At 31.7% G+C, this 288,358-nt stretch overlaps 1 protein-coding gene across 1 annotated transcript; it reads right to left on the bottom strand.

Annotated features, from left to right (window-relative positions):
- Positions 1-182,232: 182,232 nt before the first annotated feature.
- On the bottom strand, positions 182,233-182,814 carry LOC145259627 (uncharacterized). The gene has a single exon (XM_080117283.1). It carries the CDS (start codon positions 182,812-182,814, stop codon positions 182,233-182,235), a length of 582 nt encoding a protein of 193 aa, XP_079973409.1.
- Between the last annotated feature and the right edge of the window lie 105,544 nt (positions 182,815-288,358).

Genomic DNA, 288,358 nt, shown 5'->3' with positions numbered 1-288,358 from the left:
GAAATCTGAAGACATCTGGAAACAAGGAAGAAAAAAGTGAATGAGGAATAAAAAATGAATAAAAGACACAGTTATAAAATGAATACAAAAGTAAAAAAATAAAACTAGAAAAGAAAAAAGAAAAAGAAGAAACTTAAAAAAATGTAAAAAAATAAAATAATGTAATATTACTCGATTATATGTCGTATGATCATTTTGATTCTGAACATGTATCGGTGGATTCATCTTCTCATTTTTTGTTCCTTTTTGATCGTCCAAGTGGGTAATACGCTGCCATGTCCAGCCTGAAAGTAGGAGCGAACCTCCCACCTCACCCTTAGCTTTTTTTGTGAAAGAAAATAAGGCAAGAGCTTTAGGTCTATGTGCACAGGAAATTCTTTTTTCTCTTCTCTGTTTGTCGTAACAATTGTCCGTGCTCTCAGAGTAAAAGAAACAAAACAAAAATCTAGTCGATATCTGAATTCTAACCATCTCACCAGACTGTTGGACTTCTTTTCTGCTGTCAATTCTCAAAAAACAAAAACAGCAACCATAATGCATCTTTTGCGATGCTGTCAACTCATATTGATCTTATGGTCATTGGTGGACACTCTTCTCTTACTTAGTTCTAATCTTTATTTTTATTATTTTTCATGTTTACTACAATTTTTATTTATAACCCCAAAATGGCGGCCAACAAAATTAGTGTGTTTTTGCCAATTTTATGAACACATCCAAGGCTGGGTACTCAGCTAGCAAATAGATCAATGATAATCTAAATTATGCTTATAGATAAACGCTGTTAATTCACTGCCAGGCAGATTTGACGTCATTTCATTAGGATAAAATAAATCGTTCATTCTGATTGGTTCTAAAATAATTAGGGAATTTCAAATTAAACACAATAGAACAATAAAGAAAGATACTTTATTTTAACACTAGACTACCCTTCACTCTTTGGATCAGTATATATTATAACTAGCTATGGAATAGTTAGTCTACAGAATTAATATATAAACGCGCAGAAATTGAATGTACGCATGCGAAAACAAGCATGGCGACGAGTGAAAACAATACGAAATACATTTGCCCTTAGATTAAATGAAAAATCCTTAATATAAGAAGGGTATAATCTGTTGAAAAAATTGAAAAGAAGACGAAAAGAAAAAATACAAGAAAGGAGTGTGCATTGTACAGGTCCATCCTAGTTTTGTGTGCGTGTGTGTGTGTGTGTGTGTGTGTGTGTGTGTGTGTGTGTGTGTGTTAACAGCCTTAAAAATATCGGAAATAAAATTCAATTAATGAATATTTAAATGTGAGACCTTTTCAAAGCAAATCTTTAAAAAGCCCCCTACACACACGTTTTGAAGTGTTTCTACGTATTTTAAAAATGTTTGGAGCTTATGGTCCAACCCCACATCGTTCCTTCTGGTTGCCCCCCCTCCCCGCCACCAAACTTGAAAAAATGCTAACAATTATATGCCACGTTTACCATTACATGGCCAAGAAGTGGGTATTCATTTTACGTTAAATTTATATAAAAAGTGATCCCCAAATCTAAAATGTTTATTTTTTATTATTTTTTTGCAAATTCCTTTATACGTATTATATTTAAAGGCCGTTGAGATGTATTAGTCAAACAAAAGTAGATTTTGATTTCTTTTTAGGAGTTAAACTATGCTGGGTTAAGTTGCAAGGAAGACAGAAGAAAATTTTATGACGCTAAAAACGAACATGGTCATTTAGCACTGTTTCAACGACTGGGCATATATATATATATATATATATATATATATATATATATATATATATATATATATATATATATATATATATATATATACGAGTAACTTTAATGTCTTTAAACTATCAATTACAGAATATATTAAAAAAAAACCTTAAATAGTTTTAAATCGTAAATACACTTACTTTGTTTTTGTTTGAAAATGATTCCAACTTGTAATGCAAAATAAAACAAAATAATCTTAAATAATTTGGGACGCTAAAAGCGTACATGGTTTTTATAATCTTTGGTTTTATATCGATTTGTTTAGAAATCTTAAAAAAGTATAATACGGAACTGTAACGAAAAATAAAATACGGAAAAGAACGATTTGTAAAATTATGATGCAAAAAAATAAAAGGCAGTTACAGTTTTGTTTTTATTTATTTATGTCCGCGCATCGAAAACTGGAACCATATTTATTTACACTTGCGCATCATAAACCAAAAGCAAATGTACAGTTTCAACGCCCAAGCAAGACGATTTGAGTTTTATAATAAAATAGATGTATTGTCAGTTCATCGAGTAAATAAAACACGTTTTATTTGATGTAATTTTTTCTATTTAATTAAATAGCAAATAAAATTTTCAGTAAGTGGAGTAAATAAAATATTGCAATCCCATTAGTTTGTCTCTGAAGACGAAATTAGCATATTCATTGATTAAAATTGATTGCAAATGAAGAAAGAAATTAAGATGAATAAACACATACATGATTGTATTATTTAGATTATTCAAACTATTGTTTTTATCTTGATTGATTTTTTTAAAAATATTACGACGGATTATACGTGCAAATTTCTTGAGTCAAATTTAGGTTGAAGTATTTATATGAGATTTGGAACTACACTGCATGTTCACAAATAAAATACTTTTATCCAATGTAATATTATCTATGTTAGATAAAGTAATGAATACACTATTGTAATCTCATTAGTCAGCCATTTAAGATGAAATGATATAATGTACTTTTTCAGCTTAGTTGTTATATTCACACTGTTTCGGCCGATGTAACTTTCGACATTCTTCAGATGCCTTTTTTCAACTTGGAAGTAATGTCAAACGCAGGAACCTGTGTAGAATTTTGAACTAAACTATTTATTTAATTCATCAAGGGTAAACTGTTCTTATTCCATCAACCAAAAATGTTTCTCGAGTTCAAAAAGATGCATCTAAAAAAGGCGGAGGTTACTTCACGACCTTCTCTGGTAGGTTGTTCCACAGAGGAGAAACACATACAAAGAATAATTTGTTTTTCTATCGAATTTAAGGTGACGATGGTACACCTTTGGTGAGTAGCTGCTGGAACTACGACTTGGCACATGGGTGAAACACTCTTCGAAAAGTTGATTTGCATTCTCATTGATAATTTTGTATGCCAGAATCAAATATTGCTGCTCAAGTGAGAATGGATTTAGTTTTTATTCTGTCTGTCCCCTCACTCTTCTTAAAAGTTGTCAATATATATATATATATACTTTGAGATTTGTTGCAAAATCATAATATCTTAATATAAACGTGAAATCTCGAAGTATTGCTTTCCACAGACGTTAATCATGACAAAATCATAATGTAAACAGCTATACAAAATATGAACTGGTTGCATATCGGACAACATAGGAGTGATAAACATGAGATATATTAATTTCTAAAAAAAAAAAAGACATATAAATTTGTCATCAGTCTCTCAAAACAACCATCTGTATTCAGAAGTCATAAATTAGTTTGAAACATTTATTTGTGGAGTATATTACGAAAGTATTTAAATCGTGTATGTTTTTACTTATATTTATAAATGTCTTTTATTATACAACATGTGAAAGCACGTATGATACTCTGCCCTCATCAGTCACTAACCAGGATGATAACGCAGTTTCGGCAGCTCAAGGCGGTGCTGCCACTCCTGGAGCTACCAAGCATATTTCGCCATCGGGTAGACTATTAGAAACAAAAATAAAAGCAAATATGTATTGAAAAAGAAAAATTTTGACATCAGTTCTTGCTGAAGACTTTTTGCTCTTGATCAAACCCAGCTTGATGCATCTTGAACAGCTTTCGTAAGAGGATTCGAGGCAACTTTACAATTGCAGCCCATGATTCCTATTTTAAAAAGAAACAAAATGACTGCATGTTCTAGAAATCCATGACAAACAACCTCAATAAGAATCACATGGCATATCCAACTCTTTTCCACACAATCAGTAAGCAGTGTCTCGTATTAGTTTTTCTTCGTTTCTTGTGTCTCCTTCCGGTTTTTCTTCCAGGAGACGATCAATTCTATGGGGAGGACACTATTCTTTGAATTGAACCATGTTACAATATGTAGAAAATGTGTAAGGAAAGTCCTTTAAAATTACTGCGCCCTCTGTAGATGTATAATGCTGCAGCAACGTAAAGCAATTCAATAACCAGTAAACACCGGTTCTGTGCGGAATCCAACTAGCAAGGTACCTAGACGGACGTGAACGGTTACTCAGAACGGACCCAACAATTGGTTACTCAGAACGGTCCCAACGACGGTAAGATATGCTCACACCCACACGGCACGAGAAGCAACAGCACATGATTCCTGACCAAGTCAATCATCGCCCTACCAACGTCTTTCAATCACCCGCTTTTATGGCCGTTGCAGGCCGGCTAAATTTGCATATTGCGAGAATTCATGTGACTTTGCGAGATATCATCCTTTACAAAAGACGGCGGCCGCCATCTTGATCTTTCTTTCTCTATTTTCGGTCGGCGACGCCGAGCCGGCCCCAATGTAAGTCTTTCCTTTTCGTCCGTCTCTCTTACGCACCCACACAACACACAAACACGTGGGCGCTTGTCTCCTGGATGCACATTACACAATATCTGGCCGCTTTATATGATGTGAACTGAACATTCTAGAGATATCCACAAGAATGTTCCAATAATTACTCCTATTCCGCGGCTTCACATTAGAAGTTTTTTCTTCCTCGCTGCATTTACCTTCTTTATAAAATTGAATTATGGGTTCCTTCACTGTAACTTCAAAATCTTTCTGAGCTTTTCTATGTTTTTTTTTATGTTGTTTCTGCTATTGATGGTGTTTTTGTTTGTGCCAGCCTGCCCAGTCTGTTTCGTTTTACTTTAATTATTTCAATTCCTCAAGGCAGCTTTTGTTTCACCTTTTCTTTCTTTGAGATTAATAGATCTCCAGTTTCTTTATTTCTGCACTGCAACATAGCACGTTGGAATGGATCTGTATCAATGTGCATGTCATGTGTAGTAGGGAAATCAGGAGCAATCAAGTCAAGATTTTGGCAAGCTTCTCTGCTTAGGAATAATTTATCTGACGATGGGGTGATATACGTCATTTGTCTCATTTCAACCAGTTGTCCATATAGATTTCTGCTAGAGAGGCGCAGTAAAATGGCTCCTAATATTTTGAAGCTGCTGTTAGTAGAAAGTAGTTGGAAAGACTGTCATATACATGATGATCGAGTCGTATACTTGTCTGTTGCTCTTTATGCCACTGTTGGGGTACTGTGGGTTTGACTTTTAGATCAGCCATCATTGACATTACATATAGAGTTAAAAACTTTTGTGGAATTTTCGGGCTGTGTTGGTCGAGTAAATTTATTGCAGCACGTTTTCAAAGTGGTTGTCTCAATGACAGTGTTCACGCTTGTGTCCAAAGGCTATGCATTGAGTTCTGTGAATACGTACGGTGCTTTTTGTGCCATGGCCGCGTTTACTGCCGTAGGAACATCGTCCTTTTTTGTCGTCATCGAGTTGGTGCTTAGTTCTCTGGTATGACGTACAGCTTCCACTAAATAGGTGTTTAACAATTTTGAGGCAGATCGCTTACCAGCCTCTTTAGTCTCAATAAATTGAAACACCTCTTCTAATGGTTTGGTTTGTATTTCCCAGGAGGTCTAGTTTAATATCAGTATCCGTAATCCTTTGGCTCAGCAAGTCGTGTATTATGGCGTATGTGTAGTTCACGTTGTAGTTATGGCTGGGGCATGTGATCATGAACTTACATAGATTTGCTTGTTCTTGAGGGCGAGCACCAAAGTGACTTACCGATTCATCACATTATTGCTGCATGCTGTGCAGTGTAACCCATGCAACCATTGCGTTTTCCTCTCGGACGGCTAACTTCCAGATGGCACACATGATCTTATCCATAGGTTTGTCTGAGTTCCCTACCTGATGTGCAATAAGATCCCTATGTACTGGCTTTTTTTTTACACACTTATCACTTATCAAGGCCCGGAAGCCACTCAGGTATAAGGGTTATTGCAAGTACATTACGTTAGTGTGGAGATTTGATGAAGTGTTTACTTAAGGGGGCGGTTCATTAGGAATTTGTTAACATTGGACTTGAACACATCCAAGTTGTAGTCAGGTGGGAAGCAGGCAGACGGAACAGAGTTCCACAGGCGTGCAGTTCTAAGAAAGAAGCGTTGTTCATGGAATCCACGTTTTGATTTAGGCACAGATAAAGAGTGGGGGAAATTTTTCACAGTGGATTCGGCTAGACGGGTGTTTTTCGTGAAAGATTGGCGAGGGGGGACTAGAGATTGGAGTTCAGACGAGCACCTGCCATGGAAATAACGATAAAACAAGGATAGGCTCGCAGCGTCTCTTCTGTAGGAGAGAGGTTGCAGGGTAGAGAAAAGGGCATCCCCCACTAAGCCACGAAGTCTATTTTGTACTCTGTCAAGGCAGGATAGGCTGTTTTTTTGCAGCTCCTGCCCAGATATGGCAACAGTATTCCATCCTTGGACGTACTTGGCTTTTATATAGATAGAGGACTGCATCAGTAGTGAGATATCTTCTGGAGTGGTAGAAGGATCCCACCATCTTTCCAGCGACATTGACTTGATGTACGTGTTCCATTTCAGATCAGGAGTAAAGGTCAAACCCAGAAGCTTGTCACAGCATTTCAATAGTTGGATCACACCTTCACGTCCGGGTATCTTTGTGGCAGCCACATAATCGACCCAGCATGATTGAAAGTAGGTCCAGTTTGCCGTTTAACCTTCTCAAATGTAGCCGCATGAGTGGAGGCACAAACAGTATGTATGGTTCCCTGGGTTGTCAGGAGGGCTGGAACAATAGCTGTGTCAAGGTCTGTTGTTAAGTAGTTACATACAAGGAAGGGGCACTGTACAGCAGGCATGGTAACTTAATTGGAATTCAGTTGTCTTGTACATAGATAAAAGTGTACTCTATTTGTCTAGCAGTTCTTTATTGTCCACTGACAATGAACAAGTCCTGAAAGAAGTAAAGACAAAACAGTTAGAATTACACAATAATAATCCTCTAATCTTCAATTGCATGGCAAACAGTCAATGATATTACAGGAAGAAAAGGAGTCACTAAGGCCAAGATCAAAGCAAACAGCCAAGATGAACATTTTAAGAAATGGAAGTGTCATTTTCCAAATCTATTCGGCAATGAGCCAATGGTATAGGATTCCCTCATCCAAATTGATCACTAACACGAGTCAGCAATAAAAACCAGGCCATTCATTGAAAATGAATTGGAAATAGTTTTAAGGAAACTAAAAAACAAGAAAGCACTCGACAAAATTCCACCTGAAGTATGGAAAACCGGCAAGTTTAATAACCTCCTGCTATATTATTGTAACGAAGTGTACAATGGCCGTACAATTAAGTCATGGATTGAAAGTAGCATACTGCTCTTCCCAAAAGAAAGGAGATCTCAGATAAATACTTATGAAGGCATTAGACAGAACACCACTCAAGCAAGCAGATAAGTACGAATATCACGGCAATAACATCGACATCTACCAAAAAAAAAAAATGTTCAGTCAGAATAAACAAGGCTTAGGTGCACTTAATCGGTTAAAGGTTATATGGAAATCCGACCGCTCTAAATAGATCAAGAATAGCTTTTTGATAGCCATAATGGAAACGGGAAACGGTGCTGCTTTATGGTTCACCAGCATTGACTCTCGGTAATATTCTTAAAAGTAAGTTAGATGAAACACTAGAATGCTCTGGACAGTGTTAAACTTAAACTGGAAAGCACACCAAGCCATTAGCCGTCTGTATGGTCGGTTGCCCAGGATCTCTTCAGTAATAAGAGAAAGAACAACACGACATGACGGATATTGCTACAAAATAAAAGATGAGGTCGTCACTGATGTGGTACTACGGGACCCAAAACATGAAACCGCTATATGACTAATATATATATATATATATATATATATATATATATATATATATATATATATATATATATATATATATTATACTAGCATGGGTTCTCAGCGTTGCCCGGGTGTTTGGAGGTGTGTGTTGAGCAAAAAAAAAGTGGTAGTAGGAAGGCAGGCTCGAACCCAGTATAGGAGGAAAAGAACGGGGGAAAACGTGACGTCTTTGCTGTTACGACCACCGCCAAAGTGACTTATGTTTAAATTAAGGCTAAACAATCGAAAAGAGGGGATGACTTTCGAAAATATGAGCGAAAGAAGCGACCCCCTGTAGAAAAATGCCCTGTGTAGGATGAAGAAATTAATGTTTTTAGTTTTTGGTATTTTTCGTCTGAAGGGTCGAGCTTCAAAATGATACTGATCTTGTGAAAATCCGTCGCCTCTATCGAAAGTTTTAGGTAGACATGCAAACATACATACATAGATTTATATATTTGTAGCTCAAATTTTCGAGCCAAACCGATTAAAAAGCTTGCCCTATCTCTGAATACGCTTTATGTAAAATTTTAAATGTTTAGACCAGAAATTGTCTGAGTAATTTGGTAGAGACCACATAGGTCAATTTTTTTTAACTTTAACCACTATTATGACCCCTTAACATTTATTGTTTTGGGCTCAAATCAAGTTCTTAAGTTAGATCCATATCCAAGGAACCTATATCTAAAATTTCAAGTCTTTAGACTCAAAATTGGCGGAGGAGTTTTGTAGAGTTCTCAAAGGTCAAATCGTTGAACTTTAACTCCTTTAAAGCAAAATTTCTGGCCGAAAACCGATTCCCCAATCTCAGTACCCTGTATATCAAATTTCGAGTTTGTAGACGGAAAATTGACAGAGTTATTGTGTAGGGAAATGTACATAGACAGACACACAGACACTTTCACGCTTATAGATATATAGATGGATTAGATTATATGTATATATATATATATATATATATATATATATATATATATATATATATATATATAATTTACTTTTCTTATTTGCATTGAAGTGAAAAAGTCCGGGGAATGTCGTTCAATCGATGTAGAAAGAAATGATGAAAATTTCGGTTTCTAATACTATCTTTATGTATTTTTAAATTATGAATTATGCATTTTAAAAAGATTTCAAACGTTTGACATCGATACGAACATCAGTTTCTAAATCTGCTGTTAATTGGGCTCTTACACCAACCGTTTAAATGCGATGACAGACAACGATGCCTTGTAGTAAAAGATAAACGATTAGATTGGTTGTTTTTGTTTTACGGCATATCAACCCTTTTCAGGTTATTTAATGCCGAATCCAGTGATTTTGAAGAAAACGTTTTTAATAGAATATATTTTTTTTTTCCAAGTCAGTTTCTATTTAACCCATAGTTGGGACCCTAACAGGTACTACCACTCCTGGTCAGAGTGAACCTGGGAGCAATGGCAATTTAGGGGTGGCTCCACATTCCTCAAAACCCGCAAGCTAGGGCTTCACCATCGGATATAGTTTAAGGTTATATCAAGCACCTAAACTATTAGAACAAAACTGGAAAGAAGCTCTGCTCTGCACATACGAGGGGCGTGCAATAAGTAATGCCCCTGATACACTTCCTGTTGTCTGATTTAGCTGAAATTTTGCATGTGCAATGATTTATATCTCTACGGGTTATGTGGCAAATTACAGCTCTGAAGTAATTGTGATTTCTGTTTTACAGGTGTTTGAACTGAGTCAGGTGTGAAATAGAGCCTGTTGAATGTCGAGCAGTGATCCGGTTTTTGTATTTGAAAGAGCGCACACCATAGGAGACTTTTGATGAAATGAAAGAAACTTATGGAGATAATGCCCCATCATATGACCTTGTAAAACGCTGGCATCGTGAATTCAAACATGATCGGAAGTCTGTGGAAACAGCTCCCAGACCTGGTTGCCCCTCTTCTGCCAGTGATGTGGCATCTGTCCGTCAAGTTGAGGCTGCCATTTTGGAAGATCGGCGCATTACTATTCGCCAAATAGCCCAAGATGTCAAGATTAGTACAGGGTCTGAGGAAACTATCATTCATGATCATTTGCATATGCATAAGGTGTCTGCCAGATGAATTCCCAGGTGGCTCACACCATTCCAGAAGCGATAACGAAGAAGAGATTATATCGTATAAAATGTTAAAATCCTATTCAAGATGAGAACAGTAGTCCAAATAATTAAAATAATACAAAACCGGGTACATCTGCTAGTTAATATATATATTTACGATTTATTTTCCCTTTTAGTGCGACAAACCGTAGACATTAAAACATTATTCAAAGAATTGTGAGACTCTCTTTCCGGTAATTTTATTGACACAACAGATTGAGATGTGACTTCATTTTTTACCTTGTCAATGTTTCACGGATTGCGATTGAGGGAAGCGCAGAGGCGCAATACTACTTTTTATGAACGAAGGGAAAAATAATAATAAATAAAAAATCTTGAAAGACTATTGCCCAAAATACTTTCCGTGTTGTCTGGGTCGTTGTCTCTTCCTTACCCTCCCCAACTGCTAACACAACCTACTCCCTGAGGACATTTTGGACATTAGACCAACACGGACAATAGAGGCAAAAATGCATTTTCCACCCCCACTCTAACGTGCTCAACCAATACAACGGACGTGTCTGAGCATTTATACAGTCAACTATAATTTGTGCCAACAACCTTTCTCTACTGTACAGTGTGTTTGTACTTGACATCGTTCTTGTTCCCCTTTCGATTTAATGAATTGTCATTCAACATCGTTCATTACCAATGATGGTATGAACAGTTGCGAGAAGAAAAAGAGGACGGGAAGGATATCCTGTGGAATTAAGCTTTAAAAGAATTATGCTGACCCAACATTGGTCAGTAGAAAATGATGAGATTGAGTAAAATTGAGCTGCAGGCAGTCAGGAATTGTGTTATCGTTATACTATGCTTTCTCGCTGCACATTCGTGTATAGTTTTTGTTTTTGATAACGACGCTGCAGGTTCGAAACAATTCTTTTGTAAATATGATTAATTTGAAGTTCTATCGCTTAGAATAGAATTATATTAAACGATGCAGAATAACCCAAAGAAAATACAAAATTCTGTAGTATCCAAAATCAATCTGCCTATGTATGTATGTATGTATGTATGTATGTATGTATGCATCTATCTATCTATCTATCTATCTATCTATCTGCCATACATCGCTCTCTCATTTTCTCCCTCGTCGTGTATAAATCTCTATCTCTTTCTCTATATATACTATTAACAACAATAACATAATAATAACATCACAAAAAATAAATAAATAAATAATAACTGACATGGGAAATATTTAAAAATATTGCAATTTTCGAATTGTTCAACCGACAGTTCGGGTCAGATCAGCATACTGATGATTGTCGGTGAACATAAAAATAATTATTAAACGTCGTTCAAATTTATCACTTTAAAAGAATAGTTCCAAATCAATTCACGTTACTCGCTCTCTCTATCCCTCTGTTTTTCCCTCACCCCCCACTCTTTCTCTCCCTCCCCTCCCCATAAAAATAGAACAAATATCACAGTTAAAGCGCTTCAGAAGATTTTTTTGCAACATAACCAGCAATTGAATATGTCACTTCTTTGCTGTCAGATGATAAACAGCTCATTTATTTATGATTCGCGTTTGGACAAAATATTAAGCAGATTTTCATTCCTTGGCAATGGATTTAAGTTTTTCTCCCAAATATTAATATTTTCTTTTAAAAGGAGCCTACGGATTAAAATCTTTTCAATGCTATAAATCTTACGAAGGCTCACCAAAAATCTCCCGCCACTCATTTGACGATACTGTGAAAATCCATTTTTAAGGGGATCACTTTGAAATCTACGAGTGAGAATATATACATACACATCATATTCAGCAGTTCTTTCATAAACATTACTTGTGCTCCTTAAGTTGTGAAAAATTCTTTGCTAGTCTGTGCAGTAAGGCAAAAGTCAGAATTTTTTGACCATGACTCAATCCAGTTAGAAAGTTTTTGGTAAAAGTTGATTTACCATCATTTATAGTAACAGCATTATTAAAAAAATTAGGGGTAAATCTTTGATTAGAATTGGCTATTGTCCACTAGCACCATATCAATTTCAGAAAATTTGCAATGTCAGTCCGCTCTGGAAAGTAACTTTTACAGACAGCAATTGTTGTCTCGTGGAAGACAGCAATAGCTAAATTGACATTTTGCTTATTGTCATTGGCATGTTATGCCTTGAAATTGGTTTTGGTGCTTGTCGTAATGTAGCATTATAATTCAATAACTTCAGTGTTATTTCCTCGGCCCGTCACACCAATAATTTCCTGGGTAAGGTTTACACTGTTATCCAAACTTCCAACTTCCAAACTTCTGTATACGTAACGCACCTTCTCTCAACTCCAAACGAACTTCTGCTAATTCAACTTATTTTTTGAAATCCAACTTCAAAATGAACGTCCCTCTAAAAAATCAACCCTCTTTTATCTCCAACTAGGAGCATCTCATTTGCATATCTGGTGGTCACATTGCAGGCATATAAAGAGATAAGGCAGCCATTTTTGTTTCTTTCTTCTTCATTCATTTCATTCCACGACCGACCCGTTGAATTATGTACACATGCTAGTTAAGTAAGTCGCACGTTTCCCTAAAAGCATCTAAAAACCTGTCCTTTTCATATACTTTATGTATATCAAACCAAGCTAAAATGCCTGACTGGGAACATAGATGAAGGTCTGAAATAATTGAAATAAAAAGGAAGAAACACAAACTTGCTTTTGTTTAGAAAACTAGTTCGAATATTCCTCAGTAAATGAACAGTGTCAAAGAAGAACATTTTTGAGGGAGAATTTGGAAAAGTAATAAAATGTATTTTATCTCTTTCAAATTTGCTTAATAAAATTTTATAAGTACATTTGCAGAATGGTTCTGTAACTACAGCTCTTATATTAAATTAAAAGGCAAAATAGCTTAGTATTCATTAACTCTGAATGAATTGTTTGTATTGAGTTTAGGGACCAATTCAACTTATTTATTTTTCCGTTCCAAATAAATTTTTCCTCAAAATGTTTTACACACAAGACTGAACATTTGTTGCAATCCAAACAGTACGATTTACGAATTTGGTCCATTTCTCAAGCAGATCGGGTTTGCTATGTGGGAAATGAAAAGCTTTTTATGGTTTTATATCCAGTTTTGCAGTCAAATTCGACACATTTCTTCACCCTTTTTTAAATAAAATATAACAAAACTTAAACAATATTATCAAAATGATTATTTTTTTACAATGTTTATAACGGGTACAAAAGTAATAGATTCAACAAGTAGCGATAGTAAACGAATATATCTAAACTGTAGTCGATCAACAGGCAAAAATTACTGCTCACACAAATTCTCCCAACTGATTTTGCCGCTTCTCAAACGTCAAATGATTTCTCGATCCTCTCCCACCAACAAGTGACCTGTTTTTATAAGGCACGCGCACGTGATCTCACGAGACTTTGTCCATTACAAAACGTCACGGCGACCATGATGGAGTCTTTCTTTCTTTCTCGACTCGCGCGACTCACAGACGGACACGAGGACGTTTGTACGGTAAGCCATTTTTCCTACATAAACAAAGATCGCTTAAGGCTTTGAAAATCCAAGGGTGGCTACTCAATTTTTATTCGTTTTGCAAATTAACATGAATAAAAGGGCTGAAAAACATTTTATATTGATAAAAATTCGTATTTTTATAATAAAATAATGTAAAAATATTTAAATAGAAGTTTATTACTCATTATTTCAAGAGTTAATATAAATGACTTTTGAGTTATTTCCCTTGCAAATTTTCAATGTTTTATGCGGCCCCAGCTTGCTGTAATAGAAACAATGGCATCTAAGAAAAGTGGCCTCTCATTTAATATATACGGCCGTACATATTAGTCGGTCATGATAGAACATATCAAGAACATACTGACCACATGTACGACCAAATTATTCCTGATCATTGTACGACTGACTGCTCCTGTTGTCTGACATATAGAACCAACGTTTAAAGTTGCTTGAATCAGCATCAGCGGAATCGGACATTTAGGCTTGCCGGGTTTTGATCGTACATATAGGGGTTTACTAAAATTGTACGACTAATTATGTATAATTATTGAAGCAACTTTTACACGAACTTGCTATTGGATTTTTCAGCGCAAAATTGTGTTCGTTACAACTCTACTTTCAACCGAGTCGTTGTTTGTTTCGTTCACCACACTCTTTTCTTCTACCTCTTCTTTTACACACGTCCGTTCACTTTAGTGACTAAAAATCGTCTGTCCTCCTGCTTTCCTTTCCTCGTTATTTATGGAATCAGGGTACGAGATTCTTCGAGATTCCACGGGACTTTTTTCCACATAAACGCATGCGGGCGCCATCTTGATTCTCAATTTGTGCTTTGCATGCACAAACGTGCAGCCGCTTTAACGGTAAGCCACTTCTTTCTCCACACTCCCCCCTGATCTCATGATGATAGAGACGGCAGGGGGGTGGCGATCACCGCCGTCGGGTGCTTCTGCAAAGGGAGACAGTGCTGCTCTCGTCTTCGCGTGCGCTCTCATCCACCGCCTGATGGTCGGGGAAGGCTTCATCTCCATGGAGGCTACTAATATCAGAGTCACTGCTTGATAGGGATGGTGCAAACCAAAGCGATGGCCCACTCGTCTCAGAGTCAGAGTCACTCTCATCGTCCACTGGAGGTGGCACATGTGTCGCCGGCCGTAGGTCCCTAATGTGACGGGGTATGCTATCAACCTGGACACACTGCTGACTCACCACATCAGTCACTGTGCCCCGTTTATACTTGTCAGTACATCGGTTTCCTGGCGGCTTCACCCAGACAGCATCCCCTTTGGCATATCGATTCCGTTCTATCTCAGTGGCCACAGTTGTATCGGGGTGGATTCCTTTTTCTCGGACACGGTACTGATAGATTGCGTTTGCAGGCGCCGTTCCTGGAGAGACGCCATCCTTTGGCATGAGATTATACCAGTACACAGCTTCTGCGATGGTGCACTGCTTCCTGGCTGCAATTGTTTTGATGCTGCAATGGCTTCTCTCAGCTATACCATTGCCAGAAGGCACATAAGCGCATCTAAGCTGCAGCCGCACACCCCATTCTTGTAAGAACTGCCTCATCTGATGGCTGCAAAAGGCTGGGTCGTTGTCCGTCAGCACTTCATCGGGCGCACCTCTTTCACAGAACATGGATGACAGTTGGCGAATAATGTTGCAAGAGTCCTGGCGCCCGAGGAGTCTCCAGACTGCGAAACGTGTAGGCCCACAATCGATGAGGGTAAGGAAGTGGTTGCCACCGTAGTGTGTGATGTCCATGCCCACTCTCTGCCACTTACCACTCACTCCTAACTCCCCTTTCTTCCATCGTGCTGGAGCTGGGTCGATGGATTGGCAGGCCTCGCAACTTTCCACCACTCTTCGGATATCTTTTTTTTCTACTCCTGGATCAATCATCTTGACAAAGTACAGTGTCGGCTTGATGCCAGGATGTCCACACTGTTGATGAATGTCCATGATGCGCGCTGCATCCACATTACACACAACTGCTGCACATGTGTTTTGCAGATTATCAGAATCTCTCCGAGCACCAGCCAGAAGCCATCATTGAAGGACTCTTGTCAGAGCATCTGCTCTGTTGAGCGCAGACCTGATCAACGCTACATCCACAGTCAGGTCGTACTCTGTGATGGTGTCGACCAAGGTGGCAAGCCGTCTTCGAATTAACATCTCACTCGATGCTCGTGTCGTCAGCCGTGCTCTTCCACTTAATGCATCGGTTATCCACCAATGAATGCATGCCGAGTCAGTCATGATATGTAGAACCTTGGCTTGCCATTGAAGCGCCAAGGTAACGCCCTTCAATGTGGCATCAAGTTCGGCCAGGTTTATGTTCCTCGAATCATTCTCTGGCCGAAGCCAACAGGCATCTTCAATAATGGAATCATTAACTGCCAGGGCAACTCCAAGGGCCAGTGAACTAGCATCCACCCAGACCGTGAACTCATTCCCGCTGACGCAACACTTTCCCTGAACGGGATCATCACTGGTCACCTCTGTCAGCATGCTCCTTAGGGTGACATCGTGTACTGCATCATCCCATCCCGACGACACGGCTGTTGCACGTTTTTTATGGCCGCCACGGCCACCTTGAGCCAACCGCACACAGGGAAATGGCCTACCATCTTTCCACAAAGCGAAAACACTGTTCGTCGAGTGATGTTTGATGGGACCTTGAGGACGCGACTTCCTCTTTTCCAGCAAAGTCCCTCCTTGCTATTGCGCACGTGCAGGCCGAGAACTTTTGCTCCATCGCACAGACGCTCTGGTTCCTTATATGTCAGTCCAAAGCTCTCAAAGTGCATTCTAACTGATTGCGCTGACATGAGGCTCTCATTGACGAATATATCATCGATATATGAGGATGTTGCCTGTTGCACTGCCTTATCTTTCTGCCGGATAGCATGCATGATTGCTGTCATAATGCCTGGTGCCACATTTATACTGAACCCTAGCCTGGTTAGACAATATCGGGTTCCTCCAATTTCCACAGTCTGAAATGGCCACAATTTCTTCTTAATGCATATTTGCAGATAGGCCCTGCGTAGGTCCAAAGTTGCCACGTTCGATCCCTAATGTCGCCACTCCCTTAATTTGAGTGCACACACATCAGCCCTTGCTGTATATGGGTCGACATGCTCATTGAGCTCATGGTAGTCTAGGACAGGGCGGACCTTTTGTTTGGTCTCTTGTACGACAGCCATCAAGGGAATCAGCCCTTGCGGGGTGCCAAGCTCATCCTCTGGGTATGGAAGAAGCCAGCCATTGTCGATCCACGTTTGCAGTTCTTCTTCATACTGTTTCCTTAGCCACATGGGTGGGGGATATTCCGATAACCGGTTCCGCAAGGATATTGGTGGCTGATCGTTTGACCACTTCCAAGACGCCATCCATGCATTGGTGTTTCTATCATATTCTGCATGAAAGTCAGGCTCGTCGAAAGTTATGGCAGCACAAACATCGGAGAACTGTACCTTGCCGGTTCTGTCCACAGTAATTCCACCCAGTTGTGTAATCAAGTCCATACCCAGGAGTAGGTTGTACCCGAGAAGCTCTCCCTCCACAACCAGGGCTCGCACGGCTACTGCAGGCCCGTCGTTGATGCTAGCGCGGATAATGCTCACCCCACAAGAGGCTAGTGAACCTCCACCTACAGTTAGTACCGGAATTCTCTCTGCTTTCCAAGTGGCACAGCATATCTTGCTTACGAGAGTCTGGGTGCACCCAGTGTCCACAAGCGCAAAGTGCTGGCTTCCATTAATGTGTATGCTTACAGTGGGTAGCGCCCTGCTCAATGACGATCTGGGGAGAAGACTGGCACTGTAGCTTCTTCCCCTTGCCAGTTTCCCGGCCAGGTGCGGGCCAGGTGTCCGTGTTTTTTGCACTTGTAGCACTGCGGCCCGTCAAGTTTCCGAGTTGATTGACGTGACGAAAGACAATCACGGGCCAAATGGTCGGGTCCTCCACACTTATAGCAGGTTGTAGCTGCGCCCAGGTCCTGCAATCCAACCTGTGATGGTTGTACAGCTGCCGCTTGGTCTATAGTGTTAGGGCTTTTCTTTAGTATTGCTCGTGCCCGCGCCAATACTTCTGATATGTCCATCTCATCCACTTGGGATGAGGCACGGAGCACTTCTTCCACACTCTTAGGTAATCCTGCAACAAAGGCGCACACCAAGCCTTTGTCTGACATCCCTCCAAAAAGGACCGATAGCTTTTTTAGCTCAGCCAGATACACATCCACCGTTTCCCCGGGATGTAATTTTCGGGCCATGAATTCCTTCCATGCAGTAACTGAATCTAACGCAAATGCTGTAAAAAGGGCGCGCTTGATGCAGGAAAAATCTGTTTTCTTCTCATCAGCCAACTGCTGGTATACTGCATATGCTCCCCCAGTGAGGCGCATTGGGACCACGCATTCCATACGCTTCACCCCACTGAGCTGACATATTAATTCTGCTTTTTCCACCCATTCCTGCACTGAGTGATCAGTGCTACTGCCATCAAACAGGGGAATTAGCTTGGGGTCAAATCCTGACGTCATGCCGAAATAGCTTGTGTTCGTTACAACTCTACTTTCAACCGAGTCGTTGTTTGTTTCGTTCACCACACTCTTTTCTTCTACCTCTTCTTTTACACACGTCCGTTCGCTTTAGTGACTAAAAATCGTCTGTCCTCCCGCTTTCCTTTCCTCGTTATTTATGGAATCAGGGTACGAGATTCTCCGAGATTCCCCGAGATTCCACAAGACTTTTTTCCACATAAACGCATGCAGGCGCCATCTTGATTCTCAATTTGTGCTTTGCATGCACAAACGCGCAGCCGCTTTAATGGTAAGCCACTTCTTTCTCCACAATCATAAAATCTGTTTTAGTATTGTTGTATTATGTTGTAATATTAAAATAAACAATAAAATTAATTTATTCACGAATTTCAATCGAGATGCTTTTTTTGGCAAATATATTTTTAGATTCATAGAATTTTCACAATTTTTTTTCCAATTCTGTGTGCTACTTTTAATCCATTTTTTTTCGTTAAAAATCTTTGTAAAAAAATAAACAACTTTATTTTAAATTAGTCGTGCCTTGGTTTTACAAAATTATGCACAACATGATTGTCTAATTAAATCCTTAAAACTTGAGACAATTATTTGCCCACTGCATTAGAAAATCGTCTCAGTCGTTAAGGGTTTAATTAGTCAAAGCAACTTCGATGCGGGTGATTTACTCAATTTGTTAGCGCCAAAAATGTCTTGTATGAACATTAAAAAACGAATTTACTCAAGTTTCAGTCGAGGTTATTTTTTGGCAAATATTTTTTTTGTTTCATACCTTAAAATATTTGCAAAAAAATAAACTATTCAAAAAAAAAAATTCACTTTGAAGTTAGAAAGAAAACAAAATAGAAATACAACTCTTAGGCAAAGTACTGGGGCTGCTGTATTGCCATTTGGTGAATGGAATCTGGACCATGCAGTAGCTTCTGGTGGGGCCTCTCGATGCCATACTAGTGGGTAATTGTTACGGCTTTACCTTATCATGTGGTACAAAAAAAAAAAAATTCTTCGTTTCTTTTTCTCTCTTAGTTTCCCCTCTCTGTCCTGCTCTAAGTAAATCTGTCGACCTAGTCCACAAATTCCAAAATTTCATCATGACAAGTTTCAAGAAAAAATACACGATTAAACCCGGTTCTCCAACTTCCAACGTAGACCCCTACTACCATGTCTCCTTCTCCAACATCAGGGGTCTACGTTCTAACCTTCCAGAGGTTGAAACCCAATTACAGGAGACTAAACCAGACCTTTTATTTTTAAGTGAAACTGGCATTGGACAGGCTATTTCCCTAGATGAGTTTGCAATTACAGGATACTCTAACTTAACTTCTAAATCTGACCCCCAAGATCGCCATGGGCATGGAATATGTGCCTATATTAAAGATAGCTTTCCATGTGGGAGGGACATCTCCAGGGAAGATCCTAACTTACCCTATATGTGCTTCCGGGTTGCTTTAGCTCACACTACTGCATTTATATTTACTCTCTATCGCCCCCACAACAGCGGAGTTACTATCTTTCAAAGCATATCTGAGAAAATTGACCAAGTCCTTTCTACTTATCCTTCAGCTAACATTCACGTATGTGGAGACTTCAATGTTCACAACGTCGAATGGTTGACCCACTCAAACAAGACCGATGATGAGGGGAGGTTCTGTCATGATTTCTCCATTGCCTATGACCTCACGCAGATTGTTCAGGAACCTACCCGTGTGCCCGATAATGACGGCCAGTATGCGAGCCTACTAGACCTTTTTCTCACAACTTGCCCTGAACTATGTTCAGTTTCTGTTCTGTCGCCTCTTGGATCTTCCGACCACTCTGTTGTATCAATTAAGATAAAAATGAAATGTAATAAGTCCCCAGACGTACAGTATATCGATACACTAAGGCTGACTGGGATAGCTTCCGTACATTTATATCTGATCTACCTCTGCATTCCATGTTTAAAAAGGATGTGTCCTCTATAGTATTAGACCTAACTGAATGGTTAATTGTAGGTATTGACCATTTCATACCCTCTAAAAAGTTTCAGCAAAAACCTAACAGCCAGCCATGGTTCTCTCCAGAATGTGCTGCTGCCATTGCGCACAGAAATCACTTTTTCCACTGCTTCAAACGTAATAGATGTATGGAAACTAAAGCCGTTTTCAGGACTGCCAGCAACCATTGTATGAAAGTAATAAGGAACGCAAGAGAGTTGTATGCTCAATCTGTTAAGTCCAAAGTAGCTGAGCAGCGGCTTGGTTCCCACCAGTTTTGGCAAATAGCAAACAGAATCCTGAACAGAAGCGTGTGCTCCATCCCAACTATCATCAATGGACCTGAGGTAATCTTGTCAGCATCAGACAAAGCCAAACTCTTTGTCAAGAACTTTGCAGCTAATTCTACCCTTTGCGACCAAGACCACCAACCCCCAATATTTCCTCCTGTATCAGAAAACACGCTATGTGATATACGTATATCTGTACGTGATGTTGCCAAGCTAATCAAAAACCTTGATTCCAGTAAATCAACTGGCCCTGATGGTATTCCAATTATAGTACTCAAAAAACTTCAACCTGAACTAGCGCCCATACTTACAAAAGTGTTTAAACGTTGTCTTAAGGAGAATAGTTTCCCATCACCCTGGAAAATCTCATCAGTATGCCCTGTATTTAAGAATTCAGGTGATCGCTCATCCCCCTCTCAGTACAGGCCAATAAGTCTCCTGTGCGTCATGAGTAAGTTGCTAGAATCTGTGTTAAATACAGAAGTAATCAAACATCTCAACAAAAATAACCTTCTTAGTGACACTCAATATGGTTTCCGTTCTGCTAGATCTACAGCAGATGTCCTTACAGTTATATCGCATAGGATTAGCAAATCTCTCGACGGTGGCAATCTTTCTAGGGCAATTGCTCTTGACATATCTAAAGCCTTTGATAGGGTATGGCATAAAGGTTTACTTCATAAGATCGCTAGCTATGGTATAGCTGGAAAAGTCTTCTCAATTATTAAATCATTTCTTTCTGATAGGTTCATAAGAGTAGTAGTTGAGGGGCAAAAATCAGAAGCTCACAGTATTAATGCCGGTGTCCCTCAGGGATCCATCCTGGGCCCAACTCTTTTCCTGATCTACATTAATGATCTTCCAAATCATATCCTTACATCATTTGTAGACATTTATGCTGACGACACTACCATTTATGGTACCACATCTAAGACAGTAAACGAGCAAGTACTCTTCAATTCTCTCTCCTCTGATCTTGAGCATGTAGTACAATGGGGAAAGGAGTGGCTGGTTACTTTTAATGCATCTAAAACCAAGCTTCTCTCTTTACATCATCAACATTTTAATCCACATTTGTCATCAATTGAAATGAATGGCTCTCGTCTTCAGGAGGCCTCAAGTTTTGACAAGCTTCTGGGCTTGACCATTACTCCTGATCTTAAATGGAACACGTATATCAAATCTGTTGCCAAGGCCGCTGGAAAAATGGTGGGATCTTTCTATCGATCCAGTAGATATCTCATTGCTGATGCTATTCTCTATCTATATAAGAGCCAGGTACGTCCAAGGATGGAATACTGTTGCCACATCTGGGCAGGAGCTGCTAGAAAGGACTCATCCTGCCTTGATAGAGTTCAAAATAGACTTCGTAGCCTCGTAGGAGATGTCCTTTTCTCCTCCTTACAACCTCTATCTCACAGAAGAGATGTTGCGAGTTTGTCTCTGATGTATCGTTATTTTCATGGAAAGTGTTCAACTGAGCTTCAATCTATGGTCCCCCCTCGCCAAACTTTCACAAGAAACACTCGTCTAGCTGTAAACACTATCAATAATTTCCCCCACTCTTTATCTGTGCCTAAACCTAAACATAGATTCCATGAACAAAGCTTCTTTCTTAGAACTGCACGCCTGTGGAATTGTCTTCCGTTTTCCTGCTTTCCGACTGACTACAATATGGTTGTGTTCAAGTCTAAGGTAAATAGGTTCTTGATGAGCCGTTCCATATAAGTTATTAAATTTACCAAATTTTCATTACTAATGATTACTATATTGACCAACTTCTACTGTACACTCTTTAACCCTTATCCTTGAGTGGCCTCTGGGCCTTGATAATGTGGTGATGCCTTTGTAAAAAAAAAAAAAAAAAAAAAAAAAGGTTGGTGCAAAAATAACAACTTCCAGTAAAAAAAACATTTTTTTGCACCAACCTAATATTTATGTGTTGCGAGATATTTCAAATTTTGTTATAAATTTTGTAAGTCCTCGGATTAGTTTGAGGACTTTACCTAGGGACAGTGATAATTTGGTACGCATGGTGAAGGTGAAGAAAGGGAATGGAACTATAGACATGCACTCCATTAAACATCTCTTTCCTCTAGAATTCTCTCAACAGCCAGAAGAACCCGACCCAACAGACATGGAACCATCAAGCTCTCAAGATGTGAGCCTAGACCCACAAGGGAGAGAGAGCACGATAATTTGTATCTGTCCAGCCTGCAACAGATCAGAAGATACTAGACCAATGATAGCATGTGATACATGCGATGATTGGTTTCATTTCGACTGTGTGCGCCGAATTAGAAGCACCACCAGAAGATGAACAGTGGTGCTGTAATAACTGCAATCCTGGAGATATAAGAAGGAGCAGACCCAGCCTATCAAGGGTCTAAACTGACTGTTTTATTCCCCTTAATCAGGAATCATTTTTTTTTGTTGTTGTGGGGAATGTGTGTAAGAATTGAAATTGATTTGACTTACCGGGGGTGGGTCGGAGGGAAGAAAAGACACTGAACTGCTGTTTTGCCATTACGGAGAAACTGGGTGTCTATTTCCCACTAAGTTAAATAGACATTCTAATCTCGTTGGAAATCACGTTGGAATTCTCGCCACTGAGAGTTAGTATGTATAAAAGGAGTTGTCTCACTACGGGTTAGTGATTAGTTAAGAAGCTAGTTACCTTTGTGCATAAGCCGAGTCTTTATCGTCACGTTGGTTTGTTATTTTTTCCTGCGATTGTTTCACATATTGTTATTATTATTGTTATTGCCGGGTTAAATTTGTTTTATTTGTTAAAGTTGTTATTGTAACGTGCATCCAGGAGATAAGCGCCCGCGTGTTTGCGTGTTGTGTGGGTACGTGGGAGAGACGGATGAGGGGAAAAAGACTTACCTCGAGACCAGCTCAGCATTACCGACCAAAAATAGAAAAGAAAGACCAAGATGGTGGCCGCCGTCTTTTGTAAAGTATGATGTCTCGCAAAGTCACACGAATTCTCGGAATATGCAAATTTAGCCGGCCTAGAACGACGATAAAAGCGGGTGAGGGGAAAGACGTCGGGGAGTGACGATTGAGTTGGCTGGGGAATCGTGTGGCTGTTGCTTCTTGTGTCGTGTGAGGATATTTTACCGTTGTTGGAATCCGTGCAGAACCGGTGTAAAAAGATTATTGAATTGCTGCAACATTTATAACATCTTTTCCTGAACTTACCGTGTTAAAGAGAGAGTCGGGCGCCATCTTGAATTTTTCCTTACACATTTCTGTTACAAGCTATTTCGGCAGTTGTTAGATGAGTGGGGCGTCCGACTACGGTTGCGATGTGCGCATGTGCCGTCAGGAAATGGCATTGCTGAAAGAAGTCATCGCAGCATCAAGAGAATTGCTGCCAGGAAGCGATGTACTATTGCGGAAGCCACATATTGGTACAACATTACGCCAAAGGATGGGACGTCCCCTTCAACCGCACCTGCAGATGCTATTTACGCGTACCGAGTCGGAGTGAAGGGAATGAACACTACGCAGCCAACCGACAAGGGAACATATAACAGATATGTAGTGGGAGATCCAGTGTGGGTGCGGCCCCCAGGAAATCGGTGCACCGACAAGTTTAAGCGAGGACAAATATCTGGAGTGATTAGCCAGCAGTCTGTTTTGGTCGATGGAACCCCACGACATGTGCGAGATCTTCGCCCAGCTACCGAGGTGCGTCACACAACTACAGAAGAAAGCAGTGAAGCGTCTAGCGATGAGCTGCTGATGCACGGATTCAGTGAGCCCCCTCCAGAGACTGATAGCGATACTTCATCTGATGAGGCTGAACCAAATCCAGAGCCCGAATCTGAAACAGTGAATGTACCTCTTCGCAGAAGCACACGCACTAAAAGGCCACCCCCCCAGTGCTCTCTATGTGATCATCAGATCAGGGGGGAGTGTAACGTGCATCCAGGAGATAAGCGCCCGCGTGTTTGCGTGTTGTGTGGGTACGTGGGAGAGACGGATGAGGGGAAAAAGACTTACCTCGAGACCAGCTCAGCGTTACCGACCAAAAATAGAAAAGAAAGACCAAGATGGCGGCCGCCGTCTTTTGTAAAGTATGATGTCTCGCAAAGTCACATGAATTCTCGGAATATGCAAATTTAGCCGACCTAGAACGACGATAAAAGCGGGGGAGGGGAAAGACGTCGGGGAGTGACGATTGAGTTGGCTGGGGAATCGTGTGGCTGTTGCTTCTTGTGCCGTGTGAGGATATTTTACCGTTGTTGGAATCCGTGCAGAACCGGTGTAAAAAGATTATTGAATTGCTGCAACATTTATAACATCTTTTCCTGAACTTACCGTGTTAAAGAGAGAGTCGGGCGCCATCTTGAATTTTTCCTTACACATTTCTGTTACAGTTATTGCTGTTATCTTCCTGCTGTTATTTTTGAACGGGACTTTTACCCTATTTTTTTATTTATTTTTTTTCCCTCTCTAACCCGTCGGCCATGGCGTCCGCCAGCAATGTGCCGTCGGAAGAGGACAAAAGTGGCGAACAAAAGAATGGGTTGGCGAAACCACCCAAAGTTAAAATTGACGTTAACAACTTTTTAATGGAAGCAAGGAAATGTCTGCAATATGTTACAGACACAGGAGTTACTTTGGAAGCACCACGGCTACAGGAATTTGCCAAGAAAACGATTTCACTTTTTGTGGTTGATCGCAAGACCAAAAAATTGATCAGGTCAACTAAGGAAACGGTAACCAAATTACTGGCAATGGCAGGAATGCGTGCGGATCATGTAACGAAATGCAGAGGCTACAATACCTGGACCGCCCTGTTTAAAACAGAGGAAGAATGCGTCGCACTAACCAAAAAGGAAATCATCACACAAGACTACATATTAAGAATGGAGTACCTAGGACGGAGGAGAACGACTGTTTCCATTTTCGAAGTTCCAGGGGCGGTCCCAGGTGAATATCTAGCTGCCTACCTCCTGAAATTCGGTGATATCACTGGTATAGAGGTGGACCAGTACAACGGAGTCTGGTCCTTCGATATCCTATTAAACAAAGAAGCTTTCCTCGAAATACCCTACTTCCTGGAAGCGGGAGCTGAAAAACTCCCCATTGTGGTCACAGGGAGGAGGCCGACCTGCTGGATTTGTAGTGAAGTAGGTCACTTAACTTACACCTGTCCGAAAAAGATAAAAACCAATGTGACAAACACAACAAATCCTAAAGAGGTGGTTGTTGGGCACCTCGAACCTGAGGCTAGAACGCCAAATACAAGCAAAACAATTGAAGTGATTAAAGAAATCACAACAGAAGAATTTGAGGAAAAATTCAACTCCGAGATGGAATCGCCCAAAAAGAGAGAATGGACACTGGTACCGTTTACTAAATCGCCTCGTAAAACGTACGCGGATAAACTGACCAGTAAAGACCCGGGGGGCAACAAGTTTAAGGCCCTGCTAAAAATAAAGGACTCGCTTGATGAAAAGCGCAAGCAAAGCGAGAAGAAAAAAGAAAAAGAAAAAGAAAAAATATTAGATTTCCCCGAATCTCTCTTCCCCGAAAAGCCTGCCCCTCCTCCAAAAGAGAAAAGATCACCCCGTAAAGCGCCACCCCTCTCTCCCGCAAACGTACCAAAAAGAGACCCAAAGTTGACAACCCTTGGCTCCCCATCCAAAAAGACCCCTAAACCGTCCCCTAAACCATCTCCATTCTGCTCCCCAAACAATAAACCCAAAAACTCCCCCCCCCCCGCTTCCCCTATGAAAATTGACATGCCCCCTCCTCCATCACCTCGCCCTTCTACTTCTGAAAAGAAAAGACAAAGAAGTCCCTCCCTGGAAAAAGACCAAAAAAAGAAGAGACCCCCTTTTTTTCAGGGCAAAGACGTGTGTAAGATCACGGCTAATATAGAGGCCATATCAAAAAATCACGGTAGAAAAGACTACCGAAACCTCTACGCGGTGAAGCAGATAAACAAACTGGACATTACAAACCCAGAAAATTTTCCCAATGCCAAAAGGCTTTTAACTGTGGTTAGAAGTCGTGAAGAGGCCAAAGGAGTTTGGACTGTGCTAGAGGAAGCAAACTCTGCTTTTAATATCATTCCTCCAGCAGCCTTTTTTAGCGACTCCGACATACTTAAAATGGAGAAACTATGTGTTGGACGGGTCTCCATAAAAATCCACCCTTCACTTTATAGTTAACATTTCCTCTAGACATCGGTGGTTTGTCCCCTGATGGGGCCATCACTAATGAGATGACCTCTGGATCATTGGGGACAGCTGTCGGTGTCTTGGCACCATCCATGTTTGTTAAGGATACCCAACCCTAGATAGATCACAATGGCTTTAAGGTTAGCTACTTTGAATGTCCGAGGGTTGAGGGACGCCTCTCGTAAACTTTGAGTTGCACGCGACCTTCAACGCCTCGGGGTGGATATATTATGTGTGTACAGGAAACTCACTTCATTCCCAGTGATTATCAGGGTGTGCTGCTTAGGGACTTTCAGCTCTATTCAGCACATTTTGATTCCCACTCGAGGGGTGTTTCCTGGCTAGTTAGATGCGCTCTTGATGCTTCGTGTGACCCAGTCTATGCTGATCCAGAGGGAAGAGTGCACGGGCTGGATGTTACCGTAAAGGATGTGGCATTTCGATTTATTGGAGTTTATGCTCCCAATAGCCATAGCGAGAGGGTTTCCTTTTTCCGGGGGATCGAGCCCTTCATGAATTCGTCTCAGCGGATAGTTTTAGCGGGAGACTGGAACGCGGTCCTGGATCCCAATTTAGATCACAGGGGTAATACTTCAAGGGCTACTAACCAGAACCGGGATGCTAAGGCGTTTCGAGACTTTATTGACAAGTTTGATCTTGTCGATAAATTTCGAAACGAAAAGCCCGGGGATGTAGTTTGGACTTGGACAGCTAGACGCGGCTCCGATCCGGTGCAACTTTCGAGTTACATCGATCAGTTCTTAGTTAGGAGAGTCGACTTAGGGCTTTTAGACTGTCCAAGTTTTCATAACATAGTTTATTCGGACCATAGGTTAGTCCGGGTTCGGGTAAACTTAGATAGCGTTAAACCTAGGATGGCTAGTTACTGGAAGTTCAACACGTCGCTGTTTGACGTGAAGGGCTTCCGGGAACAGCTTTTACTAACAATACAGAGGGAATTGACGGGAGCCATTATCGGGAATAAGTGGTGGGGAAAACTTAAACAAGTAATTAGGTCCTTCGCTGTTGATTTTAGTCATCGACTCAATCTTAGTTCTAGAGCAGCGAAAGCGGCACTAGATGATAGATTAAAAAGGGCGGTGGAGGAGGGGGATAGTGATAGTTATACTTTAATTAAGGCTGAACTGGACTCCCTGGATAACAGGAAGGACCAGGGTCTAGTAGTTAGGGCTAGGTTAAAAAGAGTGCCGAACGAGGCAACAAACATGGCTGCGTCAATGCGTGCAGAGGAGTGTCGACATGCGACTGATCGACACATCGCCAGTGTCACATTGCCGGACGGACGAACCGTAACATCAAATGATGGAATCCTGGAGGGTTTTCGAGCTCATTTGCAGGAGCTTTTTACCATGGAGTCTGGTCTGGAGATTGAACAGTTTGACACGTATTTAGCTGACTTTTCTCGCCTTGAAGCGACCGAAGCAGCTACGTGTGAAGGTAGCATAAAAGAGAAAGAAGTCCTTGAGGCTCTGAAACAAGTCGGGCTAGACAGGATCCCTGGGATTGATGGTCTGCCTTACGCCCATTTTTATTCCTTTGCTGGCCACACTCTTCAACTCCTGGTTTAGGAACGGGTCTATACCTCAGTACTTTACCAGGAGGATCATTAAATTGCTTCGCAAAGATAAAAATGGAGGGGATGGGATTAGCAATTTCTGGCCCTTAACGATGTTAAACACAGAGTTAAAGATTTTGGCCAAGATCTTAGCAAATCGTCTGCAGGTTGTTTTACATCGTCTCATAAGTCCCGAACAGACGTGTTCTGTTAAGGGCCGGACGATTCAAGATAATTTGCACGCGATACGCTTGATCATAGAGAAAGTCGACACAGAAGCCGCGCTAATCAATTTAGATGAGTCCAAAGCATTCGATAGGGTGGACCATCGTTACCTAGGGGCTGTTCTTTGCTCGGCTGGGTTTGGACCCCAGTTTCGCTCATGGATTCGCCTCTTGTATGCTAACCCCGGTGCTATGGTGGAGGTGAATGGGGTGAGATCGAAGCCCTTCAGGTTAACAAGATCTATCCGTCAAGGTTGTCCGTTATCACCCATGCTGTATGTCATCGCGCTTGAGCCCTTTTTGCGCAAGCTTAGAGTGAATCCGGTCCTTCGCGGGATTACTTTGCCAGGTGGTTCTACCCCAGTAAAGTATACCGCCTATGCCGACGACGTGACTGTGCTTGTAACGAGCAATGCCGAGATTAGAGTCGTCGACATGGAAACAAGATGGTATGCACAGGTAACAGGGGCCATAATCAACCACGTTAAGTCTATTGGCTTACGTGTTGGTGCCTGGAGGGGAACGCCCCTTCAGGGGCCCTTTGGCTGGACTGATGGGCCCTGCAAGCTACTCGGCGTCTGATTTGGCCCCAACCTCCAGCTGGAGAAAATTGGTCGGAAGTGTTGAAAGTGGTCAAGACCACAGCTCATTTGTGGTCTTTGAGAAATCTAACTTTAAAGGGTCGGGCGGAGGTATGCAATACTCATATCTACCCCCTGATCCTATACCGTCTATCAGTGCTTCCACTCCCGGAGTCCTCACTACTTGAACTAGTGCGTGCTCTTTTCGCGTTCTTATGGCGCGGAAAGCAAGCCATGGTTGCTCGGGAGATCTGTTGCCTGCATCCGTCTGAAGGCGGTCTGGGTATGCCTAATATCAAAATAAGTAGACACACTCTAAGGCTGATATACCTGGACTGAATGTGTACACCTGACTTAGGGAACGGTGTCTTCTGGATGGAAGACACTAAGAAAGCCTTTCCGGCTTTGGAGAGTGTGCATTCGGCTGAGGGGGAGGCACGCAGGAGGCCCCGAAACGAATGCCATTTCTATTACGAGTGTCGACAGGCGTTGAGGTTCCTTCAACGGGTGAATGAAAGCCTCTCTGACACCCGGCTGTTGTCTCGCAAAGCGCTATATAGGGTTTTAGTGAGGGGATCTGTCCGAGACAAAAAGATTGAGGAGTTCGGTTTCACGAATGAGGAGCGTCGCTCGATATGGCCTTGGGCGCCCGGGATGAGCTGTTTCAATAACTACGAGGCATCGCTCACCTGGCTGGTAATCCGAGGTGCCCTCTGGGTTCACAAAAAACTTTTCATAGCGGGTTTTACAATGACACCTAGTTGCGTCCGATGCGGAGATTGGGAGGAAGACCTAAGCCATGCTTTCTTCCGCTGCGCTATCGTTCGACCATTATGTGAGTTAGTTGAGAGCTTCACGGTTCGCATACTAAACGGGCGTTTTTTTGTACTGAATGCGGTTTCCCCGTGCTGCAATTGGGCGCCGAGTATGAAGAAAGAGGAACGTTATGTTTTTCTGTGTTTGCTAGCTGTTATGAGAGGCGTGATTTGGTCGACACGACAGAAGGAGGTTTACGGAGATGAGACCTTCACTGCTCCCCAGCTTGTTCTCATGTTCAAGCATCGGTTGAAAATGCGAATTAAGCTGGAGAAGGTGAAACTCACTCCTGTGAATTTCAACGAAAGGTGGGTGAAAGCTTCGCGACTGTGTAGAGTGACTGGAGCTGGCCTTGAATTCGTTTCTGATTTGATTTAGGTCAAAAAGGATTTTGGGTGTCCTGAACTAACAAGACATCAGTATCGGACCGATTAGTTCAGTATGGGTTAGTTAGGCTTTATTGTTTGATTTTTTTTAGCTTAGCTAGAGTATGTATGTGTTCATCGTCCCAGTCCCTCTTTTAGTTTGCCCTTGTCCTCCCCCCCTTTCCCCCCCACACCTTAGGTTCGATAACCCCCATTCCCGACCCCAATTAGGTGACGGATGGACTGCTTTGTCAGTGATGCAGGTCGTTTTGTGGTGTTTATTCAATAAAGTCAGTTTTCGTGTGGACCTGCGTCTTTTCGACTGACAAAGCTTTCTATCTGCCACAATTAGTAGTGGGGGGCTCTTTTACTAACTACTATTTTTTCATTGTAAATATTTCATTCTTTTTTGTATATAAAATTTTAAGCCCCCCCCCCCCACACACACATCATGTATATATCATTTTTCGGGTTATAATTAGGATTCCCATAGAGTGATTCTGGTATTCTGGTGAAAGAGTCTAGTTAAGTTAACTTTATGTTTGATAGGTCCACATTAACCCCCCCCCCCTATTTTTGGCCTTGTGCCACATTTTGTGTATATATATTTATGCAAATAAATATTAAGAAGCTAGTTACCTATCTTGCTAGTCGGTTGGCGTCTCTTAGACTGATTACCGCGTTACTGTTATTCGGCAAACGTTACCAGTTAATTGTTACCTTTACAAGGAAAGAAAAGACTGCTTGTAAGCAACGTCACCATTTCGTTGCAAGCCCTTACTTCCTTTTCTTACCCTCCCCTTCTTGTTGGTGAAATAATCCTGACAATTTTCGTTTCAAAGTTTTAGAATATAGTTTGTGTTTCAAAAAACAAAACTTAAAATAAAAAGTCGGTACTAGTGCAGAGAGTGATCCGGACGTAAATAATAACGTTATTATTTAAAAAGCCATTGTTAACATGGGGAGAGGAGGGTGTTTTGTACCTATTCTATACTTCAACCTTACAATTGAATAAAAAAACATATCATAAAACTTTAATTAAACTTGGAAATACGATTTAAAAATAGCGCGGATCACTCTCTGCACTAGCTCCAAAAAGTCACTTAGGTTTATTTAAGATTTATTTTGAACCTTTCTACTCCAATTAAAAAAAAAAAAAAAAAAAAAAAAAAAACTAGCAGTAGTCGATAGTATAAATTCAAAAACTGTTTGAGAAAACTTTGAAAAATAATTTCCTTGGCTTTTTTTTTTTGTCAATGTGCACTGCTTGTCCAGCCTACAAAGGGTGCTTATTTCTTTCGTAGCATGGGGAAGTTAGGGGTGTTAATTCCGAAAGCCGTTCTTATCATTGGGGGTGGTAATTCAAAGGCATTTTCTTATTTTCAACCTTCCCACAACTTTGGGAATAAACACCCTTTGCAGGTTGGACAAGCAGAGCAGCGCACATTGACCTTTTTTTTTTTTTTTGAGAAATGAATCAGTCGCGTTATTATAAAAGGGAATTTTACGCAATATTATTTAAAGAAAGAAAAAAGAAAAGAAAAACTAAAAATATTTAAAAAAAGAAGTTATTTCCTTGTCTCCACACGAGAGCAGTTAAACACTGATGTTTTAAATGTAGAAAAAACTAGTTCCTCCAAAAGAGGCACACGGGATTGGAAACATTGCTTCAGGGATTTACCTTGCTTTTTAAAAAGATTTTCTAGTGTTACATTGCTATTGAAATAAAAATTCAAATAAAAAAAAAGGTCATTTGTAAAATTTAATTTGAAAATAAATTATCGGCCGAAAGTTGTGACTGACTAAATTCGTTTTGTTTTGTTTGTCTTGTTTATTTCTTTATTTATTGTGACTAAAATGTTATTGCTTATTTTAATAGCATTTTTTTGCGCTGACAGACTCATTAGATCGCTCGTGTAAGAGGGAATATTTAATAAAAATCGGGAGTTTTCTTTAATAAATATCTTTTTAGGTATGGACATAAAAAGCAGGACTGCGACTGCGGAGTCGGATGGTGAAAATCCACCTCCGACTCCTTGAATTCATAGAATGCCGACTTCGCCTCCGACTCCCGACTCCTTGACCTCGATGCGGAAATCTATTCTTCCTTCAGATCCATATACTAGCCTCCCACACCTATTCAGCATTTTATAATTACTTTTCATGTATATCATTTTTTATGTTATGTTTTTTTATGTTTGTCTGATGAATATACTCACATATACACTCTACCAGCTCTATTTATTTTATTTATTTAACGTTAACTCCTAACACGGCATATCACCACTTGGACGAAAAAGACTACTTTTTGAGACTATGTCTTGGAAAGATTAGCAATATGCAGGTTATGTTACATTTAAACTTCTGCATATCAGTACGACCAGGAAAACAGGTAGCAGGAAGGAAATTCCAAAGTTTTGCTGTTCAAGGGGAGAGACTATTAGAATAGAAAGCTTTTTGGCATCTAGGGACCTCAACAGTGAAGGAGTGAGATCTTATTGTTTGTCGGGATATGTATGGGGTACAAGTGCAACGAGTTCATCAGAACACATTCCATTAAAACATTCACAGAGATGCAACATTGTGACGATGGGACAAGAGCTGGAGCTTAGTTGTTAAAGTGGGACAGATTAGATTGACAACTTTTTTTTGGAACCTATCCAAGATGGAGAGGCTAGTGGTAGATGCACCAGCCCAGATGTGGCAACAATACTCCATGCATGAGCGAAACGTGGCCTTGTAGAGGTACGAGATACTCTCAGGTGTGAGTAGTCTTGTAGCTCGATAGAGGGAACCCACCATCTTTGCAGCAGTCTTTGCAATGTCCTCTATGTATTTGTTCCAGTTCATATTGGCCACAAAGTAAAATATGGCAAAGTAGTCTCAAAAAAGGTGTTTGAAGGTAGAATTCTCAGGTAGAGTGTTATTTTTCATTGATATAGGCGGTTCGAGAGGCGTCTTGTAATTGTTAAAGGAGAGCAGCTTAGTTTTACTAGCATTAAATGTTGCCATCCATTTGCGTCCCTATTCAACTATGGTTTGGACGTCATTTTCTAATGATTCTGCCATTATCTTAGATTTATGTACATCTGTTTTTCCCTAAGGCATGTTATAGAGCATTGTATCATCAGCAAATATACCCATCTCGAACACAATATTATCAGAGAGGTCGTTTTTAAATATCAGGGATAAAAATGGTCCAAGTATCGACCCCTGAGACACTCCTACATTAATGTTATGCTGATTAGATGTACACCCATCAATGACAACCTGTTTGCTTATATTGTCTAAGATGGATCTGATTATATTTAGTATATGTCCAGTTATGACGTACGATTTAATTTTCATTAGCAGCCCTTTGTGCCAGTCTTTGTCAAAAGCCTTGGAAGTATCAAGGGCTTGAGCTGTGGCTCCACCCCCTTTATCCAGTTTATGATAAATGCATTCATAGATGACTGTTAAAATATATGCAATAGAACGACATTGCCCGAATCCATACTGTTTGTCACAGAGACGATTTGTTTTTGTGAGGTGGTGAACTAGTGCTTGATTATTAAGGTCTCAAAGACTTTAGTGAAGAGGAGGAAGAGATTAATGGGGCAATAATTGAGAATGTCTGTTATTTCATCAGCATTCCTGTATATTGTACCACAGAGGCCATCTTCCAGTATTAGGGAAGCAAGATTCAGCAAGGCATTTATTGTAGAGCTTGGAAAGTATGGGGGCTAGCTCAGTTAAACATTTCTTAATTAGTATAGCAGAGATGAGATCAGGCCCACACGCCTTTGAGATGTCTAAGTTTTTATGATATTGCGGACATGAGAAGGGGTGATTTTTTACATCATCTTATGTAGCTTCGGATGTGTTCTCTAATGGTTTCCCAGTAAACCCTGCTGTAGTACCTTGTGGTTTTGAGCAATGATTCCTCATCTTGAGGTTGGAATGTAAATGTGATGTCAACTGATACCACTAGATGGTCTGCATTTTCAAGTGGTCAGTGACATTAGTCACACAATCCTCAGGTACTGTGGTGAGGAATAGGTCTAGAAATGAAGCCTGCTGAGGTTCACGATCTAGTAGGCTAGTTGGAAACATTACTGTCTGTGTGAGGGAATGGGCTATAGAGAAGCTATAAGTAGAGCGTCCAGTCCAATTTTTATGGTGGACATAAAAATCACCAAACACATGTATTTGGGCGTTACTATCCAAGGAGAGTGCTGCATCTATACTATCAGAGACATGATCGATTAGAGTACAATCCTGACTTGAGGAAAAACAGCAGAGAAAATATAAGAAACTAACGCAGTGATGAAATGTTAGTCGAAAGAACATAAACGCCTGGTCATCCGATTCAAGATTTTTCTTTCTAGTTAAAGGGAGGGTGCTACGAATATAGACTCTAAGCACATGCATACATCTATCATACGGCAAAGAGGGAGGTATGCTTTCATGTTAAAGTAGTTGCAGGGGATTGAAGAGTGTAAGTTTGTTTCACTTAATGCTAAGATATCCGGGGAGTTTACTAAAAGGTAAGACTCTACATCTATATTACCTCTAAGCCCACGGATATTTGTGAAAGGTGGAGGTGAATTGGTTTTGTTTTGGGTGTTTGTCTTGTTTTATTGTGATATTTGTTTGGGTTGTCATTTAATTATGTTTTTGTTTAATGTTAGGTTAGGGGAAGAATGATGAGCAAAGTGGGCCTGTTTTGATGCCAATATAGCTGAGTCCAGTCTAGAATGTGTTGTCTCATGAAAGGCAACCAGATATAGCAGCAGGGTCCATTTCCATGCGTGACATGGCACTACAACTATCCTGGTGTTATACATCTGATGATAGAGCAGCCAGTCTAAGCGTTATGAAAGAGTTAAGGTTCCTGTACTGTCAGTCGGAAACAACAGCAACACAAACTGTCAATCAGTTACTCTCAACCTCTCAGACAAGACCGGACCAAACAAATCAGTGAGATATCTACCAGATCGATAAAAAGATCCCACCATTTTTCCAGCGGCCTTGACAACAGATTTGATGTAGGTGTTCCATTTAAGATCAGGAGTAATGGTCAAGCCCAGAAGCTTGTCAAAACTTGAGGCCTTCTGAAGACGAGAGCCATTCATTTCAATTGATGCCAGATGTAGATCAGAATGTTGATGATGTAAAGAGAGAAGCTTGGTTTTAGATGTATTAAAGTAACCAGGCACTCCTTTCCTCATTGTAATACGTGCCCAAGATAAGAAGAGAGAGAATCGGAGAGAACTTGGTCGTTTGCTGTCTTAGATGTGCTACCATAAATGGTAGTGTCGTCAGCATAAATGTCTACAAATGATCTAAGGATGTGATTTGGAAGATCATTAATGTAGATCAGGAAAAGAGTTGGCCCAGGATGAACCCCTGAGGGACACCAGCATTAAAACTGTGAGCTTCTGATTTTTGCCCCTCAACTACTAATCTTATGAACCTATCAGAAAGAAATGATTTAATAATTGAGAAGACTTTTCCATCTATACCATAGCTAGAGATCTTGTGAAGTAAACCTTTATGTCATACCCTATCAAAGGCTTTACATATGTCAAGAGCAATTGCCCTAGAAAGGTTGCCTCCATTGAGAGATTTGCTAATCCTATGAGATATAACTGTAAGCACATCTGCTGTAGATCTAGCAGAACGGAAACCATATTGAGTGTCACTAAGAAGGTTATTTTTGTTGAGATGGTTGATTACTTCTATATTTAACACAGATTCCAGCAACTTACTCATGACGCATAGGAGACTTATTGGCCTGTACTGAGAGGGGGATGAGCGATCACCTGAATTCTTAAATACAGGGCATACTGATGAGATTTTCCAGGGTGATGGGAAACTATTCTCCTTAAGACAACGTTTAAACACTTTTGTAAATATGGGCGCTAGTTCAGGTTGAATTTTTTTGAGTACTATAGTTGGAATACCGTCAGGGCCAGTTGCTTTACTGGAATCAAGGTTTTTGATTAGCTTGGCAACATCACGTACAGATATACGTATATCACATAGCGTGTTTTCTGATACAGGCGGAAATATTGGGGGTTGGCGGCCTTGGTTGCAAAGGGTAGAATTAGCTGCAAAGTTCTTGGCAAAGAGTTCGGCTTTGTCTGATGCTGACGAGATTACCTCAGGTCCATTGATGATAGTTGGGATAGAGCACACGTTTCTGTTCAGGATTCTGTTTGTTATTTGCCAAAACTGGTGGGAATCAAGTCGCTGCTCAGCTACTTTGGACTTAATGGATTGAGCATACAACTGTCTAGGCAGATTAAGGGATGGTTAAAATTTTAAATAGATTTAAAGCTTTTTTTTTAATGCAGATCCATCTTACAAAATTTCATTATCAGATATTATTGTACAACATGGGGAGTAGACTCGACAGTTAAAATCAATTCAGATAAGAATAGGAGTTTGGAAATGTGGTTAGAAATACAATCTAAATACATTTAAAAACACAAACAAACAAAGCTTATAGAAAAAGTTAAAATAACAATGGGATAAAAATAACTTACAATTAAATTTTATTATGCTTTCAGTTTAAAAGGGACTACAATATTTGGGGATAGGAAAACCTCTTTAGGTCATGGCATTTCGAAGCCAAACACTTCTCTTCATAAGAGGAGAGTAAAGACATATATTATAGAGAGAAGACATTTTTTAAAAAGATAATATTGCCTTTATGGAAAGAGGATCAAAAGAAAAACATGAAGCTGTACTGAGACTAAAGCCGATTCTAGGACTGCCAGCAATCACTGTAAAAGAGTGTAAAAGAGTAATAAAGAATGTGAGAGACTTATATGCTCAGTCCGTTAAGTCCAAAGTAGCTAAGCAGCGGCTTGATTCCCACCAGTTTTGGCAAATAGCAAACAGGATCCTGAACAGAATCATGTGCTCTATCCCAACCATCATCAATGGACCTGAGGTAATCTCGTCAGCATCAGACAAAGCCAAACTCTTTGCCAAGAACTTTGCAACAAATAACACCCTATGCGACTAAGGCCGTCAACCCCTCGTATTTCCTCTTTTATTAGAAAACACAGTATGTGACATACAAATATCTGTGAGTGATATTGCCAAGCTAATCAAAAACCTTGATTTCAGTAAAGCAACTGACCCTGATGGCATTTCAATTATAGTGCTGAAAAAGTTTCAACCAGAACTTGTTCGCATACTTACAAAGCATTTTAAGCATTGTCTTAAGGAGAATTGCTTCCCAACACCCTGAAAAACCTCACTAGTATGCCCTGTATTTAAGAATTCAGGTGATAGGTCATCTTCCTCTCAGTACAGACCAATAAATCTCCTGTGCATCATGAGTAAGCTGCTGGAATCCATGTTAAATGGAGAAGTAGTTAACCATCTCAACAAAAATAACCTTCTTAGTGACACGCAATAGAGTTTCCATTCTGCTAGATCTACAGCAGATGTGGTAATGGTTATATCTCATAGGATTAGTGAATCTCTCAATGGAGGCTTTCTTTCTAGGGCAATTGCTCTTGACATATAAAAGACCTTTGACAGGATATGGCATAAAAGTCTACTTCACAAGATCTCCAGCTACAGTATAGCTGGACATGTTTTCTCAATTATTAGACGATTTCTCTCTGATAGGTTCATAGAGTAGTGGTTGATGGTCAGAAATCAGAAGCTCACAGTATTAATGCCGGAGTCCCTCAGGGGTCCATCTTGAGCCCAACTCTCTTACTGATCTACATCAATGATTTTCCAAATTACATCCTAAGATCATTGGAAGACATTTATACTGATGACATTACCATGTATGTCAACACATCAAAAGCCGTAAAAGTTCTCTCTGATTCTCTCTCCTCTGATCTGGAGCATGTGGTGCAATGGGGAAAGAAGTGGCTGGTTAATTTTAATACATCTAAAATCAAGCTTCTATCTTTATCTCATCAACGCTCTGATCTCTTATCTGGTATCAATTGAAATGAATGGCTCTCGTCTTGGGGAGGTTCCATGTTTTGACAAACTTCTGGGCTGGAAAAATGGTGGGATCCTTCTAGCACTCCAGTAGATATCTCACTGCTGATGCAATTCTCTACCTAAGTAAGAGTCAAGTTACTCCACAGATGGAGTACTGTTGCCACATCTGGGTAAGAGCTGCTGGAAAACTCTTATCATGCTTTGACAAAGTTCAAAATAGACTTTGTAACCTGGTGGGGGTGCCCTTTTCTCTTTCCTGCAACCTCTTTCCCACAGAAGAGGCGTTACAAGCCTGTCTTTACTCTATAACTATTTTTATGGCAGGTGCCTGTCTGAGCTCCAATCTATGCCCCCCCCCTCGCCAGATTTTCATGAAAAACACTCATCTAGCTGAAACCACTATCAATAATTTCCCCCACTCTTTTTCTGTGCCTAATCCTAAATGTAGATTCCATGAGCAAAGCTTCTTTCTTAGACCTGCACGCCTGTGGAACTCTCTTCCATTTGTCTGCTTTTCGACTGATTACAATTTTATCATATTCAAGTCCAACTTAAACAAATTCTTCATGAGCCATCTCCTTAAGTAATCTAATTCACCGAATTTCCACTACTAACGATTACTAGGATATTGTACCAATGACTTCTGTACACTCATTAACCATTATCCTCGAGTGACCTATGGACTTGGATACGTGATGACTCCTATGTAAAAAAAAGGAAAAAGCTATAAAGGGCTATGGTGCCATGGGTTGCTTCTTATTGATTTATGCACGTTATTTTTTTGAGTAGGAGAGATAAGATTGTAATTCCGGATTGGGCCCGAACTAATCCAATTGCCAAATTCCATTTGATTCAGTAACTTGGTAAGTTTCAGATTACAATTCGATTGTTATCCAATGTAATCCACAGTGATCCACTCAAAGACAGAACTTTCATTCATCATGTATAACGTCACAACCAAAACGAAAACAACTGTCCAGACAGGATTTGCAGTGATCTGACAGACCGAAATATCTTGATGAAGTGGAAGCATTACAGCACAGTACAAAAACTGCTAAATTGCACAAACAACTGCTTATGAAGCAATTAAGTTATTGCTTATTCACCAAACCTGTTTTCCTGCTCTTATTTACTTATACTGCTTTCCTCTTTTTGGAAATCATAATTTCTCATTCTATGACTAAGTGCAATATTTAAATATAAGGTCTATACTGGCCACATGTATATTGTTACTGGTATGTTACTAAAATAACTGGCACAAATGTCATTTCTAAATGTCTGCTTTAAAGGCATAATGCTTTGCCTCCAAGACGCCTTCCTATTTGTTTTGCATGATAAACATTAAAAATCTTTATACTCTTAAATCCTCCCCAAATCCCTGTATATCTATATTGTATATTAATGCTGTATTCTTGTAAGTTATATCATCTCTCCTGTTTCAACTGGACAAAAATCCAATTGCTCTTCTCCCCAAGCGGATATAAAATCAAATACATTGGGAGGAGGGTTTAGCTTCCGGTCCTAAACTTTAGTACGCTGACATTTTAAAAATCGATAAATACTAAACATCTATAGATTTATATTGCTAACGGATGTATTAGCTTAACCTATATTTAAACTCTATAGAATATCTATAAAATAGATAACTAATAGCCACAGTTTGTACCCAGATTATAAGTGATCTATATTAACTCGCAACTATATCTTTCTTTCATTCATTAGATGGGATAAAGTACTGGTGATTATCTTTACATGAAAACTAACATGTAAAGCACATTTTGAACCATACTCTAACTCTTACACTATAATTTTCCAATTAGTCACTAATCCATAAACCATATTTGGTCTTTTCTAGTAGATATTCACCTTTAATCTATACCCCACACTCATACATACCTCCTTTAAAATCGTAACCAATCTTAATCCTATTTTGAGGAGTGTAACTTCAAAGCAGATACTAATTCTTTGATACTAACTCTATCAATCGTAACTATCCATGCGGGAGCATAAAAATACCTGGCTTTGAAACCACGTGCAAGAAAAATCCTCTCAGTGCTGATGGACCAGTAGATCTGGTTAGGTCATCCATTTAGGATATGGAAAACTCTGATTTGTAAAAGTGTTTCACTGATCGCATACGTCTTGGCAAGAAACATGGGAGGGAGGCCTCCTCATTCCTGGACGACAACCTCCCTAGAACTGGTGACTTGATCAAATCACCGGTTTGCAAGCTTAAACTGCTTAAGGAGTAGTTAAGATCTGCCTATCTATACTCCATACTCCTTCTTTGCATATTAGCCAGGAGCAGAGGTGCGCCCACAAGAACTCATTAGAGACAACAAGTGCTTAGCCTTGTTTCCTGACTAGGGCAATAAACGTCGTCCCCCACATTTGCTTTATTCCCTTCCCCTATACCTAAGCATCTTGGAGGTCCTTATTTACTATATATGCTAACATGATTGGACTGGGCCACTCCTGTTGGACAGGTTTGAGGGTACCAGTTTGACAGTTGCTGGTTGCTGTTTCCAACTGACAGTACAGGCGCCCTAACTCTTTGATAGCGCTTAGAGCGGCTGTTCTATCATCAGTTGTGTAATATTGGGATAATTGTATTGCCATGTCGCGCATGGAAAGGCACCCTACATTCATCTCTGGTGGACATTCCTGTGGATGAGGATCCGGCTGATGGTTACTCATCTTGCATGATGGTGGCTATGCACATCCGTTTTGCCTAGCACCTCAATCTAGATCTGAAACTACAAAATAGAAGGAAATGACAGCTTAATCCAAAAAATGTTCAAACCAGACACACATTCACGCCTTCTCCCTTGAGGCTTACATTTACACATATCCGAGGACTTAGAACTATCTTAGAGGATGTAGAATAATTTCTCCTAGCAAACTCCCCAGATATCTTAGCACTAAGTGAAACTAACTTGCACTCCTCCATCCCCTCTAACATCTTTAACATGTCTGGTAATCTTCCACTTTATCCTAAGGACTTTAACAGGAACGGACTTGGAGTCTTTGTAACACCCTCCCCATGTCTTGGGAATCTAAAGTAGAATCAGGTGACCAGGGCTTCATGTGCTTTAAACTAAATTTACAACATAGCGTTAGCTACCTGTATTTTCTTTATTGCTCTCCATCAACCGGGACTGAACTATCATCAATCATGTCTCCGACAGCATAGATGTAGCCCTCTCCCTTGACACTAGCACCCAAATATGACACAGACAGTAACATTCCCGACCCGTCTCCCAGATCACCAAGAACAGCAAGCCTCATTTGTGGATCTATTTCTGACAAGTGATCCTGAGGATTGTGTAACAAATGCTGATTGCCCACTTAGGAATGCTGATGATGCTGTGATAATGATAGAGTCACTCTAAACTCTCGACCCCAAGTTGAAGAGCCATTGCTCAAAACGACAACATACATAAGGCTGACTGGGATGCAATTAGAGATCGCATCAGAGACGCTCCATAGGGAAATATTTTTTCTCTTCCTGCAAAACATTGCACAAATGAGATTACTGAATGTTTCAAAGCAGCAATTGAAGCACAGAAATTAGGAACTCATGATTTCTGGAAAATCAACAATAGTGTAGTAAATAATGGGCAATCAATAATTCCCCCACTATCCAACAATCATGAGGTTGTTTGCACAGCAACTGGGAAAGCTAACGTGTTTGCCCGTTATTTTCTCTCAAACTCTGCCTTGGACCCAGCAAACCATTCCCTCCCTGATTTTTCTCTGTCGACAGAAACTACACTAGATGATCTGAAAATCACCCCTTCTCAAGTACATGATATCATAAAAAAACTGTACTATAATCAATCATGTCTCTTACAGCATAGATGTAGCACTCTCCCTTGACACTAGCGCCCAAGTACATGTATTTAGTGACTAACGGCCAGCACAGAAATTTGCTTGGCTTTTCTAACTACACAAACACAGCTAGTAGCATCATCCATAACTTTGCTATATCCCATTCCTTGATACAGACAGTAACATTCCTGACCTGTCTCGCAGGTCGTCAGGACCAGCAAACTTCACTTCTGGATCTATTTCTGATGAGGTCCTGAGGATTGTGTAACAAATGCTGATTGCCCACTTAGGAATGCTGATCATGCTGTGATAATGATAGAATCACTCTAAACTCTCGACCCCAAGTTGAAGAGCCATTGCTCAAAACAACAACATACTAACATAAGGCTGACTGGGATGCCATTAGAGATCACATCAGAGTCGTCGCATGGGAAAATATCTTTTCTCTTCCTGCAGAATAGTGCACAAATAAGACTACTGAATGGTTCAAAGCGGCAATTGAAGCACATGTTCCTACACGGAAGTTCTATAGCAAACCCCACTCTCCCCAATGGTTTACTTCTACTTGCGCAGTTGCCATTGCTCAGAGGCAACATGCATACTGTAGATTTATCCAGCATAAGTCCTGTACAAACAGACAAAGTATATAAGAAGCTAGAAATAATTGTAAGAAAAAAAGTAGCAGCAGCTAAGTGTAAATATACTGAAACCACCAGGAAATGCATTGAAGCACAGAAATTAGGAACTCATGATTTCTGGAAAATCTACAATAGTATACTAAATAATGGGCAATCAATAATTCCCCCACTATCCAACAATCATAATGTTGTTTGCACAGCACCTGGGAAAGCTAACGTGTTTGCCCGTTATTTTCTCTCAAACTCTACTTTGGACCCAGCAAACCATTTCCTTCCTGATTTTCCTCTGTGGATATAAACTACACTAGATGATCTGAAAATCACCCTTCATGTTCAAGTACATGATATCATAAAAACTAGACACCTCAAAAGCATGTGGACCTGATCTCATCCCGGCTGTACTATTAAAAATATGTTCTGCTGAGGTTGCTCCAGTTCTCTCTAATCTCTTTAACAAATGTCTTAACGAATCTTGCTTTCCTGGCAGCTGGAATAGAGCTTCTGTGATATCAGTTTACAAAATCTCTGGCGAATGAACTGACCCATTAAATTATTGCCCAATCAACCTCCTCCTGCTTTTCGCCAAAATATTTGAGCAGGCACATGGGGAAAACTAATGAGCACATATCTAAGGCAATGGCGGAAACCCTAGAGAAAGATCTTCAGTCTGTAGTGGAATGAGGTCAGAAATGGATGGTAACGTTCAAAGCTGCCAAGACACAGCTCGTTTCCTTTAATAATTACATGAAACCTTACCAACTACCAATCGCTATGGCTAAAGATACTTTACCTGAAACTCCTCGGTTTAATGTTCACAGGGAGCATGGGTTAAACTAAATACATTGAGATCATTGCCAAGGCTGCTGCAAAGAAGGTAGGCTCTCTTTACCGTGCTAGAAAGTTACTTTCGTCTGAAACTATCCTGTACCTCTATAAAGCCACCATTCGCCCATGTATCGAGTACTGCTGTCACATTTGGGCTGATGCATCTGCTACTAGTCTCTCGCTCTTAGACAGTGTTCAAAAGAGAGTCGCCAACCTGATAGGTCCTGATCTGTTATCTAAGCTTCAGCCACTGTCCCATCGACGAAATGTTGCATCCCTCTGCTTTTTTACAAGTATTTTAATGGTAAATGCTCTGATGCACTACAAGCTCTTGTACCCCCTCGATGAAAATACCCCCAACAAACCCGACAAGCAGTGAAGTGCCACCCCTACACAGTAGAGATCCCCAGATATAAGAAAGCCTTTTACTCTAATAGCTTCTTACCCAGAACTGCTAGACTTTGGAATTCTCTTCCGGGTTCCTGCTTCCCCAATTGTACTGACATGTAGAAGTTCAAGTGTAATGTATACAGACATCTTACCGCTAAACTCACTACATAGTAGCCCTGAAACTAAGGTTCCTGATATCATTAAAGTGGCAATGTGCCTTGTTTTGGTTAGAAAATGTAATTAAAAAAAATGGTAAAACCAAACAGGAAAACCATGTAAAAAAATAAATTTATTGGACTTAAAGAGTCGAAGGCGGATAAAAAATTCCGACTCCAACTCCGACTACTCTTAGAAATCTGACTCCAACTCTGACTCCAACTCCGCAACCCTGTTAAAAAAATATTTGCCAAAAATCTCTGGAAACTACTGAGTAAATTCGTTTTATTGTTTTACGATATTTTAGGCTGACGGACCCAATCGATTGCCTGCGTCGAAGTTGCTTTACTCAGCAGAGTGGCAATTTATATTAAATATTAATTCAATTGATTTTGTCGTCTGACACCCTAGATTGGTAGAATCTATGCTTACTTATTCTCCTACTTCACTCCATGGTCTAAGTGTTTTTCACCCATAAATGCAGGAGTAGACATCTTCCCACCGGAGTAAAACACGCTTGGAGCCGTTGGTGGTTTTGTTGTAAGAATAGTAATTAGAGGGCATACAATAGTTTATTTATTTAGACAACCCAAGAACACAACGCATGAATTATATGAGAGGAGCAGCACAAGTGATTAATAAAAGATGCGGGCTAAACACATCCCATTCATTTAGATCAAAAACATAATTTATATACTTAATTGTTAAACAAGTCATTGTAGCACGTTCTGGACCCATCTGATTAAATTAATTATTAAATCATAGTCGCCTTCGAGTAATCAATGAACCGAAAACACAAACGGCCTGAATTACCTCCCTTTAATCATTATAAGAAACAAAATCAACCCAGTTTCAAACAGAATTAACTAGCAGTACTTAACAACTTAACTAGATTATCTCCCTTCAAATCATCCCAAGCAACGACACAAAAACATTTTTCAAGTAGAACAACTATGAATTTTCAGACAGTAAATAGATAAGAACACTTCACCCGAAATGTCCTACAAGGTTTATATATATTTAATACACCCATTTTACTTTATTCTCATATTCAATCAAATTCTAAACCTGAAATGGTCTTTCATCCATGTACCAATAAAACAATAATCTATAAACATTACTTGCCACTAATACGAAACTAAAACTAACCGTAACATCTTTACAAGGTTGTTACGAACATAATATAAATATAGATACAAAATCAAAAAAAATTCTTTTTACAAAAAATCAATCATCGGGAAATAAAGGAATTTAGGAACCCAACAAATGGGATATATTTTTAAAAAAAATTTCTTTTTTAAATGGCTTAGGGCTCCCCGTAGAAACTTCACATAACTCTGTTCTTAAATAAGGATACGAAAATTAGGCGATACATTAATATTTAAATGGGCTTTTCCATAACCACAACCAAGGTAAATGTTTCTCGCATGTTTTTCCCGTTAGGGATCCCCCTCCCCCCCTCTTTTTTCTTTCTATTCAAAAAATGCTACATTGCCTAAAGTGTGTTTATTCATAAAGTCTGAAGAAATGCTGGTTTTTGAAAATTTTCAAACGATATAATGCTTGAAATTGTTGAACTGGACATTGAAACAATTGTAAGATAAAATGAAATACACTTTTCGTTGCCATCAACACCTTGTCTTGAAGTCTTGATTTTGCACACACACAGTATATATATATATATATATATATATATATATATATATATATATATATATATATATATATATAGTTGTAGTATTTTATTACAACTTTTTTCTCAAATAGAACGTATTGCATTGCAATTAAGACTAAGTAATAAATCTAAGTAAATGATAATATTTCTATCATTTCAGAACAGGTGACGCATATACCGTATATATACTGATTCTCAGATTTTTCATGCTAAACTCAATATGAATCATTTACATATGTACTTTTTTTTCAAAAACGTGTCTTTTAAATTAATATATGTTAAATAGGGTGAACCGGGGTAATTCTACTCACGGGGGAATTCCACCACCTTTACATATAATAGGAAATAACTGCTGTCAGGAGTGCTGTTTCATCGCTAACTTGAGTTGCCCATTTAATAGAGTTGCTTCCCTTGAATAGCATTTCCTTTTCAGAAGGCATGTTGGTGGGAAATTTGACTGCTTCAAGCCTGAAAACATCATCCTACTCCATCCATCAAGTAAGTACACCTTTCGCACTTTTTATGATGAGATCATAGAGTCAAGATGTGGCTTTCTTAATCTGACACAGTTTATACTAATTTGTTACCCTTTTTCTTCACTTTGACACTCAATCTTTCTATTTCAGTCCTAGTATAGTCAACAGGTGGGTTTTATCATACTCTTGAAATATAAAGAGAAACCTCCCTGCCGGTGAGCATTCCGGGGGTGGGGTGGAATTTCCCAACAGTCATTCTGAGGAGTCCTGAAGGATTATGCTAGCAAAAACAGTTGCCAGGATATATGGGGAGAGTCTGACATCTGCTGAATTTATTCAGAGGATGGCACAAGAGGAGAACGAAAGGCAGCCTAAAAGAGCAAAACTCGGGCCAGAGGGAGGGAAAGGGAAGAGAGGAAAGGGGAAAAGAAAGGGAAAAGGAAAGGGGAAGAAATGAAGAGTGGAAATATCTGCTGATGACGAGTTCGAGCTAGAGTTCAATTGTGACACTGAAAGTGATGAAGATTGGCAGCCAAAACGGTCAGCCTGAGTTGGCAACAACGATGAAGATGACTCTTCCTCAGCAAGAAAGCAGAAAGTAAAGAGAAAGGGAAAGAAAGAACATGCTACCATCTCTGATGACGATTTTAAAATCGGCGACAGTGATGAGGGCTGGTCAAACCAGTCACCCCATGGTGATGATGACGACAATGATGAACAAACTCTGTCAACCTGGTCAAGAAACCTCTTTGAAAACTTTTCAGTCAAACAATAGACTAGGCTCCCTTGTGTGGGTGTAGAGCTTTGTTAATGTTAGGTGAAAAGACACTGTAGATCAGTTATATTGTTACTTACACTTTTGATGCTCAAAGGAGGCAAAGGGAATGAAAGGAAGATGGGGGGTGTATTGGCCCCTTTTTTCGTCAATATTGAAATTGATTTAAAACATGTTTTTTTCACTGACCCTGTTACAAAAGTTCAAATTTTTTTTACATATTAAACTGTTTTGACCTATATAGGTGTGTGTCAGGTTTTCTCTTAGTAAAAACTATTATTTTGTCTTTGGCAGTCATTTTTGTAAAGTTGGGGGTGGAATTACTCAGGTTCACCCTACATTTATACTTGATATTAACATTTATAATTGTATATAGGAAATAATTTCATTCATAGTATTTTACTTTAATTATTAATACAATCAAGTAAAGGATTGTTATTAAAAAGCGATATAAAAATTTAGCATTAAATCTAAAAGGGAAATAACTGCATGAAACTTATGGCGTCAAGTAGGGCTGATGTTGTGGAGGACAGATTCTACACTTTTATTGTTTACTAAAGTTATAATATTTACTAAAATTGTTTAGTAAAGGCATTTATTTAAAGTTATATTATTTAAACTTTACTCTTTTAAATACACACACACATATACACACACACACACATATACACACACACACACATGTACACACACACATGTACACACACACACACATATACACACAACAGTTATACAAAGAGTGTAAATCAGTCAAAGGATCCATTGCTACTTAAATCAGATTTAAAAGTAAAAATAAACAACTTTTTGTTTTATTTTTTATTCTTCTGTTGATGACAGTAGCAATGTTTTTGTTTGTGAATTACTGCCTGCACAACCATCATCTGACGAATTGATTTAACTATGATGGGGTAGAGCGATTGATATAATCATGACGGAGTGAAGTTTCTATCTCGTATCCTACAGATTTCGATATGGCCGATAGGGGAACGGCCTTTAGATATGGAGATCACCTGCAAATAATAAGTAGCCTCACACCAACTGGCAGTCTACTCAGAGAGTGCATATACTCTATCAGATAAAATATCTCCATAAAATGCATGCAGATACGCTATGTAATGTTTAGACTTTAATCTGCCAAACAAAACTGACTGATTCACTTGGTCAAATGCAGACTGTTGACTATGATTGGTGATGCATTTAGTGTTAATCACGAAAATGTGTTGGGAAAGGAAGGGCGTCTTCCATAAGTTTTACTTCGAATAAAACTGCATGGATATTTCTATGCATACAGCTTACCAGTTATTTGGACAGGGGTTCACTATTGTAAATGATATTCATAAACGTGCACATTAATGGATAAAGAACTGATATAAAAGATTAACTAAAAACTTAGACATTGGAGTCAGTAAAAATTGAGAGTTATACTGTGTGACAATCCTAAGGGCTTCCATTGTACTATAACAGAACTAGACAAGACTGAGTTGGTGGATAAACATTGTGATTTAATTACCTGGCCAATGTAGCACTGAATGGGGAATACTTCCATCCACACATATACCCTGATACTTTTAGTTGCCAGAAACAGCTGTTCGTTTTTTGGCGCAAAAAGTACATGCTCAATAGATAGCCACGTCTTTCTGCAATGGTTGCAATAGTCGTCATTGCTGTAGTGTTTTAACAACAGAAACCGTTGTTCACTCTTTTTTATCTAGTTGTAGTAATAGCAGCTGTCTCTCTTCCCTGGTAGTTGTAATAATGGATAACAGTTAAAACAGATGTAAACAATATTCTTGTTCAATCCTGGCATCATGTTCTGCGATGTTTTACTCTTTTACAACACTTTCAAGTTAAGTATTCTCAATGCCCGATATGTGTATTCTTTTTATTAAAAAAAAAATAAAAATAAATTTCCTTCAGATAGTTTGGTATTATTATGGCCAGAAAAAAAATCTTCGGTTGGCCATAAGGAGTTTATGAATTCTAGTTTAACACGCTTCACCAGTCAATAACATACTAATATGAATAAGACATTTCGCGCGCACCGGATATCTTATCGAGAAATTGTAACCAAGTTTGTTTTTATAGCAGGCGTAATCCTGAGTTTTGCACATAAAAGCATCCATGTCATCTGTGTAAGTAGTTAGAAACTTCATTTTTTTTTTGGGGGGGGGAGGTATTTTATGATCTCTCGCTCTCTTTCTCTCTCTCTCTCTCTCTCTCTCTCTCTCTATCTATCTATCTATCTATCTATATCTACATCGATCTATATCTCTCTAGCTCTCGTTTTTTATTTTTTCTTCCTTTGTCTCCCCCACCGTTCTCTCAGTCTCAATTAAAAAAAAAATTTTAAACAAATAAAAAGACAAAATGAAACACGGGCAAAAAAATTCCCAACATTTTCGTGTTTCATTTTTTGGTGCTAATTACATTATCAATTTCTCATATAAGACAAAAAAAAAAAGCATGCGCACCCCTCCCTTTGCCTAAGTTCTCCTCCAAATGCCGATTGACTTTCTCCTGATCTGTGACCCAGCTGTATGTAAATAATCGCTTATCTATTTTCTTCACCTTAAGTAACCAGTTTTCATGAAACAGTAAAAAAATAAGACAACAACTATTAGAGATCCATTTTACACACACCGTCTAAATATTTTTGGGGCTGAATTTTTATATTCTAATTCATTGAGAACACATTTCGGAATTTTCGTGATGCTGAATTATTATTTGGATTATTCATCATGGATATTAGTTTCTCAATGTTTTTTGGCCGATGTAACCTCCAATATTCTTAAGGTCCATATTCAGGAAGTTTTATGTCGAAATGTGTATGAAATTATAAACGGAATTCATTATTTAATCCACCGTGAAAATGTGCTTCTGTTCCCTCAATCATGTCTTAAATACTTTTTAATTAAGCATTTCATTCATTCACAGCTTCTTCTCTCATCTTGTACTGTGTTTTAGTATTTGCCTGCATAGTTGATGGCTTTTTATAAGATGATCCTGATGGTCTCGTGGGTTAAATTGTTTACTGTCTCATGTGCTGCACATTATTTGTTGGTCATATGACCTTTGTATTATGTATGAAAGAGTTCATTAACAATTTGTGATTTAGGTTATTAAAATTAAAATATTTAATATTCTACTTTTTTCAAGATTAGAAATGCTTGGGCGAAGAATTTATCTCTGGACACGTGTGGTGTTGCTAAAATTCACCAAATATTATGTCGGCAATAACACAAATATCGAAAATAAAACAATGCAATTAAAGGTTGATTTATGAATATTTTGTCTATAAAAATAATATACACGGAAAGAAATGTATACATAAATGCATGGTTCCCACACGAAATGCACAAGTTATGCACATGAAGGTAAATAATATGCGTTAAGCAGTAAGCAAAACTTACATTCTCTTTTATTGTCTTTCCCACTAGCGCCCAAGGTGTGTCATATATGTGGGGGGGGGAGCAGCAACTAAAACAAAATCTCATCTTAATTCTGGACCAACCGTGACACGAGATATTATGAAAAAAATCTTGCATTCACAAAATTTCTGGATTTAAGTTAAAGGTGTATAAATCTGGCTTGGTGTGTAAGTTCTTCAAAAGTTCAATATAAATGCTCGTTCCGGATCAACTTATCTATCGCTTGTTTAGGATTTCTAGAAAAAAGTTAATTTTATCAAGAAGAATTATTGATGCCATATTTGATCCTGAAATATTGATTTTAAAAGACACAAAAGGATAAAAAAAATTATTGAAAACACAGTAGTGTTCAAATTTAAAATGTCTAAGTATTTCGGTGGGTAATTCTTAGAAGCGGATTTTAAAAAATGTAACCATTAGATTCAGTTTAGCGTCTTACATGCTGCCATGTGTTGGACAGCTTTTGAAAACTAGCTTCTAAACTAACCTATATCTGTACAGGTGTTAATTTATCCTTCTTTCTCTCAAATCAATCCTTATCAGTTCCTCCCATGTTTTCATTGACCTCCCCCTCTCTAATGAATCTGCTACCTCAACTGTTTTACATTTACATGATCACTATATAAAGTCATCAACTATGCAGGCAAAAATGACTAAATTTACAAAGTCTCCTGTTCTACACAATGTTCCTATACTTTCCAGAATTTCCAAATATTTTTATAAGACTTTTTCAACAGTGGATGTCTGCTTGTTATAATCGTTGGTTCATTTCATACCGAAATCCTAATGTTCTTGTATGTGATTGATTTGTAGATGAATTTGACGAAATTTTGTTATGTGGTGTACGTGGCCTTACTAACTGGTCATTTCAATCTTGATTGTGTTTTTTTTTGTGGGGGATTAGTCCAACAAAATTCTCCTTATTAAATTAAATGTATGGGTTTTAAAGCGTTCATGTTATTTCTTAAAAAAAAAACAAGATGTAAGAGTTGCTTATATATAGTTAACAATGTTTTCTCAAACAAATTTTATAACTGAAGATTATTCCTTCGAAAAAAATATAACGCAATAATTATTTTCAAATATATTCAAATATTTAAGGTATTCTGGAGTGTAAAAGCAATAGAAACCAAATGAAAGATATAACTAAAACAGTAATAATTATTTAAAAAACTGAGAGAAATTCAGGATGTTTTTTTTTTCGATAATAAAATCAAAGGAAATGATATAAAAGCTCTACTACTCAATAATAATTTATGAAAAAAAAGTTTATTACCTTGATACGTAAAAGTAATGAGCAATATTTTATTACATGAAAGCAGTATTCGTTTGCGAGTAAAAGCAAGAGTAAAACGTAATCATTATTTTCAAATGAATTCAATTTGCGATTATCATTGTTTTGTTTTACAGCACATTAACATTGTTTGCGTTAATGTGAAATGCAGTAATTTCAAGACAAGTTATGCTTCATGTTCTTTATATCTTCAAATATTTATTCATGGAGTTTAGTTTAGCTGTTTCTCTTTTACGTCATATCAATCCATTTAGGGTTATTTAACGTTGAATCCAGTCATTTTGAACGGTTCTATCCGTCAAGTTCTTCATATTTCAAATATTTATTTATTATGTTTGGTTTGATTGTTTTGTAGAGAAAATTGTTTTTCTTTTGACTTAGCAGAACATGATTGAGTTTTATAAAAAGGTAAACAATAACATCAATGTTTGGTGCATTTTAGTTCAGGAGGCCGGTATCTTCAGACAGTTTGATCTGGTAACACCATGGCTTATTCTGAAGTATAAAAGCAGCAAATATATGATTGCAGGAATAACTTTAAAAAATAATAATTAAAAGAATTGAGAAAAAGTCAGATTATTCTTTCGGACGTAAAAAAATGGTAATAAGAGTAAAACAATATTAGTCAATTAGTGATGAGATGCAAAAAAAAAATCTTAAATTATTACTCTGAAGTGAAGAATCTGAACATGACAAAATGCTAGTCAAAAATTAATTATTCCAGACTCTATTAAAACGAACCAAAACAAAATCGAAAGAAAATGATGGAATTGTTTTTCACAATAGTTCAAGAGCAAGAGTAACAAAGGACATTAATGTCCGATTAGCTGCTTATTTTGAGAACGGTAGAATGAAATCCTCTTTGACATATCGTAGAGACATCTCTGCGGGAAAATAAACTTATCTCCATTTTATTCTCCTTATCTTGATTGTTTGTGTTCGAAAGTTCTGACGAGGCTTCAAATAAGATGGGAGTTGTACACCTGAGAAAAGGAAACAGTTAAGATGCATTGCTTATGTCAACAAGATTCAGAGTGAATCAGAGGAAAAGACAACCAAAGAGGAATGGAAAAATGGAAAGGAGAGCATGATGTAATAGCGATGAGAAAGAGACAGAGAGAATAAAAGAGAGAAAAAGAAAGTTATTTCAAGAGAGTGGCAGATGATTAGCTAATATTCACGATAAAGTAAGTTTGGTAAAGATGAGATTAGTAAAAGCAAAGGTAATTATGCGATAGGACAACGATCATAAAGCGACATAGCTCGAGGACCAGAGTGAGAGACAGTGAAAAGACAAAGAGACAATGAAAAACAGAGAGATAGAGAGAGAGAGAGAGAGAGAGAGAGAGAGAGAGAGAGAGAGAGAGAGAGAGATGGGGGGAAACAGAGGGATAGAGATTTTCTTAAAGGAGAAGTGAGAAAAAGTCAGAGCGACTGATTGAGCTTCCAAGAGATAAGAAGAGAAAGAAAAAAGAGAAAGGGAGAGAGAAAGGAAGACATAAACAAGAAGGCAGGACAGAGGCAAACATACAAACAAACAGGCGGACAAGGAAAGATAACTTAAATGAGAAACAATATTTCAAAATATTCCTAATAAAACAGGAACACCATGACGTAAATACTGGAAATCTAAGCCCAACACATTATACGAGCAAAAGTTATAGTATAATAATATGCTTTTGCTCGTTTTGACAAAACTTTAACTGTGCATCGAACAGATATTATGATACTTAGTTTGCTGCATCTTATCATTAAAAACATCTATACAAAATTTCAGCTAGTCCTCCCAGTAGTTTCCGAGAAAAAGTGGAATATAATATAGATTAAAAGTAAAACGTGTTTGTCTTTTACAAATGTCAAGCGCAGACCTCACAATATTATCAATATGAGTGAATTAAAAGAAAATATATTTCCGTTTTATACATGTTTAGTGCAAATAGTATTGTTTATGTGAATAGATTAAAATAAAGAGTTTTTATGAATGTAAAGAATCAACACAAACCTCACAATATTATTGATGTAAATAAATTAAAAATAAAACATTTCATTTTTGTAAATATTACGCGTGAACGCACACCTTACAATATCATTGATATCTATAAATTAAAAGTAAATTATTTACTAAAATAAAACTATACCTTGACGCATATATATATATATATATATATATATATATATATATATATATATATATATATATATATATATATATATACAGATGGAAAACGGGGTGAGGAAAAGGAAAAAAATGGGGGAAGTTACATGTAACAAATGTACAATTAAGTAAAATAAATAAGTCGATTAAAAACAAGATCGTTAAAATACACCCGAAGCGCTTTTCGTTCAGACTAACTTTTCAAGGGTATAAGTCTGAAAATTATTATTATTATTTTTTTTTTTTAGAATATTTGGTAGTGGAATGGAGTAAGAGCGGAGAGCAGGTAAAAAAAAAACTGTGACTACCCAAATAATTCTAATTGAAGCCGCACAAAGTAGAGGGGGCTGGAAATGATGGCAAGTGCTTCGAGGATAGACAGGTGGAACTTTGTATGTCCTCGGTACAAAACAGAAAAACACTCCGGAGAGAATGCAAGACCGCACTCCTTTTTATCGACCAAGTGTTGGCCGATGGACGATTCTATCAATTGAGACTTTCTGGTGGTAGGTTGATGGTCTCGGATGAAGCGGGGAACATGTTGGGCGATTCTGACCTGAAGACGCTGAGTCGTCTTGCCTATATAGACGGCACCACACCGACATTGAAATTTATAAATGATATTGCTTGTTTGAGAGATAGGCAAGACATCCTTACGAAATGAGGGAAAGGCGGATTTTGTGGAAAAAGCAATACGGAGGGATAGAGCACCAACATTAGAGGACAACAAAGAGGAAATCTTATCACCAATAAGTTGGCCTTCAGATCCAACCCAGGGTAACTTAAGGTATATCGGGAGTCTAGATGGACCATATTTTGGTAGTTCAGAAAAGGATTGAATTTTCTTATTAATAACTAAGTTAACCAATGGAGGTTGATATCCATTCATAATAAACATCCTTTTAATGTTCTCAATTTCCAAATCAATAAAAGGTGAGGAACAAGTAACAAGTGCCCGATGGGTAAGATTTCTAATAAGATTAAGTTTCCTGGTTGTGGGTGCAAAGGAATCCCAACTGAGATAAAGACCAGTGAAAGTGGGTTTTCTATAAATAGATGTCATAAAAGAAAAGCCCACGTTTAGAAACTAACACATCAAGGAAAGGAAGGGAGTTTTATATATATATATATATATATATATATATATATATATATATATATATATATATATATATATATCTGTATATATATACATATATCTGTATATATACATATATATCTGTATATATATATCTGTATATGTATATATATATATATATATATATATATATATATATATATATGTATATGTGTATATCTATATATATAAAAATGTAAAGTTGGTTCGCTCTAAACGAATAAAACCATTTTTCTACGTTACCAATTTATTTGAAATTTTCAGACAACCCATCTTTAGAGTCGAGGTATGTTTTTATGTTATTAAAATAAATTTACCTCGCGATTTATTAAAATATTAAAAAATTTAATAAAATAAATATATTTTTTTAACCGTGACTGCGAATCTGTTCTGTTGATAAAACTGAACTTCCGGTTCGATTCATTTCACAGCCACGAATTGACGAAAGATTTCATTTTCTGTTAACTCGATAAGTAAAAAAAAATTTAAAAAAACATAATTCATTTGTTTATATTCCAAATTTACACATTTTTTCTTTATTATATAAGGCCAAAAAAAAAAGTTTGTCGCTTGCTTTTTGAGTTTTTTTTTGTTGCACCGCCAAAAATGGCCGAAAAATCAAGTTGTTGTTTTTAAAAACGAAATTACATTTATTAAAATCCATTATTTCTGAGTAACTTTTTTTTCCCAGAAACCCTTACTTTTATCATATAGAAAACAGAATAATGTAAAACTCTTTCTACTATTTTTAATTAAATTTTAAATGGTGTTCATTCCGAAAGCCGTTTTAACATAAGGAAGTTAGGGTGTTTATAATATGCTGGGGCGAGTCGTAAAATTAACGAAGTTGCTATCTATTATTTATTGCAAAAATTGCTTGAAATTTATTTATTTGACAAAAAAAAAATACATTTTGGCACTCCTTCGGCGTTGAGTTCCATGGCGACCAGCAGAAAAAAATAATAGTCACTCCCTTAGTCCCCCACCTCACACTGCACGTAACATATTTTATTTACTGACGTTGCCGTAACTAAACGATTATTTGTCACATTTACAAACATTTATTTATTTATTTATTTTGAAAAAAGTTTTACTTTTTATGAATATTAAAAGAAAAATGGGTACTCATGCAGAGAGTGATCCATGCTAAAATAATAACGTTATTATTTAAAAAGCCATTCTTAACATGGGGAGGGGAGGGTGTTTTGTACCTATTCTGTACTTTAACCTTGCAATTGAATAAAAAAAAACACGATTTAAAAAATAGCGCGGATCACTCTCTGCATTAGCACCGAAAAATGTTACTAAGCATTTATTAATAATTTCTCACTTTTACAAACATTTGATTTTAAATTTCTTTTTAAATGACGACTTTTATCGACTTTTATTTTAATATCCCCCCCAAATGGTGTTTATTCCGAAATCCGTTGTTAACATGGAGAGGTTGAGGGTGTTTATTCTGAAAGCCGCTCTTAACATTTGTGGAGGTGGACCTAATGTAAAAATAAATAAATAAATAAATAAAAAAAACTAAATTATTTACTGATAACTTCTCACTTTTACAAATATTTTTTAATTTACATGCGCGGATGAACAAATTGTTGAATAGTGCGAAAACAAAACCTTTTTGCAATAAACTTCGTGATAATGTTTTGGGTAAATATTTACATTTAGGTCCACCTCCACAAATTTCTTTTTTAAATGACGACTTTTACTGATAAATAAATTTACTTCTCCGCAACTTTTATTGATAAATAAATCTACTTCTCTGCCACGGGCACTGAACCCCTCCTTTTTTTTAATAGCATTTTCGGGTGGGTATGCTGACAACAAATATCACTTAAATTTTTCAAATAGCCCCCCCCTCCAAAAGTGGTGTTTAATCCGGAAGCAGTTCTTAAGATGAGGAGGTTGGGGGGGGGTGATTCCAAGGTGGACCTAATCTAAAAAAAAGAACAAGTTTTTTATGCGCACATAAGCAACTATGTTTTTATTAACTTTTTTAAAAACTTTTTTACTTAAAAATTAGTAAATTTCAATGAATAGAATAATAAATCATTTATCATTAATATGTGGTTTTGGTTTTGTGTTGAATGAAACTTTTTTTTTTCATTACAACAATAATGAACCAATTTAAATCTTCCGGCATGTGTTTAAGGGTTACGAAATTATCAATAAATCGTTTAGTTACTAAGCCAACGTCAGTAAATAAAAAAAATGTTAGGTGAGCATGCATTAGCCTTGACTAGGGAGGGGGGGCTAAGGGAGCGACCATTAAATAATTATGCTGGTCGCCATGGAACTCAACGCCCAAGGAGTACCTAAAGTGGCATTTATGCACTTATGTTATCGTGCTATTTTTTAAAATAGTATTTTCATGTTCAATTCAAATTTGACAATATGTTTTTCTTTTATTAATTTGTTAAGTGAAAGTACAGAATACCCGGTCGGTTTCTAATGTGAGGAAAATCTAGCCCCCCCCCCAATAAAAAAGGGGTAATCTGGATAATAACAAAACATTAAAATTGCCTCAGTCTCGAAAGATTTCTTCTCTACTGAACGAAAAAAAACGGTGAAGTGTAGTTCACCTTCTGTTTCTCTCCCCCTCTCTCTTCCTCTCTTAATATCTCTCTCTATCCATCTCTCCCTTTCCCTTTCTCAATCTATCTTTCTCTATATATCACCCTCTCCATCTCTCTTTGAGCCCCTTTCTCTCTCTAACTCCCTCTATCTCTCTCCTTTCCTCTGTCTCATCCCTCTCTGTTTCTAACTCTCCCCCTCTCTCTGTTTATCTATCAATCCCTTTATCTCTCTATCTCCTTCTCTTTCTCTATTTTCCTCTCACTTTCTCTTTTCTATCTATATATCTTCCTCTCTATCTGTCCATCTCTAATCCCTCATCCTATTTTAGTCTCCTAAATTAATTACAGTGAATAAGGCATTGTCAAAACATGGATAAATCCTATTTTAGTCACCTAATTTACTGACTGTGAGAATAGAAGTTATTTGGAAATTACTGCTACCTTGAACAGCACCAGAAGTAACTGGTAAAACCTTTCTAATTAAATTGATTTTGGCAGCCATTTGGTAACAAAATGACATAGCCTTACCCTTGCTGCATGAGGAATACCTGCGACTTTGCTGCCAAGTAGAAGAATTATTTATTCTACTTTAAAACATTCAATTTTTCAAAAATCTCATGTTCGACATTTCCAAAACATCCAATATGGGGAAAAATATTGCAAAAATGCAAACTTATTGTTTAGGATGAATGCACAATGGTACGCAAAAAATCACTTGAGGCTCTTGGTCGATCCTTGCAAGATTTGTGTGGCAATGTCAGACGATTTGGGAATGCAGTAATATTGCTTGCAGGAGATTTCAGACAAATGTTACCTGTTATTCTTCAATCAACAGCAGCAGATGAAATTAATGCTTGCCTCAAATACTCTACTTTTTTGTTCCATGTGAAGACATTAAACTTAACTCAAAATATGCATATCCAGTTGCAGACTGTTCGATCCGCACAAAAACTTTTGCATTACTTGTGGGAAATTGGGTACGAAAAAGTGCCAGCTGATCAGAGTTAAGGGCAAAATTCTTTGACTTTTAACTTCTGTAATTTCTGTAATTTTATTTCATCAAAAGAATAGTTAGTTTAAAAGGTTTTTGCAGATATTCAAATTATAAGAATTCCATTTGACTGAGTGAATGAGCTATTCTTGCAGGTCAATACAAAGATTCCCATGAACTTAACGCTATTATTCAATGTAAAATTCCAAGTGAGGTAGTCAAATACAAATCCATCGACACTGTTGTGAAAGCAGATAAAGTGGTTAATTATCCAACAGTTATATTTGCCAGGGATGCCACCACATGTATTGCAACTGAAATTTGGTGTACTAATTATCATGTTGTGAAATATAGACCAATCCAAGCTTTGCAATGGCACATAGCTTGCAATAAAAAAAATTAACAAACAATATCATAGAAACAACAATCTTAACAGGACCTTTCACAGATGAATATATCTTCATTCCATGCATTCCTATGATTCCACCGGATACATCATTACACTTAAAGAAATTGAACTTTCCAATTTTATTGTCATTTGCAATAACCATGAACAAAGCACAGGGAACAATCTTTACAATTGTAGGCCTTACAGTTACACACTGACTGAGAAAATGGAACAACAAAAACTGTGTACCAATGCAAAATGGAAAATTAAACCTATAAGAAACATGCTTTTTCTAATTTTGGAACTTTTTCCATTGCGCCAATTTGAGCCACAGCAACGCGTGGCAGGGTACAGCTAGTATATATATATATCTGTATATGTTTATATATATATATATATATATATATATATATATATATCTGTATATTTATATATATCTGTATATATACATATATATATACAGATATATATATATACAGATATATATATACAGATATATATATATACATATATACAGATATATATATACATATATATGCATATATATACATGTATATATACAGATATATATATATATCTATATATACAGATATATATATACAGATATATATATACAGATATATATATATATACAGATATATATATATATACAGACAGATATATATATATATACAGATATATATATATACATATATATACAGATATATATACATATATATATATATGCATATATATACATATATATATACAGATATATATACGGATATATATATATACATATATATATACAGATATATATATATATGCTTATATATACAGATATATATATACATATATATATATACAGAAATATATATACATATATATATACAGATATATATACATATATATACATATATATACATATATACATATATATATACAGATATATACAGATATATATATACAGATATATACATATATATCTATATAGATATATATACAGATATATACAGAGATATATATATACAGATATATATATATACAGATATATATACAGATATATATATATATATACAGATATATATATCTATACAGATATACATATATGTAAATACATATATATATACAGATATATATATATATATATATATATATATATATATATATATATATATATATATAAACACATATATCAGGTTGGTAAGAAAGTTCTTTCGGTTTTTCAATTTTTAATTCAGATATCTCGGTTCAAGCAAAAATTTATTGATCGAAATAAGCACAATCAGAATTAGAGCACCATTGCTAACGCAAAACAAGATTATTTATGCTAGTAACGTAGAATCTGGTGTTCTGATGGCGATGAAGTCGCTGAAGGTGTTTTTGATATCGCTTAGTTGTTTTTTATAATTTTTTACGCAACAAATTGTCGAGATGCTTGAAAAATGGCAGTCGGTAGGTGAGTGGTCTGGAAAGTGCCGGATGAGTTAGAGTTTCCTAGCCCAATTCGTTCAACTCTTGCATGGTCCGTTTCGCAACACGCAGATGTGAATTAGAGTTTTTCTGTTGACTACTGCTGGATGTTGTTGTCGGAGTTTATAATGCATTTCATCCATTTGTTGACAGCATTCGCGCCCTAATCGTTTCGCCCGCATTAAAACCGACTTTCCTCATCGTACTTCACAACCCGACGTTTGAGAAACGAATTATTTTTGTTGCGTAAAAGAAGGAAAGATTACACTTCATAACGGCGTTTATTTAGGTTGTCGGGAGGTATCCATTTATCAAATTATTTGTCTTTTCAATCCCTGTCGATTGGTTGAAAATCGTCGTATACTTTACGTCTAATTCAGAAACAAGTTCCTGAACAATTGTGCGTTGATGGACTTCGACTAAAGCCTTTAATTGATCGTTGTCAACATCTACGTCCATCATCTTCAAGACTCTCCTCTCTTCTTCTTAAACCGCCTTTGTGATGTGCGTCTAGTAGGGGTTCGTGGACAAAACTACGTTCCTATCGTGAGCTGTGTCAGCAGCTTTTCGGCCTAGCTTGAATTGAAATAAGAAAATTGTGCGAATTTGCTTTTTTCCATCTTCTATTCAACGTTCTGAAAAGAAGACATAATTGCTTTAAAACGAATGTAATTAAAACGATTAGATAGAGCGAAATACACTCCTTAAAATGATATATAAAGTAAAAGTATTATAACGAAAACTTATTTGAAAATACATCATTTGATATCAAAATTAAAAATCTCCCAAGAAACTTTATATATATATATATATATATATATATATATATATATATATATATATATATATATATATATATATATATATATTGCGTATATCGGGTAAAAACTGCATCCTTTGGATTTCATTAATGTATATATATATATATATATATATATATATATATATATATATATATATATATATATATATATACATTAATGAAATCCAAAGGATGCAGTTTTTACCCGATATACGCAATGGTAAACTATAATCTAATATAAATAATAGTAGTTATATATCGATAATTTAATACTAACCGAATAAAAAAACTCAATACGCATTAAAGAGTAGAGCTTATTATAAGAGAAAGAAAATTAAAACTGTAAGTTGAACTTTACAATCAAAATTTATAGTTTGACTTAATACTCTGAAAAACAATTTACAAAGTCCTTATTCCACCGAGTTTCAAAGAATGCTATTCTTTTTATCAGAGGACATGAAGAAATCAGCAAATTATATTTGTAGCAATGCTAGAATTTGTTAGTTATGGCATTAAATGAAACCGCAATTTATTATAGTTATAAATTGCCAAGAAAAGAAGTGAGAAAATGTTGGATATGTAAAAAAATATAAAAATAAGCCGCGCATAATATTTCAGCTTGCATAAAAATTCTCTCAAGTTCATCCGGAATGCGAAATGCAAAACGTATTTAGAAGTTTAACAAGAATCGGAATCGGTAATTGTATCGAAATCTACAATTCAGAATAGAATTGGTAATTGTATAAGAAGCAAGAAAAATTCATCCTATAACTAATATATATATATATATATATATATATATATATATATATATATATATATATATATATATATATATATATATAAATATATATATATATATATATATATATAAATGTTTAGAGGTACAGAATTTATATATAGTTTTGAAAATAATAAGCGGAAGTTTCTCGAGAGCTCTTTCGGCTATCATCTCGCCACGAGAAAATCGATAGCGAACAAAATAATATTGTGTCGAAAAATAAAGAGTTCTAATGGGGAACTTATTAAATGTGCCAAAAGTACGGGGACACTAAATAAATTTATTAACGTTTAAAAACGATTAAAATATTGGCACAACGAGGGAGAAAAAAAAAAGCGGGAGAAAAGATTCAAAGTCCCCCAAAGAGAAACAATGCGTTGGGTGTTTCTTTTTGCCGGCACAAAGAAGGTTGACGCACCGCAATAGAGACAGACTCCAAAATCTTTAAATGGTTTTTGGAGTCCGCTCTATGTAGCACCTCGAACCAATCTATTTTATATCTATCGGCACAGCACGGGTTTCAACCAAATGCTGGCCAATAGCAGAGTCCAAAAGTTCCCCATTAGAACTCTTTATTTTTCGACACAATACTATTTTGTACGCTATCGATTTTCTCCTGACGAGATGATAGCCGAAAGAGCTCTCGAGAAACTTCCGCTTATTATTTTCAAAACTATATATATATATATATATATATATATATATATATATATATATATATATATATATATATATATATAGCCTTGACTGTCGTACAGACGGTCGGGTTTCAATCCTGGATAAAGGTACTTGCCTGTCTAGCCACACTGATGAGCTGTGAAACAGTGAAACAGTACTGTGTATGCATGACTACAATGCTCCTCATCTTGAGTTGAGTATATTGAGAAGTGATACACGAATTACCATTAGCGTATAAAGCGATGCTCTTTGTGTAAACAAATCGAGCTTAAGTAGTTCGTACGATGTTTTCACATCGTACGAACTCATGACTCACACAGCAGTCATCGATAGCGTAGTGGTTAGGAGGCTTGACTTTCGTATATATATATATATATATATATATATATATATATATATATATATATATATATATATACTAAAAGAGAGACCTGGCGTTTCTCGGCATTGAATGAGGATCTAAGAATGTTCCACACTTCCAATTGTCATCAAAATCGATTGTCTGCTCTAATGAGGAACCCCCGCGGTGCACCAGAGGAAGCTCACATACCTCCTTGCAGTGACTTAGTCCACAATACATTGTAGTCCACATGCTGTTGATTTTATGAAATTATTTTTTTAAAGAATGAATCGAATTAAAATTTAAAATGCAAAAATACAATTATTTAATTGTGCTCGAAAAAGAAACATTAATTTTGAAGCTATTACTTTAACCTTTCAGATATATATATATATATATAATTTTTCTTTAACATTATCATTTTTTTCTACACACTTTCTTAATACTTTATAACTCAATAATCCTTTATTTTAATTCTTTATTTCTTCTTTGCATGGCCGGTTTTTTATCTGCAATTTCGGTCTTAGTCTTTAAATATTCCTATCTATCAATTATATCAATCTACTTACACATTCATATCCTGTATGTATATTTACTTATATTTTACTATATGCATTTACTTACATGCTTACTTGCTTTATCCGAAATTTGCAGATACCAGCCATCCTCTCCCCATTAAAAACTTTTTTTAATTTTTATATTTTATATTTATTTTTACTTATTTTTACTTTTAAAATTTATTTATTTATTTATTTTTCTTTCTTTCTTTATTTATTACTTTATTTATTTTTTCCATTTAGTGTCTTTTAATTACTCTTGCTGACATTTTCTTAAGTAATAACCTGTACATTTCAGTTGACCTGCTTTTTTGCCCTATATTATTCGCGCCTTTTAAAGTTATCCTGTCTGGGTCATTTTGACATTTGCTTTTCTAATTTATATTTAATTCTATCACGATTTAATCTTTTTTCTCTCTCTTCTTCTTTACTGATTTTTTTAATTACACTTTGTTCTCGGCAGCCGTGTTAAAAGCATATCTAATTTTTCTATTATTATTATTGGACTTTTTCTCCCTTTTCCTTGTACATATTTGTGAATTATTCCACGGATTTCGGCCTTTTGGATTATTTTGGACCATCTTCCAATTACGCTATTTCCTTGGATTTTACTTATGTGAATGGGAAATTAAATTAACTTTCTTGGACTTACATTTTTAGATTTTACCGTCATTGGATACCTTACCTTTCACCTGACTATCCATTCACGTGAAATCACCTTTTTCTTCACCATATTCCCTCTGCTTCACTTTTTGTTATCAAGTAACATCTTTGACTTACTTGTAGTTTCATCAAATACTTTTGTTTGCAAAATCTGATCCCGTATTTTTTCGAAACACCGCGGATTAAGGACTATCCACTTATTAAGTGTTTCCTTTTCAGATTAAATGTTTTTAACTCTTTTTCAAAGTGCTTTAACATGTTTTATTAACTATTTGCTCTTATATATATATATGTTTATATATGCGTTTGCGTATGTATATCTATGTGTATATGTAGGTATATATGCATGTGTGTATATATTTTTTATTTATTTTTTGTATATATATGTTTATGTTTGTTTGTATGTATATACGTATATATATGTTTGTGTATATGTATATATGCATATATATATGTATGCGTACAAATGCATATATATGCATGTGCATTTAGTTAAATGTATGTGTATGTATGTATATGTGCATATATGTGTACGTATATGTATGTGTATGTATGTATATGTGCATATATGTGTACGTATATGTATGTGTATATGTATGTATTTGTATATGTGTGTATGTATATGTATGTATATCTATGTAAGGGTATTATGTATTGTGTATGTACATATGTGTGTATGTTTATAGATATGTGTGTATGCATGTGTATATATGTATGTATGTGTGTATGTATATATACGTATAAATGCCAATGACCGTCTTCAATGTCATGTTTGCTTGAGCGTGTGAATTCGCTGGAGTAAAAGGTCATCTTCGGTCTCATGGACTTTCAGTGACTGAGGGAGTGGCACTCGTCTGACAAGACGTTGCAATCATCATGTATGTTGTATGTATATATATATATGTATGTATATATATATATATATATATATATATATATATTTGTCTATATTTGTCCACCAATATAGAAGAATATATGCAATTATATACCTGTTTGCATGCATATGATCTGGAAAACCTATCTCTATAACGAGGCATATGGACCTATAAAATATATTTATACTCTAGTATTAAGGGAAAACAACTTTAATGAAAGAATTACGATCATCGAAATTAAGTTTATATATAGATATGAAAACCTTTGCCGCTATAATTATTTAAAAAACCCTGGAAAATATAACTTCCAGTAAATCACCTTTATTTAAATCATATAAATAGCATTGTATATCTATTCACTGGCTGTAAATTTAACCATATCGACATATATTTTATACATAAACAAACAAACAAATAAATAAATAAATAATTGAAAATGAGACGCAAATGAACGGAAGTGAGGAATAGAATAAATAAATAAATAAATAGAATTTAACAATAAAATAGACGTATATGTCGCCACCAAAAAAGAAAAAAAACATCCATAAAAAGAAAAAAGATAGGGAATTTAATAGAGATGAGGATATAATATAATACTACTTCAGATCGAAGCGAAAACTTAGGCCAATAAACAACCACCAAGTAAAAATAATACCAATATCCCCTCGCTGCTATAGCTTGTCTGCATGAGACTGTACTTCCCACCTCTTCTCTTATTCCCCTACTCTCTTCCTTCATCACACCTCCCTCCAAAATCCATACTGCTCACATTCATAAAGTATACACTGCACTTTCTTCCAAACCGTAAACCACACCCGAATATCTTATAAAAAACGGATGTAATTCCGACTCTCTTTTCAATATCGCTCTTGTTTTTTGGTCTAATGAAGTATTCTCCTTAAATTGGGATTCCTCTGAAACATGCATGCACATATATGATTCATAATGCTTGTACAATAAACAGACTATATATATATATATATATATATATATATATATATATATATATATATATATATATTAGAGGGAATTAGACCTTAAGTCTAAAGAGCAGAGATTATTTTAAGGCATTAGAATATATATTAATATTTTAAAAAGAAAACAGTGCCCATTGTACTGTAGATATATAATAAGCTCAATAGGTATAAATATCCAAGAGCTATTTTAGTATTGAGTAAACCGATTCATAATTGTGAATTAAAAATCAGTTTCGAAAGGAAAAAAAATAACTCGGTTGTACAATCATTTCGGAAACGATCTTCATTTTATTTAAATCGACAAAAAGTATTGACAATAATTTGACAAAAGTTTTGACCTTTAAAACATACTCTCCTCATCAGCAAAAATAGGGAGGAGTTTATGATATCAAAATAAAACTAGCATTTTAGTAAGGCAGATATTTTTGGAAATATTTAAAAAGAAAATAAACGAAAACTAAGTGATTAATTTTATGTTGATAAATAAAATAAAATAGAAAATTAGGAATAAAGTTAAAAGAAAAAATTAGTTTCATATAAAAAAAGGTATATATATTTACATATATTTATATAAAAATAATAATACAGTCATATCTTGCCACGATGTGCAGACCGTTTCAATCATATTTGATTTTATCAAGCAAGAAAAATTAGAATATAAGAATTAAAAAGGTTGCAGACCTTTTCAAATTTTGAGGAGATAAAATATGCCATGACTGGCATGAAGCAAAGCTTAAGTTCTTATAATTTTCTGTCTTTGATTGAGCACTATCAAGGACTCTTGTTGAAATTCAATTATTCTTAATTTTTTAATATATATATATATATATATATATATATATATATATATATATATAGATAGATAGATAGATAGATAGATAGAAGTGTGTGTGCGTTTATGCATCTGTATAAAATAAAGTGTGTTAACATATTTGTTTGTAAAGGACTCACTAATAAACTAATTAAACAGTCATGTATTTTTAAACACACCCACGGGTCATTTGTAGTTTATATTTAGTTAAATTTAGTTTCATTTAAAAAGGATAAAAAGGGGGTGAAATACTTTGGTACATTTGTAAACTTTTAACAATATGTAATGGGCGTATTCTCCAAATATCAGTTTCTTTGGGATATGTCAAGGATTTTTGAGTGGACATAATATGGACATAATATGGACATAATATGGACATAATATGGACAAAACCTCACATTTGAAAAATAAAATATATCAGATTTATATTTCATCCATAGCAACAATTTTTGAATTTTTTTTAAAACACTTTAAATTTCAGACATTTTCTAGAATCAAAATTATGTAATGGATTTTTTTACTATAATCTTCATCACATGACATAAACCTGGTGCAAAATATTATTTTCACACACACACACACACACACACGCACGCACACACGCATACACACACACACTAGCTGTACCTGACTACGTGTTGAATCATGGAAGACTTAAATAATTGTGACATGATAATTAAGTAGATAACATTGCTTATTGTTGAAATTGAAAAAAAAAATGTAAGTAGTTATTATGCTTTTTTTTTTAAATTAAATATCAACTTTTCGGTTGGTAGATTTTCTTATCGACCGACAATGAACACCCCGTATATTATCTTTGCAGAATTTGACCAAGATCCTCGGAATTTTTCGTCAATTATGTTACGAGCTCGACCAGCAGTCAATGGATTAAGCTGAGCAAAGTAACAGACGCAGACGAATATCGAAAGATGAATTTTTACCCTTAATTTTTAGGTGAAAGTTTTTTCAAGAAAAAAAAAAAAGAAAATTGGCAGTAAACATTTTGTTTTCGTAAACAGAATTTTTTATAAAAAAAAGATAAATGCTTTTTATGAAAATCGTAAGTTGAAAGTACAGAAAAGATTTTTTCAAGAGAAGTTTTTTTCAAGAGAATTTACAAATTATTTTTGTTAACAGATGTTATAAATTAAATCGAAAAAATAACCCCCATCATACAAGAAAATAATTTAAAAATTACACTTTTGTATACAAAAACCAAAAATAAAAATGCCGATTTAGTGTTTCAACATTTGAACAACGATCGGCTTCATTGCCGGTAGAGCCCTAACCATAATTGACGGAGAATCTTGCAAAATTATCATTCTTTTTTGTTTCGCTTTTTTTTTAAAAATTTTTGAGCGGATTATAAACGATTGCAAACAAACAAATACAAACGCAAAAATATCCATAATGAAAGGTTTTTGAGAGGTGCCCAGCTTCTAATACACAATTCTAGTTAATCGATCCCCCTTATTGGAAAAGGAAACACGAAACCAAATTATTTTCCGTATGGGAGATGTTCTTTTCGTTTGTTTTTTGTTCAATATTTTCAGCAGATTATTATGGATTCCAGATTTTTCAATTTTTTTTTTCTAATACTAAAAATTTAATATTTAAAAATTTTTAGGCATCGCTCAGTTTCTAATATAACGTAAGTAGATATACTAGTTTGTAGTGTATTATAAATTCCTCAACTCATTTCACTCTAAATAATTTACGTGACTGAAATAGGAATCTCATTAGTCACTGAACAAATGTACGTCAAATTCCACTTAAAATCTTTAATTTCCTGAGTAGTAAAGACGATCCAGAATGGTCGCTTTGCTGCTAATATCCATTTTAGATGAAAATTGACAGGAAAACGACCACACGTGATTGATTTAAATAAAATGTTAATCACATGATTACATTTTTAATAATCACGTGATTAAATGTTACCCATTTAAAATTCGGGAAATTTTCTAATATACCCATACTGTAAACAAATTCTGGTTACATTACGCGAGATACTGATGTTCCTATTTACAATGTCTCCCCACGGGACAGAGTTAGACACCAGGGTCGTTTGTTAACCGAAAATTCCTTTTAGTGATGTCACGTGACCAACGAATCGCCGTCGAGCGGTGATATTTCCCTAAATGAAAATATGGCAACATGGTTACAAATAAAACGACGTAATTTATTGAATAAAAATTAAGTATAATGTTATAATTAAAAAGAGATATAAAAAACACGTATGGTTACGATGAAAATACTATACCAAAATGTCGACGCAATCAGTTCAGTGGTTATTTAGATTATCGATTACGGACAAACATACATTTCACATTTACATATATATACACACACACACACACACATATATATATATATATATATATATATATATATATATATATATATGTATGTGTGTGTGTGTGTGTGTGTGTGAGAGAGAGAGAGAGAGAGAGAGAGAGAGAGAGAGAGAGAGAGAGAGAGAGAGAGAGTATTGACCAGAAAAGCAGTTTCAGTTGGCACAAGATGAGAATAATGAATGTTAAAATATGTTCTTTATTTTCTTTGTTTTCTGTTAAAAATCTTTTCGGTCATTTCTTGAAAAATCTGTTATTTATTTAAATGATCATCACTATCTTCCTCTCCATCACCTACACCTCATTCGAAACATCATCATCCTCGTTTCTTAATCCCCAACTAAATCGAAAAAAAAACTATCGTTATTAAGGTCTCTTATTATTTATTCTTACTATTTTTCTTGATTTTATTCATCCTTTCCATTTTTTAATGTATTTAAACTATTCTTCTTTTTTAATTTTTTAATGGTAATCAAATTTCAAGCAATCACAATTCTTCATTTGGGAAATGGCTGTGTTGTTCATTATATTTTTGCCCATTTTTTTTTAAATTTTCATTTCGTTCCGTTCTGATTTCCATTTTTTAAATTGTTTTTATGACTACAATTATTTCTTTTCGGGTTTGTTCATTTCGCCCAGATTTTTTAATGTTTCGTTTCGTCCGCAATGTCTTTGTAACTTCCCTTCATAATTCTTATCCATTTTTATCAGGTATTTTTGTAAAAAGCAAATTAATGAGAAAATAACAAAACTTTTAAAAACTGAATTTACAAAACATAGAAAAGATAAAAGACTTTATAGGATCGTGTGTTTAAGCAGTTTGGTTACATTTGAAATGTGTGCATAAAGAATGGCAAACAATAAGAATGACAGAATAAAAAGAATTAAGAATGATAGAATTAATAAAGGAGAGCGAGGACAAGATTTATTTTGAAGATCAGAAAGGAGGAGGAAAGGAGAGAGAGAGGGGGGGACAGAGAGAGGTTGAGAGAAAGATCGGAATGGAGAGAGGGGAGTGGGAGAGATAGAAAAAGATTAGAATAATATTCAGATGCCAGTAATAAAAGAGATATAGTTGTCCTTAAGATAAGAGGTGAGTGGAATAGAGAAGTGAGAATTGTGGCAAGAGAGACAACTAATATTTGTTAGTAATGAGACATAGAAGACCAATGAAAACCTTTTACTTGCAATTATAGTGTGTGTGTGTGTGTGTGTGTGTGTGTGTGTGTGTGTGTGTGTGTGTGTGTGTGTGTGTGTGTGATAGAGAGAGAGAGGGGGATAGAACAGAGAGAGAGAGAAAGAGGAGGAGGAGGAGGAAATGGAAACAGAGAAAAAGTGACATAGATAGAAAGGCAGAGAGAATGATAGAATAATAGAATAATACTAAAAGAATAAGAGAATCAAAGGAATTAAGGAATACCAGCAAAACTCTAAGCCATTCTTTGAATAAACGTTTTTGAAAATGGATGGGTGTTTTCGTCTCACAATTTAAACCAACTCCCTGTTATCTGGTTGATTATCAGATGAACCATTTATAAAGCGACCTGGCATTGATTTTATGTAAATTGAATGACCAGAAATGGCAGCCTATGATTAAGGATGGAAAGGGAGAAGCTGGGAGAGAGAGGAGAAAGTCGGAATAGAAGAAGAAGAAGAAGAAGAAGAAGAAGAAGAAGAGAAAGAAGAGGACGAGAACGAGGAGAAGAAGGAGAAGAATGAAGATAAAGCGGAATGCACTTTTACTTTCGTCACACTCCCTTCAGATAAAGTATATACAAGAAGAAGAAGAAGAAGAAGAAGAAGAAGAAGAAGAAGAAGAAGAAAGATAAGGAGATAGAGAGTGTGAAGAAAGAGAAATGACCATGAGAAGAAAACAAAAGAAGAAGAGAAAAACGGTAGGGGGGAATAACAAGAACAACGAGTAGTAAGTGGAATGGAGGAGAAGGAGGAGGAGGAGGAGGAGGAGGAGGATCCAGTTTTTCTTTTTACTAAAAGAATGTGCATTAACAATAACAGACGTTTGACGGAGACAAAAAGAGGTGTATGCTATGAAAAAATAAAGACTAAGCTTAAAGAAAGAAGGAACGATACAAACTGAGTCTTTTTAACATATAACATTATCAGATTTTCAAAGTCAGACCCAAAGAACAAGTTTTGAATATCCAATTTTCATTTGTTATTGTTTTACTATGTTACTGACAATATAATAATGCACTCTGGCGTGGAAAACACTTGAATGCCTATTAGACATTATTATCTGTGAGTGTCTAAGCTCTCTCTGTATGGAATTTGTCAGGGCAACCTACAAGTAAACCCCAAACAAATATTAAAAATCACATAGTATTCCCAGCTCAAATAATGGCTAATCCACACTGGCTTTTCCGAGGAATGATGCACCCTCTCCACGTGATGTTACATATAGTAACAGTTCGAAGCTGGATACTCCAACAAACAAGATAATTTCTTATCCTAGAATCCATTAAGAGCAAGAGACCAAAAAGGAAAATGTATTATACTATATTAAAGTAATCAATTTAGGAAAGAAAAAAAATTATGTTCTTATCTCGTATATAAACTAAGTGTTTGAGAGATAAAGAACTTAAATGGAATATTCGAATATCTATGTATCTCATATAGAGTTCAATTGTTAGCCCCATTTGATTTCCGAGAAGTTTGACTGAAGGAAATTAAAACTATAATTTATTTTAAACTTACTTAGTTTAGTCTAGATGACTGATAATATGATAACATTGTTACATAATAACCTAAAAATATTAGCAGTAACTCATGGATTTTTATTGAATCTAATACGAGTTGTCTACCTTCCATTTAAATGTTTATTTCTTTTGAATAAACATAAACAGCTAAAATGATTTCACTGCAATGCCGGGTGGTACTTGATAATTAGAATGAAATAAACATTACTTTATGAATGCTTTTTTTCTGCCTTGACAAATACAAAATCAGTTTTGATATTTTTTTAATGCACATATTTTTAAGGAAACCCTTCAGACAAGTCGTGAATTAATATAATGTTATGGTTCAGAATTAGCAACAATAAAAAACAGAACAACGGTGTAAGTCAAGACGTGTATTAATAAAGGACAAACAAAGGGTTACAGAATGGAAAGAATGTTTTGTGTCCCACCGAGCAAACGAGGTTGACTCCAGAATTAGAGCCCTCGCTGGGATCGTTAAGATTTCCAATATATATGGACGGTGGTTGAGTCCATTCAGAGGGTGGTTCCCCCTAAACATATATAAAGTTTTAAAAAATCAAAGCTCAATGAATATCTTTTGCGATTCCAGAGCATATATAGTGTAATATATTACAGTTTTTTTCTTTCCCAAGCAATAACCAACATGCCTGAAGATAGTCAAAGGCTAAACCGATGAAAACGTTGCACAAATAACACTCAAGATGAGAACAATAGTCCGTTCAACACAAGTAATATAAACAATCAGCCCTCATTTATATTATTATTCATCAGACTACTGTCCTCATCTTGGGTGTGATTTTCACAACATTTCCGTCTATATAACCTCCGACCTTCTTCAGGTGTATCTTGTCGAACTCAGGAAAGTTTCTGTCGAACTCGGGAATTTGGGCGGAATGTCGAGTGGAACTCTTTATTTACTTCACGTGGGTAGCGTGCTCTTATTCCGTCAGCCATGACTGGATAGAGGTCCTAAGTAATTCGCAAATGTATATTTCGGTCGCCTACACTGAGGATTGAACCTTCGCCTTCAGGAGAATATCACTTTTACAATTGATTTTTCCAAGTACTCTAATCACTGTGAAAGTTAAGCCCCCTACAGAAAAAGTTATGACTAAAAACTGGGTATATGAAATCCCATGTAAATGTGGAAAACTATAGAGAGGTGAAACGTGTCGTCCATTGAAAGTACGGTTAGAAGAACATCGAAAAGCCGTAGTACATGGAGAGACTGAAAAGTCAGGTATAGCTGACTATATCTGGAAAGAAAATGGAAACTATCTACCACTATGGGATGAAGTAAAAATTATAGACAGAGAGGAACGGTGGAGAGTAAGATGACTGAAAGAAGCAGCACAAATGCTGGGGAATAACCAACTACTAAGTAGACCTAGTATAGAATTCAATACGATATGGGAACCAGTAATTATAAACAATAGATGAAAAAAAAATTAGTAAAACAAAAACAAAAAAAAAACATTAATATATACAAGTAAAAAGTATAGAGATAGATATGCATAAATATATAGTAATAATTAGTAATAAATGGTGATATTCATAACTAGAAAAAGTAGGTTTAAGGCTCCTAAAATTCATACGAGAACCCGTGGCACAGTGATTAGAGTACTGAGAAAAATCAGTTGTAAAAGTGATATTCTCCTGAAGGTTGAAGGTTCAATCCTCAGTGTGAGCGACCGAAATATACATTTACGAATTGCTTAGGACTTCTATCCAGTCATGGCTTATGGAACAAGAGCACACTACCCCCGTGAAGTAAATAAAGGGTTCCACTCGACATTCCGTCCAAATTCCTGAGTTCGACAGAAACATTCCCGAGTTCGACAAGATACATCTGAAGAAGGTCGGAGGTTATATCGACCGAAATGTTGGTAAAATCATACCCATGATGAGAACAGTAGTCCGATCAATAATAATATAAATAACCAATCCTCATCTTAAAAATTCAGAAACGTCAAATCAGCCCGCATCTATAAAATTTAGAATTTGTTTTTTAATTCATTACAATGGGTATATACAAACTGATTAATGTTTCAAGTAAATGATCAACATGCTTCAAAGTAAAAAATAGCCAAAATAAGTGTTTAATAGTAATAATAATAAAAAAATAGCAAATGCAGACTCTGTAGACAAAGAGACGAGATGATAAACCATATAATAAGTGAATGCAGCAAACCGGCCCAAAAGGAATACAAGAACAGACACGACCAAGTGGGAAGGGTAGTACACTAGGAATTATGCAAACAACTGCATCTCGAATGCACAGACAAGTGATACAAGCATAAGCTGGAAACAGTACTTGAGAATCATAAAGTCCTATGGGACACGGATATACAAACTGATAAACCCATCCAAGCAAGAAGACCGGATGTCATAATAATAAAGAAGAAAGAAAAATCCTGTCAAATCATAGACGTTGCTGTTCCAGCTGACCACAGGGTGAATATCATAGAAAAGGAGAAACGGAGCAAATGCACAGAGCTAGCCGGAGAGTTGAAATGGATATGGAAGATGAAGAAAATCAAAATAATACCTATAATAGTAGGAGCACTAGGAACAATCCCAAAAAAAAACTTTGAAAAAAGAATGAGAGAAATTGGAATCAAAGGAATCACTGGAAAAATACAATGAACAACAATCATGAAAACAGCTGAAATATTAAGAAAAACCCTTGAATGTGGAAACTAACACACAGGAGCAATAAGCGCAGACCAGACAAACTGCTGCAAAGGCAAAACATGAAACACACTACATGGAACCAAGAACACTGAAGCCGCATATCTATAAGTTCTTTAATCCAACCTCACCAATATCCTCCCATTGCCACATCACTGCACCCGTCCCCAAAAAGAGTGAGACCAAATAACCAAGTAGAGTCAAGGAGGAAGGAAAGACCGAGGAACTAACCAGGCCTCTGCTGAATAAGTGTGAAGAGAACTGGGACCTTGGGGAGGCTTATTGCCACTCAAATTCCAGTGAAGACCAATAGTGCTGTCAACAAGAAATCAATGGCAAGCAGCTGTTGCGATAATGCAATTTATTTGCGAATGTTATCGAAAGAGGTGGAGAATATTGGAAATCTAGGGAGATATGTAGTTACTCAGCTTTCAGGGAACACCACAAGCTGATTTCAAGGAGTGATCTTTGATGACCTGCGTGAAAGATCCTTGTGGGCCAATAATAATAATAATAATAATTATGATAGATAGTTAGATTCTCACTCAGAAAATAGCAATTCGTCCCCCTTGGTAAAAAAGTCATTCATAAAATGTGATGATTACAAGAGATAATAAGAAAAGCGAGATTTACAAAATATTTTACTCTCCTTCATTTCCTTTCATTTCTTGGTATGCATTCTAATCTAATGGAAGCATTTTGCTGTTAGACGAAATTGAATGTTTCATACATTGTTTATGAACTTTGTGAATATGGACTGACTTTGAACATTTTTTTCTTTTGTAAATGCAATTTCTATTTTAATGGTTTTAAATCTACTAAATTATGACAAAAAGAGCAGAAATATAATCCTAAACATCTTAATGAGCACAACTGTAAAATTGCAAATATGCATTCAATTAAAGAGACGTAATCTATGTAAACGCTACATCATAATAGTAGTATTAATACAACTTTTATATCATACGCAAATAAATCAGACGATAACTGATTTTTTCTAATTAATTTAGTTACGAACCTTTACATAAATTTAGTAACCAAAGTTTCCAGAAGAAAAATGTGTAAAAATTATACATTACTTTTTAATATAAAGTTAGGTATATGCAAACATGTAGAGGATTCACTCCTAAACTAATTAATCGATCATTGTGGATTTTGAAATACAGCTGTAAAGCATAGGATATATTTAAGTTAATTTAGTTCGATGCAAAGAGAGTAAAAACAGATGGAAGACCAGTGTGAAAAATCAGATGTCACAATTTTTTGTGTGAAATTTTACAAAAGGTATTAGACATCAATTAATAAATATTTCCAAGATTTCAGTTTCTTTGTGATATTTCAAAGATTTTCAGAAGGCATTATATGCGAATAGTCTCTAATTTGAGAGTTTAAATATTTCAGATTTGTATAAAATTTGATCTATATTAAGCACGATTCCCAATATTTTAGTTCATTTTTAAAACCTCTTAAGCTGAAGAAACATTTTTGGGAATCAAAGTCATGTAATGGATTTTATAAAAATTCGACTAAGGAATCTAGACATAAGGTTTATGATGATTGTATCTTTATTTTAATCTTCGTAAATGGACACAGAGTGGTGCAAAACTGTGATGACAATAGATTTTACTCGTCCGTGGATGAGTATTCTTCTAATTTAATTGTAAAATCACACTGAAAGGAAAATAAAAACGAATTTATTTGGGTGCTGGGAGGGGGTTACAATTATCTTTTCACAGTTCACATAAGTGATAAAGTTGGAAAAATGGTCGGATCTTTCTATCTCTTCAAAACGCAGTCTTCTATCTGTTTGAGCCAGATCTGTCCAATGGAACTGCTGTCATATCTGGAGAGGTTTAACACTCTTTCTTGCCTTAACACAGACTTTGTCATCGTGTGAGGGTTAATCTCTTCTTTTACGGACTCTCTTTACACAGAAAAGATGTTGCTAACCTCTTTCTACTGTATCGTTATGTACGTTGATGCTCGACTCACCTCTAATCTTTAATCTTCCTTCCTGTAAAACATTTACAGCAAGAACCTGTGTGACTATCTCTGTATCAAAAACCAAGTGAAACTTCCATAAATAAAATTTCTTTCCTAGTACATCACATTTATGAAACTTAATATCATGAAACTGCTCCCTAGCTGGTTACAACACTGTCATCTTTACGTCTAATGTGAACAAATATTTGTCCTTTTAAGTAATCTGCTGATTTCACACATTCTTTTTTTTTCTCATGTTCATCGTCCAACTGATAATCTCTTTTACCCTTATCCTCGAGAGGACCCCATGCCTTAATAAGCAGTGACCAATATGAAAAATCTAACACTCTATTAATCCCACTAACTCTTATCGAGTTACTTTTAGCTTTAATAAGTAGTAACTCATTGCTATAAGAAGGAAGGCTATGAGAGAAAAAAGCAGTAAAATAATTATAAGAAACGAAGAAAAAGAAGTTAAAGAATAAGTATGAGAAGCAGGAGGAGATAAAGAAGAGGATAAATCAGACGAACAAGAAGAAGAAAAAGAAGTGAAGTATATGGAAGAAGAACGATATGAATATTTAATGAAAATGAAGATGGAAATCAAACATAGTTAAAGGAAGTAAAATGGAATGAGAGAAAGACAAAAACAGTAAAATGAAGAAGGAGAATAATAAAGGGGAAAACAATGAAAAAAAACAAGGAATGGCATGAGAATGGAATAGAACGAAGAAGAGAAAGGAGACATGAAAAGAGAAAAAAGAAAAAGAATACCTAGAAAAAATTATCAAGAAATATAGAGACGTGAAAAAAGAAGAAAAAAATAGGAAAAAGGAGAAAAACGAGCAGAAATTTAGGGATAGAAAATGAAGATTAAATTATTCCTTCCTTTTCCATAAAATGAATCTGTTCACTAAACTTGAAAAAGATATATTCATCATTTAACCCCCACCCCTTGTGAAAACTAAATAAATCTAAAGAGAAAGACCTGACAAAAATGGCAAAGATATCATGATCCAAAAATATAAAAATGTGAACGTCAGTTAGCCATTTCTGCCAACATACAGTTGGCATCGTCTCATATCTAATGTGTTTTTATGGCGCTATTAAAGTTAAAAAGTAGGGATCAGCTTTCTTCATCTGGAAAGCTATGACTTCTCTGACTGCATAAATTGAAAAAGCAAAGAGTACACTATCGTCAAAATTAGGAAATATTCTCTCTCCCACAAAGGTGTGCTTTACAAGCATAATGGATGCAAATGCGAATTACAGAATCAATTAAGTTTAGATAAAACTTCATAAGATTAATAGTGTTCCTTTATGTACCGATAATAATATTAGAAAATATATGAACCCTCAATATCTTTCTAGACATGGGTAAAAGTGCAGCTTTTGTTTAATGAATAATTTCAATTAATTATTTAATATAGATGCCATGTTTTGGTATTACATGATCAACAAAGGATTGATATGCCATAAAATAGGAAAATAAAACCAAGTAACAAACGCATTACAATAGGTAATTTGTCATCATCATCATCATCATCATCATCATCATCATCAGCAGCAGCAGCAGCAGCAGCAGCATCAACAACGTCCGTTCTACACGTTGTCATGTGTTGAATGTCTTTTACTAATTGATTTCCAAACTAACCTATCTTTGACCTGGATTTTATTTATCCTATTTTCTCTTGAAGCCACCTTTCTCACTCCCTTCTTTGGTTTTCCCCTGCCAACTGACCATGCTCACTCAACTGTTCTACCGCTATTGATCCAATAACGCATTAGTTCATGTAATGTGACTAAACCAACCAAACGTCCTGTTCTGCACACATTTGATTATACTGTTCAGATTTAATTTTCTTTTGAGGTCACCAGATTTAAACTTGTCTTTAAAATCAGATTACACATGCATCATATGATTATGTTATTTCTCCCCATGCAATAAATAACTTTAACCTTCACAAGCTAGATTTTACTTTTAGACATCATCACATTTCGTATGCATGACTGATAGATTTCAACGACAAGGTAATGCTTTGCTGATTAGTCATGTCCGAGTTTCCTTGAATTTACTCCATCCTCTCTAAATCTTGAGATCACACGTAGCTCCGACCCATTCTCCAATCATCACGGTAACAAAACTTCTGAACTCAAATATAGTTTCTTTTTATTTGCATTCTCATCCATTGTTTTACACTTCTTGCATACAAACTGATAATCACCTATCAACCTACCTGTAATACCATTGCCTTTCTTGTGCTTCCAAGTACAACAAAATTTGTGTTGCACACAATTTTCTTTTCTAATCAAGAGGACATTTCTTTTTCTGCATAGTTTCTAATACTATAACCATTCATCATCACTTTGGTGTAGGTAATGTTGAATATTGGCATCTCGGAAAATGCTGGATAAACTAATTAAAGCGAAAGTAGGCGATTGTCAGTGTGATGAAATAGGAAATATTCAATAGATAATGTTTCATTAGAAAAAAAAATGTTATAAAATAAAATATTTAGATCAGTAAAATAAAAAGATTAGACGTTGGCTACATAAACAAAACAAACAAAATACATAAACAAAAAATATATAAATACACTTAGATTTTACCAAAATAAAGGTTGACGTTGTTGGTGACGCCAGAAAAAAACAAAGAAAGAACTTGATATACACGTAGTCGATTAGCGAGTCAGTCGGCTAGCAGATGAGAGACTGAGAAGAGCTATTATGTTGTGGGCTCAGAAGAGATTTTGGTTTCTGACTTTTTGGACCAACTAGTGACGATGTAAATAAGAGAGGAAAAGTCACAAATGAGAAATAAATGTTATATATAAAATATAACTTAGTCGTAATGAATTTCCACAAAGGAAAAGTGTCTTCAATTTCAAAACAGAACATTAAGGAACTATTAAAGATAATATGTTTTTGTCTGATGTTCAGTTGTAAAGACTGTATATTTTGTTGAACTTATCTAGCTGTGTATAATTGTACATGTGTAAACATCCAACTGTCGCCGGATCCTCAATGACATTATGCATGCATCATAATAATAAAAACTGACATTTATATGCTAGCATACCACTATAACACAAGACGGTCACAGATACACTTATATATATATATATATATATATATATATATATATATATATATGCATATACATATATATGCATATATATACACATATATATGCATATATATACACATATACATGCATATATACACATATGCATATATATATGCATATATATACACATATATATGCATATATATACACATATATATGTATATATACACATATATATGCATATATATACACATATATATGCATATATATACACATATATATGCATATATATACATATATATGCATATATATGCATATATGCATATATATACGCATATATATGCATATATATACACATCTATATACATATATATATGCATACATATATACATATATATGTATATATATGCATATATATACACATATACATGTATATATACATATATATGTGCATATATATACACATATATATACATACACACACACACACATACACACACATATATATATATATATATATATAAGTATGACTACTTCATTTATTCACATAAATTTAATATACGAAAGTATAGATTTATGCGTAAACTTTAAGTATTTACTTCAAAAGTGCTCAATACGTAGGTAGAGCTAGTTAGTAATTTATAAAATATATATGGCGATTAAGCTACACTGAATATTCTGCGTTTCATCCAACTATAGGATTCGTCAGGCTTATGCACGAATTCTGTCGTTGCTTCTTGTTTTTATATTGGATATCGGGGATAAAGGTTAATGAAAATGATTAATAGAATGAAAACGTTTGATTACTTATGGTAAATTTTTAAAACACGGAATTTTGAATGGAACTCTTTATTCAATCCACAGTGGTAGTATGCTCTCGTTCCATCAGCCCTTACCGAGTAGAAATCTTAAATGATGCGCAATTGTATTCTGAATATTGCTTGCACTGAAAATTGAACCTTCAATAATAAATTACTTGGTAAAATCCAGTAACGAAAAACAAAAAATCGAATTTTAATACAATTGGATTTTGACAATTCAAATCTTGCTCATGATACCATGCTGACAATTCGTGTGAAATCGGGAGATTATGAGTTGCTCTGTTAATACGTTATGATTTTCAGCTCCTCAAAATGTGCCAATTGTTCGAACGTTGGATGAGTGGGTAAACGTCTTTTGGTAATACTCCTGTGTTTCTGTCAGAGAAATATTGTTATGTTCCAGAGACAAACAGATGAGTTTTGTAACTAGAAACAATTAAAACAAATTTGCACCTAAAGTTTTCTTTGACTATTGCAGTCCAAACCACTTACGAATATCACGTAGTCGCACTTGTCTGATTAAATGAAATGTTCAGAATAAATTTTCTTTTAAGACAAAAAACTTTGTCATGTTCAACTCATAAAACTCATCTTTTGGTCCTTAGAACAACACATTCTCTGACCGAAAAAAAAGTTAATGTAAAAAACGCTTAAAACCTCACCCATAAAAATCATGTTCTAAGATAACAATGTCAATTTTATAGTTTTACAGATCTAAAACTCACATCATGGGCGTAGAGTTATTGATGAATTCACTGGTTGGAATTTTTGTGACACTTGTGGGTCCATACCCACCGTGACATAATGTTTCAAGATCTGTTGTGTCCACTAATACTGTAGGTGAGGGTATGAACCTATAATTTACACTTCTCTTTAAACTATGATTAAAATAGGAACATGTATACAAAAAAAATACAGAAATGTTTTTTCCTTTATGCGCCTAGAGTCTATCAGAATTTATATGAACAGAGCTTCTTTGCAAGTGCTTTCCGTCTGGGGAACATATTACCACGAAACTGCTTCCCTGCAGATTACAACATAATCATCTTCAAATCCAATGTCAACAAAGTGTTTTAAAAATTTACCATAAGTAATCAAACGTTTTCATTCTATTAATCATTTTCATTAACCTTTATCCCCGAGTGGGTTGTGACCTGATTAACTGATGAATTATTAGTAAAAACAAATTCGGTAATTATCATCCCTCAGGTTAATTTGTTTCAGAGTTATTTTATCCAACTTATGAAATTTTATTTGTTCAACTGTTTCTCCATTTCATAACGTTTCTATTCCATGATTTTGTTTCGATAAGCTTTCTTTGTTTTTCTTAAATATTCTATTTTATACCAGTTGATAAATTGAATAATCTTTGTACAATTCCCACGTGTTTCTATTATTGACCCCCCCCCAAATTGCTCTCATTACATCCGAGTTATTTTTTATGTTTTCTTTACTATATCTCGAGAAGTAAACATTTTCCATTCAGTATTCCATTCTTATTAAAGATTTCACTTGTAGTTATTAATGTTTATAGCTCTTTTATTGTCAGCAGTTTAAACTCATTTATGTAGATGAAATGATTTATTCTTTAAACTGATATAAATATGTATCTTTCATTTCTATTTGTTAATTTTTGAGTGGTATCGTAGCTAAAACAAATAGTAATGGAGAAAGAATGCCCCCCGCCGCCAAGACTCTGTCTCTCTCTATTCGTATCTCTGCCAGATTCTGTTTTGTTGTTACTACCACATTTTATCTATCCGTTGCTTACTCCATAAAGTTGACAATTTTTTTCCTACCTTTTTAGACATTTTTAAACATTCGAGTATCTATGCTTCATGGATTGTGTCGTTATTTGTATTCAGTATTAACGTTATTTAGAGTATTCTGATCAATGTTTAGCAGGTCATTTATATTTATAGTAACTTTCTGGTATCTTTACTCTACCACAACGAGTAGCGCATGATTATTAAGCAAGTAGCAGATATGCTTGCTTAGTTGTGCTGTTAAAATTTTCTATACATTTAGTTTCTTGAAATTGTTTCCTTTTCTTTTTGGATTAATGTAGATCTTCATTTAATCCTTCGCTAAGAATTGTCCGTTTTATGTATAAATCTTCCGTGCTTATTAAGATAGAGTCGGCAGATCGATTTTTAAATAGGCTGTTTTAAATAAAACAATATTACGGACTAAATTTTCATATAAAAAATGTAGCAATATATTAGTAGAAAGTTATTTATAGTTCAAAGTAATTTTTGTGGAAAATTGGGTAAAATTGCATTTTTCTCAGATGTTATGAAGTAGTGAGTGAGGAGTTCACACACAGGGGACATAATCCGAGATACAAAATTTAGATTAAGCTGAAATGGCTTCTGACATTTGTAACATAAAGCGATATTGTTTTTTGTTTTAGTAAAAACAAAATATTGCTTGTTCTACTCGATGAATTTTGTTTAAAATGACATATTTATAAAATCCGTCTGTTGACTATCTTAAAAAACACTAAATCTTCTTAGTTTTTTTTAGTCTTTCATATTTCAATGATTACTTGGAATTATAATGCATGTACTTCATCGTTGCCATATGCTTTTCCGTTTGTTATTTCTTAAGGTCATCTTGAATGTTTATTAATTACGCTTTTTGTTCCTGGTTCAAATTTTCTGAAGTTCTTATTTTATGTTTTGCAGCTATTCAACATTGTTTTCGTGGTCTTGTCGTTTTTCCAATATATTACTCCTAGATTGCTTTATTTGCGTCGAATATGGTTATTTTGTTTTTGTTCTTCCTTTATTTGGGTTTTGGTAAAAGTTTTAATTGTTTCCTAAAAATCCAATTTTAAGTATACTGTTCATATTTGTATCTGTATATTTCAGTCCCTCTTTGATAGTATGTTTCTGTTTATGCATTCTTCTTTATCAGCCATATTTTCCTCTTCATGACGACTCCAAGGAGACTGAAACTGCCCGTATAGATATATAAGCAAAATACTATAATCTGACCCGAAATATACTTAAAAATTGCTTAAGTAATTATAGCCTACAGCCATCTTTCTGCCTTTCTAGTAGACTACAGCAGTACAAAGGCATCAATATTGATAATGTTTGCTTCATAAACCTAATTCTTAATGCTTACGTATGTACCAATATACATGTAGATAAGTAGTGTCAACTGTATTACTATAGACAGTTTTGAATAATGTTTATCCTATTAAGTTGGCAGTAAATGTTTTTGAAAAGTAAGAGGAGAAGGTTGGTAATTATGATTGATAGGGTTGAACCAATATACTCGTGCGGTTATTACAGGTAACTAGATAGACATAGATAATCTCTAATCAGTTACGGCTTCAAAATTAGAGACATTTGATATCTCTTTCTACATAAATGCCAACGTGTGTGTGCATGTGTATGTGTGTGGTATCTATATAAGAAAGTGTTTGTAAGTCTACTTAAAAACTAAAAGTCTATTCATATGTAAAAATTGTGGGGTGACAATGAAAATGATTCAAATCTCTATGTAGAAACTTAAGGGCCGGAAACTCTTAAAACGTCAAATATATCCTATTTTGAAGACATTTAAATTATATGTTTAACATTTTCTGGCGAACATAACATCAAGGAGCGATGGAGGGGGAAAATCTCCCTTGAAACTTTCAATGCATATATCAGATTTTAATGAAATTTAAACTATACATATAAAACATTAATTAGAAGCTCTTCCGAAATTCCAATTTATTCTGAAAATATTAAGTGAAGGGTAGTAAAAAAAAAACGAAAATAATATGCTGTCTGGTGTGGACTCAGAATTGGGATCGCGAAAGAACAACTCGGAACACGGTACAGGTTTTAAATATATATTGACAACGAACAAAATTACAGAGAAACGTACTGGCATAAATGAGGCTTACTTGCCATTCGGATTTCGATGGAGAATCCCATTTTCACGAGAGTACTTGGCTCTCGATTAATATAATATTTGGAAGAGTACATTAATGGGTAGGTAACCGTCCCATAATACTCCCCTTCCAAGAGGTGTCTTTCCTTAAGAAAGAAAAAAAGCTGTTTAATATTTTTCACCTTTTAGGATCGACGCTCAGGAAACCTGTAAACTTTCTTTTTCTGTTTCCAGGAGAAGCCTGGGGTACACCCAAGTCAAAATTTTGAATATTATATCAGTTGACTCTTGGCAATTTTGTGGAGGTCAAATGTCCGAGTTACTTTCGAAAACGTTATATTATCATTGTAACTTTTGAATAACACTTTTTCGCTAAAGCCGTAACGTTTTTAGGAAGACTCTTTTTAAATCTGTCTTTTCTCTGAATGAGTTTATTGAACACCGATCTTATTTTCCTTGCGAGTTTCTGCAGGTGAACGTGGCATAGGTGTATTTGGGTTAGGCGTTATTCTGTACACCTGCAGAAACTCTTATAGTACTCTGTCTGTTGGTGTGCTGTGCCTTTCTCAGAGCCCTCTTTAAAGTGTCCACGAACCTCTTGGCCTGATCATTTGACCTTCGATAGTACTGTGGAGTCGTGACGTGATTCACCTGATTCGTATCATAGACTTGCTTGCATTCTACTAGACATGAACTATTCCATTATTTGTAACTACACAATCAACCACGTTGAAGCCTGCAAATAGTCTGTGTAGGAACCCTATCGGGCAGCTTGTGGGAAAGCTTCTACATTTCAGAACTTTCGGTCATTTAGTGTGACTGTCGAAGACAGTGAGATAGTACCGACCATTTAAAGAACTTATGAACTCGACGTCGATCCTTTGCCACGGTTGGTCCGTGTTTGGCCATGGTTTGCACGTAGTTATTGGCGCTTTTTCTGCGAGTGTGCATCCTTTACATGCATCAATCCTGTCTGCTGTGTTTTTATCCTTGTTTGGCCAATAATATCGCATAAGTGAGGTTTTTCCCCGGGTGTTCCACATGAAAATCCCACAAGATTTTTTTGCAAACTGGTCGGTATCGTCACTCTGTCGTTATATCATCATATATTATCATATATTTGTCGGACATTGTCGCAAAATCTCCAGCACATAAAAGTCTTTATTATAGACTAACAGTACCTGTTAACTGGCGTTGCCCGGTGGAAGCCCCTTCTCCACTCGCAAAAAGTAAACTACGGTTGTTGATAACCTGCAGGTACTGAACTTAAAAAAAGCAAATAATGAGTGCGTAAATCCGTATGCAATAATAAAATTAGGAAAAATTGTCCATTAGAATAAGAATAAAAAGGATAAACAGATTTTTTTAGAATTTAGAAATTTTCACTGTATATGAACTGCTTAGATTCATAAAAACTCCTTATGTTAAGAAAAGCTTTCGGAATAGACACCACCAACCTCCCCTTTAAATAGACACTCCCAACATCCCCATGTAAAGAACGTATATCGGAGCAGAGCACCCCTTTTTAGCTGGGGGTGGTAAATAAATAAATCACCCAAATTTAACCGTGAAAATCGTAGGCAGCATACCCACTCGCAATTGATATGGTTGGTGACAGTATCGATAGGAGAGAAGTGAATTTTTGGGAGTACAAATCTGGCAGGCACTGAATCACAGTGCAGAATACATGTGTTTATATCTCTAGAAGCCCTTGTCTGCGCAAAATTTGCATGAGATTTTCGTATTCAGAAAGATGAAAACGTAGAAACGTATCATTGTAACAAAAAATGTGGAGGTGGATATAGTGTTTTAATTACCACCCCCACACCAAAAATATTGTAAACGCGTGCGCGTGTAAAGTAACGCACCCGTCAACCCTACTAGCAAATGACAAAAGCAAAAAACAAAAAATAAGCAAAGGTAAACATATTTTGGTTATTTGTGCACTTTTGCCACTTCGCTATTTTTTAAATATCAAGTTAAATTCAATCCTCAAGATCTAGGTGTGTCAGAAACTTCGTGAAAAATATTGAATAATTCGACCCCCTGTCTTTCCAATCTTATAACTACTCGAAAAATGTAATTCAAACCCTATTTTTTTTTCAATTAAAGGACCAAGGTTTCATTTAAAAAAAGCAAAACAAACAAAAAATACAAACAACGTGGTTAAAAAAAAAGGTTTTAAACTTCGGAGTTTACAGATAAATTTTCAAAAAACTGTTCTTTTTTTGTTTTAAATTAGAATATATTATTCATTGTCTTTTATCTTCAATTTGTTATATATAAAACTTTGACACATAAATTAATTATTTACTTTTTAATAAACATTTCAAAATGGGGGGAGAGCGTGAATTAATTCGACGCCTGTCTTTCCAAGCTTATAATTACTCGAAAAATGTAATTCAAAGCCTAATTTTTTTTCCAATAAAAGGGGCAAGGATGAAGGTTTCATTTAAATAAAATAAAACAATACAAACAACGTGTTTTTTTTTAAGTTTTAAACTTCGGACTTTGTACGTAAATTAAAAAAATATTGCTCTTTTTTTGTTTTAAATTTGAATACATTATTTATTGATCTTTTATCTTCAATTTATGATATATAAAGTTTTGGCATATAAATTAATTATTTACTTTTTAATAGACATTTTAAAATAGGGTGGGGGGCGTGAATTAAAAAAAAACGTTTGTCTAAAATATTATATTCGGTTTCTTGGAAAGAGCATAAAATTTCACATTGACCCTGAGAATATCGTAAAACTAGAATCAATAGAAAAATTTTGATAGATTTTTAAAGTTTAAAAATTGGAAAACACTGAACTCGTAAAATTCAATTAATTTCATTACTGTTTTTTTTTTAATAAAAAATAATATTATATAACTTTTTATACAACTTTAATAGTTTATTTTGGAAGTATAATCAATAAAGAAAATAAACAACCCATTTTTAAAAGAGAAATTACGAGTTTTTTATATTTTATTCGCCGTTATGTGTTAGGGGTGTCAAAAATTCCTACAAAAATTCTGATACACCTACAGGATCTCTTGTTTTATTTAATTGTTTGATGGGAATACAGAAAAGTTACCAAACATCCTCCCCTTCCCATGTTAAGAATGGCTTTCAAAATAATAAAGTTGTTATTTCAGCACGGGGGCAGAAGAGCGCAAGTATTTGTTTCATGGCAAGTTTTTATTTGAGGGGATGGGGGGGCAATACTGCCTTGTCGATAGTCCGAACATGGTCACATTTCTAAACTATTGTGTTTGTGCATTTTTGCCACCTCTCTATTTTTAAATATTAAACTTAAATTAAATATTTTATTCAAGTTAAATTAAATATTTTATTCAAGTTAAATTAAATATTTTATTCCGGTTAAATAAAATATTTTATTCAAGTTAAATTAAATATTTTATTCAAGTTAAATTAAATATTTTATTCAAGTTAAATTAAATATTTTATTCCGGTTAAATTTAATATTTTATTCAAGTTAAATTAAATATTTTATTCAAGTTAAATTAAATATTTTATTCAAGTTAAATTAAATATTTTATTCAAGTTAAATTAAATATTTTATTCAAGTTAGATTAAATATTTTATTCCGGTTAAATTAAATATTTTATTCAAGTTAAATTAAATATTTTATTCAAGTTAAATTAAATATGTTATTCAAGTTAAATTAAATATTTTATTCCGGGTAAATTAAATATTTTATTCAAGTTAAATTAAATATTTTATTCAAGTTAAATTAAATATTTTACTCCGGTTAAATTAAATATTTTATTCAAGTTAGATTAAATATTTTATTCAAGTTAAATTAAATACTTTATTCAAGTTAAATTAAATATTTTATTCAAGTTACATTACATATTTTATTCAAGTTTAATTAAATATTTTATTCAAGTTAAATTAAATATTTTATTCCGGTAAAATTAAATATTTTATTCAAGTTAAATTAAATATTTTATTCAGGTTAAATTAAATATTTTATTCAAGTTAAATCATATATTTTATTCCTGTTAAATTAAATATTTTATTCAGGTTAAATTAAATATTTTATTCAAGTTTAATTAAATATTTTATTCAAGTTAAATTAAATATTTTATTCACGTTAAATTAAATATTTTATTCAAGTTAAATTAAATATTTTATTGAAGTTAGATAAAATATTTTATTCAAGTTAAATTAAATATTTTATTCCGGTTAAATTAAATATTTTATAGTAGTTAAATAAAATATTTTATTCAAGTTAGATTAAATATTTTATTCAAGTTAAATTAAATATTTTATTCAGGTTAAATTAAATATTTTATTCAAGTTAAATTAAATATTTTATTCAAGTTAAATTAAATATTTTATTCAAGTTTAATTAAATATTTTATTCCGGTTAAATTAAATATTTTATTCAAGTTAAATTAAATATTTTATTCCGGTTAAATTAAATATTTTATTCAAGTTAAATTACATATTTTATTCAAGTTAAATTAAATATTTTGTTAAAGTAAGATTAAATATTTTATTCAGGTTAAATCAAATATTTTATTCAAGTTAAATTAAATATTTTATTCAAGTTAAATTAAATATTTTATTCAGGTTAAATTAAATATTTTATTCAAGTTAAATTAAATATTTTATTCCGGTTAAATTAAATATTTTATTCAAGTTTAATTAAATATTTTATTCAAGTTAAATTAAATATTTTATTCAAGTTAGATTAAATATTTTATTCAGGTTAAATTAAATATTTTATTCAAGTTAAATTAAATATTTTATTCAAGTTAAATTAAATATTTTATTCCGGTTAAATTAAATATTTTATTCAAGTTAAATTAAATATTTTATTCAAGTTAAATTAAATATTTTATTCAAGTTAAATTAAATATTTTATTCAAGTTAAATTAAATATTTTATTCAAGTTAAATTAAATATTTTATTCAAGTTAAATTAAATATTTTATTCAAGTTAAATTAAATATTTTATTCAAGTTAAATTAAATATTTTATTCAAGTTAAATTAAATATTTTATTCAAGTTAAATTAAATATTTTATTCAAGTTAAATTAAATATTTTATTCAAGTTAAATTAAATATTTTATTCAAGTTAAATTAAATATTTTATTCAAGTTAAATTAAATAATTATTCAAGTTAAATTAAATATTTTATTCAAGTTAGATTAAATATTTTATTCAAGTTAAATTAAATATTTTATTCCGGTTAAATTAAATATTTTATTCAAGTTAGATTAAATATTTTATTCAGGTAAAATAAAATGTTTTATTCAAGTTAAATGTAATATTTTATTCAAGTTAAATTAAATATTTTATTCAGGTTAAATTAAATATTTTATTCAAGTTAAATTAAATATTTTATTCCGGTTAAATTAAATATTTTATTCAAGTTAAATTAAATATTTTATTCAAGTTAAATTAAATATTTTATTCAAGTTAAATTAAATATTTTATTCAAGTTAAATTAAATATATTATTCAGATTAAATTAAATATTTTATTCAAGTTTAATTAAATATTTTATTAAAGTAAGATTAAATATTTTATTCAGGTTAAATCAAATATTTTATTCAAGTTAAATTAAATATTTTATTCAAGTTAAATTAAATATTTTAATCAGGTTTAATTAAATATTTTATTCAAGTTAAATTAAATATTTTATTCCGGTTAAATTAAATATTTTATTCAAGTTTAATTAAATATTTTATTCAAGTTAAATTAAATATTTTATTCAAGTTAGATTAAATATTTTATTCAGGTTAAATTAAATATTTTATTCAAGTTAAATTAAATATTTTATTCAAGTTAAATTAAATATTTTATTCCGGTTAAATTAAATATTTTATTCAAGTTAAATGAAATATTTTATTCAAGTTAAATTAAATATTTTATTCAAGTTAAATTAAATATTTTATTCAAGTTAAATTAAATATTTTATTCAAGTTTAATTAACTATTTTATTCAAGTTAAATTAAATATTTTATTCAAGTTAAATTAAATATTTTATTCAAGTTAAATTAAATATTTTATTCAAGTTAAATTAAATATTTTATTCAAGTTAAATTAAATATTTTATTCCGGTTAAATTAAATATTTTATTCAAGTTTAATTAAATATTTTATTCAAGTTAAATTAAATATTTTATTCAAGTTAGATTAAATATTTTATTCAGGTTAAATTAAATATTTTATTCAAGTTAAATTAAATATTTTATTCAAGTTAAATTAAATATTTTATTCCGGTTAAATTAAATATTTTATTCAAGTTAAATTAAATATTTTATTCAAGTTAAATTAAATATTTTATTCAAGTTAAATTAAATATTTTATTCAAGTTAAATTAAATATTTTATTCAAGTTTAATTAACTATTTTATTCAAGTTAAATTAAATATTTTATTCAAGTTAAATTAAATATTTTATTCAAGTTAAATTAAATATTTTATTCAAGTTAAATTAAATATTTTATTCAAGTTAAATCAAATATTTTATTCAAGTTAAATTAAATATTTTATTCAAGTTAAATTAAATATGTTATTCAAGTTAAATTAAATATTTTATTCCGGGTAAATTAAATATTTTATTCAAGTTAAATTAAATATTTTATTCAAGTTAAATTAAATATTTTACTCCGGTTAAATTAAATATTTTATTCAAGTTAGATTAAATATTTTATTCAAGTTAAATTAAATACTTTATTCAAGTTAAATTAAATATTTTATTCAAGTTACATTACATATTTTATTCAAGTTTAATTAAATATTTTATTCAAGTTAAATTAAATATTTTATTCCGGTAAAATTAAATATTTTATTCAAGTTAAATTAAATATTTTATTCAGGTTAAATTAAATATTTTATTCAAGTTAAATCATATATTTTATTCCTGTTAAATTAAATATTTTATTCAGGTTAAATTAAATATTTTATTCAAGTTTAATTAAATATTTTATTCAAGTTAAATTAAATATTTTATTCACGTTAAATTAAATATTTTATTCAAGTTAAATTAAATATTTTATTCAAGTTAGATAAAATATTTTATTCAAGTTAAATTAAATATTTTATTCCGGTTAAATTAAATATTTTATAGTAGTTAAATAAAATATTTTATTCAAGTTAGATTAAATATTTTATTCAAGTTAAATTAAATATTTTATTCAGGTTAAATTAAATATTTTATTCAAGTTAAATTAAATATTTTATTCAAGTTAAATTAAATATTTTATTCAAGTTTAATTAAATATTTTATTCCGGTTAAATTAAATATTTTATTCAAGTTAAATTAAATATTTTATTCCGGTTAAATTAAATATTTTATTCAAGTTAAATTACATATTTTATTCAAGTTAAATTAAATATTTTGTTAAAGTAAGATTAAATATTTTATTCAGGTTAAATCAAATATTTTATTCAAGTTAAATTAAATATTTTATTCAAGTTAAATTAAATATTTTATTCAGGTTAAATTAAATATTTTATTCAAGTTAAATTAAATATTTTATTCCGGTTAAATTAAATATTTTATTCAAGTTTAATTAAATATTTTATTCAAGTTAAATTAAATATTTTATTCAAGTTAGATTAAATATTTTATTCAGGTTAAATTAAATATTTTATTCAAGTTAAATTAAATATTTTATTCAAGTTAAATTAAATATTTTATTCCGGTTAAATTAAATATTTTATTCAAGTTAAATTAAATATTTTATTCAAGTTAAATTAAATATTTTATTCAAGTTAAATTAAATATTTTATTCAAGTTAAATTAAATATTTTATTCAAGTTAAATTAAATATTTTATTCAAGTTAAATTAAATATTTTATTCAAGTTAAATTAAATATTTTATTCAAGTTAAATTAAATATTTTATTCAAGTTAAATTAAATATTTTATTCAAGTTAAATTAAATATTTTATTCAAGTTAAATTAAATATTTTATTCAAGTTAAATTAAATATTTTATTCAAGTTAAATTAAATATTTTATTCAAGTTAAATTAAATAATTATTCAAGTTAAATTAAATATTTTATTCAAGTTAGATTAAATATTTTATTCAAGTTAAATTAAATATTTTATTCCGGTTAAATTAAATATTTTATTCAAGTTAGATTAAATATTTTATTCAGGTAAAATAAAATGTTTTATTCAAGTTAAATGTAATATTTTATTCAAGTTAAATTAAATATTTTATTCAGGTTAAATTAAATATTTTATTCAAGTTAAATTAAATATTTTATTCCGGTTAAATTAAATATTTTATTCAAGTTAAATTAAATATTTTATTCAAGTTAAATTAAATATTTTATTCAAGTTAAATTAAATATTTTATTCAAGTTAAATTAAATATATTATTCAGATTAAATTAAATATTTTATTCAAGTTTAATTAAATATTTTATTAAAGTAAGATTAAATATTTTATTCAGGTTAAATCAAATATTTTATTCAAGTTAAATTAAATATTTTATTCAAGTTAAATTAAATATTTTAATCAGGTTTAATTAAATATTTTATTCAAGTTAAATTAAATATTTTATTCCGGTTAAATTAAATATTTTATTCAAGTTTAATTAAATATTTTATTCAAGTTAAATTAAATATTTTATTCAAGTTAGATTAAATATTTTATTCAGGTTAAATTAAATATTTTATTCAAGTTAAATTAAATATTTTATTCAAGTTAAATTAAATATTTTATTCCGGTTAAATTAAATATTTTATTCAAGTTAAATGAAATATTTTATTCAAGTTAAATTAAATATTTTATTCAAGTTAAATTAAATATTTTATTCAAGTTAAATTAAATATTTTATTCAAGTTTAATTAACTATTTTATTCAAGTTAAATTAAATATTTTATTCAAGTTAAATTAAATATTTTATTCAAGTTAAATTAAATATTTTATTCAAGTTAAATTAAATATTTTATTCAAGTTAAATTAAATATTTTATTCCGGTTAAATTAAATATTTTATTCAAGTTTAATTAAATATTTTATTCAAGTTAAATTAAATATTTTATTCAAGTTAGATTAAATATTTTATTCAGGTTAAATTAAATATTTTATTCAAGTTAAATTAAATATTTTATTCAAGTTAAATTAAATATTTTATTCCGGTTAAATTAAATATTTTATTCAAGTTAAATTAAATATTTTATTCAAGTTAAATTAAATATTTTATTCAAGTTAAATTAAATATTTTATTCAAGTTAAATTAAATATTTTATTCAAGTTTAATTAACTATTTTATTCAAGTTAAATTAAATATTTTATTCAAGTTAAATTAAATATTTTATTCAAGTTAAATTAAATATTTTATTCAAGTTAAATTAAATATTTTATTCAAGTTAAATCAAATATTTTATTCAAGTTAAATTAAATATTTTATTCAAGTTAAATTAAATATTTTATTCAAGTTAAATTAAATATTTTATTCAAGTTAAATTAAATATTTTATTCAAGTTAAATTAAATAATTATTCAATTTAAATTAAATATTTTATTCAAGTTTAATTAAATATTTTATTCAAGTTAAATTAAATATTTTATTCAGGTTAAATTAAATATTTTATTCAAGTTAAATTAAATATTTTATTCAAGTTAGATTAAATATTTTATTCAAGTTAAATTAAATATTTTATTCCGGTTAAATTAAATATTTTATTCAAGTTAGATTAAATATTTTATTCAGGTAAAATAAAATGTTTTATTCAAGTTAAATGTAATATTTTATTCAAGTTAAATTAAATATTTTATTCAGGTTAAATTAAATATTTTATTCAAGTTAAATTAAATATTTTATTCCGGTTAAATTAAATATTTTATTCAAGTTAAATTAAATATTTTATTCAAGTTAAATTAAATATTTTATTCAAGTTAAATTAAATATTTTATTCAAGTTAAATTAAATATATTATTCAGATTAAATTAAATATTTTATTCAAGTTTAATTAAATATTTTATTAAAGTAAGATTAAATATTTTATTCAGGTTAAATCAAATATTTTATTCAAGTTAAATTAAATATTTTATTCAAGTTAAATTAAATATTTTATTCAGGTAAAATTAAATATTTTATTCAAGTTAAATTAAATATTTTATTCCGGTTAAATTAAATATTTTATTCAAGTTTAATTAAATATTTTATTCAAGTTAAATTAAATATTTTATTCAAGTTAGATTAAATATTTTATTCAGGTTAAATTAAATATTTTATTCAAGTTAAATTACATATTTTATTAAAGTTAAATTAAATATTTTATTCCGGTTAAATTAAATATTTTATTCAAGTTAAATTAAATATTTTATTCAAGTTAAATTAAATATTTTATTCAAGTTAAATTACATATTTTATTCAAGTTAAATTAAATATTTTATTCAAGTTTAATTAACTATTTTATTAAAGTTAAATTAAATATTTTATTCAAGTTAAATTAAATATTTTATTCAAGTTAAATTAAATATTTTATTCAAGTTAAATTAAATATTTTATTCAAGTTAAATTAAATATTTTATTCAAGTTAAATTACATATTTTATTCAAGTTAAATTAAATATTTTATTCAAGTTAAATTAAATAATTATTCAAGTTAAATTAAATATTTTATTCAAGTTTAATTAAATATTTTATTCAAGTTAAATTAAATATTTTATTCACGTTAAATTAAATATTTTATTCAAGTTAAATTAAATATTTTATTCAAGTTAGATTAAATATTTTATTCAAGTTAAATTAAATATTTTATTCCGGTTAAATTAAATATTTTATAGTAGGTAAATAAAATATTTTATTCAAGTTAGATTAAATATTTTATTCAAGTTAGATTAAATATTTTATTCAGGTTAAATAAAATATTTTATTCAAGTTAAATTAAATATTTTATTCAAGTTAAATTAAATATTTTATTCCGGTTAAATTAAATATTTTATTCCGGTTAAATTAAATATTTTATTCAAGTTAAATTAAATATTTTATTCCGGTTAAATTAAATATTTTATTCAAGTTAAATTAAATATTTTATTCAAGTTTAATTAACTATTTTATTCAAGTTAAATTAAATATTTTATTCAAGTTAAATTAAATATTTTATTCAAGTTAAATTAAATATTTTATTCAAGTTAAATTAAATATTTTATTCAAGTTAAATCAAATATTTTATTCAAGTTAAATTAAATATTTTATTAAAGTTAAATTAAATATTTTATTCAAGTTAAATTAAATATTTTATTCAAGTTAAATTAAATATTTTATTCAAGTTAAATTAAATAATTATTCAATTTAAATTAAATATTTTATTCAAGTTTAATTAAATATTTTATTCAAGTTAAATTAAATATTTTATTCCGGTTAAATTAAATATTTTATTCAAGTTAGATTAAATATTTCATTCAGGTAAAATAAAATGTTTTATTCAAGTTAAATGTAATATTTTATTCAAGTTAAATTAAATATTTTATTCAGGTTAAATTAAATATTTTATTCAAGTTAAATTAAATATTTTATTCCGGTTAAATTAAATATTTTATTCAAGTTAAATTAAATATTTTATTCAAGTTAAATTAAATATTTTATTCAAGTTAAATTAAATATTTTATTCAAGTTAAATTAAATATATTATTCAGATTAAATTAAATATTTTATTCAAGTTTAATTAAATATTTTATTAAAGTAAGATTAAATATTTTATTCAGGTTAAATCAAATATTTTATTCAAGTTAAATTAAATATTTTATTCAAGTTAAATTAAATATTTTATTCAGGTAAAATTAAATATTTTATTCAAGTTAAATTAAATATTTTATTCCGGTTAAATTAAATATTTTATTCAAGTTTAATTAAATATTTTATTCAAGTTAAATTAAATATTTTATTCAAGTTAGATTAAATATTTTATTCAGGTTAAATTAAATATTTTATTCAAGTTAAATTACATATTTTATTCAAGTTAAATTAAATATTTTATTCCGGTTAAATTAAATATTTTATTCAAGTTAAATTAAATATTTTATTCAAGTTAAATTAAATATTTTTTTCAAAGTTAAATTAAATATTTTATTCAAGTTAAATTAAATATTTTATTCAAGTTTAATTAACTATTTTATTCAAGTTAAATTAAATATTTTATTCAAGTTAAATTAAATATTTTATTCAAGTTAAATTAAATATTTTATTCAAGTTAAATTAAATATTTTATTCAAGTTAAATTAAATATTTTATTCAAGTTAAATTACATATTTTATTCAAGTTAAATTAAATATTTTATTCAAGTTAAATTAAATAATTATTCAAGTTAAATTAAATATTTTATTCAAGTTTAATTAAATATTTTATTCAAGTTAAATGAAATATTTTATTCACGTTAAATTAAATATTTTATTCAAGTTAAATTAAATATTTTATTCAAGTTAGATTAAATATTTTATTCAAGTTAAATTAAATATTTTATTCCGGTTAAATTAAATATTTTATAGTAGTTAAATAAAATATTTTATTCAAGTTAGATTAAATATTTTATTCAAGTTAGATTAAATATTTTATTCAGGTTAAATAAAATATTTTATTCAAGTTAAATTAAATATTTTATTCAAGTTAAATTAAATATTTTATTCCGGTTAAATTAAATATTTTATTCCGGTTAAATTAAATATTTTATTCAAGTTAAATTAAATATTTTATTCCGGTTAAATTAAATATTTTATTCAAGTTAAATTAAATATTTTATTCAAGTTAAATTAAATATTTTATTAAAGTAAGATTAAATATTTTATTCAGGTTAAATCAAATATTTTATTCAAGTTAAATTAAATATTTTATTCTAGTTAGATTAAATATTTTATTCAGGTTAAATTAAATATTTTATTCAAGTTAAATTAAATATTTTATTCCGGTTAAATTAAATATTTTATTCAAGTTTAATTAAATATTTTATTCAAGTTAAATTAAATATTTTATTCAAGTTAGATTAAATATTTTATTCAGGTTAAATTAAATATTTTATTCTAGTTAAATTAAATATTTTATTCAAGTTAAATTAAATATTTTATTCCGGTTAAATTAAATATTTTATTCAAGTTAAATTAAATATTTTATTCAAGTTAAATTAAATATTTTATTCAAGTTAAATTAAATATTTTATTCAAGTTAAATTAAATATTTTATTCAAGTTTAATTAACTATTTTATTCAAGTTAAATTAAATATTTTATTCCGGTTAAATTAAATATTTTATTCAAGTTAAATTACATATTTTATTCAAGTTAAATTAAATATTTTATTCAAGTTAAATTAAATATCTTATTCAAGTTAAATTAAATATTTTATTCAAGTTAAATTAAATATTTTATTCAAGTTAAATTAAATAATTATTCAAGTTAAATTAAATATTTTATTCAAGTTTAATTAAATATTTTATTCAAGTTAAATTAAATATTTTATTCAGGTTAAATTAAATATTTTATTCAAGTTAAATTAAATATTGTATTCAAGTTAGATCAAATATTTTATTCAAGTTAAATTAAATATTTTATTCCGGTTAAATTAAATATTTTATTCAAGTTAGATTAAATATTTTATCCAGGTAAAATAAAATGTTTTATTCAAGTTAAATGTAATATTTTATTCAAGTTAAATTAAATATTTTATTCAGGTTAAATTAAATATTTTATTCAAGTTAAATTAAATATTTTATTCCGGTTAAATTAAATATTTTATTCAAGTTAAATTAAATATTTTATTCAAGTTAAATTAAATATTTTATTCAAGTTAAATTAAATATTTTATTCAAGTTAAATTAAATATATTATTCAGATTAAATTAAATATTTTATTCAAGTTTAATTAAATATTTTATTAAAGTAAGATTAAATATTTTATTCAGGTTAAATCAAATATTTTATTCAAGTTAAATTAAATATTTTATTCAAGTTAAATTAAATATTTTATTCAGGTAAAATTAAATATTTTATTCAAGTTAAATTAAATATTTTATTCCGGTTAAATTAAATATTTTATTCAAGTTTAATTAAATATTTTATTCAAGTTAAATTAAATATTTTATTCAAGTTAAATTAAATATTTTATTCAGGTTAAATTAAATATTTTATTCAAGTTAAATTACATATTTTATTCAAGTTAAATTAAATATTTTATTCCGGTTAAATTAAATATTTTATTCAAGTTAAATTAAATATTTTATTCAAGTTAAATTAAATATTTTATTCAAGTTAAATTAAATATTTTATTCAAGTTAAATTAAATATTTTATTCAAGTTTTATTAACTATTTTATTCAAGTTAAATTAAATATTTTATTCAAGTTAAATTAAATATTTTATTCAAGTTAAATTAAATATTTTATTCAAGTAAAATTAAATATTTTATTCAAGTTAAATTAAATATTTTATTCAAGTTAAATTACATATTTTATTCAAGTTAAATTAAATATTTTATTCAAGTTAAATTAAATAATTATTCAAGTTAAATTAAATATTTTATTCAAGTTTAATTAAATATTTTATTCAAGTTAAATTAAATATTTTATTCACGTTAAATTAAATATTTTAATCAAGTTAAATTAAATATTTTATTCAAGTTAGATTAAATATTTTATTCAAGTTAAATTAAATATTTTATTCCGGTTAAATTAAATATTTTATAGTAGTTAAATAAAATATTTTATTCAAGTTAGATTAAATATTTTATTCAAGTTAGATTAAATATTTTATTCAGGTTAAATAAAATATTTTATTCAAGTTAAATTAAATATTTTATTCAAGTTAAAATAAATATTTTATTCCGGTTAAATTAAATATTTTATTCCGGTTAAATTAAATATTTTATTCAAGTTAAATTAAATATTTTATTCCGGTTAAATTAAATATTTTATTCAAGTTAAATTAAATATTTTATTCAAGTTAAATTAAATATTTTATTAAAGTAAGATTAAATATTTTATTCAGGTTAAATCAAATATTTTATTCAAGTTAAATTAAATATTTTATTCTAGTTAGATTAAATATTTTATTCAGGTTAAATTAAATATTTTATTCAAGTTAAATTAAATATTTTATTCAAGTTAGATTAAATATTTTATTCAGGTTAAATTAAATATTTTATTCTAGTTAAATTAAATATTTTATTCAAGTTAAATTAAATATTTTATTCCGGTTAAATTAAATATTTTATTCAAGTTAAATTAAATATTTTATTCAAGTTAAATTAAATATTTTATTCAAGTTAAATTAAATATTTTATTCAAGTTAAATTAAATATTTTATTCAAGTTTAATTAACTATTTTATTCAAGTTAAATTAAATATTTTATTCAAGTTAAATTAAATATTTTATTCAAGTTAAATTACATATTTTATTCAAGTTAAATTAAATATTTTATTCAAGTTAAATTAAATATCTTATTCAAGTTAAATTAAATATTTTATTCAAGTTAAATTAAATATTTTATTCAAGTTAAATTAAATAATTATTCAAGTTAAATTAAATATTTTATTCAAGTTTAATTAAATATTTTATTCAAGTTAAATTAAATATTTTATTCAGGTTAAATTAAATATTTTATTCAAGTTAAATTAAATATTGTATTCAAGTTAGATTAAATATTTTATTCAAGTTAAATTAAATATTTTATTCCGGTTAAATTAAATATTTTATTCAAGTTAGATTAAATATTTTATCCAGGTAAAATAAAATGTTTTATTCAAGTTAAATGTAATATTTTATTCAAGTTAAATTAAATATTTTATTCAGGTTAAATTAAATATTTTATTCAAGTTAAATTAAATATTTTATTCCGGTTAAATTAAATATTTTATTCAAGTTAAATTAAATATTTTATTCAAGTTAAATTAAATATTTTATTCAAGTTAAATTAAATATTTTATTCAAGTTAAATTAAATATATTATTCAGATTAAATTAAATATTTTATTCAAGTTTAATTAAATATTTTATTAAAGTAAGATTAAATATTTTATTCAGGTTAAATCAAATATTTTATTCAAGTTAAATTAAATATTTTATTCCGGTTAAATTAAATATTTTATTCAAGTTAAATTAAATATTTTATTCTAATTAAATTAAATATTTTATTCAAGTTAGATTAAATATTTTATTCAGGTTAAATTAAATATTTTATTCAAGTTAAATTAAATATTTTATTCAAGTTAAATTAAATATTTTATTCCGGTTAAATTAAATATTTTATTCAAGTTAAATTAAATATTTTATTCAAGTTAAATTAAATATTTTATTCAAGTTAAATTAAATATTTTATTCAAGTTAAATTAAATATTTTATTCAAGTTTAATTAACTATTTTATTCAAGTTAAATTAAATATTTTATTCAAGTTAAATTAAATATTTTATTCAAGTTAAATTTAATATTTTATTCAAGTTAAATTAAATATTTTATTCAAGTTAGATTAAATATTTTATTCAAGTTAAATTAAATATTTTATTCAAGTTAAATTAAATATTTTATTCAAGTTAAATTAAATAATTATTCAAGTTAAATTAAATATTTTATTCAAGTTAGATTAAATATTTTATTCAAGTTTAATTAAATATTTTATTCCGGTTAAATTAAATATTTTATTCAAGTTAGATTAAATATTTAATTCAGGTAAAATAAAATGTTTTATTCAAGTTAAATGTAATATTTTATTCAAGTTAAATTAAATATTTTATTCAGGTTTAATTAAATATTTTATTCAAGTTAAATTTAATATTTTATTCCGGTTAAATTAAATATTTTATTCAAGTTAAATTAAATATTTTATTCAAGTTAAATTAAATATTGTATTCAAGTTAAATTAAATATTTTATTCAAGTTAAATTAAATATTGTATTCAAGTTAAATTAAATATTTTATTCAAGTTAAATTAAATATTTTATTCAAGTTAAATTAAATATTTTATTCAAGTTAAATTAAATATTTTATTCAAGTTAAATTAAATATTTTATTCAAGTTAAATTAAATATTTTATTAAGGTTAAATTAAATATTTTATTCAAGTTAAATTAAATATTTTATTCCGGTTAAATTAAATATTTTATTCAAGTTTAATTAAATATTTTATTCAAGTTAAATTAAATATTTTATTCAAGTTAGATTAAATATTTTATTCAGGTTAAATTAAATATTTTATTCAAGTTAAATTAAATATTTTATTCAAGTTAAATTAAATATTTTATTCCGGTTAAATTAAATATTTTATTCAAGTTAAATTAAATATTTTATTCAAGTTAAATTAAATATTTTATTAAAGTTAAATTAAATATTTTATTCAAGTTAAATTAAATATTTTATTCAAGTTTAATTAACTATTTTATTCAAGTTAAATTAAATATTTTATTCAAGTTAAATTAAATATTTTATTCAAGTTGAATTAAATATTTTATTCAAGTTAAATTAAATATTTTATTCAAGTAAAATTAAATATTTTATTCAAGTTAAATTAAATATTTTATTCAAGTTAAATTAAATATTTTATTCAAGTTAAATTAAATATTTTATTCAAGTTAAATTAAATAATTATTCAATTTAAATTAAATATTTTATTCAAGTTTAATTAAATATTTTATTCAAGTTAAATTAAATATTTTATTAAGGTTAAATTAAATATTTTATTCAAGTTAAATTAAATATTTTATTCAAGTTAGATTAAATATTTTATTCAAGTTAAATTAAATATTTTATTCCGGTTAAATTAAATATTTTATTCAAGTTAGATTAAATATTTTATTCAGGTAAAATAAAATGTTTTATTCAAGTTAAATGTAATATTTTATTCAAGTTAAATTAAATATTTTATTCAGGTTAAATTAAATATTTTATTCAAGTTAAATTAAATATTTTATTCCGGTTAAATTAAATATTTTATTCAAGTTAAATTAAATATTTTATTCAAGTTAAATTAAATATTTTATTCAAGTTAAATTAAATATTTTATTCAAGTTAAATTAAATATATTATTCAGATTAAATTAAATATTTTATTCAAGTTTTATTAAATATTTTATTAAAGTAAGATTAAATATTTTATTCAGGTTAAATCAAATATTTTATTCAAGTTAAATGAAATATTTTATTCAAGTTAAATTAAATATTTTATTCAGGTAAAATTAAATATTTTATTCAAGTTAAATTAAATATTTTATTCCGGTTAAATTAAATATTTTTTTCAAGTTTAATTAAATATTTTATTCAAGTTAAATTAAATATTTTATTCAAGTTAGATTAAATATGTTATTCAGGTTAAATTAAATATTTTATTCAAGTTAAATTAAATATTTTATTCAAGTTAAATTAAATATTTTATTCCGGTTAAATTAAATATTTTATTCAAGTTAAATTAAATATTTTATTCAAGTTAAATTAAATATTTTATTCAAGTTAAATTAAATATTTTATTCAAGTTAAATTAAATATTTTATTCAAGTTTAATTAACTATTTTATTCAAGTTAAATTAAATATTTTATTCAAGTTAAATTAAATATTTTATTCAAGTTAAATTAAATATTTTATTCAAGTTAAATTAAATATTTTATTCAAGTTAAATTAAATATTTTATTCCGGTTAAATTAACTATTTTATTCAAGTTAAATTAAATATTTTATTCAAGTTAAATTAAATATTTTATTCAAGTAAAATTAAATATTTTATTCAAGTTAAATTAAATATTTTATTCAAGTTTAATTAACTATTTTATTCAAGTTAAATTAAATATTTTATTCCGGTTAAATTAAATATTTTATTCAAGTTAAATTAAATATTTTATTCAAGTTAAATTAAATATTTTATTCAAGTAAAATTAAATATTTTATTCAAGTTAAATTAAATATTTTATTCAAGTTAAATTAAATATTTTATTCAAGTTAAATTAAATATTTTATTCAAGTTAAATTAAATAATTATTCAATTTAAATTAAATATTTTATTCAAGTTTAATTAAATATTTTATTCAAGTTAAATTAAATATTTTATTCAGGTTAATATAAATATTTTATTCAAGTTAAATTAAATATTTTATTCAAGTTAGATTAAATATTTTATTCAAGTTAAATTAAATATTTTATTCCGGTTAAATTAAATATTTTATTCAAGTTAGATTAAATATTTTATTCAGGTAAAATAAAATGTTTTATTCAAGTTAAATGTAATATTTTATTCAAGTTAAATTAAATATTTTATTCAGGTTAAATTAAATATTTTATTCAAGTTAAATTAAATATTTTATTCCGGTTAAATTAAATATTTTATTCAAGTTAAATTAAATATTTTATTCAAGTTAAATTAAATATTTTATTCAAGTTAAATTAAATATTTTATTCAAGTTAAATTAAATATATTATTCAGATTAAATTAAATATTTTATTCAAGTTTAATTAAATATTTTATTAAAGTAAGATTAAATATTTTATTCAGGTTAAATCAAATATTTTATTCAAGTTAAATGAAATATTTTATTCAAGTTAAATTAAATATTTTATTCAGGTAAAATTAAATATTTTATTCAAGTTAAATTAAATATTTTATTCCGGTTAAATTAAATATTTTATTCAAGTTTAATTAAATATTTTATTCAAGTTAAATTAAATATTTTATTCAAGTTAGATTAAATATTTTATTCAGGTTAAATTAAATATTTTATTCAAGTTAAATTAAATATTTTATTCAAGTTAAATTAAATATTTTATTCCGGTTAAATTAAATATTTTATTCAAGTTAAATTAAATATTTTATTCAAGTTAAATTAAATATTTTATTCAAGTTAAATTAAATATTTTATTCAAGTTAAATTAAACATTTTATTCAAGTTTAATTAACTATTTTATTCAAGTTAAATTAAATATTTTATTCAAGTTAAATTAAATATTTTATTCAAGTTAAATTAAATATTTTATTCAAGTTAAATTAAATATTTTATTCAAGTTAAATTAAATATTTTATTCAAGTTAAATTAAATATTTTACTCAAGTTAAATTAAATATTTTATTCAAGTTAAATTAACTAATTATTCAAGTTAAATTAAATATTTTATTCAAGTTTAATTAAATATTTTATTCAAGTTAAATTAAATATTTTATTCACGTTAAATTAAATATTTTATTCAAGTTAAATTAAATATTTTATTCAAGTTAGATTAAATATTTTATTCAAGTTAAATTAAATATTTTATTCAGGTTAAATTAAATATTTTATTCAAGTTAAATTAAATATTTTATTCAAGTTAAATTAAATATTATATTCCGGTTAAATTAAATATTTTATTCCGGTTAAATTAAATATTTTATTCAAGTTAAATTAAATATTTTATTCCGGTTAAATTAAATATTTTATTCAAGTTAAATTAAATATTTTATTCAAGTTAAATTAAATATTTTATTAAAGTAAGATTAAATATTTTATTCAGGTTAAATCAAATATTTTATTCAAGTTAAATTAAATATTTTATTCAAATTAAATTAAATATTTTATTCAGGTTAAATTAAATATTTTATTCAAGTTAAATTAAATATTTTATTCCGGTTAAATTAAATATTTTATTCAAGTTTAATTAAATATTTTATTCAAGTTAAATTAAATATTTTATTCAAGTTAGATTAAATATTTTATTCAGGTTAAATTAAATATTTTATTCTAGTTAAATTAAATATTTTATTCAAGTTAAATTAAATATTTTATTCCGGTTAAATTAAATATTTTATTCAAGTTAAATTAAATATTTTATTCAAGTTAAATTAAATATTTTATTCAAGTTAAATTAAATATTTTATTCAAGTTAAATTAAATATTTTATTCAAGTTAAATTAACTATTTTATTCAAGTTAAATTAAATATTTTATTCAAGTTAAATTAAATATTTTATTCAAGTTAAATTAAATATTTTATTCAAGTTAAATTAAATATTTTATTCAAGTTAAATTAAATATTTTATTCAAGTTAAATTAAATATTTTATTCAAGTTAAATTAAATATTTTATTCAAGTTAAATTAAATAATTATTCAAGTTAAATTAAATATTTTATTCAAGTTTAATTAAATATTTTATTCAAGTTAAATTAAATATTTTATTCAGGTTAAATTAAATATTTTATTCAAGTTAAATTAAATATTTTAATCAAGTGTGATTAAATATTTTATTCAAGTTAAATTAAATATTTTATTCCGGTTAAATTAAATATTTTATTCAAGTTAGATTAAATATTTTATCCAGGTAAAATAAAATGTTTTATTCAAGATAAATGTAATATTTTATTCAAGTTAAATTAAATATTTTATTCAGGTTAAATTAAATATTTTATTCAAGTTAAATTAAATATTTTATTCCGGTTAAATTAAATATTTTATTCAAGTTAAATTAAATATTTTATTCAAGTTAAATTAAATATTTTATTCAAGTTAAATTAAATATTTTATTCAAGTTAAATTAAATATATTATTCAGATTTAATTAAATATTTTATTCAAGTTTAATTAAATATTTTATTAAAGTAAGATTAAATATTTTATTCAGGTTAAATCAAATATTTTATTCAAGTTAAATTAAATATTTTATTCAAGTTACATTAAATATTTTATTCAAGTTAAATTAAATATTTTATTCAAGTTAAATTAAATATTTTATTCCGGTTAAATTAAATATTTTATTCAAGTTTAATTAAATATTTTATTCAAGTTAAATTAAATATTTTATTCAAGTTAGATTAAATATTTTATTCAGGTTAAATTAAATATTTTATTCAAGTTTAATTAAATATTTTATTCAAGTTAAATTAAATATTTTATTCAAGTTTAATTAAATATTTTATTCAAGTTAAATTAAATATTTTATTCAAGTTAAATTAAATATTTTATTCAAGTTTAATTAACAATTTTATTCAAGTTAAATTAAATATTTTATTCAAGTTAAATTAAATATTTTATTCAAGTTTAATTAAATATTTTATTCAAGTTAAATTAAATATTTTATTCAAGTTAAATTAAATATTTTATTCAAGTTAAATTAAATATTTTATTCAAGTTAAATTAAATATTTTATTCAAGTTAAATTAAATATTTTATTCAAGTTAAATTAAATAATTATTCAAGTTAAATTAAATATTTTATTCAAGTTTAATTAAATATTTTATTCGAGTTAAATTAAATATTTTATTCAAGTTAAATTAAATATTTTATTCAGGTTAAATTAAATATTTTATTCAAGTTAAATTAAATATTTCATTCAATTTAAATTAAATATTTTATTCAAGTTAAATTAAATATTTTATTCCGGTTAAATTAAATATTTTATTCAAGTTAAATTAAATATTTTATTCAAGTTAAATTAAATATTTTATTCAAGTTAAACTAAATATTTTATTCAAGTTAAATTCAATATTTTATTCAGGTTAAATTAAATATTTTATTCAAGTTAAATTAAATATTTTATTCAGGTTAAATTAAATATTTTATCCAAGTTAAATAAATACTTTATTCAAGTTAAATTAAATATTTTATTCAGGTTAAATTTAATATTTTATTCAAGTTAAATTAAATATTTTATTTAGGTTAAATTAAATATTTTATTCAAGTTAAATTAAATATTTTATTCAAGTTAAATTAAATATTTTATTCAAGTTAAATTAAATATTTTATTCAAATTAAATTAAATCCTTTATTCAGGTTAAATTAAATATTTTATTCAAGTAAAATTAAATACTTTATTCAGGTTAAATTAAATATTTTATTCAAGTTAAATTAAATATTTTATTCAAGTTAAATTAAATATTTTATTCCGGTTAAATTTTATATTTTATTCAAGTTAAATTAAATATTTGATTCCGGTTAAATTAAATATTTTATTCCGGTTAAATTAAATATTTTATTCAGGTTAAATTAAATATGTTATTCAGGTTAAATTAAATATGTTTCCGGTTAAATTAAATATTTTATTCAAGTTAAATTAAATATTTTATTCAAGTTAGATTAAATATTTTATTCCGGTTAAATTAAATATTTTATTCAAGTTAAATTAAATATTTTATTCAAGTTAAATTTAATATTTTATTCAAGTTAAATTAAATATTTTATTCCGGTTAAATTAAATATTTTATCTCGGTTAAATTAAATATTTTATTCAAGTTAAATTAAATATTTTATTCAAGTTTAATTAAATATTTTATTCAAGTTAAATTAAATATTTTATTGCGGTTAAATTAAATATTTTATTCAAGTTAAATTAAATATTTTATTCAAGTTAAATTAAATATTTTATTCAAGTTTAATTAACATATTTTATTCCGGTTAAATTAAATATTTTATTCAAGTTAAATTAAATATTGTATTCCGGTTAAATTAAATATTTTATTCCGGTTAAATTAAATAGTTTATTCAGGTAAAATTAAATATTTTATTCAAGTTAAATTAAATATTTTATTCCGGTTAAATTAAATATTTTATTCAAGTTAGATTAAATATTTTATTCGAGTTAAATTAAATATTTTATTCAAGTTAAATTAAATATTTTATTCAAGTTAAATTAAATATTTTATTCAGGTTAAATTATATATTTTATTCAAGTTAAATTTAATATTTTTTATTCAAGTTAAATTAAATATTTTATTCCGGTAAAATTAAATATTTTATTCAGGTTACATTAACTATTTTATTCCGGTTAAATTAAATATTTTATTCAGGTTAAATTAAATATTTTATTCAAGTTGAATTAAATATTTTATTCAGGTTAAATTAAATATTTTATTCAGGTAAAATTAAATATTTTATTCAAGTTAAATTAAGTATTTTATGCAAGTTAAATTAAATATGTTTTTCAAGTTAAATTAAATATTTTATTCAAGTTAAATTAAATATTTTATTCAAGTTAAATTAAATATTTTTTATTCAAGTTAAATTAAATATTTTATTCCGGTAAAATTAAATATTTTATTCAAGTTAAATTAAATATTTTATTCAAGTTAAATTAAATATTTTATTCAGGTTGAATTAAATATTTTATTCAGGTTAAATTAAATATTTTATTCAGGTTAAATTAAATATTTTATTCAAGTTGAATTAAATATTTTATTCAGGTTAAATTAAATATTTTATTCAGGTTAAATTAAATATTTTATTCAAGTTAAATTAAGTATTTTATTCAAGTTAAATTAAATAGGTTTTTCAAGTTAAATTAAATATGTTATTCAAGTTAAATTAAATATTTTATTCAAGTTAAATTAAATATGTTATTCAGGTTAAATTAAATATGTTTCCGGTTAAATTAAATATTTTATTCAAGTTAAATTAAATATTTTATTCAAGTTAAATTAAATATTTTATTCAAGTTAAATTAAATATTTTATTCAAGTTTAATTAAATATTTTATTCAAGTTAAATTAAATATTTTATTCAAGTTAAATTAAATATTTTATTCCGGTTAAATTAAATATTTTATTCAAGTTAAATTAAATATTTTATTCAAGTAAAATTAAATATTTTATTCAAGTTAAATTAAATATTTTATTCAAGTTAAATTAAATATGTTATTCAATTTAAATTAAATATTTTATTCAAGTTAAATTAAATATTTTATTCAGGTTAAATTAAAGATTTTATTCAAGTTAAATAAAATATTTCATTCAAGTTAAATTCAATATTTTATTCAGGTTTAATTAAATATTTTATTCAAGTTTAATTAAATATTTTATTCAAGTTAAATTAAATATTTTATTCAAGTTTAATTAAATATTTTATTCAAGTTAAATTAAATATTTTTTTCCGGTTAAATTAAATATTTTATTCAAGTTACATTAAATATTTTATTCCGGTTAAATTAAATATTTTATTCAGGTTAAATTAAATATGTTATTCAGGTTAAATTAAATATGTTTCCGGTTAAATTAAATATTTTATTCAAGTTAAATTAAATATTTTATTCAAGTTAAATTAAATATGTTATTCAGGTTAAATTAAATATGTTTCCGGTTAAATTAAATATTTTATTCAAGTTAAATTAAATATTTTATTCAAGTTAAATTAAATATTTTATTCAAGTTAAATTAAATATTTTATTCAAGTTAAATTAAATATTTTATTCAGGTTAAATTAAATATTTTATTCAAGTTGAATTAAATATTTTATTCAAGTTAAATTAAATATGTTATTCAGGTTAAATTAAATATGTTTACGTTTAAATTAACTATTTTATTCAAGTTAAATTAAATATTTTATTCAAGTTAAATTAAATATTTTATTCAAGTTTAATTAAATATTTTATTCAGGTTAAATTAAATATTTTATTCAAGTTAAATTAAATATTTTATTCAAGTTAAATTAAATATTTTATTCAAGTTAAATTAAATATTTTATTCAAGTTAAATTAAATATTTTATTCAGGTTAAATTAAATATTTTATTCCGGTTAAATTAAATATTTTATTCAGGTTAAATTAAATATTTTATTCAAGTTAAATTAAATATTTTATTCAGGTTAAATTCAAGCTTCACGATTTTTTGTTATGAAATTGTTAGGCAAAAGCACAGAATAGTTACCAAACATTCCCCCCTCTTTGAGGTTGTGGGAGTGTTGTTACCCTCTCGGTATCTCGAACATGTTTACATTTCTAAGTCATGGTACTTGTGCACTTTCACCACCTCGCTGTTTTTCAATATTTCATTCAGGTTAAATGGAGTTGGCAGGGTATTCCGTTCTCAAGATTCACACGAATATCTTTACATTTGTAAACCATGTATATGCTAACATTTTTTTTTTTAGATTTCCGGACGTGCAAGCAGAGAAACTGTGTGTGTGTATATAAATTATTTTACTTGCGCACGTTAGTTCCATGAAATAAGGCTATCAGTAGTCAACTGTGTGTTTATGAGCGTTTAATAGTTGTAATTTTCTTTTTAGCGCTCGCTAGTGTGTCCTGTGGATAGCGATAGAAGCGTAGGTAATCGATGTAGTAAAATCCGATCGTAATTATGAAAAGTTAACTTGTGAATGTCTGTGGAGGGGGAAACCATGTTTATCAACTTTTAGAAGTGTTCGTTTATGTAGGAAGTCGTTTCATTCCGGAATATGAGAATGTCTGGTTTCAGCCAATCATAAACGCTGGAATATTGTCGGGGAGAAGTAATTAATTTTGATTCGGAAATCGGAAGGAATATGCTATGTCTATGTATGCAATCATCCAGTTACGGAGGGTGTAATCTCACTGTAGTAGAAAAATGCAGATTGTACCCGGTGACAACTGGTAGCAGTGGTAGGACTAAATGAATTGAGTGAAAAGTAGGGGCTCCTTCCTCTTATAATGTTGCGATTCTGATAGTGGTTCTCCAAGGATATAATGTAACACTTTAATATCACGACTGAATGTGTTTGTAACGCCGTTCAAAAATTAATAAGATGGTGCGCAATAGTTCACACATAATAAATTTGTATGTGGCATTTGTTATTGCAAACTTCCGGTAATTTAGTCCAGAGGGGAATTTCTGCAAGCAAGATATTATATACAGGATTTTATTCTTTGTGATCTGAATAAAATCATCCTTCAGAGTCTCTCCTTTTATGTCTGCAAGTGTGACTCGTTCATTTTTTATATTCGCGGTCATATTCTTTATTTTGCAGTATGTTCTTATTGTTGCAATGCTTGGATCTTCGAATACTTTCATGTTCTTTGTAACAAGCCGGGATAACCCGTCGGTATGACATGTTTTTAGAAAATAAGTACTCAATTTTGAAAATGCAGTTTAATAGAATCGAACCCAACGTAAAAGTCGATCGGTGGTATATACAGGTAGATCTTTTTTGACCTGAATATCGAAAACAAGGGTGTGTGGTCCGTAAATCACGTAAACCATCTGCCGTGGAGGTATCTGTAGAACTTGGTCACAGCAAGAATTATTTCCAATACCTCCTACCCGATCTGCAAGTATTACTTTTCCGCCGGTAGTAATGTTGGAGATGTATGAGTTATGACTTTCTTTGTTCTGTCTGGTAGTTCGTGTAAAATGAAGGCTCTGGTGCCATAAGAGCTGGCATCGCTTGTTACTATCTCAAGCCAGGGATCATAATGAATGAGAGAGAGAGATCAGACTAAGTGTCTTTTATTTCCTCGAATACAACCTGGCATTCTGGCGTCCAAATCCAAGTTTTATTTTTCTTTAAAAATTCATTGAAGGGGAATCTTAAATGATGCATATTTTAAATAAATATTTGGTAGAAATTTGTCAAACTAAGGAAGTTTTGTAGGGCTTGGGCGTTGTCTGAGGTCAGCATGTCTTTGATCGCGGTAACTCTGTCAGGATCCGTCGACCGTCTTTATTAATTATATGCCTCAAATATTTTATTTCTAATAGAAAAATCACAGTTTGCTTCTTTCACTTTAAAACCGTATTCTTGGACTTATTCGAATACACATATAATATGCTTCCTATTCTCTGTCACAGATTTGCTGATAGTTGGTATATCGTAAAGATAAGTCGTTACTAAGTCAAGGTCGCTCAACATAGCGTCCATGACCTGCTAAAAATGTCAGGTTAAATCTTGACCATCAAAAGTCATTCTATTAAACTCATAAAAGCTTCTGTGCACGTTTATGCAGACATCTTTGAACCATTTTCTTCCACCTCAATTTGAAGATATGCATCCGATAAATCTATTTTTGAAAAATTTTGATGGCTTGTTTATGCCACACCATGCACGCAAGTTTAACCCGAGTCAAGCTGGAATTTTACTGTCTTGTTAAACTTTTGACCGTTACATGTTTGAGTAAATTCATTATCGCCGGTTTTATTTCCGGGTTTCGTCGATGTTTTGGTAACGTGTTACTTCGTGGGCATCTTTACCACAATTTTTTACAGGTTTTCTTTTTCGATTGGAAAAACCTCATCCGACGTAGTTCATCGTTGATATAACATGGTCATGGTCATGTAACATTATCGTCTGTTCGTGCTTTGTTGATCATAAATATTTCGTCGCGTAATTATACTTTTCTCTATTGTGCGTCGGTTAGCTCTTGATTTTTTTTTAATATGAGCAACTACAAATTTCTCAGTAGTTTTAGAATCACTTTTAACGGATATTACCCTCTGTCAATCATTAACCAATATTTTAAGGGTCAACCCTTATTCGTTCTCTAGTTTCGCCTACGGTCGGTTTTCTGCGAAAAGACATTTAAAGTCATCAGCGGTTAAATCTGCTAAATTGAAATCGTTAGAGCGTTTATTAACTGTCGCCACAAACGTTAAATATTCTTGCTAGTCCCCCTTAACTATATTAAGGCATTCTCATTTCTTATATAAAAGAGACGTAATTGGCCCAAATTGGCCATATACTGACTTATCTGTCTCCAAAAACTCCAAATCCATTGTTTTCTTGAGGGGATAAAATCAACGAATCTACTGTGTTCCGTTGTACTCAATTTGCTGAGTAATAAGCGTATCTTTTTTCGTTTGACCATTCTTTGCAGTCCACGTTAATACGTCTTCATATCGTCTGTAAAATGCATGAGATATTTTATCATTTTCTTGAACTTACTCAAAAATTTCCATAGTATTGTAAACACTGAGAAAAGGTAGGGTCATTCTCAGCAGTTTTGCACCGTTTAACGATTTTAATAGTAACTTTTCTATTTTGTTCTCTCGTTCTTTGCTTTTTATTAATACGTGTAGAATTTTTTTCCCGTTATATTCTTGTTGTTGTTATTCCATCTGTTGTTGTTGAGCTTTTAACATTTGTACGATTATTCTTTGTTGGTTACAGAATTTTTATTTTATATAAAATTCAAACAACGACAAAAAATGAAAACGGATTTTACATGCAAGAGAAAAAACAAGACAAAAAAGTTAATTACATTTTCTTTTTCAAACATGTAACCAAAAATATCTAGTGAAGATTTTTTTTATAATGGAGGCTCTAGAGAGATTCGAACTCTCGACCTACAGTTTACCAGCAAAAAATCTACTTATATTTTTTCTTTTTCTCTTTAAAATATCTTTACAACAATTTGAGATTTTCTACATTTGGTTTTGCGGTCGTCTAAGAAATAATTTAACATGGATAAAAATAATTTCAAATTATGGCGTCCAAATTCATTTTAAGTTAATATTTCAACTAAAGTAGATTTTTATTTATTTAATTGGGGTACTCTGAATTTTTTCCGCAAATTTTGATGTGTGGGAATTATCACTTAGTCCATACGAGTCAACTTGTTTTAATGTTGAAATAAATCAATAAGCCGGAAAAGACTTACTGTTATATAGGGTTTCATTAAGAGAGTTTTAAGAGTGAGTCTTAGAGGAGAGAGTTTCTTAGAGAGTCTTATTAAGAGGGATGTTGTGAGAGAGAAATTGTTCGTTCCGTGTTCGTGTTATGAAGATTCATATTTATATTAAATATATTTAAAATGTTCTTTACTTAGATGTGTTGATGGAAGAAGGTTCAGACAGTCTTAGTGTTGATATGAGATGTATAGTTCATATTGTCGATATGAGGTGTCGAGACGTGTATGTAATGACATTTTATAACACAGACATATAGACATATAATAACAATTCAATTTACCATTTTGTAGAATCACAACACAAGACGACGTTTTACAAAAACACATGCCGGTTTTATTTCTTCACGACCGGCCGTGGTTTTCTCATCAAGAATTCAAAGCTTTACATATTAAGTTTAAAAGTGATCGTCTCGCTTCTAGGCGTTCGAATTTCAAAGTCCAGGCTCTCCTGAGTTGCTCCGCTACTGTCTCCCCAACTCTAAAGATATATAGGTTAAAATTCCTTTTTTTACAAAAGGAATTTTAACCTATATATCTAATTTATTTAACCCATATTTTATTATCCACATTCTTTCTAACAATTGAATAGTTTATTTATTATTTATTTCATCAGAATTGACAATTTACTGGACATTCCATTTAAACCTATTGTTCTTTAAAACTTATATCCAAGGTTCGAGTTCTGCTTTCTCTCATTTTATTTTCATTTTAAGTAATCTCTCTATTTTTATACTTACATGAAAAGGGGACAGCCCTTATCATGTAACATTACTTTTCTGTATAGCAGAAAATGTAGAAATCAACCAACCAGTCGGAAGGTTTTTCTTTTTCTGTTTAGCAGAGCTGCTTATTATTTCCGCGGGGAGCTAGTTGCGTTCTCAGGACGCAACAACAGTTTCAAGAAACGTCAACACAACAAACCAAGCAACTCTCCCCGGCAAACAATTGTGTCACAAAAGGACAACTCGGGACGCGGTATAAGTTGATAAGATATATTGAAAAGTGGTGACGTATGTGAGACTTACTTGTCAGTCGGATCTTTTGGGAACTCATTACGTTTTTTTTTGTACAAACAAGTTGATTTTTTTTATTTAATTTAATATCTTAGGACTTTACTTTACTAATTATCTTGGAAATAAACCCAGAAATCTTTATCTTTCAAAGGATTTTTACAATGAATTTATTTAACTTTAAAATTTAGCTGAATAAGTTAGCTCGCCGTTAAAACATTTTTCATAACTTTTTTTTCAAGTGTACAAATATTTTTTCCTTTTGGAAATTAACTTTTATCTTTAATCTTTCTTATACAATCAAAAGTAGTCGGAAACCTGCAAGAAATTATGATAAATCGGCTTTCAAATCTATCTTTGTTTCGCCATTTTTGCCCGTATCTATTATGCATATACAGAATTCGATTTTTAAAGCAAATATATTAATTATAAAATATTTACGGTGAAACTTTCTATAACTGACGGCGTTGATATGTTTTATTTTGTTAAGTTATTTAATAGCTGAACCCAATTTGCTCTAATAAAATTGCAGGACTGAAATAGTATTTAATCGATTAAATACGAATTGTAAATTATATTTGCTTTAGTCAAAATCCAGTTTAACAATATTAAGCAATTTACTTTGGTATGTTCACCAGCAGAGTTTCGGAATAAAGGCCGCATTGTTGTTTTCTCGATTATATTATAACATACATACAAACATACATATTTATCTATATTATTCTCTCTATATATGTGTATGCATATATACATCTTACTCTTTCTCAATATATATTTCTCTGATAAACACTATCGTGCTAGCAGGGATAAAATGTTTTCCAAAAGGAAATTCTACAAACTTTTAACTAAAAATACCTTTATATAAAAATATCCGAAGAGAGCTGAACAAGGCTTGAAATGTGTTATAAAAATATTTTTTAAAAATGACAAAAGTCTGAAAACGCATAATTGTTGATGGATACACTCTTTTAAATATATATATATATATATATATATATATATATATGTGTGTGTGTGTGTGTGTGTGTGTGTGTGTGTGTGTGTGTGTGTGTGTGTTTGTGTATTTAGATTGATATATATATATATATATATATATATATATATATATATATATATAGAGAGAGAGAGAGAGAGAGAGAGAGAGACAGAGAGACAGAGAGACAGAGAGAAATAGAGAGAGAAAACGAAAGGGAGAGAGGGAAATAACGAGATTTCTACATTCCTCTTTAAATGTGAACGGTTGTGAACCGTGTTCTGTCGGAAAAAGTTAAAAATGCGTTCAAAAAATTTTTGTTTATCCTTTAAATAAATAAAGCTTACTTCCATTTTTAAACGGAGATAAACTTTATTTATGTCCACGATATCAAATAATTAAAAAATAAATTGAATTAAAATTAAATTAAATAAATCAACTTTAAATTATATTTCTAAACACAACCTTTATTCAATTCTATTACTAAAAACGATAATTAACATCGAGCTAATTAGTTAAATACATTTTCATTCATGTAATATGTAAATTAGGAAATTGCCTGAGTGTAGATGTACTCTAAATAAATATTATATATAGAAATTCTGGAGAAATAAAAATGAATAACATCTGTATCAGTATAGAAATGAATTTCTGAAACAGTCTACCTATCAATCAAATTGTAAACAAACAAACAGATAAACAGACAGGAATGCTTTATTATAAGAGATATTCAATACAAAAGAATAATCAATATAGAATTGGCTCTTTGATAATAAATATAAAAACTGTGTGAATGTATGTGCTTAGTCTCTTTTCTCATAGGTGTAAGTCTTGTTGCTCCAGGTAACGGTTTGAATTACCGTGTTGTCAACTCCAAACCAGGAGAGACTGACGAATACCAATGGCAACCCTCCTCATCACAAACATATCTGTACATACAAATGCAGCAAACTCCTTCTATCGATACAGGTAAACTTATGACTCAAGTAATCAATAAAAAACGATGACTCAATTTTGTGATTAACTATTTAAGATTAGTTTCTTTTGACAGCTGAGATATCGATGGGCTTTTTTTATTGGTGGGCAAGCCTCTCGATCATGAATGACACATAATATAAGAGGCAGTGCCAATAAACAATACTGACGAAGTGTGTCATAAACAAAGGAGTTTTTGGTATGAACGAAAAAAGAGTTGATGAACAGATAAACAATCCACTATTATTTGTTTGTGAAATAATCACTTGTTTAGGGTCGCATAAAAGACGCACATACTACATACAGTAGCGTCCAAAACTAAAGGACAACATTTTCAAACCTAACATTTGTTAAAAATAACAACTGTAAAAAGCTGAAATGTTGACAACTGGTAGTCGTTATCATCCATAATAACTTACTAAAATTTGAATCATTTGCAAAGGATAGAAAACAAATTATAATAATTATTTATTAATTTCCGTAGTGCACAATGCATGAGTAGAGGTTATGAATATGAATTGCTATATATTTATTTGCTTCATTGTCATATATTTCATAAATTACTGTGCATATATATATATATGTGTGTGTGTTTCTATACATGAGTATCAGCACACATTATATTTTTATGTTTCCGACTAGAGAGCTCAATGTATGTAATGCATAGAGCAATTAGTTAAGATATTATGCAAACACCGTTTACACCTTTTTAAACAATAAATATAAATGGTAAAAATTGGTCCTCTTGACAAAACTTGGTTTTGTATGGAAGTTAAATTGAAAATACGAGTGTGCAAGAGTAATAGAAAAAGGTAAAAATGTCACTTGTATACGTTGAAAATTAAGGTTGATTCAAACAATTAAAATAGATTTTTTTCAAACATAACTAAATCTCAAAAGCAATGAATATGTTTACATTTATTTTTTATTAAAATATATGAGAAAAACATTAAGGAAACTTGTTTATTAACTCATTTTTATTATAATAGATTTATAAATATAAATTTAAAACAAAATACTGTATTAAGATTAAACAACTTTTCTTAAATAAAATTTCATAAGGAATTCAAGAGCGACATTCTTTTACTATTTGAGGTGTTGCCACATTGGAAAGGCAGCATTTTATTTTTATGTTTAGTTTTTTTCGTTCGCCTTAAATAAAGTATACTCGCAATGATACTTTGTGATAGAGTTCAGATTTATAGGATAACTTTGGTGGATAGTCGGGCAGCAAAACATTTGTTCACATTACATTTAAATTTCTGCATGTTGGCATTGCCAGAGAAACAGTGAACAGGAAATAAAGTCAGAAGACAAGTAATCAAAGGAAAGAAACTGTTACAATAGAAAATCTTCATTGAAGAGGTGGAATTTTTGCTGCTAGTTTAGTGATAAGGGATACTGTTAATTATTGTTAAATAATAAGCAAAATAATAAAAAAATAATTTGTGTTTGCTGGTTTTACGACAAATCAACCCTTTTTGACTTATTTACTGTTAAAAGGCAAGTAAATATTTCATTAATAAATTCATTCACATATAACCTTGAAAATATTTGGAATTTTATCAAAATGCTTTCTTAAACCATATGAACATTGGAATCACACTTTCATCATCATCATCATCATCATCATCATCATCATCATCATGATGCTGAAATGCATTAATCGGCTTTTAGAAATCGCCTCAAAACGGACGTATCTTATCTATCCTTTTTCTTTTTGCTCAAACCCACCATATATCGTATGTTTTTTGGGCCTCGTGGACTGACTCTCTTACTTTAACATCTTTATATCTATTAACCCAAGAATTCTCACTTATTCTTGAATTCTCATCTTCTGCACATATCTCCTTGAACTCAAGATAGTGTCCTATGCCCAATCCGGTCAAGCTTTGTTTAATTTGTTTAATCTAAAGAAACTAGGAAGAGGCTTGGTTCTCACTAGTTTTGACGAATTGAAAAATTATAAACAAATATCAATGAACGACAGATGAAAATGAGCATCTGATAAAGTGAAACATTTTAAAAAACTATGCATTAAATTCCATTCTTTGCAATTAATGTTCCCGTATGACTTAAACCATTTTGAGCAACATCTATATATCTGTTGCGGATAGTAACAAACTTGTCAACAACTTTGATGCCAGCAAGTTAACTGATTCTTGTAACATTCTAATCATAATGATTAAAAAGCTACAACCGGAATTAGTTCCCATTCTTATAAAATTGTTCAATTGCGGCTTAAAGGCTAAATGCTTCTCATCATCTTAGAAAATTTCATCAGTTTACCTAGTATGTAAACATACTGGAGATCGGTCTTCTGCATCTCAGTTCCAATCAATCAGTTTACTGTGCATCATGAGTATATTGTTTGAATCTGTGATAATAAAGACGTTGCCAACTACCTCAACAACCTATGTACTCAGTGACAAGCCATATGAATTTGGTTCTGCAAGATCAACAGCTGATATGCTGACTGTAATATCACACAGGATCAGTGAATCCATAGAGGTTAATTTCACAAGTTTGCTAGTTATGGGATATCTGTGAATCTATTCTCTAGCATGAAATCCTTTCTCTCTGATCGATTTATAAAAATGGTTGTTGATGGCCAGAGGTTGAAGGCATGGTTCAAGGATCTATTCTGGGCTTACATTTTTCCCGATTTTAATCAAGAATCTCACAAATCATATTTTAAGATAATCTTTTAACATTTATACAGATGACATAACCATCTATGGTAACACTTCGAAGAGTGTTAATGATCAAAATCTTTCTGAATTTCTCTCTTCCGAAATGGAGCAAATCATGAAATAGGGATAAAAGCAACTGATTACTTTTAAATCCAAGTTTTTCTCCTTTTGCCAACAATGCGTGGATCCTCACTTTGCTCTGATTGAAATGATTGACTTTTTCTTGAGGAACCCTCTGCTTTCATAAGCTTATTGGACTGACCTTAACTTCAAACTTGAAATAAAAACTTGCACCAAATCTGTTAGTTGGATTATTTTGCCGCTCAAGATAGTATCTCACTCTTGACACAATTCTCTACTTGCCAACCTAAGATGGAGTATTGTTGCTACAGTTGGCGAAGTGGCGCCTAGAGCATCTTTTCTTGCCTTGACATAATATGAAACAGACTTCAAAATCTAGTGGAGAATGTCCTTATCTCATTCATAAAGCCTCTATTATAAAACAGAGGTTGCTAATCTTTCTCTCCTCTATCGTTATTTTTATTTTAAGTGCTCGACTGAGCTCCAATCTATTGTTTCCAATGTAAAACATTCACGGCAAAAATTCGTCTCGCTACAAGGATTGTAAATGTTTTTCTTTCTTAATCTGTCCTAGAAATTAATAGGAACTTCTATGAGGAACCTAATACCATGATGCTACTTACTAGCTAATTGCTGCATGGTTATTTTAAAGTTAAATATTAACAATATAATATGAATGCACTTACAACCAAGGTAAAATCCTTAGAAAATATCCTTCAGTTGGCGGCAGAATGGGGTTAAAAATTACATACAATTCACATTAAATTCTATTAAGACAAAGCTCTTTTCTTTCATCAACTAGATGAAACCTTTCCAACCTCGATTGCCATGACCGATAGAACCCTTTCTCACCCTAACATAAATTGGAATAAATACATAGAAGATACTCTCAATTCTGCTACAAATAAAGTAGATCCATTCTCTATGCTTGTCAGTATTCTATATCTCTATAAAGTCACGATTAGTTATTTGTATGGAAATAACGAATAATGACGTTGCAGAGATATAAGACACCACATCTGGGCTGATGCACCAACCACTAGCCTCTCGTTGGTGAGTTTGCAAAAAAGATTCCTAATAGGTCTCTCTGTCAATCTCCAGTCCTGTCACATCGTCATAGTGTTGCATTACTGTGCTAGGTTTACAAGAACTTTTATGAAATGTTCACCAATGAACAGACAGCACTGGTGCCTCTTTAAAAAATAACTCAATTAGTGGCAAAATCTCGCCCATTCAGTGTAGAGGTCCCTAAATGCCGGAAAACGTTATACTCTAATGTCTTTTTCCCTTGCATAGATTACCTTGGGGATTCTAACCCTGTTTCCCCGATTGTATCAACATGCAGAAATTTAAATGTAATATGAAACATTTAGCCGGCAAACTTCTCACTTCGATTGTGCCAACACCCTAAATCTAGCTGTCTACCTCTCAGTGTAATTATTCTTAGTTTAGATCAAATAAAATAAATAAAAGTACATAGTTTTTGTCTTATTATATGAATTCCTCCTGAATGTAGGATTCTTTTTCATTCTGAGGTGAAATTTTTTTAAGTGATTACTCTGCTGCCGAAAATTGTATTCCGAAGGTTTCCTCTTGAACACAATTGTGTGAATTTCACATTTTCCGGTTTCAATTTTAAAGCTTTTCAGAAGGCCACTCTTTCTTTTTAGATTCAATATAATTTCTCTTTTTATCAATCATGATTATTTAAGGTTTGTTTATGCAAGCGTATTATTGAGGTGTAGACATGTTAATTATGTATCATCATGGGTGAAATGAGAGCGCATAAATTAATAAGTAATAAGGTTGTGTACACAGCAAGGCAAATGTGTACACACTTTTTAAGATTGTCTTCCGCTCTTAGCAATCGTTTGTATTTGTCTTCAGTGCGTGACCCTTCCGCCTAAAACAATTGTCGTTTTTATTGTTGACCAAACTGAGCAAATTGCATGTTAACAAGAATGTTGTAAAAAGGTTCAGAGTGATTTGATGCGACCCTCCAATTCTCCTATAGAAATAGACAAAAAAGAAAAAAAGGTACAGCACGTAGTAAAGATTTCTTGAGGAATTCTTTAAATGGATCTCAAATATAAAGGTCGGCAATGATAAAAGCAGAAAGAATATGAAAGAAACAATTTCAGTAAATATAGAGTGAAAAAATTACAACGAATAAAAAATTGAATATACAAAAAAAAATAAATGAAAGAAAGGAATGAAAAACGATGATAAACCAAATAAGAATAACCTCATGAATAATGAAAGAAAATTTAGAAGGAAAACGATGATAAACAATATATGAATAACCTCATAAATAAATAAAGAAAATTTAGAACGAAACAATGGTAAACCAAATAAGAATAACTTCATAAAAAATGAAAGGAAATTTAGAAGGAAAAAGATGGTAAACCAAATAAGAATAACCTCATGATAAATGAAAGAAAATTTAGAAGGAAAAAGATGGTTAACACAATAAAGATAATCTAAAGAATGAAAGAAAATTTAAAAGTAAAACGGTGGTAAACCAAATAATTAAAGGGGAATTAATGGAAAAATGCCTGAAAAAATTCGTAAGAAAACGACGGTATAGGAAGATAATTAGTAAAAGAACAAATAAATTAAGAAAAAAGGAAATAATTTTTTTTAAGAAAGTACGCTTGTAAATGAAAACGTGAAGAAAATAAATCAGTGGAACAGAGAAAGACACTGAAAAAATTTTGATAAAAAATTAGGGAAAGTAAATAAAGAAATGACGAAATATAAATGCGAGGCCGAAAATATTGTTAAAAAAGACAAAGTATAAAAAAGCATGAGGAATGAAAGAATGAAAACGAAAAAAAAATAGTGAGTAATGATAACGTCAGATAAAAAAAGTAAAGACAAGAATGAAATATAAACACAAAATTAATGAAAATAGAAAATAGAAAGTACAAATAAGATTGGATGAAAGGGAATTTTTTAAAATTAAAGATATAAAATGCAAAATTGCAATTAAATAAGAGTGAAAAATGGCACAAAATCTATTAAACAAAGTATTAGAAAAATAGAAAAGAATAAAGTAGAAAAAAGTTAAGACTGAATAAAAATGAAATAAAATTTAAGAGAATAATTTTCAATGGAAGAAAAGAAGAAAATGTAAAGAATCAAAGAGAAGAGTTAAATGTAAAGGAAAATCTGTCAGGAATGAAAAGAAAAAGAAAATTAAAAAAGAATGAAAAAATTAGAAAAAATAATAAAAGTAAAAGGTGATGATTTCAATGAAAACCACGTTTATAAAATCAAAACTATAGTCATTAGACACCAATGAAGCAAGAGTTCTTGGATTGCTATTTCCTCTTTAAAACCAACTTAAGTATTAATATTAAAATTTGAACATTTTCTAGAATCAAAATCATTTAACAGAGTTTAGTCAAAATAACAATAAGTATTCTAGACATAAAGTTTGGTAACAGCATATCTTGATTTTATTTTTACTAAGGTGAAAAAGGTGTTGCAAATTCAAGGGAATTTATTTATTTGTCATATGACTGGTATTCTTCTAGTTTAAACTGCACAACATTGTCAGAACAGAATAGAAATTGAAGGACATTCTTTTGGCTGTGAGGAAAGTGTAGTACCTGTTCTGATGTTACATTTTAGCTTTTCTGTTTTCAGTTAGTGAAGGAGAAATCCTTTTAAAGTGAGGATATTACATTTTTTTCTCAATTCTGAGTGTTCCTTTAAGCAGAACTTATTTCTCCCCACAATAAAAACCGACCTCATGTCTTACTCTGCATTTGAACAGAGACAATTACATAGGGTCATAAATATAATAGAAGGAATGAAAGAAAAGCAGAAAAAGAAAGGTAGAAAGACGCCAGAGAATAAGAAGATAAAAATAGAAAGAAATGCTGACAAAAAGGAAATATATTAAAAATAGAAGAAAAATTCGTAGAATATATTTTTGACGAAAGAGAAAAAAAGCGGGATATGTCTAGGAATGATCATGATGATGATGACAGGGAGAAGAAGAAAGTATAATAAAGGATTAACAACAACAAAAGAATAAAGTGCCCGAAGAAGATCGTTTCAAAAAAGAGACATGAAATAATGGCTGAATATAAAAAAATATAGAAAAAACATAAATGAAAACAAACAAAAAACAAAACTCGGTGTCACAAAACAAAAAATGGTCAATGTTTTCGATGACCTCCTTGAAGACATATTTGAGGTCGTCCAAATTGCAATCACAGACAAGAACAATCTTGACAAAAGAATTCTCATCTTGGAGAGTGCTCATCTTCCGAATGCTTCCTTGCAGGCAGAACTGGTGCCAAATGTATTTGGTCATTGTCAAATTATTTTCTTTACTTTTGGACACGACTTCTTTTTATATTCTTTATAATTTTACTATTTTTTACTTGCACATTTTCTAAATCAAGTGCATTCGTTTTTTGACCATTCTTACTCGATTTCTTCTATATATGCCTTCTACAATCTTTTTCTCCTATTTATTTTCCTATCTTCTTTTCCTTCTACTTTCCTATTTTTTCTTTCTACTTTCCTATTTTTTCTTCTTCCTCTTTTCTTCTCCTTTTTTGCTTTTTCTTATAATAAGTGCTGTTGTCTCTTTCTCTATTACCTACCATACATCTGCTCCCGTTACTCTCTTCTTATTCTTCCTATCTTTTTACCATCATCTCCATCTTTCTCCTTATCTTTTACCCCTTTTATTCTTCATCTCTTCTTCAACTACTATTTTCTTCTTATCTTCGTCCTCCTCCTCCTTGTAGTCTTTTCATCCTTATTGCCATCCTTCAGCCATCTGAACTTTTACTTTTCTTTTTCTTCCTTTTCTTTTCTCTTTTAATATACCTTCACCTAACTTCTTATTCTCTTCGTCTTCCTCGATCCTGTTCGTTGTTGTTTTCTTCTTCCTTTTTCTTCCTCCTTTTTCTTCATCTTCTGATTCGCCTTCTGTTTCTTTTTTCTTGTTGTTTTTTCGCATAGTTTTCTTCTTCTTCTTCTTCTTCTACTTCTTCTTCTTCTTCTTCTTTGTCGTCGTCGTCGTCGTCGTTTTTTCCTTATTTTTTCATCTCTTCTTAACATTTCGCTACCTTGATGACGTTAAAGAAGTCATATTTTGGGACGTGTTTCATATACCAGGTGTATTTCTGATGCAAGTTTTATCATTTTTGTTAACTTTCCTGTAACTCTCCTTTCTTTATCTAATCATCAATTTCGATTTCGCTACACATTAAATGGGGTGCGGTGCGGGGGTGGGACAGAATTTATTTAGGCAACATTTATCCGTTCTATCATGTATCGTTTTTCTGATCTTTGTTATATAAATGATATTATTGAGATTATTTGCACTACTGTTCTCATCTTAGATGTTATTCTCACAACGTTTCGGCCGATGTAACCTCCGATTCTCCTCAGCTGCATCTTGTCGAACTTGCAATATTTACAACAAACGTAGGATTCTGAACGAAATTTTGAACAGAACTTTTTTATTTATTTAAGCCAAGTTGAATCAAGTGAAATAGAAAAGTCTTCATAACTCAATTTCTCACTCCCGCTACATTCTTGTGTCAGTTTCTCATATCCTAATATGTTCTTTTATTCCTTTTTGCCATAATTATTCATGTATACAATATGTTGTTTTCTGTTAATTTTCTTTTTATTTTCCATTCTGCTGTCTTTTCCCATTTCGTTGTGTCCACATCTGCGCAATAAAATATAAAAACACATACACAACCTCATACACACACTCCGTCTTCTATTGTGCAAATATTGTACGTTGCCCAGAGAGCGAGTAAGACCAAAAAAGCCATTTGTGCAAGTGGTCAGGATTATATATATATATATATATATATATATATATATATATATATATATATATATATATATATATATATGTATTCCTTCATGTATCAAAGGAAACAGTAACAATTATATAAAAAAAGAACATAAAAGAAATTCTAAACCAAAAACGAAAATACGTGTCAACGCTTCTTTGTCACTGGAGTTGATGAGGAAAGAAGAAATAATGGACTCTTGGCCACCTTTAATATCTTTTTGGCTTCGGTGCTGATACTTATAATAATTAAGACAGGAATCTATGGCTTTGCATACACATAATCAGAATTACAAGACAACCGACAAAAATCTACAAGAAAACAATACTATATATATATGTATATGCGTGTGTGTGTAAGATTAGTGGGAGAGAACCCTAGTAGAGTGCTCAATTATTAAGGAAAATAAAAGATGAAAATAAGAGCGTAATATTAATTTATATATGTGTTACAAAAGATCAGACAACATACATAGGTACCCTCGGTTTCAAATTCAAACAAACAGAACCTATGATTGATTTCCTTTACGAGACTCTCTTTATCATCTGTTTGTCTGCTTCACCGCTATTTTCAGAAGAGGCAGATATAAACCGAAGTTTGAGAGAGTTTGGTAAGAGACACTGATTTTAGGTCTCCTTTGTTTGGATTTAAAACTGACGTTACCGATGATATTCTGTAATGCATACATACACGCACACATACACACACACACACACACACACACACACACATATATATATATATATATATATATATATATATAAGTTACGTATGTGCATATGTATATGTATATACATATATATATTTATACACACACACACACACACACACACACACACACACACACACACATATATATATATATTGTGTGTATGTGTGCGTATGTACATTATTCACTAATTAACAAATCATTATAAGAGTTGGAACATAAAGACTAGGCGGAAATAATCTTATTACGGATTATATTTAGTTTTATTTAGTTTTGTGCAAGATAGTTAAAGAGAAGATAGTGACCTATTGTGAAAATACATATAATTTTTTGTGAGATTTTAACAATAGCAACTTTGCACAAATCAATATGTATTCCTTAAATAAATAAGTTTGTTCTCATTGTTTAAAAGTGTTTCTCAGGGGCCATTATATATAATGGCCCCTGAGAAACACTATAGCCAGAACGTCTCATTTGAAAATTTAAATGCTTAAGATTTGCATTCAATTTGACATATCAGACACCACTTAAACAAATTTATTTGGATTTCAATTTCTTAAGATCCTGTACGCTTAAGTCTTGAATTTTAGATATTTGCTACAGATCATGTAATGGTTTTTAATCAAATTTAGTATAAGGATTGTAGACATAAGTTTTAGTAGCATTATATCGATCTAAATATTAGTAATCCTAAGGGGATATAAAGATGGTACAAAACATTATGTGATGTGTTTCTTCTTGGATATGTGTATCTGTGTGTAAGCCTGTGTGCGTGTGTTTTTTTATGTATATGTATATGTGATCTTCTGAGTTGGTGTATGCGTTTGTGAGTGTGTAAATGTGTGCGAATGTATGCATCTGTGTAAATAGCTGACGTTTGTTTATATTTGCATATGTACATGTATGACGATGTGGGTACTTATATACGTGTGTCTATATGTCAGTGACTGTTTACAAGTATGCCTATAGTTTGCATTTGCCTGCATAGTGCATATGTGTGTGCATGAGTACCGCAATGTACGATTCCATTTGTATATACACATTCTAGTATGTGCAACTTCTGGTGTGTGCATATATGTGTGCATGTGTGTTACCATGCGGTAGATGTGTATGTGATTCCCCACCCCGACTTCAAACATGAAGAATTAAGAAAACAAAACAAAACTGTGCGAAATAACGCCACCCACCCTGAGCCCTTCCTCGGGAGAGATCAACGTCTTTCCACCGGCTTCAACTTTGGATCCGTCACCGGATTGTAATCGGCTTTGAAAACATGGTATGGATCTTTTTAAACAGTTAACACCGGGCGCTCTCTTTTCGCAGTGAATATTTATATGACAAATAATGTGAGAAATATACGGAGACACGGATTAACCTTCGAAATTCATTTTACTTATCAGTATAAAAGAACATAAATGTTATCGAGGATATAAAAGAACAAACAAAATTAAGACACGGCAGACGACAAGTTTTAGAGTAAAGAAAATGGAGAAGAAAAATGGGAGGATTAGCGGAAGATGAGAATAAAATATCATAATCCGATTGGGGCTCGAATTAGGAAACTATAAACCTTATATATTAAATGTTTACTTATATATATATATATATATATATATATATATATACATATATATATGTGTGTGTGTGTGTGTGTGTGTGTGTGTGTGTGTGTGTAAGTACTTAAGAAATTAGGTGTTTCCAGTAGGCCATAATCACGTTTTCACGCTGTTTGTGATCTTCAGACAACCCAACTTGAATGCATGAGAATGGAACACAAAATATTCTGTGTATCTAAATTGCTATATATTTTCATAATTTATTACGAGGGGCGTGCAATAAGTAATGTCTCTAACCCACTTCCAGTTGTCTGATCTAGCTGAAATTTTTCATGGGCAATTATTTATATCTCTACAGGTTATGTGGCAAATTACAGCTCTGAACTAATTGTGGTTTCCGTTTTACAGTGTTTGAACTGAGTCAGGTGTGAAATGGAGCCTTTTGAATATTGAGCAGTGATCCGGTTTTTGTATTTGAAAGGACGCACACCACAGGAGACTTTTAATGAAATGAAAGAAACTTATGGAGATAATGCCCCATTATATGACCTTGTAAAACGCTGGCATCGTGAATTCAAACATAGCCGGAAGTCTGTGGAAACAGCTCCCAGACCTGGTCGCCCCCTTCTGCCATTGATGAGGCATCTGTCCGTTAAGCTTAGGCTGCCATTTTGGAAGATCGACACATTACTATTCGACAAATAGCCCAAGATGTCAAGATTAGTACAGGGTCTGTGAAAGCTATCATTCATGACAATTTGCATATGCATAAGGTGTCTACCAGATGGATTACCAGGTTGCTCACACCATCCCAGAAGCGAGAACGTGTCGAGTGCTCGAGGATGAATTTGGAGATGTGCCAAGAAGATGAGTCAAAGTTCTTCAAAAGACTGATTACATAGAATAAAACCTGGGTTCATCCCCATGATCCAGAGACCAAAGCCCAGTCAATGCAGTGGGAGCACTGTGACTCACCACCTCCAAAGAAGGCAAGGGTGCAGCACTCCCACTGGCAAGGTCATGCTCACAGTCTTCTGGGACCAGGATGGAGTAGTGATAGATTTCCTGGCAAAGGATACCACAATTACAGGAACCTATTATGCTTCACTTTTGACGAAATTAGGGGAAGCTATCAAAATCAAGAGGCAGGGCAAGATCAGCAAATGTACCCTCCCCCTGCAGGACAACACTTCGGTTCACAACTCGCATGTCGCCATATTAGAAGCACGGGCGTGTGGTTATGAAATCCTGCCCCATCCTCCCTACTCTTCTGTAAATAATTATTTTTATTACCTACAGCAACTAGTGTTTCATCCATCTTTGATCGAGTGACTAAGCTTTTGCGATCTCACTCGCAAATCAAATTGCCAACTTTTTTATTTTAACAGACAATCCTCAACTGTTAAAAATACTTCTTAAATGGACAATATTTATATATATTTATATATATATATGTATGTATATATATATATATATATCATATTTAACTAAGATCACTCCCATATATATATATATATATATATATATATATATATATATATATATATATATATATACATATATATATATATACTAGCGAGGATACCCGATGTTGCCTGGGATTGAATGATGATCAACGAATATGTCACGCTCCTATATTTTTATTGTCGTGAAATCGCCCGAGAGGAAGCGTCACATGCCTCCATGCGATAACTTAGTCCAAAATATATGTTATTCTACATTACACTATAGAAAACCATAATTTTGTTATATTTACAGACCGCGTCAGGAAAAAACAAACAAACAAACAAAACTCTAAATTTTAATCTTCTAAAACATTTTCCAGCTAATAAATAGATTATCGGTTATTATCGAGGGTATTCTGAGACAAAACTTTACTAAGATCACTCCCAAACTTATACATTAAAGTTATGTAAATTTTAAAGAAAATCTGTTCAGTCGTTTCGGAGTCTATAAGGAACGAACTCACACGCATACGCAGAGAAAAGTTGCATATATATATATATATGTGTGTGTGTTTGTGTGTGTGTGTTTGTGTGTGGGGGGTGCGTTTGTACATGAAAGAGATAACATCAATTTAGACGAATTCAAGACGATCAAAGATCTGACTAAAACATGAGCAAAAATTGATTGCAATAACATTTAATCTGCATGTATCAAGTATATTGTTCTAGTTCTATCATTCATGAACGGGTAAAAGCCTTAAGTAATTATTAATTAGTATAGCCTTAATTCAAGATTAAATTTTTATCCTCCAACCGGCTGTAACATAGGAACTGATTATTACTTAGTATATCACCCCCTCCAAAAAAAAAAAAAAAATTACCTCAATGGATTGAATAATGAGTTCAGTTCGAATTTCATTGCAGATTCCCTAGTTCAATAAAATGCACCTGATGAATACTAGTTTACATCGATCGCAACGTTATGAGAATAACATCGATCGCAACGTTATGAGAATAACATCGATCGCAGCGTTATGAGAATAGCATCGATCGCAACGTTATGAGAATAGCATCGATCGCAACGTTATGAGAATAGCATCGATCGCAACGTTATGAGAATAACATCGATCGCAACGTTATGAGAATAACATCGATCGCAACGTTATGAGAATAACATCGATCGCAACGTTATGAGAATAACATCGATCGCAACGTTATGAGAATAACATCGATCGCAACGTTATGAGAATAGCATCGATCGCAACGTTATGAGAATAACATCGATCGCAACGTTATGAGAATAACATCGATCGCAACGTTATGAGAATAACATCGATCGCAACGTTATGAGAATAACATCGATCGCAACGTTATGAGAATAGCATCGATCGCAACGTTATGAGAATAACATCGATCGCAACGTTATGAGAATAACATCGATCGCAACGTTATGAGAATAACATCGATCGCAACGGTATGAGAATAACATCGATCGCAACGTTATGAGAATAGCATCGATCGCAACGTTATGAGAATAACATCGATCGCAACGTTATGAGAATAACATCGATCGCAACGTTATGAGAATAACATCGATCGCAACGTTATGAGAATAACATCGATCGCAACGTTATGAGAATAGCATCGATCGCAACGTTATGAGAATAACATCGATCGCAACGTTATGAGAATAACATCGATCGCAACGTTATGAGAATAGCATCGATCGCAACGTTATGAGAATAACATCGATCGCAACGTTATGAGAATAACATCGATCGCAACGTTATGAGAATAGCATCCAAGAGAAAAACTGTAGTTCGAATACATCAAATATATAAATAATTTATTAATTAGAAATTTTATAACCATTTTATTTGGCATTTCTGAGTTGCAGTATAAAATAGATTACACGAAATACACGAAATTTATTAATTTCTAAACTAGTGGGGAGAGAGGGCGCTCGGCCTTGCTCGACCTTGCCTCGTCATAAAATACGCTTAAATATAATTTAATTCATTCGGATTTCGTATTACACAACCAAGATTCTAATGACTATTATATTGCACCTAATGCATAGTATTGATTTCAAAAGTTAAAAAGAAAATGACTTGGCGGGCATCAACTACAAGGTTGAATAATAAAGTTGTCGCCCTAAAGAAAACAGCACACAGCTTTATTTAAAAACTTGTATTGAAAAAATCAATTCAGGTAACTTCATTATGAGGTAGAGCTGAAATCTATTCAATGTCGGCGCTTCAGCCTCCATCACCTTCTCGATACAGGTCCAGAACTGGGAGCATACCTTTTCCACTTGCGCTGGCGAGAGCTCGGTTAATACTTGGTAGATGGCGTCGATCAGGCTGACTTTGGTGTTGTGGGAGGTCATGTTGGTGATGTTCTCGATGTATGACCAAGCGAAGTAGTTAAGTGGGTTCAGGTTGAGGGAGGAGGGGAGGCCAATAAGAGAAAGATACACAGTAGTAGCACTCCTGAAGCCAAGCCTGGGTCTCCTTGGACTTGTAGGCCGGCGCCGTCCTTCTACCACACCCAGGGTCCGCAGCAGGGAATCATCACACTCTTTAGCACATCCAAGTACACTTTGATGTTGACTTTCAAGCCGACTTCGAAGATGTGAGGTGAATGATGTGACTCTCACTTGAAACCAAACCAAAGTCCATAACTTTGTTTTCATCACCTTGCACGTCCTTGTTATTTGTGGCAATCCAGCAATGCATTTTGAGGGTGCCATAACTTGGAGTGGTATAGAGCTTGCGCGTCTCCGATATCTAAATTAAATTAAATTAAAAAAATGAAATTTCATTGTTTTATTTTTGTTTTCTATGTTGTCAAAGGGATATTGTGATTTACAACATCTCTTCATTATTTTAAAAATAATCCATTCGAATTTTATTATATTTTGCATTATGAGTCTCAAATCAAATAGGTCCTGCGCTATCAGCTAAGTTCCAACCTCGGTTCCATCGCTGCAATATCACATCCTTGTGCCTGTTTACAAGTACGTTAATGGAATGCTCTCTCTCGATGTACTTACGTCGAACTAACCCGACAAGCAGCAAAATCCCCCCATTCACCATTGAGGTCCCTACATGCCCGAAAGCGTTCTACTTTAGAAGTTTTTTTTCCTTTGAGCTTCTGAACTTTGGAATTCTGTACCTGTTTCCAACTTCCCTGACTGTATTGACATGCAGAAGTTTTAATATAATATGAACAGACATCTCGTTGCTCAACTCCCCTCGGTCTCTTGTTAAACAAAATTCCAAATTGTAGCCCCTTACGTTTCAAATGGCAATATGCTTTGTTTGAAGTGAAAATGAGTTTAAGAAGGTATATTTTGCACAATTATTCCCGTTTTTGATTTATATTTATTAAAATATGTCTTTCTAACGCTCTTAGTCTTCTAAGTATTTTCCAGGCAAAGTGAATATCAAAAGAAAAAAAAAGAAAGTAAAATTAGCTGATTCATGTTTCTTTCACAGGAAAATATGACATAATACAGTAGGGATTAGATTTAAATAGTCGTGACTTTTTAAATGTAAGAGGGATAATCCGATTCGTACTTTCGTTTTGTTGGTTCGCAAAGGTGCCCCCCCTTATTGTGAACTAAAGCAATAGGAACGTAACGAATTGCATCCTGGACGTTCGAGTCGAGTTTATGTTCACTTAAGAATGTTTGCAACATGGTCCCTCCCGTAATCTCTTTCTAAAAACAATTTAACTAGAAATATATTAGGGGAAAATGTCAATAATATTCATCTGATTCATACGAAATTAGTGTTCAAGAGCAGCAATTTTAATAAGAAATATAAAATATTTTCCTCCATTTGTTTCATATACAAAAAAACTGGACAATACCTGCTGTTTTGCCTAGAGCATAATCCCGTGCTTTCTTGTCTATCTCTCAAATTCAAACTCCTGGAAGTATTCTGTTTATGTGTTGTTTTCCTCATTTTACGACATATTACACCATCCGTTGTGGACATTTATTGTTTCATTTTTTTTTGTTAGGTCAAAGCACTGTTGTAATTTACACTCCTTTTCCATTGTTTTTGTTAAAGAAATCTTTTCGAATTAAATTATTTTATTTTTTCATTATGTAGCTTGGTGTTTCTAAACTAAGCTGTTCCGTATCTGCAGTATATTATTACACACATTTGAAATGGAGACAATAGGAATTACTTTTCCTTTTTTATTTATTTTTATTTTCACCCGATTGTGAATCCGATAGGACTTAATATACGCATAGCTCATTCCATAGTCTACAACGACATTCATTATATCCAAATTTGACATTTTTACAATCGAAAAAAGAGTGATGTAAAGTTATTCGGAAGTTTCTGGACTCTTTTCTACCCATGCTGCGACTGGTGGAAATAAGCGCACAGCCAATTCACATTGATCAAGCTTTCGGGGGTTTACGACCAGCAAGGATTATACTTTTCCAGATGACACATGGAAAATTCACACAATGAGTTATTTGTTAGATTGTAGCAAAGAAATTGCATGGCTTTCTGGATAATATAATAAAACAAACACGGAGATGTTGTATGCAATCATCATCTTCAAACAATAAGTTTGCGACACCAAGTAGAGAGAAGACAATCCTGGCCGAAAAATAGAACAGAAACAAATACAGATTGCCGTAAAGCATTCGATCGTTGCTTTCTGATATTTGATATCTCGCCAACATCTTTCCAACTACGTGTTTACCGAGCTCAATATGCCAACATTTATCTATTTTTCTTTGTCTTCTGTCATTCTTTCTTCTTTTCTTTACTTCAATTGAGTTATATTAATCTATTTATTCATCTACTTCTTCACCACCCCCCTTCCCCCCCTCTCTCTCTCTCTTCTCTCTCTCTCTTTAAATATAAACTTTCTAAACTTTGATTTTGCAATTACTACTCCAAATATAATTTAGAATATTAATAGGAATATACTGACCAAATTTTAGGTAAAATCTTCGACCCTAATTAGTTATGAAGAAAAATGTAATGTATCCAATACTTTTGCGTGGCACTTATATATATATATATATATATATATATATATATATATATATATATATATATATATATATATATATATATATATTAGCAAAAGTACCCGTCGTTGACTGGGTTCAAAAGCAGCCTACAGAAAATGGACTCGAATTTATGAAAGTATGATAGGTTATGAAAAGGAAGGGTTGTAAATAGATAGATTCGAATTTGGGGGTATCAAAACCAAAGCAAAATATTATGAAAGTAAAAATAAAATAGATAAACCCCATAATTTATTTTACCATACCTGTTCACACTGAAACACTTATCACAATATTCTGTGGATTTATATTAAAAAACCTTGTTAAACTTTGTGACATATTTCCATTCTATGGAGGTCAGGCGCGAACGAACACTCCATAATTTTATTATATCATATTTCTTCAAACTGAAACATAATTATCAAAGTATACTTATGCATATAGATATGAAAAGTTTTTATTAAAGTCTGTGCCTATTTTCATTCTATGGAGGCCAGGCGCGAACGCAGACCCCGAAATTTCATTATACCATCCCTATTTAAGTTAAAACATACTTATCAAAGTATTCTTATGTACATCTATATCAAAAACACTTGTAAACGTTTTTTTTATTTTTAAATTGTTTATTTCCATACTTTGTGGACCAGGCGCGTACGCAGACCCCACAATTTTTATGAATCATCATTATGCCAGATGAAACATACCCATTCCTGTGTCTCGATACATCTTGTATCATTATATGTGATCAGTTTTCTATAATAGTAAAGCATACAGGAGCATATTCGTGACCAGACACACAGACGTTCGGCTTCATATTATATATATATATATATATATATATATATATATATATATATATATATATATATATATATATATATATATATATATATAAAGAGATAGATAGGTAAATAGACAGGTGGGGAATATTCCAAATTCACAGAATTATATATTTCACATTCATATTTTTATTGATATATAGCGTCTTACACCTGTTTCATTGAATGAGAGAAATTTATCGAACAAAAATCTACAGAGACATATTTTTCCTTGAATTGAAAGGATAAAAGATGATAAAATGAAATGTGATTTTTTGAATAATCAGATAAAAACATTAGTAGAATTCTATGATAATACCTTCCGCCTTGTTAGTTGAATAGAGTATGGATAAAAATAAACAATAATAAATATATTAAGTAATTTAAAATGATATAATAACTCCGTAGAAAATGTAATTAAAATACTATGTAAATATTCACAGTTAATAGTTTAAATTTATATGACTATTTATATCGATATAGACAAACATTTGTTCTGAGATTTCTTGGAATAATAGAAGATTTTTAGGTAATAATTGATAGAAATATGTAGAAATCCTGGGGTTTAAGGGAGATAAGTCATTGTAAATCGGGTCACATAGTTTTGTTTTTGACTTAATATCTGAAGTTACCGTTAAAGTTACCAACAATAAATGATCATGTGCTAGTTAGCCATATACAATACTAGCCGGCCGCCGGCATTGTCTGGTCGTAAAATACGCTTAAATATGGTATTTTGATTAATGCAGATTTCGTATTTTTTATTATATTATGTTGGACCAAATATATAGTAATGATTTAAAAAGTTTTTAAAAGAAAAATGGCTCGCGCGCCACCACCGAGAATCAAAATTAGAACGTTTAGCTTACGGTTTACGTTTTCCTTTGACGTTAATCTCTTAGCTATGACGACATGTTTGCTGCAAGGCTAAAAATTAAAACATGAATCAATAGCTATTACGTTACGCATGCATATTCGTAATTCCATCGCTCGATCTTCACCTGGCAAATTCTTTAATTTTCACTCTTTTGCACCGATTGCAACGGCTAAAACCCAAATATAAAGTTTTGCATGGGTTCGAATACCCTATATATCAAGTTTCATGTCTGTAGACCAAACACTGATAAAATTTTGGTAAACAAACATTTTTAAACAAATATATTCATGCATACATAAATACATATAGAAAGAAATTTGTGTTTACTATAAACTTTTTACGCAAATATTACGCAAGTATAAATCATGTAGAATATCTGCATAAATATAATTACACCTAAAGATGATCATCCCATCAGAAAAATGAAAAACTAATAAGGAATTAATTAAAATGAATATTTAAAAGAATACGCAAATTAGCTAGATCTTTTGCTAGTGAATGTAATTCCACGACCCATGTATAACAAAGTGTTTTTATTATGAACATTAATACACAAAAACCCAAATTTATAGGAGTATATATATATATATATATATATATATATATATATATATATATATATATATATATATACTTGTTTATTGTTATATAAACATGCTCACATCCCGCTGCTACAAATAGCCACTTGTTTCAATCAAACAACAGATATCATCAGGCAGCGACTTGACTATTCAAAAGTTCAATGAATAATGGATTTTTATTTTAGGTAGGAACTCTTTAGAAGTTGGAGTTAAAAAAACTTAAAACACAGGACTTTAATTAAATAAAAAAGTAAAAAGGGAGAGGCAATTTAAATAAAGTTAAAAAATTACAATGGGGAGAGAGTGATTGAGAAGAGAAAAAAGGAATAGAGACAGAAATAGAGAAAGAAAATATAGAGAAAACAAAATAGAGAGAAAAAGAAGAGAGAAAATATATATATATATATATACATACACATATATATATATATATATATATATATATACATATATACATATATATACACATACATATACATATATATATATGATATGGAGAAGAAAAGAAAAAAGAAATAAATGGTTATAATAAAGAGAATAAGAACTAGATGGAAAAGGAAAGAATAATGAGCTCTAGTTAAATAGGGAAAGAGAGAAAGTAAGAATTTGACAGTGTATAGAAAAAGAAAAAGAAAAAGAAAAAAGAAAAAAACCTGCGTGTCAACCAATTTATGAACAATTATACAATTCAGTAATGAAACATATTATTACAAATACAAACAGAAGATACAATCCAAGCGTCAGAAATGAACGTGTCAAAAAAGGCAGTGAATGTATTCGGCTAGCATATTTATCCTCTTACATACGTCCACGAGTAAAATCAACGCATTTCAAACATACGTCTACCATTAATTAGGCCCTTTATGCTAAATGATATAAGTTTAAAGTTTTCGCGTTTTTATTAGATAAATATATGAATAAAAGAAGAAAATAATGATAAAACAATATTAAAATTATTATTAATAACAATAAACATAATAGTGATAATAATAATAATAATAATAATAATAATAATAATGATAATAATAATAATAAAAACAGAATAAAATTAATATTTATTATCTTTTTAATATAACATATTTAGCCATAAGAGGGGATTAAATAAATTAAATAGGTCCAATAATTATAAATAAAAAACTACTAATATTTATGTATATAAAAAAAGAATACAATACAAATATATATATATATACACACACACACATATATATACCCAAATATACACACACATACACACACATATATATATACATATATATATATATATATATACATATACATGCACATAAGTAAAGGTGTAACTATACTATTAAGTTGGAAGTTTAAGCTATTTAAGTATAGATATAAAGTCATATTAAATCACAAAATAATACATTCAATACCAGATTACTAATAACACAGATACAAGTACACTTACCTATAAATATATTCAGGCAAAAGAAGTAATTAAATCAACGAAATACTCAAAAATAGCGACGCACAGGTAGATAGTACCCAAATTAAAAATAAGATACATATGTATATACTCACAGAGAACCAACCGACATACTAATAAGCACATATATACATATATATATATATACATATATATATATATATATATACATATATATATAATCTTATGTATACACATACATACAAAAAATACACAAATATATGCACACAATCATATACTAATAAACAACAACGCACACACACATATATACACACACATAAATATGTATAATTTACATAAATTATATATATAGAAATACATAAGAATACAAATAATTTGGCAAGGGTACAGATAGATGCATACACACATAGAAACATACAAATGGATTGAATAAACATGGGAGGGTATACCAAATAATATAGAAATATATAGATCTAAGTACACACGGTCATAAAATAAATACATAGACACATACATATACACATAGACACACAGGTATATAAGATAGGAGAAGTAAAGAATGAAATCAGGAGAGGAGAAAGTATATTAATAGAATATTAATAAATTATAGAAATCAGTGACAATTTTTAATTTATTTAAATTTTATATCTAAACTAAATTACTTAAAAGATGGGTTTTATAATGTTTGCAATTAATTGAATTTTCGTGCTTCTTATTTAATAATTTATCTCTTTCTCTAAAAGTAAGTATAAATAATTTCTCATAAAGACATAGGTAGCAAGGCGAGTTTAAAGATGAACAGGTTTTCGCTTTCTTTAAAATTTTCCAATTTACTATTGGGGAGTAACCTTGCTCTACTAGTTCATTGTAATATTTAGACAAGGAAGTTCTATTTTTGTACTCATTATTTTCAAAAGAGCAGTTGTGACCGGTAAATCTTTCTTTAAAATTGTTATTTGTCATTCCTATGTAATATTTTTTTCATTCGGATTTTCCTTAGTAGAAATAGTTGCTTGGTACACTACAGAAGTAATTTGACAATTTCCTTTAAGAGGGCATTTTGATTTAATTCTACAGTTACAACTTTCGGTAGCAATGGGTGTGCTATTTTTGTTTAATATTTTGTTATTATGTTTTTTAATTATTTTTTCAAGGTTTTCATTACAGCTATAACTAAGTTTTATTGTATTTTTATTGAAAATTTTATGTAGTATATTATTAATAGGGAAGTGCTTTTTAATTAAGTTTAAGAATTTCATTCCTAGATTTGTTTTAAGTTTCAGATTAAAAGGGGGATTGTACCACAGGATTTTTCTCTTACGGTTTCTATTTGTATTTGTGTTTGGGTGTGTTGGTTCTATGAACTCAATTTGGGTGTTTTTGTATCCACTATCCTTAAGGGCCCTGTTATAGAAATATTTATGTTTATTAAATGTTTCAAGATTGGAAGAATTGTCACTGATTCTTTTACTAATGGATTTGGGGATATGCCTAATGATAGATTTTGGGTGATTTGATAGGGGGTGTACATAAATTGGGTTTGAGTTTTCCTTCCTATATGGTTGGTAGATGCCTTTCCTTTTCTCTTCTCAATCACTCTCTCCCCATTGTAATTTTTTAACTTTATTTAAATTGCCTCTCCCTTTTTACTTTTTTTATTTAATTAAAGTCCTGTGTTTTAAGTTTTTTTAACTCCAACTTCTAAAGAGTTCCTACCTAAAATAAAAATCCATTATTCATTGAACTTTTGAATAGTCAAGTCGCTGCCTGATGATATCTGTTGTTTGATTGAAACAAGTGGCTATTTGTAGCAGCGGGATGTGAGCATGTTTATATAACAATAAACAAGTATTATCAGCTCTTTTTATTGAGCACTATCTAACAACCTCGTTGAATTCATTAGTCCATTACTTTTGAATATAAAAAAAAACCCCGAGTATATATATATATATATATATATATATATATATATATATATATATATATATATATATATATATATGCCATGATTATCTATAGAATTATATAAGGTTTGAAACCTGTATCTTTATTTTTCTATATTCCTTTATATTTTCCTGTTTATACTTCCATCAATGTCGGTTTATTAAACTACTTATTTACTAACTACTTATCAAACAATATATATTTATCTTTAGAGATTCAGCATTTTCCATAATTTGTCCCACATCTATCTGTGTTTTTATCTTCCTTTATTGCTTCCTCTCTTTCCACTTTTTGTCCATATATCCATTTATATTAGTTATGTATTATCTATTAAGTTTTTACCATGTATCTATTTATATTGAAAATTCAAATTCATTCACATCTAGGTTTAAGCAAATTCAATGTCTGTCTTTCTGCTTATCTATCTATGAAACCCAGTCGAGCTACAACAGTGCTGACTGAAGCTCAAATAAATACAACAACCAAAACAATGCAAATTGCTGCAGAGAACAAAGTGGGCGACATGCAACTGCACAATGAGTGCCGTCGGCTTTGTAATATTTGATGTTTGAGACAACGTTCCAGAAAATGGTAAATTGCAATACCAGCACTGCCCGCAGATTCTAGTTTCAGGAATTGAATCAAACTGCATCTTATTATGAAGTATTTTTCCCGTTACACCGGGAAGGACAGATTTACATCACACAATTGCTGGCAAAATGTGATCCATTGGCATTTCTTTTTTTGTTGTTGTTTGCCATCAATATCTGTTGTGCTGTCCTGCACAAGTACTGGACACATGATATCATTGAAGGTTTTTATAAACAAACTTACAGGAAGACCCGGCGTTGCTCGGGATTGTACTATTTTTAATGTTTTATTATACTCATCACAATATATTACTTTCTGTTTTTACTGTTCCCCTCTCCTAGTTCGCCACCTAATATAGTCGGAAGAAGGTCATGTTGGAGAACTCTTTAAATTAATGTTTTAATGAGCTTCGGGCATTTGTTACTGGAACTAACGAAAAAGAGATGAAAAACAAATATGCAACAAATGAATGTTACCAAAGGCAAGACTCTTCTACCTTCTTGGATAAGTTTACGTGTGTTTAAACTTATTTTAAAGCGTGTTTTTAGTTAAAAATAAACAGTATTCACTCTGTTAACAGAATAATAACCGCTCAAAATCGAACAATAAACGCTGGTAGAAACACATTAAAAATGTCAACAATCGAGCATAAATGTTATGTTCTACCAGTATTTTGTGTATTTCTAATTTTTGAGCGATTACACAAGATTAAAAAAAGTTAGAATGGGTTGGAAATGATTATTATTTTACGTTAAATTAATGTGCAAAAGTAATCTTGTTATTTCTTTTTAAGTAACGCAAATCAATCTAATAATCGACAAAATCTTTATAATTTTTAACTATTCTGTTCCTAAACTGTTTTCTTATTTTGTATACGAATCGTCGATTCTTTTATGAAAATTTCAAATGGCTTTAACGACGACTATATGCAAATGGAGATTTGTTGCAAAAGAAAGGCAAATCAATTACCAGAAAATCTTTGAGAAAAATATTTAGAAATATGTACTTGTAATATATCCTTCCTCTCAAGTATAGGTTATATGTTTTGCAAAATATATGTGGACATTACACGATGAGGGGGTACGATTATTTCAACATTTAAAAAAAGCATCGAAACTTTAGGTGTTAAAATTTTTAAAAAGAATCGGCATCGGTACTTTTATCGGAATCGGGAATTTAGAACATAATCGATAACTGTTTCTGAATCGAGGAAAAGTTTGAAATCGTCCCATCACTAATATGTATGTGTGTTTGTGTGTGTAGGAAGAGAGACATAGATAAATTAATAGTCAGATAATAGATATAGTTAGATATATAGATGGTTTGATAGCTATATAGATACATAAATAAAACAAAGATAGTAATCTGTTTTGTTGATAAGCAGATCGACAGATAAGTAGATACATAGACGACAAAAATCGATAGATATATTGTCTCAGTTCTGTCTTGAGAGACAATGAATATCCGCTACAAGGCTAACTGCATGTGTAATTGTAAACCAAGTGTTGCGCAATCACAAACCACACTTCTAAATCGACATCGCTTAATTTTGGTGATCTAGCGGGAACCGGTGTGTCAACGTGATTGTGCAGTATATGATCGATTTACAACCAATAAACAGCTCCATAGTTATCTAATTATTCATCTATCTCTTTTGTTAGATATATAGCTAGATAGTAGATGAATCGCGAAAAATATATGGGTAAATAGATGATATATCGATAGTAATTTAGATAGACAGATACTCACACGTACAAATCCGCATTATTTGGTTGTTTTTCTTTTTCTCTCCGCCATTTTTTTTTTCGATTTCCTCCTTCATCAAGGGCCTGAATAATATCTTACATGCCCGTACATTCTAAATGTGAATTATTAAAAAGCCCGATTTATGTTCATACGAGAGCCAATTCTTTCAAACTGCCAATGAATTATTCAAAACGCTGTTCATTTCAAGCGACGCCTCACATGGCGAGTGACGCCAATCCATCTTATTAATAAAACGTCGCCTTTGAAGAGCAGTAGACAAAATACAATCTTTTCCGAAAGGATAAATAAAATAGACAGCGGATAAAATTTACCAATTTACTTTTCCTTATTTATTTTACTTAGCTACATTTTACTGTTTCTTTTCATTTTTATCTTGATGTCGTTCTCATTTTCTACTTCATTTTTTCTTTCTCTTCCAAATTCAGTGATTTAATACATTATATATATATATATATATATATATATATATATATATATATATATATATATATATAATACATTTATCTGCCTATAGATAAATATGCGCGCACGCACACACACATATATAAAAATATATATATATGCATATATATATATATATATATATATATATATATATATATATATATATATATAGAGAGAGAGAGAGAGAGAGAGAGAGAGAGAGAGAGAGAGAGAGAGAATGTCACAGCTTGCTGGAAGCATTGTGTGTTGTAGAAAACTGAAAAATGTGAAACACGAATTTGGGTATTGGCCTCGTAAAACTACTGTCTTTGTACTTGGCAAACTTTACATGGTCCACGTTGTGAGTACTTGATTTTGGAAATTAATGCAAAAACAAAATCGATTTGATCAAAATAGTCATACAATGCTGATTCATATAAATTTTTTGTTTACATTTAATAAAACTGATAGATTTTAAACTTAGCTTTCCGATTCCATAGTCAACGTTAGTATCTATTATCGCCGCCCCCTCCCTTTTAACGATAGCTGAACTGAAGGAATAAGAAATGCAAACAAGAAAAAGATTGCTGAAATGAAGATTTTGAAATCTCGCTTGTAACAGATGTTAGATAGATAGATCGCGCGAGAGAGAGGGAGGAAAAGAGAGAAGGAGAACAAGAAGACCCTTCCTCAAAAACACACCTAAGAAAATGTAGATCAAAATGATAAACACTAAGAAATGGCCAAACCTCATTTTGGAAGTTGTCCATAAAATCTACGCGAATGAAGGTGTGTATCGACAAAGCTTCAGCTTAATTTGCTCAACAAGTTCTGGGCAAATCCGAAAGATAGAATTCCGATTATTGTCCAATTTTATTCCTGGTTTTTATCACAACCACAGATAAAATTCGTATCACACCCCCGCCCGACTTAGCAAAAGTCTGTTTTTACCAAGTCAATCTGAAATCTGTTTGTTAAAAGCCGATAGGTGGATTTCTTATTTTGAATAATGGTTTGGCAAACATCTTGGCACTCCTTCGAAAACTATAATATGAAGAAAACAGAGAACGGGTCGTTTCCATATACAATGAGGTTTTATACTATAAAAAAACGTATTCTTTATTAACATTGTTTAACTACCGATAAGGTTGCAAGCAAAATAAAATAGAGCACATTAACACACGGGCGTGGTTTGTTTTAATTCAATATGTCTTTTCAGTTATAAAACTTTGTCAAAAATAACATTTATTGAACAGAATCAGATTTATCAACCACTCTTTTGCTCATACGCTTTTTTTATATTCAATCTAGGGGGTTGGGCGATTGTACCATGGCCTACAAAAATACATGACTAGAAATGTATCAGGTGATTTGCAATAAACTAACCTTTTTTCAAAGTGAGGTAGGCCTCGTAGGAGTGCAGAGAATTATATCTCCGCCCAATGGAAGCGTGATCATCTTAAAAATGGTTCACCCTTTATCATAGTGAGTGCCAAAGACACATCTGCGGCTTTTATGAACCCCTTTGCTATTTCACGACTAAAACGAAATATCAAACCCAAAGAAGCATGATTACGTGTAAATAAATGGGAATATTTTTAAAACTACTCAAACTTAAGTAAGTTGTCATGTCGAATTTAACAATAATACAGAATATGTGCCTAAAATCTGGTTGGGTTGACTCAAGAGTTAAGAAATTATTTGTTTTACGCGATTTTCTTTCGTTTGTAAAGTTTGTGATTGAAATACAGGATGACCAACCTCCCACTTCATCTCATCCAATGAATCGTTAATCAAATTCACAATAATTTCTCTAATCCAACCATCATTAGTATAAACAAACTTGATGTGTTAATTGTCCACAACAAATATCAGACAGCTTTTTTTTTCTTTTTGTTTCATCGCCGTTCAATGATTTTGCACATCTGGATGTGATGTGACAAATTGTTAATAACTTAGACACGCTCCTCTCTTAACAAAACCCTGATTTGGCTTATGATTGCCCTCTTTAGTTCAGCAATAGATTTGATAGATATTTCCTTCGGGGTAAATTCACTTATCAAAAATTTGATAGGTGTAAGTTCAGTCAGAACAGTGATACAATACATATTCATGAGTGAAGCTTGGTGGAAATTTATTTGTACCAAATGTGGTTGTATTGTAGAAAGGATTGTATTTTTTTACAGTTCCATGAGTGGCATTTTATTTTTTTGGTGGAGATGGTGGTCACATTTTAACATTTTAACATATCAGCAACATAGAGAATCATTCTAAGAATTGGATGTCATTTTTGTAAAACATTTGGCCTTAAATTATACCTCGGTTTCCGATATCATTTCTTTATTGGAACTAATTTTTCCTTTTGGAGATTGCAAACAACTAGTAGTAGCTGATTCAAGTTTTCACACGTGGCATTTGAAGGTTAGTACTTTATAAAACCATATGGATTTTATTTATTAGTGATGCCATCTATATGTCAAGCCCAGGAATTATTAATTGATGCGTTAGTCTCGTGGCAGCCAAGCTTACGCCTGAAATAGCATTTTTGTTTATCTTTTCACATGTTTTCTATACTAGCCAGGACAATTTTGACATAATTCTCTCAATGTAGGGCCTGCAGATGCTTCTTTGTCAGAAGAACTTTCGTTCGATTTTTTCCTATGAAGTTGTACTTTCAAGCATTGTCTCCACCTTCGAGGCTGAGGTTGTTTTTCCCCTGTCACCTGAGGCGCCACTATCATGAAATATCAAGGAGTATTCACAACCGTGTTTGTACTCTTTAAAAGTACATTCTTAAGAATGATGGTCTTCCTTACATTAAAATGAGTTTACGCCACATTTTGGTCAAGTACATAAATAAATTTTATTCCGACCCTTTTTTTCATACTAGCCATGTAATTCTAGGCACATTCGAATTCTAGAGTCTGGTTCGCAAGGGGGCCAACTATTTTGCCTTAATTTGTTATGGTTCGGTCTGGTCATAGTAGGCTATCCTCCCAGTCATTATCTTCTCTTTCAAAAAGGGGATTGGCATGTTATTGGTCACCGTTTTCCTTATTCATATAATCTAATTAAAGCTCAATGGGTCATGTTTTTTCTTGTACAAATATTTGAGGGGAGAAATATTTCTTTTCCTAATTTATATGAAACTAGCAGGAGGCGTCCGGCGTTGCCCTGTGGTAAAATACACGTAAATATTGTATTTTAATTTACCTAGTTTTCGTATATATAATGATAGTCAATTTACTACCGATTATTTCATATTATATAGTACTATTTCATATGATATTGTACTATTTCGTATTATATTGAGGTGTTTTAAAACGTTTTTTTTTAATGTGACTTAGGTGCCATCAGCCAGAATAGAAAACGAAATCGCAAGCATTCAGAAAGTGTTATAAATTAACAATATATACTTGTATGTATCAGGTCAATCGACGCATGCGCGAAAGATGCTATGGCTAAAATGATATTTACCCTGTATGCTTGCTAAATTGTAATTTCTTTCAATTTTGACCTCTTGCAACTATTTTAACCAGCTAAAGACCTATAAAAACGGACCACAAAAATGCAATCATTTTAGCCACCTCACGCCGCTCAGTTACTTTCTGTTTCAGAGGAGACAGAGTTTGAAAATATGGAGACAGACACTAAGTTTTATAAATGAGATAATAAACAGAAAATGTTATTTTATCGAAAACTTAAAATCATGCGAAATTTTATGTGCCAGTTGAATTTGAATTTTAATATTTTGAGCGGTTCTCCACTTTTTATGGCAAAATGTATTATGTGATAAAAAATGAATAAATATTCCTATTTTATCAAGTAATACATTTCTTGGTATATTAATTGCTATCCTTATTGTGGATAGTGCTCAATATCTGTAAGAGAGCTTATGTAAACCCAAGTTCTCTGTGATGTGATTAATAGTGTTCTTCAGTCAAAAAGATGGTAAAAATGAAAGGAAAATAATTGCCAGTCACAATGTTTGTGAGTATCTGACTATCACATGATCCTCTCAAGTGAATTAGATTTTCTTGAATCAGGTGTAGCAGAAAACAAGGTCAACTCTCTTCATCAAGCAAGGAGTGAATCTACAATGTGCCACATTTCAGAAATTCAATCGGTTGCCGATTTTATTTCTGATGTCAAACACCCAATAAGATAATGGAAGGATCAAGAATAAGTGGAGCAATAAAGAAAAAAGAGTAGCGCACTCTCCTACATTTTAATGTAGTAGCCATTAAGGTTGGTCCATTTTTTTTATCGATTAGTCTTTTTTTTTACTGTTTGCAGTTTTTCCTATAGAAACAGACAATCCAATTGAAGGAAAATGTTGAAATAATTATGGTTATTCTCTGCTTATCTCTGTATGATTTCAGATTGTCTTGAATATCTCGTTATCACTGGAAATAACAATGTTCCTGTACTTATAAAACAGGTGCATCTCTATAATGTTGTTTGTTTTACAAGTACCATAATGCAGTTGTGCGCACGGATGAGCTCATGGCATTTGTGCGCACTCAGCGAAAATTGCTTGACTGACCCGACGAACAACAAAATGTCACCCTTTCACTGCAGAGTTCTTTAGATGCTGGAAAGTCTTTTAATCCAATAGCTTCTTCCCTCGGATTGCTTGACTTTGAAATTCCTCCCTGTGTCCTGCTTCCTGAACTTACACGCAGAAACTTGCATGTGAACATGTTGCTGCTTTACTACCTTCTTATAATGCCCCTGTAGACATAGTCTTGAATAGTAACCACTTACGTTCCAAGTGGTAATATGCCTTTTGAGGTGAAAAGACAAAAAATAGTCTGGAGAAGTATAGCTGAGGGATGATGCAATCTTTGATGTTACTCAAAACATATCCATTGTCTCTCAAGAGAGAAGGGGAGATTCTTCTTTCTGCCATTTTCATTTTTATCCTCTTTTTTCTTTCTTCTTAAAACTGGAAGAAAAGTGTTCATTGAAGAGGGTGGTGGGGAGTAGCAAAAGTTCGGAATAATTCGGATCCGTTAATAACAATGTTGAATGGGAAAAAGTTATGAAAAGTAAAAGAGAAATGGAAAGTTTACAGTTTTTTCCTGCTTATATCTTGTTTGTCATTTCTATTTACTTTGTTGCTGTCTTTAATTGTCTTTTTTTCTTTTTTCTTTTTTTCTTTTCATACTATTCTCCTTTTTCTATTCCTTCATTTTTTTCTTTTCACTTTCAATTTTTATCCTTATTTTCTTCTTTTTTATATTCCCTCTTCTCTTTCCTCTTTTTCTCTTTCCTTTTTAAACTCACCTAACTTACCATTCCTCTTTTACTCTTCATATCTTTTCCCATTCAACATTGATATTAACCAATCAAAATTCATCCCACCTTTTCCTACTCCACATCACCCTCATCGCTCGACATTCCCTTCAGCTTAACTCCCTTCCTCAGGATCCCTTTAATATTCATTAACACAAGTCGTCTTCTTTAGGCAACTAACGCCATCATCATCCCCGCCATCTTTTTCTCTGCCAGCGAAAATTTCCCTTTCGCCCATCAAACATGCTTCGACTCAGCTTCGGTAAAGACAGATTGCAGATTTAAATGAGTCAGATATGAGACAAAAGCGACGCAACCATCTTTCCTTCTTACCCCCGATCTCCGTTATAACTACGAGAGAGCGAAGGGAGGAGGAGATAGGCCGAGACCACACCCATAGAACAGTAGACAGATGGACATTTGATGATGACGGCATGTAACATCAGCTCGTCGTAAGAGCCGCAAGATTAGATAAGGATAATACAAGAGATTTGGACAGTGCCACGAGTCTTGTCCCACTTTTAAAAATGTCTTTTATGCCTGTTTGGTTCAAAGATGAGTTTATAGCAAGAATGCGAATGGATCGACTAATGGACATGAACGCATAACCTGGTCAGAATAATTTATGTTATTCTCATGTCTTGCCTGTTTTTATCTTGTTCAAGATTTTAGGAGATGTTTAAAATGAGGGCCATGTTCCTTGTGGATAATTACAAGATGTTCAATGAAAAATTCATTGGACTCTTAAGGGGACTTAACTCGGGTGATCATCAAATCCATTCCGATGTTAGTTTTGAATTGGATTCAAACGTTCACTTTGATAACCGATAAGAAAGAAGTTGAACTTGATGTAAATTTAATGTAGCTTTTGTACGTCTGTTGGCTCATCTTCCGGTTGTGTTTCTAGTGTTCGTGCGAGAAAATGACAAAATGAACTTATGAAGTGTGAATCATTGGATTGTCATTAAAGCGACAAGATGAACATCTCAATTGCAAAATGACTGCTTGATTATTATGAAGAGTTTTATTTAAGACGATCATATCATGGGATCAAGTATCTGCACTAAAAGGGACTGTTATTATGCAATGAGAAATATACTGACATAGTGATAACTTTGTGAACATCTAGCAATCACATTTAAGTTATGAGCTTGTAGCAATTTTACTTTTTATGGTTTTTAACAACGAAAATTTTTTAACTTTACAAATCTTCATTCTAGTTTTAGCCCCAGTTCAATAAAATTGTTCAAATAAACTCTATTTTATGACATTCAAATCATATGTATAAAATTACCAAGCTAAAACAAGGGAATAATCTCAAATCTATAAGCCACATGTTTACGTGCCCCATCTCTAAGTGAGCCATTTCTAAAAATTTAGACAGCTATATTCTATTTTAATGAAATGTAAACTATATGCTAGAGATTCGTATTATTTGAATAGTGGATTCTTAGGGCATATTTTTGGGTGATATTCTCACAATGTTTCGGTCAAAGTTAACCTCTGGCCTTCTTCAGGTGTATTCTGTCACACTCGGGAATCTTTCTGTTGAGCTTAAGAATCTGCACGGGATTTTGAGTTGAACCCTTTATTTAATTTATATGCTCATGTTCTGTCAGCTATGACTATGTAAGCCGTAATTGTATTTAGAGTGTCACCTGCATTGAAGATTAAACCTTTAACCTAAAAAATAATGTAACTTTACAACTGATTTTTACAAAGTACTTCATCTGTGGATAATTCTAGTATGTATTTTGGAAGCCTTAAACTCCTTTTGTTTCTTGCCGAACAATCTTACTTATATAGCACTATTTATTACTACATATTATCACTATATATATATATATATATATATATATATATATATATATATATATATATATATATATATATATATATATATATATATTTGAATTTTTTTGGGGGGGTATAGAATTTAATAATGGTTAAATACAGACCAATCAACACAATGATTTAAAAAATAAAAAAATTGTGATAAAGGCTAGTTAACTAGGTTTTGTTCCTCGCTCAACAGAGCTAAATCGAGGAAAATACCATTTAAAAAAAGTCATGAATATGGCGGGAGAGAAAAAAAAACGAAAAATAAACGGGGGAAAAATTGCATAGAGACCAAATTAAGTCCTAAAGGATCTTTTTGATTGTAAAGAGAAGGTCTCAAAGACTTAATAAAAACAGTCTCTAGAATTTTTAAATGAAAGGCCGAGTGCGACTTACTCAAGATCGTACACATGTCAGCACTGAAATTCGTGGCATATATATATATATATATATATATCCATATATATATATAAATGTAATTCTTGGTTCATTCAAAATCGATAAAACCATATTTCTACATTACCGATTTAATTGAAATTTTCAGAAAATCTATCTGCAAAGTCAAGGAATGTTTTCATGTTATTAAAATAATTTAACATTGCGAATTATAAAAATATTAAATAAAATAAAAATATTTTTCGTAACTGCAAGACTGTCCACCATTTAATTTCAGGTAGAAATGAGACTTTCACTTATTGCACCCGTGCACCACGAGTTGACGACTTTTGAATTATAACATTTCATTATCTACTAAATAGATGAGTACAAAAAAAAACAAAAAACATTCCCTACTTTTTAATTGGTTTATCTTAATTTTTTATTTTAAAATTCATTTGTTTATCTTAAGGCTTTCAACCCATCAAACATTACGTTTTAATTGTTTGCTTTTTTACGGCATCTAACGACATTTCGATTTCCAAGAATCCATTTTTGGGGCTTAAAGCTCCCTGCGAAGCCTACCTAAAATAAATTTGTCTAATTCTTAATTTCTTACGTTATTGAAAAAAAAATAGCATCCCGGAATTTTGATAAAATTTTCCATTAAGGCCCATCTCACGTTTGTATATAACAAAATACTTTTTTGGGTGGGCGCTGAGTTCCATGACAACGAGCAGACTTATCCGCTCATGTAAATTAAAAATGTTTGTGAGAAATTATCAATAAACGGTTTAGTTACTTTTTTTTATATAATTTATGAAAAGAGTTAAGCCAACGTAAGTACGTGAGAATTTATTAATAAATGTTTAGTAACTTTTTCCTTTTATTATTCTTAAGGAGTAAAACTTTTTTTATTCATGAAAAGAGCCAACGTAAATAAATAAATAACATAAATGAATAAATAAATGTTTATACACGTGACAACACCAATAAATGGTTTAGTTACTTTTTTTTTTAATTATTTATGAAAAAAGTTAAGCTAACGTAAATAATGTTTGTAAAAGTGCGAGAGGCAACGTGAGTAAATAAATAAAAAATGTTACGTGCGCATGCATTAGCCTTCACTAAGGGGGACTAAGAGAACTACCATTAAATAATTCTGCGGGTCGCCATGGAACTAAACGCCCAATGAGTACGAAAATAGATTTTATGATATGAAGAAATTACTTTTTCGAAAAATGGGTGATCACTTTTTCATCTAAATTTAACTTAAAATGAGCACCCATTTTCTAGCCAGGGTGGGGGCATTTATTTTCGTGTTTATTGGCTAAAAGGTTTTTTAACAAGGCAGTTTGGTACGCGGTATCTAACGACATCTCGATTTCCAAGAATCCATTTTTTGGCTTAAAGCTTTCCTCGCTAGGCCTACCTAAAATAAATCCGGGTAAATATAAGGATACGTTACAACAGAACACCGACCACTCTAATTTGTTTTTTAAGGGGTAATCGAGGTCGCTGACAACGAATCTGATAATCAAACCAGGGGCAAATTTACCGTTTGCATAGTATTAACCCCTGAACCCATGAACTACTTTCCGCCATTTTACAGCTTCCGTTTACACTACGCTACGCGTGGCAGCATAAACGACGGTTGTTGAACGTGCCTTTACGTAGAGAACTGCCTTTTCACATGGCGTACAAATCTTTTGTGGAACATTTAAACTTATACAAAAAAGAACAAAAACACTCCAAGTGAGGGGGGGTAATGTCGAAAATACTTTTTTTTTTCATGACAGAATTTACAAAAATTTTTTTTTTTCATTGGCGGATTATTTAAAATTCAAAAGAAAAATTGTCTAAAACAAAATTTAAAAAAAAATACAATACAGTACTTTTGGGGGTATTTTTTTTTTTGTCTTACGTAGTTTTTAATGCGGTTTACAAAAACATAAACACCTAACATTTTTATGCTTTTCGTTCTTTTTTTGCGGGAGGTGGATTCAATTATAGAACTTGTGTGACTTAACAGGTGCTTCTGCAGTTTAATTAACCGTTTTTCCGTAAGTAACGCACCGACATTTACCGATTAGAACACCATTTAAAATCTTGTGGACATTTTACTGTTTACGTTGGGGAGGAGGCGGAGGGGGTAAAAGTCTTTCCGACATTACTCTCCCCCACTTGGACTGTTTTTTTAATGAATGTTTAGTAACTTTTCCCTTTTATTATTCTTAAAGAGTAAAACATTTTTTATTCATGAAAAGAGTTAAGCCAACGTAAATAAATAAATAAATGTTTGTACAAGTTACAAATTATCAATAAATGGTTTTGTTACATTTTTTAATTATTTATTAAAAGAGTTAAGCCAAAGTAAATACATAATGTTTGCAAAAGCATGAAAGGCAACGTAAGTAAATAAATAAAAAAATGTTACGTGCGCATACGTTAGCCTTGACTGAGGGGGGGGGGGGCTAAGGGAACGAACATTAAATAATTCTGCGAGTCGCTATGGAACTCAACACCAAAGGAGTACCAAAAATAGTTTTCATGATATGAAGAAATTACTTTTTCGAAAAGTGGGTGATCACTTTTCCATGTAAATTTAACTTAAAATAGGCATCCACTTTCTAGCCACCTTAAAGAGGGGGGGATTTTTCCCCCGTGTTTATTGGCTAAACAGCTTTGTTTATGCTCGCGCATAGCGTAAATGAAGGCTATGGCTGTGAAGTGGAAAATAGTCCCAGAGTTCAGGGTTTATTACCATGCAAAAGAGATCAAACAAAAAACTTTTTACCCAAGAAACACACAGAAAAATACCCCTCTCTCAGGTGGCCAAAAAGTGGGTGCTCATTCTAAGTTAAATTTACATCGAAAAGTGATCAGCCACTTTTCGAAAAAGTAATTTCTTCATATCATGAAAACTGTCTTTTTGCGACGGAAACGGTTTGCAGATTCGTTTTTAGCACACCGAAATCTACAATAAAATATTTTGTTATATACGAACGTGAGACGGGCCTTAAAGTAAAATAATACCGGATTTTGGGGGGGCAGATTTGGATATTTACAAATATCCTCAAACCAGGCAATCACTAAACAGGACTCTTAAAAGTCGTCAACTTTATCGAGCAAAAGTTTTAAACCACCGATTATATGTCAGCCTATGTCACGGTAACATATCTTGAGTGAGTTGCTAACAGTATTTTGTATAGTTTTTTAGTTTAAACTCTTTTCCCAAATATTCCCCAAACCTAACGTGTTCGATACAGTCTGCCGCCATTTGTATTTTTCAAATATACCGATAAACACTGCATGTTTTTGAAACAATTAAACATTATACATTACATAAAAACACTACAATGTTATCCAGTTAGGTAGAACATTTACTTTTCTTGCTTTTGATAACATTTATTTGTTATATATTTATTTTTTGACAACTTCTTTGTATCTGTGTTTAGTAATACAAAGCCTTTTCATTTAATGTAACGTTTAGTCGGCTCAAAAAATAGTGTTTATCTGTGTATTTGAAAGATACAAATGGTGGTGGATACTGTTGATTACGTTAAGTTTGAGAAAGTGAGTTAAAACTAAAAATCTATACAAAATACTGCCAGAAACCCACCGATTATGTCAGCCTATGTCATGGTAACATATATTCGGTGGGTTTCTGACACTGTTTTGTATAGTTTTTAGTTTTCAACTTACTTTCCCAAACTTAACGTATTCAACAGAGTCTGCGACCATTTCTGTTTTTTGAGCCGATTAAGCATTTTATATTACATAAAAAATACCAAATAATTATCCAGTTAGGTAGAAACGTAACTTACTTTACCTTTGCTTTCACTTATTTGTTCTTCGACAACTTTTTCGAATCTGTGTATAGTAAACCCCCATCACTCAAATATTAATTACTAACTCACATTTTTGTATACAGAAAACAACAAAAAAAAAGAAAATTTAGCGTTTCAACATTTTTGTTATGTTCAGCTTCATCCACTGATTGTTGGTCGAGCCCAAACCATGATTGACGGAAACTCCCGAGGATCCGGATCAAATTCTGCAAGAATACTATTTTTTTAAATTTTCGCCTTCTTTTTCACTTTTTGGAGTGGATTGCTGTACTAAGAATATAAGAAACATGTATTTTCTCTTTTTATTAGATTTTTCCATTACACCAAATTGAGCCACAGCAACGCGTGGCAGGGTACAGCTAGTATATATATATGTATATATATATATATATATATATATATATATATATATATATATATATATATATAATTATATATACATAATTATATATATACATAATTATATATATATATATACATAATCTATTCTCCTATAAATTGGTTTTTCTTTAGTGTGTATAGATATTCATGTTAAAACCCTCTTTTCTATTTATTTAAAAAGAAAATACAATTTTTCTTATATATGGGTTGCGGAATTGTATTCACTAGTAAACAATCTAGCTAATTTGCATATTCTTTTAAACATTCATTTTAATTAATTCCCTATTAATTTTTTCGGTTTTCTGATGGGATGATCCTCATTAGTCAACTATTACGTATAATTATATTCATTCAGATATTCTACATGATTTATACTTGCATAATATTTGCGTAAAAAGTTTACAATAAACACAAAATTGTTTCTGTATATATTTATGTATACGAATATATTTTTTGTTTAATCTATCTATATACCTATTAAAGTAAACATGTCTGTGTATTTGTGTGTGTACATTTTCCTACGCAATAACACTGTCAATTTTCAGTCTACAGACTCGAAATTTGATATACAAGGTACTGAGATTTCTGAAAATCTTTGTAATCCGTTTTCGGCCAGAAATTTTGCTGTTAAGGGGGAAAAGTTCAACGATTTGACATTTAAGAACTCTGCCAAACTCCCCCGACAATTTTTGGTCTAAACACTTGAAATTTTAGATATAGGTTCCTTGGACATGGATCTAACTTAATAACTTGATTTGAGCCCTAAACAATAAAAGTTTTAAAAGAATGACCTCTGCGCTCTCTACCAAATTACAATCTCTGGTCTAAACATTTGAAATTTTATATAAAGGGTATTCAGAGATAGGGCAAGCTCTTTAATTGGTTTGGGTCGAAAATTTTTAGTTACCACTATATAAATGTATGTATGTATGTTTACATGTATGCCTAAAACTTTCGACAGAGGTGACCGATTTTTACAAGATCAGTATCATTTTGAAGTGTGAGCTTTCAGACGACAAATACCGAAAAATTAGCTACAAACATTAATATCTTCACCTTCAGCTGGGCACTTTTCTACAGGGAGGTCGCTTTTTTCGTCGATATTTTCGAAATTAATCATCTCCTTTCGATTTTCTAGCCTTAATTTAAACCTATGTCATTTCCGGTTTGGCGGTGGTCGTAACAGCGAAGACGTCACGTTTTTCCCGTTCTTTTCCTCCTTTGCAGTACGGGTTCGAGCCTGCCTTCCTATTACCACATTTTGTTTTACTCACCATACAACTCCAAACACCCGGGCAACACCGGGCTGAAATGCTAGTTATATATATATATATATATATATATATATATATATATATATATATATATATATATATATATATATATACATACATTATATATATATATATATATATATATATATATATATATATATATAATATAAAGCTATGTGTGTGTGTCTGGTCACGAATAGGATCCTATATGGTTGACTATTTTAAAAAACTGATTACATATAATGATAGAAGATCTATCGAGACACAGGAATGGGTATGTTTGATCTGGCAAAACAGTGGTTCATTAAAATTGTGGAGTCTGCGTTCACGCCTGGTCCACAAAGTATAGAAATAAAAAAAAATTAAAAAAAAAAAAACGCTTACAAGTGTGTTTGATATAGATGTACATAAGAATACTTTGATAAGTATGTTTTAACTTAAATAGGGATGGTATAATGAAATTTCGGGGTCTGCGTTTGCGCCTGGCCTCCATAGAATGGAAATAGGCACAAACTTTAATAAAGGCTTTTCATATCTATCTGCGTAAGTATACTTTGATAATTATGTTTCAGTTTGAAGAAATATGGTATAATAAAATTATGGGGTGTTCGTTCGCGCCTGACTTCCATAGAATGGAAATATGTCACAAAGTTTAACAAGGTTTTTTAATATAGATCCACAGAATATTATGATAAGTGTTTCAGTCTGGTATAATAAATTATGGTGTTTATCTATTTTATTTTTACTTTCATCATATTTTACTTTGGTTTTGATACCCCCCAAATTCGAAGCTATCTCTTTACAATCCTTCCTTTTCATAACCTATCATGTATAAATATAAAAGCGAACATGTATGTATGTATGTATGTATGTGTGTTCGCTTTTTCTGTGTGTCTACAAAAGGCTTTTTTCAGAGAAGCGGTCGCTCGCTTAACAACTTTTTAAAACTTTTTATATCACATAGAAATCGTAATATCTCACAGTTAACAACGAAGCTAGCCTGTCTGTTTAATTTGCTCGATTTCGGGAAGATAAATATTCAATATTTGTCGCTCGCCGCATATGGGTTACTCTTTTTTCTATAAGATCTTGGAGGGGGGGGGAAGCGTTCAGCAGTAAATGAATACCATCCCGCAGTTGACCCCATTAACTCATTAAAACGGGCATCTGCTAAATCCAACTAATTAAATAAATTCAAACGTGTTTCCGTTAGCATCTCGCGGTGGGGCAATGGTTAACATTGCACTTTTTTTTCACACTTTAATTTACAACTTTGCCTCAACGGTTCGGGTTCGATCCTCATACTTACTTTACCCCCCCCCCCAAACACCCGGGCAACGCCGGATACCCCTCGCTAGTACTTTCATAAATCAAAGTCCATTTTCTGTAGGCTGTTTTTGAACCTAGTCAAGGACGGGTGCTTTTGCTAGTTATATATATATATATATATATATATATATATATATATATATATATATATATATATATATAATTATATATATATACATAATTATATATATATACATAATTATATATATACATACTTATATATATATACATAATTATATATATATATATACATAATTATATATATACATAATTATATATATATACACATAATTATATATATATACATAATTATATATATATACATAATTATATATATACACATAATTATATATATATACATAATTATATATATACATAATTATATATATAATATATATACGTAATTATTTATATAATATATATACGTAATTATATATATATATACGTAATTATATATATATAATATATATACGTAATTATATATATATAATATATATACGTAATTATATATATAATATATATACGTAATTATATATATATAATATATATATACGTAATTATATATATATAATATATATATACGTAATTATATATATATAATATATATACGTAATTATATTTGACCTTTGAGAACTCTTCCAAACTCCTCCGACAATGTTGGGTCTATACATTTGAAATTTTAGATATATGTTCCTTGGACATGGATCTAACTTAATAACTTGATTTGAGCCCAAAACAATAAGTTTTAAAGGGTCATAATAGGGGTCAAAGTTTTAAAAAAATTGACCGCTTTTTTTTTTTTGCTCAACATACACCTTCAAATACCCGGGCAACGCAGGATACCATGCTAATTATATATATATATATATATACATAATTATATACATACATAATTTTCTACAGAAATATATATATATACAAACATATATATATATATATATATATGTTTGTATATATATATTTCCGTAGAAATATATTTTCTTATAATATATATCAATTCCTATTTAAGAAGCTCAATCTAATTACAGAGACATATCTCTCTATATATAAAATGAACTCATTTTCCCTCTCTGATTTTGACCTTAATAGGATTAAAAATCGAGACATTTCATGCAAATGTAATATGCAGAAACTGCATCACAATATCTGAGGTATGTTATAGGCTTATTACCTCTCCACTTCCTCGATAATCGTAGATTCCTATATTTTTTCTGCTGAGAGTTTACAGACAAAATCGGTTACAATCAATGGAAGTGATAAAATTTTTTCTGTCTAATAAATTCTTCCTTCCACCGCCACCACTTAACACCGTTGCGGTATCGTTTACAAGAAACAGTTACGAATGAACACTGGTTTGGGTTTTCTTTACTTCGTAGTTGCTTAAAAAACTGCAATTAACCGATTCGAAGGGTTACTTCGTAATTGCTTAAAAAAAACTTGAATTAACCAAATCGAAGGGTTACTTATGCCATTTTTTTGGAAGGGGGATTTCTCGCTGAGTTTTTTGTTTTTGGTTTTCTGAACAGGTTTTTCCATGATTTCTGCTTTTTGTTTTTCCGATTTCTTTTTTAAAGAAGTTTTACGTTTGTTCGCTGTTTTTTTTTTTGTTGTTTTTTTGGGGAGGGGCGATTTTTTAATGAAGTTTCACATCATTTTCTTTTCTTTTTAATATTTAAACAGGATTATTACTTCGCTTATTCTTTACTTTACTTTACTTTACCCCCCCCCTTTACACACACACCTCCAAACACCCGGGCAACGCCGGGTACGCCCGCTAGTAGAGAATAAATGACAAAAAGTTATATTCCAAAATTCATGATGTTGACCATCTTATAATTTATTCCTTTAATTTAGTTGACTTATACAATTCTTGGCAGTATCTTTTTGGTAGCGCAAAATCAATTATTTAAATCAATCAGTGAATCTATTATGCCCTTAACTCATCAGAAGAAATAGCAACGATCAATCCGTCAAAAGGAACTTAAATGTGATTTGACATGATTAAAATCCGAAAATTGGAATATAAGCTGCAAATTGAATTAATTGATTGATTTTGCGCTACGAAACAGATACTGTCAAGAATTGTATACGTCAACTGAATTAAAGGAATAAATTATAAGATGGTCAACATCATAAATTTTGGGAATATAACTTCTTGCCATTTATTATATATTATTATGGAATATAACTTTTTGTCATTTATTATATATATATATATATATATATATATATATATATATATATATATATATATATATATATATTAATAAACGGTGCAACCCATAGACCCTAGTAAAGAATAAAATTAATCATTTACTACAATAAATTTAAAACCTGATTATAACTAACTTAACTCTAACCAGATTATAATAACTCCTTCCATCAACTGAACTTCTTGAAAGAACTAACTTAGTTTATGAATTTAAACGCCCTTTGAGAGACAGTAAAGAATAAAACATATACATAAGTTCGACTACCACGACATTGTTGAGAAGATAAACCATGCATCGCTGCGAAAACAGTGCTACATTTAATCAACTGATTAATCAACATTCATGTGCCTAGTCCCAATTTAGGAAGATCTTAATTGACAACGCATCTTGAACAGATCAATCTTGAAATACTAGAAGCATTAATAATGCAAACTAAAAAAAGCTATCTATAAAATAAACTTTACAAATAGTAGTAACATTCTGAAATAATTCCAAAAGTATTAAAATAATTAACCAATGAAATAAATATACACGTTATTGATAAAATAAAAACAAATTTTATAAATTGTTCAAAACAAGTTAGATTAACCTATCCCTGACGATGAATCCAGAAGGATTGGAAAGTACTCGGACTTACGATAAATATGGCGATTACATCAGCCAGTTCCTACCAGAAGTGAAGACCATTACTTGGAAGATAAATAGACAAAACAAAAAACGTTTATTTTATTTAGTGAAATATGCTTAAGAGAAAACATGCTCCTCTCTCTCTCTCTCTCTCTCTCTCTCTCTCTATATATATATATATATATATATATATATATATATATATATATATATATATATATGTATGTATACTCCATTGTTTGTAATTAATGGCCCCCATAATATATTAAATTCTCTACTCGGTTTGCTCAGTTGTTGATCATTGTCCAGCATATGCGTTGCTTCTTTGAATCGACTACTCTCCATTCTGTCTATAATTTGTACTTCGTCTCATAAGAGGAGATGGTTTCCCTTTTCCCTCCATATGTGGTCAGCCATACTCGACTTTTCAATCTCTCCACATATTACGACTTTCCGGTGTTCCTCTAACTTTACTTTTATCGGAAACGTGTCTCACAATTGTATAGTTTTCTGGAATCTCGTATACATAGTTCTTAGTCATGATTTTTTTCCGTAGGGGACTTGACTTGCACAAGACTTAATTTTTCATTGTTGGTACTAATGATAAATATTTATTGTTTTTAAATTATCACTAAAACCAAAATGATAATAACATCAAAATACGGTCTAAATTTATTTTACTCGTAAAACAACAACAAAAAAAATGCACAAATTCTCTAGGTAACCTTTTATCGAAAGCAGTTGATTTACATGTTCCAAAAAATGTTGAAAAATTGAACAAGACATCTTTGTAAAAATAAAATAATTAAATGATGCAACGGAAAATTAGCAACAGAAAATTACGTAGTTTTGGAATTGTAGAAACATTAAGAACTACGGAATAAAAATAAACTGAAAACAGATTTTATGATCGTCCTTTCAGGGAATATAATTTTAAATAGAAACTAAGCGCTACACCTCAAATACTATTTAAAAGGCTGTCTATTCGATAGTTTAAATACTAACGAATTCCTTTCAAGTTTCGAACAGTCACAGAGCAATTGATTTTTTTATCGAACTATTAACAAAATTTTATAATCGCTGACGTATTTATGAATAAACCGAAATGTATTCTGATGAATTAAATCTTATAATAGGATGTTAATTTATTACTTTTTTATTAATATAATACAGTAGAACCCCGGGATACGGCGTTAAAAATTAGTAACAACATACAGTACAGTATATAATACACATGTATATAATCAAATCACATTCTAAATAATACTATAAGGCGGGGCAAATACCGTTAATAGGGGCAGGAAAAACATCGTATTCCATATCATAACGTGAAAAACTGTATTCTAGGCACACTCTATCACGATGTTCTATTGTAATTGTAAAAGATAATACAAGAAAAATGTCCTTAGAACGCGCACCTAACTTAGAAAAATCGACTTATTTACTTTCAAACAAAAGTAAATGTTTCAAAATATGTATATTTTTTGTGAAAGGGACTTGAATCTTATTTAAAACTATATTCTCTTCAAGAATGGTCTTAAAATCTATCTTCAATTGACGTTTATTCGATACTTAATTTTCATACCTTGTCCAAATAAGTTCTCCGCTGTCTAATTTTTCTAAATTCAATTAAATTAAAATAAAAATATAAAAAGTGATTTTTAATGGTTTGGTTCATTTGGGGATTTTATGTTTCTGTTTTTTTTAATTAAATGGTGATTTTCTACTGTGTCCTTTTGTCGATGTGCGTTTGTCCTAGCTATGATTGGCAAAGGATTTATCAAAAAGTGTGCTTACAAAAACAAACTTTTGATAATTTAAAAGTCTTAGTCTCAGATGAATCGAACAGCAATAATATTAACGAATTCAAACCTTTCACATCTATATACGACAACATGCCTTGGTTCATTTCTTCTTTGATTTCGGTTTATATGTCTGTACTTTGGCATTAACAGGATTTTTCACACCTGTTGCTCATTTCTTCTTTTATTTCAGTTTATGTGTTTACTAAAACAACATTTCTGAATAAGGGAAAACGGATTTGGAAGGCAATATAAATCAATAACATCTCAAGCTACAAATAAAAAGTGTTTTTGGTAAATAATATTTTTGATTCTGCTCGGCAATTTAGTTTTCAAGTTTCCCAAACGCCAAGAGAACGCATAAAAGACATTGGAAATTTGCAATATAAAATGTAAGTATTTCTAAACCTATTTTAAAGACATTCAAAATGTGTTTCATAAATTGAAAATTGATTACTGACATATTTTTTTTGTGTCATGTTTAAACTTTTATGTTTATGCAATGCGAAAGTCCGAATTGTTTCTTTTGTAAAAGTTAAATACATTCTTTTATTAGGTAGAAGATTTCCTTATTTTACCTTTGGTAACATTTATTTGTTTGGTATTTATTTTCTCCCTTTTTTTGCTTTCTTAGATAGACTGGAAAATTATCCACCAGGCGAGAAGGAATAAACAATAAATAAATAAATAAATAAATAAATTTAAGAGTATGGTGTGGAGGTCATTTTCATATCCAAATTTAATGTAAAATAAACCCCCATATTCGAGCTGTTCCAGCCTTTTAGGGCAGTTAAGCAAAAAGTGATTTTCTTCAAATATTTTTGTTGATTTTTTCTATGGAAAAGTTTTTTTCTGGAAGTTGAATTTTTATCATACCCCTTAAATTGAAACTATTTTCAAAATTGAAAACTTAATTGGCCACAATACAAATTGTACTAGATTTGAAGAAAATTTAATAAAAAGTTTACCGTTAGATTTTTTATTCTGGTTTCTGATTGATTGATAGCAGAACGTGAATTAATTCGATTCGTCAGTTCCTAGCAGCATCGTTTATAAATAGAATCTCCGACAGATTATAACCCAAAATATTATAACAGATGGTGTATTCTCCTTCCAGAGAAGCCTTATTTTGCTTCTGCTGCACACTATTTTCAACTGGACTGTTGAGTTTTTCTGCTGATGTGGGTTTGCTGTATTGGTGGGAATTAAATCCAAAAGTATATGGACACGAAGCTAGCACGTCTCATGCTCAGATGTTCCTAAACTGGAAGGAGCTAGAGATCCGACTTGCTGAAGGAATGGTAATTGACAAAGTAGAGCAAAATCTTATTGAGAAGGAAACTAAAAAGTGGCGGAAAATCCTAGCTAGATTGCTGGACATCATCAGGTTTCTCGCCAAGCAGAACTTGGCACTACGAGATCACTGGGAAGGCATCCATGATGATGAAAGAGGTCAAGAAAACAAAGGGACTTTTTTAGAATTGGTAAATTCATTGGCCAAGTATGACCCTGTGCTCAGTTAACATTTAGTGAAAGTTAATCTAAGAAATAAAATCGCTACTTCTTATCTGTCATGAGAAATTCAAAATGACTTTGTGAACATTTTGGCAATGCTGGTGAGAAAGCGAAATCATCGATCAGATCGAGGAAAGCAAATATTTTTGCATAATTTTTTATAGCACTTTTGATGTATCTCACAAGGGCAAAATGAGTGATATGTTGCGCTGCGTAAAAAGCTGACAAAAATGAAATGAAAGTGGAGGAGTCGTTTCTCTGCTTCATTGAGACAAATGGTAAAAGCATAGATAAAATTTCGCAACTAATTTTTAGAGAACTGAAGAATGATGGGATTCAGATTGGTCACTGCATTTGCCAGGCATTTGACAATACAGCTGTTATGGCAGGCCACCGATCAAATGTACAGAAACGCATCTTCGAAATCAACCCAAAAGCTCTATTTGTGCCATACACAAACGATTCACTAAATATGACTTGTATATATGCAGTTTCTGTAGCGGTTCACTCTGTTATATTTTTGGCACACTAACCGGTTATTCTCGTTCCTTTCTGCATTTACACATCGCTGAGACGTCTTGATTCAGTTGACCAATCTAAGTATCAAGCAGACTGTAGAAACTATATGGGAGTAGTCGAGCAGACGCTGTAAATGTTGTGATAAAAAAATATTGGAAAGTGTCATTGCCTTGGAACAGCTCACGGAAGAAGAAAATGCAACCACATGATCAGATGCATCTTTAATTCTCAACTTGGTACCGCCGTTTCCGTTTCTTTTATTTCTGAGTCATTGGAACACTATTCTCCCAGAAATCAATGATGGCCAGAAATATCTTCAAACAAAAGGTTTGGATATGCAACAAAGTTCTGTCAGACTGACGGTGTTGAGAACTTGCCTCCTTCAGAATAGAGAAAAGATGGTGAACACTGCAATAGATGAGTCAAGAAAACTCTGCTCTGAAATGGGGTAAGCATGAAGTGTTGTGTCCGCAAAAAGAAACGAATGGATGGTGAAGGATTGACTGATGCAGCGCTGGGGTTTAATACTGAGCTGTAACAGGAAAATCTGTCTGCCATAGACAGGTTGACTAAAGAAATATCTTGCAGATTTCAACAAGTTCACAATCTTGCAAGTAAATACGCATCTCTTACACTGTCATATGTACTGGATGATAATTATGATTGTCAGCTTGGTGAAGTTGATGAAGATATAGAAAAAGAGTAATTCTTTGCCAAAAGGAAGAGATTACCGTATGTGTGTTTCCATTTCTTAAATTTCGCATTGAAACCGAAAGCTTAAACCGAGCGATTACACATACAGATTTCAAACAGCATCGATACAAGACGTTTTTTCTCTCCGGGAGGCTCGACCTTTTACTAACAGCATTGTGAAGAAAAAGTAAAGAAAGCTACATCAGATATTCCTCTCCTTTATAAAACCATGTTTTGGGCGAAAATTCGGACTTTAACAACAACAAAAAATGTAAATAAAAATGATTTTATCATATCATAATATTTTCAGGTTTTCAAATGTTCTCATTTAAATTTATTATTATATTTGTTTGCGTGGGCAATCACTTTAATTTAACATTTTTTGATTATACGTTTTTAAACAATATTTGGTTTTCTTTTGTTTGCATATCAAATGCATATCTTTATTTACTTGTTTACGTAGCCAGTTATTTTAATTTAACAATTTTTTTTCAATAATTTGAATAATACGTTTCTGTTTTGAAAAATCTTTGGTTTTCTTTCACGACAAGTGTATATGTATAGGAGTACTGTAATAAGATGAAAATCTAGGACAAATAGAAGAAGTCTAAAATTAGAACCTTGATTGTAGTGCCATGAAAATAAATATTTTGAGGGCTTTTTGGAATTTTGAAGGCTAACATGTTATCAAATGCCATCAGTGGTTGCAAATCTTACGATCGCCCCGAGCGGCAAAAAACAGTTGTTACTCCACTGAATGTGCGCTATATTTAGTTTAATTTAGCTTATGTAAAGGAGGTAAAAAGGGGTAGAAACCCTTTGTGAAAATTCAGATTCGTGTAATTTTTCAGAAAATTTAATGATAAGTATTAAACATCAATTAATAAATATTCACAAAATTCCAATCGCTTTGAAGTATTTTAACAGGTTTTTAGGGAGCATCATAATGGCATAATCTCCCACTTGTAAATTCAAATGCATCAGATTTGTACTGAATTTGATTTATACTCATTAGACACGAGTTATGCAAGATTCCTTGGCTTTCAATTAATTCTTAAGAGTCCTTAAAACTTTTAGACATTTTATAGAATGTAAATCATGTAATTTTTATTTGTCATGAAAGATAATTTTCTTATTCCAATAGTACAACAAAATGTTATTAGATATCGAATTCCACTTTTTAACTGATAGTGAATCGATTTCAAAATAAACCGTGAATTCAAGAAAAAATCAACTCGGATTAAAGCCTAATATTTGATCATGTCTATTTTGGTATCTTTCAAAATGGTGTACATGCTGAAGAAATGAGATTTTTTTAGATTCCCCTCGCCATGAAATAGTGCTGAATCTCCCTACATGAAATTGGCCTTGTTCTCTATCGCATACATAAATACCAAGAAAGGCAATCATGACACTAACTAATAACTAAGACAGCAAATTAATGTTCCTATAACACAAAGAAATTCTCTCGTGTGTAGCAGATCAAAAAGATTAAGAAATTATTCTTGCCTCAGTTCTTTAGTCATTTTATCAAAGGGTGAAATCGTTAACCAATTCCGACCAACATTTTTCTATTTCTTTGAGAACTTTTATGACCGCAGAAAAGTCACTTTATAAACTCACGAAACTCACTTAGTTGTGTTAGTCATTATCGCTTTTGTATTCGTGCTTTCATTCTGATTCATTGTTAGCGATCATATCTCAGGAACCTTACTAGTGTGATTAATTATTAGGGATATCTTTGTGCTGCAATAAGAGGCTTAGTCTGTCTTTCACGTTTTAGTTATGAACAATTTCACCACTAAACATGCAGTTTTGAACGAATATTTCTGATTTTAGATGCCCGTAAGCATCATGTGCACAAGGGGAGGCTGATATCCAAATTGGATATGTAAGCGGGGGACTCAAACCATTTTCAAACTATCCCTTTTTCATATTTTTCAGTACTAAGACATATGTGAGTCTTCGGGCGTACAATTAAGGAGCAGAACTGGGCACCACCAGATCTCTACCCACCACTGGATATAAGTATTTTAATTTGAAAAAAGTATTTTCGTTTTAAGTCACACCTCAATTTTAAGTAGAATTTTCATTGGTACGCATGAATAGACACATGTTATTTTAGATGGAATTAAACATCTCTACGAGAACTTCTGTCGGTCTGTCACACTTACGTTTGAAATAACATTTTAGTTGGTCTGTCACACTGAAGTTTGAAATAGTATTTTAGTCTGTTACGCTTAAGTTTGTAATAGCATTTTAGTCTGTCACACTTTCTTTTGAAATGGACGCATCTTAAGAATGGATCCATTCTTGTTTTTTTTTTTGTCTTTGAGGTGCAAGAACTCTTGAATAGTTTATGACATCTTCAAGAGTGCCAATAGTTATTAGTCAATTATCTGGACACCGTTGCTCAGTAGGATGCCAAAATGGCTATGAAATTGTCAGGAACTAATAAGGAACAATGGACAGAATCGCAGATACGATCGAGTGTTAAAGAATCGGAAAAGTAAAAGACATTTTGGAAAGAAAACAGACGACAACCGATGCAACTAATGATTTCTAGAAGATAAGGAAATCATTTTTGTTTGTTTTTCAAAATTCGATTTAGACTAAACATTTCAAAAAGAAAGAATGATAATAAATAGGAAACGAGTCTTTAAAAAATAGTCTAAAAATGTTATTTAGATAGTGGATAAAAAATAATGTTTACATCCTGGAATTCTGATTTATGAAATTTCCCCATTTTCTAGCGTATAATTAAAGAAAAATGACTGCGTATGCATTCACTTTATATGCAAGAATAAACTTACATATACAGCGGCTACTATATAACGACTATGACCGAACTTAAGTGCGCAGTTATAAACGATTATTCTTCTGTTTTGGAATTTTGAAAGGATTATTGATTATTTGGTTTATTTAGATTATTCTCACCTGAAGTGTTATTTTGATGGCGTTTCGGTCGGCATAACCTTGTTAAATTCTGCAGTCTTATAACGAACTCGGAAATTTGTAATTCACAAGTAATTCGTAATTAAATTCTTAGTATCGCCCATACTGAAGATAGAACCTTCAACATCCAGAAGACTATCACTTACAACTGATAATTACTTAGAACTTTATCCCATTGTGTCATGGATTGTGGATTAAATAAAGAATGCCGTGTAAAATTCCGATTCTTGAGTTCAATATAGGGATTCTGAATTCGACAAGATACACCTGAGGAAAGTTGACACCGGCGAAAAGTTGGGAGAATAACATCTAAGGTGAGAACAATAGTCTGAAGAATCCAATTCTTCTTCTGACTTTTGACGATAAATTTGAACTCAACTCCAACTCCAAAATCCAACTCCAAAATCCAACTCCAAAATCCAACTCCAAAATCCAACTCCAAAATCCAACTGTTCTCTTCTCACTGCACTTTCCACACTGACCGCACGATGCATGAAGTAAGGTTCTTTACTTTTAACCACACGCCCCCTTGATCTCTAAGATCAATAATTAGTATCATAGTCTGCCATCCACACTGGGCGTCTTCGTTCACGGTGCGATCGTCGAAGAGGCTCTTCTTCAGACACTTCAACATCAGCATCAACCTCCTCTTCCTCTGATGGCAAGGAGACTCTCCGTATATCTAAAATGTGACGAGACATTCCGTCAATCGCTACCTTGTTTTTGGAGAGTACTTCAGTCACTGTACCTTTTCCCCAGCGAGTCGTGCAACGAGAATTAGGTGGTTTCACCCACACCTCTTCATCAACTGTGATGTCCATGCAGGCCTGTTCTTTTCTCTGTGTTACAGCCAATGGATGTTGCCATTCATAAGAGAAAATAGACCAGTGCGGCACTGAATTTTCGTCTTGACCAGCCTTCGGCGTCATATTGTACCAAAAAACTGCTTATTGGGGCGAAATCTGGCTTCTTGATGCCACAGCTTTTATAGTGCGATTGTGCCTTTCTATAATTCCATTTCCACTTGGACGGTATGCAGCTCTAAAATATAGCCCCACATTCCACTTCGCCTATAAGTCTCTAAAAACTTCCGAGTGGAAAGACGTACCATTATCCACCAACACCTCTTCTACTGGCCCCCTTTCCATAAAAACCTCCTCGACAACTCTCTTTACCTCTTCTGCTGTTTCATTTTTGATTTTCCGCCATATCGCTACTCTCCCAGGCCCACAATCAATCATAGTTACATGCGGTTCATGTTGATAATGTGTGATGTCAGTGGCCAATCTCCGCCAATTCTCTTCAACATGCAGTTTCCCTTTTTCATGTCTAGCCGGTGCCGGGTCGATTGATTGGCATTCCCTACATTGTTCCACCACCTTTTTGACGTCTTGCATTGTGACGTGCGGGTTTACTTTTCTTGCCAGGTAAAGGGTCCGTTCCTTTCCAAAATGATGCAGGTTATGCAGGTCTTTTAAATTCTCTACTGCACAACATGCTGGAGCCCCGTCTCTTTCCTTGTGTAGCCAGGCTTTCTTGACTCTTGTCAGCCCATATGCTTTATTTTTTTGTGACGGAACTAAGGTAATAGTTACTTTAGTTCGAATTCTCGAACCAAGTCTCCCAGCGCTCCAAGTCTACGCTTAATAAGCATCTCCGCTGCTCATTTTGTTTTGATCTGCTTATCACCAGACAGCTCCGATTTAATCCACGACACCACTGTTGCAGAGTCTGTTTTAACGTTCGCTATCTGTAGCCCACATTTTAGAGCCAGATTGATGCCTTTCATCACAGCATCGAGTTCCGCAACATTGATATGGGCGCTATCATCCTTTTTGTGTAGCCAAGCAGCATCTTCAACAGCCATTTCTCCTATTTCCAATAATACCCCTAATGCTACACTGCTAGCATCAGTCCATATCACCCCTTCATGGCCCTCCTTTACATGCCATTCTCCTCTTACAGGGTCCCTTTTTTTTACTTCTGCAATGACTTCTTGTATCATGAGAAGCACTTTTTGATCAACTGCATCTTCCCAACTGTCTGTCCCAGTCTGCCTTTTAATAAAACTGCACTCAGTTCGCAGCCATATAGTTATTGGGTAGTGGCCAACCAGCTTTCCACATATAGAGAAAAGCTCTCTCTTGGCTAGGTCAACCTTGGCTTCAGGGATCTCATTTCCTCGCCCAAACATCAATTTTCCTGCCTTATTGTTCTGTAGTCGAAATCCTAAAGCAATTCCGTTTTCCAGTGACTCAGGCAGTTTTGTCGTCAGTTCATATGCTTTGATATGCTCTCTCACCCTTTCCGCAGTCACCTCCATTTCGTCCACTAGTACATCGCCGATGCAAGAGCAGGTGCCTCTCTTCACTGCATCGTCTTTGGCCAACACTGTCTTAAGAACTGACGTCATTATCTTTGGTGCGGAGTTCAGACCAAACCCAAATCTGGTCAGACAATAAACTTGACCTTTGTACTCTACCAATTGATATTTCCACAATTTCTCATCCACATGAAGTTGGAGGTAGGCTGACTTCAGGTCCACAATTTTAGTTGCCTGCTTCATCCTCCTCCATTTCCTTATGACTTCTTCATACATGTTGATTCCGTCCTTTGTGTGACAAGCGACAAACTTGTTCAGCTCACGTAAATCCAACACTGGCCTAACTTTCCTCTTAATAGGTTGGACCACAGCCATGAGTGGCAAAATTCCTTCAACTTTCCCTGACCACGGCATTAATATTCCTTCATCTATCCATCTCTTAACTTCTTTTTCAAACTGCGGCTCCGCAGCTCCTTTCAGTGTACTTTTGTAGCAGCTGACCTGATTCGTCAATACGGGTAGCTCCGAGGTCCATCGCTATTCTACCATCCATTTTTCGCCATCGAAGCAGGCTTGAAAGTCATCATCCTCAATCAGACACGGTCGGGGTTTCGATGGTTGGTTGGTATCACCCCTGGTTACACTTCCTGTTATTCCCGGTGCACTCTGATTGCCAAACTTCACCTGGCCTTTAGCAATAGTAGCTCCTCCCAGTCGGTCTATCGCGTCCAGGCCCAGCACCACATCAATTCCTGCAATCAGTCTATCCAGCACGGTCACTCTTAGCCGCAATGGCATATTCCTTACTACAATCTGCGCATCAGCCTCTCCACAGAATTCCACTTCTCTGCCATCCACCGCTCTAACGTTGCTGGTTCCATTCCAAGAGTTGGCGACGCTTGTAGTAATGAGTATTGTTGTACATCCAGTATCAACAAGAGCTCTAGCCCTTTTTCCATTGATGGTGATCACTAACTGTTGTAACAAACTCTCATACGCCTGTTCAGTATAGAAGGGGTGACTACTGGCGCAATAGAACCCCTTTACTCGTTTCCCAGAAGCGAATGGCAATTCCTGCTAATGTGCCCTACTTGGCCACACCGAAAACAAATAATGTCTGGCTGTGGCTCCCTACAGGCTCTCATCAGGTGTGGTCCTTGACATCGAAAGCATTTACCGGTAAATCCACGGCCTTGCTTCATCACTGGTCGCTCCTTTCTGCTTGCCACAGCAGCCGCAACCGCCCCCAGCTCACCAGACTGTTTCGCCAAAACTCTAGCATGCCTTAGAATCTTCTCCACCTTCATGGTTTCAATATCAGTAAGTCGTTGCAGTTCCATGGAGATGCGATCAGGGAAACCAGTTACAAGCGCCAGCTTTACAGTCTTCTCAATGCTGCGTCCTCCATATCCAGCCAATCCTGCTAGTCACCTTATCTCTGCCATGTACACGACCACAGACTCCCTAGTCCAGGTGACTCTTTTGAGCTTGTTGTAAGCCTCAAACGCTCTCGGAAAATGCGGTCTTTAACCGGTTCTCGATGCTCTCAGTAATGGCCTGATCCGTCTCTCCCATTTCTGGATAGACCGCTAGAGCACTTCCTTCCAAATACATAGGTATTAACGTCGGTACATCCTCGATCTTCTGCAGCCTTGCCACCAACTTCAGCTTGTTATGCCACGCAACCACGTCACCTTCTCCAGTAAATGGCCTCAGGATATCGCTGCTCAATCTTACTCGGTCACCCATTTTTGTCACTGCGCCGAAATAGCTTGACGTTAAATTTGAACTCAACTCCAACTCCAAAATCCAACTCCAAAATCCAACTCAACTGTTCTCTTCTCACTGCACTTTCCACACTGACCGCACGATGCATGAGGTAAGGTTCTTTACTTTTGACCACAACTTTGATTGTATTCAAATGCAATTATTAGTTATGGATGTACTGAATCGAATTATTAGTTATGGATGTACTGAATCGAATTATTAGTTATGGATGTACTGAATCGAATTGTTATGAAACAACAACTAATTTTCTTAAAATATGATTGTTGCTTTAATCTTCATTTATAAAATGATCTGATGCAAATAGCGTTCGAAACGTTCAATTTACACGAAGAAAATGACTTTCTATTTAACACTCCAAATGTTACTAAATTCTGTTCAAGTTTAATAGCTGACTTATTCACGAGTAAATTGAAATGCATCCTGGTGGATTTACTTTACTAATTAAATTGAATTTTTACGCTTTGTTTTATTATGTTTTATTATCGTTTTTTATTATTATTTTTGTCACTGCTATTTCTAGGAACACTACTTGTTTTTTTGTGTCAATTAGTAATGACTCACAAGAAACTGGGCAGTAGTAATAACTCGTAATAATACTTTTTGTTAATAAAAATAACCATTGAATAATCACAAAAATCAGCTGCCATTATATAGAAAGGTATGGAATAAAAAATAAATCTTTTTTTTAATTTCACTAAGAAAAGACATCGAAAATTAACAACAAAAATATTTTATTGGGGGGAGGGGTAAATATTTGAACCAAAATAAATAAAGAACAAAAAGTTGTAGAATTATTTCAGAAAGAAAAAAAAAGAAAAGAATGCTAAAAGAAACAAATTTGAAATCCAACTCAAACAATTGCAACTCAGTAAAAAGAATGAAAAAGACAATATGGCCACAATAATGGCAACTCGCAAAACAAGATGGTGGATTTTGAGCATAAAAGTCTCAGAAGATGATAATAAAAAATTATTTATTTTAAGACCATTTTATCATTGTTTATTTTGTTATTTGATGTATTTACTATTTTATTTTGTTCGTTGAAAAGGACAGACTAAGGTTGTTGCCTCTAACCTGATATGAGATTTTGCGGATTTGCTAGGATTATTTTAGTCTGTAAAATGTGCCCTGTAAAAGTGTTAGATGGGCTGCAGCATTTTTCTTGCAGTTGACCTGAATAAATTAAATGAGATCAATAAGGGGAAAGTGGTCAGAAAGAAAACTCTCTGTTCTGCAGGAAATGGAAGAAATAAAAACAAATATCCCAACATTTGTTGGAAAAGTACAACTGGAGAATAACGAAAATAGGATGGCAATAAGAGAAAGTCATCAGACGAAAAGTAAATAATCTTCTTCTCTATAATATGCGGTGTTGCCGAGCTAAGACTATCGTATAGCATCATGTGTAACATTATATAAAGGAGAGTTTACTTTAACAGCAACCTTGATGGTGTCAATATAGATTAACCACTGAACTATTCAGTTATATGTTAATACACTTAAACTAAGGCTTATGAATAGATTGATTTCATTGTGAAACATGTTAAAAAGTATATTAGTTCTATTAAGTTTCAGCTTGAAACGCAGTAGTTCAATTATGTTGAGCTGCAAATGTAGATGTGAATACACTTATATTTAAAGTATATTCCCTAATATGTCTTCGATTTTAGGAAGACTTGATAGAAAGGGAGGTGTTTATTCCTTTATATATATATATATATATATATATATATATATATATATATATATATATATATATATATCAACTATCTTATAAAAAATCAATGATATGTTTTTCTTTTTCTTTATCGACAATGATATTAACTCCTATATTAAAGAGTACTGATGTAATTCTATTATATTTACATGAATATTTTAGTAATATATTTAGATAAATAGGATCGCGAACACTGGAGAAATCACTTTTGACCTTTTGACAAAGAGAGTACACTAATCAAAGAATACAAAAAAGAGTGAGCAGGAGATGGAGGGGAGGTTAGATTCTAAATATTTTAGCCATTTTGATTTTAGATTTTGATGCTGCAGACTTTCAATAAAATTGCAGTTATTCTTTAATGAAGATACTATGCGGTGTGTGAATGAACAAATGGATGCTCTATTGGACTATAGAATCAAATATGAGTGTTCAAATTAAAGCAGATCCGGTGACTTTAAATGTATTGTAACACATATGAAAGAAGACAGTAAATTATCAAAATATATACTAATATATTAAGAATTATTAATGCTCGTCAACACCAAATTCATTGTCTGCATTTCTTTTTTAGCTGATTTAGGACGAATTTATTGTGCTGAATCCAAAAATCACATTGGTTTTGTTCAATCAGGTCAAGTTTTTTAGTTATAGCCACGTGTCTTTTTTTACGTTTTTGTTCACATGTACAAATGTGTGGAGTATTTTATCAGAATTTGTGGGGATAAAATGGCATGTCGAATAATTGTTTTGATTGGAAATGGTTATCTTAATAACAAGAATATTCAGGTCTGATAGTTTTGAGTCATTATATGGAAAAAGGAATCAGTTCGAAATCATAAACCTCAAAATCTTTCAAAAATTGAACCAGCACCATGCTCAGCATTACACAAAGAAGGATTGACCTGTGTAGGAGGAATTAGTGCAAAGAAAGGAACGTCATCAACGATACTCTGGTGGACAGAGACAGAATACTCTTCTCATTGCTGCACAAGCTCGGCTTAATCAAGCAGTTCACTAAAGCGCTGGACAAGAATGGTGACTGCTTCACTTACTTGTGTCGCATTTTTCCAGGACTGACCATCTGGAAAGCTGACATCTTTGACGGTTCTTTGATCTGGCAGTTTATCAGAGATCCAGAGTTCGGAAACTCAATGAACAAAGTGGAACCGGAAGCGTTGAAGGCATTTGTTCCGGCAGTGAAAAACTTTTTTGGCAACGATAAAGCTAAAAACTATGCAGAACTTTTTTGGCAACAATAAAGCTAAAAACTTTTTTGGCAACAATAAAGCTAAAAACTATGCAGAACTTGTCAAAAACCTGCTGACTGCTTTCAGAAACCTGGGCTACAACATGAGCGTCAAAATGTACTATTTTCACATATGGACTGGTTTTCTGAGACTCTGAGTTCAATGAGTGAAAAGTAGAAGGAGACATTCCATGAGGATCTGAAAGAGATGGGGGACCAGGTAATAGGGTCGCTGGGACGCAGTCATATTGGTTGACTAATATTAGAATCTGAAAACAGGCCTCCCTGCTGCTGAGCATTCCAGGAGTTTAAAGAAGTAGAAATTCAAGCTCTGAAGTTTGAACAATGTTGAAGCAACATGCAATTTATGTGTATTTAACTTTATCAATGCTCACTATTCAGTTTACTGTGATCGATGTTTCTATCAGGTAATCAATATATGTTGTTGGCAAAACATTTTACCCTTAAAAACATATTAGGATATGTGTTGACACAAATTTCATCGATTTTGTCAGGAAATCTGATTTTTTTTAATCAACTTAGCGCAGAAACCTGATCTGATGGAGGGAAACGGGTGCCATTTCCTAATGCAGCATATTTTCAAAACTACCGTTTTAAAAATATGGACAACATTAAGAAAGTAAAAAATTGTTGCCTAGTGTAATCAAGAGAGAGTTACCACTGTCGACCAAGGGAAGGGTCTATCAGGAATTTATATGCAGTGTGATAGTGTATGAAAGTTAAAGATGGTCAATGAAATTTGAGGATATGGGTTGCATGGAGAAAAATAATATAAGAATGCTGTGGTGGATGTGTAATGTAAGGGTTAAAGGCAAGCTTAGCCACAGAAAAAGATTAAATTTGAACAGTGTAATGCGATGTGTGTAGAACAGGAGACTTGGAGTTCTCATTGAAAGAGTACATGAGAATTCCTTAGTTTTAGATGTAAAACAGTTGAGGTCAGTTGATGGTCAGTTCACAGAGGAAAGGCAAGAAAAATCTCCTTCACTGATTCCATCCATTCTTGTGCTTCCTTTATCTTTATCATTGTCCTTCTTTTCTCTTTATTTTTTCTTTCATTCTTTTTCTATTTCATTCGGGTTCTTTTTTTTTTCCTTCCCGTGTGTTTTTCAAATTTCCTCTCTAGTCTTTCTTTCTTTGAATTCTACATCTTTCTCCTTTTATTCTGCTCTTGTTTTTCTTCCTTACAATTTTCTCATTACTTCCTTTCTTTCTTTTAATTGTTTATTTTCACTCGCTCTTCCTTCTTACTTTCTTAACTCCTTTCTTTATGTTTTCTGCTTCCTTTCTTTCTCGCTCTGTCCTTCCACTTCTTTTCTTTTATAAAAAAATAAAATATTTTTTCACCTTTCATTTTTTCCTCCTTTGCATTAAATTCTGGATGATTTTATTTTTACAAACAAAAAATAAAATTAAAATCAAAATGGATGTTATTTTTAGTCAATTCCGCTCCATTTTCCAAAATCTTATGGAAAAACAAACTTATTTTTTATTTGGTCATAGATCTAAAAGAATAAAAGAAAAAGATGTCTTCGAAAAACCATTTCTCTCTCTCTAGACTTTTATTATGAAACTTATGGGAATCTTTAGAGCTGATTTATCATGCAAAGAATAACTGCCAAATCCCCCGATAATAAAACAGTTATCTATCAACAAGAATTCAATACGCACACAGGTAAAGAGGCATTAACCCCAATATGCACATTCTTATAAATAAAAGGAGACATCCTACCTACTGATGGCAAGTGCTCGTGGTGGGGGGTGGAATGCGGATGATGAAAAGAGTTATCTCAAATTCTGTTCTTCTTTCTGTGTATTTCCATCTATAATCCGTTCTCTATAAGACTCTGTTTAATGGACATGTTTAAAATCTATAAATCTATCTCCAGTACAATAGGACGGATGTAGTGTATTTGACAGCATATAAATAAACTCCTCTTTTACTTGTGGATATTTGGAAAACCAGGATAGCAACAGAAAGATGAGTATTAGACAAAAAAGCAAAGGCATTTTTGCTTCTTTTTATGATTTCATTTACTTATAATCTTGTTTTTCATAGGAATGGGGCACCCTGCCGGATGCCAAACAATCACCCACAATTTCGGTCACTCCAACCGAGAGATCTTGTTAAGATTCTAACCGTTCATGTGACTGCAATTGTTTGTATTTTTCTTGCACTTGGTTCTCCGGGTATATTCAACAGGTAGTTTTTGTAAATTCTTTTATTGAATTCGATTGCCTCAGATATATTATTTTTCTTTCTTCCCCATTTCTTATACTTTGAGTAGACGAAACAGGGAAGAATAATTTTCTTCTCCTCAGCAGACCACTTTACGCAATTGTAGTTCCTATTTTTAGTGGTCTTTGTTTGGTTTTGCCGAATCTCAGGACTAGAGTTTCTCTGGTCTGGTGGAGTATCCAGCTTAATACTGTTACTTGTGGTAACATCGCTAGGAGAAGGTGCACTGTTGCATTCCTCATATAACCCAGTGCCTAGCCATGTTGAGGGGATTTTTTTTTATTCTGGGCAACATCCTGCCAGTTTGTAGATTTTGAATTTTTCATTTCCATTTTGGTTTGAATGTCTGGTCAAGGTTTACTTCAAACTTGAGGTATCCTCATGTAAGATTTGCCGACAAACCCCTGTACAAAGAGACGAAAGATACTCGAAGTTGGTATCTAGTAGATATTCAAGTTCTCTCCGACTGTGTGTATGTGTGTTCAAAAAAGGCAATTTCAGTGATTATATGCTTGTATCAGAAGAGAACAAAAATATTCAATCAATCGAGCTAATAGCTTATAAAATTACATGCAATATGTGTTGAAGTTTAGAAACATCATTCTTTTTCTTCCTGTGTTGTGACATGTTTATGCCGTAGATGAAAACATGGTTAGTGGTCTCTATAGGCTTCGGTCTATTGCTTGTTCTCAGAGTCTGATGATACTGCTGATATCCATCCAGTCTAATATCCTTATCCTTTGCCTTCCTCTGGCTCTCTTTCCATCAGTTTCATTCTGCAGAATGTGTCGTTCGATGCCCTCTTTCTCGCACAATAGATTTCTTGCACAATAGATGCCTTTCCTTCATGGTTTGCATCAGTGATCGACCTTCATTCTTTTTAGAACTTCAGCATTTGATACTCTCTCTGCCCAAGAAATACTAAGCATTCATCGATAGAACCACATCTCAGCTGCCTCCAAACGTCCACTCATCACTTTGTTGATTATCCCAGCCTCATGTCCGTATGTCAGAACTGACCAGCATTTTCAGATTTTGTGCGCCCAGAACGCCTTTCATTTTCATAAATGTTTTCTTTGCAACAGCTATTCTGCATTTGATGTCTGATCGACCATCTGATGTAATCATGTACGTAAAGCTTTCTTTCTAATGTATCGCCGTCCCATTCACTGATAGATGACAACGAAGTATCTGCGTTTTCTTACTACAGACCTTTGAAAACGTTTTCAGACAATTGATTGACAGTCCCAGCTTCAGACTTTCTTCGGCTGCTATATCCAGTAGTTCTGGTAGTTTTTCCTCTGAATCAGCAATCAAGGCGGTATCATCTGCATATCTGAGATTATCACCAAGTTGCACACCGTCGGCTTTGTCGTCAGTTTCGACAAATCAGGCGGTTACCTTGATAGACTCCTTTCTGGATTTCTGCCCATTCACTGCTTTTGCCATGAAGTCGCACTGCCGTTTTCTGATCCCAGTACAGATTCGTAACCAATCGCAAGTCTTTTCCATCGATCTCTAGCTTCTCCTACGTTCTTATCAACTCCTCGTGTTTGATGCAATCAACTATGTTCACATAATCGTAAAGAAACATGATTACGAAATATTTATTATTATGTCATAATTGTTGCATATCACTGTGTCATAATTATGTATATATCTATGAATATATGTGTGTATGTGTAATTTTGGAGATTTAAAACATTTGATAATTATATTAAAATAAAAAGTATACGCAAATTTATTATAGTTATATTATAAAAAATTGTTTATTTTAAGTCAGACAAAGGTTTTTTTTTTAAACTTAGATTCTCATTAGAACAGAATCTGTAAATATCTGGAAAAAAAACGCAATAATGTCTGAAATAGTTCAATTTTAACCAAGCCAAATCATTTTATTTGACATCGGGTAAAAATTGAAAGCAAAAGGGAGAAAGAAAGAGAAACAGAGATAGACTGTATCGCCGTATCACAACTATATATGCATAATCAGTTATCTACAGTGTTCCTTTAGTGGGGTAGTTGTACCCCAGCTAATCTTTTATCTTATAGAACCCTCGATAAAAAATGACAAACTCCTTTTAACATTGAACCTTTGCAAGTCTTTATTCCACGAGATAATAGTGGTGGAGCTCGAAGTTCTTGAGTCAGGTTCACGTCGGACTGTCGGTGCTGGGCGAGGAGGAGAGGAAGGTGTGTCTTCGCTTGCGGCTTTGTGCTGACTGTTGGATGTCCCCTCCACTCTTTTTGGGGACAGCAGGATCAATGCGCCCTGCCTGTCGATTGGTTAGTCTATGGCCGAAGAACTTACAGGGAAGCATTGATCCGCCAGAGAGTATAGTTCATGGGGGGGGAGGTTGCTACATCACCCCCTGCTTAGGCGGAAAGCCGATAAAGAAGAAATGTAGCAGTTGTTAAGAGAGAAAAAAAAAATGTTCACAAAAGTTTTTTTTTTTTTTTATGAGAAAATGTTCTTGCTTTTCAATGAAAAGCTGGGTTTTCATGCTGAGGATGAAGAAAAAGGATTTTATTTTATTTTTTTATAAAAGAAGAAAATGTCTTTGTGCAAAAAAAATTTTGTGTGAGGAAAATAATTTTCTTTTTTTTTTTTTATATATATACAGTCTTGCCCAACTTCTTTGGCCAATGCACTCTACGACCACTACGCGTGGTAGTAACGTAGTTGTCTGCATTGGGAGTACTTGCTTCAGGTGTATGTTGATGATGCACGTATGTAGGGGGAATGTGTGGCTCTTGCGTTTTCGTGTCCAGAAAGGCTTTTTTTTTATTTTGTCAATAGAGACAGTTTCTTTTTTACCACTGATGTCTATGGTGAAAAGTTTGTTAGTACGTGAAAGCACGCGATAAGGACCAGTATAAGGTGGAGTAAGAGGGGCTTTCACAGAGTCCTTCCTAAGGAAAACGTGAGTCCAAGACGAAATGTCCTTTGGGACCGAAGATTTTATGGTCTGTTCCCTAGTACGCATAGGTGGGAGCTTATTGAAATAAGCTCGCAGTCTGTCAACGTACAGAGCTGAATCCATTTGTGCAGATTCTGTCGGGCTCAGCATTTGACCTGGCAACGATAGAGGTGCACCATAAACTAGTTCGGCTGGAGAGTATCCCAGGTCCTCTTTAATGGCAGCACGACAGCCAAAGAGAACAACAGGTACGTATTCGTTCCATCTCTGTTGGTCAGGATAGGCACGTAGTGCAGCTTTTAATTGGCAATGGAAGCGCTCTATCATCCCGTTCAAAGCTGGGTGATAGCTTGTCGTGCGAATACGTTGGATCCCTAGAATTCTGGAAAGTTCCTGGAATAGGTGGGATTCAAACTGTGCACCACGATCCGTGGTTATAGTGGTGGGAACTCCGTAACGCGATATCCAGCCTGATATAAGGGCTCGCGCTACGGACTCAGCCGAAATGTCTGTGAGGGGAATGGCCTCGGGCCACCATGTGAAATGGTCTATGCAGGTCAGGAGATAAGTAAATCCCTGACTGACTGGTCATGGTCCAACCAGATCTATGTGAACATGGCTGAACCGAGCGTCTGGGGTGCTGAATGTTCCTAGGGGTGCACGGATATGCTTGTGCACCTTTGACTTTTGGCAGGATACACAGGAACGTGTCCAGGCAGTGATATCACGCCTCATATTTGGCCAGAAAAATCTAGCTGTAATCAGCTTCACTGTGGCTTTGCATCCGGGGTGTGCCAGCTTGTGTAGGGTGTCAAAAACAACTCTACGATGAGTCATTGGAACTAGTGGTCGAGGTGAATCCGTTGCGGTGTCACAAATGATCTGTGTGTCTGAAGTGGGCACAGGCAGGTATGCGAATTTGCAAGTTGCAAATTCAGGTGACGACGGATCCAAAGTGTCCAGACTTGGCTGGTCTAGGGCCATTTGCTGTAAGTCGATATCCGATGGTGAGGACAGAGAATTAATGGGAAGGCGAGACAAAGCATCTGCCGCAGCATTCTGTTCACCGGAAATATGTTGGATATCGCTAGTAAATTGTGAAACAAAATCCAAGTGGCGAGTTTCACGGGGAGAATATTTGTCCGGCTTAGCACGCAGTGCGTATGTAAGCGGACAGTGATCGGTGTAGATCACAAATTGACGGCCCTCGAGTGAATGTTGGAAATGTTTCACTGCGAGGTATATTGCTAGGAGTTCGCGGCCAAACGTGCTGTAACGTTGTTCTGCCGGTTTCAGCTGTCTCAAAAAGTATGCAAGAGGTTGTAATTGTTGTTGGTGCTGCTGTTGCAACACTGCACCTACAGCTGTGCCTGATGCATCAACGACCAGAGAATACTGGGCATCAGGTATGGGGTGTGCAAGTAAGGATGTCATCGCTAGCTTTGTTTTCACTTCGTTGAACGCTTCTAGTTGGACCTCATTAAGTGAGATTTGCTCGTTTTTCTTCTTCCTGTTGCGTAACAGGTCAGAAAGAGGGGCTAGAAGATCTGCACAGTGTGGGATGAAACGTCTGTAATAGTTCAACAGACCAAGAAAGTGCCTTAGTTGGCGAAGTGAAGTAGGTGACTGAAGGTCTTGTAGGGCCTTCACCTTTTCTGGTAACGGAGATATACCGTCTGGGCTGATAATGTGGCCCAGGAAAACTAGCGACGAAGCACCGAAAACGCATTTACCAGGGTTAATCCTCACCTGGTATTTCTGAAACCGTTCGAACAGTAGAGGGAGGTGAGTGGCATGTTCCTCAGGTGAGGCGCTTGCCACGAGAATGTCATCTATATAATTATAGACAAAGTCTAAGTCACACACTACTTCGTCCATGAAGCGCTGAAAGGTACTAGCCGCGTTTCGCAAACCAAAGGGCATAGTTAAAAATTCAAATGCTCCAAATGGAGTTGTAACCGCAGTCTTGGGTATGTCGGCCGGATTCACAGGGATCTGATGGTAAGCCTTAACTAGATCTAGCTTAGAGAAGGTCTTACAACCATGCAGCGAAGAAGCAAAGTCTTGAATGTGTGGGATTGGGTAACGATCGGGTACCGTCATGGCATTCAGTTGTCGGTAGTCCCCAGTCGGACGCCAATTCCCATCTTGCTTAGGGACCATATGCAAAGGGGAAGCCCATGGACTGGACGAGGGGCGAATTATTCCCAGCTGCAGCATATGGCTAAATTCTGCCTTTGCTGCCTTAAGTTTATCAGCAGGGAGGCGGCGTGGTCGTGAGAATACAGGTGCACCTGTGGTCTCAATATGGTGCTTTGTTGAGTGAGTGGGTTTGCTGACCACAAAATTTAAATTGGTCAATTCTGGGTATGCTTGCAGTAAAGTCTGGTATGGGTCATCAGACGCAGCAATGAAGAATACAGGGCTGATAGCGGGGGTGTTTGTTTTTACCCCAGAGACGGAAAGTTTCTGTATTAGCGTCTATCAGCCGACGTCTTCGCATGTCCACTAATAGGTTAAAGTGGTGCAGAAAGTCCGCGCTTAGTATGGGGTACGGTAAGTCGGCCACCGTGAAGACCCACGTAAAGTCTCTCCGTAATTCCAAGTCTAGAGAACGAGAAATTTGACCATACGTGGGGATTGCCGAGTGATTTATCGCTTGCAGTGTGATTGGCAATACTGGTGTTTTTTTACCGAAGAGTTTTAGTGGCCATATGCTGCAAGCGGCTCCCGTATCAACCAAGCAACGTGCCTGGGATAGCGAGTCTATAATAAAATAGGCACGGTTTGTGTGCATACCTGGTGGAGAGCTTGCCGTGCTCAAGTCCCCAGACCTTAGTTTTCCTGGTTCGAAATTGAACAGGGCATTGTGCACCTCTGTGCCTCTGCTCCAAAACGGCTATGGTAAAAGCATAGCCCTGGCGTGTTAGACTGGCGGCAGCAATGGGGAGATGGTGAGCGACCTCGGTAGCGGCGTCTGGGCGATGGTGCTCTAGTTGCGTTTAATTTTTTTACCTCTTTGGTGAGACGCTCAATAGCGTCAAGTATAGCCAAAGACATGGCGTCTCAGCAGCATGTGTAAAAACTTCAGCCTGTGGCTGAGGGATCGCAGCGGTGATAGGTCCCCTAGAGAATTCCATCACCCTATCCGCCGATGCTGCTATGGTATCTACAGATTGCTTCTCAACCATAGGTGCCAAAATTGCCTTTACTTGAGACGGCAGCCTCGAAATGAAGAGCTGCTTTATAAGGGCACTGTTGGCCGGGACGTCTTCTGCCAGTTCTCTCATTCTACGGAGTAACTCCGTTGGCATACGGTCCCCTAAAAGTTCATCATGGACCAACGTTTGGAAACGCCTCTCTGCTGAGACTGACGTTCGGAGCAGCACCTCCCGCTTTATGCTTTCATAGGTAGAATTAATGGGGGTGTCAGTTATCAAATCCTTGATAACTGGCGTCAACGATGCGGGGAATGCACTGAATAATATGTGCCGTTTTGTCTGCTCCGATACGTTGTTTGCCAAAAAATGGGATTCCAATTGGGCAAACCAAACTCGCACGTCGCCAGCAAAGGCAGGCAATACGGTGGACATGTTTAACTAACGATAAGAAAAAAAAAGGAACAGACCAAAAAATATTCAGTTATCCGACTTGAAGGATAATGCCAAAGGAACACGAGAAATATTGGAAGTACTAAAAAGAAAAAAGAAAAAAAAATGAAGAAATATACTTTTATGGGTCCCGTCTGGGAGGACCGAGAAAAAAAATCTATTCTAATAGGAAAAGGAACATTTAAGCCGAAGCACGTGTGGCGTGGGGTATTTAGAAAAGGTATCGAACTGTACGTAGGAGAAAAAAATATATATATATATTTTTTTTTAAACAATAAAATAAATTGATAGACTATGCTTTTTCTTTTTTTTATATATTTCTGTTAAAATAGAAAAATTATGTGTGTGTGTGTGTGTTTTATATGAAGCAAGTACTCACGTTGGTTTTTTTCTTTTGCTGGCAGGGGAAGAATATCCGTTTAAAACGGTTTTAAGTCTATATATGACACGTGGTGTTTGAACTGCATGAATGTGTCCGGCGGGGATGTTTTTTTTATTTTTCCGTGGGGGAACCATATGTCCGGTGTTGTTGAATGGTTTTCGGTGATAAGTATTTGATTTTTGGAAGATGATTTCGTTTTTTTGGGTTTTTTTTTTATCGGGGAAATAGAGAGCTTGTTAGCTGGAAATGGCTGTTTTAACCAAAATTCATTTTTTTTTTTTGTAAAATATTCTCTATGGAGAATATCAGGTCGCTTTTAAAAAATTTTTTTTTTAGTTTCCTTCGTTTGTAAGCCGCAGACACCTTGACGCCGATACTTTTGACGTGTATGTGCGTTTTGGAGGTGGGTGAGGGAGGGACCACGTGTTATTTTTTTAACACAAAGAATTGTCCTTTTTTTTCTTTGGTTGGTAAAAAAAAATTTTGTTTCTTTTTGTGCGAATCCCTTCGACGAATTATGTATATATATGAAATATTATTTCTTCTTTCAGTCTGTAGTTGTTGTTCGTTTTGAGTGCTCTCCGTAATTTCTTTTTGTTTTTGCAAATGTTTGGAAGAAAGTTTGTACGTTCTCTTTAAAAAATATTCTTTTTTGTTTGAGAAGTTTTTTTTCAACGAGGAGCGTTCCGTCGGGTCACCATTTTTTAGTGGGGTAGTTGTACCCCAGCTAATCTTTTATCTTATAGAACCATCGGTAAAAAATGACAAACTCCTTTTAACATTGAACCTTTGCAAGTCTTTATTCCACGAGATAATAGTGGTGGAGCTCGAAGTTCTTGAGTCAGGTCCACGTCGGACTGTCGGTGCTGGGCGAGGAGGAGAGGAAGGTGTGTCTTCGCTCGCGGCTTTGTGCTGACTGTTGGATGTCCCCTCCACTCTTTTTGGGGGCAGCAGGATCAATGCGCCCTGCCTGTCGATTGGTCAGTCTATGGCCGAAGAACTTACAGGGAAGCATTGATCCGCCAGAGAGTATAGTTCATTAGGAGGGGGGGTTGCTACATTCCATTCATTTGTGAAGAACTTGTCATTATTGCTTATAACAGCCAAGGATTTCTCTTATGAAGTTCTCAAACCAAGAAGAAGAGGGGCATTTATAGTCATCCACGGATATATATATATATATATATATATATATATATATATATATATATATATATATATATATATATATATATATCCTAGCAGGTCGGTAATGTTGCCCGATTGTACAATACTCTTTAATATGACATTTTTATACATGCAGATTTCATATTTATTATAGACCTAATACTCTATTGATTATTAAAATTAAACCAGTACATAGTGATCCTTTTAAAAGCTAAAAACAATATGAGTTGGGTGCCATCAGCTAGAATCGAAACCAAAACATATAGCTCTCAAGCATTATTTGTTATGATGTAAGCTAATAACAAATGGATAAAAAATTAACCGACTTTACTATATAAAATGTATATTTACACATGTGTAGCAGTAATACGTTTAGTCGATTTACACCGGCTATGTTCTGATCTTCAATTTTAACTCCTAAGCAACTATTTGTAGTGTCTAAAAACCGAATCAAATTAGTTATACGAGTTCAAATCCTCTATATATCAAGTTTCAAGTCTTACTATTCTTTTTCAGCGTCTTCTTTGTCTTTGACTTTGCATTTTTTTTCCTTTTTTCTCATATTTCTTCTTTACATTTTCTATTTTTCTTCTTTTTCATCATATTCTTCTTTTTCAGCCTATTCTTTTTTTTTTAATCTTTTTTTACTAGTTTTTCATCATCTTTTTTTCAGCGTCTACTTCTTTTTTTACAGCGTCTTCTTAATCTTCTTCTTCTCTTTCTTCTTCATCTTTTTCAGCGTCTTCTTCGTTGCATTCTTCATTTTCTTCTTTTCCTTCTTCATAACATTGTTCCTCTTAATCTTCTTTTTCTTAATCTTCTCTTTATTCTTCATCTTTTTCAGCATCTGTTTCGTCTCCAACTTTGCATTTTTCTTCTTCTATTTTTTCTTCTCAGTATTTTTGTTCTCATACATTTCCTTCGTCTTTTTGTTCTTTTCCTTCTTTTTGACACTTTCTTCTTTTTTCTTTTTGACCTTTTACATAAATCTTCGAAACAATTTCTCCCGTGAAACTTAATGGCCACGCTATTGATTATAGTGTTTTTCAGAAATATAGCTTGCGGTTCAACAGTTTAAATGCTTCAATATTCCTTACAATTTTTCCACTAAATATAATAATAAAACATTAAAACTAATCAAAAAAGATTATTACATGGATACGCATTATAGGCACGATTTACAGATTGCTTAATGACATCATTAGCTTGTGACGGTTTTCACATTCCTTAATGGAAGGTAATTGGGCGTTTATAGAAACATTTCGATATAACAGATGTAGTTATTGGTTTCTTTAGAAGACATATACTTTTACAAATATTACGTTATAAACATATTTTCTGGAATAGAATCAATTAAAATGCTGGATCGGCTTCAGGTTTTTAACAGTTTACATATGCATACTTATGCAGATTACGGACTGTGCTGAAATAATAATGTTATTATTTATTGGCCCAGTCTAAACGTTGGAGGTAACAATTAAAAACCCTCCTGTATACACTTTGCTTTTACTTGAACATGATATGTCAAATATTACACGGTCCGTATCATGCATACATGCAAAAAAAAAAACGTTGTGATATAACAGCTACACGAATAGCAAACACTTCATCGATCATGGTCGATATTCTCTGACAGTTGACGACAGTGACAAAAAGTTGTTAAGGTAGCCAGTGCCCACAAGTAACCACCTCAATATAGGAATAACTGACAGTTCCCACCAGTGGGAGCCAGTGCTCACCGGTGCCATCAGCTGACAGTAACCACCTAAAATATCACTATCCCACAGTTAGCAACGATAACAGTCATAACTAGCACTGGGTTTCATTGGTCACCACTGGATGAAGTAAGGCGATTTCATTTCAGAGCAATCCAATAAATGTTGTGTCCAAAAATGAACAACTGTTGCAGAGGCAGCCTGTGACGACCAATCGCCTAAAAACAACACTACACGCCACTAATCAACAGTGCTCGCCACTAGCATCCAGCGACAGGACAGACAATTTCATTTTGGATTAGTCGAATTTAGGCTGGTACTGATCATGGGTGCCAATGAACGACAGTGACCGCCATGCACCAATGGTGACAGTTGTAAAGACAAGTAACTACCCTAAAGCAACACAAATTCTAATACCCACCGTTACAACAATGAGACCCAGGGGGTTCTGTTACTTACCACTGATAGACAATACTGGGTAATAGAAACATGTTGCTTTTATTTTGGTCCCTGCCGCCAGAGCCCGAAATATTCTTCAGCTGACAGTGGCTACCATTAGTAACCTCTGCCATCCCTTTGTGTTACTATTTTTTAGCTGTTTATCCATACTCAGTAATTAACGTGACTAACATATCAAAATGCACTAGATAATCAAAGATATTTTTGTTTTTAAGAACTGTTTTGGCTTTGGGTCATATTTCCACCGGGCAACGCCGGTACTCGGGTCATACTAGTTATTATTATTTTGTAAGTGTCGCTGAATAACTACAACAAAACTCTGTTAAAATGTATAATTATCAAAAATCAAAGCTTAAAATTTCCTAACTTGAAATTTAATCTAAAGAATTTTTTTTTTCTTGCAAACCAACATTTAATAGCTTCTGATTTCGTTCAAAGTTTTGCACAATTGTATTATTTCTTTGCTTCATTTTCTTCTAATTTGCAATTTTCTACAATGTTAGCCGAGTTCCCGCCACATTCCCATACACATCTGCATCACACCTTATTTCTGCGTTCTTCAAATTCGCAATTACATTTTTTCCTGCAGTTTATCTCGCATTTAATTAGCACTTGTTCGGAGAAATGAGTACAGACTTACTTATTATATAAGCAGAAAAGAATTGCAAATATCTCTTACAATTAAAAAACGCATTAATATATATATATATATATATATATATATATATATATGTGTGTGTGTGTGTGTGTGTGTGTGTGTGTATATATATATATATATATATATATATACGTATATATATATATAGTATGTAGTGATGTTCGTAACAAGTAACACAAATATAAATATAGACTATGTGTATGCATTTATATATATATATATATATATATATATATATATATATATATATATATATATGCAGCCTATAGATATATATATACAGCCTATATATATATATATATATATATATATATATATATATATAAAGCCTATATATATATATATATATATATATACAGCCTATATATATATATATATATTTTATATATATATATATATATATATATATATATATATATATATATATACAGCCTATATATGTATATATATACAGCCTATATATGTATATATATAATTTGAGGTTGCTGCTTATGTAAAGACAACTATGTATATATATATATACAGTCTATATATGTACATATACATATATACAGCCTATATATGTACATATATATATATGCATATATATATATGTATATATATATATATATATATATATATATATATATATATATATATATATATATATATATATATAGGCTTTATATATATAAAGGAATCGCAAACATCTCTTGCATTTTTAAAATAAATATATATCTATATATATCTATCTATCTATCTATCTATATATATATATATTCATTGATTTATTTATTAGCCATGTACAGACCGAATTTATTAATCATGATGAAAAAATAAAAAGTGTAAAGCTAACTGATTGATTGTGAACTTCGCACAACAGAGCTAAAATCGAGGCTAAAATCGAGGGAAAACATATATATATATATATGAGATGGAAATTTGGCGGGGGACGAGTGGGGAAAAAACCGGGAAAGAATTAAATAAAAACTACATTCAGTCCTAAAAATGTTCCTTTTGCTTGCAAAGGGGTCTTAAAGACTTAATATTTTAGTTTCTAACTTTTTTTAATGAAAGGGAGAGTTCGACCTGCTCAAAACGGAGAACAAATGGACACTGAAGTTTAAGGCACAGGCACGTTTATTTATTAAGTACTCACAAATAGCCGAAGTTCTTTGTCAACCATAAACTTAAGGGCTGGATGAATATTATTGAGGGTCACAGAATAAGTGTCAGCTTTCGTTTCATTGTCGAACAAACAAAAAGTATCGCTAATGTAACGAAAGTAAAGATAAGGTTTTTGAGAACCAGATAGTAAATCCTATTCATAGAAACCCACAAAAATATTTGCTAAAGCTGGTACAAGGGAAGACCCATGGCCACATCATCAAATTGTTTATACATAATGTCAATGAAACTAAATTTGACCGACATAGGAGCGAATTTCATCAATTCAATGAAGATGTCTTCAGTAACTGGGGGAGTCCCTAGATGACTGCGATATTAGGTGTCAGCACATGTATTAATATTCTCCAAATGCGAGACACAAGTGAAGAGACTAGAAATATTGAAAGAACACATATTTGTCAAAGGAATTACAGTTCGGCTTACATTACCCATCAATTATATCATTCTCATATTTCTTTCAATGCAACACACATCCTTAACCCTCACTAGCCAGATTTCACTTCCATACATCATCACACTGTGTACACATGCCTGATAGACTCTCCTCTTGATTGGCAGTTTGCTGGTCTGTAATGGCAAAAGTACTCCTGATTTCTTCATCCAATCCAAATTACTGACACACTAGCACCTGCTCCACCTGATGCTTTAAGGTATCACCAAAGTAACAAAATTTCTTCACAGCTTTAACAGCTTTGCCATCCTAATAGACCTTGTTGAAAGCTCATTCATCTTTATTGTTTGACACTTTTTACACACAAATTGGTTATCTTCTCTTACCTGCAATCCCACAGCACCTCTCCTACCACAACAAATTGAATTACACCTGACTCTTTTTTCATAAACAGAAAAGCTTTCCTCTTTTGGGAAATTTACCAACTCTACAATCACTAATCATTAGTTTGGTCTTCGTAACATTCACTTTCAGACCTTTACTTTCCATAGCTTCCTTCAAATCTTTCACTTAATACGTCTTCCATTGTTTCACAGGCAAGTACTAAGTCATCACCTTACACCATCTCTTCCTGACAATCTATAGAAAATTTGTTGTAAAATGTTTCTAATATATAAATAAAAAGCAGCAGAGTTAGTACAAAACATTTACACTGTCACTAAATGTGCTGTTAATTCTAACATGACTTTGAACTTTTCTGTAGATTATTTGAACAACCTCCACCAATCACTGGCTTCCCCTTAATTTATGCACAGTCCATCAGCCAACCTCCACTCGGTAAACAAATATGACCATCACTAACAAAGGTATAAAGTATTCAGTATCAGTCACTTCATATTTTCTGTTCTCTGCTATCAAGAAGAAATCCTTCTAAAAAGAGGAAACTTTAAATATTGTTCCAGTCTAGATTGATCTTTTTAGGGAACTAGATTTATTCCCACATTAAAAAACTGATCTTATGTCTTTTTCCACCTTCGTAGGGAAACAGATGAATATTGACACAATGCCGCAATAAAATGTGTAAAAGCACTTGTGTATCTACATCCTGTAAGCATGTATTTCTGCATTTGACTTGATAACATTTTCCATGACCCTCATGTGCTATACATGGGTATATCATAGTAGATTTAAATACTAGTTCTTCCAAGTCAATTGGATACAAGTGGAGGATGCAGTTATTGACTAATTATTATTTAACTTGCCTCTTCACATAAGTAAGGTACGACACAAGATCAGTTTTAATAGCTTGAAAAAATCCAACTCTCCAAAAAGAAGCACTTTGGATTAAATTGGCTTAAAAAGTAAAATTGCATTAGTCTAGAATGATTTTACCTTCACTGATTGAGAACATAAAAAAATTAAGTGTAGTAACAGAACCGATATTATTCTTTGCTCAAAGGTAAAATGCCACAGAGTTCTTTCCGATTCAACTAATATTCTCCATTAGAGTTGCCAAATTATGTCTGTTAGTGGAAACATCGTCCAAAGACTAGATTTTCTATTTCTTGGAAAAATGTTGGAATAGTTTATCTCCCTTTTCGATGTTATTTTTAAAAATTTGTCTGAACCTTTCCAAACAAGGGCCATTTCCTACCCACTGTGCTGATATTCGTTGACAAAGCTGTTGAACTTAAAGCAGAAAGCAGATTCCCTGCGGTTTCACTGACAGATGACTAATAGAGATTAACATCAATAAAGCCCATTCGCAAATCAGCTTAGCTTAATGGACTTGTCATCTTGGTGACAGCAAACGAATAATGTCACTAAGCAATGGCTCGTTGGTTGAGCCAGCAAACCAATGCCTCTCAAGTCACCAGTTCAATTCCTTTAAAATTTTTGTTTCTCTATTCAAATACTATGCGGTGTTGCGAGATCATTACCACTTACTTCTGTAGTTAAAATCTTTAAAAAAACCTTTAAATGATAAAATATGAAACAAACAATTTTGCGTTTGTTCATATATGATCGATTTCCTTAAAAAAGATAAACATTAATATTTTGATGCAAACTAATTTATCTTTTAAATATAACGGTAATAAAGAGGAGATAAAAAAACATATTTGTTCTTCAAAGAATAAGCCGGAAAGGTATAAATATTTGAGCATAAACAAGAACTCACCATATTTGGTATTTCAAATTTTTATAGATTTGCTAAACATTTATTCCTGAAATAAAATAATATTCTGAAACAGGACTATTGGTGAAATTAAAAGCAAAACAATTGTTGAAGTAAAATAAAAACAAATACCATTATAAACGTGTAGTTAATTAACAAAATATGCAAATTAGTTAACTTTACCACTGAGCTCATATATAATTAAGCAGGTGTTGTCATTGTGTGAATTTGAATTAACTTAATTTTTTACTTTTTCTACCCTAAACAAGAGATATTATCACTTTAAACGTAAGAGGCTATTATTTGGGATCGTGTTTAACTGGAAATTGTAGGGAGTTGGGCAGAAAAATGTCTATACACATTATATTTAAACTTTTGTATGTTAGGACAGTAAGGGAAGCAAGAAAACAGAGGGAAAATTCATAAGTCTAGCAGTTTGATTTGGCAAAAATCTATTAGATTAGAAACATCTAAGGACCTCAAGAGTGCAGGGTGGGATTTGGCTACTTATCAGGTGAATTGGGAGTATCTACATCGAGGGGGGGCATAGATGCTATAAATTGATCAGTGCACATATATTAAGTATCTACATCGAGGGGTGGGCATAGATGCTATAAATTGATCAGTGCACATATATTAAGTATCTACATCGAGGGGGGGCATAGATGCTATAAATTGATCAGTGCACATATATTAAGTATCTACATCGAGGGGGCATAGATGCTATAAATTGATCAGTGCACATATATTAAGTATCTACATCGGGGGGGGCATAGATGCTATAAATTGATCAGTGCACATATATACAGTATCTACATCGAGGGGGGGGGCATAGATGCTATAAATTGATCAGTGCACATATATTAAGTATCTACATCGGGGGGGGGCATAGATGCTATAAATTGATCAGTGCACATATATTAAGTATCTACATCGAGGAGGCATAGATGCTATAAATTGATCAGTGCACATATATACAGTATCTACATCGAGGGGGGGCATAGATGCTATAAATTGATCAGTGCACATATATTAAGTATCTACATCGAGGGGGCATAGATGCTATAAATTGATCAGTGCACATATATTAAGTATCTACATCGAGGGGGGGGCATAGATGCTATAAATTGATCAGTGCACATATATTAAGTATCTACATCGAGGGGGGGCATAGATGCTATAAATTGATCAGTGCACATATATTAAGTATCTACATCGAGGGGGGGGCATAGATGCTATAAATTGATCAGTGCACATATATACAGTATCTACATCGAGGGGGGGGCATAGATGCTATAAATTGATCAGTGCACATATATTAAGTATCTACATCGAGGGGGCATAGATGCTATAAATTGATCAGTGCACATATATTAAGTATCTACATCGAGGGGTGGGCATAGATGCTATAAATTGATCAGTGCACATATATTAAGTATCTACATCGAGGGGGGGCATAGATGCTATAAATTGATCAGTGCACATATATTAAGTATCTACATCGAGGGGGGGCATAGATGCTATAAATTGATCAGTGCACATATATTAAGTATCTACATCGAGGGGTGGGCATAGATGCTATAAATTGATCAGTGCACATATATTAAGTATCTACATCGAGGGGTGGGCATAGATGCTATAAATTGATCAGTGCACATATATTAAGTATCTACATCGAGGGGTGGGCATAGATGCTATAAATTGATCAGTGCACATATATTAAGTATCTACATCGAGGGGGGGCATAGATGCTATAAATTGATCAGTGCACATATATACAGTATCTACATCGAGGGGGGGGGCATAGATGCTATAAATTGATCAGTGCACATATATTAAGTATCTACATCGAGGGGGCATAGATGCTATAAATTGATCAGTGCACATATATTAAGTATCTACATCGAGGGGGGGGCATAGATGCTATAAATTGATCAGTGCACATATATTAAGTATCTACATCGAGGGGTGGGCATAGATGCTATAAATTGATCAGTGCACATATATTAAGTATCTACATCGAGGGGGGGCATAGATGCTATAAATTGATCAGTGCACATATATTAAGTATCTACATCGAGGGGGGGCATAGATGCTATAAATTGATCAGTGCACATATATTAAGTATCTACATCGAGGGGTGGGCATAGATGCTATAAATTGATCAGTGCACATATATTAAGTATCTACATCGGGGGGGGGGGCATAGATGCTATAAATTGATCAGTGCACATATATTAAGTATCTACATCGAGGGGGCATAGATGCTATAAATTGATCAGTGCACATATATTAAGTATCTACATCGAGGGGGGGCATAGATGCTATAAATTGATCAGTGCACATATATTAAGTATCTACATCGAGGGGGGGCATAGATGCTATAAATTGATCAGTGCACATATATACAGTATCTACATCGAGGGGGGGCATAGATGCTATAAATTGATCAGTGCACATATATTAAGTATCTACATCGAGGGGGCATAGATGCTATAAATTGATCAGTGCACATATATTAAGTATCTACATCGAGGGGTGGGCATAGATGCTATAAATTGATCAGTGCACATATATTAAGTATCTACATCGAGGGGGGGCATAGATGCTATAAATTGATCAGTGCACATATATTAAGTATCTACATCGAGGGGGGGCATAGATGCTATAAATTGATCAGTGCACATATATTAAGTATCTACATCGAGGGGGGGCATAGATGCTATAAATTGATCAGTGCACATATATTAAGTATCTACATCGAGGGGTGGGCATAGATGCTATAAATTGATCAGTGCACATATATTAAGTATCTACATCGGGGGGGGGGGGCATAGATGCTATAAATTGATCAGTGCACATATATTAAGTATCTACATCGAGGGGGCATAGATGCTATAAATTGATCAGTGCACATATATTAAGTATCTACATCGAGGGGGGGCATAGATGCTATAAATTGATCAGTGCACATATATTAAGTATCTACATCAAGGGGGCATAGATGCTATAAATTGATCAGTGCACATATATTAAGTATCTACATCGAGGGGGGGCATAGATGCTATAAATTGATCAGTGCACATATATTAAGTATCTACATCGAGGGGGGGGGCATAGATGCTATAAATTGATTAGTGCACATATATTAAGTATCTACATCGAGGGGTGGGCATAGATGCTATAAATTGATCAGTGCACATATATTAAGTATCTACATCGGGGGGGGGGCATAGATGCTATAAATTGATCAGTGCACATATATTAAGTATCTACATCGAGGGGGGGCACAGATGCTATAAATTGATCAGTGCACATATATTAAGTATCTACATCGAGGGGGGGGCATAGATGCTATAAATTGATCAGTGCACATATATTAAGTATCTACATCGAGGGGGGGGGGCATAGATGCTATAAATTGATCAGTGCACATATATTAAGTATCTACATCGAGGGGGGGGCATAGATGCTATAAATTGATCAGTGCACATATATTAAGTATCTACATCGAGGGGGGGGGCATAGATGCTATAAATTGATCAGTGCACATATATTAAGTATCTACATCGAGGGGGGGGCATAGATGCTATAAATTGATTAGTGCACATATATTAAGTATCTACATCGAGGGGGGGCATAGATGCTATAAATTGATCAGTGCACATATATTAAGTATCTACATCGAGGGGGGGCATAGATGCTATAAATTGATCAGTGCACATATATTAAGTATCTACATCGAGGGGGGGGGCATAGATGCTATAAATTGATTAGTGCACATATATTAAGTATCTACATCGAGGGGTGGGCATAGATGCTATAAATTGATCAGTGCACATATATTAAGTATCTACATCGGGGGGGGGGGCATAGATGCTATAAATTGATCAGTGCACATATATTAAGTATCTACATCGAGGGGGGGCACAGATGCTATAAATTGATCAGTGCACATATATTAAGTATCTACATCGAGGGGGGGGCATAGATGCTATAAATTGATCAGTGCACATATATTAAGTATCTACATCGAGGGGGGGGGGCATAGATGCTATAAATTGATCAGTGCACATATATTAAGTATCTACATCGAGGGGGGGCATAGATGCTATAAATTGATCAGTGCACATATATTAAGTATCTACATCGAGGGGGGGCATAGATGCTATAAATTGATCAGTGCACATATATTAAAATGCGAGACCTATTAGACTTTTTTGGATGTCGTCTAAGAATGAGAGAGTCGTGATTGATGCACGAATCCCATGTGGTAACAATACTCCATGCATGGGTGAATTGTAGCTTTGTAAAGACATTGGTTGCTCTCTGGTGTGAGTAATTTTCTAGCACAGTAGAGGGAATCCACGTTCTTTGCAGAAGCCTTGCCAATATATCAATATATGTGCTCCAATTTGTGTTGCCTGTGACTGTTAAGCCAAAGAGTTTGAAGGATGAGCTCTCAGGCAGGGTGTTACTTGTCTTTGCAATAGGTGGTTGAGAAGGGTGTTAGTAGTTTTTAAAGGAAAGAAGCTTAATCTTAGTAGCATTAAATGTTACCATCTATATACAACCCCATTCTACTACTGACTGAAGATAGTTTTTCTTGTGTTTTTACCATTGCTATGTGTACATTTGTTTTTGCCTCATTATAGAGTGTGATCTCATCAGCAAATATACCTATCTCAGACACAATTTATCAGGGAGATCATTTATGAATATTAGAAATAATAAAGGTCCAAAGATCGACCCCTGGGGCACACTTGCATTAATATTATGTTGTTTTGATGTATGGCTATCGAGAAAAACCTGCATTTTTCTCTTGACTATGAAAAATCTGATCATGTTGAGATGCTCTTCACGCCAGACCTTGTCAAAGGCTTTCAATATATTAAGAACTACATGCCTAGCTTACCTTGTCTTATACAGTGCATGGTATGTGCGTTCAGAGATGATGGTTAAAATATCAACAGTAGAACCGGCTTATCTAAATCCATACTGTAATTCAGAAAGAAGCTTAGCAGTTACAAGATGGTGAATGAGCACTAATTGATTAACGACTCCAAAATTTTAGCAAATAGGAGAGAGGAGACTTATGGGGGATAATATAGTAGGTTAGTTTTTTCCCCAGAATTTTTGAATACTGTTACCGTAGAAGCTATCAGGGAAGCAATACTCAGCTAAATATTTGTTGAAGAGTTTGGAGAGCATAGGTAATAGTTCAGCAGACTTCTTAATTATTATAAAGAGATGACATCAAATCCATATGCCTTAGAGGTGTTTAGTTTTTTTTATGATATCACGAACATCAGAAAAAAGTGATTTTCAGATCTACTGGTGTGGTTTCTGTCTACAAAGGGAAATTTAGCAAGAAGTGTTTTGTGAGTTGAAGGTAAAACGCTGAACAAGCAGGTCAGTCTTGCTGATGCAAGCGACTTCAAGGTTGTTGGATACTGGGGCAATTGTTGATTATTAAATATTTACCACACTATTATAAATTTTCCAGAAATTGAGAGTTCCTATTTTCTGCGACTTGATAATCAAAATATTTTCTTTCAGTAAAGTATTTTAACTGTACTCAAAATACAAGAAATGAGCTAAATTTCTACATTTATTCATTTAGATTAAAATACTTACTTTTTATTTACTTTACAAAAGATGTTCAAATGACTCACATAATAAAAACATTTTTAAGAATGAAAAAGGAAGCCAAATTAAAAAGAATTCATATCAAATAGTTGGAAAAATAATTTCTTGTGTTTCTCATATTCTAGTTATCATTGTGTTTATTTTTGTCTCGAACTTGTGCTTTTTTTAATGTTCATTTTATTCCAATCCAGGGTACTCTTTTTTAGAAGCTGGAGTTTCCTCACATTAAATACCGACCTTGTGTCTTACTCTGGCCTCGTGAGGCGGTAATATATAGGCACAACTTCTTGTCTTAATCTGATAATAAATAGACACAATGGATTCTCTTTGACGCAATATCTGCAAAGTAAAGAGTTTATAATGAAACAAGTGTGACGAACTCTCCAACCGCACGTGTGGCTTGATAATGCTTCAGTGTCAGAAAGAAATTAACAAAATAATGTTTTCTTTAAAGCAGAAAAAACTTATACACTTGACCAAATCTGACTGGCAATCATAGTTTTCAGCAATTTCTCTCTCTCTCTCTCTCTCTCTCTCTCTCTCTCTCTCTCTCTCTCTCTCTCTCTCTCTTTCTCTCTTTAACATGTTGTGTAGCAAAATTAGATGGTGGGTGGATAATCCAGGTTGTTTTCTATGGTCATACATCTAAACAACATCACATCAATGCAAATATGCCCAGAGGTTGATATTTGCACCTGATCTTCATAAACGACCTTCCTGGTGCAATCGTGTCTGAGTTTATTGCATTTGTTGATCACAACATGCTCTGTTCTTCGCATGAGGGAAAATCTAATAACGGCTTATGCAAGGCAATGGCCGAATCCTTAGAAAATGACCCCCAGTTTGTAATAGAATAGGGCAAGTAAAAGCAACTTTCCAAAATCCGATTGTCAATCCTGATATTATCCTTCCCGAGAGTCCAATGTCCAAACTCGATGCAGTGACATTCTCAAGCAACATAAAATGGAATAGGTGCATAAAAGATGTGGCAAAGTTTGCTACAAAAGAAGAAAGCTCTGACAATAACACTTCTCACATCCTCCAATACTCTAGTCACCATTCATCCATGTTTGGAGTATTGTTGTTACATCTGGGCTGGTGAACGAACTAATCAGCCTCCCTCCTTTGGACAGAGTGCAAAACAATTCTAACTAAAAAGATCCTGCACTACAGTGGTGTATCCCTGTGCTTCTTGAACACATACTTCAACGAACTGTGCTCCAATAAACTTAACACAGTTTTGCCTCTCAATGAACAGGACCTCAACAATCCATAGATGCTAATAGGTTTTCTACTCAAAAGAAGTTCTTTTCACAAACGTCTTGGCGTTGGAATTCCCTTCCTGTTCACTGCTTTCCCGACCATAACAACATGCAGAATTATAAATGCAATGTTCTTATAAATAAGTATATTCCTTCGGGCATAATATTGCACTTAAAAAAAAACTAATGACGTCTCTTCATATTACTAATATTTCGAAAAATAAATAACTTTAACGATAACCATTCTTCAAAAAGACAGAAGCACACCGGCTCAGTGTACTTTTCTTGCTTTGTTTAGGTATCTGCATTTATATATATATATATATATATATATATAATTTTTCCAGTCAACAACGTCGCAGCTCACAAGAGCCATGACAGCCAACAAACTGGAAGTCCAAGACTTTCATCCTCATCTGGGCTCATCAGACATCCGAACCCGTGATTCGAAACCCGAGCCTCTTGCATGCGAGGTAAGCACCCTGTCAACTGAGCAAATGCCTCACACACAAGAAAGTCTACTAACTGACACAGATCAATCAAACCGCAGCGAAATCTAACTGTGGAACAGACCTACTTCATCTCGAGAAGGGACGTGGTCATTGAATCAGTTATAAACTGTGTCCATCGCTTTATTGCAGATTACAAAATAATCAATATTTCAGTAAATATAAGTTATAAAAAGTTGAAAATTACACCATCCAAGGACTGTATTAAGGTGAGATAAATCCTAAAATTTCATCCAAATTCATGTTATATTTAAAAAGTTATGTTATTTTTTTAATATTCAAGGAATTTTCACTGTCCATCGCTTTATTGCAAGTCTTCTAAGATAATGTTTTAGCTCAATAAAACAATACCAAAGCATCATAAATTTATATTGAACACATTTTCTGGGGAAAATTAACAAAAACAAAGGCACATCCCGAGGGCTAAGTGTCAAACAAACGAATTATTTGTCCACATATCCCCCATGTTTTGAAATTACATTAAACAACCTTTTGTCCACCGAGGAGGTCAATTGTTTGATCTGAGATGGAGTAATGGTTCTGGCAACGTCGACTATTTTGTTCCAAAGGGCATCCTTCGAAGAAAACTGCTCTCCTCCCTCATAAACTCCTCGTTTCAATATTGACCATAGGTGTTCGATGGGGTTAAGGTCCGGAGAACACGGTGGCCAGGACATGAGGGTTTCTCCAACAAAGCCCTGAGATCCAAGGAAGGATGTAGTTGCCCTAGCAGCATGAGATGGGGCATTGTCATGCATAAAAATAATCTTAAAACGACGTGACAAGTGAAGATCATCTAGCCATGGTAACAAATTCTCATTTAGAAAGGCAGTGTAGGCATTGCTGGTGAGCTTGACACCTTCTGGCACTCAGAATGGTCCACATAGCTTATCCCCAATAATTCCCGCCCAAAACATTATGCCTCCACCTCCCTGTTGGCGACGAAATCTATAAGGCGTTGGAGTTCCATTTGGATTCCAAACTTTGGCCCATCCGTCCGGTCCATCAAGGGTAGCACGAGCCTCATCTGAACAGAACATTTTGGCAATCCATTTTCATATATTTTTGTGCCCAAGCCAATCGTTTTTCTTTATGGGTTTGGCTCAATGGAGGCCTTGGAATAGGATTGATGTTCCTTGCCATTTCATTCAGTACATTGCATCGGGCTTGTCTGGACCTTGGTATGACTCCAGCCCTCGCAAAAATTGTTGCACTGGTGCTGTTTGGGTTGCGCACAATCTCTCTACGAATTTTTCGAAGATCCCGATCAGAAAGGTTCCTCCTTGTGCCCTTATCTTTCCTGGACTTGATGTTGGGGCTCTTGACGAATGTAGCTAAAGTTCGGGGATCCCTTTTTAGTTCTGTGGCTAAATTTATGATCAAGAGTCCTTCTGCTAGTCCTGCAATAATCCTCTGCTTCTCGGTAGCTGTTAAACGTCCTTTTTTGGCATTTTATGAGACCTGCAATAAAGCGATGGACGGTGAAAATTCCTTGAATATTAAAAAAATAACATAACTTTTTAAATATAACATGAATTTGGATGAAATTTTAGGATTTATCTCACCTTAATACAGTCCTTGGATGGTGTAATTTTCAACTTTTTATAACTTATATTTACTGAAATATTGATTATTTTGTAATCTGCAATAAAGCGATGGCCACAGTTTAATCCAAGTCAATGTCTCACGAGTAGGAATTTTCAACTCGCTAGGATGACCCCATCCAGCAATGCTAACCTAGCGAGCAATTAGTAATAGACTTTTTTCAGAATGTGAGAGATTATATAATTATTTCCACAGTCAAACATGGTCGCAGCTCACAAGAGCTATGACAGCCAACAAACCGAAAATCCAAGCCTCAAGTTTATATCTAACTCATGTGCCCAAATGAGGGTGAAACTCGAGTCTTGGAATCTATTTTCTGATTGCACATGGGTGCACCGAAATTTTATGTGCACACTATACATCTATGAAAACTCATTAAATCTCCCTCTGCAAAACCTGCACCATTATCAGTAAGCAACTCAATTGGCAGATCCCTTTCATAGAACATAATTTCCAGTTGCTTGATGACACTAGCAGAATCTTGTCAATGCAACTATCTCCAGATAGCAAAACGGCCACGGCCACAGTCTATCAACATCAGGTACAGCTGAGTGTGGAAATAGGTTATATCTATAGCACACTGCTCCAAATTTCCATAGCATCAAGCCTACCAAGCTTCCAATGGACTGGGTCTGGATCTATGGATTGGCATTCTTTGCAATCTCTAACCACCGTCTGGACCTCAGTTCCAGTTATTCCTGAGTTGATTAACTTTGCAAAGACAACATCCTCTTCACACTTGAATGTTCACTGGACTAATGGATTGCCTGTACTTGAGAAAAGTCATGTTCTGTTACTTAGACGCACACAGGTTCTCTGAGTTCTGTCATCTTGTGAATTTCATTTAACCATCGCTGTGATACCATGTAAGTTTATCAGCTTAATTTTCGTGAGACCTTATGAGCGCCCACCTCCATCGTTAATCAATATTTTGAGACCAATTCTCAGAGCGCATAGATGCAATACCTAATTTGCATTACAGATGCTGCTTTGGTGTGCCCCCTTGTCTGTCCGAAAAAGCTGTTAGTTATCCACCGATATACACATGCAAAGTCCGTTTGTAAATGAATGGTTTTGGCTTTCCATTGAAATGCAAGGTTGACATCTCGCAGCACAGTATCAAGTTTATATGTTTGCCTTCACACAGCTGCCAGCTTGCATCTTCCACCATGGAACTATTGCTTTCCACAACCACGTCAGTGGGTAAAAAACTAGCATCTACGAACACCGTAACTGCTTATTCACAGATACACCAGTTACCTTTCACTAGATCGTCCTATGCCACTCTTTTATCATATGTGTTAGAAGAAAGTCTTGCACTTCATCATCCCAGCTAGTTGTCACAGTGTTTGCCCTTCGTTTCACAAACAGTATGTAATCAGTCACATATCGGCAAATGGCAAGATAATTTGATGCGTGAGTCTACTAGGGACTACAATGAGTTCACTTTCACGACACCATAGAAGTTTTCCTTGCTCCTCTTGGACATGTAATCCCAACTTCTCCAAATATTCCTTGACATGGGCTGCAGAACACATTCTCTCATTCACAAAATTATTGTTAATATAAGAAGACGTATTTACATTTAGGATCTCATCCTGGCTTAGGATTAACAATGGCCTGCATTATTAAAAGGGCAATATGGATTCCAAATCCTTGGTGGATAAGGCAATATGGTTTTCCCTTGATCTCTACCATTTGGAACGGCCAAAGAAATTTGTAGACATGTACTTGCTAATAGACTTGGCATAGGTCTAGCACTATTACTGTTGGCCCTCGTTATTGCCACCCCCTTAATTTTTGCAGGTACACTTCCGCATTGGCAGTGTATATGTTCACATATTCAATTGGCTTATGATAATTAATAACGGGCTGAACCTTTGGTTTGTTTCCCTGCAGAACAGGCATGATGATGATTAGACCTTTTAGAGGACAGAGTTTTTCCTCCGGATATGGCAGCAGCTAGCCATCATCGATTCACATTTGCTGTTCCTGATCATATTCCTCTCAAATGTGTACTGGGGTTGGATATTCTGCAAGTCTATTCTTCAACGTAATTGGAAGTTGGTTATCAACCAATTTCCAGGATGTGATCCGCTTCTGAGTGTTCTTTTCATACTCTGTGGTGAAATCAGACTTGGTAATAGTGATGCAGCAAAATTTGGTTTGCTAAATTATGGAAACGTTAGCAACAACACTAGTCACAGCTACTCCTTTCAGTCACTTGATTGCAGCCAGCCCAAGCAACAAATTAAATCCAAATAGGTGTCCATCCACAACTAAAACTTCTATGGTAATGCCGAGCTTTGCACCAATGTTTCCAATTCCATAGCAGCTAAGTGTGCCTCCATTTGCTGTGAGGCCAGGGGTCACTTTCCTCATCCATTCCTTATAACATGACTTGTGGACTAGTGACTGCATGCAACCAATATCCACCAAGTCTGAACGGTGCGTTTCATTGATGTGAACATTCACAACTGGTAGCATATTACCAGATTTCACAAGATTTCGGAGGATAAAATTGAAACTGCATTCTCTTACCCCTGCTTATTTCCGGAACAAAATCGAGCAATATGCCCATGTCGGTGACATCAGTAATATGTGCTGATTCTTCGGATCTTTACATCAGGACCTTTGCCTCACGATCCAGTAGATAATCGTTTGCTCAATGATTGGGTCCATCATATTTATAACACCATGAGGGAGTATCCATCTCCTTAGATGTGCATTGTGCTGACTTTGCAGCTACTGCAGCCTGCTCTGTAACTCCAGTGCAGTTCTTTAAAATGGCATGAGCATGTGTTAACACATGTGAAAATCAAGATCCTCCATCTCAGAGGATGCTCGTAATAATTCTTCTGCATGTTCAGGCAATCTATCAATGAATACACATTGCAGGAACTGATCAGATACACTGCTTTAAAGAAAACATTATTCTTCTTAATTTATTTCTGACACTGAAGCATTATCAGGCCACATGTTCCGTTGGAGATCTCGTCACACTTGTTTCATTATAAACTCTTCACCTTGCAGATATTACTTCAAAGGGAATCTATTGTGCCTATTTATTACCGCCTCACGAGGGCAGAGTAAGACACAAGGTCGGTATTTAATGTGAGGAAACTCCAGCTTCTGAAAAAGAGTACCCTGGATTGGAATAAAATGAACATTAAAAAAAGCACAAGTTCGAGACAAAAATAAACACAATGATAACTAGAATATGAGAAACACAAGAAATTATTTTTCCAACTATTTGATATGAATTCTTTTTAATTTGGCTTCCTTTTTCATTCTTAAAAATGTTTTTATTATGTGAGTCATTTGAACATCTTTTGTAAAGTAAATAAAAAGTAAGTATTTTAATCTAAATGAATAAATGTAGAAATTTAGCTCATTTCTTGTATTTTGAGTACAGTTAAAATACTTTACTGAAAGAAAATATTTTGATTATCAAGTCGCAGAAAATAGGAACTCTCAATTTCTGGAAAATTTATAATAGTGTGATAAATATTTAATAATCAACAATTGCCCTAGTATCCAACAACCTTGAAGTCGCTTGCATCAGAAAGACTGACCTGCTTGTTCAGCGTTTTACTTTCAACTCTTCCTTAGACCCCACAAAGCACTCCTTGTTTAATTTCGCTTTGTGGTAGAAACCACACCAGTAGATCGTAAAATCACTTTTTTCTGATGTTCATGATATCATAAAAAATCCTAAACACTTCTAAGGCATATAGACCTGGTGTCATCTCAGTGGTGTAGCTAGAGTAAACGTTACCCGGGGCGGTCCATCAAATGTCACTCCATTAACCTTCACTTCACTCTATCCTAAAGCTCTCCTGCCATGTAAACAGAATTTTTGTGAAATATTAAATGGTTCTTCTGCTCGGTTAATGTCGGTGCGTTACTTACAGAATATTATTAATTAAACTGCAGAAGCACCTGTTAAAAATCTATACAAGTTCTATAATTGAATACCCTCTCCCAAAAAAGAACGAAAATATAAAAGTATGCTTTTGTAAACCGCCCGTGAAAACTTGCTGAAGGCATTATATAGAGTCCTAAATAATGGGATAGAAAGACATCGTTTCACCTTGTTGAAGGTGGCATGCTGCAAAATGCTTCCATGCGGTGAAGAGATCCAAGGCAAAAGCTGTTTTTTTTCACACAATCATAATCCAAAATCCACATGCTTTTCCTCACTCAATTGTTGGTACACAGCATTGGAATTAGGCACCACACTGCCATCAAACACTATCACATCCGACATCAAATCAATCAAACAACAAAGATAACCCATAGGTTTCCATCTCAATATGAACAATATCGTTGATACGACCTGGCACCATTCCAAATACTTCCAGCGACATGACCTGACACAAGTCCAAACAATTCTGACACACTGTCAGAGCAACCGTGGTAGTTACTCTCTGAATGACTCTAGCACTGTCTTTTTTTGCCACACACTAAGACATTACACACAATTCTTGCACCCTTCCACACATGCCCATCACAAAACCTATCCTAATTATGAAGTAAAATTAGCTGAAATCTTGGAATTATCCTTACGTCAGGTCATAATAAATCAGAATGTAACGGCGGGGGGGGGGGCATGTTAAGATTTACTTGTCTTTTATGTAAAACAGAAAGCATATAACTCATTCATGTCCCAAACAAAATAATGATTCAAAATCAGGGAGTGTTTAAATAATTTTATGTTTTGCTTTAAGGAATGTGGACAGATGTAATTTGCTAACAACAAAGACTTTGGAATTAAAACGACAGTAAAAGACAAAGAAAAGTTAAACGATTGTAGTAGCCATAGATCTTCTATTTTAAAAGCAGCTACTCAAGACTTATGTCAAAATTATGATGAATTGTACTCATTAGTACATGCTTATATCGAACAACAAAATAAACTTTTTAAACAAATGTCTACAAAAATCAAATTAAAAGATAAACGAGTTTTTGTTCTTTCATTAGCAAATAGAAATCTGAAGATAAACTATAACAGACCTAGAATGAATACAGTAATCAATAAATTAAAATATCAGAATGTAAGTTTGGGGATAGTTTATTTTGGAAAAGAAAAGAACACGTGAAAATTGAGTTTCATATGCTAGTGATTATAGACATAATAGAATATTTTTAACTCTCCATAAATAAAAATGGTGATGGATTTAATTTTATGATAGACGATAAAGTAGCTCCGATCCGGAATATTAACAATTTTCTAAATTCATTCACAATCAAAACAAGCTGAGCAAAATGATACAAGTAAGAATACTAAGGGTACAAAAACTTTGATTCTGGATCGCTTTATGTTTTCATGTATTAGAATATATGTTATATATTCATCTATTAGAATATATGTTTTATTTTCATCTATTGGAATATATGTCATATTTTTATCTATTAGAATATATTCTAATAGATCAGAATATTAAATATATTCTAAGTGATGAAAAGATAAAATATATTCTAATAGATGAAAATATAACATATATTCTTATACATGAAAATAGGACATATATTCTAATAGGGGGAAATACAAAATATATTCTAATAGATGAAAATATGTGATATATTTTTATAGATGTAAATATAACAATATTCTAATAAAGGATAATATAAAATATGCTCTAAAAGATAAAAAAATATAAAACATATTCTAATATATGAAAATATAACATATATTCTAATAGATGAAAATATAACATGTATTCTAATAGATGTAAGTATAACATATATTCTAATAGATGAAATTATAAAATATATGTTAATAGATGAAAATATATTATCTATTAATATATATATATATCTATTATCTATTAGAATATATTTTATATTTACATCTATTAGAATATTTTTATATTTTCATCTATTAGAATATTCTAATAGATGAAAATATAAAATATATTCTAATAGATAAAAATATAGGATATATTCTAATAGATGAAAATTATTCTAGTAGATTAAAATATAAAATACATTCTAATAGATTAAAATACAAAAATATTCTAAAAGATAAAAATTTAACATATATTCTAAAACATGAAACTATAACATTTATAGAATATTATATTATAATAGATGAAAATATAACATATATAAAAATAGATGAAAATATACCATATATTTTAATAAATGAAAATATATAATATATTCTAATAACTATATAAAATATAAAAATTATTCCAATTGATGAAAATGCTATAATATTCTTATATATGAAAACATTACATATATTCTAATTGATAAAAATATAACAATATTCCAATAGAATGAGAATACAACAGGTATTCTAATAGATGAAAATATAAAATACGTTCTAATAAATGAAAATATAACATTTATTCTAAAAAAATATATAAAATCTGTTCTAATAGATGAGAGTATAACATATATTATAATAGACGAGAATATAAAATATATTCTAATAGATGAAAATATTACATATATTCTAATACATGAAAATATTACAATATTCTCATAGATGAAAATACAAAATATATTCTAAAAGATGAAAATATAAAATATATTCTAATAGATATAAAATATAAAATATATTCTAATAGATGAAAATATAAAATATATTCTAATAGATGAAAATATTAAATATGTTCTAATAGATGAAAATATAAAATATGTTCTAATAGATGAAAATATAAAATATAAAATATATTCTAATAGATATAAAATATAAAATATATTCTAATAGATGAAAATATAAAATATATTCTAATAGATGAAAATATAAAATATATTCTAATAGATGAAAATATAAAATATATTCTAATAGATTAAACAAGAAATATATCCTAATAGGTGAAAATATAACATATATTCTTATACATGAACATATAACATATATTCTTATACATGAAAAAATAAATTCTTTATATTTTCGTCTATTTAAATATATTTGTTAAATACCTCCGGCATTACCCTAAACTAGCCTTTAAATAAGATGCCCCCAATCTAAAAACATAAGCTGGCCTCACAAGTTGCATTATTGAAACGTAATTATAAGTTTAATCTCGAAGGTTCTATCACTAGGAACCAAAAGCAAAAAAAAATAAAAAAATAAATAAATAAAATAATGGAAAAAAAAAGTTAAAAGCATTAAACCCCCACACCCACCACATCTCTTAAGTACCAGAACACCCCAAGCGTGCTAGCTACTAGTCAGTTTTCGAGATGACCTCAGAAGAAAGAGTCGGTGCCTTCAGAGCTAAGTTAAAAACTTTATCCATAACTGTTGAAATGTATCATGTCTTAATTTTGCCAATTTTTGTGTATTATATATAATTTATTTATTTATCTTTGTTCTCTTATTGCAGTCTTACTAAAAATTGAAACTCCTTAACATTACCTATCATATCTTATTACTCGTGTTTTAAACACTTTTGTTGTTAAATACGTCTGGTATTATCCTAAACTAGCCTTTAAATAAGATGCCCTCAATCTAAAAACATAAGCTGACCTCACAAGTTGCATTATTGAAACGTAATTATAAGTTTAATCTCGAAGGTTCTATCGCTAGGAACCAAAAGCAAAAAAAAAAAAAAAAAAAAAAAAAAAAACCCTCCACGGATTAATATGGGGGAGGGAGACTATCGTCAAATTCTATTCTAAACTGGGAATGGGCAAAGGACTTATACTAAGTAGATATAAATAAGTGCCTCTTACCGTTTTCTTTTTTTTTTTTTAATGGAGAGTAGATAATACAGTGGATGTGTTATCGGCAGCTCCAGTAACTCTCGCTTCTCCTTTTTTGTCCCTCAGTCCTCATTTCTAATGAGTGATGTTTCTGACAAAGGGTGAAGAAAAAGCTGCTTCCCAGGTTGGTAGTACTTCGTGAACAGTAGTCTGAGATGTCGGAAATTTTCTGTCTCTATGTCTATCCTTGCGGCCATGTCACTATTAAGGGTGCTGGAGGTAAACGTTTTCATCTGGGCTGACGTTAACCGCCTGATAGTCAGGGACCCGAACATTGGAATAACCACTAAGGAGGCTGTCCTATCAGCAGGTGCAAAGTACTGAGGCTGCTGTATTGCAATTTGGTGAATGGATTCTGGACCATGCAGTAGTCTCTGGTGGGGCCTCTCAGTGCCATATTAGTGGGTAATTGTTACGGCTTTACCTTATCATGTGCTACAAAAAAAAAATTAAAAAAAATTTTTTTTCCTGTCTTTCCTCTCTTACTTTCCCTCTCTGTTCTGCTCTAACCAAGCATGCTAACCTGTTCCACAAACCCCAAAATCCTCAACATGAAATATCTCAAAAAAGAAAACATGAATAAACCTAGAACCCCATGCTCCTACGTAGACCCCTACTACCAGGTCTCCTTCTCCAACATCAGGGGTCTACGTTCTAACCTTCCAGAGGCTGAAACCCAATTACAGGAGACGAAACTTGACATATTCTTTCTAAGTGAAACTGGAATAGGGCTGACCACCTCCCTAGATGAGTTCATAATTAAAGGATACTCTAATTTAACATCTAAATCTGACCCCCAAGTTCGCCACGGGCATGGAATATGTGCCTACATTAAAGATGGCTTCTCATGTGGCAGAGATATCTCCAGAGAAAACCCTAATCTACCTTATATGTGCTTCCGGGTTGCACTTGCTTACACTACCGCATTTATATTTGCCCTCTATCGCCCCCACAACAGTGGAGTTACTGTCTTTAAGAGTATATCAGAAAAAATTGACCTCATCCTGTCTACTCATTCCTCGGCTAACATTCACATTTGCGGTGACTTCAATGTCCATAATGTGGAATGGCTGACCCACTCAAATAAGACTGATGAGGAGGGGAGGTTCTGTCATGATTTTGCCATTGCCTATGACCTCACTCAGATTGTCCGCGAGCCCACCTGTGTGCCCGATAGTACCGGTTAGTTTGCAAGCCTCCTAGACCTTTTTCTATCCACTTCCCCTGAGCTATGCTCATGTTCCGTTCTATCTCCTCTGAGATCCTCCGACCACTGCGTCGTATCAGTTAAGATAAAATGAAATATAATAAATCTACAGACGTCCCTCTCCACCGTACTGTATACCGATACTCTATGGCGGACTGGGATAGCTTCCGTACATTCATATCTGATCTCCCTCTCCATTCAATGTTTAAAAAGGATGTGTCCTCTATAGTATCAGATCTGACCGAATGGTTACTTGTAGGCATAGGCCAATTCATACCATCCAAAAAATTCCAACAAAAACCTAACAGCCAGCCATGGTTCTCCCCCGAATGTGCTGCTGCCATCGCACACAGAAATCACTTTTTCCATAGCTATCAACATAATAGATGCACTGAAACTAAAGCTGCTTTCAGAACCGCCAGCAACCACCGTAAAAGAGTAATAAAAAATGCAAGAGAACTATATGCGCGATCCGTTAAGTCCAAAGTAGCTGAGCAGCGGCTTGGTTCCCACCAGTTCTGGCAAATAGCAAATAGGATCTTGAACAGAAACGGGCGCTCTATCCCAACCATTATCAATGGACCAGAGGTCATCTCGACAGCATCCGACAAGACCAAACTATTTGCCAAAAATTTTGCGGCAAATTCTACCCTATGTGACGAAGGCCATCAACTCCCCATATTCCCTCCTATAACAGATAACAGGCTATGAAACATACAAATATCTGTGCATGAGGTCGCCAAGCTAATCAAGAACCTTGACTCCAGTAAAGTAACTGGTCCCGACCGTATTCCAATTATAGTGTTAAAAAAATTACAACCAGAACTTGCTCCCATACTTTCTAAACTGTTTAAGCGTTGCCTTAAGGAGAAGTGCTTTCCAACACCCTGGAAAACCTCATCAGTATGCCCTGTATTTAAGAATTCAGGTGATAAGTCATCCCCCTCTCAGTACAGACCAATAAGTCTTCTGTGTGTCATGAGTAAGTTGCTGGAATCCACAATAAATAGAGAAGTAGTCAACCACCTCAGCAGAAATAACCTTCTTAGTGACACGCAATATGGTTTCCGCTCTGCAAGATCTACAGCAGATGTGCTAACGGTTATATCTCATAGGATTAGCGAATCTCTTGACAAAGGCTTCATTTCTAGAGCAATTGCTCTCGACATATCAAAGGCCTTCAATAAGGTTTGGCATAAAGGCCTACTACACAAGATTTCCAGCTACGGTATAACTGGAAATGTTTTCTCTATCATTAAGTCATTTCTCTCAGATAGGCTCATAAGAGTAGTTGTTGATGGACAGAAATCAGAGGCCCACAGTATTAATGTTGGAGTCCCTCAGGGGTCCATACTGGGCCCAACTCTCTTCCTGATCTACATCAATGATCTCCCAAAACACATACTAAAATCTTTCGTTGACATCTATGCTGATGACACGGCCATCTATGGCAACACATCAAAGGCCGTAAATGATGATGTTCTCTCTGATTCTCTCTCCTCTGATCTTGAGCGTGTGGTACAGTGGGGAAGGAGGTGGCTGGTTACCTTTAATGTATCTAAGACCAAGCTCCTATCTCTACATCATAAACGCTCTGATCCCCATCTGGCATCAATTGAAATGGATGGCTCTCGTCTAAGGGAGGCCCAAGAATTTGATAAGCTCCTGGGTTTGACCTTTACACCTGATCTTAAATGAAACACATACATCAAGTCTGTGGCCAAAGTTCCTGGGAAAATGGTGGGATCCTTCTACTGCTCCAGAAGATATCTCACTACTGATGCAATTCTCTATCCATATAAGAGCCAAGTACATCCAAAGATGGAGTACTGCTGCCACATCTGGGCGAGGGCTGCAAAAAACAGCCTATCCTGCCTTGACAGAGTACAAAATAGACTCCGTGGCTTGGTGGGGGATGCCCTTTTCTCTACCCTGCAACCTCTTTCCCACAGAAGAGACGTAGCGAGCCTGTCATTGTTCTATCGTTATTTCCATGGCAGGTGCTCGTCTGAGCTCGATTCTCTGGTCCCCCCCCTCGCCAATCTTTCTCAAAAAACACTCGACTAGCTGAAACCACCATCAATAATTTTCCCCACTCCCTATCTGTGCCTAAATCAAAACGTAGATACAATGAACAAAGCTTCTTTCTTAGAACTGCACGCCTGTGGAACTCTGTTCTGCTTGCCTGTTTCCCTCCCGACTTCGACCTGGATGTCTTCAAGTCCAACACAAACAAATTCCTGATGAACCGCCCCCCCCCTAAGTAATGACACCTTACCAATTCTCCAATACTATTGCTACACTATCCCTTTGATTACTGTACACACAATAACCCTTATCCCTGAGTGGCTATTGGGCCTTGATAAGTGGTGAATTCCATGTAAAAAAAAAAAAATTATATTTTTATCTTTTAGAATATATTTTATATTTTAATCTTTTAAAATATATTTTATATGTTCATCTTATTTTATATTTTCACCTTTTAGAATATATTTTATATTCTCATCTTTTAGAATATATTTTATATTTTCATCTTTTAAAATATATTTTATATTTTAATCTTTTAGAATATATTTTATATTCTCATCTTTTAGAATATATTTTATATTTTCATCTTTTAGAATATATTTTATATTTTCATCTTTTAGAATATATTTTTTATTTTCATCTTTTAGAATATATTTTATATTTTCATCTTTTAGAATATATTTTTTATTTTCATTTTTTAGAATATATTTTTTTATTTTCACCTTTTAGAATATATTTTATATTTCATCTATTAAAATATAGATTTCCATCTATATTTTGTATTTTCATCTATTAGAATTTATTTTATATGTTCACCTATTAGAATATATGTTATATTTTTATCTATTAAAATATATTGTCTATTTCCATCTTTTAGAATATATTTTATACTATTTTTTTAGTATATTTTATATTTTTATATATTAGAATATGGTTCTATTAGAATATACGATATATTTTCATCGATTAGACTATATTTTATATTTTCGTCTATTAGAATATATTTTATAGTTTCATCTATTAGAATATATTTTATATTTTTATCTTTTAGAATATATTTTATAGTTTAATCTGTTAGAATATATTTTATATTTTTATCTATTAAAATATTGTTATATTTTAATCTGTTAGAATATATTTTATATTTTTATCTATTAAAATATTGTTATATTTTAATCTATGAGAATATATCTTTTATTTTTATCTATTAGAATATAATTTATATTTTTATCTATTAGAATATATGTCATATTTTCATCTATTAGCATATATGTTATATTTACATTTTTTTTCACAGTGATCATCACTTATCAAGGCCCGGAAGCCACTCAGGGATAAGGGTTATTGCAAGTACATTACATCTATTAAATGTAACATTTTAATGTGTTAGAAAATTTGTAATATTTCTATCGATTCGAATATACGTTATAGTTTCCTCTATTAGAATATATGTTATACTTTGATGTTATAGAATATATTATATATTTCGATCTATTAAGATATATCTTATATTTTAATCTATGAGAATATATTTTATATTTTTGTCTATTAGAATATATGTTATATTATCAGCTATTATAACTTATTTTTTATTTTAATCTGTTAGAATGAATACAATATTTTAATCTATTAAAATATATGAAAAATTTAAATCTATTACAATATATTTCATATTTTCATCTATTAGACTATATGTTATATTTTTATCTATGAGAATATATATTACATCATCTATTAGAATGTATTTTATATTTTAATTCATAAGAATATATTTTACATTTTTATCTACTAGAATATATGTTATATTTTCATCTGTATTTTATATTTTCATCTATTAGAATATATTTTTTATTTTCATCTATAAGAATATATTTTATATGTTCATCTATAAGAATATATGGTATATTTTCATCTATTAGAATATATGGTATATTTTCATCTATTATAATATATGGTATATTTTCATCTATTAGAATATATTTTATTTTTTAATCAATTAGAATATATTTTACATTTTCATCTATTAGAATCTATTTTATATTTTTATTTATTAGAATATATGTTATATTTTCACCATTAGAATACATTTTATCAGTTCATCTATTAGGATGTATTTGATATTTCCATCTTTTGAATATATTTCATATGTTCATCTATTAGAGTATGTTTATATTTTCATTTATTAAACTTCATCTGTTATATTCATCTATTACAATATATATTATATCTGCATCTATTACAATATATGTTATATTTTCATCTATTAGAGTATATTTTTTAATTTATCTATTAGAATATTGTTATATTTTAATTCATGAGAATATATCTTATTTTTTTATATATTTAATATATGTTATATATTTATATATTTAATATGTGTTATTCTTCATCTATTAGAATATATGTCATTTTTTCATCTATTAGAATATGGTATATTATCTATTGGAATATTTCTTATATTACCATCTATTATAATCTAATTTAGTATTTACATCTATAAAAATACATTATATATTTTCATGTATAAGATTATTGTTATATTTTTATCAATTAGAATATTGTTACATTGCTACCTATTCGAGTATATATTCTATTTTTATCGATTATAATATATTAAATATATTAGAAGGTATGAAATATTTTGACATAATAGAATATATTTCATATTTTCATTTTTTTAAATATATTTTATACTTTCATCTATTAGAATATATTTTATATTTTCCTCTATTAGAATATTGTTAAAATATCATCTATTAGAATATATTTTGTATTTTCCTCTATAAGAAGATATTTTATATTTTTATCTATAAGTATATATGTTATATTTTAATCTATTAGAATATATTGTCATCTATTAGAATGCGTGCTATTTTTTAATCAATTAAAATTTATCTTATATTTTCATCTATTAGAATTTGTTTTATATTGTTATATATTAAAATACATGTCATATTTTTATCTATTAGAATATATTTTATATTTGAACCTATTAGAATATAAATTATATTTTCTATCTATTAGAATATATTTAATATTTTCATCTATTAGAATATATTTAATATTTTCATCTATTAAAATACATTTTATATTTTCATCTTTTACATTATCATTATATTTTTATCAATTAGAATATATTTAATATTTTCAGCTTTTAGAATATATTTTGTATTTTCCCCTATCAAAATATTGTGATATTTTCAACAATTAAAAATATGTAATATTTTCATTCATTAGAATATATGTTATATTTTCATCTATTAGAATATATTTTATATTTTCATCTTTTAGAATATATTTTATATGTTCATCTATTAGAATATGTTTATATTTTCATTTATTAAACTTCATCTGTTATTCTAATCTATTACAATATATATTATATGTATATCTATTACAATATATTTTATTTTTTCATCTATTAGAATATATTATATTTCGTCTATTAGCATATGTGTACACATTGTATGTATTAGTATATATCTTATATTCTCATCTATTAGCATATATTTTTTATTCTCATCTATTAGAATATATTTTATATTTTCATCTATTAGAATATATGTAATATTTTCATATATTAGAATATATTTTATATTTTAATCTATTAAAATATATCTTAAATTTTAATCTATTAGCATTTTATATGTTCATCTATTAGAATTTAGTTTATATTTTCATCTTTTAGAATATATTTACTTTTTTATCTATTAGAATATATTTCGTATGTTTATCTATTAGAATATATTTGATATTTCACTTTATTAGAATATATTTCATATTTTAATTTATTATATTTTCCTCTATTGGAATGTATGTTACATTTTAATTTATTAGAATATAGGTTATATTTTTATTTATTAGGATATATGTTATATTTTCATCTAATAGAATTTATTGCTCAATTTTCATCTATTAGAATATATGTTATACTTTCGATTAATAGAATATATTTAATATTTTGATACATAAGAATATGTTAAATTTTTGTCTATTAGAATATATTATATATTTTCATCAATAACAATACATTTTATATTTTCATCTTTTAGAATATATTTTATATTTTCATCTATTTTAATATATTTATATTTTTATCTATTAGACTTAATCTGATATTTTCATCCATTAGTATATATATTATATTTGTATCTATTAATATATATGTAATATTTTCATCTATTAGAAAATATTCTATATTTTTATATATAAGAATATTATTATTATTATTATTATTATTATTATTATTATTATTATTATTATTATTATTATTATTATTATTATATATTTTAATTTATAAGAATATATCTCATATTTTCATATATTTGAATATATGTTATTTTTCATTTATTAAAATATATATGTCATATATTTGTCTAATAGAATATATGTTTTATTTTTATCTGTTTGAATATATGTTATATTTTTATCTATTAGAATAGTGTCATATTTTCATCTGTTAGAATATTGTTATACTATATCTATTAGAATATTGTAATAAGTTCATCTATTAGAATATATTTTACATTTTCATCTATTAGAAGATATTTTTTATTTCAATATATTAGAATATATGTTATATATTGATCTATTCGAATATATATTATATTCTCATGTATTAGAATATTTTTTTATATTTTAGTCTATTAGAATGTATTGTATATTTTCATCTATTAGAATATATGTTATATTGTCATCCATTAGAATATATGGTAAATTTTCCTCTATTAGAATATATTTTTTTTGATCTATTTGAATATATTTTATATTTTCATGTATCAGAATATATTGTATATTTCATCTATTAGAATATATGTTATATTTTCAATACTTAGAATATATTTTATATTTTCTCTTATTAGAATATGTGTTAAATTTGCATCTATTTGAATATATTTTATTTTATATATTATATAAAATATATATTACTAGCCAAAGTACTCGTCGTTGCCTGGGTTTAAAAACAGCCTACAGAAAATGGCTCTGATTTATGAAAGTATGATATTTTATGAAAAGAAGGGTTGTAAAGAGATCGCTTCAAATTTAGGGGTATCAAAACCAAAGCAAAATATGATGAAAGTAAAAATAAAATAGATAAACCCCTATAATTTATACTTGTTCACACTGAAACACTTATCACCATATTCTGTGGATCTATATGAAAAATCTTGTTAAACTTTTATTCTATGGAGGTCAGGCGCGAACGAACACCCCCATAATTTTATTATACCATATTTCTTCAAACTGAAATATAATTATCAAAGTATACTTACGCAGATAGATATGAAAAGTCTTTATTAAAGTTTTTGCCTATTTCCATTTTATGGAGGCCAGCCGCGAACGCAGACCCCAAAATTTTATTATACCACTCTATTTAAGTTAAACATACTTATCAAAGTATTCTCATGTACATCTATATAAAAAAACTTGTAAACTTTTTTTTCTAATTTTTAATTTCTAAAATTTGTGGACCAGGCGCGAACGCAGACCCCACAATTTTAATGAACCACTGTTCTGCCAGATCAAACATACCCAGTTCATTGTCATAATACATTTTCTATCATTATACGAAATCAGTTTTTTAAAATAGTCAACCATATAGGAGCCTATTCGTGACCAGACACCACACACATGTACACACACACAGACATTCAGCTTTATATTATAGATATATTATATAAAATATATTATATAAAATATATATTCTAATAAACGAAAATATTAAATATATTCTAATAGATGAAAATATAAAATATATTCACATAGAAAAAATATGACATATATTCTAATAGATTAAAATATAACATATATTTTAATAGATAAAAATATAAGATGTATTCTAACATATGAAAATATTACATATATTCAAATAGATGAAAATATAACATGTATTCTAATAGATGAAAATATAGCATATATTATAATAGAGGAAAAAAGGGCATATATTCTAAGAGAAGAAAAATAACATATATTCTAATATATGAAAATATAAGATATATTCTAATAGATAGAAAATATAACAATAATCCAATAGATAAAAATATAAAATATATTCTAATAGATTAAAATATGGCATATATTCTAATAGATACAAATATAATATATAATCTAATTGATAAAATTACGCAATAAAGTCTAATAGATGAAAATATGAAAATATAACAATATTCTAATATAGATGAAAATATAAAATATATTCTAAAAGATGGAAATATCAAATGTATTTTTATAGCTGAAGATATAAAATATATTGTAATAGATGAAAAGGTTATATATTCTAATATGATGAAAATATAAAATATATTCAAATAATTGAAAATTTAACATGTATTCTAATAGATGAAAATATTGCACATATTTTATCAGATTAAAATATATAATATATTCTAAGAGATAAAAATATAAGATAGATGAATGCATAACTATATTCTAATCGATGATGGATGAAAATGTAACAATATTCTAATAGAGTAAAATATAAAATATATTCTAAAAGATGAAAATATAAAATATACTCTAATGAAGTAGAATATAAAATATATTCTAATAGATGGCAATATAAAATATATTTTAATAGATGACAATATAAAATATATTCTAATAGATGACAATATAAAATATATTTTAATAGATAAAAATATAACAATATTCAAATAGCTGAAAATATAACAAATATTCTAATAGATGAAAAAATAAAATATATTTTTATGGATGAAAATATTACATGTATTCTAAAAGAATGTAAAATATATTTTAATATATAGAAATTATAACATATATTCTAATAGATGGAAATATAAAATATATTCTGACAGATGAAAATAAAAAAGGATATACTAATATAAGATAATATGACATATATTCTAATAGATGAAAATATAACATATATTCTAATACAATAAAATATAACATAGGTTCTAAAAGATAAAATTATAAAATATACTCTAATAGAAGTAAAATATAAAATGTATTCTAATAGATAGAAATATAACACATATTCTAATAGATGAAAATGTAACATATATTTTTATAGATAAACATAAAACATGTATTCTAATAGATAAAAATTTAACAGATATTCTAATAGATTAAAATATAAAATATATTTTAATAGATAAAAATATAAACTATATTCAAATAGATGTCAGTATACAGTATATTCTAATAGATGATAATATACAATATATTCTAATAGATGAAAATATAATATATATTCTAATAGATGAACATATAACATGTACTCTAAAAGATGAAAATATAACATATATTCTAATAGATATAAATATTGCAATATTCTTACACATGCAAATATAACAATATTCTAATGGATGAAAATATAAAAAATATTCTAATAGATAAAAATATAACATTCATTCTAATAGACGAAAATATTATATATAATCTTATAGATGAAAATATAAAATATATTCTAATAGATGAAAATATTAGATATCTTCTAAGAGGTGTCAATATAACAATATTCTATTAGATGAAAATATAAAATACATTCTAAAATATGAAAATGTAAAATAAATTCTAACACATGAATACATAACATATATTCTAATAGATAAAATAATACCATATATTCTATTAGATGAAAATATACCAATATTCTAATAGATGAAATGATAATATATATTCTAATAGATGAAATGATAATATATATTCTAATAGATGGAATGATAATATATATTCTAATAGATGAAAATATGACATATATGTTTTAATAGATCAAAATATAAAATATAGTCACATCGATAAAGATATAACATATATTGTAATATATGAAAATATGATATATATTCTAATAAATGAAAATATAAAAAGTATTCTAATAGATTAATATATAATATATATTATAATAGGTAGCAATATAACAATATTCTAATAGAATAAAACATAAAATGTATTCTAAAAGATGAAAATATAAAATATATTAAATAGATAAAAATAAAATATATTCTAACGGATGAAAATATATAACATATTCTTATAGATAAAAATAAAATATATTCTAACGGATGAAAATATATAACATATTCTTATAGATAAAAATATTACATATATTCTAATAGATAAAAATATAAATATATTCTAACAAATGAAAATATAAATATATTCTAACGGATTAAAATATAAAATATATTCTAATTGATTAAAAAATAAAAAACATTCAAATAGATGAAAATATAACTTATATTCTAATAGATCAAAATATAACATATATTCTATTACAATATATTTTATAATTAAATCTATTAGAATATATTCTTGTATTTTCATGTATTAGAATATATTATATATTTTCATCTATTAGAATATATTTAATATTTTTGTCTTTTATAATATATTTTATATTTTACTCAATGAGAATATTATTATATTCTTACCTATTAGAATATATGTTATATTTTTATCTATTTTAATATATTTTATATTCTTATCTATTAGAATATATGTTATATTTTCATATATTAGAATATTGTTATATTTTAATCTGTTAGAATATTGTAATATTTTATCTAGTTGAATATGTGTGATATTTTCATCTATTAGAATATTGTTATATTTTTATCTATTAGAATATATTTTATACTTTTATCTCTTAGAAGATATTTTACATTTTAATCGATTAGAATATATGTCATATTTTCATCTATTTGAATATATGTTTTACTTTCCTGTATTGGAATATATGTTATATTTTCATCTATTAGAATATATTTTATATTTTCATCTATTAGAATGTATTGTATATTTTCATCTATTAGAATACATGTTATAATGTCATCTATTAAAATATATGTTATAATTTTATGTATTAGAATAAATATTTTATTTTCATCAATTAGAATATATTATATATTTTTATCTATTAGAATATGTGTTATATTTTCATCTTTTATAGTATATTTTATATTTTATCTATTAGAATATATTTAATATTTTCATCTATTAGAATACATGTTATATTTTCATCTATTTAAATATGTTATATTAATCTTTAAGTATATATTTTAGATTTATCTCTATTAGAATATTGTTACATGTTCATCTATTAGAATATATCTTATATTTTCATCTATTAGAATATATTGTATATTTTCATTATAAGAATATATGTCATATTTTCATCTATTAGAATATATATTATATTTTCATCTATTAGAATGCGTTATATTTTAATCTATTGGAATATATTTTATTTTTTCATCTATTAAAATATAATATTGGCATCTAATAGAATATATTTTATATTTTCATCTACAAGAATATATTTTATATTTTCATCTGTTAGAATATATTTTATATTTTCATATTAGAATATTGTTATATTTCCGTCTATTAGAATATATCTTATATTTTATCTATTAGAATATATATTTTTATTTTTATCTATTAGAATATATTTTATATTTTCATCTGTTTGAATATATTTTATCTTTTCATTTATTTGAATATATGTTATATTTTCATCTATTATAATATATTTTATATTTCCATCTTTTAGAATATATTTTAGGGCTTGCTCTATTAGAATATTGTTATATTTTTCTATTAGAATATATCTTATATTTTGTATCTCTTAGAATATATTCTATGTTTTCATCTATTAGAATATCTGTTATATTTGCATCTATTAGTACATATTTTGTTTAATAGTAGATAAGTGGATAGTAGGCTGGAAAATATCTTTCGTTAAGTGTTAATCGAATAAATACCAATGATCAAGAAACTATATCATTTGATAATCAACAAAATATTAAATTAAATGAGGGAATTATATTATAAATGAACACTGTTATGTAAATTTTTCTTGGTTTTCAGATAAAATTAATAAGATGCCATATAATGATTTTATAGCAATTCAAGTACTGGATTTGAATAGGAAGGTATAATATGTGAGGAAATCTTTGATAAATAACTCGACATTGGAATTATTGAAAGAAATAAAAGTTAATCCCTCTATTCTGATAAAAATCGGTTTTGTTTTTTTCTGGAGGAGAGGAAACAAGCTTATTTGTTATAATCATAAAATTTTAGTGTGCAGGTACACAGAAACTCCATTTATACTTAATTATTTGATGCAAAATCATGTTAAGTTTTCTTCAAAATATTGGGTAATAATTTTTGTGTTAATAGTAACTGGCAATGATATAAAGGAATTGAATAAAAAATCTTATGGTAGAATGCTTCCTATTGAAATCATGGAACTCCCATTTCAAATGAATTAAGAAACCGTATGAAGGCGGACGGTGGATTAGCAGAACATGACTTTCTAGATGAAAAAGAGTTTGAATATAGATATATTTTAATTGAAAGCCATGTTTAATTTAAGAAGAGTTTTTGAAGGGTAGCTAATCTGTATAACTTTTGGAAATGGAAAAAGTTTTCGGTGGGTAGCGGTTCTGTATAAGTCTTTCGACTTTAAGCAAAGAGCAAAGATCTTACTCGTGTGAATAGAAAAGGTATGTGTGGGAATGCTAAAAGATCCAATATTTTTTTTATACAATTTCGGTTTCTGATTCGTTGCTAGCAGAAGCTGTCTCCATTTTATTGGTCAGTTCCTATCGCCAGTGTCTATAAGTAGAACCTTCCAATTATCTTTTATATAAAAAATATTGCTTTGATTTTTACTTGTTTTAATATAAGAGCAGTCCATTTTGCACTGTTACCTGACATGTCTACCTGGGATTTTGTGTTGGCCTTTCAAAGGTTTGGTAATATGTACTTCTTACCTCAAATATTGTATAGCAGTAATGTTACAGCTTTCTACAAAGGCGTTTCAAGACGAATTCAAAAAGCCGAGAATAAGACATCAGTATCCCTTTATATTCTCTGCTTGGGAAAGATAAACAGGAGTTCTTAAAAATTGTTTATTTAAGACCATAGAAATATCAAAACTTATTTATTTTGAACTTTCAACAACATCATTAACTATTAAATTGGCTATAAATTCTAGACGTTTAACTTTTTTTTTAATTACATTTTCACTTCAAACAAGGCACATTGACACTTTGGTGTAGGGGGCTACTATCAGGGGCAACAACTACTGTGGTACTATGTAGGGATTTGGGCATCAAGATGTCGGTTCACGTTACACCTGAAATTCTGCACATCAGTAAAGTTGGGGAAGCAGGGACCTGGAATGGAATCCCAAAGTCTCGCGGTTCTGGGGAAGAAACTACTGGAGTAGAAAGATCTTTTACATCTAGGGATCTCTACTGTGTGGGGGTTGGATTTAGTAGCCTGTCGGGTTTGTCGAGGGTGTTTACATCGTGGGGGCACAAGTGTTTGCAGCTCGTCACAGCATTCATTATTAAAATACTTGTAGAACAGGCAGAGGGATGCAACAGTTCGTCGATGGGAGGCTAAAACTTAAATGCCAGTTCAGGGCCTACCAGATTGGCGACTCTCTTTTGAAACTTGTCTAGGAGCGAAGACGAGTAGCAGATGCACCAGCCCAAATATGACATCAATACTTCATACATGGGCAAATGGTGGCCTTATAAAGGTACAGAATACTTTCGGGTGTAAGTAGTTTTCTAGCACAGTGGAGAGAGCCTACCTTCTTTGCAGCAGCCCTGGCAATGCTTTCCAACTCATATTTCCAGTGAACGTTAGGCCAAGGAGTTTGAAAGATGTACTCTCAGATAAAGAGTCGTTGGCCATTGCTATTGGTGGTAGAGAAGGTTTCTTGTAATTATTGAAGGAAACTAGTTTAGTCTTGGCGGCATTGAACGTGACCATCCATTTTTGTCCCCATTCCACTACAGATTTGAGGTCATCCTCTAGTGTTTCTGCCATTTCTTTAGATATGTGTTCATTTGTTTTCCTGTCGTGCCTGTTATAGAGTGTGGTGTCATCAGCATATATACACATCTCAGAGGCAATTTTGTCAGGGAGGTCATTTATGAATATTAGGAACTTATGGATGAAGTTTTGTTAATCTTGAATTTATAACATCAAACTCATTTACAAGAATACATAGAAATTCCTCTTTAGTTTTAAGATCTGAAGAGGAAGATCGATTCAAACTTGGAATAGCAGGAGAGATTAATGGCTAATTCTAAAACTTTATGGAATGGAAATTATTTATTAAGTCTAAGAGAAAATGACAGAAATATTAACCAAAATAAATGGGAAAATAGAATTAAATTTTGGATATAGTATTAATTAAATCCATAAATAAATCTAGACCCTTTTTGGAAGTTGGGCAACGTGTTGGAAAGTATAATAGGGTTTGACAACAAAATAAGAGTCGGCAAACTAAAGTCGGCTAGGTAATGGGGCAATAGAGTATGACCCAATTTCCAACCTATACCCAATGAAAATATCCTGTCATCCAAATGTTTCTCAAATAGTATCTTTCTGCATGGTTCTGATAAAAGTTCTGAAGCAAACCATCTTTAATGGTAAATAATTATAACAGTAATAGCAGGAATGAGGTTTTTGTTCAATCCGAAAATATCATCTCGGTTAAACACAAATGCAAAGTCACTGCAAAATTCCATCAAATGAGGAGGGAAAAAGAGTATCTCTAATAATAAATCAATGCAACTTTTTTCCAGTAAAATAGAGAAAAGCTGATATGTAATCCAATAAATAAATAGTTACCTAAATAAAATACTTCATTTGAATTGCAATAAAATATATTACAATCTTTATAGGGGAGTATGTTAGAAATAAGTATATGCCTCGATATAATATTGTGCAGTAAAAAAGCTATCTTTGCAAATGTCTTATTTTTTTATGAAATAATTAAGGAAACGTTTTTTATTAGTTTAGGAGACTCTTTTCAATTGTAAAGGTAGTGCTTTAATGACGTCCCATCAACGCTTCGAAAAAGAAGAAAATAACTTTGAGAACAACCATTCTTTGAAAGGAGAGAAGAACACCAGCTAAGTCTAATTTTATTGTGCTTTTGTTTATGTATACATACGAATATATATATATATATATATATATATATATACACATGCATATATATACATGCATATATATATACACATGCATATATATACATACACATGAACATATATATATACATGCATATATACACATGCATATATATATATATATATATGCACATGCATAATATATATATACATGCATATATATATGCATATATACACATGCATATATATACATATGCATATATATATGCACATGCATATATATATATATACATGCATATATATACACATGCATATATACACATGCATATATATATACATGCATATATATACACATGCATATATATATACAGGCATATATATATATACATGCATATATATATATACATGCATATATATATATATATATATATATATATATATATATATATATATATATATATATATACATGCACATATATATATATAATTTAAGGTTCAACTTTAACACCTCGCTTAAAAACATTTCAACCACAAACGAATGGAATTAACAACTCATCCTTACAATGAAAATAGAGGATCTGCTTCGAATGATGAGATGGAAAGCACATTTTTACTCCACAACTCGGTAAATGAAGGACACAAGAATCACTACGGTTTTAAAAGCCAGGAATCAGCATCCCATGTGGAACAATTGGATTACTTCGAGACAGATCTTGCAAAGATGGTCAAGAATATTACCTTCCATGAAAGAAAAAATAACTTCCAAAATGGATTAGATAAAATAGTGAAAAAAATCCAAAATAAAAAAGAAATTCTTGTCCATGTGGATAAAACCCACAACTTTTATAAGGTAAGCATACTGTAATACCTTAAATTATTTAAAAAAATATTACCAGTCATTATAAGAAGGCAAATTTTGATTTGGTGGGAAAAATTAACTCTGATAGAAAATCCATTACTGACAAACTTGATATTAGCAATAGGGTTAATAAACTAGCTAAAAAGCAAGCATACGTCCTCTTAAAAGACCACAAACAAGACTTCAACAATAAAATAACCACTAGACTGATCAACCCAACTAGACCAGAAATCGGAAGAATTAGTAAAAAAAAAATCTCAGAAAGAATTAACCTCCAGATCAAAAACATGTATAATCTTAACCAATGGATTAATACTGATGATGCTATTAGCTAGTCTTCTAGAATACTAAACAAAGATAAATGTGCCTTTATACAATGTGATATTGCAAATTATTACGCATCTATCACAAAAGAGCTGTTCAATGATGCAATGGAATTTACCTCTTTCCTCGCCGATATCTCCAAGGAAATCGACACTATTAATAAATGTAGAAACACGGTCTTAATTAGTAGGAATGAGCAATGGACCAAGAAGCAAGCAGGACCCTTTGATGTTCTGATGGACCTCTGGATTCTGCTGAAATTACAGACTTAGTGGGACTATACATCCTGCATAACCTTACTAAGGACATTGAGGTTGACACGATTGGCCTTTATAGAGATGATGGCTTTCTTTTCATAGAAAATGCTGTCGGCCCTAAATGTGATAGGATAAAAAAAATTATCATAAGATAGTTCAGGAGAATTAACCTTAAAGTTGAAATTAACACGAACATTAAAATAGTCCATTTCCTAGATGTTACACTAAATCTCAACAAAGGAATTTTTGAACCCTATAGGAAAAATAATAGCAACCCTTTATATGTCCACCCTCTCTCCAATCATCCTAAAACTATCATTAAACATATCCCCAGATTTATTAGCAGAAGAATTAGTTAAACTCCTCATCCAGAGAAATTTTCGATAAACACAAAGATTTTTACAACAAAGCCCTGGTAAACAATGGATATAAGGAAACCGAATTAGAATATATAGAACCTTTAAGTAAAACACCTACATCTAGAAAAACCTGTAAAAGAAAAATCATTTGGTTCACCCCCTCCCCCTTACAATCAAATGGTCAAAACCAACTTGGAGAGAAAATTCATTAATCTCATTAAGCAACATCCTCCACAACATATTTAACAAAAACACTATCAAATTAAGCTACAGTTGCGGCAATAACTTAGAAAAAAATGATGAAAACCATAATAACACAATTTTAAGCAACGACACAGAATATAATCTGGGGGAATAGAATAATTAAAACATGCAACTGTATTAATAAATCAGAATGCCCCTTAAGGAAAATTGCCTCACAACCTCTATGATTTATCAAGCTTGTATTAGAGCCGAGGAGGACCCCCCACCACTTGAAAATTCTACATCGGTCAAACTAGCAATACTTTTCAACAGAGATATACAGGTCACAAAAGCTCCTTCCTAAACCCAATTTATAGAGATGAAACATCAATAGCTGCATCTACAATGATGGGTATATATGCTGATGACACCACACTCTATAGCAGGCACGACAGGAAAACAAATGAACATATATCTAAAGTAATGGCAGAAACACTAGAGGATGACCTCCAATCAGTAGTGGAATGGGGACAAAAATGGATGGTCACGTTCAATGCCGCCAAGACTAAACTGGTTTCATTCAATAATTACAAGAAACCTTCTCTACCACCTATAGCAATGGCCGACGACTCTTTATCTGAGAGTACATCTTTCAAGCTCCTTGGCCTAACGTTCACAGGAAACAGGAGTTGGAACAATTACATCGAGGGCATTGCCAGGGCCGCTGCGAGGAAGGTGGGCTCTCTCTACCGTGCTAGAAAACTACTAACACCCGAAAGTATCCTGTACCTCTATAAGGCCACCATTCGCCAATGTATGGAGTATTGCTGTCATATTTGGACTGGTGCATCGGCTACTAGTCTCTCGCTCCTTGACAGGGTTCAAAAGAGAGTCGCAAATCTGATAGGCCCTAAACTGGCATCTAAGCTTCAGCCTCTGTCCCATCGACGAAACGTTGCATCCCTCTGCCTGTTCTACAAGTATTTTAATGGTGAATGCTCTGATGAACTGCAAGCACTTGTGCGCCCACGACGTGAACACCCTCGACAGACCCGACAAGCTGCAAAATCCCACCCCCACACTGTAGAGATCCCTAGATGTAAAAGATCTTTCTACTCCAGTAGTTTCTTCCCCAGAACTGCTAGACTTTGGAATTCCATTCCAGGTCACTGCTTCCCCAACTGTACTGACATGCATCAGTTCAAGTGCAACGTGAACTAACATCTTGCTGCCCAAATCCCTACATAGTACCGCAGTAGATGTTTCCCCTGATAGTAGCCCCCTACACCAAAGTGGCAATGTGCCTTGTTTGGGGTGAAAATGTAATAATAAAAAAAAAATTAAAAAATCTAACAAGTAAAACCTTAACACCAATTGTTGACTGGCAAATCTTAAAAAAAGCAAAAACTTGCCAGTCACTGAATTCACCTTCTTTGCTTAAATAACAAATATTTATCACAAAATTTAAAGATAGGCATAAAATCTTAAATAAAAAACCGGAAACCTCAATAAATTGTAGGCATTACAAATCGCATCTGCTTTCCCACTTGATAATTACTCCCCCATAACCCCAATTCACTAAATCCAGAGCCTTCACTGTCATACGGGCGTTTGGGTTTCGATCCTGGCTTCAAGTGGTTGCCTGTCTAACTGCACTGATGAGCTGTGATACAGCGAAACAGTACTGTATGTGGATGATTATATATATATATATATATATATATATATATATATATATATATATATATATATATATATAATTACTGAGAATAATGTACAATAATTTGGCTTTGTTTGGCTGTTCTTATAACTTTTTTTTTAAAGTAATGGTTAAGATTATTATTATTTAAAAATCTAAGTTGGAATTAATTTCTAACAATGTGAACAAAAATTCTATTGCCCAACGCCCGCCTATTTTTATAAATCATAAGAGTTCTTTACGCAATATGGTTTGTGTGGATGAAACTAAAACAGTTTTTTTTTTGATATCCACAGAGAGCTGTTTCGTCTTCAATGTGGCTAGAAACAGTTGGTATTTGTGTGTTTTGTAACTGTAATGCATTTGCTGCAGTCACGTGCAAGGCAAATGCATTAGTTCTGAAATACTCGAAATTATTAGATAATCTATTACTTTTGTGGAGAACTATGCATCGAAGATACTTGAGAACGCGACATGTCTTTTACAAAAGAGTTGAGCTCAAAAGGAGAGAGAAGCAAATTTATTTAATTTATCCATCGATATACATTTTTTACAATAGATTTAGTACGATTTGATTTTTAAATAACGAATATTTTAGATCTTATCGAAGGATTGATGTAATATCTCTCTCTTCTTTTTATTCGTCGTCATCATCATCATCATCATCATCATTAAATATCGCTTTTTTTTCTTTGATCTCATTACATGTAGAAAATAATTACGGAAAAGATTTCTCGTTTTTTCTTTGCATATCATCCCGAAACGTTAATGAACGCTGTGCATAACTGGTGTTAATTAGAACTAAATGACACTTGCGTTTCTCATCTGCATAGATTTGCATAAACGACCTACGATAAGAGTCAGTTAATCATGCCTAATCCTGCCGTCCATACTATCCGTATTATCAAAGCCGCCAAAAATACTATTAATTCATTATTCGCAATTTACTCTCCAAATTTCATGATCCATATGCCAAGGAAACTTCCCTTATCGGCAGCCATCTTAGGATAATAGCAAAAAGTAGAACAAAATAAACACCTTTTACATAACATTTCGTTCCCCATGAAAATAAACTGAAAGAAAAAAGTAACATACAAAAGAGAAGGATTTAATTAGTGGAATACATACATACATACATACATGATGATTGCAACGTCTTGTCAGACGAGTGCCACTCCCTCAGTCACTGAAAGTCGATGAGCCCGAAAATAACCTTTTTTTTTTTTTTTAGTCCTGCCAGCGAATTCACACGCTCAAGCAGACATGACATTGAAGACGGTCCTTGGCATACATACATATATATACATATACACACATACATACACATACATACCTATAAACATACACACACATGCACACATCCATACATCCATACATACATACACAATACATATAACACATACATACAAACATATACATACACACATGCACACACATATGCATATATATGCATACACATATATACTATCATATAAAAATACATACACACATATACATACATATTCACATACATATACGTAAACATGTATGCACATATACATACATACACATAAAGTTACCTACATATACGTACACATACATATATATGCACCTATACGCATACATATATATGCATATATACATATACATATACACAAATATATATACGTATATACATACAAACACACATAAACATGTATACACAATAAATAAATAAATAGAAATACATACACACATACATATATACATACATATACAAATAGGTATACATACACATACATACACCAGTACATATATTAACATACATACATACATACATACATACATACATACACACACATATGCATATATAGAATGATGGCAGATCAATTATTACATGCTTCCAGCATTTCAGGGCTACACACATGACAATTTTTCCATCGCCACGGACAATTTTTATAGACAAATGCCTGAGGAAGTATCTATACAAAGATGATGTTACAGAGTTTTAGCTTTGCACGACAGCTAAGTCTCTCTCTCGGTTCAAAATGTCGAGATCCAGCAACAAGCATGAGCAAGATAGCCAGCAACAAATCAAACTGCAGACCAGCTTAATGCGGGTACTGGTATCCCGCTTTATGTATTTTTTTTTAAATCAGAGATTTGCTTCACCCAGAGGGGTTGCCTTAACAGGGCTTTTGGGAGTCCTCTCCACCCTACACACATATTGAAATAAAGATATACACGTACACATACAAACAGATGCATGCAAACATACATATGCAAGAACAAATACACATGACAACATGTACATACACTCATACATTCAAAATACACGCATATACATACATATGCACACACATGTACACATACATACATACATGCATATATACATACATATATATATATATATATATATATATATTATTCTATGTGTCTACATAAACTTTTATCTATCTATTTTCAGTATGTACTTTGACATACGTAAGTAGAGCTAGGTAGTAAGTTTTGAAAATATGTATGGCAATTAAGCTACACCGAATTTCTGTGTTTCATCCTTGTGAGGATTCGTCACACTATTGCAAGAGGATGAAACACGGAAAATACTGTGTAGCTTACCGGCCATATATTTTTAAAAACTTGTTGAAGAAGCCTAAAGTGCTCGTTCATATATTATACAAGAGCTAATATAACGTATTTTACTAAACCTATATATTACAAAGTTTGTTTGCTGTACCAGGGTCTCATTGTTTTGAACAAATGGCCTCTGGAATTATAACCATCTTGTTATTTTCGGATCGAAACATCAGCTCATAACAGACGTTAAAAAGATCAGAGAAAAAGTTTAATCTCCATTTTCTCAGAATTTTTAATGTCTGAAATGTGTGAACAGTTTAAGCTGAAAATAATAAAACGGTTCCTACCCCAGGAATTGTTTTTCTAAAACAATGGAACCTCAATACACCAAAGAGACACATTATTGCATAGTTTTAAATAAAATACTTTCCTTCTCTCTCTCTCTCTCTCTTTCTCTCTCTCTCTCTCTCTCTCGCTCTCTCTTTCTGTGTGTGTGTGTGTGTGTGTGTATATATATATATATATATATATATATATATATATATATATATATATATATATATATATATATATATATTGAGGGGTTAAACCAATAGTCTACAGAGCGGAGTTTATTTTAATGTATTAGTAAATGTATGAATACTATTAAAAGAAAACATTGCTCGTTGTAATGAAGATATATAATAAGCTCAATAGGCATAGATATCCTAGAGCTATTTTAATATTGAGTAAAATGATTAATAATTTATGATTAAAAATCGGTTTCAAAAGGAAAAACAAACAAAATCAATAAATTCTACGATCGTTTCGGAAACGATGTTTTTATTGAAGTAGACAACACGTCTTGAACAATAATTTTATCATTTGATTTTATAAAACAAAGTCTCCTCATCAACAAAAAGAGTGGGATGAGGGGGGGGGTAAATTAATTAATTAATAAGCATTTTTTAAGTAAGGCAGATATACCTGGAAAATATGTAAAATATAAAGAAAAAAAGTTACTTATTTTCATGTTTATAAACAAAACAAAATAAAATAAAACAAAAACTAAAAGAATCGGGCGGAAAAGTACGGTTAAGAGGGGATATCTTTAATATTTCTAATAAAAAAAATATATATATATATATATATATATATATATATATATATATATATATATATATATATATATATTTATATATTTATTAGAAATATTAAAGATATCCCCTCTTAACCGTACTTTTCCGCCCGATTCTTTTAGTTTTTGTTTTATTTTATTTTTTTGTGTATGTGGATGACTATATATATATATATATATATATATATATATATATATATATATATATATATATATATATATATATATATATATATATACCTTTTATTCGCCCGCTTTTAAAGCCTGTAGGTATCTTAGTCCATCCATTCATTTGGCATGTTGTTAAATGTAGTTTATGAATGGTTGAAATGGTGATGTATACACACTTCAAAAGAAACGCTGGTTAAATTAATATTACCAGTTGAAAACGCTAATTTGAATTTAAATTAATTATAGTTCATTTATAAAGCGACAAACTGCGATTTTGGAAAAATGATACTCAAATAAAAAAATTTAAAAAACTTTTATTGTTCAAAGGAAGGTAACCACTAATTATTTATAGCATTAAATATTTTTTATATAATGTTTTAAACATAATAATATTAATAAAATCCATAATAATGATTTATAATATATATATATATATATATTTATATATATATAATAATTTTGGTAGTAATTAGATAACAATATTATTTATAATAGTAACTATAATAGTTATAGAACTAATATAAATAAAAATAACATATAAATTCAAAATGAAATAGATAATAAAATAAAAATAGAAAATAATGGTAAAATACCAAGTAAAATGATAATAGTAATAAAACCGTAATAATAATAATAATAATAATAATAATAATAATAATAATAATAATAATAATAATAATAATAATAATTATTATTATTATTAAGTTATAAATTATAGATGTTTAAAATAGATTAGTAATAAAAATTTTTTATGATTTATGGTGACTTAAATTTGTCGAATTTAAACCAACGTTTATGGATGCATTCTGTAAGAATTTCGTTTTTTTAAGTTTAAGAGAATAGATTTAGTGTCATTATATTTTAAAATATTAAGGGCTTCATATCTACAAAGTGCGCAGAATTGGTTTAAATTCGACAAATAAATCATAAAATTTTCTTATTACTCATCTACAATTTTTTGATTTTGTTTGTTTTTCTTTTTTAAACCGATTTTGAATTGTAAATTTGTAAATTATGAATCATTTTACTCAATATATATATATATATATATATATATATATATATATATATATATATATATATATATATAATAGCCTGAGTGCCCGGCATTGTCCGGATGTTTGGAGGTGTAAAAAAATTTTTTAAGTTGTAGTAGGCATGTAGGCTCGAACCCGTGACGTGACGTCTTACCCCTACTCCGTGACGTGACGGGAAGTATAAAATGTTCACATAGTCAATCAAAAAGATTACTGGCAGAAATGACGTTACTTTTAAATCTCCCACAAAGATCGTTTTAAATGTGGGAGAAAACCAGCTCCCCTCCCCACAAAAAGGGGACACTCTAGCAGTATTTAAATAAATAGTAATTGTCACAGTATGAAGAGTTTCCCTTACATTGACCAAAGAGCAATTAATGAGCAGATGCAACCCGGGCAAAGGCCAGGCATTGGTGGTTGCATTCAAATAGTTTCGCTTTATTTAATATGTCTATAAAAAGAAAAACAAGCAGCCAACTCGATCCAAAAAAAATGAAAGAAACCGTGTCCGTTTGCGAATCTGAGATATTATGACCTAGGAAGTATGCAAAAAATTCTCCTTGAATCTAACCGACACAAAGACCCCTAGCCAAAAAGCCTTTTTGTGGACATACACAAACAAGTACGCCCATTTTGCCTTTTATATATTAGTTATTAATTATACTAATTTAAATCCTTCTCTGTTCGAAGAAATAACGTTTTTTAGAAACACGTGTATATATAATATGAACATTGTTGAAGTGGAATTCGAATATTTGAAAATATAAAGAATATTTTTATTTCTTTTTCTGTAAAGAATAGTGTTTTTTTCCAGTTGCTGAAAATGTACCAAAATAGAAAAAAAAGAAGAAAATTCACATCTAGTACTATAATTTCTTCTGCAATTAGTGACAGTTTGTTAGCACAATGAATACAGTGCTATGTTACTAATCGTATTTGGATGCAATTAATCATTTAGGTTTTGAATTAGTGTGGATGCATTTGCTGTATCTGGCCAAAAGTTACAAATAACGAAACAAGTGTGGATCAATATATCTCATATATATAATTATTGTTTGAACAAGGACTACAACATGTAATTTTCTTAATCCATGGATTTTCGATATAGGCTCATATCCTCAGTCATTAGCAAAATATTTGTTCCGGATTGATAGCATTTTGCTATTTAACACATGCATTGAAAATATATTAAAGATTAACATTTTTTAAAGAGACATAGAAAAGGAAAAAATTGATTCAGGTAATAGTTCTGAAATAGAAAAGATTGATGTTTTAGGTTCCAGATTGGTTGAAGATTGCCACATTAAAGGTAAAATTCAATAATGTCCAATCAAGTATCCAGAGTGAAAGGTAATGTTCTTTTGCGAACATAGGAGTTTTTATGTATTAAGTCCTATTTTTTATAATGCAAAGTCTGTAGAAAGACGTTGTCTTAAAAAAAGTGTGTGTGTATGTGCGTGTGTGTATTTATGTGTTTTATAGAAAGAATGCTTAGAGAATCTACATAAAATCTAAAAGTGTATTTTTATTTAACATCAAGGTATTCCCGAATCTCCAAGTGCACTTCTAAACAGCTATGAAGCAGACTTCATCGATGTGTCGAGTTTTCAGTCATAATTAGGAAAGAAAATAATAATTTTATTCCGATTCAATCTTTCTTCAAACTAGGGAGTTGGGAAAGAAACTAGAAAAAGGTGATTTTAGTAATGCCCTGGTGGCCTTCTTTTTTCTTTTAATTTTATTTGGGTGGTTTCACTACTGCTATAAACACTTGGTAAGACGTATATAGTAAAGTAAAAGTACTCAACATTCTAGATAGAACAGGTTCGTTAGAATACAGCATGTCCTGAAGGAAAGGACTTCTCTGTCTTTTGTTTATTCGGCATTACCTAGGCGCTGTAATAGTAAAAACACAGTATTATAAATGTTATAAATTAATCGAATATTGCCTAAATAGATCAGATGTGTTTACTCGGTGTGGCCCATGAGTTTTTAATATCCTATAGAGAGTAATTATGTACAGAGCAGGTGTTTTGAAAATCGCGTTGTCCGGGAGAATAATTTTTTTCTGTATTTTGTTACACTGTTGCATAGTAGAAAAGGTAATATGAGCTTATTTGGAGCCAGTGCTTAATATCTTATGTGTAGAAGATGTGCATACAGTAGTACATTTCCTATGTGGTATATGAAATGGGAAAGATCAGAAATTTAAGATTGTCTGAAAATACACTAAAATAAATATAGTTTTCATTATATTATTAAGGAGGAGAGAGAAATAAGAAACTCGGTGTTTCCTGTGAATATATTAAAACAAATACAGATTTCATTATATTTTTAAGGAAAGGTAGTAATATACGGTTGAATAACTTACATGATTAATCACTTCAGTACCTTAAAACATTATTATTATTATTAAAACAAGAGAGAGTAATGAAATGGGGTGACGTGAAAGAGGCATGGAGGAAAGGAGTGTGGAAAAACGAGGAAGGGAGAAGGAGAGAAAGACAGACGGATTGAGATAGGTAGAGATATAGAAGTTTTAATATAAAGATGCTACACATTGATCTTAGCTTATTTTATTTTGTTTTTTTAGTCCCAGACGACGTTCACTAGCTCTGCTAATATATATATATTTATATATATATATATATATATATATATAGTAATTTATAAAATATATAAAACTCAAGTTATATATATATATATATATATATATATATATATATATATATATATAACTTGAGTTTTATTTCTTCTGCCCATCACACCAATAATTTCCTGGGTAAGGTTAACACTTTTGTTCAAACTTCCAACTTCTGTACATGTAACGCACCTTCTCTCAACTCCCAACGTACTTCTTCTAATTCAACTTATTTCTTTGAAATCCAACTTCAAAATGAACAACCCTCTAAAAAATCAACCCTCTTTTATCTCCAACCAGGAGCATCTCATTTGCATATCGGGTGGTCACATTGCAGGCATATAAAGAGATAAGGCAGCCATTTTTGTTTCTTTCTTCTTCATTCATTTCATTCCACGACCAACCCATTTGAATTATGCACACGTGCTAATTAGGTAAGTCGCACGTTTTCCTACACTCCTCCCTGATCTCATAATCACACACAGTGCAGGGGGGTAGTCGTCTTTGTCAGGTACCTCTTCGAAGAATCGGGGGAAGCACTTCCTCATTGCCACCATTATTGCCACCAGTCTGTTCCATTATCCCCTCTTGTGGTTCCCCATGCGGTGTTTCACAATCAGGGCAAGGGGGCAGTATCCGTCTTTGTCAGGTACTCCTTCGAATAATCGGAGGCATCACTTCCTCGGTTCCATCTTCCTCAGTATGTTTCATCATTCCCTCTCGTGGTGCTATAGGCGGTGTTTCACAATCACGGCGCGTGGGCAGTATTCGTCTTTCTCGGGTACTTTGATGAGGAACTGGTGGTATTACTTCCTCATGTTCATCGTCCTCATCACTATTGCCACTAGTATGTTCCATCATTCCCTCATCTGGTTCTGTAGGTAGTGTTTCTATGCTCACCTGTAGGGGCAGTAGGCGATCAGGATCATCCCTGAACTGTATGTGATCTTCCTCATTATCCTCAGAATCAGAAGAGATATAACAGGGGTGGATATCTTTTACATGACGTGGTACACCATTAATCAACATGGTCTGAGGACTTACGATTTTGTCTATTTTTCCTTTGCAAAATTTTACAGTGCACCCAGCATTTGGGGGTTTTACCCAAACACGGTCTCCCACTTGATATGGTGTATTGACAACGCTAATCACTGATGGTGTGACAGCCATTCCTTTTATACGCTGTTCATAGCGGTAAATCCCATTAGCTGGTGCAGTTTCTGGTGTTGCATTGTCCTTTGGTGTCACATTATACCAGTACACAGCTTCTGGAATAGAACACTGTGTCCTGGATGCAATTCTTTTAATGGTGCGGTGACACCGCTATACTGTTACCTTCTGGAAAATATGCACATCGGTAACACATTCTAATCCCCCATTCCTGCGTAAATTTCTAAAATTCTTGACATCAAAACGTAGTGGCGTTATCAGTCAGAATTTCCAGCAGGGCACCACGTTCAAAAAAGACAGCTCTCAACTGTCGTATAATGCTAGATGCATCCTGTCGTGTCAACAGGCGCCATATCGTGAAACGTGTCAGACCACAATCTGTCAAGGTCAAAAAATGCCTGCCCTCATAATGCGTTACATTCATTCCTACTCGATACCAGTTGTCCTCCACCTCAAGCTTCCCTTTTTGCCATTGGAATGGTGCCGGATCAATTCGTTGACACTCTTCACACGAGCATATAACTGCCTTGATTGATGCTCTTGTAGTTGAGGGACACACTCTTCGGACAAAATATGTTGTCCTCCGAATTCCAGGATGTCCACTTTGCTGATGCATTGTACGGATCTGGTCAGGTGTTAATTGATCTGTTACAGCCGTGCATGTCTGTTGTGGAGGATCAGATCCCTGTCTCATTACATCAATCCACCTCTTTGGTACTCTAGTCAAGCTATCAGCCAAATTCTGCATCGACGAAACTAAGGTAATGTCCACCTGCAAGCAGTATTCGTCAACTATACACTTTATTATTGCCAATCCCCTTCATACTAACATCTGACTTGCAGCTCTAGTCTTAACTCGAGCCTTTCCAGTCAAGGTGTCGGTCAACCAGTGGTAAACACACAACGAGTTAACGTGGCATCGAGTTCTGCCAAATTTATATGCTGGGCATCATTTTTCGGACGAAGCCAGCACGCATCTTCCACAACAATACCCAACTGTTCCAACACGACACCTGTAGCCAGTGAACTTGCGTCAATCCATGCATTCAGTTCGTTTCCAGATACTTGCCACTCACCCTGGGCAGGGTCGTTTCTATGTACTCTGGACAACATTTCAGCCATCATTTGCTGGAGAGAATCATCATCCACCAAGTCATCCCATCCTTTGGTTACTGCAGTTACTCGTCTTTTTAACACTCCTGTTGCCGATCGGAGCCATCCACAGACAGGTAGATGTCCTACTAATTTACTGCAAATGGAAAACGCAATGCATCTTGTCAATACACTGGATAACTCTTTAATTGTGCTCCCTCGCTTCCATCGCAAAGTACTGCCTTTCTCATAGACCTCTAGGCCTAACGCGGGCACCTCGTCGTTTAGGCGCTTAGGGTCTTTGTTTATTAACCCAAACGATTACAGTTTTGCTCGAACCACATCTGCAGACATTATATCCTCATTAACGTAGATGTCGTCAATGTAAGCTGAAGCAGCTTTTGCTATGGTCTCATCCTGCATCAAAACAGTTTTAATAATAGTTGTCATTATTAAGGGTGCTACGTTTAGGCCAAAACCTAAACGTGTCAAACAATATCGTTTTCCCTTGATTATCACTGTCTGAAATGGTCATAATGACTCATGGACACGTATCTGCAGGTAAGTTCTCTTTAAATCCAGCAGTGCTACATTACTCCCTTTCTGACGCCACTCTCTTAGTTTAGCAGCGCACACGTCTGCGTTTCCAGTGAAAGCATCAACATGTTGATTCAATTCTCGGTAATCCATTATGGGCCGAATTTTTTCTTTAGTAGGTTGTTCAACAGCCATGAGCGGAATTAATCCTTTGGGTGGTCCCAGACGTTCCTGTGGGTATGGTATTAACCATCCGTTATCAATCCACATCTGAAGTTCTTCTTTATATGCGGCCCTATTCTTTGTGGAAACTGCATACTCTGGAATAGTGTTGCACAGCCGATCTGGTGCCTGGCTCATAGTCCATTTCCACTTTGCAGTCCACGCCTTTTCCTTGTCGTCAAACGTAGCACAGAAGTCCTTTTCTTCAATAGACATGGCTGCACGAACTTCTTTTCCTTCTCCAAGCATTACACTCCCAGTCGCTATGACCTTCACCTTCACCAAGGTGCACGACTTATATGATCTTCACCGAGGTGCGCGACTTGACACACAAAAAAAAAACAGCCTCTTAATCACCTGCTAACGCACGCGTCACTGTAACGTCCAATGACAGCAACAACAACCTTCTCACTCGACCTGCCTTTTATACCACTATCTCAATCCCTTCTCTTGCGCATACGCCTGTAGATTCCTGACAACCTCGAGACTTCCACTTATAAAAATCCAAGTTTTGTTGTCGCGCATGCCTATACAAGGCACAAACACGTGGGCGTTTGTTTTGTTGGTAAGTACTACACTCCCCCCTGATCTGATGATCACATAGAGTGCACTCCGGGGGTGGCCTCTTAGTTCGTTGGCTTCTGCGAAGGATGGTATTTACAATCTCGGATTCAGGTTCTGGTTCTTGTTCTGGGTGTGGTTCTGGTTCTGGTTCTGATCCTGCCTGATCAGACGAACTACAACTACCACTCTCTTGCTCGGTGACCTCACTCATCAGCAGCTCATCATCTGATGATTCATCGCTCTCTGTAGTTGTGGGATGTACTTCACTAGCTCGGCGAAGATCGCGCACATGGCGTGGGGTTCAATCAACAAGGACCGACTGCTGGCTGACCACTCCAGATATTCGTCCTCGCTTGAACTTGGTGGTGCACCGGTTTCCAGGGGGTCTAACCCAAACTGGATCCCCTACCTTGTATTTGTAATGACTCTCCTCGTTGATTGGTTGGACAGTGTCAATGCCCTTTATCCTAACACGGTATTTGTGTATGGCATTGGCCGGTGCTGTTGTTAGTGTCTTCCCATCCTTTGGTGTGATGTTATACCAATACGTGGCCTCCGTAATGGTACATTGCTTTCTGGCAGCAATTCTCTTGATGCTGCGATGGCTCCTCTCAGCAATGCCATTCCCTGATGGCACATGAGCACATCGCAGTCGTAGTCGGACACCCTGAAGAGTCTGGTATCAGAGTATGACCTGTCGGTGAGTGTAACGCTCGTGGCATCACACTGTAATCATGCAGACCAACTAACCCATGTGCCTCACAAATGGTATGAAGCTGTGAAGACAGGCGTGGAGTTTGCTGCTCGATCTTACGCAGTTGGCATGATTAGCTCATGCCAAATACAAAGAATTCATGTGCAGAGTGGACATCCAGGTATCAAAAGAACTTTGTATTTTGCGAGGCGTGTGGACCCGGCAGTGACAAGGGCGGATGTCAGGCAGATCATCAAGCACTGTGAGGCATGCCAGTCTATCAATCCTGCACTGGAGCAATGGCAGAAGGGGCGATTGGAAGTTGAGCATGTATGGCAACGATTAGCGATGGATATTACCCATTACAGTGGTAAGTCCTTTCTAACCCTTATCGACTGTGGACCCACTCGTTTTGCGGTGTGGCGGCAAATGACCAGGCAGGACTCAGCGAATGTTGTCCGCCAACTGTCATTTATTTTTTCTGAGCGAGGTGCGCCACAAGAGATATTGACGGACAACGATGCTGCTTTTTGTAGCCACCAAGTTCGGCAGTTGTTGAATGAGTGGGGTGTCAGACTACGACTGCGATGTGCTCATGTGCCATCAGGGAATGGCATTGCTGAGAGGAGCCATCGCAGCATCAAGAGAATTGCTGCCAGAAAGCAATGTACCATTACGGAGGCCACGTATTGGTATAACATCACACCAAAGGATGGGAAGACACTAACAACAGCACCGGCCAATGCCATACACAAATACCGTGTTAGGATAAAGGGCATTGACACTGTCCAATAATCGACGAAGAGAGTCATTACAAATACAAGTCGGTCCTTGTTGATGGAACCCCACGCCATGTGTGCGATCTTCGCCGAGCTAGTGAAGTACATCCCACAACTACAGAGAGCTATTACGGCTATTTCGTTTTGTCTCTTTTCCTGGACAACTATGGCTGGGGCAAAGTTTGATTTAAAACTGATACCCAAATTCGACGGATCCACTTCTGTTATCGACTGGGTCGAAAGGGTTGAGCTGACCTGCAGCCTCTGTGAAGTAAAGGGGGTGCATACCGTGATTCCCATGAGATTGGCTGGAGGCGCCCTAAGTGTATATCAGCAACTTAGTGCCGTGGAGAAAGCTGATGTTACCTGTATAAAAAATTCTTTATATAAGGCATTTTCCATGGATCCCTGCACGGCCTACGAAACATTTGCCACGAGGAAGCTCATGCCAGGAGAAACCGTGGACGTCTTCTTCGCAGAGCTGAAGAAACTTGCAGTTCTATTTGGCAATGGAGTGTCAGAGCAAACACTGGCGTATGCGTTTGTGGCCGGCCTTCCCAACCATGTTAAGCAACTGTTGAGGGCTTCCACTAGCGTATCTGTAACGCCCATAGAACATTTGTTAGAATGCGCTCGAGCCATTATCAGAGATGAGGAGGACCTGAAGGAACCGGTTGTAATGATGGCAAAGGCAGCCAAGACTAATGCCGAAATAGCTTATGACCTTCACCTTCACCGAGGTGCACGACTTATATGATCTTCACCGAGGTGCTCGACGACACACAAAAAAAAACAGCCTCTTAATCACCTGCTAACGCACGCGTCACTGTAACGTCCAATGACAACAACAACAACACCTTCTTACTCGACCTGCCTTTTATACCACTATCTCAATCCCTTCTCTTGCACATGCGCCTGTAGATTCCTGACAACCTCGAGACTTCCGCTTATAAAAATCCAAGTTTTGTTGTCGCGCATGCCTATACAAGGCACAAACACGTGGACGTTTGTTTTGTTGGTAAGTACTACAGTCGCTGTGATTATGACGCCTCCTAGTGCTTGTATTGCATCAATTTCAATCAACATGTCATAGCCAAGGGGTTTTTATTGCATCACTAGAACATCAACTTTGGCTGTGTCACCCTTCTCAGTACAGATCGTAATCGTCCCTTCACCACAACATGCTCGGGATAAACCATTGATTGTCATAATACCGACTGGTTGCTCCCGCCACATCTGGCAGTAATGTGCACTAACTATAGACCGGGAACACCCTGTGTCTATGAGTGATGAACACTGCACATCGTCAATTTTAACGCCAATGACCGGTAATCCTGTGTTTATTGGTTGGCAAGGGGCAAGGGTGGCGATAGTACCTTGCCCCCAACGTCATTTCCCGAACAGTTGCGAGATATGTGCCATACTTATTACAGCGATAGCATTGTACTGTTCTCTGTGCTCGGGGATATACACACCTCCTATCACTCCGGCAATCCTTAGCAAAATGATTGGCCTCCCCACATTTATAGCACACTGGGCCTACACGCTTATTACTACCCGGGAGAGAATCTATATTGCTTCCACTTCGGCTGTTGCATGTTGAATATTAGTTGCTACTGCAATTGGCTCCTGTTCCTTGCAGATGTTTCAAGCTCGGGCTAATAACTCGTCAGTTGTCAATTCATCAATTCATGACGATGCCCGCAACAGTTTGCTGACCTCCTCAGGTAAGCCTACTAAAAAGGCACATCTTAATATCTTATCATTAACCCCACCAAATGGAACTGACAACTTTTGTAGGTCGGCTAGGTACACATCAACTGTTTCCTTGGGGTGAAGTCGCTGGCTCGTGAACTGTTGCCATGCAACAAACGGATCTGTACCAAACGTTGTATACAGGCTGTGTTTGATTGTATCCCAGTCTGGTTCATCTCCGAGTTGCTGGTAGACTGCATAGGCCCCTCTGGTTAACCTCAAAGGAATGACTGTGGCTGGTTCTTTAATTCTGCACAGTGTACAGATCTTTTCAGCCTTTCCACCTATTCGATGACAGACGGTCCAGTGGTAGATCCATCAAACTCAGGTACAAGCGAAAGTCGAATCTGTCCATTTTCTGCCATATATATATATATATATATATATATATATATATATATATATATATATATATATATAACTTGCGTTTTATTTCTTCCGCCCGTCACACCAATAATTTCCTGGGTTAGGTTAACACTTTGTCCAAACTTTCAACTTCTGTACACGTAACGCACCTTCTTTCAACTCCAAACGAACTTCTGCTAATTCAGCTTATTTCTTTGAAATCCAACTTCAAAATGAACAACCCTCTAAAAAATCAGCCCTCTTTTATCTCCAACCAGGAGCATCTCATTTGCATATCGGGTGGTCACATTGCAGGCATATAAAGAGATAATGCAGCCATTTTTGTTTCTTTCTCTTTCATTCATTTCGTTCCACGACCGACCCATTGAATTATGCACACGTGCTAATTAGGTAAGTCGCACGTTTCCCTACATATATACACTCGTGAGCAAAAAAATGGGCCAAATAAATTTTATATATTTTATTGCACTAAAAGCTATATTGAACATTGAACAAAGAACAATTGAATAAGGAAACTTAAACGAGACTAATAATGCAGAACAAGACATTTACTTTAATAAATGCTTAGTATGGGATCGCATTCCCTTTTGATTTCTTTAAAAGATCAATCCCTTTAGATATGCTCTCAACCAAACTGGAACATTGTGAGGAGGAGATGCTGTTCCATTCGCTTTGCACAGCTTCCCACAGTTTGTGATTGTTCTCAAAAGTTCTTCCGGCCAATGCACGAGATATTATGGGCCAAATATTCTCGATTGGGTTTAAATCGGGGCTTTCACCTGGCCAAAATATCACATCAATTGACAGATCAGAAAACCATTTTTTGTGACTTTAGCAGTGTGTGCAGGGGGTATTATCATGTTGAAAAATAATGTTCTGGGAATATTTCCAGTTTCTGGATACTTGGTAATAGTCCTGTTTCTAATATTCAAATGTATTCCTTTCCATTGATTGACTTTTCACATCTAATAAGTTCCCCAACTTCTGCTGCAGCAAAAGTTCCCCATACCATTATCCCTCCATTCTCGTGTTTAAATGTCATTTTTATGCCATTTGTCGAAAATCTTTCTCCAGTTCTTCGATTGCACCGTTCGGCAGCATCAGGAGCATCACTAACAAGTCAAAATCTTGATTCATCTAACCAGAAAACATTCTTGAACCAGTCTGTATCTTTTCTTGCCATAACACGAGAAAAATCTCTTTCTATCATTGATATTCTTCTTAGATAAAAATAGCTTCTTTGGACACCTTTTAGAAGAAAATCACATTTCTTTCAATCATCTAAATATTATATATTTAGAAAGAGAATTTCCGGCCCCTGTTTTGAATTTTTTGCTATGGTCAACATAAGTTTTCTTTCAATCCTTCAAAACAGTTAATTTAAGCATATGGCAGTCCTTCAAAGTAAATACTCTAGGGCGACCAGATCAAGATTTCCCTTTTACCAAGCGTTCGACTTCGAACCTTTGACCAATTCGCTTCACTGCAGAAAGAGATGTTTTCACATTTTCTTTTCTTAAAATATCAAAAATCTGCTTGGAAGTCATTTTGGCCTACCTTAATCCTGCAATTCGGTCCTTGCCAAGATGTGGTCTTAAAATTTTTAGGATTAATTTTTCCACTTCTTATTTTATGCTATAATAATAATGATAAGCAAAATAGAAATTTTCAGTTAAAATTAACAAAAATGCATGGAAAAATATTGAAAAATCGATTTCTTCCTTCTTTTACTCTTGGCCCATTATTTTTTGCTCACGAGTGTATATATATATATATATATATATATATATATATATATATATATATATATATATATATATATATATAAAATAAGGATTACAGATAAGTTTATCAAAATGATCCAAGATGGCAAAACTAAAGTAAATTATAAATATTTATAAATTAATCTCAACCAGATGTAAAAGCTCGATAAAACCAAATAGGAGATAGAGCTTATAATAAGAACAAGTAGTTAATAAAACATGTTAAAAAAACACTTTGGAAAAGAGTTAAAAACATACTTAATTTTAAAAAGGAAACACTAAATAAATGGATAGTCCTTAATCTGCGGAATTTCGAAGAAATACTTTACTTCTCATCAGAGGGTAGGATTTAGCAAAATGCGGGATTGGATTTTGCTTGCAAAAGTATTAAATGAAACTACAAGTAAATAATAGATCTTACTTGATAACAAAAAGTGAAGCAGAGGGAATGGGGTGAATAAAAAAGTGATTTCATATGAATGGATAGTCTGGTGAAGAGTAAAATTTCCAATGACGGTAAAATCCAAAGATGCAGAATCTAAGAAAGTTAGTTAAATTTCCATTCACACAAGTAAAATCCAAGGGAACCACATAATTAGAAGATGATCCAAAGTAATCCAAAAGGCAGAAATCCGTGGAATAATTCACAAATAGGTACAAGGAAATGGGAAAGAATTCCAATATATTATTAAAAGAAAAACAAAATGTGCGTAAAAAAGAAATGGATCAAATATACAGCTCGGCTGTCGAGGCAAGATTGAATTCAGGAAAATGGGTGAAGAAGAAAGAAAAAGGAGGGAGGAAAAAAAAGTTGAATTGTGATTGGAATAATTTTAAAATAGAAAAACCAATGTCAAAATGACACAGACAAGATATATATATATATAAAGTAATAGCGTTCGTGTGTGTATTTGTCTGTGTGTACAACTCCCTATGATCAAAGAAATATAAAGTGTCTATTGTGTGTGTACACCTCTCCTGGTCAAGAAATATTAATGTCCATTGTAGGATGCTTCTGTCAAAGGAGACATTTATTTTTATGTGTAACTTCTACATATATCATTCTTCACATCACATATACATCGACTGAGTTATGGTTATTAGCATATCACATTAAATTAAATCATTTTAAATAATTAGCTCGGTTATATTAATTATTCGACATAATAGCCTCGTTAATACTGTACTATTTAAAAATATAATTTAAAATGTAATTATTTAGTTTATTTTCATTTCAATTTATAATTTATTTAACTTAAATTTACTTATTATTATCGTAAATCTGAAACCTTTAAATTTTCAAACCAGAAAACTAAGGGAAATAACTGTGGTAGTTTAATTCTTTGAGCATTTTATTAAATATTTTCTATAATAGATTTGTTTTCATTTCGAAATATTCTTCTAAGTTAAATTATTATTTTTATTTTTAATTCGGAGGTAATTTTTTTTTCGCTTGTTCTTAATTTTTAAATAACCTTTTGGTACTCATCCGCCTTTCTCTAGAACATGACGCCAACAGCTGGAGTAAACCGAGCATTGCTGAGGACATTAAGCCGAGTGTCGCCGATGAAAGCATAACAAGAAAAGAAAACCTACCTTAAATTTTAAATTTTATTAACTGTAAAGAAACATTTTATAATAATATTTTTTGTTTTGTTTTGTTTTTGCTATATATATATGTGGTACTCATGCAGAGATTGATCCATGCTGAAATAATAATGTTATTATTTAAAAAGCCTTTTTAACATGGGAGTTACACTTGAATTTCTGCATGTCAGTACAGTTGGGGAAGTAGGAACCTGGCAGGGAGTTCCAAAGTCTAGCGGTTCTGGGGAAGAAACTACTGGAGTAGAAGGCTCCTTTACATCTAGAAATCTCTACTGTGTGAGGGTGGGATTGTACTGCTTGTCGGGTTTGTCGGGAGTATTTACGTAGAGTGTGTACAAGTGCTTGCAGCTCGTCGGAACATACACCGTTAAAGTATTTGTAGAACAGGCAGAGGGATGCTACATTGCATCGATGGGACAGAGGCTGAAGCTTGGATGATAGTTCAGGAGTTATTAGGTTGGCGACTCTCTTTTGAACCTTGTCTAGGAGTGAGAGACTAGTAGCAGATGCACCGGCCCAAAGATGACAACAGTACTCCATACATGGGCGAATGGTGGCCTTATAGAAGTACAGGATACTTTCAGGAGTCAGTAGCTTTCTAGCACGGTAGAGAGAATCTACCTTTTTCACAGCGGTCCTGGCAATGCTCTCAATGTAATTGCTCCAACTCATGTTTCCTGTGAACGTTAGACGAAGGAGTTTAAAAGATGTACTTTCAGATAAAGAGTCTTTGGCCATTGCTATTGGTGGTAGAGAAGGTTTCTTGTACTTATTGAAGCAATCAAGTTTAGTCTTGGCAGCATGGAATGTGACCATCCATTTTTGTCCGCATTCCACTACAGATTGAAGGTCATTCTCTAGTGTTTCTGCCAGTTCTTTAGACATGTGTCTATTTGTTTTCCTGTCGTGTCTATTATAGAGCGTGGTGTCATCAGCATATATACCCATCTCACAGACAATTTTGTCAGGGAGGTCATTTATGAATTTAGAAATAATAGAGGTCCAAGGATAGACCCCTGAGGTACTGCCGCATTTATATCATATTGTTTAGATGTACGGCCATCGAGGACAACCTGGATTTTTCTCTTATATAAGAAGGACTTAATTATGTTAAGTATTCTTCCAGTGATACCGTATGATCTTATTTTCCTGAGAAGACCATACCCTGTCAAAAGCCTTAGACATAGCTAGAGCTACTGCTCTACCCTCCCCTGCTTTGTCAATTGAATGGTACATACGCTCGGAGATTACAGTGAGGATGTCTGCTGTGGAACGAGCTTGCTTAAATCTATATTGTTGGTTGGGAAGAAGTTTTGCATCTGTAAGGTGATGGACTAGAGCTTGGTTAATTATGGACTCAAATATTTTGGCAAAAAGTGGGAGGAGGCTAATGGGGCGGTAATTTGATGGGTCAGTTCTTTTTCCAGAATTCTTGAAAACTGGTACCACAGAAGCAGTTTTCCAGCAGGCAGGAAAGCAAGATTCATTAAGGCATTTGTTGTAAAGTTTGGAGAGGATTGGAGCTACTTCGGCGGAGCACTTTTTTAATATCACAGCCAGAATGAGATCAGGTCCACATGCTTTTGCAGTGTCAAGATTTTTTATGATGGCATGTACCTGAGAAGGAGTGATTTTCAGATCGTCAAGTGTGGCGTCTGTCCTCAAAGGAAAGTCTGAGAGAGGGTGGTTAGCACGGTCTAGTGTGGAGTTGGAGGCAAACCGACTGGAAAGCATGTTAGCCTTCTCGATTGCTGAGCAAACAACTTCATGATTGTAGGATAGTGGGGGAATTGTTTACTACACTGTTGTAGATTTTCCAGAAGTCATGGGTTCCTAATTTCTGAGCTTCGACGCGTTTTTGTGTGGTTTCAGTAAATTCTCTCTTAGCTGTCGCTATTTCTTTCTTACAGTTACCTCTGGCTTCTATATATTTCTGTCTTTTAGAACTGGATTTATGTAAGTTAAATCTGTGGTACACATGCTACCTTTGCGCAATGGCAGCTGCACATGTAGAAGTAAACCATACAGTGGTGGGGCTTGCTATAAAATTTCCGCGTGGGGACATGTGCTTCAATTGCTGTTTTGAACCATTCAGTGGTCTCATTTGCGCACTGTTCAGCAAGAAGTGGAAAGATATTTCGCCATGGGGCGTCTCTAATGAGATCCCTGATGGCTACCCAGTCGGCCTTTTTATAATATCTCATTGCTTTGAGCAATGGCTCTTCCATTTTGGCTCTAGAGTTTAGGGTGATTTTAACTATTATCACTACATGATCAGCATTCCCAAGTGGGCTGTGATGCGTGTTGCTCTTGCTGATCAGGGAAACGGGTTGGAAACGTAACTGATGTGATAGGGAATGAGATATAGAGAAGCTATGTGTTGTGGTACCAGCTGCATCTGTGTAATTAGAGAATCCAAGCCAGTTACTGTTGTGGACATTGAATACATGAACTTGTGTGCTAGTGTCGAGGGAAAGTGCTGTATCTATGCTGTCAGAGACTTTGTTTATAAGGTACAGTCCTGTGCCGAGGGAGAGCAGTAGAGAAAATACAAGTAACTAATATTATGTTGCATGTTAAGTCACATAAAGGTTTGATCGTCCGATTCTAGTTTCGTTTCTTTAGTCAGGGGGAGGGTGTTCTGAATATAGACTCCAAGCCCGTGCATATGTCTGTCAGAGTCCATACGGCAGAGTGGGAGATATCCGGGCATGTTAAAGTAGTTAGAGGGGATGGAGGAGTGTAGGTTAGTCTTACTTAGTGCTAAGATATCCGGGGTGTTTGTTAGGAGAAATGCTTCAACATCATTTAAATTAGTTCTAAGCCCACGGATGTTCGTAAATGCAAGCTTCAAGGGAGGAGGTAATTTGATTTTCTTTGAGTTTTGTCTTGGTTTAAGCGTAATTTTAGATTGTACTGTCATTTTTTTTTAAAGTTTCAGTTAGGTAAGGGGTGCTGAACATGTGGTTATGCAGAACACCAGGCATGCAACACAAGTAGACCATCAGATGACCTTCCATCTACTACAGAATGACTTTATATTAAGCGTGTGTAATGTATGAGTGTTAGTAGCAGTTTGGGGAGTAGGGTAGACTTAGTGTTTAGGAGAGGATTAACTTATAGAATACAGTAGAATTAATTTTTAGAATTTATAGTCAAGTAAAATTTAGTTATAGAGAAAAAAACTTCATTTTTTTTCTTTTTTATTTATTTAACATGCAAATCAGACAATAGCAATCGTCTTGGAGGAAATGAATATATTGGATATACGTAACACGCAAGAGGGGGGTGTTTCTACCATAATAAGACTACGTGGCGCGTCGGAATTCGTAGTTAACGACAGTCAATTAGCTCAGGCACAAAGCGTTGTATATCTATTCAGAAATAGTCATAGTGACGTATCTAAGATCACTGTATATTTCAGGTACAAATATAATTGAAAGTAAGGCAAACTATATTCCGCGGTTTGTTATAGATAGCAAGGAAGCCACATATTCAATACAAGCGAGTTTATAGTAATTGTAGATATTAAGTATTTTACTTAAATAAAGTCGTATCTTCTAGTTTGGATAAAATAAGTCCAGGTTTCTGAAACTTCTGGGATACTTCGAGGACGTATCATCAATGATTGCGTCATTGCAGTTTCCTAGTTGCCAATCCACTGAATCTTCTTAAGGGAGTGATATAAAGGCCAATACACGAGGGGCAGTGCACTCTGGCCCTACAAAAATACTTTAGCAGCCTGGCCAGTTTTTCCTCGGGCGATTAGTAATAAACTCAACCCTTCTTGAAACATGAATAATATGCTAGGCTGACAGAGCAGGACACCTCTTTCCCTAGCGATCTATTTTAATCAAACTGATTGTCGAGGACGTATCATTAATTGGTATGAATTATCAACAAGATTTTTGGCAGGTGCTTTTTTGTGCATATATGTATCATGAACAGGCTTATGTACGTGTTAGTCCGTAAAGTAGATGGTCAGTGCTAATTGATTTTTCTCACTAATAATATCAGAGTTTAGTAATCATACTAGCAAGCTGAATGAGATTGTCTTGCAGGAAACTTGCTTCATATAATTTGGAATTAACCCAAGGCAGCCCTTTCAGCCTTTTAGCTACTGTTATTTTGCTTGTGAGATGAAAGAAATCCTAGCTCTCTGATTGTTCAATAATATTTTAATAAATATATAAATACTGAACCAAGTTTTGGATGGAAAAAATTTCATTGAATCGAGTCTCTACAGAAACGATTCTGATAAGTTTTATTGATTTTCTTGTTAAAAGTGAGTTATAGCAGCAGCATCAACACAAGTTTAATGCATGTCTATGTTATAAAGTGTTTGGCTCTGGCTCATCAACCTGTAAGGTCCATTAAAATACACAGTTTTATAATCGTATCTACACGCAAGAAAGAAAACATGAACAAAAAGAAGAATGAATTTGTGTTTAGTTTTGTTTCCTTTAAAAACACATTAGTTTTTTTATCCATTATGATCTGGTTAGCCTTTTAAAAACGAGGAATTCTGAGATATACAAAATGTAACTCCCTGAGTAATATATGTATACCAACCCTTCTTTAATTTACTCTGCCTACTATTTTTTATCATAAAACTTAATCTGTTCTCCGCGATGAATCACCATAAAATAAAAAATAAGGACTTTATTTTTTATGTCAGTCACTTTTAGCCTTTTTTTGTTTTCGTTATTTTACTTTCATTTTACTCTTTGCACTTTGGCAGCCATTTTATAAGAATAACAACTTTGCTACTAAATGCTGGGAACTAAAGTTGATACAAGTTATAAAACGTTTTGCCACATTTCACACGAATATATATATATATATATATAAAAAAAAAAAAAAACCTTGCTTGAATAGTCATCTCCCTTGATTCACAAACGCAACAAGTATTTCAAACATCAACTGATTTATTTTAACGTTCTCCTAACGTCATTTTTTGTTCTATATTTCGCGGTATCACGTGGCAAACTCTGCGGCTACTTTTCCAATTTTGAACACTCTTCCGCTGTCTTCTCTTGAAAATGGACTAATAAGTCTGAAATATATTGAGATTTATATCACCATTGAATACAACAGAAAAAAAAATTACTGTTGTTTAGAGTTAAAATTTGTGTGAAAAAGAAAAAAAAAGAACTTTATTTCTTTTGTTTGCATTTAATTTTACTCTATAAAAAAAAAAAAAAATCTCGCATTGTTCTTGGCTTTAAATTTTACCTTATATATATATATATATATATATATATATATATATATATATATATATATATATGTGTGTGTGTGTGTGTGTTAATATACGTATGAGGAGGAGGTAGTTTGTTTGAAGCACTGTGCATAGTGTGTAAGGAATTATGTTTGAAGGCTACGACAATGCAGTTTTGAAGGAAAACATTGTTGGGTATGAAAAAAAGGTAAAACGAATAATTTCAATTATAACTTATTTAATTATCAACATTTATTGAATCAGGATGGTGTCGTGGTGTTGTGTTCTTTGCATTTTCGAGGTATACCCCATTTACAAAAAGCATAAAGATTAAAAATATGTACAACCACTCATTTGAGGTGTATTATGTGTTATAGATTCGCAGAGAATCGCAAATAAATATCTATAGAGATATGTTAGACGTGCTTTATTTGTCTGTTTGTCATTTATGTTCTGAAATTTTTTAAATGGGGTGTATTATTTGGATATTTGGAAATACTGTTCTTAGATTTGATGTTATTCTCACAATGTTTCGGCCGATGTAATCTCCGACCTTCTTCAAGTGCCTTTGGTTGAACTCAGCAATAGTTATGTATAGTTTTATAGTATACAGTTTTCTGCATGGAATTTCGAATGTATTGAATGGACTTTAAATGAATCAAATGGATTAAGATACTCAAGAATATGCAACGATCAGAAGGGCCGATTTTACATAGCTTTTTTTTCTAATTGAATTTTGAACAAAGCAATCCGTACATTGGTAACTTTGCCATCCCAATCTTTTAGAGAAAAAATGGTTGCATTTATAAAAAGTTTACTAATAGACTAAAAACATACATCATAGTTTTATTTACAAACACGTTTTGTTATATGATACTTTTTAATTAAAAATAGTCTTATTTACAGAACAATTTGTTTTGTAATCTTTGCTGGTTTATAAAAATATTAAAAACTTCAAAATATATAAATAAACAAACAAAACAAACAAACAAAAACACATTTAAATAAAAGAAAATGTGCACACACAATTTGAAAGAGGCATTTAAAAAATTAATAGGATTATACTTTTTAAATTTATATATTGGGCTTTTCACTATAATTTTTATTTCATTAAATTATTTTTATGCATGCATGCATGCATGTATGTATGTATGTATGTATGTATGTATGCTTACCTAAACTTTCGATTGAGGCGACAGGTTTTCACGAAATCGGTATTGTTCTGAAACTCGACCCTTCGGACGACAAATATCGAAAAATTGGTTAAAAACATTACTTCCTTCACCCTCAACTGGCCACTTTACTACAAGGAGGGGTCGCTTTTTCGCCGATATTTTTGAAAGTCATCGCCTCTTTTCGATTGACTAGCCTTAATTGTAACCTTCGCCACTTCCGTTTTGGCAGTGGACGCAACGGCAAAGACATCAGGTTTTTTTTTTCATGTTCTTTTCCTCCTTCGCAGCATGGGTTCGAGCCTTTTGCCTACTTGTTTTTTTTTTTTTTTTTGCTCAACACACACCTCCAAACACCCGAGCAACGCCGGGCACCCAGGCTAATCTAATATATAAAAGGCAAAATGTGTATATGTATGTGTTTATATGTCTCACAAAAGCTTCCTACAGACACGTCTGAACGTGACAAAATCGGTATTGTTATAAAGTTTGGTCTTTCGGATGACAATATCGAAAAATTAGCCAAAAACATTAATTCCTTCACCCTCAACTGTGCCATTTTTTACAAGGAGGGGTCGGTTTTTGCATCGATATTTTCGCAAGTCATTGTCTCCGTTGGATTGACTACCCTTAATTCGAACACTCTCGACTTCCAGTTTTGTGATGGACGCATCAGACGTTAAGTTTTTTTCATCTTACTTTCCTCCTTCATGTTACGGCCAGCCTGCCTTCCTACTACCACGTTTTTTTTGTTGTTGTAAATATCTCTCTCTACCCAGGCTGCCTACTGTTATTTTGATTTCCATTCCCCCAAGCTGCCTACCGGGGTTCCTTACTACACTATCTCCCCACACCCAGGCAACGCCGGGTACCCGCGCTAGTTAGAAATAATACCGGAAATGGAAATTTAAAAAAACGTATGTTAAGAAAAAAAAAATGTGTCTTTTTGGAAGTTTCTCCTTCTAGAATGCTTCAAATCGATTGCCTTGAAAATGTCTTAAAAGTGTCATATTTCTTGTTTTTTCTTCTAATAGTCCTTCCGCCTCCACTAAAAAAACATGAAATCACATATTAAAATGATGTGATCAATTGTAGCCGAGTCGTAATTATATATTAAACTTGGTCATAATTGGATTGTTAGATATAAATTTGCTTATGTCATGAGAGTCTCTGACCGAAACATAATTATACACATGCATAAATTTCTTTAAAACAAAAAAAAAACGTTTGTTCACTCAAACAAGGTATATTGCACTGAAGCATAACCTGATCCTGTGCCAGGGCCCAGATTTATTTGGGTGCTAACCTGAGTGAGGGAATTTGACAGCCCTTAATATTCGGCATATTAATGTGGCCTAGAAAAGAAGGAGGGAATTACAAGGCAAACGACCTAAGAAACAAAGAATTATTAGAGGAGAAATCTTCCAGCATTTACAATGAAGAGGTGGCGTTTTGCTGTAAGTCTAGTGGTTTGAGCGTATTTTAATTGATGGAATACAAGAGAAGAAGATCTGTTTTATGGAAATCGCCCCAGTCAAGGCATATAGCTACTTGATGTAAGAAGTTAAAACGATAGTATTTTAAAGTCAGAAACATGCCAACAATAAGTGTTAGTAAAATTTGATCCCGACTAAGAAAACAGCAATTCTTTCTTCTTTGTCAGAGGCATTACTCTTAGAATGTGAGGACTAAAAGGGAAAATAAATAGAAATAAAAATTGTATGTTTCTTTTAGATAAAATAAAAATACATATCTTAACCTTTTTACGACCATGACACTAATTGACTGTATTTCAGCAACATTTGTATATTTACAGTTAGTCATAACTATTTGTGAGTATTCAAATATTATCTCTACTGTCTAATGCATATTAGCAACGCTAATGTTTTAGTTTTCAGTATCAAATGCGAAAGTCTAGAAGGGAAAGATACAATCACTATTTGATCAAAAATATTTTGATTAATAGCTTTTGTAACGAACTCACATTTTTGTATAAAATATAAAATGAATGCTCTAACTTGTAAAAAATCGATATGAGTAATACTAATGGATTCTTTTCTTATTCAACCAATCCACTGGAATATAACATGGGCTAAAAGACAATCTTAAATCAAACTGTAATAAGAATTCAACACAAGAAAAATCGTTCCATAGCAGAAATCAGAAAAATCTGCCGATTGAATTACTATGTATCTGTTTTTTATTATTTTTCCACTTGGATTCCCATGGACGATATATTTTCCAAGTCAATCTAAACACGGATTACTTGGAAAGACCGCCTTTGACGAGGCATAAATTTCGCTTGGCTGAATCTGGTACGCAAACTTCAAGACAAAGGTTTTTCGGGAGACTCGTCTCTGATCAGATTCCTCCAAAATGGATTTTGCCTCACATATAAAACGATATAAGTTTTTCCGGGGACTTTCACTCTCACCAGACCCCACTACTACACACATCCACCCAAGTCATGCATAAAGATTTGTTTGGTAAACACACAAAATTCCCCAAAACGGAAACGTTGACCCATTGAGAAATGTAGTGGCAATCAAATACAAAAGAAAAAAAAATACTTATACTCACATACAGATATGTATATGCCTGTGTGGCAAAATCCGTCATGCTATGTTCATGTGTGTGTGCGCATGTGTGTGCGCATGTGCATGAGAAAGGACAAAAGGATATAAAAAAGCAAATATGCACATAGAATCAGAATTTTGGTCTGGTACATATAAAGGCACATAAGATTCGACTGAGAACGATATAAAAACTAAATATAAATACGCATTCATTTTAATTTGTGGGTTCTTATATATATTACACACACACACACACACACACACACAAATATATATATATATATATATATATATATATATATATATATATATATATATATATATATAATCTCTTTATCGAGCACAAAAAATGCTGTATTGCAATTATGAAGCGAAGACATGTTTTGATATTCATAGTTAAAAGTATGGAAAAAAATGACCGATTTTGCCCTCACTCTTCTCGAACTTGCTTGAGGGATTTTTATTTATAAAAGCGAGAGAAACGCATACGTTTTAAATAAAGTGGCTTTATAGTGAATTAATAGGATAAAAACACTATATATCTAAAATAAAGCTATGTATGCTAAATGTACTATGATAGAATCTCTTAACAGACATTTTTTCTGCTTACAAAAAGATCTCCAAAGGATGAGGCGAGTGGAAAAACCTAAATTGGCCAAAGTACAGTCTATGAGAGCTACAAGGGAAGCAATAAAATGGGTGAATGTTGCTCTGCTTGTACCATACATCACTCACCGAGTTTAACCGGATATCGTATGTTAAAAAAAACGGTTTCTAATTTCCAACAGCAAAAACAATGGGAGCCCAGAGCAAAAAACAAACATCACACTGAAACCTCGAGAGTCAGGCTCCTAGAAATTCCTAAAAGACTAAAGAAAAAAGAAAACAAGAATAAGATGAAAACCAAAATGTGACGAAAGTAATGCAAAACGTGACTTACACAAGCGACAGCGCCTCTGTCTACCCTGTCGGGTGACGAAATCAAAAAAGGAAAGAGATAAGAAAAGCTTTTGTCCATAAACGACTTATTAATATACATAATTAATTAACCTTAACCTTAATAGACATATGGCATTAAGGTGCATATAAGGACAATGGCGGCTATAAAAAGGACGAATGGGAAAACACAGAGAAACCTTGGATGGGGGGGGGCAGTTGAAGGATAAGAAACGATGAATATAACAATTGACGTTAGGAGTTGGAAAGAGTCCAGATGAATATTTATTAGCATTTTTAAATTTTAGTTTCCTTTACAAAAATTAACTGTTTAAGTAAAATGCACAATTACTCTACCGTAATGCAATAATAGATACAATAACAGTAGCAAAACCACCTAAAAAGGAAAAGCTGGAAAATTATTTGATTATTAAACGAGGTTGCCTATAATGGAGAGGCTAAATGGCTCCAAAATGTAACAAAAAGCAACAAAGATAAACCTGAAATGCTAGAGCCAGTAATAGTCATGATAAAACACAAGCTGAATGGGTTCCAGAACTATAGAAAATCTACCCAATTTCTGGCTAAAAAAACTAACAGCAGTGCATGGACATTATAGTATATATATTCAACAGGTTATTGAGGAATGAAGAGGCTATGCCATCATGGCTTTTAAATGGTGATACAATCCTCATACCGAAAATGAATGAAACATTACGTCCTATTAACTACAGACCCATCTGCTGTCACACTGCTACCTACAAACTCTTCACTGGTCTTGTTGCAGATAGCATTTATAAACACCTTTTCTCTGGAACATGCTTAGAAAAAGAACAAGCAGGGGACAGGAGGAAGTGTTTAAGCATCAAGGAACAGTTATTAATCAATCATAAACCATCTATGGCTATACATATAAAAATGAGGCAAACAAAAATGACATTAATCTACACTAATGGAACTGTAAAAATCCACCTATATCAGTTGAAAATCTTCCAAAGGGCCTATTTCCTTTATTTTTCTGACTATATATCCATTAAACAAGTTAATCAGAAAAATCTGGAGTGCCTACAATTTGAGCCAGGGCTGCCAATAAAACCTGAATAAAAGACTCAACCACCTGCTCTTCATGGATAGCTGCAAGTTGTATGCCAAATCAGACACTGACTTAAGTCGACGCTTGCAGGTCATGCATAACTTCTCCGGAGGAGGAATTATGGGTCTCTTGGAGATTGACAATCAGCATCGTGTGACTATCGTGCGCTCCCAAAATCAAAACCTCAAAATAGTGAGCGAATATCATGAAACAGGAGACACCAAACAACCTCAATCACAAAACTGGACAAACATTTTGGGCAAGACTGTCTTACAAATGAGACAGAATCAGAAAACAAGTCTGCTATGGAGATAGCCTAAAAGAGTCGCCAAGAATTCCATTATAAAAAGCAGGACAAATGAACCAACGAACAGAGTGGTCTCAGCAATGACAGCAAATTCAGTTTCTGCCAAAGAATTAAAGAGTGTGAGCCACCTGACATTCAAATGTAAGGTTCTTCAAGGGTACGGTTATTAAAAGACGTGATACAATGGAGTGTGAACCAAGAAAACAAAGCCATAAAACCTAACATAGTGAGAAGAAAAAATGCTCCCAATGATGTTGGGATAAACAAAGCTGAGAGTAAAAATATAACAAAATACCAAGGTCTTCTGTATCATATATATATATATATATATATATATATATATATATATATATAGTCATCCACATACAGTACTGTTTCGCTGTTTCACAGCTCATCAGTGCGGCTAGACAGGCAACTACCTCAAGCCAGGATTGAAACCCGACCGTTTGTACGACAGTCAAGGCTCCTAACCATTACGCTATTGGCGGCTGCTTGAACGAGTAGTGAGTTTTAACGATATTTTTTTTTTTTTTTTTTTTTTTAATATCGTCTGAAATACCTCCGCTCGATTTGTTTACACAAAGAGCGTCGCTTATATGCTAATGGTAATTCGTGTTTCACTTCTCAATATGCTCAACTCAATATATATATATAAGTGATGGGACGATTGCAACATTTTCCTGTTTCCGATACAATTATCGATTCCATACTAATTTGCCGGTCCTGGATATGACCTAAAACTATATCCAGTGGTGAGGCCACAGCTTGTGGGCTTTGAGGAGTGTGAAGCCACCCTTTAATTGCTATTGCTCCCAGGTCCACTCTGACCTGGAGTGGTAGTACCTGTTAGGGTACCAACTATGGGTTACATAGAAACCGACTTGAAAACAACAAATATATTCTATTAAAAAAATGTTCTTCAAATAACTGGATTCGGCATTAAATAACCTGAAAAGGGTTGATATGCCGTAAAATAAAAACAGCAACCAACTAATTTCCCGATTATGATACAATTACTGATTTCGCTTCCGATTCTTTATAAATCTCTAAATAGTTAGCTATAAAAATTGTTATTTTGTTCCGATTACTGTAAAAACACATATTAAATATGCTTATATTTTTTCAAACGTAAAAACACACTTGTGAGGGAGTGATCTAGATATTTTAGTCATATTGAAAGTTTAAATCAATAAATATTTATTTTCGTATTACTACAAGCAGTGGAAGATATGTATTAAAACAAAATCAAATAATAAAGATAATTTTAGAAATGGGTTTTGGCATCGGAAAATAGGCTCAAATTTTTCCGATTCTTGATTCCGATTCCAATTAATTGTCCCAACACTAATATATATATATATATATATAATTATTTTTTTACTATAATAATTAAATACCTACAGACACTAGTGTTTCATCCTTTTGGGATTCTTCAGTGCAGGGTGTCACGATTACTACCAGTCGAACGATTCGAACCCCGCGACACGAGACATCTCTGGCTCGATTAGCGGAGGCCGTATCCATTCGGCTACTATTAACCGTGTGAAATAGCGTTGAATTTTAAACATTTTAATTTAAATGTTCATTACGTCAGACAGACAGTGATCAAATCGTTATACGATGATCTACGCATAAGAGCTAAATTGACCGACTTTTAATTCAACGGAAAGTGCTCAACGATAAGAAACGAATTTCTTAAAGGGGCTGTCATAATTATTTTTTTACTATAATAATTAAATACCTACAGACACTAGTGTTTCATCCTTTCGGGATTCTTCAGTGCAGGGTGTCACGATTACTACCAGTCGAACGATTCGAACCCCGCGACACAAGACATCTCTGGCTCGATTAGCGGAGGCCGTATCCATTCGGCTACTATTAACCGTGTGAAATAGCGTTGAATTTTAAACATTTTAATTTAAATGTTCATATATATATATATATATATATATATATATATATATATATATAGAGAGAGAGAGAGAGAGAGAGAGAGAGAGAGAGAGAGAGATAGATAGATAGATAGATCAGTAGTGAACATTCCAAATACAAATATATATCTATTTTTTTTCAAAAATTTTTATTTTGTCTTACACGTGTTTCGCTTAATAGCAGACGAACATCAAACAACTCATCAATGACACATCATATGTTCCTCGGAATAAAAAACGAACAGTTCCACATTTTATATTTCGGATTAAAGAGGATAAACGCTTGTAGAAATGGAATTTGTTAAAAGTCATATGATTCATAAAATCTTATTTATTCAACATATATATTGCGATCTTTCAGGAGAGAAGGCTGAAGTATTTTTAGGCCCATGAGGATTCAGTAATTTTTAAGATGCCATATTTCATCTTCTTATTCCTAAACACACACACACACACACACACACACACACACACACACACACACACACACACACACACACACATATATATATATATATATATATATATATACAGGATGTCCGTAAAGTTACTATACAGTCACGAATTTCATCCTGTGCGTTTTCTGTTTTCCAATATCGCTTCAAAATAAATTTGCGCCTTTCCAAAGTTAGATTACATGGCATGCTTGATTAAATAAACCTGTAAAAAAAATGAATATTAACTATTAATACAAATATAATACAATAAAACAATAAGACTGTATAGTAAGTTTACGGACACCCTGGATATATATATATATATATATATATATATATATATATATATATATATATATATATATATCATATATATATATATATATATATATATATATATATATATATATATATATATATATATATGATGGATATTATAAATATTATAAAATATGATAAATAATGTAAATTTTATTTTTACCAATATAATTAGTCATATTAAGCTTTATAATATCAAACATGTTTTTATTACGATAGGATCTAATATGAAATATTTATTTTTATATTATTCAATTAAATATGCATATATAAAATCACGCAAACACACACGCACACACATTCACGCATACACACATTTATATTATGCCAGTATCAGACGGATTTCCTATGTGTGCTTAAAATTGACTTGTTTCTTTGGGGGGGGGGCTACAAACACTGCAATAAGTGTTCTTTTTTCTTATGATTTGCGAACTACATTTCCTTGTATAAACATTTTTTGCCAAACCTTTTTTATTCTAAATAAAAGAAAAGCTTTCCAATTGGTTTCTGGAGAATATATATCTATCTCTGATGAGTTGTTCGATGTTTTATATATATATATATATATATATTCTTTTTCTTCCAGTTGAGATTATTTGATATAAAGTGTGGCTCAAGATGCAACAGGGGATCAAAAATTGGTTGATTGTGCAATCAAAGAGACTGCATATGTAAATTACAGTGAGTTTTCAATTCAAAAAAAGATCTCAAGTGGAAAATCACCATAAAAACGCCATATGAACGAATGTTGCGGGCATAATAGATTTTCATTGTTCCTCATGTAAATCCTGGCGGATTTTGCTTTTTCAAGCAAAACAGAAGAAAAAAACACACGCACATATGGCATATAATTATGAAAGCTCCAATACATACATATATATGTGTGTGGGTATAAAAATATATATCTATATCTAGTATATGAATACATCCAGGTAAGTGTGTGTGTGTACATTCACATACATAGACACACATAAAAAAAAAAAGAATGTGCACAATTCAGTAAACTTATCTAACTCTCTATATTTTATGTACACAAGCGGAATATTACAAGTACCTTATTGGAATGTACTCTGACAAACTCGGAGCACTTGTACCTCCTCCATGTAAACAACCCTAACCCTAATCCGGCAACAAAATTTTACACCTTTACTGTAGCGGTTCCTAGATATTGAAACGACTTCTACTCTAAATAGTTTCTTTCATTGGAAATTCCCTATAGAAAAGGACAACGGAATGAACAATAAAAAGGATATGAAGTTCAGGCATCCGATTAGAGTGGTGCTACTGGAATAGAAATGAATGTTTCTTTAACCAATCTGAAACATAAAAACAACATTCATTTCTATTCCAGTAGCACCACTCCGAACTCTATAACCATTTTTATTATTAATTCCATTTTTCCTGCTGCCCTTTTCTATGTTTCTTTAAACGATTTTAATCTTTAACATATTTTAATAAATTTACTAAATAGCAAAATTATATCAATCCATAATAAATATTTTGCTAATAACTTTCCTCTGGGGAGATGTGCTTTACATCGAAAATCCATGGATTAAGGAAAGTTTAATTGTTGTATTCCTTGTTCAAACAATATTTTTTTGTTTTAAAAATTATATTTTTCTGAAAAAAAGTTTCAATATAAAACCTACAATTTTTAAGTTGCTCTATCTAGTATATTGGGCAATTTTATTTGGCTTAGACTGTCTTATATATAAAATATTACCGCCCAAAAATATTTTATAAGACTTTGAACCACAAGATTGATTAATCTGTGATTTAATTCATTTCATTATTCTGATATATATATATATATATATATATATATATATATATATATATATATATATATATATATATATATATATATATATATATATATACTAGCAAAAGTACCCATCGTTGACTGGGTTCAAAAACAGCCTACAGAAAATCGACTCTGATTTATGAAAGTGTGATAGGTTATGAAAAGGAAGGGTTGTAAAGAGATAGCTTCGAATTTGGGGGTATCAAAACCAAAGCAAAATAAAAATAAATAAACCCCATAATTTATTATACCATACCTGTTTACATTGAAACACTTATCACAATATTCTGTGGATCTATATTAAAAAAAACCTTGTTAAACTGTGTGACATATTTCCATTCTATGGAGGCCAGGTGCGAACGAACACCCCATAATTTTATTATACCATATTTCTTCAAACTGAAACATAATTATCAAAGTATACTTACGCATATAGATGTGGAAAGTCTTTATTAAAGTTTGTGTCTATTTCTATTCTATGGAGGCCAGGCGCGAACGCAGACCCCACAATTTTATTATACCATCCCTATTTAAGTTAAAATATACTTATCAAAGTATTATTATGTACATCTATATCAAAAACCCTTGTAAATGTTTTTTTTTAGTTTTTAAATTTTTTATTTCCATACTTTGTGGACCAAGCGCGTACACGGACCCCACAATTTTAATGAATTATCATTATGCCAGATCAAACATACCCATTCCTGTGTCTCGATACATCTTGTATCATTATATGCGATCAGTTTTCTATAATAGTCAACCATATAGGAGCCTATTCGTGATCAGACACACACACACACACACACACACACACACACACACACACGTTCAGCTTTATCTATATATATAAAAATGTAATTCTTGGTTCGTTCAAAGTCCATAAATATAGTACTACATTACCAATTTAATTGAAATTTTCAGAAAATTTATGTGCAAAGTCAAGGAATGTTTGCATGTTATTAAAATAAATTAAGATCGTTAAGATCGCAAATTATAAAAATATATTAAATAAAATAAAAAATATTTTTCGTAACTGCGAGACTGTCCGCCATATTTCATTTCCGGTAGAAATGCGCCTTTCACGTGCACCACTGCACCACAGGTTGACGACTTTCGAATTACAACATTTAACTATCTAATTGATAGATGGGTATAAAAAAAAAATTCCCTATTTTTTAAATTATATATATATATTGTACTTTAACCTTACAATTGAATAAAAAAAAACAACATATCATAAAACTTTAATTAAACTTGGAAATACGATTTAAAAAAATAGCGCGGATCGGTAAGTGCACTAGCACCATTTGTTCATCTTAATTTTTTATTTTTAAAAGCCTACCTAAAATAAATTTGTCTAATTCTTAATTTCTTATGTTATTGGAAAAAAAAAAGAAGGTAAATATGAAGAATTACTCCACCCTCGAAAATTCTTTAAAATGACCACCTTTAAAGGTTTTCGAGATCGCTGAAAACGAAAATAACGTTTATAATTAAGGCAAACGAGTAGTTACCAAGATATGAAGAAATGTTAGTTTAAAAAAGTGGAGAATCACTTTTCCATAATAATTTAACGTAAAATGATCACCCACTTTGTGGCCACGATTTGGGGGGGGACTTTCTTTCTACCCTTGGAAAATCCTTTAAAATTACCTGTTTAAATTGCAAAATGCAAAAGAAATCAAACAAAAAACTTTTTAGCCAAGAAACACACAGAAAAATGCCCCTCTGTTAGGAGGCCAGAAAGTGGGAGCTCATTCTAAGTGAAAAAAATAGCATCCATTTTTTTCTATCGAATTCATTTGCTGTTTTTATTGAAAACTATTTTCTCCCGGATTTTTGATAAAATTTTCCACAAAGGGCCGTGTGTCTCACGTTTGTATATAACAAAAAAATTTGTTAAGGATTTCGGTGTGCTAAAAACGAATCTACAATCCGTTTCCGTCGCAAAAAAATAGTTTTTATGATATGAAGAAATTACTTTTTCGAAAAGTAGGCGATCACTTTTCCATGTAAATTTAACTTAAAATAAGCACCCACTTTCTAGCCACCTGAGAGAGGGGGGGATTTTTTTCCCATGTTTATTAGCTAAACAGCTTTCGTTTATGCTCGCGCGTAGCATAAACAATGGCTACCGCTGTGAAATAGGAAATAGTCCCAGAGTCCAGGGGTTATTACCATGCAAAAGAAATCAAACAAAAAACTTTTTAGCCAAGAAACACACAGAAAAATGCCCCTCTCTCAGGTGATCAGAAAGTGGGTGCTCATTCTAAGTTAAATTTAGATTGAAAAGTGATCACCCAGTTTTCGAAAAAGTAATTTCTTCATATAATGAAAACTTTCTTTTTGCGACGGAAACGGTTTGCAGATTCGTTTTTAGTACAGTGAAATCTACAATAAAATATTCCGTTATATACGAATATGACGCGGGCCTTAAAGTAAAATAATACCGGATTTTTGGGGCAGATTTGCCGTTTAGTTGTACAAATATCCTCAAACCAGGTAATCACTAAAAGGGACTCTTAAAAGTCGTCATCTGTATCGAGCAAAAGTTTAAAACCACTGATTATATGTCAGCCTACGTCACAGTAACATATATTGAGTGAGTTCCTAACAGTATTTTGTATAGTTTTTTAGTTTAAACTCATTTTCCCAAAATTTCCCCAAACTTAATGTGTTCGATACAGTCCGTCGCCATTTGTATTTTTCAAATATACCGATAAACACTGCATGTTTTTGAACCGATTAAACATTATACATTACATAAAAACACTACAATGTTATCCAGTTAGGTAGAACATTTACTTTTCTTGCCTTTGATAAAATTTATTTGTTATATATTTATTTTTGACAACTTCTTATTGTATCTGTGTTTAGTAATACAAACCCTTTTCATTTAATGTAACGTTTAGTTGGCTCGAAAAACAGTGTTTATCGGTGTATTTGAAAGATTCAAATGGTGGCAGACACTGTTGATTACGTTAAGTTTGAGAAAGTGAGTTAAAACTAAAAAAACTATACAAAATACTGTTACAAACACACCGATTATGTCAGCCTATGTTATGGTAACATATATTCGGTGGGGTTTTTACACTGCATTTTATAGTTTTTAGTTTTCAACTTACTTTCCCAAACTTAATGTATTCAACAGAGTCTGCAACCATTTGAATAATTTGCATAAAAATACTAAACAATTATCCAGTTAGGTAGAAACATAACTTACCTTACCTTTGCTTTCATTTATTTGTTTTTGGACAACTTTTTCGAATCTGTATATAGTACCCCCCCCACACCAATCACTCAAATATCAATTACTAACTCACATTTTTCTATACAGAAAACAAACAAAAAAAAACATTTAGCGTTTCAACATTTTTGCTATGTTCAGCTTTATCCACTGATTGTTGGTCGAGCCCAAGCCATGATTGATAGTAATTCCGAGGATCAGGATCCAATTCTGTAAGAGTACCATTTTGTTTTCATTTTCGCCTTTTTTATTTTACTTTGTGGAGTGGATTGCTGTACTAAGAATATAAGAAACATGCATTTTCTCTTTTTATTAGAATTTTCCATTACACCAAATTGAGCCACAGCAACGCGTGGCAGGGTACAGGTAGTATATATATATATATATATATATATATATATATATATATATATATATATATATAATCTTTAACATATGTGTCATACTTTATGAATTTTCCAATGAAATCAAAATTGAGCCGATGCTGGTAGTTCTTGTGATCCATGTGTGCGAGGACTTGGCTGCCCTGAATTAGTTAAAGGAAACAAACGGGACGAAACAAACCAACCTTAATTAATTAAATTAATAGAATAAACTCTGCGATGATTTAAAGGTTGGCAGACACTTCCTTTAGGTTTTCATATGAAATGTTGTCACAGTGTGGTAGAAAGGGAATGTTTAGTTTGTTTTGAGCTATTTATTAGGAAGGTTACTTTTATATATGTACTTGTCGATTTCCCTTTTACCAAGAAAAAGTTTTCTAAGATTTTCAATAGCGTCACTTCCCATTTTTAGTCACACGTTTTCCATTCACACGTTTTTTTTTACTTTATTAAACAACCTTTTACATCAGCTGTCCCCGAATGCATTCAAGTGACATTCAAATGAAAACTAGCAATTATTTTAAAGCAACTGAAATACACAGTCTCCTAAATGCAACAACCCCTTAGACTTACATTTGTTGGAGAAAAAACTTCCGACTTGAATACCTTAATTATACAACAGAAAATACAACAGGATTCTCAGTTGAACAAACATTATATCTCTTTTGAATAACAAGAGACTGACAAATATATTTTGTTTGTTACTGCTTTTAAAGTTTTGCCTAATGTCCATATAAACCAGCATATTATATTGCTCACTGCAATTTGACATTGTGCTGATAGTGGGGCCTTTGTATTCCATTGGAGCATCAACGCCCAGTTTAATTGGTTAGAATTAAGACGAAAGACGTTTTGATGCATCAAAACAGACGTCATTAGAAATAAGTAATACTAGCGGGACCTGTGGAAATTCCACAGCAACATTTTTCATATGCAATATATTGTTGCTGGGCATGCTGTGAGCGTTCTATTCAGCATGAATAAAGGCACAATCATATTCTATTTTTTTTTATTAAAACTGTACTGCCCCCTTACTAAAATAATAACTTTCATATATTTCATAGGCTGATTATTTTATTACAAACACACCGGTCAATTAACTCATATTTTATCATTTTTCATAATTATTGAATATGTTACTATGTTCGACAATAATTTTGCATAATTTCCACCTACAGTATCACCTCTCCCTTTAGTAAAATAGTAAATTCAATATATTGTATCGACTGATTATTTTATAAAAAAAACAACACAACTATTAATTAACTCACATTTCATCATTTTATTTTTAATAATTCTTGGATATAGTACTAATTTTTCACCATTTAAACTCACCATATCACACATCTTACTAAAATAATAACTTTGATATATTTTCTAGGCTGATTATTTCATTACAAACACATACATCAATCAACTCACATTTCATCATTTTTCGTAATTTTTGGATATGTTACTAATTTCGACAATATTTTTTTATAATTTAAACCAACGTTGTCGCCCAACCTTACTAAAATAATAACTTTGATACATTTGCTGGGCTGATTATTTCATTACACACACACTAATCAATTAACCTCCCTTTCATCATTTTTCATAATTCTTGGGTATGTTACTAATTTCGACAATCATTTTTCATAATGTATATCTACATTATCGCCCTCTCTTAATAAAATAATAACTTTGAAATATTGTCTGGGCTTATTATTTTATTACAAACACACTAATGCATGAAATCACATTTAATCATTTTTCATAATTCTTGGATATGTTACTTATTTCGACAATCATTTTTCATAGTTTTAACCACATTTTCGCCCTTCCCTCTTTACTAAATAATAACTTTGATATATTGTCTAGGCTGATTATTTTATTATAAACACACCAATCAATTAAATCACATTTCGTTATTTTTCGTAATTATTGGATATCTTACTAATTTCAACAATAAATATTTATAATTTTAACCATCCTCGTCGCCCTCTCTTACTAAAAAATACTTTGATATATTTTCTGGGCTGATTATTTCATAAAACATAACTATCAATTAACTCACACTTCATCATTTTTCTTAATTCTTTGATATGGACAATTATTTTTAATATTATTTTTAATATTTTCCTTAATTCTTTTGATATGGACAATTATTTTTAATATTTTTAACCCACATTATCAACCACCCACTACAAACATAATAACTTTGATATATTATCTGGGATGATTATTTCATTTCAAACACACCAAACAATTAACTCACATTTCGTCATTTTTCATAATTCTTGGATATGTTACTTATATCGACAATCATTTTTCATCATTTTAACCCACATCATCGCCCCACTTACTAAAATAATAACTTTGATATATTGGCTGGTCTGATTATTTCATTGCAAACACACTAATGCATTAAATAACATATTATCATTTTTCATAATTCTTGGATATGTTACTAATTTTGACAATTATTTTTCATAATTTAAACTATCCTTATCGCCCTCTCTTACTTACATAATTACTTTGACATATTTCCTGGGCTGATTATTTTATTATAAACACACACTCGATTAACTCACATTTAATCTTTGTTCATAATTCTGGATATGTTACTAATTTCGATAATAATTTTTATAGTTAAAAACCCACATTATGTCTCTCCCTCCTATTTATATAATATATTTGATATATTGTCTGGGCTTATTATATCATTACAAACACACCAATCAAGTAACTCACATTTCATCATTTTTCATAAATTCTTGGATATCTTACTAATTTCGACAATAATTTTCATAACTTTAACCCACTATGTCATTCCACCTTACTTAAATAATGACTTCGATATATTGCCTGGGCTGATTATTTCATTACAAACAAATAAATAAATTCTGGGTATTCTCATAGTATATATGTTTCACCTATCTAATCCAATTCCGGGTGACACCACATATCCTGCTAATATATATCGTTCACCTATCTCATTTGATCCCGGGCAGCGCTGGGTATTTTGCTACTATATGTTTTCCACCTATCTCATTCAATACTGGGCGACGCTTTCTGATAGTGTATATTTGCACATCTCATTCAATCCCTGGACTGACTTCATGTCCGCCACTCCACTGTTGAAAATATACATTAAATAAAGTAATGTTTTAATCGTAAACTGTTTCCGGAACTAACTTTATATTCTAAACCCACTGCTAAAAATATACATGAAATAATGTAATGTCTGAATAGTAAACTGTTTCAGCCATTTCCGGTACCGACTTTATATCCCCAACCCACTGCTAAAAATATACATGAAATAATGTGATGTCTAACTAGTAAACTGTTTCAGCCATTTCTGGGACCGACTTTATATCCCAAACCCATAGCTAAAAATATACATGAAATAATGTAATGTCTAAATAGTAAACTGTTTCAGCCATTTCCGGGACCCTCTTTATATCCCCAACTCACTGCTAAAAATATACATGAAATAATGTAATGTCTAAATAGTAAACTGTTTCAGCCATTTCCGGGACCGACTTTATATCCCAAACCCACTGCATAAAATATACATGAAATAATGTAATGTCTAAATAGTAAACTGTTTCAGCCATTTCCGGGACCGACGTTATACCCCAAACACACTGCTAAAAATATACATGAAATAATGTAATGTATAAATAGTAAACCGTTTCAGCCATTTCCGGGACCGACTTTATATCCCCAACCCATTGCTAAAAATATACATGAAATAATGTAATGTCTAAATAGTAAACTGTTTCAGCCATTTCCGGCACCGACTTTATACCCCAAACCCACTGCATAAAATATACATGAAATAATGTAATGTTTAAATATTAAACTGTTTCAGCCATTTCCGGAACCAACTTTATATCCCCCAACCCACTGCTAAAAATATACATGAAATAATGTAATGTTTAAATAGTAAACTGTTTCAGCCATTTCTGGAACTGACTTATAATCCTCACCCCACTGTTGAAAATATACATGAAATAAAGTAATATATAAATCGTAAACTTTTTCAGCCATTTCCGGGACCGACTGCTTATCTCCCATCCTACTGCTTAAAATGTACATTAAATAAAGTAATGTCCAAGACGTAAATGGTTGCAGCCATTTCCGGAACCGACTTCATATTTCCCACCCCAATGTTAAAAATATACATTAAATAAAGCAATGTGTAATGCGTAAACGGGTTCACTCATTTTCGGGACTGATTTAATATCCCCCACCCCACTGTTAAAAATATACATGAAATAAAGTAATGTTTAAATCGTAAACGGTTTGAGTAATTTCCGGGACTACCTTCATATCCCGTAACCATCATCTGTTTCAGCAGCTTTTCGAAAGTAATACATAAAAACATTAAGACGGTTAGGGATTAGGTAACCATTGCTTCAACATGAATGTCTGAGTGTACTATCAGTTTCAGCATTCCAGTGACTTAAATCCCCCCATTTTTGGATCTTGGTTAATGGAGGAGAAATCCTTCATTACTGATACAATTCTTATTTTTGTTATTGACCAGAATGCCCCTTCTGGGGAGCTGGTTTCCCCCTAAATTTTTCACCGACCTCATGTCCAATTCCGTCCTTGTGGGGAGGCAAGTAAACAAAAAAAATAATCAGAACGGACATTTTCCAGGGCATTTATAATTAATCAGGAGTAACACTTTCAGGGCATTTTGTAATCAAATTAGAAATAACTTTTTCCAGTTACTTTTTTAATATTAAAACTTTATACACCGGTGTTTATACGTGCTTGTCTTTTGTTGCCTTGTCTAGTGCTATTTCTTTTCGCCTTTTTATAGGTGGCCATCGATCGTCTCCTCTATTTAACTAAGACGAATAAAACTTTTCATGAAAAAAAATAATAAAAGGAGACGATTCTTGGGTTTCTTTCAAGGAATTTGGAGAAAATAAACAAGAGAGAGAGAGAGAGAGAGAGAGAGAGAGAGAGAGAGAGAGAGAGAGAGACTAATGTTATCCTAATAATTATTTACTTCTTAAACTTAATTTTCCAACTTAACAAAATGTGTGACGCAGATGAACAGAAACATCGATAACATTCGCTGAGATTATTGGTTTTCTACATCATTGGTATGTTGCGTTCGCACAGCTTCCTGGAGAGAACTAATTCTCATTCATCATTGTTCAACTCTGTTTTGTCCACGACGTCTGACCTCTGCCTCCCACTCTAATATTACGTCACTCGTCTTTCACCCCTGAGAGCGATTCTGTTTGCAGGTCAATGTTATCGTGTACTCAGTTAAAACCTTGTCAAAAATTTACTCTAGCTAACTTAATAGCAACCCACGTAGAGCTCCTAATATGTAACAAAATTTTTAAATGCAATTATTTTTTTAAATTATTTTTTTTTTATTCTAAATATTCTAGAACTACTTCTAAGAGCTAGTTCGTGTGTCTTGGTTCTTTTCTTTAAATGTTTTGATGGCTAATCTTTCGTTCTAACACAGGACATATCCAGTTTTTAAAGATTTGAAATCAAAATGTGCTCTCAGTATGATAACATAATTAACTATCGTTGAACAAATCCTTAATCAAGATATATTTCGATAAAACACGTTAGCATTTATATAAGCCTTTGCATTAAATATCTCAGCGTTTGGAGATTATTCGTAATATTGTAGAATGATTTTTGTCTGCAAATGGATTAGTCCAAAAGACAGGTGGAGGTGAGTGGCAATGATTTATTTGGACGAATATTGTTGACAATAAAATGATGCAAAATCAGTCTTCTTTCCTTTCCATTAATCTAAACGTGTTCAGAATTTGAAAATCTCCAGTAATAATGTCTTTCCTGCGCAACGCCTTATGTCCCCATTCGCCATGGATAATAAGTCTTAAGTCACAGAAACTAATAGTGAGCGTAAGACGTACCCTTTGCCGTTTCTTCTTCTCCGTTTTGGGGCTGTGGAGGGTTCTGTAACCTATGGAACCTCTTGTCCCCCCCCCCGTTATTCATGTAACTACACAGGCAGTCATCAAAGCATTAGATATTACAATGACATATGAAATCATTATTTCCAGATTTGCCTGTCAAAGTTCACGCAGAATTAATGTGAGTTTTTCAGAATGGAAAAAAGATGTGACGGGGCTTACCAGTACATACCTAACCTGACCCGTTAACTAAAAATGGGGGGCAAAGACGATGTTTGAGGGCTAAAGGCTAAAATCCTTTTTGACATTCACCCGACCACCGACCCTCTCTCATAACTACCCACACCCAAGACATCCTATTTCGGTTTCTCCCCTCTTTCCTTCCCCCACAATGTCATTTGTCTTCGCTATGTATGTCTTTTCTTTGCGCCAATCTCTTTAGCCGATAATGTCCTTGTTAGCATAAAGATTTTTTACACTGTTTCATATTGCGACTGTGTTATATGTTTTCATCGCCAATGCTAACTGTATGATTCACTCAGAGGTAGCCGTGAATGCTCGTTTGCAGTCTTCTACTGAACGGCAGTCATCCACACAAGGATACATTTATATTCATAACTCTATGCGTAATTTCTGTTTATATAAAACTGGACGTACATCCAGCGCTGCTCGGGAAGCAGTAATATCATTTTAATTTATAATTTTATTCTTTGTAGATTTTAAAGTTATACACAAATAACAATCAAATTTTTGTATGTATATTTGTTTTATTTCAATGGATATAATCTTAGATAATTATGGATAAACGAGAAACACGCACCAGCACAAAAATACACGAAGTGGTCACATATTAGATAGAAAAAGAAATGTTTATGTAAGTTAGATCATTCATATTATATTATTCAAGTTAAATATGAGTTATCTCCCTTAACTCATTTGAGTTACGATTAGGAATAAATGATACATATATCGTGTGATGCTTTCTTTTGGAAAAGATATTCCAAGTAGGAGTAAATGCTATATCGTGTTATATTCCGAGTACGAATAGATGTATTTGCAAAGATATTAAATCAAACTAAAATAAAAATGTGCTAACAGTTATGTTTTGAATAAAAGATATTGGATTATTTGGATTATTCGGACTATTGTTCTCATATTGAATGTTATTCTCGCAACGTTTTGGACAATGTAAATTCCGACTAATATTTCAGACGAAACAGTTAATTTAATCCACGAAGGTAGCATGCTCTCATTCCGTCAGCCATGATCGGCTAGAAGTTTTAACTTATTCGCAATTGAATTCTTAGTACGCCCACACTGAGAATTGAACTAACCTCCAGTAGATTGTCACCGAGAACTGATTATGACTTAGTACTTTATCCGTTACGCCACGTGTTCGACAAGATACACCTGAAGAATGGCAGATGTTACCTCAGACGAAATCTTGTGAGAATAATATCCAAAATGAGAACAGTATTCTAAATATGATAACTCATAGTTTAACGGGTGAAGTACTAAATAAAATTCAGTTCTAAGGGACACTCTTCTGGAGGTTGAAGGTTTAATCATCGGTGCAAGTCATACTAAGAATACAATTGCGAATTACTACTCCTGTGAATTAAATAAAGCATCCTTGGATGCGGAAACCAACCAACATAAAATACAAATGCCAATCAGCCATATATAAAGAGAAATGAAACTAAAACATAGAAAGAACATCATCACAGGAAACTGACAAGGAATTTCACAAAGTTTTTCAGTCCCCCCTTAAAAAAAAAAGCACACAATGTGATGACATGAGCTTCGAGTGATGTCACACAAAATAGTCGTGAAAGGTCAAGGAGAATGGAAAGACTAAGGGAACCACTATCCAGACTTCCTCTGGAAGAGTGCAAAATATCCTTTGGGGAGGCTTTTTGCTACATTAATCCTAGCGAATTCAAGGGATCTTGCTATCAAGAAATCAATAGTAAGCGGCTTTTGCAATAACACAAATTCATTTACAATGGTTATTGAAAGAGGTGGAAATACTGGAAATCTGGGGAGAATTGTTTTTATTCCAACTCCATTTGTTATTGTTAGTGAGCAATCAATAATAGCACAAATATCTGTCGGAAAGGGAGTGTGCTGGAGGAGTGGATAGAATTGTTGTGTGAAAGATCTAAAAATAGGAATCATAAAGAAATGTGTTTATATTATTTATCCATTAATAAAAACGAACAGGAAATGTCAAATAGAGTTCCTGTAATTCTGATTCCAATGTTGGCAAACTTTTATTCTTTGCAATCTCAAACCAGCATTTCATCTCTCCTGCACCAACCACGAAGAAATTGGCACAAGAACTAATGCTATTGCGTTGTCCTTTGAATCGAGTGACACTTTTCTGTTTATGCTTTCTCATCACTCGAACTGAACAAAAATTTGCGAACAAAAAATAAAGAAAGCAAGAAGGGACTCTTTTATAACCAAACTTGTGGAAAATCATCCTCGTTTTGATTTTATAAGATTTTTAACTTCCCTCTTTTTTTCATCCATTCAAACTTTTAAGAGAGATTTTTTTGAGAAATGTTTCCTTTGTTTTATTTTTCTTTGTTCAGTTATTTCTTTCATCATTTTTGCAAATAATTTCTTCTCGTCCATTTCTCTCTTTCCTCCTTTTTTTCAATCTGTTTTTGTTTATCCTATTTTTGTTTCTTTGTTCTTTTTTATTTTCTTATTTACTATTACTACCTTACTATTTTTCTTTCATTCTGTTCTTGTTTCTTTCTTCCTTTATTCTGTCTATTTCTATTTTTTCTTTGTATTTTTTTGTTTCTTTAATTTAAGTTATGTGTTGGCTTTGTTCTCTCTTTCATTTCTGATCGGTTCTTATTCTTTCTAACTGTTTTATTATCAACATATAATCTCTCTTTAAGATTTCCTTTTTGTGAGTATTTTTTTTTTCATTTTCTTTCTATTATTCTGTTTCCTTTATTTCGTCTTTATTTTTCCGTTCCAAATATGTTCTTTTTATTTATTTATTTTCATTTTTGTTTCAATTTGTTCTTTCGTTTTTTAATTTTCCTGTTTTATCTTTCCTCCTTCTTTTGTTAACGCCTTTCTACGTTTTTTCTATACTTTTCTTTTTCCTTCTTTGTTTCATTCATATTTTTGATTCATTCTTTATTTGTTTATTCTTTTTATGTGTCATTAGGCACCTCCAAAAGTCACCACAGAATTACCCCCTATATGTAAAACGATGTAACTTCATCATAAATTAATATTACCAATATAACTTTTGTACCATTTAAAAGAAGAAGAGCAAAATAAACCAGTAATAATTTTTTTCATCGAACGAAAATAATGAAATTGCGAGTCGAAAATCGTGTTTACATAATCGGCGCTTTAAAATAACGTTCCCATGAAGTAAGCATTTCGAACGTGAAAACATACCCTTGTTTAATAAATCTAGCAAAAATCAACTAATGGTCAGATTTTCGTGAAATTTTCGGTACTCATCCATTTTAGAATGAAATTACATATACAAGGCAGTTTCTGTAAAATATAGGAGGGGAAATATTTTTAGTACGTGTCTCCCCCCTATATATTTGTTTGAAATTTGAACAAAATATATTTAAATCTAGCGACATTTCTATTTATTATGAAACATAAGAGTTCAAATAAGTAAAAAAATATTTATTTTTTAAAAATTTAAATATACGTATTGAACAAAAATTTACCTTGAAGTTGCAATTAAAAACTGATATAAATTTAATATTATTATGTTTTTTTAAAAAGCGTTTTTTTTTTCAAATTAATATATATTATAATCAGTTGAATTGCCAAGAAAAAGGAATTTCGTAAACATTAATTAATTTTTAAAAGATTAAAACGATTAAAATTACATTATTTTAAAATATTCCGTTACAAATAGATTTTTAATTAATTGTGTTTAATTTTTTTTTAATATCAAATTTTGATATAAACATGGTTCTTTTAGGCTATTTGATCTCTGGATTAAAACCGATTTGAAAACATTATTGCACAAATATTAAGCATTTTGTAGACCCCCCCTCATATTTTGTTTGCCTCTTTTTACTGAATAAAAGTATGGAAGCAGAACATGAAAATTCAGTAAAACCATATTTCATATTTAATATACAAATGTTTATGATATTATTAATCATTAAACTGTGTAAATCTAAAAAGTTAACAAAATTAATTATTAAAAGATTAATTATTAATTGCAGTTTGAAGAAAATAAACAAAGGTTTTAAAAAACCATTAAGTCGCTTCTGCTTTTTCATAGTTCGTATAGTTAACAGAAGTCTGACGTCACGGAGGCATGCTTTCTTTTTTTCACATTGTTTTGGAGATACCTATGTGTCATTCATGTTTTTATCTTCGTTTTTCACGTTTCTGATTCTTTCTTCTTTTCCTTATACATCTTTATTTTATATTATTTATTCTTTCTTTTTCTTTCTGTATTATTTTCTTTTTCATTCTTTATTATTTTCTTTTTCATTCTTTCATGTTTATCATTATTTCTCCCTTCCTTTAATTTTTATTCCTTTCTTTTTTTTTCTGCTTTCCTTTCTCATGTTTTCATTCTTTATTACAGTCTGCGCGTTCTCCATTCATTTGTTTACACTTCCTGACTTTACAAAAAAGATTTAAAAAAAAGCCGGATTTTTCTCCAATTATTTGACCAAACAGAACATTTCTATTCAATTCAGCCTTTATAGCTTTATTTGGAATTGCTGCACCTACTCCCATTTCTCTGTCCTCCGCCAGCCCCCTGGCTAGCTCAGCTGTGATTGTTCACAAAATATTATAGCATTTAAGCCCCCAATGGTTGACAGGTCACAGTCGGCATTAATTATTGTTATCCCCCATCCACACCATATTTTTTGATTTGATTTATATGTGCATATCCCAGCAGAATATTATCCATTAGTGAGACAGGCACATTTCGGAATCACTAATTTCTTGATATGTTTTATAATTTGGGATTAGGGGGAGATAACGTCTTCCAACTTTAATCATCATTATTATTATCAGTAGCAGTAACCTCTCTTCCTCCTTCAATGTCCAACTCTTCCTCACCATGTTAGAGGTAATAGCAACATTACATACGGCGTCTTAAATTCCGGTTCCTCGCATATCCGGGAGAGTGTAACACATTTGATAATTTCAGGAGTGAATCCCTTTCTGAAAAAGAATGTAAAAATGGAACCGTCAAACGCATGACGTGACGGAAGTTACACAATCCTGGATTTTTTTGTTACTAATATTTAGCCCATATTTATTGATTTAATATGCGAAAGGTCTTTGAAAAAGAAATGATGTTCTGACGATTCGCAACCCAAATACTGTCCTCCATTTTTGTTTTATGCTCTGTTTCACCATTTTGTTTTTTCTACATTGCAACCAATCTTCATAAATACTCACCATTTTTTTTTATAGTTATTTTCATGCTAAACAAGACATATTGTTTCTTGGACTTGAGACCATGTTCAGAAAAGAGAAGCAAGATGTCGGTTTACATTACCTTTAAACTTCTATATGCCAGTACAGTTGGGAAAGCAGGTAGGGAATTTCTAAGTTTAGCATTCCAAGGAAAAAACTATCAAAGTAGACAGTCTGCCAGCATCTAGGGACCTCTACAGTGAAGGGATGGGATTTTGTTGCTAAGCGGATTTGTTGTGGAGGTGTATATGTACGTTTGGGGGGGCACAATTGTAATGAGTTCATCAGAGAACATTCCATTAAAATACTATTAAACAAGCAGAGGAATGCAACAAAGATTATGTGATAGCGCGGGATTTATTAGAGCAGAGACTCTTTTATTGCACCCTCTTTGTTAATGATGGATGCGCGAATCCAGATTTTACAACAATGCTCCATGTATGGGCGAATGGTGTCTTTGTAAAGGTACAAGGTACTCTCAGGGGTAAATAATTTTTTAGCACAGTAGAAGAGACTCATCTTCTTTGCAGCAACCTTTGCAATGTTCTTGATGTATTTTTTCCGGTTCATGTTGCATATGAATGTTAAATCAGGGAGTTTGAAAAAAGAGCTCTCAGGTAGGGTGCTATTAGTTCTGACTATTGATGGTTGATAAGAGTTCTTGTAATTGTTAAAGCAAAGAAGCTTAATCTTAGTAGCATTAAATATTACAATCCATATACACTGATACCACAGAGGTAGTTTTTCAGGTATTAGAGAAGCCAGATTCAGCAAAACATTTATTGTAGAGTTTGGAAAGTATGGGGGATAGCTCAGCTGAGCATTTTTAAATTAGTATAGCAGGGATAGGATCAGTCTAGAGGTGTGTAAGTTTTTATGATATTTCCGGCTGACTACAATATGGTTGTCTTCAAGTCTAACGGAAATAAGTTCTTGATGAGCCGTTCCATATAAGTTATCAAATTTAACAAATTTTCATTACTAATGATTATTATATTATCCAATTTCTACTGTACACTTTTTAACCCTTATCCTTGAGTGGCCTCTTGGCCTTGATAATGTGTTGATGCCTATAAAAAAAGAAAGACAAAGTCCAATGTGAACAAGTTCTAATTGAATCGTCCCCCTAAGTAATCAAAGTTACAAAATTACCACTGTTTACTATGCTAAAATCACAATGATTAATGTATACATATAAACCCTTATCCTCGAATGGCCTCTGGGCCTTGAAAAGTGGTGACACCCATGTAAAAAAAAATATTACACTATTATAAATTTTATTAATTACACTATTATTATTTTATTTATTACCTTATTATAACTTTTATTTATTACACTATTATAAATTTTATTTATTACACTATTATAAATTTTATTTACTACACTATTATAAATTCTATTTATTACACTATTATAAATTTTATTTATTACACTATTATAAATTTATTTATTACACTAATATAAATTTCATTTATTACACTATTATAAATTTTATTTACTACACTATTATAAATTTTATTTATTACACTATTATAAATTCTATTTACTACACTATTATAAATTTTATTTATTACACTATTATAAATTTGATTTACTACACTATTATAAATTCTATTTATTACACTATTATAAATTTTATTTATTACACTATTATAAATTTGATTTATTACACTGTAATAAATTTTATTTACTACACTATTATAAATTTTATTTATTACACTATTATAAAAATTTTTTACTACACTATTATAATTTTTATTTATTATATTATTATAAATTTTACTTATTACACTATTATAAATTTGATTTATTACACTATTATGAATTTTATTTATTACACTATTATAAATTTTATTTACTACACTATTATAAATTCTATTTATTACACTATTATAAATTTTATTTATTATATTATTATAAATTTGATTTATTACACTATTATAAATTCTATTTACTACACTATTATAAATTTGATTTATTACACACTTATAAATTTTATTTACTACACTATTATAAATTTTATTTATTACACTATTATAAATTCTATTTACTACACTATTATAAATTTTATTTATTACACTATTATAAATTTGATTTACTACACTATTATAAATTTTATTTATTACACTATTATAAATTTTATTTATTACACTATTATAAATTCTATTTATTACACTATTATAAATTTGATTTATTACACTGTAATAAATTTTATTTACTACACTATTATAAATTTTATTTATTACACTATTATAAATTTTATTTACTACACTATTATAAATTCTATTTATTACACTATTATAAATTTTATTTATTATATTATTATAAATTTTATTTACTACACTATTATAAATTTTATTTATTACACTATTATAAATTTGATTTACTACACTATTATAAATTTGATTTATTACACTGTAATAAATTTTATTTACTACACTATTATAAATTTTATTTATTACACTATTATAAATTTTATTTACTACACTATTATAAATTCTATTTATTACACTATTATAAATTTTATTTATTATATTATTATAAATTTGATTTATGACACTATTATAAATTCTATTTATTACACTATTATAAATTCTATTTATTACACTATTATAAATTTGATTTACTACACTATTATAAATTTGATTTATTACACACTTATAAATTTTATTTACTACACTATTATAAATTTTATTTATTACACTATTATAAATTTTATTTATTACACTATTATAAATTTTATTTAGTACACTATTATAAATTTGATTTACTACACTATTATAAATTTTATTTATTACACTATTATAAATTCTATTTATTACACTATTATAAATTTGATTTATTACACTGTAATAAATTTTATTTACTACACTATTATAAATTTTATTTATAACACTATTATAAAAACTTTTACTACACTATTATAATTTTTATTTATTATATTATTATAACTTTTATTTATTACACTATTATAAATTTTATTTACTACACTATTATAATATTTATTTATTACACTATTATAAAAATTTTTTACTACACTATTATAATTTTTATTTATTACACTATTATAAATTTTATTTATTACATAATTATAAATTTTATTAATTACACTATCATAAATTCTATTTACTACACTATTATAAATTTTATTTATAACACTATTATAAATTTTATTTATAACACGATTATGAATTTTATTTATTACACTATTATAAATTGTATTTACTACACTATTATAAATTGTATTTAGTACACACTTATAAATTTTATTTACTACGCTATTATAAATTTTATTTATTCCACTATTAGAAATTTTCTTTATTAAACTACATTAAATTTTATTTATTACACTATTATAAATTTTATTTACTACACTATTATAAATTGTATTTATTACACTATTATGAATTTTATTTATTACACTATTATAAATTCTATTTATTACATTATTATAAATTTTATTTATTACACTATTATAAATTTTATTTACTACACTATTATACATTTTATTTATTACACTATTATAAATTTTTTTTACTACACTATTATAATTTTTATTTATTACACTATTATAAATTTTATTTATTACTTAATTATAAATTTTATTAATTACACTATTATAAATTCTATTTACTACACTATTATAAATTTTATTTATAACACAATTATAAATTTTATTTATAACACTATTATAAATTTTATTTATTACACTATTGTAAATTGTATTTACTACACTATTATGAATTTTATTTATGACACTATAATAAATTTTATTTATTACACTATTATAAATTTTATTTACTACACTATTATAAATTTTATTTATTACACTATTATGAATTTTATTTATTACACTATTATACATTTCATTTACTACACTATTAGAAATTTTATTTACTACACTATTAGAAATTTTATTTATTCCACAATTATAAATTTTATTTATTACGCTATTATAAATTTTATTTATTACACCATTATAAATTTGATTTTCTACACTATTACAAATTTTATTTATTACGCTATTATAAATTTTATTTATTACACTATTATAAATTGTATTTACTACACTATTATGAATTTTATTTAGTACACACTTGTAAATTTTATTTACTACGCTATTATAAATTTTATTTATTCCACTATTAGAAATTTTATTTATTGCACTACATTAAATTTTATTTATTACACTATTATGAATTCTATTTATAACACTATTATAAATTTTATTTATTACACTATTATGAATTTTATTTATTACACTATTATAAATTCTATTTATTACACTATCATAAATTTTATCTATTACACTATTATAAATTTTATTTATTACACGATTACAAATTTTATTTACTACACTATTATAAATTTGATTTATTACACTGTAATAAATTTTATTTACTACACTATTATAAATTGTATTTATTACACTATTATAAATTTTATTTATTACACTATTATAAATTTTATTTATTACACTATTATAAATTTAATTTATTACACTATTACAAATTTTATTTACTACACTATTATAAATTTAATTTGTGACACTATTATACATTTTATTTATTACACTAGTATTACTTTTATTTATTACACTATTATAAATTTTATTTACTACACTAGTATAAATTTTATTTACTACACTAATATAAATTCTATTTATTACACTATTATGAATTTTATTTACTACCTTATTATAAATTTTATTTATTACACTATTACAAACTTTATTTATTACACTATTATAAATTTTATTTATTACACTATTATAAATTTTGTTAACTACATTATTATAAATTTTATTTATTACACTATTATGAATTTTATTTATTACGCTATTATACATTTTATTCATTACACTATTATAAATTGTATTTACTGAAGTATTATAATTTTTTTTTACTACACTATTATAAATTTTATTTATTACGCTATTATAAATTTTATCTATTACACTATTATAAATTTTATTTATTACACTGTTATACATTTCATTTATTTATACATTTCATTCATTACACTATTATAAATTGTATTTACTACACTATTATAAATTTTATTTATTACACTATTATAAATTTTATTTATTACGCTATTAAAAATTTTATTTATTACACTATTATAAATTTTATTTATTACACTATGTTAAATTTTATTTATTACGCTATCATAAATTTTATTTATTACACTATTATAAATTTTATTTATTACACTATTATAAATTTTATGTATTACATTATTATAAATTTTCTTTATTACACTATTATAAATTTTATGAACTTCATTATTATAAATTTTATTTATTACGCAATTATAAATTTTATTTAGTACACTATTATAAATGTTATTTACTACACTGTTATAAATTTTATTTATTACACTATTATAAATTTTATTTATTACACTATTATAAATTTTATTAACTACATTATTATAAATTTTTTTTATTACGCTATTACAAATTTTATTTATTACACTATTATAAATTTCATTTATTACACTATTATAAATTTTATTTATTACGCTATTATAAATTTTATTTATTACACTATTATTAATTTTATTTATTACACTATTATACATTTTATTTACTACACTATTATAAATTTTAATTATTACACTATTATAAATTTTATTTACTATAGTATTATAAATTTTATTTATTACACTATAATAAATTTTATTAACTACATTTTATAAATTTTATTTACTACGCTATTATAAATTTTACTTATTACACTATTATAAATTTTATTTATTACACTTTTATAAATTTTATTTACTACACTATTATAAATTTTATTTATTACACTATTATAAATTTTGTTTACTACACTATTATTAATGTTATTTCCTACACTATTATAAATTTAATTTATTACACTATTATAAATTTTATTTATTACACTATTATAAATTTTATTTATTACACTATTATAAATTTTGTTTACTACACTATTATAAATTTTATTTATTACACCATTATAAAATTTGTTTACTACACTATTATAAATGTTATTTCCTACACTATTATAAATTTTATTTATTACACTTTTATAAATTTTATTTATTACACTATTATAAATTTTATTGATATCACTATTATCAATTTTATTTATTACACTCTTATAAATTTTATTTGTTACACTATTATAAATTTTATTTATTACACTATTATAAATTCTTTTTATTACACTATTATAAATTTTATTTATTACACTATTATAAATTTTATTTATTACACTATTATGTATTTTATTTACTACACAATTATAAATTTTATTTACTACATTATTATACATTTTATTTATTATACTATTATAAATTTTATTTATTACACTATTATTAATTTTATTAACTACACTATTATAAATTTTATTTACTACACTATTGTAAATTTTATTTATTACACTATTATTAATTTTGTTAACTACAATATTATTAATTTTATTTACTACACTATTATAAATTTTATTTATTACACTATTATAAATTCTTTTTATTACACTATTATAAATTTTATTTATTACACTATTATAAATTTTATTTATTACACTATTATTAATTTTATTTACTACACAATTATAAATTTTATTTACTACATTATTATACATTTTATTTATTACACTGTTATAAATTATATTTACTGCACTATTATAAATTGTATTTACTACACTATTATAAATTTTATTTACTACACTATTATAAATTTTATTTATTACACTATTTTAAATTTAAGTTATTACACTAAGTTTAATTTTATTTACTACACTATTTTTAATTTTATTTATTACACTTTTATAAATTTTATTTATTACACTATTATGAATTCTATTTATTACATAATTATAAATTTTATTAATTACACTATTATAAATTCTATTTACTACACTATTATAAATTTTATTTATAACACTATTATAAATTTTATTTATAACAATATTATAAATTTTATTTATTACACTATTATAAATTGTATTTACTACACTATTATAAATTTTATTTATTACACTATTATAAATTTTATTTATTACGCTATTAAAAATTTTATTTATTACACTATTATAAATTTTATTTATTACACTATGTTAAATTTTATTTATTACGCTATCATAAATTTTATTTATTACACTATTATAAATTTTATTTATTACACTATTATAAATTTTATGTATTACATTATTATAAATTTTCTTTATTACACTATTATAAATTTTATGAACTTCATTATTATAAATTTTATTTATTACGCAATTATAAATTTTATTTAGTACACTATTATAAATGTTATTTAATACACTGTTATAAATTTTATTTATTACACTATTATTAATTTTATTTATTACACTATTATAAATTTTATTAACTACATTATTATAAATTTTTTTTATTACGCTATTACAAATTTTATTTATTACACTATTATAAATTTCATTTATTACACTATTATAAATTTTATTTATTACGCTATTATAAATTTTATTTATTACACTATTATTAATTTTATTTATTACACTATTATACATTTTATTTACTACACTATTATAAATTTTAATTATTACACTATTATAAATTTTATTTACTAACGTATTATAAATTTTATTTATTACACTATAATAAATTTTATTAACTACATTTTATAAATTTTATTTACTACGCTATTATAAATTTTATTTATTACACTATTATAAATTTTTTTTTATTACACTTTTATAAATTTTATTTACTACACTATTATAAATTTTATTTATTACACTATTATAAATTTTGTTTACTACACTATTATTAATGTTATTTCCTACACTATTATAAATTTAATTTATTACACTATTATAAATTTTATTTATTACACTATTATAAATTTTGTTTACTACACTATTATAAATTTTATTTATTACACCATTATAAAATTTGTTTACTACACTATTATAAATGTTATTGCCTACACTATTATAAATTTTATTTATTACACTATTATAAATTTTATTTATTACACTATTATAAATTTTATTGATATCACTATTATCAATTTTATTTATTACACTCTTATAAATTTTATTTGTTACACTATTATAAATTTTATTTATTACACTATTATAAATTGTATTTACTACACTATTATGAATTCTTTTTATTACACTATTATAAATTTTATTTATTACACTATTATAAATTTTATTTATTACACTATTATTAATTTTATTTACTACACAATTATAAATTTTATTTACTACATTATTATACATTTTATTTATTACACTATTATAAATTTTATTTATTACACTATTATTAATTTTATTAACTACACTATTATAAATTTTATTTACTACACTATTATAAATTTTATTTATTACACTGTTATAAATTATATTTACTGCACTATTATAAATTGTATTTACTACACTATTATAAATTTTATTTACTACACTATTATAAATTTTATTTATTACACTATTTTAAATTTAAGTTATTACACTAAGTTTAATTTTATTTACTACACTATTTTAAATTTTATTTATTACACTTTTATAAATTTTATTTATTACACTATTATGAATTCTATTTATTAGAATAATTATAAATTTTATTAATTACACTATTATAAATTCTATTTACTACACTATTATAAATTTTATTTATAACACTATTATAAATTTTATTTATAACAATATTATAAATTTTATTTATTACACTATTATAAATTTTATTTACTACACTATTATAAATTTTATTTATGACACTATAATAAATTTTATTTACTACGGTATTATAAATTTTATTTATTACGCTATTGTAAATTTTATTTACTACACTATTATTAATTTTATTTATTACACTATTATAAATTTTATTAACTACATTATTATAAATTTTATTTACTACGTTATTATAAATTTTCTTTATTACGCTATTATAAATTTTATTTGCTACACTATTATAAACTTTATGTATTACACTATTATAAATTTTATTTATGACACTATAATAAATTTTATTTACTACGGTATTATAAATTTTATTTATTACGCTATTGTAAATTTTATTTACTACACTATTATAAATTTTATGTATTACACATTTATAAATTTTATTTATGACACTATAATAAATTTTATTTACTACGGTATTATAAATTTTATTTATTACGCTATTGTAAATTTTATTTACTACACTATTATAAATTTTATGTATTACACTATTATAAATTTTATTTATGACACTATAATAAATTTTATTTACTACGGTATTATAAATTTTATTTATTACGCTATTGTAAATTTTATTTACTACACTATTATGAATGTTATTTATTACACAAATTTAAATTTAATTAATTACACTATTATAAATTTTAATTACTATACTATTATAAATGTTATTTACTACACTATTATAAATGTTATTTCCTACACTGTTATAAGTTTTATTTATTACACTATTATAAATTTTATTTATTACATTATAATAAATTTTATTTATTACACTATTATAAATTTTATTTACTACACTATTATACATTTTATTCATTACACTATTATGAATTTTATTTATTACACTATTATAAAATTTGTATATGACACTACTATAAATTTTATTTACTACACTGTTATAAATTTTATTTATTACACTATAATACATTTTATTAACTACAATATTATAAATCTTATTTATTAAACTATGATAAATTTTATTTATTACACTATTATTAATTTTATTAACTACACTATTATAAATTTTATTTACTACACTATCATTAATTTTATTTACTACAATATTATAAATTGTATTTTCTACACTATTATAAATTTTATTTATTACACTATTATAAATTTTATTCATTACACTATTATAAATTTTATTTACTACACTATTATAAATTTTATTTACTACACTATGTTAAATTTTATTTATTATAGTAAGTTTAATTTTATTTACTACACTATTATAAATTTTATTTACTACACTGTTATAAATTTTATTTATTACACTATTATAATTTGTTTTTATTACACTATTATAAATTTTATTTATTACAGTATTATAAATTTTATTTACTACACTATTATAAATTTTATTTATTACACTATTATAAATTTTTTTTATTACACTATTATAAATTTTATTTATGACACTATTATAAATTTTATTTAAATGCACCATTGTAAATTTCCCCCAAATCACGAGTTCCTTTCCTGTGACTGAACATGTTTTCTGGTTATTTCAGCATGTCTTCCTTTTGCTGTATTTATTTCACTCTTACAATAACATCTAATATTTGTATATTTTTGCTTATTTGTACTTAACTTATGATGGACGAACTTGCGAAATGCATGTTGACTTTTTTGCAATGACAGCTGCACAATTTGAAGTGAACGATTGGAGAGAGTGAGACTTGGTATAATATTGTCGTGTAGGAACATATTTCTATACCTACTTTGCACCATTCGGTTGTCTCATTGTCACAATATTCAACAAGAAGATAAAAGATATAATCAATATGTTATCTCTGATATTTTCTCTGGTGGCTTCCCAACTAACCTTTTTGAGCCTCGTTTCTTCAACTAGGGTGTTGGGATTTAAATGTGATGTCTACTGATACCGCAAAGTGATTGGCATTTCCGAGTGGACCATGAGCATTTGCCACACAACCTTCAGGTAATATGGTTACGGATAGATCTAGAAGTGAAGCTTGCTGATCTACATAGTGGGTCGAAAACATAATTGCCTGTATAAGGGAATGAGGCTAACTATGAGTACTTGTCCAGCTGCATCTGTGTAACTGGAGAATCGAAGCCAATTATTATCGTGGATATTAAAATCGCCATACACATTAACTTGAGCATTAATATCTAAGGAGAATGCTGCATCCTAATCAGGATTAGGATACAGCCCTGGTTTGAGAGAGAACGTAAGAGAAAATATAAGTAACTAATTCAGTGTTGAAAGGTTAGTCTAAATAATATGAAGGCCTGGTCATCTGATTCTAGATTTTGCTCTATAATAAAGAGGAGGGTGCTATGAATAGAGACGCCAATTTTGTGCATGTCTGTTTGAGTCCTTATTGCAGAGAGGGAGATATCCTCTTATATTAAAGCAGTTAGAGGGATTACAAAGTGTAATTTTCACTTAATGCTAAGATATGAGGGGAGTTTACTAGGAGAAAAAAAACTCTACATCATCTAAATACTTGTGAATACCAGCCTCAAGGAAAGAGATGAATAAATGTTGTTTGTGTGGTTGTCTTGTTTCATCAGCATTTTTGTTTGGGATGACATTTTTTTTGTTTTGGATGTCATTAAATGATAGTTTAAGGTTGGGGGTAGAATGTTGGTCAAAGTAGGTCAGTCTTGATTCTAAATATTTATACATAAGTAGATTATTAGCCGAATCTTGTCTAGATGGTTATGGCCCAGGAAAACCTCACATATAACTGTAGAGTCCCTTTTCATGTGCGATATGGCACTACAAATATCCCAATATTATACAGCTGATGATGAAGTAACATCTCTAAACCCTACCAGAGAGTGAGGGCCCTGTACTGCCAGTTGGAAACAGCAGTTAGACAAATTGTCAAGCATGTATCCTCTATCTCTCAGACAAGAGCGGCCCAGACCAGTAAAACGAGCATAAGCGACAGGCAAACACATCCAATTTGATCAGTTCGTGAGAGAGAAAGAAATTGCGAATAGGGAGATGGAATTCATTGTCATAGTCAGGAACCAAGATCAAGTGCAGCGTGTCTGAAAATTGAAGAATTTGTTAGAGTCACTAGCTCTAGGAATGTTGCTGATCAGGACTAAGGAGGTATTCCTCCCCCAGTGTTTCAGCTCAGTGACATCGGGTCAGTAGCACAGATTTTATATCAGAGTTTTCCTTCTCCTACATGGATGACTTGACAAGGTTTATGGGTCCGTCATACAGAGGAGGGAAACAATGTGCGTGAGATCTAGACCTGGTATTTCTGTATTCCCGCATGTGTGGAAAAATAACAGTGGCCAACACATTTTTGATG

Source organism: Euprymna scolopes, chromosome 35 (assembly GCF_053919585.1).
Source record: "Euprymna scolopes isolate OS-2025 chromosome 35, ASM5391958v1, whole genome shotgun sequence".
Classification (NCBI taxonomy): domain Eukaryota; kingdom Metazoa; phylum Mollusca; class Cephalopoda; order Sepiida; family Sepiolidae; genus Euprymna; species Euprymna scolopes.
This window is presented reverse-complemented; position numbering and strand designations above follow the sequence as displayed.

Bases quoted from the DNA above. Each gene is read 5' to 3' on its own strand.
- LOC145259627 (XM_080117283.1), bottom strand. From the start codon at position 182,814: ATGTCCACCGTATTGCCTGCCTTTGCTGGCGACGTGCGAGTTTGGTTT.